Source organism: Brachionichthys hirsutus, chromosome 2, assembly GCF_040956055.1.
Source record: "Brachionichthys hirsutus isolate HB-005 chromosome 2, CSIRO-AGI_Bhir_v1, whole genome shotgun sequence".
Classification (NCBI taxonomy): Eukaryota; Metazoa; Chordata; class Actinopteri; order Lophiiformes; family Brachionichthyidae; genus Brachionichthys; species Brachionichthys hirsutus.
The window spans coordinates 10,215,684-10,440,096 of NC_090898.1; the positions used below are offsets into that span (position 1 = coordinate 10,215,684).

At 41.3% G+C, this 224,413-nt stretch overlaps 5 protein-coding genes across 5 annotated transcripts; 1 reads left to right on the forward strand and 4 right to left on the reverse strand.

Annotated features, from left to right (window-relative positions):
- Window positions 1-23,828: 23,828 nt before the first annotated feature.
- wnt5a (wingless-type MMTV integration site family, member 5a) lies at window positions 23,829-30,628 on the reverse strand. Its single transcript, XM_068747781.1, has 4 exons — window positions 30,492-30,628; window positions 28,573-28,820; window positions 25,670-25,962; window positions 23,829-24,287 (listed from the first exon to the last, which is right to left on the reverse strand). The coding sequence occupies exons 1-4, from the start codon at window positions 30,626-30,628 to the stop codon at window positions 23,829-23,831; spliced, it is 1,137 nt and encodes a 378-aa protein (XP_068603882.1).
- Window positions 30,629-66,843: 36,215 nt separating this feature from the next.
- On the reverse strand, window positions 66,844-163,653 carry LOC137902119 (ERC protein 2-like). The gene is given in 17 exon segments (XM_068746181.1): window positions 66,844-66,870; window positions 70,763-70,924; window positions 75,661-75,808; window positions 100,286-100,446; window positions 107,566-107,650; window positions 113,070-113,263; window positions 113,753-113,794; window positions 114,042-114,080; window positions 117,241-117,429; window positions 122,457-122,594; window positions 138,708-138,875; window positions 149,382-149,549; window positions 150,386-150,475; window positions 151,689-151,844; window positions 153,484-153,528; window positions 159,044-159,757; window positions 162,799-163,653. Coding segments are annotated over 17 exon segments (3,381 nt in total).
- A 5,276-nt stretch (window positions 163,654-168,929) lies between these two features.
- On the reverse strand, window positions 168,930-176,898 carry apeh (acylaminoacyl-peptide hydrolase). The gene is made up of 23 exons (XM_068751705.1): window positions 176,883-176,898; window positions 176,274-176,403; window positions 175,349-175,475; window positions 175,166-175,253; window positions 174,890-174,965; window positions 174,713-174,804; window positions 174,125-174,199; window positions 173,609-173,746; window positions 173,420-173,511; window positions 173,265-173,305; window positions 172,997-173,118; window positions 172,785-172,845; window positions 172,605-172,702; window positions 172,470-172,521; window positions 172,210-172,298; window positions 171,690-171,828; window positions 171,187-171,270; window positions 170,882-170,962; window positions 170,585-170,673; window positions 170,126-170,316; window positions 169,812-169,914; window positions 169,634-169,740; window positions 168,930-169,554 (listed from the first exon to the last, which is right to left on the reverse strand). The coding sequence occupies exons 1-23, from the start codon at window positions 176,892-176,894 to the stop codon at window positions 169,431-169,433; spliced, it is 2,211 nt and encodes a 736-aa protein (XP_068607806.1). The 5' UTR covers window positions 176,895-176,898; the 3' UTR covers window positions 168,930-169,430.
- A 521-nt stretch (window positions 176,899-177,419) lies between these two features.
- capza1b (capping actin protein of muscle Z-line subunit alpha 1b) lies at window positions 177,420-181,952 on the forward strand. The gene is made up of 10 exons (XM_068744316.1): window positions 177,420-177,478; window positions 178,829-178,892; window positions 179,032-179,083; window positions 179,266-179,329; window positions 179,417-179,623; window positions 179,713-179,792; window positions 179,972-180,050; window positions 180,163-180,234; window positions 180,424-180,486; window positions 180,614-181,952. The coding sequence occupies exons 1-10, from the start codon at window positions 177,440-177,442 to the stop codon at window positions 180,755-180,757; spliced, it is 864 nt and encodes a 287-aa protein (XP_068600417.1). The 5' UTR covers window positions 177,420-177,439; the 3' UTR covers window positions 180,758-181,952.
- A 1,132-nt stretch (window positions 181,953-183,084) lies between these two features.
- cttnbp2nlb (CTTNBP2 N-terminal like b) lies at window positions 183,085-192,270 on the reverse strand. The gene is made up of 4 exons (XM_068744304.1): window positions 192,172-192,270; window positions 186,428-186,679; window positions 185,773-185,880; window positions 183,085-184,398 (listed from the first exon to the last, which is right to left on the reverse strand). The coding sequence occupies exons 1-4, from the start codon at window positions 192,268-192,270 to the stop codon at window positions 183,085-183,087; spliced, it is 1,773 nt and encodes a 590-aa protein (XP_068600405.1).
- Between the last annotated feature and the right edge of the window lie 32,143 nt (window positions 192,271-224,413).

A 224,413-nucleotide genomic window follows, 5' to 3' on the forward strand; every position in this document is an offset into this window, starting at 1 on the left:
TTCTGTGCGAATCATTTCCACTTGATCCTGCTCTTCTATGGTCCAAAGACTCACTGACTTGCTTGCAGTGTCATTTATCACTACATAATGGGACTGGAGCTGTTCTGGGTCAGATATCCAATCCGGTCTGTGATTCCTGTTTGCCAGATGAGTTATAGGAAAGTAAATCCAATTCTGTGAATGATAAATACTCAACTCTGTGTGTTCCCTGCACACCAGTAGGGGAATCATGCCCCTAAAAATGTCCCACTGCTGACAGTTTATAAAACACTCATTCCACGGTGAGAAGAGGATTCAGGTAATTGTTCTTAGTGCAATGCGACATGACAAAATTAAATTTGAAAAGAGAGAAAACTAAAGACTTTAAGTGTTGAAAATTGATATCGATAAACCTGATTTTGTGGAAAACTAAAAGCGTGATTCTAGGTTTCAGTCGGCACAAAAACGCTCACGTGGATAAACCAGTTGGCGCCTCGAAGCCCAATCGATCAAAGAAGTCACTCAAAGACTAAGCCACCGAGAGAAACGCCACTGATGGTATTTTATGAGAAGGCGTCCACATTCTTTCCCAATGATCTGATCTAAGCTGCTGTTTGTGGTGGGAAGGAACCCCCTTGATATGTGTCAGCCATCACTGGGGCACAATGCCCTGAAGGGGCCCCACAGTTCAAAACACTCATCTGCTCTTTTTTCCCCTTTTCTTTTTTTGTCTGTATTTGTGCTCGAAAATGACATCATATATAGTGTCAGTCATTGTTCGAGTTTCATGCAATTCATTTTTTATGGGATCGTGCCCTTCACTTGCCCTCTTAGCAGACTAGCCTATCATGTTTTATTAAGTTCTATTTCCTACGTTGTGCCATTGAGGGCTGTGCCACACCACAGTGAAACATGGAGCCAACAAGACGGACAGACATAAAGTGAGGACTAGACAATGTTCTGAGGAGAAAGTGCAGTGTATTTATTTATGCTCCTAGTTTCACCCCTTTCATCCAACCACAATTCCAAGTGTTGTTCCTAAACACCAGATTTGCAAAGGTCTCAAGAGGAGAGCCTGAATCAGGTCTCAGATTCAAGATTCAAGATACTTTATTATCATTATGCGAACATAATAAAATCGTGTGAAGGCCCACGGCTTAAGGCACACATCATAACATAATCAAAACAAAAACTAAATTCTCTCTCTTAAAGAAACAGGAGATCTGAGGAAGAAGAGATAGCAGAGTGAGAGCCACAGACACGAATCCAGCAAACTCCACTGACTCAGCGGACGGGGGAGGAGTTAACTCTTGTATTGAGTTTCGATAGGCGCTGGTTTGGTGGACCTGGCATGCATGAAACCTCCACCAAAGAGAAGAGCTGTCACCCTGGGCCAGCACCCAGAGCACGACACCCGAGAAAACACTCTCATCCATCAGCGCTCATATTCCTTGTGTTGACGGTATGAGAAAAATCCTTTACTAAAATACTATAAGAATAATGACAATGAATCACATACGGATTCAAAGCCCCACAGTGTTAATTATGCGTTTTTACACACACAAACTCAGTCATGCAGAGGGCAAAGCTTTTGGTGTTGCCTCCGATGTAGCGGATAACACTGGTGGTTAGCGCTGACGACCGCAGATATGTTTAAATGGAAATGATTGTGAGCAGCTGAACCACAGCAGGACCACACACAGGTCTGGTGAACGCAGACCAACCGTGGCCAAGATAAGCTGGAAAACAAACACCATTCTGTCTGCATTTTACGAGTTGGTTAATTTCAGTTCTACAACTTACTGCGTGTGTATTCTTCCGTTTGAATCAACGATAGGGTTCCCATTGCAAGTAGCTAATTTAAAGAAAACAACTAGGCAAGTGAAAGAGAATCATTTTACGCATTTTGGTTTATTCTATCAGAACAGTACCCACTGCATTTACTGGGATTTAAGTCTTCATGGTAGGGATTGTGCATTTTTGCCATCACTGACATTTAATGTGAGGATATTGTGTTATCACTCTAAGCATTATGCTGCCAGCTGTCTTTATTTTCCTCCCCGTCACCGTCCTTCACCTATACTCCTGCTCCTCTGGCTCAGCTGGTGATAATCACCAGGCTTCTTAAGTACTTCACCCACACACACACTAAACTGAAGTAAACCCCAAAGACAAATTTGTTACTGTCTCTGCCAGGAGAAATATTGCTGCCAAGCTTGAGCAGTGCCAGCTGAAAACATACAATCTCATATTCAGAGTTGGGTTTGTACCCCATGCTGTGACAGGAAGAGAAGCCTTCAGTACTCATGGACCCTCTTGGTGAGTTGAAGAGCTGACAGCCAGCTGTATTAATAATCTCTCTTGCTCTGTCTCTCTCTTACTTTCTCTCTCTCTCAGTCTCTCTGTCCATGGGTGTGTGTGAGTGAGTCAAGAATTGCATATGTATGCAGTATATTTATGCTTTTGTGAAACTTCACTCATCAATAGATTATTTTGCAGTTCCTTGCCTTTAAAAAAAAAAAGTCAGTCTCTTATTAGGGCCTCTTCAGAATTGATATTACATTCAACCATCTGATCACCTGAAGGTGTTCAGAAATTCATCGTCAACACTGCCTCTACAGGAAGGAGGAGGAAGTGCTTGGCTTCATTAGCACTGTTCTCTTTTGACCCAGACGGGCTTTCAGACATCAAGGAGGGCATTTAACAGGCTAATGTAAAAATAATAATAATGGCGGCACAGTGGCATAGTGGTTAGCGCTGTCGCCTCAAAGCAAAAAGGTACTAGGTTCAATTCCTCTGTGCGGAGTTTGTATGTTGTCCCCGTGTCCGCGTTGCTTTTCTACAGGTTCTCCTGTTTCCTCCCACCTCCAAAAACATGCACCTTAGGTCAGTTGATCACTCCAAATTGTCCGTAGGTGTCAGTGTGTACATTAGTGGTTGTCTATGTGGGGTCCCACAATATGCTGGCGACGTGTCCGGGATGTACCCGATGGCTCGGATAGGCTCCAGCAACACCCATGACCTGCAACGCGGATAAGACGAGACGATTGAGGTCATCTCGCCTACAAGAAAATGGATGGATGAATAATAATACTTTCACAATTTTGAGTTTGGACGTAAAATGAATCATCCCATGACTGTTTGACCAACAGTCATGGGATGATTCTACCCCTTGAACACTCAAAGCCATAAAGAATCACATCAGTGGTAGTTTTATTCAAGTATTAGTCCCAAAAAACCCAAAACATAGTTTACTGATGGCGGTTTTCTTCAGGATTTAGCTTGTAAAGTATGTCAGAAAAAACATGACTGCCGCATAAGTAATAAGAGTGGGAGTCTCAGGGCTCTCTGCAGTGTCTTAGCTGCTCCAATAAATTCAGTGTCCTGGGCAGAGACCTCCAAAACTTTTTTTTACCTGGAATCAGCTGGAGCCAATCATCCAGATTGGTGGTCACAGCCCATAACTCTCCACTCACCACTGGAACCACTTTGGTTTTCACATTCACCATCTGTTCCAGCTGTTTTCTTCAGCTCTTGGTACTTCTCAAAACATCTTGTGCACCTTTCTGATCATACTGTCAGCTGGGACTTCCACATCTATCGCAACTGCCCTCCTCTGCTCCTTGTTAGCCACCACGCTGTCTGGTTGCATCTTCATGTCAGTCTAGAATTTGAAGTCAAACATGATCATAGTCATTCTCAACCACTTTCAGTGGGGCCTCTCAACGGATTCCTAATCCATACTTGGTACAGATGTTCTTGTACACTATCTCAACAGCTGTGTTACGTTTCTCAGCGTAGTATGTCTCTGTGTGCATTTTACACCATCCTGGACTGGTCTTAAGACCTTGTGTTCTGTATGTTATGGTAGACTCTTGCCTCTATGAATGCAGTGCTCAAAACCTCGATGCAGTACCTAACCCAGTCCAGTCTTTTCTAGCCACTGGTATGATGTTTTTTTTTTATGAAAGTCACTTCCACTATCTGTCAATGATACATCTCATGGACAGGCTTAGTCTTCCACTGAATTTCAACTTCCTCTTCATCTGCTTGAGGAATTCTCTCAGCAGTTCTTCCCAGAGGTCTGTATTCCAGATGTATTGTTTCCATTTCCGTTACTCATGGAGATTCGGGGTGCTGGATTTTGGGCGGAACCCTCTGCGTTGCTGTACAGCAAAATAAAAATCAAGACCAAGTATTGAGAAGCAGGATGCATTCGGAGTTTATTGTGACTCTCTTCCGCAGGGGAAAAATAATTAGGAGCACCGATGTGGCACCAGGAACACCAGGCCCAGGAGCTGGCAGCATGACTCAACCACAACCACCTCCATTTGGAACACATGGATAGAAACAAGACACGCGTGTCTTAGGTTGCTGACCCCTGAAATAGATCATGAAGGGCAAACACAATAACTAGATTCAAGCCACAGAATAAAGGTGGTCCTTGTTGAAAATTCATGTGCCTTGATTCAAAACAGATCTGAATAATGACATATAATATATAAAAAGTATATTTCAAATTTACCAACTTTGCTTCCAGTCAGGTAGCTCTTCCAAGGTTGAATGAAAAACCAGGACAAATCAGACGTGTATATTTAGCATTGCCCTCCATGTTTGTTCAAACAGCATTAGCACATTCACAGCCTTTGTACTGTACTGTAGCAGTGATCCGAACTCTGCCAGCCCTTCAACTCTTCAAAAAGCCTCATTCGGTTACACATCGGTAAGTTGAGCAATGGTCTGGAGGGGCATTCATCTTGGCTCCCTCAAACAGGATGTGGCTAAATGGAGACTCAGGAGACCCCTGCTTTGTCTCTGCCACTCAGGTGCACCCTGGCCATTTTTGTGAGTGTAGGACAGTTTAAAGGAATGGACAGTAAGCAGTGGAGAAAGCAGAAAGAGTGGAGGGTAAGAAAGAGAAAGGGAAAAGCTAGATTAGAGTTCAGGGAGGCAGAGGGAAAAGGAGGGCTGATCACAACCTTTGGTGGTCTTACAATACCATTGCTCAACACAAGCGATACTATTGGCTCTCAGTCTTGGCTTTCCCCCTGGTTTTTGTGCTGGATTGGGATTGAGAACCACCAGAAGTATTAGGAACATTTAAAAGTTTCCTTGGATCACAGTTCATCAGCATCTGAGTGTTTGTCTTGGATGAATCGGGGTCGCTGGCTCCACAATGCCTGCTGTAATTTCTGCTGTTCCGATGAAGGCTGAACATTGATATGATAATTAATGTAGTGTTGCATTATACATGGTGTTTCTGGACATGGTGTGGTTGGATCAAACTGTTATATAAATCTGTGTGCGCTTGTGTGTGCCTGTGTACCAGAATCTGTCATCTTTGCGTCTTTATAACCCAAACTGAAGAAGTGCTCCTGCTAACTGTAAAAAATCAGTGTGGACAGGACCAAGATGGCTGTTCTTGCTGGCACAGTGCTGTTTGAGTGTTTGTTTTGCGTGTGTGGTTGGCACGGGGAGATCGACACTCCTGTTTTGCATAGCAGAGCAGTGAAAATAAAGCTAAGGTTACAACCACAGGCCCTGACAAAATAATCACTGCAGCAACGTGACATTTATATGCCCTTGTGTCCACCAATCACCCTCTCACACACCCATCATTACCCTGTTGACCGTACGAATATCCAAAGCGCTACTCTTGATACCAATTGTAGCCGACTACGTCCGTCTGTTTTCTCTCATTGCGACCGCAATCACGCCCCTTTACTGTATCGCTGATCTGTGTGTCAAAACATGCAGCGTTTTAACACATGCACGCTTGTGTGTGCCTTTATTTTAGACACAGGGTCCTCCTGCTGTCTGCAGCATTTAGAGGATGTGACATCAGAGTGTTCTAATGTTGGGTGCTGACGTGTGTTTTGCAGTAGAGACAATCTGGGCTGTGCAGCCATCTGTTTGTTTCCCAGCATCCTCGCTCTGGGGAGGCCTATGGAGGCCTGGGGAACTAGTTGATTAGGGCCCTCATTTGTGTAACTGCTGCAGCTCCAAGGTTAAAGGCCACGGCGCAATTAAAAGTAATCAGGGCTGTAATACACTGTGGATAGGATCAGCTCATAGCTCATAGCTCAGTTGTGTGTATGCAATCAGTCTCTGTGTGTTTGCAACTTATATGGCTTTATAGTGGGTGTATAAAGTGTATTGTTAATGAGCTGTGTAATCTGAAAGACCCACAGTGTGTCTTCACTCGGAGAGGAAAAGCTAAGCCACAGAGAAAGAAGGTCAGAAAAGAGAGACACAGCACCAAAACAAGGTGTGTTTCCAAGCGAGTGCAGGATAGTTGAGACACGTTCTTTGTACTTTCTCAGATGCCGAGAGTACTAGTCCTCATTCTGAAAGGCTGTCATCATTTAGGAAGTATGCGAGAAAAAGGACACACAATTATCTTACTTTCACGTGTCACTATGAGTTGGTCCGTTTACAGTTTGAGCCACTGTAAATTATTCAAACCAGGCCAACCCAACCTCACCATCTACCGTAAATTCATTTCCTTTGTTTTGATGGAGAGGAAATGGGCCTGATCCTGATAAATCTTTTATTTATAGACTAAAGGCAACAAGCTGTTAGAATAGTGGTTTTGTTGATATGCTTTTTGTTTGTTTGTTTGTTTTACAATTTCTCCAGTGTAAAAACGATGTGCGTTGTTCGCAGATGCTAAATGCCTGCTTCATTTCACAATCAGATCTTTGGATGATACATATTTTAAAGCCAATCTGATCATCATAATTAAATGAACTTACATTTTGAAACAGGACTGCTGACTCTTCATGTTCCTCTCTTCTCCATAAAACATTAAGACAGGGGAAATAATTGTTCAAACATTCACATATATTTGAATAATGATATTGCCACAAAATAAATTAAAATGTACCTGCATGAAGACATGCAGAGCACTGGCATCACCCTAGAGACAAGATGCTAAATGAGACAAAGAGACAGAGAACGAGATCTCATCTGGAGCAGGAATATCAAAAAAATACACGAACAGGTTATAATTTAGCCCAGGGGCCCATTTAATACCAGGTTTCAACTCCCATTCCTGCACATCTGTGCACCTCATCATGATTAAGTGCACCATTAAGCAAGAAAAAGCATGTCTGCTTTATACGGGCATAATGTGGGAGATTGTCAATTGAGATATCAGCTGTTGTCATCAGCTGGTCACATCCATCCAATCACACATCACATACCTTCATTGCCCTTCATTCATCACTCCTTGCAGGTGGACTGTCCCTTTACAAGGTAAGGCTATAGTTGCTGCTGTCCTTCTGAATACGACTACATTAATAACTCTGCTCTTTTATGCTGTTGTGTATCATCCCCATCTGGCAGATTCAAAAACAAATTTCATATTTCATCAGCCAGCCTCATCAGAGTTATCAACCACCACCGCCACCAGAGTCTGTGTTAGCACAGAGGACCTTCAATCACAGTTGTGGTCGGCTAAAATGATAGATTGGGTGTTCAATCAACAATAGGTTGACGCTTTAACTCCTGCAATCTACTTGATAATATTGCATATACATAGTCACGTCAGCCTTTACCACTTCATTTTTCATTTGACCTTTATTTATCCAGGTACAGTCGATTGAGAGCACAAAATAAGCACACAGTACAGACATATATATATATATATATATATTAAACATCTGCACTCATCAGTAACCACGGAGAACTTGAATGTAGTCTCGTGACTTTCACCATCGAAACCAAGAAAAAGAGGTTAGGAAAAGATGTTAGGACCTAATCTTTGGACTTTGTGACTAGAGTGGGAATGATGAGACACAAAGGAGGAGTAAAATGTGGAAATGAGTGTGAGGCATAGATGGACCATGGGAGCTGAACATTTGTTTGAATTATTATTGTTTCAGGCAGAACAAAATGTGAAAATCTGGTATAGGCCTACCATGCAAGGGAGAGAGACAGAGAGAGATAGAAAAGAGCAAAAGAGGGAGGTTAACCATGTGCCAGAGGCAATGAAGAGCGAGATAGTAATGTTTAGCAAGACCGAAACAATGAATCAGAGACATAAAACATTATTTCCTCATTGTTTCATTGCTCTTTTATTTGAAAGTACATCTGAGCCCACCCACAATTCTGCACAACTCTGCAGAATCACACATTTAATTACATCCACTGTTTCAGAGAAATGGAGACAGCACTGCAAGCCATTTGCTATGTTTCAATATTCACGACAGAAGAGGAAGAAACATCTGGAACACTGCTAATTACTCAGAGAAAACAAGAAAATATATACAGACTACAAGGTCTCTGCAAATAAATTCGTTGTCAGACACTTTGTCATCAGTAATGATTGGGAGAAATTACTTCTGCATTATTGCACTATTTTTAGAAAGTCTTGCTTAGAATTTCAAGGTCAGTAACATAAAGATGATGAAGAAGCACAAGAACAAGAAGAAATATCCCTATTGCCAAGAAAAACACATAATGCTATGGTAGAAACAGTAGTATAAGAGCAAGAGTATAGTGTAACCAGAACCTAGTCTCTGTGGTTGGAACATATGAGTTATGGCCTTTTCTTCACAAAATAAAATACAATATGCATTGGATTTGGATTCCAAATCCATATTTTCATTATGCTGATCCAGATTATTTTGTGAAATATATATTTTTGTGGTTCAAATTTCTAAAAACGCTCAGAATTATTAATTGCTGAATGCACACTTCAAGTTCTTTTGAATTTTGATGAGTTAGTGCTGACCACTTTGAGGAAGCACTGAGTCCAAGTGATTGAAAATGGCACCGAGAGCACTGCAGCTTTTCACTGAGGTGCTCCTGTTTTTCGTTGAAATTCATTTTGACACTCTGAATGTGTGTTGGCCGGAAAAAAGTAAGTTGGGTACCATTTCTGTCATTCTCATACATGCACCAATGTAGGCTGCATGTATGACAATGCAGCCTACATTGTCATACATGTAGGCTTCCAAGCCGTGGAGATTTACCTGGAGGATCTCATATATCTAGTTATTCTGAGCTGATTAAGAAACTGTGTTGCGGGCGTTCTCTTCCCCTTCGATGCTGTCTAAATGTTCCTCAAGCGACCGGCCTGGAATTACAGAGCAAATTGGGGTTAATCTTTGTCAATGGATAAATTTGCATTAAGCAAACATAAACGTGTTCGCTTTCCCAGACTGATCAAAAGCCCCCCCCCCCCCCCCCCAAATGTCATCTAATTAAGCAGACCCTGAACTCGTCATTCCTCTTAATCAATAAATATGTTGATTTAAAGTGTGGCTGCCACTGCTATTCAAACTAGCACATTTATATCCTGCTCAATTATCATTGTTGCTTTCCTTTGTTCGCTGTCCAGGTCAAGGAATCAATTTAAGTGCAACCTGTCCCCCCATAAATTATGTTTATATACTACTAATTTGTGTTGAGTGCCAAAGGGCTGTATAGCATTGGCAGAGTGTTATGAACATGAATCAGACTATAATTGTGGAGTCTTAAGTAGTTCCCAGATGTCTCCTTCAAAGTTGAAATGTAAATTACACCCTTGGGTGAAGGTGAATTGAAGGTGAAAGAAGGAATAAATTGCTTTGCCACAACTCTGAATCTCTCCTTTCCTTCTTCTACTCTGGGATTTTACATTTCCCCATTTATTTTGGTCTTCTGAATGACCTCTTGGTCAGCGCACTCTGCCGTCTCAGCAGCGCTGACAATAGGAGCAGGTTTTGTTTCTAGCAAATAATGTGTATTCACTTACATCTGTCTGCATGTGTGGTTGTGTGTAAAATGCCAGGTGTGTGCCCTGTCATGCAGAGCTGGTGAGGCCCAGCAGGCAAAAATGTGCCTCTTGACAGACACACTAATCACAATTGAAAGATATGCCCATCTCTAATTATCTAACACAGGAAAAATATAAACATTCATTGAAGCAGCTGCAGAAGAGTGAGGATGTGAGTTAGTTGATGATAATTCATTGGATACGATCTCTATCCGGATCAAATGCAGTTATTATAGTATCCAAGTGTACCTCATGTTGCAAACAGTCTTCAAATTGACGATAAACATGTTGAAGCTGTTCCTGAGGAAAACCTTTTAGCTCGCTGTTGCACTGACGGTCCACAGAAAAGCAGAGCAGCATCCCTATTCGTGTATCCACAAGACTTTCGATATGAAATCAAAGTGGCTCGTTGCTCAAGAAGTATTATACTGTGAGCGTTATGTGTTATTGTCTCTCCTCATCCCTGTTTTGTCATGGGTATATCACATTTCAGGTGATGTATCTCGCACCTGCATTCATCTAAGCAATAAAATGTCTTGACAAAGCAAAGGGAAAAGAAACACCAGGGATATTATTGGGGAGTGGAAAACAAAGCATTCTCCAGTGATGATATCGGATGGGTATTTTCCAAGTGTTTTTATTTGCTCTGCAACTTCACAAGGCTTAAGGAATGTGTTCAACTTGCAGTCATAGGAGAGGTAAGGTCCAATTATTGACACCTGCATGTAAAAACATGAGCAGGCAAGGGATACAAAAAAAAGAAAAAGATCTGTCTCCACGCATATATGATACAAAACACAGTGAAATAGTTCATGTTGTGTAGTTAAAATCCAATGCTCAGAGACAAACACCTTCAACGTAATATTTCTAAAACCTGAACACAAACTCTACTATGGTAAAATTCACCAAAGTTGATCTTTTGGAAAAGTTTAATGACCACCCACTTCCCTAATTAATCTCCCAGAGAAGCAGATGGAAGATAAATAATCAAGCTTTTAAACAGCTGTGTTGTCCCACAATTTCATGCCCTCTAATTTAAATCTGAAGGACCGTTACACTCTCCAAACTTGGCAGATCAGTCTAATGCTGGCTTGAAGACTTCCCTATGTCTTTCTCCTGCTATGCACTCTGCAATTGTCTCTCTCTCTCTCTCACACACACACATACATACACACACTCTCTCTCTTTCGCTATCTATCTATCTATCTGTTTTAAAGAATTCATCTCCGCAATTTATTCCATGCTGGATAAAAGACACCGTGGACTAATAAATCAAAAAAACTTTCTACAAAAAAGGACTAAAAGCCTCTGGGATGATTTAGATTGCATACCTTGAAATTTGACATGCAATAAAAAAAATGGAATGGAATTTTCCCCTTAGGTCTTTATCAATAAAACAAATGTGAGCATACCTGAACTCACACTGTATTATGACATTTACATAACTTTGTTTGCTAGCCACAGGAGAGGATGTCTGCGATCTTAAGGCAAACAGAGTGCATGAAAAGTGAGTCAAGTGTGAGCTACACCCGTGCAAAAATAATTCTTATCACAGCAGATATATGGTTTAGGCTGCTTTGATGACCATGTTTCCCAGAACATGAGTATAAACCTTATCCACTGACAGGTTTATACTTGAGCTAAAATCTAAACTTAAATCTTTTGCTCCGGACATTTCTTGTACACTTGTTTTTTTGCTTTGTTCAACAAAAACCAGCCAGACTAAATACCTTGTAGTTGGGATATCTGTAGACCAATCCGAAGACGGATATTTAACTTTCATTTCTGTTGATGGGCAATAAATCAAGCAATCAATCAATGAATCAAATAAATGAATCATATCATTTTGATGTAAAGAGACCATCGCTAGGCTAAAGATTATGTGGGTACTATGTATGGCATTGTTAATTTGGCTTTCCTCTGTCACACTGGCTCTGTTACACTGGATCCATAACATAATGGCCTGCTAAAGACAAATGTGATCGCTTTAATCTGTGCTGTTGTCTGTGGATTTTCAGCAGCCAGGTTGTGTGAGGCTGCTGTGCGCTCTTGCATGCAGCGATCATGTTACTCCGGGACGCCACTGGCGGCTCCTACTGCCTCCTCTTGCCCATTCATCATTTGATGACGTTAGATAACAACTTATCCTCTCCATGACTTGAGCCGAACCAGACAAATGAAAACACGTGATTTAGTTGTGCAAAGGCAAAAGGTAGCACATGTTTTTGAAAGTATTCATCTGTTGATTTAAAATATGCCTGCACCAGCTAAGCGGGTTCATAAACTCCGTTAGAGCTGGGAGCCATGTGACTGTTAGTGAATGCCTGTGTTTTCGTCAATGAAGGGAGAAGATTTATGTTCTCTTTCAGTGAGTCAGCTCTGTATTACCATATTTGAGAAGACAACCGTGTTCTTTCGCACTTCTGCACAGCTGAAGTTTGAAAAAGCAGACTATAAGGCTGAGATGCGGTGCCTTACATTTTATGACGCTTGTTTTTTTTCTGCTGAAGCTGCAAAATGAATTTGAGAACATATGTCTCTCTATAGCTATCTAGCTGAACCGCGCTGTTAGTGAGTAAAGGTCTGTGAGTTGGTAATGGAAACAAGTTAACTTCGTTAGCAGCAAGTTAACTCTCTATAGAGTTGCAGCTTAGAGGGGCAGGCCTAAAAGGAATGTCGGTGTCTTTGGATTCAGACTCAGGAACCATGGTCTGACTGAAAACACCTGCACCTTATAGAGGCCAGTGTACAGAGAGCTTCAACATCCAACATGCACAATCATGACGTGTACAAACACTAACACATATGCTAAACACATATGCTAAACACATATGCACACTCACAAACAAGCACAAATCTGCATAAAAGCCGCTTGTGCTCAGGATTGCACAAACTACTGCATATGTAGCATGTGTCATCCTTTCCATGGCTACCTAACATCAGTAACATTTTTTGCATCTTTTCCTTCAGGAGGTAAAGTGCAGTGAAATAATATCCCTGCATTATAGACATGGAAAAGGCCCAAAAATGCTCTACACGTCCAAAGAAACCTCCCTTATGCTCCCTTTCAGTCTTTCAGTAGGAAAAAAGTCTCTTCTGTAGACAGTGAGTTATTTGTGCAGGTCTGCAGCATGACTGCAGGCTTGCAGTGGACTGTCGCTGGGATGGGTGACTGGTTTTACTGGTCTACCTCTGCTCCCCTCAGAGGGACAAAGTGAGCGGAACAGCATGATCTGGGTGTAGTAGTGGAAACTGTTTTCCTGGGCAGACATATATGTGGGGCCTGACAAGCAACGTCTTCATTAGTGTCGCTTTCTAAAAAATAAAAAAAATAATCTACTGATTGTGCAAGATGTTTGAAGACTGAATTCAGATTTATTCGTTAAAATTATGGACATAATCAAGCCCATTTCTTACATGGTCATTAGGATTGTAATGCCTGGTGCATTTCAAACAACATCCAGCATCTGTCTTTGTTCCTTGCCATTGAAACGGGTCCCATTCTATAGCGATAGAAATATAAATGGTACAGTAGGATAATTTTAGAGTCTAGTAGTTAGCCTAAGGGATGGTGGCACATGACACTTTGCATCAGGATAATGCATTGCCTTAGTTAGCTATATCTAGTTCTTAGTGGTGTGTACTCGAGGCACTGCAGCATTCATTATGCTCCATAGAAGGAATGACGAACTAAAGACTCAACTGGTGACATGCGTGGAATCGTCATAATAAAAACATGCACATATATTTCCTAGACTGGGATAGAACAGTGAAGGCTGGCCTCCATCCAATACCCCCCCTGCACATGCATAAAAGTCCACAAATGGCAGAAGAAGAGCTCTGATCTCTATTGTTTATGAACAAGGCCCTTTTGTCAAAAACATTTCTCGCTGTTCTCTGCATAAATTGTTTAAATCAGATTTCTCTTTGTTGGCATCCAAAAAAATAGGATTTGGACAGCTGGATGAGGGAGAGACAAGGGTCTGTCTATGAGAGAGAAGCACACCAAGAGTGAAATGTGGGGGGGGGGGGGGAGGCTGTGGGGAGAATAGAAACACTGAGGGGAATATTGGGACCAGATATTTCCTCTGTTTTCCTACAGGCTTGCATATATTTGTCCCAGTTGTATGTTAGAGACCTGGGTCGGAAAGAATTTCCTAATTGCGTTATCCGCTGATAGTTATTTCAGGTATCACATTTTGTTTCCTGTTTGACTCCACGGTTGTCATCGTTACATTTTTATTTATAACTGTGGAAATATATACATTAATGATCAATAAAACAAAAAAGAAATATGGGCAGTACCGCATAGTTTGTTCCAATAAGGCGCTGCACTGACTATTAATATAATATGCAATATAACATGCATTTTATATTTAAAGTTCAAAAGTACAGTAAACATTGTTTCTAAGCCATTTGTTGTTGCTTCTTTCATCTTGTTTGCTGTGAAATCAGCTTCCACTCAGCACACGAGTTGGAGTGGAAAAGGGAACGCGATTCCAGGCCAATATGATGTATGTGTTTCCTAAATTAGGAAGTAAGAAAACTGGCCTTTCTCTATGCGCTGAACTATAGTCAGACCCTATGCATTCAAGTCAAAGTATCTGCACTCTCTGGACTCAAAAGCACATTATTATTCTCTGTGTTAGTAATGAATAATGTTTTCCACCTCTCAAGGATGAAAATCTAACATGCAGTGATGTGCACTGTTATATGGTACATATTTGTATGTGTGTGTGTGTGTGTGTCATTCTGTGCGTGTGCGTGCATGTGCATGGGTGTGTGCATACATTTATGAACACGTCTGATGGTCTGAGAGACTCCAGGGAAGCCAATTATTGGGTATAAGAAGACCTAAAGCTGGTTGTCTCATTCTCCCTGACGCTGCAGCCAATCATAACCTTTCCCTATTTCCCTCTCTAACTGAGATCGAGCTTAAGGGGGCCTTGAAATTCTCAGTGTGCTTGCACACATACACACACACACACACACATACACACGCACCATCAGCCCAGTGCCAGAACCCATTCATCAGGCCCTTCTAGCTGGGCCCTGTCAACCTCCAGCCCCAGGCCTGTAGGCCACAAGCCAGGGGCTTGAGTTCCGGGCTCCCCGCCAGTCTGTCATGGTGTTGGGCCATGGGCCAGCCTTCCATCAGCTTTGATGTGAGCTGCTTAACCAAATGGCTGAAGAAGGGTGGCCTCTCAGCAGAGGAGTGGGTCAGCAAGCCACCATAAGCATTCAGCATATGCATACGCATGCACACAGCAATAGGAAATCGCTCCAAAATATTTGTAAATTACATTTCCATTGCATATGTTTCTTATTATAAAATGTAATTCACGCGTGGAATATTTTGTATTCTAATATGATTAAGTGGGCTTAATTGTTTGATTTGGAGGATGTATAGAATTCTACCAAATTAGCATTGCAATAAATACAACATACATACCTATTTAATTGCTCAATAAGTCGAGTTGTAATTTGTCAGATTTTCATCAGGTTGAAGACTTTTATGGCGATGTGAGTCTGGAGGCTTGATAGATTGGTTACAGTCAATGGAAAGCTGGAAAAGCCAACGGACTGTTAAATTAGCTCATGTGTTATAGTAATGCAGCATCACTCATCTGCTTGGCCATCTTAGGCCCACTATCTCCCTCCCTTTCTGCTAACACATTAATACGGATGCCCATGGCCATGCACAAAAGAGGATTTACTCTGAATTATGAGAAGTGATTGTACAATACTCTTGCAAAAGACTTTGGTGTAATGAATGTAACATTCATATTTCAAGAACGACAGATTGGCAAAAATTCATTTAAGATTGGAAAAACTGTGATATTTCCATCTGGCAATGATGTTGTCAGACGAGGAAATGATTTTATCATATCACATGGGTTAGGGTTTAGGTTAGCCTAACCCTGCGGCATTGCTTTGAATCTCCAGTTGCCTTTATTTTTGGTTTTGGTCCACTTATTCTCAACTTTATTTCTTCTCATTCTGCTTGTTATCGCAAAGAATGTTTCGAAGCTGCTCCTCTGTCAGCATGTTTCTATTAGAGATGATGAGAAGGGGAATCCATCTTCCTCTGATGTCAGTACTTGCCAGACACGCTGCTGGAGCCACATGAGTGCATCGGTCATAAAGTCAGTTCCTCTGGGGAACTTTTGATGGTACGTAAAAATGTAAATCTCTCTTCCAGTGTTAATCTGCAAAAGAGCAAAGAAAACGTACTCGTAATGTGTGACTGCAATATTTTAGAATGGCTTCTACCCTTGTCAAATGAGACAAATAAGCACGACAGACAATGTGTGTGATTAAGGCTGCGCCTTTTTGAGCCACCTTCTAAGAAAAGTCAAAACCAATAGGAAGTGAGAATGTTCCACAAGCAGACACAGGGCCTTGCAGAAGGATATTCACCTCAGGTGTTAAGTTTATGGGATCTAGTCGGACATTACCTGCATATCCAGCTATTCCATTTTCCGTCTGCTCTGTGTTGATTCATTAACCACAAAGACCTCAGTGTAAAGACCCTATTTAAACACCTTATTTCATTAAGTGCTTTTTAATGAGGGCGCTAACTATCGGGGATGTCAGTCATCAAGCAGAAAAAATGGCCCCAGCTTTTGGAAAAATATGTTTCTCCGTGGTGTTCTACATTTTCCTTCTGATGGTAAAAGCTATGATGAGGGTGTGTGTGTGTCGATTCTTCTTTAGTTCTCCGTCCATGCACATCCTGTATGGCTTGTGTGGGGAGTTTTTTGCATTGCTGTTCATCAGTAAAATAACTGGCATTGGCACTTTTCTCACTGCTTCAAAAGTGCATGACTCAGTTGCAGCAATAACACGCTCCATGTACTGTTTGTTTTAAACAGCAAATCGGTAAGTTTGTCTGCCTTTTAAATTAGTTTGACAAGTCTTGGTAGCAGCTCACCTTTACTAAATTTTCCTGGCAACCATCGTTCAATTAATTTTGAATATCAGGTTTTCCCGACACTTAACTGTAAAAAAAAAGAGTTCTGTCCCAGAATAAGTGGATCCTTCCAGCTGCCCTCTTTGCAATATCATATCATAAGGTTCATGTGTGCTGACTGCACTATGATAAATAATGTTCAATTTTATTCCTTCCATATAACATTAATCAAGTCTGAGATCTGGACTGGAGTCTAAGGGGATGGTTGTTGGGTTTTTTTGATAACCATTTCTCCCAAAAAAGTTTCTTGTTGACACGATTTCGCTGTTGTTAGATCCTGAAAACAAACTTTTGTAACGTCAAAATGCCACAAAACTCAAAGGAAATCTCCTCAGATTTCAGCAAAAATGTCACTCTATAAGTTTAGTCTATATACAGGGCCTAAAAACAATGTTATATCACGGCAGCTAAATGTTGCGGTAAGTCACTTCATTTAATGACTTTTTCATGCCTGGAATGTCTCAAGCCAATGTATCCCTGACTGAACGCTTGAACACAGTGCCTGAGATCCTTTCGGAAGGACATTCAGTTCAGTTTGTTCATCCAAGAGATTTAATCAATCAAATGATATGTGAGTGACATTAAACAGTTGAGTCGTCTCCCCTGTCATTGTCTTGTTTCAGAGAAAATACAGTTCAATCAGGAGAGACAAGTAAATGATGTTGCAATAATGGTTTACTGTAGGAGATGATATTGGATCATTTGTCTTTCAGAAAGTCTTTATTGCTTCGACTCTTAAGGGATATCGTAACAACAGTAAGATCTATTCCCCTATTTGGAGTCCAGACACTGGAGGCGGTCGAGGCTGATGCTGAGACTGGTGAACTTGGTGAATCTTTGAAGATTATCCAATGTCTGTGAGTTGGATGACATGTATAAAAGAACTGAAGGACACTATGAAAGACCTGCAGGTACAGAGACAACTATATTTAAAAACCCAGCAGCAAATGAATGTGAAGGAATGCCACTGTGTTTATTGGGTAGACATGACGGGCTAATGTGAACAGCTGAATTTAAGTGGCAGCCACAGTCAATGACAGCAGGAAATTAAGACTGTGCACTCATGAGAAGTGTGAATGAAAGAATGGTAAGAAAGAAAAAACTACGGTCTGATAGCCAAAATGACATTTGCAAAAACTTAATTTCCCTTTAAGAGCTTCATATTTGAAAAATAGTTTCTGCTTCTACTGAAGCTGAGATTCACATAAGGTGAAAACAAAGCTGAAGGATATTACATTCTCCAGGTGGACACAACCTCAAATTCAAAATGATGCTATTCAAATGTAAATATGAATAAGCAAGAAACGAATTTGAATGAATTTGCTAGAAACTCTGCCAACTTAGAGGGTGACGAAACGCCGGCACCGCGTCGACAAGTTGCTGAAATGATTATATACCTAAAACATATTCTGCATGGTCAACACCCAAGGCGGTTGCAAGGACCTGAATTTTCTCATGGGGACAAGTAACAGCTTGTACTCCTTGACGTTCCCAAAAGTTCTGACGGTGTTTTTTTTTTTCCATCAACCTGTTTTTAATAGGTATTATCTCTTTAAACCACTTTTTTGCTATTTGGGGTGTATGGTACAGCTCTGTTTACATTGCATTCAACTATCTCTTATAATAGCCAGGAGTGTCATAAGAGATGTCCATGTAAACTTAGTGGTAGACAGTGAAAATGAAAAAAGGAAGCACACAAACCGTCATATGATAGTTTAACCATAACTGGGCTGAGCTGCTCTGATGTCGGTGCAACCCCAGGGGCCCACTTTAGGGTAATCCACAAAGGCTTAGCAGGCTGACAGAATCACTCAGCTACTGGCTCTGACCTGGCACTCATCTTCCTGCGAGGCAGCCCCCCCAAAACACACACACAAGCATGGCAAGGAAAAGAAAAAGAAGAGTGCATGGTAAACCACAAACAAGTACGTTTGTTCTGGGCTTGTAAACATGTGTCATTGTGTAATGCTGTATACGGCATGTTATATGTTGCCTCAATGGAGATGTGTGTAAGAGGTGCTTTGAGATGACAGAAACATAGAGCATCAGCACATGTGAAAACAGCAGATCAGATTTCAGACAGGAAGAGTCCACAGCAGATTGTTCATGAATTGTCTGTAAAATCTATTTAAGCTAAAATTGATCAAAATGTAGAAAAAAAAAATCATTTGGCAAAGAGGTTGTTCTGGATCATGTTTAAGACAGAATAACGATTCTAATCTTTTGCTGTCTTATGAAGGTATATATGTTTACACATGTGTAATATGTTTCCACATCTGTAAGCAATAAAGTGAGATGAACTGCACTACTTTAGTGCTACACACACACACTTACACACACACAGATATACACACCATTCTTTATTTTGCAAACATATTAACCACTAAAGGTTCTAAGAAACGAATGGGTTTTTCTTATACTTTACTGGATTTGTACTAGAAAATGACATCATATATAGCGTCAGTCATTGCTCAAGCTTCAACACATTTTTTTATGTGACAGTGACCATCACCTGCCCTCTTGGCAGACTAGCCTATGATGTTTTATTAAGTTCTATTTCCTAAGTTGTGCCATTGAGGGCTGTGCCACCCCACAGTGAAACATGGAACCAACAAGACAGGCAGACAAAAGGTGAGGAATAGACAATGTTCTGAGGAGAAAGTGCAGTGCATTTATTTATGCTCCTAGTTTCACCCCTTTCATCCAACCACAATTCCAAGAACCATCCCGAATCACCAATTTTGCAAGAGTCTCAAGAAGAAAGTATCGATCAACAAGGTCTCAGGAGATCTGAGGAAGAAGAGGTAGCAGAGTGAGAGCCGCAGACACTAACCAGCAACGTCCACTGACTCAGTGACCGGGGGAAGAGTTATCTCTTGTATTTAGTTTCGATAGGTGATGGTGTGGTGGATCTGGTATGCATGAAACCTCCGCCAAAGAAAAGAGATGTCACCTCGGGCCCAACATGGTAAGCACCCCCCCCCCCCCCCCGAACACCCCAAATTAATCCAAGCAGCCAAAGCCTTGATGAGGAATAGACTTTGTTCAGACAGTAATTCAGCCAATCCTGAATTCTCTTAGAAGTCATTCTTCTATATCTTACTTTTTCTAGCACATGCTCATGCACACTCACACAGAAGTCCCAGTCATTCCTATTGAGAAATTGTAACCTATATGTATAACCTTCCTATTTTGAGCCAGAGTTGTGCCCCATTGAAAAAACTTGTGGTCCGGGTGGTTACTGGGGGGACATTGGGACAGAACTGCCAGTGAGAGAGAGGGAAGCTGGTAACTCTGGCACTGATCTGTCTCTCTGATCCAGTCCAGACTGTTTGTGACGTCACAGTGCGGTGTCTTGCCCTCTTTCTCTAAAAAAACACAACCACAATCCCAAATAGCTCTAAATGCATCTCTGAGGAGCACTCTCCTTCTGGTCTCGTCGATGCTTCATGAGAGTTCTACAGTAAAAGCTGGGGAATGGAACAAGCCCTGCTTTAGCTTCAAGAGATGAGCGATGCCAGAACTGCTGCACTGACAGCTCCTGTATTCTGTTTTCTGAAGCTTCAGAACGCTGATCTGGCCAGCTCATGCAATTGTTGTCTGTTGTGACAGTTTTATGATGTTTGAGCTGAAGTCATGGTCTACTGACACATGCAACCGATGTGCATACCAGGATTCACCAAGCTGTGATGCAGCATGGTTGAAAAGGGGAGAGAAGCCAGAGTTCATGTTGGGGTTTTATTTCACAGATGATAAAATATTGTGTAAATGTATTACGTTAATATGAGTAGCCTGTACTTTGTATTACAGTTGGGATTGAATTGTATCAACCAGCTGCTTTGTTTTAGGAAAACACTACTTGTCACATAATCATCTGAGGAGCCTATGAGGAATTTTAATGCTTGATAAGCCAAGTAGACCTCAGTTTTCATCCAAGCTGTTCCATTCGTCATCATAATTATCACCTTTTTTCAAATTCAAGAACATAAACACATGCATTCAGTTGTAGCCAAACATTTCACACGCAACAAATGCGTGTAAGTCTATTTCATAACTCCTTCAATGATCCCCTTGGGAATAAATACTTCCATAAACATCTGTTTCTTTTTATTTTTCCTGTGAGATCAGAGGTAAAAAGAAAACAAAGTGGAAGAAAATATTAAAGCAAAGTGAGATGAATCGAGCGCGGATCCTTCAGACAGGCTACTGTTTTCTTAGATAAACTGAGAAAAGTGGATGACAAAGAGATGTATAGGTTTACGCTAGGTTAAAACATCCTCCTAGCAGCACATCCTTCTCTCTGTGTGTACTTAAGAATCAAGAATACCTATAGTGTGAATTCTTCATTGTGTGTGCAAAACCAAATTCACAACCTTATCGCCCTGTGGTCACAACTAAAAAAAAAAGACTTTCTTTTGCTGGCGTATGAAGATTTACACAGGTGCCCACATTATCTGTCAAACAGTACGAGCAGAGAAAGGGGTGGGCTGAGATGAGATCAGGCCAAGATCAGACATCAAAATATTTAGTTTGTCTGGAAGTATCCCCCTGACTGAGCGTGTCAGATAAGTCATACCTGTGTCGGGTTCCTGCCTCCTGCTTTACACCTGGATCTGTGTTTATGCTACTGCTGGAAGAATCCTGCTGGTACCAAGGCAGTCACTTGGTCTGACATCCATGGAGCTCTGCTCAGTAAGTGCGAGTGGTTTCTCACCTTCATGTACATAAAAAAAAACAGAGTTATTTGATGCCCTTAAGAACCCTATCATTGACAGAAGGCTCAAATATGTAAAACACAAAAATAACCCTGTTAACTGTGGTCTCCTTTGAGTCTTCATTAATTGGAGAATTAACGTGGGCCAAATTGGCCCATGTGACACCAATCTGAAATGTAAACACTTATCGTGATACAGCACACTTTGTGCAAGTGGGAGCCCATGCAATCCTGCAGACCTGCACACACACACACACACACACACCTCAATTGACAGGGTCACATATGGGATGTGCCCCTAAAGTCAGGACCAGTTTACCAATGTAGATATTAGTCAGTGTCTGGATCGTTTATACTCTAATGGCAGTCCTTTAAGCATGTTCTCACTGCTGCTCTGCTTCAGGCCTCTTCTCTAGCAACCCCTCTGCCTGTTATTACCCTCTCACCCAGTCCTCATGTAATCCCCTGTCTCTTATTACACAAGCTTCTCTCCTGTCCTCTGCATCCCCTCTTGAGCGCCAGCAGTCTCTGATAAGGCTCAGTCGTCTTACAGACAGCTCACCGCTGAAAACTCCCCTCTTCCTATTCTCGTGACACAACATGATTAATAATTCCATTAACTGATCCTCTTTCACCGGATCATAGAAGGGTGATTAGGGTACAACCTCGACCACCCTCCTGAGAGACAACCAATCAGACCATCTTCCAAAGCCCTGAAGCAAACTTCTCTCATCCTTCGTAAAAAACAGAACTGAGGTGAAGAGACCGAACAAGGAAATGTTACCTTGGGTCAGAAAATCCCTGAACGAAAATCAAAAGTTAAATGTTACCGGTAATAGGTGGAAGCTACGGTCAGGTTATGGAATGCAATTCAAGAAAATAAACTTGTTACGTTGATAAAATAAAGGTTTATCTAAGGGTGGAAAAAAACATGAAGTGATAAAGTACTGAATGCAGTAAGAATACTGTGAGTAAATACTCTCTACTGGTTTTACATTTGATATTTATTGAAACAAAGTAGAACATCAGCCAACTTGGGGAGAAAAAAAAAAAAAAGTAAAAATATCAGCTATAACACATTACATTTAATAAACCTCAAATTCATGAGAAGCTTATAAATATACATAGTTGGATCGGTAGAAATAGTTTGTTTATTAAGAATCATCACAGGGATAGTGAGCAGTTAACTGAGTGGTACTGGAAATCTGTGGCAATGATCAAATCTCAACATCCGTGACATTAAAGTGTAACGTTGAAATTAGTGACAGCAAAAAAAGTGTGTTTCGAAACAATAAGGTGCATGTCCCTTTACAAAAGCAGTGAAGAGCCAGATTGAGTGGAAAAACACAACCTTTTTTTTTTTAAATGATTCTTAAACAGCTTGGGGATGTCTGACTAAAACCGGAATTGCGTTCAAGGATGATTGAGTTTTAGCTTAAAAAAGGAGGATCTGGTAAAAGACAATAACTACAGTTTACTGATTGGTTGCATAGACATACTATATACACAGAGCATGAAATATTTCACCACTGTAACCACAACATTGCCCATATATACTCGAACCATTTTAAGTATTGTAGAATAATGTTAAATGGATAATCTGAATTAATATGGAAAAGAATGCAGGCTATAATATTGATAGTCAAACAGCTAAACAGACACGCACAGACAGGTTTAACCTTCTGTATCAAAGTGCATAATGGAGGAGGGCTTGTTGCAGCACCTGGGGAACTCGAAAGGTTCCTGGGACAGCTTAATGAATGGTCTAATCTCCGAAACAGCCCTCTTATTGTACCCAATGTCCTCATACGAACCCCCTGTGTTCTCTATTCTATATGTGGTGAGAGGAGATAATTAGACTTCAGTAAGGATGCGAAGGCTGCTTTGGGAATAACGATGAATAAAACACATCCCATAAACTACAGCTCTAAACAGTCATTCTCAAACTATGCTGCAAATTCACACTACGCTTCTTTGGAAACGGTAAGCGCAGTTCAATTTTGTTATTCGCATGAACAACCTGACAAGAAAAAAGGTGGTTTTTGAGATTAAAAAAGGCAGGGCTTAGCTGGGGGGGAGGCGAGGTGGGGCACATTTCCGGACAGTTTTAGGCACTTAAACTGGTTATAACTGGCTGGTGATGACTAGGCCAAAATAAAAACATAAAAATCTCAAAATAAATATTTCATGATACTCTCAGTTTTTGAAGAAATAAGATTTTTTTTTGCGTGTGAAAAAGAGTCAGTTTCTTTGCAATGGCATAATTGTTTAACTCTATAAATATAATTTATATAGTTTCTTCCATTCTCTCCGTTCAACTCCTACGCTCTTCCGCTCATGAATACATACAGATGTATGCCCGTCATCAGCAAGCAAACACACAGGTGACGCTCCTCTTCTCACTTGCAGACGAATTGGTCTACAATTTTGGTGCAACGCTTGCACTTGACGTAGCAGCACCAATGGAACTTGCAGTGGCAGCGCTCCACTATCTGGGCCTTGTACTGGTCGTAACCGCGCCCGCAGCACATCAGCTCGCACCCGTCCATGCCCTCCGAGGTCTTGTTGCAAAGGCGCCCCACTGTGCCCAGCGAACCCGTGGTTTGGTTTTTCAGGCAGTAGTCAGGACTGGCCTCGATGTAGACCAGGTCGTGGCTCGTGGGAGCGTTGAACTTGCTGTGCATCTGCACCATCTTTCCACGGGAGTTGAGCTTCATGGAGGCAGCGCTGTCATACCTTTCCTTCAGCGCATCACCAACCTTGCGGAAGTCAGCCAGCTGCAGCCAGCAAGTCTTCAAGCTGCAGGAGCCTGACACGCCATGACACTTGCAGGACACATGTGCCAGGTCTGACACGGTCTGCACAGAAAAAACAGAAACAACTGGATTTATTACCAGATAAAGAACTTAAAAATAAAAAAAAAACTTGACGATGTACAGATAGACACTTGCTTCATAATGACTAATGTGACCCGTTTGTACAAATATTTGTACAATGCTGTATTCATGATCTCAAAGCATCATATTGCCGTAAAGGAACGACAGATCCTGTCCATGTATCAAACATGGTGCATTGAATAAAACAGTCAATGTATTTGTTCCACTTGAAAGAGACCAGCCTGGCAACAAATATTTGGCATAAACTTTTTCTTAGGGGTGGTTTCAAGATGTTTGGAAAGGAGCAAAAAATAATAAAAAATGCAGAGCTGCCTTCAATGACACCATCTCCCCACAAATCAAAGCCTCAGGAGGGGAACGCTGACAGAGCCGCTGTGCCGGGTTCAGATTACGCCATTGCTGTCCTATTCCGACACGATCAGGTCGTCGCAGACACATTTCCTTCAAGCCTGGACAGGAATGGTGATAAACAGTCAACAGGTCTTGAAGAACGTTAATAATAATAATAATCAAACAGCAACATGGTGTCCGTGAAGTCATGCGACTGATTTTCCACTTGAAAAAATTCAATCAGAAGGTTTTTCAAAAATCACCCTCAACTTGTTCCTATGCTGACCAACAACATGACGACGTGAACACTAAACAGCAGCGTGGAGAGTAGACCCAAGCATGTGTGTACTCGGCCTGGGACTGTGGCTGCAGACGGGGATGGAATACATCTTTGATATGTAGTGTACGCAAGAAAATACAAGCAACCTCCTCGATGACAGACAACACATGGAATTAAATCTGAGACTTCAGTTACTGGTTGGGTGCATCTTTATTCACCAGGTAGAAGATGCAACTGTAGAAACCTTCCATTCGGACTGCCTGTGCACGTATAATGAACGCGGTAGCTATCCACATTTAGCTACCGTTGGGGATATAACACATTTATTACCGCTAGCACTGAATGGTTGGGGGTCACACTTTCCTTTGTTTTATTATTATTGGGGGACATCTTTGACCTTCATTGATAGGACACCCGAGGATTTGCTGAATGGAAATATAGGAAAGACAGAGTGGGGAAGCCATGCGCCAGAGACGGGCATCAAACCAGCTGCCCCCGCTGGAGGACAGTATCCTCAGTAAATCTGAGACCATTAGAAATTACGGCACCGGGATAAACTACCCGGACATGGTGAGACCTGAAAGGCCGACATAGAGGACAGAAAAAAGGGGGCAGCCAAGACCCATCTGATTGACCTCGATTGTCCCACCTCCAATTAGCTTTAATAATTGGCTGGTTTCGTTCCAGTGCCTGTACCTTAATACTGGTGTGTGTTTGCGGATCGGTGCCTCACCCTCCTTCCAGCCTCATTATTGTGAAGGTTCATCAACAGCCGGGCGCTCTCGTATGAGCCTTTGGGGTAGCTCTTCTCCCTCTCGCGTGCATCCACAAACTCCTTGGAGAACCTGTAGCCGTAGTTGAGGTTATCTCCGCAGCCGCCCCACAGCCAATCTCGCGGCAGGTCTTTCGGGCGAGCCGCACGACTGCACCCGCAGCTGGAGAGCTCCCCCTCTCTGCAGGCGCGGCTCACTGCATTCACCACCCCTGCTGCACTGATCGCGTAAGTGAACGCCGTTTCTCGACTGCCTGCAGACACAGAAACAGGAACACAATGTCACTTTTGACCTAGAAATAGCACGAATGAGACATGAAATGTATGATTTCAATTTAGCAAATCAATCCACTGCTTTGATTATATGTAGGTCACATATGTGTATTTATATTATTCTTAATGTTCGGAGCTGTCATTTTGTTTTAAGACTTTGTATGTTATGTGCGTTATGCGATGTGATCTCATATGACAGCATTCACCCTACAATTAAGATTACAGAGCACTTGAGCCAAGCGCTGCAGGCCCCTCATCACCATCACGTTGAATGGTGGAATCTGGTTTGCTGTTGTTGGGCCTCAGCCAGAGAGAAGAGAGCACCCCCCAGTGATGGACATGTGTCTTTGCAGGCAGCATCCATCTCAAACAAATTGAAGATGACAACAGTTCTTTCACTTTATCTACCATGACTGATTCATTTTGACGATATTTCTAATTAATTCCCACAGTTTCTACCCTCAGCATAACCCCTGCAGACAGGAGGGAGTTAAAAAACAAGAAATACACATATGCATTGTTTAAATTAGTTACCAAGGACGCAAACTACCACTGCAAAAAGTCCGAGACGTTGATTACAACACTGAGATGAGGCGCTAGGCGACCATAGAACTATGGACCAAACTCCGAGACTATGTGCTGACAGTGAAGACGGGGGCTGCTATGAAATAAAAACCAAAAAGCTCATATACCTGCTGGGCCAAAATTTTAGTGGCCTTGCTATAATGACAATAACAGATGGCCAGAGAATGAGAGAGATGACAAAGGAAAAAGAAAAGAATGAAGAGATAAGTCAGGAAAAATATGTCAAAGATAAAAAAGAAAGAAAAATGGAAAAATGAGATGTGCAGTAAAATATAACGACAGAAGATTGAATAAAGAAACCTTCGAGAAAGTCTGAAAGACGTTCATGTGGAGGATTCTGGCAGGAGCAGAAGTAATTTAAGAGGAAGGGTGAATTATTCATTTGGTGCAACTTTTAATCCAGGCCAAGAACACCGGTTTAATAGTGGACCTGATAATGGGCAAACAATCATCTACATTAGTCTTCTATATCACATCACAACATGCCAAGCCAGGCAGGCAGGAGAGCCGCTCTGAGGAGGAATGTGTCCTCCGCTCTAACTCTAACCCCCCCCCCCCCGAGCCATGGCTTTAAATCACCCATCAGGCAGTAGAGGAGGACACATTCAGGTGGAGCACAGCGGTCCAGCATGGGAGCAGTATCGGAGAGGGAGACAGAAAAATTGCTGCATGTGAAGTTTGTTTGAGGACTGCTGTGTGGAAAGGGAGGAAGCATCACCAGAGACACAGACAGAGTCACCAAATATGATGTGTGTGTGTGTGTGTGTGCAATGACATGCAAGGCAAAGAATAGTAAAGAGTTAACTCACTTAAATCTAAAGAAACTGTTTTTAACCACTGGTGATATCTATCCGAGCGGACATGTTTATTTTTATATGCCAAGGTTTTGAAAGTTTCGCCATCCATGGGATAAAATACAAGCGAATAAATGTTGCTTTGATTCCCAATAACATTACATCAAAATATCCACAAGCAATGTTATTGGGATTCCTCTTCAGATGTTGTTACGGTGGAGTGTGTATCTACTATCCAACAAAAATAAATGAATATGAAATTAATGGCCACCGAGATAAGTCTTGACAGTATGCTCTATGGATTATCCAGAGTAATTGCTGCACATTTTCTTTGGAAGGGTATGCTGCTGTTAACTGTGTTGAGTATTTTACTGCTGCACCACAAATTAAATTCCATTCATCATTTATTCCATTTCTGGGATGGGAGCAGAAATAGATTTATCATAATCTGGGCAATTAATTCAATCTAAGAAGTGTCAGGGTTACTTTGTTTTTCTTCTTTTTCTGGAGTTCTGATTGAGGATTTTCTATTATGTGGTCAAGCCTGCGCTTACAATGTAAGAATCCCACTTCTAACATTGAATGGATTCATAATATTTCACCTATAGAATAATAATCATTAACTCAACTGTAAAGCCCCCCCCAAAAAAGAAAGCTTGAATCCCAAAAGCGACACTCAAGAAGCCCAAACAACAGATCTGCACGAACATCATTTATGATCACAAGCACTCAGTGCAGGTGAAACGTGGGTGCACGCACTCCCACCGCTGCATGCACAGGGACGCCACAGTCAGAGGTTGCATTCACGCATCGCCGTTTTCAAATGACATTGGATTGAGGGGGAGAAAGCCGATTCTCTGCCTCCCTCCCGTGCTATGTCAGGAGCTAGTTCAGCAGGCCAAAGCCACATGTGATTTATCCGGCAACCTCACCCACCAACTATTCCCTCCGCACAGCTGCTGAGAATCAGCAGCCTCATACGTTTCACACACCCACACACACAGACAAAGGAGGCTGATTAATCAGAGAAAGGAAGAATGACAAAAGAATAGATCACAGGACGTGCACTGCTGAATAATAATATATATATATATATATGGCATACATGTGCGTATGTTGGTATTTGTGAAGACACGTCGTGGCTGTAGCAACTGCCGCATGTTCACGTACATGTTTTATGACAATATATTAAATACCTTGTTCCGTTCTCACCTATTTGCATAACCCGTCCGAAAACAGAGGAATTGTCCACCGTGCTGCAGTTCCAGCGCCGATGTCTAAACTGGTACTGGCACTCTCTGATGCCGGTCTTGGCGCCTTCGCCGATGTACTGCATGTGGTCCTGGTAAAGCTGGCACAGCTTCTTCTGGCCCTGCGACAGCCCCACCAGCTGGCTGCACAGAGGCTGGGCACCAATGATGTAGGCCTCTGGGATCAGTAAAGGGTTCATTGCCAGAGACCTTGATGACAGGAGACAAATAACACAGTTGTTTTCACTCATTATGCAATTAAGACCTGGTTTTCAAGTCTAATCATTGCCAACAGTTGATTTCATTTGATTCGTTTCATCCTCTCAAATATGGAGCTATGCCGATCAGAGAAAATACACAACGTTTTATTTTTTAATAGCGTAAACCCCTTCAGACCCTTAGCTTTTATGACGCTACTTGAACTTTTGTGGGCTGCTTCGGCCAACAGTATACGAGCAAATGGAAGCACAGATAGGCAAAGTAAAGATGAAGAAACATTAAATTGAAAATAGCAGTAAAATAAAGGGCGTCTCCAAAAAGGGGATAAACAGGAAATTTAAAACAAGAACGTTTTCCCCAACAACAGATGTGATTTGTGACATTTATATCCAAGCTTGCAATCTGATTTGAGTAAGAATAAGACGTAAGAAAAAAACGCAGAATAACAACAAACTGGAAATGAAGGGAGCGAGGGACAGAAACAGTTGAAACAGGGAGAGAGTGGAACACGAGTATGAGCATCTGGTTCCAAGCCACAGCACAATTAGAGCAGCCCATCTCTGAGCCCTAAGAGAAAGAGAATTAGCCTCTAGTGTAACCTGAACGCCTGGGGAAGCTCAGCAGTGAGAGCACTCGCGCTGAATACACACAGCATACACATACGAGACAAAAGCAACAACATGCACACAGTTTGTGTGCTCATACGACACAGACACTCACACATGTGTACAGTTAGCTGGCCTACAGCTCCAACACTCCAAATCATTCACACCTGTGTGTCCTCTTGCAGGGGGGAAACTGAAAGACACACACCGTCTCAGCTCCAAACTTTCTGAAGGGCCTGTCAGAATGTGCAAATCGTCAAAATGCATCCGCCATCCAACTCATAATTAAAACTCTGCCGCATTCGCCCCTTCAGCTCAAGCAATTAAGATGTTTATTTGCACGAATCCTCTTCCTGTTTGCTTAAATTATTATTTTCATATAATTGGGCCCTTGGCCACACAATGTCAACACCGGTTTTGATCCACGCATCAGAAGTAAATAAAAATCGTTCCACAGGACGTGTGGGTTTCCTGTAAACACCGCTTCTTCTACAAGCACTCAAACTGGGAAATAATTAGTTGAAAAAGAAAAAGCCGCTCCAGGATGCGATTTGCTTTGAGTGGTGCCTCTCGTGAGACCGACAGACAGTACGAGTGTCTGTACAAACAAAACAAACGAGCAATCACACGCAAAGTGCTCGTGTTCGCGAGTGTTTGAACATCGACACATAAACCAGTGTTCCGTTTTCTGTAATATTCTTCATTTTGGTTTGGCTAAAAAAAAAAAAGAATAAAAATCATGATGCAAAACTAAAAGTGCTACAGTTAGCATTCTATGTCTTCGTTGACAAATGTGTATAGATACACACACATACAGAAAAAGAGAGAGACGCGCCATGTTAAAGAGTGGATTTTTGGACTAAATATATATATCTTTTCATGCCGTCAGTCTCTTCAGGCATTGCTAACTAATTTCTAAACATATCCGATTATTGAATCAGATAATGAAAATTACTGGAGAAATCTGACAATTACCATTGGCCGCAAGAAAAAAAACATTTTGCACAATCAATACACACTGGAGTTAGGGACACATGGAGAGAAAAGTGATGCATACCACCAAGAGTTGGCCTCCACCACCACTTGCATGATGAGTGTGAAGAGAGTGAGGGCAAAAACACAGTGTCTGGAGTCCAACAAACTGCCAAAGGGCCAGCAAACTGGCCGACACACACAGCCCAGCCCCAGGTTCATAGTGCTGCTGATCTGATGGAGGACAGGAAAAAAAAGAATGCATATCAGTCGCCTGCCTGTCTAGAGGTTACAACACAGTGTATATTAAATACAGAAATAAAACAGAGGCATAAACCCTGGGATTTCAAAATGTATGCAGATGATGCAGGAACAATTCTCCCTCTTACATGCAAACGGCACCAGGCTGTCCATATTTATACGCGTCTTGAGGGGACTGAGGCCTCAGTGCTTGCAGAGCAGAGAAGTCATTTGGCAGCAGGTCTGAGTGTGAATCACATAAGACTGATAGACGTGCAGCTGGAGAAGACGCACTAACCATGAAACCCCATCTGGAAACATTCCCGACAGTTCACTTCAGAGAAAGAGACGCACAAAGGCACAGACTGACGGACAGACAGGGAGCCGTACATGAACTAGACTAGACGCTTTGTGTTAAGGTCAAAACTAAACTGTTGTAATCTTTACCAACAATTATGACTGAATTGTTAGTGGAAACATTGGTTACTTAAAAAAAAAAAAGGATTTAAAATCAGAGTCAATTTTTTATTTTATTTTCTTAAATTGAGGCAGGTCGGATTCAATTTTTTTCTGGCGATAAAGATCAATTTGTGTCAATTGTGTGACTAAGAAATAATCTTACAAATTGAATAAAATTGTGACAAATTCAGAAAAGTAGTTTTCCATTATACTACATCTGAAATGTTTAATGGAGATTAAGACATTAAATCAAAATCAAAAAGATTGGATTATTAAAATAGTTTCCTTTACGGGACCAATATTAAACATGCAACGTGACAAATAACGTTCTCAGTGGAAATATATTCCATTTTATTTGGATATTTATTAACAGAATCCGGGTCGCTTTGACACTGGCGGTGCTTTGCCGAAAAACAACTGAGAACCCGCCTGCCTTTGACTGTTACGCGCTTCCTGGTCAATCAGCAGAGCGTTTATTTAAACAATTTACCTCCACCCGCATCTCACCAGCGTTGTGTGCGTGAATTCCGGGACTCGGAGCAGCTCTAATTTGTCCCACTGCGTGATTTTCCAGGGTTAAAAAAGTGGCTGAATTCCTGCCCAATACTCATTAAAGAACAGGCCAAGTTCACCATCACGCGTTCTCGCGCACGCACACACAGAGACGAGCACGCGCTTTGAGACATGCGCTGCTCCGGTAGCGCCAATGGCTGGTGAGGTTATATTCTTAGTAGTTCGTTCAGTCTGGCAGTTTAACACTTCTAAACAAACACAACGAGCCGTTCGCTGAAGCAGGTTTGATTTACAGATAATTCAGGTTCTATAATTACATGCTTTAGACACGGAAGAAATACGGAAAAGACAAATGACGGACTGCTGTAATTCAGTATATTCACGTTTAAAATAACTTATGAAACAGGTGCTTGAAATTATCTAGCGATACACTGACTCTTAGCCAATCAGAGCACAGAACTATTAGTATTGCTGCCACAATACACAGTCACGAGGCTCTTGTTTTATTTATTTTAATTACATTAATAGCCTAATGAGGTTTTTATCTATGACATTGCTATAGTTATTTTATTTTATTTTTAACTACAGTAAACACTTAAATCCAACACACGTTCTGCACGGAAACTGTGCGCCCCGTGAACCTTGAAACGATTTGAACCCGTTGGAACTGTTTAAATTAGAACCTTGCGGATTTCTTGTTGCGAAAGTGGTATCAAATTTGGGAAGTTCCAGAACGCGAAAAATTAAAAACCATCAACGGGATGAGACTATGTAGTGCGCTGCGGTTGCAAAGGATCCCGTAACGCGGTGACTTCAAAAAGGGGTCATATACGGGATCAAATCGATTAAAACTAAAACCAAGTTGACAAAACATTTCGTTACCATTTTATTTTTCTATTTAAAAAGTTATTCATTCCAATTTATTTCGTTCTGTCTTGTATTTTAATTGTTCTCTCTGGCATGTTCCGCCTCAGGAATTCAAACATTATATATATATATATATATAAAAAACTCAAAAAAATGTTCGGGAAAATGTGAAGGAAATGCATTCGGTATAAAATTCTGACAATCTTGCTGAATGCCTGATTTGTATACAGCATGGCAAGCATCTTTTAAACGTGCAATATTGTGGATTGTGACGAGTAATTTTAATTAATTTGATTGTTTATGTCATGGGCAAAAAAATAAAATAAAATACTCATCGGATCGATCTGATAAAACCGTTTCACCTTTTCTCAAACAGAAGTTATTCCTGCGCGTAAAAGCGGAGACTCTGATACTCCGTCCTGTTGTCTTAGACACCAGGAGAGGGAGCCAGGTACAAGGATTAGAGGAGGAGACGCTGCACGAACTCATTTCCTGTCTTTAAACGGGGACCGTTAACAATGGGGCGCAAAACCATCATTTACAGATTTAAAACGTAACTTATTATTTTTTGACAGAATTTACTCGCCCAACATGCCATGGACATACATGGGTAACTGTCAATGCGCGCGGTGGGGATGAAGGGCAACATGTTTCACACATCACATCTGTCAAGAACTTTTGTCCACGTTCAGGAAGCAGTTTCAGTTTTCATTCAAAGATAAAGAGCGGCTGCACAGAAAGGTGACATTAGTCTACTCACCAGGAGGCACTCAAGAAGTTTAATCCACTTTCTGCAGACAAGATCGATCCAATTATTCCAGTTTGCAGTGAAGACAAGTCTCGTCGATTTATCCGGATATCTTGTTTGGAGTGAAGCGAATGGAACGCTACAGTGGAGAGTTCACGGACTTTCCCCAAAAATATCGAATGCGCCTCGTGCGCCAAATTGTTTGGAAGTCCGGTCGGAAGCAGCGGGATTTATAAAGTGTCCAAAAGGCAGTGTGAGGAAGCGAACATTCGGTCTACCGTCAAAACGCGCGACTTTGATGTAAAAAAAAAAAAAGAAAAAAAAGAATAAACAAATACACCGGTGAGAATGTCGGATATACTTTGTCGATTCTCTTCGATTTGAAAATGCCTACTTTATTAGTCCCAAACTAAAGTAAAAGCAAAATGTTCAAGCCAATAACAGCGAAGAACTTGTGACGCGTAAATCCAGCCGCTAACACGCTCAGGTCACAGCGCGTCTTCCCCGTGGAATGATCCACGAGGAGCTCCCAGCCACGAACGACTTGTCATCAATTTACCTTCCATTCTGGGCAAAGTTGCGTCTTTAATAATTCATCCACCCACGTTTAAAAGTCCTCACATACAAAAGGAAAAGAAGAAGAAGAAAGCCGGTCATCCGCCTCGCAAAAAAAAAAAAAAGATGCCTCAATTCATCGGCTCCAGACAGTACGCTCCAAAAAAACGCTCCGCGCGGACTATCTCCAATGTGGCTTTGGCGAGCGCGCACGGTGCCAGGCGGAGGAAAAGAGCGCAGTGCAGCGCAGCTGAAGCTCCGAGTCTGCCGTCCCTTCCACGGTCTACAAGAGTATGAAAGCTGTCGCGGAATATCCTCCCCTTTCTCCTGCCCCCCCCCCCCTCTGTCTCACCTGTCAGTCGCCTCCTCTCGCAAACTAGCAGCATGGATGCGCGCATTGCGCAGCGCTAATACTTCATCTGGCGCATGCGCTTCACGTTGCCTCGAAGTCCGATTTCTTTTTCTTTTCTTTTTTTTCCCCCTTCTGTGCCAAGCCACTAAACTTTCAAGAACCGAGGAATTTGAGTGCAGGTAAAAATCATGGAGACATCGACGAGAGAGAGAGAGAGAATAGAAACAGAGAGGGGAGGAGAAAGAGAGAGAGACGGAACAGGCTGTAACAAAACAAGCGTCTCCATTACCTAAAATAAACGTATCAAGCACCTGAGGCTATTACTCTATCCTTACCAGAGCAGAGTTCGGGTTTTCACTGGCAGCAGATCGAATTACCGCTCAGCAAAACCAAGACTAGTGGGTCCATATCCACTCCAGTCCTTCTACGGGCTGCTCCCCCCAGCAGTGCCTGTGAACATTACGGCCATTATTATTTCATGGCACATTGTCTCAAACTTGCTTTCATTTGGACAGAATCTCCTCAGGGTGGAGGAAACAGAATAGCAAGCAGCAAAAATAAGTCACAATGTTCAAAGTAAGTGAGGGGCACAGTTACCTGAGGATCTGGCTGCATGCCCCCCCCCCCCACAAAATAAAATAAAAAATGCCTGGAGTGATAGAACAGAAATAAGAGAGGAGATTAATTCAGAAAGTTTTATTATATTGACGCTGTGATAGCAGTATTCACACGCAGTTAGTATTTATATGATGCAGCTCTGACATAAAGTAAAGCTTAGCTAAAATGAAAGGACAGTATTTTTAGTATGACAGCAACAATATAAAATGAGGAATGGTTAATTTTGCTTTGTTGCTTCACACAACACGCAGTTAAGCTCAGGTCTGAGCTGTATGTACCTTTATGCGCTCCATATATGGGCACAGCAGTGCTGTAGGATTTTGTCATCACTGTGCAAAAAACAAAACTGAATTGTATACGTGAGAAACTTCACTTCAAGTCTCCCTCCAATGTGTCTCGAGTCAAACACAGAACTGGTTCTGCCACCCCACATTTCTGTAACATAGCTCATAATGATTGTGTAAGAGCCATCGTTTTGTGACATTTCCACAAAGAGCACTTAAAACATGCTCAGCCACATTTCTGATCCCCTACCATGCCTCACTACCCCCCAACATCTGGCTGAGTTTATGAGAGAGCGAACTGGTAGACCATGAAAACCGGGGAGAATTCTTTCTTGGGCAGTGCAAGACTCAATTGTTGCTGTTGCTATTAGAGGCAGGGACATTTTAATCTTGTGAAAATACCCCATTGTTGTCAAATTTACCCCCCAAACAGTTGATTTCAGTGTTCAAAATCTTTTTTAATAAAACACATATTGAAGGTCTCTTGAAAAATGCCTTTTTATTCACACATCAGAAATAAAACAGACCACTGCAAAACACAATGGAACAAATTGATGATGAATACCATTACCCCCCGCGCCCAACTTTCAGTCCTCACAGTCATCTAACCACACACAAATTGTGCAAAAACTGTTAAGCAAGGGTTGGATGGGAACTCTCTTATATGCTTCTGAATTGAAACGCAATCCACTTTTGCATATACCGTCATCTTCACTCAACCTCCAGCGTAGTGACAAAATAATGCCTTAAAATGCAAGTCACTTCACCGTGAACGGATGAGCCACTACGGGTCGCAGGATCGGTAAACAGACAGCAAAATAATGCAGCATTCATTAGCATAAATAAGTTACACACAACTGATGAAATGTAAAAGTGGCACTCGAAACTGATTCATATATAGAAAAGCAAACAATATGTTGGTTCATTAAACAAATGCACAGCAGGCTAAAAGAACACAAGGAGAAATGTATAAACAGAGCGTTCTCACAGTATGAATGATTTGAGGTCAGCTGCTGTTTCTTCCCTCTTAATAAAGGTCTTGATTTTTAGAGAAAGTGGAAGCTGATCCTCAAACTGCTTTTTTTTTTCTTCCTGTTGCTGAATTCACCTTTTTTCTTGCTGATCTCTCTGTAGAACATTGGAGACAGTCAAAAATAAAAGTAGCTTGTTGGTAATCCAAGTGATTCAGATGCAGTCCTCATATATATATATATATATATGCCAGGAATTTGTTTACCACGGTTGTCTCCTTTGGCACACTGAGAAGGTCTCGTCGGATTGTGGATTTTGAGGTCCATGTTGTGACATTTACAAAGGTTTGCTTATTAGCTACAGAAGTAAACACATTCATGCCATCATAAACCAATCAGGAACTGGTCTGGGCTTACAAATAGTTCCTCTGGCTCCAGCCACACGAGTATTCAACAGTGTTGGAGAGAGATTGTTGGTTGATGTGAAGCCAGAACTCTGTAGCACCTCGGTACATATGAGTCCATATGAGTCTGTTTAAAACCGTCAGGGAAATGAAGGCAGAGATCCACTCGGGAAGCTGCACACTGATGGGCTGATGCTCTGGTGAGACCCGCTTTCCTTTGAGAGGATTACTGTAGGTCCTCATTGGGTCATTGCATCTGTCACTCAATGTGACATTCATCAGTTAGTTGGAGGCTATTTGACAGTCGAATGTTCAATTTGTCCACAACAGAGTGAAACGGTGGGCTGGAGTGTGTGTGTGTGTGTGTGTGTGTCTATCTGTGTAAATGCAGGTCTGGTGATCGTGATGCGGTGAGTTTTGGACCAGTTCAGCATTCATGCTCGGATGTGAAGCTTTTCAGCCTCTTGGTATCTGGCGTTACAAGCAGCTGTAGAAAGAAACATGGAGAGAGAATAATCAGCATGAGAGATCAACCACATAGAATGGAAAACCCACTCAGGGATTTGAGGATTTAATCATACAAAATTTAGTATAATAACAATTTAGCCAAAGATCTTTTTAATTTCCCCAGTTGTCTTCTAAAACATTACATCATACATTGCTTGTTCGTGGACAAAAAGAACTCGGGTCCAGTACAGATTGTCTTAGCTTTAGGTTGGCTATTTTATGCCTCAAACTGTCTGTTGAGCCTCCAGAGCTCCCTAAGAATTCTTTAAAAGCAGTTGGCAGCAGCCCAAACATCAAGTGCTCATTAATAAAAAGAATGAAAAAAAATATCTTGGAATGTGTCTGTCATTTAGGCGCACAGCAGTCAGCAACAACTCACTTCTTTCCTGAGGGTTAGGTTGTGGAGAGAAGAAAACAATGATCTATGTTGAGCTTGTTGGCGGCGCCTCATTGGCTGAACCAAAAAAAAAAAGGCCCCAAAACAACGACCAATCACTAAAGATGATAAATACAAATGTTGTATTTGGGGACCAGAGGTGCCACCAGGTAAAGTTTGGGAGCATGTTATGAATGAGATCTTTTGAAGCATTGCTAGAACAAACTAGGACCAATTATTAGGAGCATCTTAGATTAGTATGTGTTTAAAGAGGAATGCAAAATCATATGTTCTGCTTTGCATTGCTGCTCACAATCTTCCTGCCTCGCTATGATTGGCTGCCAGGCAGTGAAGGACCATCCATTATAGCCAGGAGTAAATAAACATGCCCAGTAATTAAAGTGCCATCATTTGTTATGCAACACAGTGTGTGTGTACACTCAATACTGAATGTGTGTAAGTGTGGTCATATGTGTCTATGCATGTAGATGCCTGTGTGTGTGTGAATTTGTGTATGTGTGTTAGATGCCATTCTCGAGTTTCTTCCCCGTCGTCTGCACTTAAATTAATGATTTGGGGGGCAGAGAATCAACAAATAGGGCCTGCGGCGGGGCAGAATGGAGAGCACGACCTGCCTGTGGATGTGTTTGAAGGCCACTCCTCTTTCTCCTCCTTCAACACCTCTACCCCTGCACAACAGACATATTCACAACATAAATTCATGTGTGACGCCTGGGCTCATGTTGTTGCTGAGGAAGTGAGTGTTGCAATGCGGTCAGAAACCCGCGTAAACCTATTGGCCTGCGATTATTTGACCCGTCACCATGTAGTGATAAACTGTTGAGATCATATTGAAGTCGATGTTCCTATGTTTAAGCCCTCCATTTATGGTCATGATTATTTCTGCTTGAGAAATGTGCATTCTGACCGTCTACTTCATCTGGCAGCAAGTAAAGACAGTTACATTTTCATTGCAGCACGCACATTTATTTCAGTGTTAGAATGATGTTTGATATAAAATACAGTAATAGCTCGACATACGAGTGTTCCGAGACAAGAGCAAACCTGCCGGCAATATTTTTGCTTTGAGATACGAGCATTAATTTGACATACGAGCAACTTCCAGATGCTGGCGCTAAATGGCCGAGCGCTGTGAACGCGCTTCACTGGTTCAGTTCAGGCATTCACCACCTTCCGTACTCGTCTCCTGTGTTGTTTTTTTGGCTGTATCTGTGAGTGAGTGATGGGTCCAAAGAAAGTGAGCGGTAAGGATGTCAGTGAGAAGAAAAGACGCCTGATGACGATGAAGATGAAGCATGAGATTATCGTGACTGTGGTGTCCGTGTAAGTGATTTGGCACGCCAGTACGAGCGGAGTGCTTTGAAAATATATACAATCTTAAAACAGAAGAATGCTATCAAGAATACAAAGCCTTCTAAAGGCAGAAGGCATATATTACTATATATATCATTTTGTGTGTGTATCTATATAGCAATTAAAATCCATTCTTTCCATTTTTATTTGCGTTTATTTGGGTGTTATTCGACGGCCGGAATGGATTCAATTGTTTTCAGTATTTTATATGGGATAAATTTATTTGACATACGAATGATCTGAGTTATGAGCTCAGTCCAGGAATGAATTATACCCGTATGTCAAGGTATTACTGTAACTGCAAATAATTCTTCAGGCAGCGATGCACACGAGGAGGTATGTGGCACACATATGGAGACTCCATTTATCCAACAATCACCGGAAGGCATGATTCAGTCTGGCTACATGGAGCAAGTTATTTTAGAAGCATTTCTTTTGTTATAATTGTAGAAATACCTCAGCATCATGACATAAATCACCAAATTAAATGATCGGTTTGCCTCATGCCTCAATAAGACCATCCACTCATTTACGTCCATCAGAAGGGCCTACCACTCTGTTTGTCCCTTCACTGTTCATGACCTTTCTAAAGGATATGCTAGAGCATATTAGCAACTTAGTCACGGAAGAATGTCACAGAATGTACATTCAAATATCCCAAATCCAACAAATAACTGCAGCTGTGAGTAACAAGGCCCTCACTCAGTTTCTGTTCATTGTGATAATGTTCGGGGATCTAATACACAAGAATGAGATATGAGGTACAGGTCTTGGCTACGGTGATGACAACAATGTGCATGTGGTTTGGGGGAGTGGCTTTGGAGGGAGACCTGAAGGGAAGAGGCGGCATCGTTTAGATACTTTCAAAGTTTGGCTGGTTTCCTTGTTTCTTATTGGCAGGAATGTGATGAATTGCACTGTAATATCCATGAACCATGAAGCGAATCTTCATGGAACAGTTGCTGATAAAACTTTAACACTTGACTTTCACTTATAACAGATCAATTGAAAACCTGTTGCATACTGAGCCACTTCACGAAACATGGATTTGGTGGTGGCGGTGGTGGGGGGGCTCATTTGCTACTGGCCTTTTTGAATTTATTTACATGCACATATATCTGGATCTGCCATGCCTTTAAATAGCAGAACTAAATTCCTTTCTCTCTTGCAGCACTAAGCCATCATCTCCCTCTAACTGAAATCAGCCATTCCTATCTTTTACTCCCTGGGTATAACCCTCAACCTCCTCCCCACTCCTTTACTGTCAGTGTGGTTGATGGTGGGATCCGACAGGGTGAACACGTTCTCATATTAATACTGGCTTAGTAAGAATCTGGAAACGGGAAAATTATTGACTTGTCCAATTTTCAAATGCCTTCGGCAGAAAATAATTCACTCCAGAGTTTACTGAAGTGAAAAGCCATTTATACTGCCCTGTACCCAAGCATTAATTAAAAGCGTATTCATTGCGACCAGTATTGTGCATCTGTATACAGACCATACCAGGTCAAAATCATAAGTTAGCTATGTTGTTAGTTCAACTATTTTCTCTAGATATCCACAATCGGTCATGTTATCCAACTGTCTGTGTTTTTCCTAAGAATTGGGTATGAAGCCTGAGAGTCTGTATGAGAGTGCATGAAACCTTTCTTGCCTTTAAGTGCTACTAATATAAACAGCCTTTTAAATAGACCCTTGCAGAATTTAGGTCCACCTCTGCTGAAGTGCTGCTCTTTCACCTGAAATCATTGTGTGGTTGCCATTCTTTTACTGGCCTAGGTATACAGAAAAAATAGAAACATGCCAAATTCAGTTAGAAGTACAAAGATTTACACAACCCTCCTTCCAATATAAATGAGTGCAGGACACAGAAAAGATCTTGGATTATAAATCTAGTAGTATGCTAAATGTAACACTGGAACATTAGAATAGAGCTGATTTGTAATTAAATCACTGCTCCAATCAAATACCTAATTAACATAATGCATTAAGTTCATGCAAAGAAGACAATGCATTGATCTGAAGTCATGGGTTCCAATAAGCAAAAAAAGAAATAAAAAAATCGCATGTTAATTTAAAATTAAAATCTATAAAAAAATGTGGACATGCATGCCCCTCCCATCCATTTAAAACCACAAGGTCTTTAAAAGTGAGCTCTACATCAAGTTGTCCCAGGAAGAGAGGACATCATTTCTGGAACAATTGCTTCAGGAACTTGCTCTTTCTTCACGACACCCCCCCCCCCCCCCCCTTTCCTTTTTTCTGCCTGACTTTTACAACTTCCTCCTGGTTGGGGCTGCAGCTCTAACCCAAACAAAACTCCATTTTTCAGTTATTGGCCCTCATGGCATGTAATGGAGAATCAAGCTAATTATCCCTACAGCTGTTTTCACTTGCTTTTTATGTAAGCAATACCTGGCTGATCCAGAGAGCAACAGTGAGGCCCTTCTTAGCGCTCCAGGCCTCCAGGCCGGCTGGAATTAGAGAGCAAAATGCCAGGCTTTCCTCCCCCCCAATACTGCCCGACTGTACCCCTGCACCCATCTCCCAGCACACAACCCGACCCAACCAGCCCAACAAAACCCCCTGCTTACCCAAAGATTCCATTTCCACTCTTTCGTTCAAGTCTCAAAAGTTCCCCTTTGAAGTTAAACAAAGGCGCTTTTCAACAGTTCAGATGGATCTGCATGCCAAGCGCTCCCTTTCTTCCAGTGATGGTCCCTGGCAATTAATGAGGGAGGTGAGATGAAATTATAACCATCCAGTGCTTGGACAGGTCTAGAAAGACAGTGAGTGAATAAAGAGGGAGAAAAAGAAGGGTAAAGGAGGGAGAGAGCGGAAGAGAGGGAGTAAAGAGTGAAAGAAAACAATCCCTCAAAGGCTAATTACATAATTTCCTTCATCTGAGCAAACACATGCTGGGTGAAAGCAAGTGTGAGCAAGCCTTTCAGATGCCAGGCAAGGAGGTGCTGAGTAGAGCTACTAACAATCTATTTCAGCAATGGACAGTTTATGCCCCCCAAAGGCATTAGTCCAAATCTCAGAGGCAACTTTGTGTGTAGTTCATTTTTAGCTTTGGTGGGATTCATATCTAAATCCCTTCCATTGATCCTCCCTTCTGCAGCAATCTTAGAGCAAAGTGACTGTGCAGGTAAACAATTGCTGGTCTAATGTTTCCCTCATCATTACAGTTCATTCCTTACTGCAGCCAGAAATCTGTTCAGTATAAACACCACTAGGTGGAGTTGACTGTTGATGAAAAAAAAAAAATCTCATATATCAAACTCATTAATCTCCCATTGAGAGGCAGCGTGTATCTGTATGCGAGTCAGATACTGCGTATGCTTCACATGTGCAACTTCTAAGAGCTTTTCTTCTGAATCAAAGACTTGGATGTATCGACTCTTTGTGCCTCCTCAAACTAACATAAGGTTTATATGAAGAGAGACAGAGAGGGGGGAGGGGGAGACAAAAAGAGACTCTGGTAGCAATTTCAAGACTTTTATTGTTTCAGTTACATTATAATAAGAACTGAAAAAATAAATAATAAGTTCTTTCTTTCTTGTCTGTAATCCTGTGAGGAATGGAGGGCTCTCAGAGGAATGATGGTAAGTTTCCATAGTCCAATCAAGGTGTGCCGGTGTCCAAATGATACAGAGGAACCTGCAGCACGGGCTCCTAATGTGAAGCTTATTCACAAACAAAACTATTGCAAACACAAACGACGGTGTGTATGTGCGGACATAGGAGGCAGCACATGTGCAGGAATATTGAATTCACATATAGAAAGTGACATATTTCAAAAAGAGGCTGAAAAGGCGGGGCTATTCGTGAAGTCATGTTCAAATATTTGTTCATCACTCAAAAGCCCCAGGCTAAAAAGACACTATGTTCATAAAAGTGCATAATGTTCATGCACGTCCAAAATGCAGGTTTGTGCGAAAACAATAAAAGTCACATGGAATTCTTTCTGCTCCTTAATTCCTCACCCTCCTCTCCCCATTTTTGGTTGTTGTCCATTGCACTAAAGGTTCCTCTGATTAATCTCGCTCGCTTATTCCTTTAAGGTTTCACAGGATTCCTTCTCTTTTCTTCACCACCTCTCTCACTGTGAATGGTGGCGCTTATGTTACGAAGAGAAATGCTGATCGCTCTACTGTGGGCCACCTTTGTGTCTCAGTCGGCCCTTTATGGACTTGTGTGGCATGCAAACCTACTGTATATTTAAATTGTTTTCTTTCACTGCCAGAATAGCACTGTTGCGTTTGTGTTCTGGAACAGCACATTGAACTGGAGCCAAACTTCAAAGTGGAGCAGCAGCTCTCTGTGGGATGATGGTGAATTTCCCGACAATCCAGACCTGAACGTGCTTGCATCTTGACACCCGCACAGGCCTAGCCAGACAGGGAAGACAAGTGAAACCTAAGCCCACATTAAAGCACCTCCATCAGGTAGGAGATCAGGGGAGGCCTCCATGCTCTCAATGTCTGTGGGGGTCTGGGCCTCTGAGGCCCTATCTCACCTCCATCTGGAAAGAGAATCTGAGGGTAGTGTGATGGTTCGATAAGAGGCCATGCCGAATGACACGGTAAAGGCCTCTCACCCCCATTTGCAAAAACCAGAGTGGTTGCAAGTCTAGCTCTGGTGCACTATGATGTGGGTCTGGGAGGGTGGGAGGAAGACTTGATGTTGGGACTATGGAGGTGTGGGTGCATGGTGGCCTTAACTTTGCTTTGAAGGTTTAACCTGGTGCCCTGTAGAGTGTTCACAGGGAGTGTAGTGTTCAAAAACTACACTTCTCTTTTGCATTATTTGTTCTTTGTGCAATGAAACACAAAAGTGTACTCTGAAGAATCCGAGAAAAAGGCAGGGCAGCGTGTGTTTTAATAATTTATATTTTCATATTCAAATTCCAATACAGGAGATGCAGTTTAGGCTGTAGTTAGAATACCAATGTTAAAGAAACATATCTTTATGTATAATGACTTTTTTCTTCTATGCTAAGTTTTTTTTATTTTCCATATTTGGGTTTGCATGTGACCATATTGTAAAAACACCACTGTCTTATTTATTTTTTACCCTACAGTCTTCTAGAGTGCCATTATTGCTTCATCCCACTCTAAAATGGACCACGGTCACTGGCTTTGTTGTTGAGACGTGTTTCCTCTCTGTTTGGTCAAACTGACTGACAGTTTGACCATCTTGTTATTTATTGTCCATAGTGAACTTCCCTCTTAGAAGCACCCATGACCCCCAGTGTGTGTTTCTGCAGTAGGAAAACAGATTTGTAAAAGCTAAAACTGAGAACAGTGAAAACTACTGCCCGACTGCAATAAAGCTTATTCCTTAGCTTTATCTGCAGAATGACAATAGCGCATTTTTGACTCAAACCTTTGCAGGTAGAATTAATTCTGAATTATTGGTGTAAATGGGACACACAAATGCTGCAGCTTTTGGATTTAAAATAGTTGTGTGATTGGATTGGTCATCTCAGATAAGTGAAGGATCACTTGAACCAGATAAGCAAATAAACGTGATGCTTCAGAGGTCCATGTGCTCTGATGTGTGTTGGTGGAATGAATCTGTACATATGTTGTGTATGTGGTGTGTGTGTGTGTGACACTTGTCAACAAAATCTGATAATATTGTCTCCTGAGAACTGGAAAGAATTTGAGGTAGACAAGTTGAAACAGGAATTTCCACAGGCAGCTATGAGTTGTGGTCATCAAAGAGGTCCTGTCCATCCAGTGTATTTTTTTTTACATCATTCATCCATCAATTTATGTTTTTATATCTTCAGTACGTGTGCATCTCATTCAATCAGCCAAATTTACTTATATTTATTATACTGAATACAAAATATATCTACAAACAGGATCTATGTCAGGCTGACAAAGTCGAGGTTGATGTCAAGTGGAGTGAGTGTGTTTGTGCTAGCACAGCTGCACTGTGGTGCTTAATACTATTTAAGTCCGGTCTCAGGAAGAGCCAATCATGTTGTTGGCAAGGACTGTTTGGTGCTCTTGGGGTCAGTATAGCCCCAGGACATGAGACACATAGGATATACACTGGGGATAAAGAGCGATGCTTTCACAATGCCTGGTGGTCTGCTCGTGATCTCCACCTCAGTCTGACCTTTAAATCAGAAGGGGAGAGAAGGGTGTGGGGCCACTTTAAACCACAAAACTACCCCCCCAAAAAAGCCTACATTTAAAGTAGCTAATTCAGAGTAAAGAAAATATTAAATATTTATAGAAATACTGAAGTTCAAATAGTGAAGTACTCTGCATATAAATATAAATATCCTATCAAACGAATGGATTATTTGTGTCCGTCTGTATCCATGTGGATTTTTGGTAGGTAGGTGAAGTTACGGGAACCATTGAAAGTGCCCATGCTGTGGGGCAATGAGAGGAATGTGAAGAGGGATAATCAGAGAAGCCTCAAGAGGGAAGTATTGGGGGAATGAGCACCTTTAGAGCCTCAAGCTGGAGCAATTTGTGTGAGGTGGGGCAGTGTAGGTAGCATATAAATCCCTTTTACACAGCCTGTTCACAATGGAACTATTGCATCTTTACCGTGCTTTCAAAGACATTGTTGGTCATTGTTATTACGCCTCTGATGGGGCAGTCGAGGTGGAAATACTGATGAATTTATGAGGTAGGGGGAGGAAGTAGATGTAACGTTTGATGATGTTCTGTTTGATTGACCTGCAACCAAGGGGCTTAGAAAGTAGCTTGCAGCAGTTAGCAACTAAGTCAAAGAAAAAAATCAAAAAATCAGTGCAAGGTGTGGATCACCTTTATGTTCCTCGCGGAGGAGAATGCCAAGGAAGATAAACAATAGTTGTTTTTTTTCATGTTATTTTTTTGTTTACAAAGTGCTGAATGACTGATATGTAAACATGTGTCATATGTCACACCTGTTTTGCTTATGAAACCCCTAAAATCAGATACCTGATCAGTGTTAAGCTGCTGTTCGTATGGTCAGAGCAGTGTAAAGAAGAGCCTTTGCTGCTTCGTGCATGTATTGTGTGATCTCAGTGCAATAAAGGTTAAAGATAAGGGGATGGATAGATGAAACAGGTTACAGGGTTTCTAAATAGGAGAGGGAGCCACACACACACACATATACACGCACACTGGGTCAAAACACTAGAGATATCAGAAGCGGTTATAATTCCTGGGAGTTCTCTGAATTATAAAATACATCCGGAACACCAAACTCCAAAACATGTTAATAGTTATCGAGGATTAAAAACCACTGACACTCAAAGTGCACCACTCAAACCTTTGGCTGCCTTTGGCAGTGCACCATACTACACTACAGAGAGGGCCCTACCATCGAGGCTTAAAGGGGGGGATACACTGGACTGTAAATAAGAATCGTATAAAGCGACAGTGGTTTGGCTCTCTGCACAGACAGAGAGTAAATAATCCTCGTTAATTTTGACAAAGTGACTCATAGTTCTGCAATATTTACTGCAGAAATGTTCTGTAACCATGAAATAAGCACTGATGGAGCCATCCACAGGACCAGAGCCAAGGCTTGCTTTTATTATTTACTCCTGCCCTGGGATCAGTGCAACAGGTTATGATACGCTTCGCTCAGCAAACACTCTTTGCTATGATGGCCGAGGATGAACTAGAGCGAAGTTGGAACTGTAATGTATATAAATATTAATGAGCTGGAAAGTTAGGGATCACTTTCAACTCAATTCCTAATCTATTATTGATGTCAGGATCAAGATATAGAGGCTATTGTTTTGCACTACAATTATCTGATTTAAAGTGATTTAATGAAGTGTGTGTAGTCTTCCTGAAACCCATATAGTTTGCAGTATAAATGATTGTGCCTGTGTGTGTTTGCTGATGTCTGTGTGTGAACTGGGTGCATTTTTTTCTAGGTGCTGCTGGGAATAGTATCGGCTTAAGGCTTAAAGAATTCAGGCCTCCCAAGCAAGGTCATGCGCTGATGTTTAGTAGGACTTTTCTCAGGTCACACTGTGACTTTCAAACATCACTCAAATTACCCCACATCACTAAGTAATTCTGTTCAACTGGCAAAACCCACATTGTCCCCCCTCCCCCCCCCCAGTTAGAGTTAATGACAGGTGACACCCATCTCAGCCCACTTAGGCAGTCGACGTGAAAAAAAAAAGAATAAATGAAAAGTAAATGAACATGGTGTAGTGGATTGTAGTCACAATATTGAACTTATCAATCCTAACTTCATTTTCATATATATATATTTCATGATAAATCATATTAAAATATTTGAGCAGTGCTCAAGGTTAACAGTACAGTGTCTTGGATCATATCTCTGGAGCTGCAGTGGAAGGACGATACCAAAAAGATTGAATTTACTTCTGAAATTAACCAGATTGGAAGATCATAACTTTACTTGTCTGAAAAATAATATCAGTTTTGGTTTTTGGTTTTCTGGACAGAATGTGCATTGTGGATTTTGTCCTCTGTGATTTCAAACTCATCTGGAAGGGATCTCTTATAATGGCAAGTTATGAGCAGAAGGACGTTTTACAGGAAACAAAACCATTTCTTTGTTGATATGGCCATTTGAGAATTGTTTTAACACAGATAGGGCTTATTCCTGATAGATGCACAAGCCAGCTGAGCAGTAAATGTGCTCAGCAGTGGCTAAGCAAACGTGGAGTACGTCCAGAGATACTTTGGCCTCGCTATACCCACTGCTGAGGTTCATCTCTGTTGCACACTGCACAGACTACTTTGCAAAAAAAACACCTCACCACCGCCCTCTCCTATTCCTTCAAATCTACTTCTAAAATTATCGTCAATTCCTGTCGGATGGAGCATTTAACATAGAGCAGCTCAGCACAATAAATTAGCATCAGCGCCATCGTGTAGCTGTCAGTACACATGTGTACAATGTTTGTGTTAAATGGGTAGAGTTTCACAGGGATAATTGCATTGTGTCTCTCCCACCTGGGCCCTGACACATGTTCAACAGCTCAGGCAGACACGTCCAACCTATCACACCGACGTGTCAGCGGACAGGGCAAAAGAGGGAGAGGACTTCCTTCGCCTCTCCTGTTAGAGTTATAAAAAGGCAATCTGAGGTGTGATTTGTCTTTTCTCACATCCAAGAGCTCACTCCTGCACACACAAATTCCACAGCTGACATGCAACGCTAGGAGAAATGCCACGTGCATGACTATGTCAGGCCCAGCCATTCCTTGTAGAAGTAAAGATATGGTATTAACGGAGAAAATGATACATCACTGTCTCCGACACATCTGTTCTTTCACCGGAGGATGTGCAACCTTGGCATTAACTGCATGGATAAGTGGCTTTTTGAGTCCGACTACAACTGAAGTGAGGTTTTTGTCGCAAATAGTACAGAAAGTCCTGTCCAATTTAGGATTTATGTACACATGTAAGAAAGCAGCAAACAACAAAGACAGAACAAAATGGGAAGTATAAGAGACGGAGACACAAGCATGCAGCGATGTGTCAAAACACGAGCGTAATAACAGTGATTAAGACCTGCTCTTTCATTGAGTAAATCTGGCTTGGGCTATTTCACACTGCAGGAATCTCCTGTGGACCAGATCAAAGGCTCGTACAAGGAACAGGTGACAGCCCCGACCTACTCAGGCATTTACAAATGCAAACACTCCAGCACGCACACACACACGCGCACACACACACATTGAATGAACACACAGCGAGATCAGAAAAGCCCAGACTGACAGCCCCTTTTGTGTATAGATGAGCCTCTGGACAAGTCTTTCCGAGGTATCCCATACGTCCATCATCGTAACTTCAAAAACCACTTTAAAAGAGTCAACGCAGGCTACACACGTAAACACACACTCAAAGTATGCAGCCAGCATGACAAAGTGCATGCAGACTTTACCGGTATGAGTGTGACATGCGCTGCATGGGTAAAACATCGATGGGTCCAACTCATGTACAGCAGACATCAAGCATGTGGAACTCGAGTAGAACCTTATGATGGATAGATCTAATATAGAAAGGGCCAAATCCAAAGGGGGGTGAACATAAGGCTATGTCATCACCGGCCCATCTCTCGCCATACCTTCCATCAATTTTCACTCCCTCCTACTGTATAAACAGCAGGATGGAGGATACTGTAACTCCCACACACAATGACGCACAGACACACACAAGGACATATGTAGTTGCAGTAAAACTCACGGGAAGGCATGTGCACAGACAGGACAATTCTTTAATTGCAGTCCAGACATACACATGAATGCATGCATGCATGCATATATACAACAATTTCATAAAGATAAATTAATCCCAGGTGGTCTAAGACCAAGGGATGTTTCCACTTCAGGAGGCTCTGGTTTTGAAATCACACAACCCAGAACAAACACACACAACTGTGGAGTGATTTCCTTTAAATAAAAAGGGAATAAATTGGAGCCAAAGAGAAAGGAGACAGAATAAATGATGGGATGGAGGGATTCTGTTGCACACTGAGCACCAGATAGCTCACGCTTGGGCACTGCTGTATGTTTAACATGGGAAGGTCCCACCTTAAACATGGCCAATAACATTTGCTGTTTTCATAGAATATGAGAAGATTACACAGCACTATGATGGGCCAATTACGTCCTTCACTAAAACATACCTCTCTACCAACAACGCTCTAATGATGATGGCTTAAACGCTTTCACCAATGGAGCCCTTTCAGCTGCCCTTGCAGTCACACACTAACATATACTACTATCGTCAAATGCACACATGGAGGTACACACACATCCACAACCGCCTATGCCGACTGAGCCAAATTTAATTCTTGTGTTAAGTGTTTAGTGCATCCTTCGGCACGATAAAGGGGTGTCTGTTTTTGTGTGTATGCGTGTGAGTGTGTGTGTGTGTATGGCATCCCAATGGGCCAACCTCTGCAATTAAGTTAAGGATTGCTTGGTAACGGGACTGAGGAAGAAAGAGGGCGAGACCAAGACAGACTAGAAGTGCCAGCCTTCCTCTCACATCTTCTCAACATCCTTTCTCCATCCCCCTCTCCGCACAAACCCATGTCACCTCTGACCCAGGTCCAATTCACTACAGTCATTATGCAATTAACACCAATTAAGCCATTTGGCTGTAAGAATGTGTGTGTGTGTGTGTGTGTGTGTATAAGTGTGTGTGCATGATAGTGTGCGCATGCTTGTATATGTGTGCATTAAGTATGTGGTTGTGTGTGTGTGCATGCATGATGGGGCAATTATAGCAGCACAAGGGAGCCTTTTGGAAGCCAAAAGCACTGCAATCAACCAATCAGCCTTCAGATGGCTTTGACATGAAAAGAGAGCGTGGCCCCTGCCAACCCTGGGGGTCAGCCCTAATTTACTCTATTTACCCACTCAGGAATGACTCTCTGTGTGTAAAGTAGACACAGAGGGGGGAAAGGAGGGAGAGGGAATGATGAATAGGTATGGAAATATCTAAGTTAGGCAGTAGGAGTAAAATAGCAAAAGGGACGAGGGGAAGCAAGGGAGGGAGCAGAGGGATGAGAAACCTTGGGGTTGTTGTGCAGGTGAATAGTAGTGGGAGGGTGGGCAAGGTGGGGGAGTTGGGTGTAGAGAAGGGGAAGTGGGGAGAAGCCTTCAGGTTGTGTTTGAAAAGCTAAAAGGCCAACAGTTGGAGTCCATTTGCTAACAATTTCCCCTTGGAAAGTGGCCCTACACACACACACACACACACACCCACACACACGCACACGCACACACACACCACACAGATGAAAAATGACAACTTCACACTGGGCTGTTAAATAGTGCGATGTTCCATCATGAGAAAAGTGCCGTCTACTAAACAAGACGTAAGAAAATACTTATTAAACAGTGAGCTAGTCATATGAAGACATTATGAGATTTAAATGCATTGGTCTGCTTTTCCAGAATGAAACTCAGGCCACAATCTACTGATGATGATGATGATGAATATATTTATTAGATAGAATGTTAGAGTACAAGTACAGTCACACAGTAGCATGTATTACAGTACAAACAAAGTCAAATATCCTGTCTAAGAGGTCTTGTTTCCGTTGAAAGTGCTTAGTAGCTCACTTTGGCTCATTAATGTAGCTCAGATCCGTCAATTAATGAGGTTATGTGTTGAGTCCCATAACAAGAGGAAACTAGAGACAACAAATGCTGCAACCTCTACGATTCACCAGCAGAGGCCTTCAAGTTTCAAGATGAATATAAAATGCAGGAATTTCCCCCGGCGGCCTCAAAGTGGCCCCCCGTCTCATTCTGCTGCGTTTCTAAAGTCACGCACCCATCACCCCACTGTGATGCTGGTGCCTTTTACAAAGTCTCCAGAGAGAATTCACTTCATTTCATTTACTAACATGCACATTTCTCAATCCCCTGGAATAAACACAACAATGCAGGCTCCAGAAACCTGATAGAGGCTTCACTCTGAAATATGAATGTGAAATAAATTCATATTCATCGAAATTGTTATTGGTTTGGTCCACATTTTTTACGCAAACTGCACCGCTGCTCCTTAAGTGGCCTTGAGCTTAAATTATGACATTGCAGGTCCATTGATCACAATAAAAAAAAACAACTTCTAATCGCCCTCCTGTTGTTAAAGTCGTTGGTTTTAATGTCGGAATTGTGTGATTTCTAGAATTTGGGCTAAAAATATATCATTGATGTTATTCTGTAGCATCCGAATCTCAAAGAAAGTTCTTTTTTGTCTCAAATCCAACACTAGTTAAACGTGTATTGATTACACAACTGAAAAAGAGCTGATCTTTGTGCAGCTTTTCCACACACCAACACAACTTAGCTGTGAGGTCTGGTGCCAGGGCTGGGCTGCAGAGCAGTGACTGAAGTACAACGGGACCAGTCAGCCCCTCATCACACCAAACAACCTCCTGGCTACAGAACAAGGGACGGCAGAAAAACCAGAAACAGGCAGAGAAACTTAAATAGAAACTAAAAGAGAAGGAAACACAGATGCTCCATACTTCCAGTGGTCCTGGTCAATAGTATCACGTATCTGACCAGAGTGGGCACAGGTTGCTCTGTATCTATTGTATGCAAGCATGTGTGTGCGTATGCCTGTGTGTCTTTGCATCAGAGCAAAACTGTTGCGCTCCAGGGGTCTTAGATGTGGACTGTAATCAGGACCACATGACTCTGCAACAGGAAGTCCTCGAGCGAAAGACAGGAAGTAGAAGCACAAGGACCACATCATTAGTCCCGCTGAGCCAAAAGTCAGCAGCCAATGGGAGCCTTGGACGTGGTGGGAATGGCTGTGGTTGGCGGTGTGTGTTTACACGTGTGCAAAAGAACTGTACATTTTTATTTGTGTGTGTGTGGAGCCTCCAGGATCGTATTAATGCCTTATTTGTTTATTAAGTGTAATGAGTCCAAGTTGTGTGTGTAAAGTGTAAGAGCAAAAACTGGAGCTTGGTTGGGCCTGCTGCCAGAATACCAGACCTAAATAACTTACGCACACACGCACACACACTCACACACTCACAGACAGTGAAGACAAATGAAAAACAAATGGTTCCATTGTGTGGTTTATACATCGGCTCCCCTTCTCTGTATGATGGCGGCGTTAGAAAGCAGTTTTTAACAGGGTCAGTTCAAATGGCCTCCACCACACACACACGCACACGCACACGCACACACACACACACACACACATACACGCACCACCAACAGCTCTCCTACCAGTTTCCCCGCCCCTTCCTCCTCTGTTCTGCAACCCATCAAAACTAAAGAGGCTAATTTCTGTCGATGGCTTACAGGTGGCCAGTGCAAGGTGAACCAAATCCACTCGGTTGGCCAGCACCCACACGCACACAAACACACACACATGCACTTACAAATGCTTTGAAAAAAATAACTAAATCTTTTATAAACCCATGCCAAACTTCAAAAGAAAAGGCTCACCTTAACACACCTCAAAGGCAACAGAGACACGCTGTTATACATATGTCCAAACACACACACATATACACACACGCATACACACACATTAAAACACCCAAACTCAAACATATGCACACTCGTAAACCTAAGAGCATGAAGAATATAACAAATGGTTTGCGGGTCAATCCCAGGTCTTGGTCTATCTCATGTTTCTAAAAAGAAGAGGAGCTTTTCAATGCTTTCCGAAGTTGTAAAAAGATATCTATTGATCTGAAAGTTTTGAAGCTTGTATTTTATCCTGGAAAGTTGCCTTTAGGAAATACAAATTCCTCTGCTGACAGTTGGGATCTCCTGAGTGTGGGGAAACTGTTAAAAATGACAGCAATATTGCGTGGGATGAGGTTGACGCCAGCTCAAAGCTTTGTGTAATACAGTTCACACAGTTTGCCCATTATCTGTGAAATGTCATCATTCTTCCAACTTAGCACACGCCGCCTTCAATATCCGTGAGTCGCATTGGCCAGAGTACATCAAGATACTGAAATATGCATCAACACACACAAGCAAGCACACGGACACAGTCCTTAATCTCTCTGAGCTTTTTGATAGGTTTTTGAAAAATGGAATCTTTTATTGGAGCAGAAAAGTCATTCACCTCTGAGCCAAAAGGCAGATGAACTGATGCAATGTTTTGTTATATTTCTCAAGTGGTTAATTTAACGCTGCATGTTTTTGATCATTCACTCCCTCGTATACAAGCGCCACATTCTTGAACATACATGTCTCTCTCAATCATTTTATAAAGGCTAAGAAGCATGCTGCAAAATTATAAGACAGGGCTCAAAGTCTTACATTGGTTCCAAAAAGGAGAGGCGCATGCGTGTTATGTGTGCATGAGTGTCTTTGTGCGAACTTCTGCACATGCAGATTGGATTGCTGCTCTTTGAAGCCATGCCCTCGCCTTCATTAAACACGATCCCAGAGCCTGGCTGGAACAGCTTTCTGGGAATGTGTCGATAACTCCGAAAGACACACAGAAACACGCTCACAGTGCAGCGCCAGCTAATAATGCTCTCTTTGAAGCCTGTGTCACTGTGCAAAGTGATTAGATTAAAGAGGATCATCCTCTGCAATGCATTTTGCAAAACCCTCAAATGAACGTCGTGCCGGCAAGTTTGCGCCAGGGCTACAAAGGCCCGAAGGGTGCCAAGTGAACTGCTACATGTCACAGTGTTATCGGCTGCTGTCTGATAAGACAGCAACTGTGAGCTCCCGTTAAAACGCACATGCTCCTATGTAAAGTTAAAAAAAAAAGGGTTTATGGCAAGTTTCTTTTGAAGTTTTTTTTTGGCACATATGGATTCCAGATCCAGCCTTGACAAACAGGTAAATGAGTTTAAAGAATCCAATGTAAAAGCAGCACACGCACACTCCTTTTGCATATCATGACCCTGGCTAACCACTTTAAGCTGGGAACAGAACTTACTTTTAATGAAACCTAAAATGATTAGACACTCAAAACATGCATCCATCCGTCCGTCTGACCATCCATGCACACAAATTAGAATTCTAATATAATAGTAAATGTTGAAGAAAAGAATAGAACACATATCTCATACCAATGTTCCAGTAATTTATAACATATACACCAAATTTAGTCATTTGTATTGGCACTTCATTTAAGGACTAAGGCAGACTTGGATAAATACCTTGAGCATGAAACGTTGACATAATCAGTGTTCTACGCCAGACTGTGGGTTCCTGGGTGTCTATTCTGTTATCTCTTGTGTATCCTGCAAGGTCTGAAATCTGAAATATTTTGTTAACATGACAAACATCAGAAGACACATCTCATTTTTACCTCTGCTGAGGCGAGGCGGCGGTAACTCAAACTCGAAAGATTCTGGACGGATCTGGATTAAATTTTAAGGAAATGTTGTGAATGTTACAGGAACAGATGATTACTTTTTGGTGTTGACCCAGAAGAGATCCTGGATTCTGAATCACTTTGAAATCTTACCACCAAATTTAATCCGGATCGGATCCAGAATGACGTTAGGAAAAAACATTACATTTTAACATTGAAAACTCAATTTACGGATTAAAAAATCAGTTTAAAATACACATCAATTCCGATCCACTTTTACTTTTAATCATTCGTCTATAAAGATACCAAGAACAATTCAGAACCTTTTGATGATGATCCAGATCACCATGTGGACTGTGTAAATCAAATTAGGAAGAGAACGAGCTGCGTGCTTTTCTAGTTAGGAATCAAACTGAAGTGTAAGTTGCACAGATATTCCACCGCTACAGATAATTTCTCCAACAGGTGCGGATATCAGTCAAAACCATCAAATGACAATCTGATATGGAGGATTAACACCATGATGACAAATACGATATGGAGAAGAATGCCCTGCAAACCAGAAGACTGACAACAGAGTGCAATAGAAAGGATAGAAATAGAACAAAGAGTATGCAGAGAAAAATAAACAAAAGAGGAAATAGAAAATAAACAGTGAAAGTCCGGAGGGGTAATCCCTGGTCCCTCCCCGTGGAAGTTTGCAGACAATGATTGAATGGCCCACTCACACGCATTTAAGCAGGAGCTTATTGGAACACTTTGATACACCTCTCTATAATTGCCTGTGTAGATTTCTGTGTGTGTTTCAAGTGCATGCATGTGTCAATGTAAGTGTACAATGTTGTCTTGTCTGTCAATCATGCTCATGAAAGTTAATCCCACGGATGACACTTTAAATCCTCTCTGTCAATCCAGGCCTATGCAGCATCACTCAGGCGAGGAACTAGGTTTAGCACTTGCTCACAGCACCCACACACACACACACACACACACACACACACACATACACTCTTCAGGTAACACCAAAGAGGGTTAGAAAGAGAAGAAAGCATTTTTGCTTGGCAAGAAAAGCAAACAACTATCCCACATCTGTATAGGTGTGAGAACGTGACAGAACACACACACACACACACACACACACGCATCAGAGACAAAAAAAAAAGATTGAATCAAGCAACACTTCCTGTGTTTGGAAATTCAAACCTGCCACAAAGCAATGATAGGGAATGAGTACAAGGAGGCTTACGCTCATCACTGAACAGCAACAGATTTTAAAACCCACAGAAATATCTCTAGCTATTCATTACTCGGTTGACTCCCCATGTTTTCTTTCAACCAAAAGGGAATCCGAGAGATGTCCACAAAACATCTTTCACCAGTTGTTAATACTGTTTCTGCTTTGCCATGATAAAGTCACGGAATGTTGCCTCATTCAACCAACCCACACACACACACACACACACAGAGACACGCACCAGAAACAGGGTCTTCGTTTTTGGAGACATTATGTGTGGACATGTCCTAAATGTCAATGAAGAGAAGAAAAAGAAAAAAAAGGATTGGGGCAGAAAAGAGACGTATCAAGCATTCATTGGTGTTTTTTTTTTTTTTTCCCAACTTCAAAGGGACAGGTCTTGTCTTTATGTGTCAATGTGTAAAATGCAAGGGGAATTCCTTTGAAAATGCACGCTCGCACGTGCGTGCACTTGCCATATACACACATGCAATCACACAAAAACATACACACAAACTAATTATGGCTAAGCCTAGTTATTACCTCAGAAAACAGAGTTAGTCTGAATGGAATGCCCGCTGCGAGACACACCAGTCCCAGACACAAAGCCTTAGAACAAGGAAATAGACAAGGACAGGCCTTAAAGAAGAACACTGTGCGTGTGAAATAACCATGTGTATATATAATTAGAAGGCAAAACAAAGCAAACACATGTTTGGGTCTTGTTCCCTGGCCTGCACCTCTGTTCATTTGCACCGCAGTGCAGAAGGTTGTGCTCAGTCATTGTTTCTGGGGTTGCTAAACACATGGTGCCTTGCTGGAGTGGCAGGGTGTTGAAGTTGGCCATGAATAAACACATTTGTGTGTATGGTGTACGTTTCAGTGTAGTTTGCTGGGAATTATTATGAGCATAAACAAAAGGATTCGGTAAATATAGGCTCTGACTCCCCCAAAAGATTGTAGTTTTTCTTTTTAGGGCCTGTCCACAAATTCTTCTTTTGATTTAGAGCTACAAGACACATTTTATAATTAGGCTGAAATTACCATTCACCAAACAACAACAATATTTTCCCAACACTTCTATGATCCACCAATCATTTAGCATTTATTAAATAATTAGTCTGCACAACCATGATTAATATAGTTATCTATGAAGAGAAAAAAAATAAAGAATGTAGACAGGGTTAGCGATAAGAAAGAAGAATACTTTTTTTCCTGTCACTGTTAATGAATCGATACGACACACACAACAACAAAATTAGGTTTACACCCTAGGACAAGGAGCCCCTCAAAACAATCACACACACGCATGTATATGTCTAGGTGCCACGTAGCATGTGATGAGGGGATGATTGGCATGGCAGTGTTCTGGGGACCCTCCGGTTCCCAACCGAAGTGCCAACCCACTGAGCCCATAAAGACTGTGACTAAGAGAGGTATGCTGAAAAATAAAATTGAAATGCAGAAAGAGAGAGATTTCTTTCATTCTGGTCTGTCATCTTTACAAGCGAGCTCGTGAAATTGGAATCTGGTGTAGTGTGATCCATAAAAAAGCCATTTCCCCATTCGGCCTACGGAATCTCACATAAACAAATTACACAAATAGTTTATCCATAAAGCAGAGGGTGAGTTTTCTCCAACTGTGCAGTGAAACCTGAGCGGAGTCTTGTTTATGCGTGTGACAAAGTGTTTACATTGTCCTCCACTCCCATCCTTTCAGATGGGGAGAACACCAGACCTCCGACAGCTCTAGTCCTGTCACACTACCTGTCTGTATTTGGCATTTCTGTTATAGAGAACATGTGCTTGGTCTGTAAGTGTGTGTGAGGGTTTGTTTACATGTGTGTGACAGGGAAATGCCAATCAGTGTTTTGTCGTCATTACAACCATCAAAACCAAAGAAGACAGAAAAAGACCGGACCGCTACATAACTCCGAGCTGATTATGGCCGTGTGCCATTATGACTCTCTTTTCAAATTCTCATCACAAGTATCAGAAATCTTCTTCCTCTCTTTTCTAGCCTGTCCTTTATCTAGTAAATGTATTGATGGTCATTACTTAGATCTTAAATGTTTTTGTTCTACTTTTTAAAAACTTTAACACATGGAACATTAAATAACTGAAAGTTTGAACTCTTATCTTCCATATAAATCAATGTTTTGTTTTGGAATAAGGATGAGTATAAATAATCAGATGATGGCCCTGGCCAGGACACCATTTTGAAGGACACTTATTGTTCAATTCCTTATTGTTCAATTCCTGATCAATATTTACACTTTTATAAAACAGTTTCAACAATGTCGAAAAGCACCAAGGCAGTCTAAAAACGATTAAAATGCTTTCACTAATGATGGCCTGATGTTGAAAGGTGATAGAGATTTCTATTTTAAGGTCTAACTTCACCATGTTGTAACAACAAAGGCATTTTAATTGTTTGAAGAGAGACTACCTTGGAGTTTCCCCTGTGATTTTCATGTCTGTGCATACCCCTATCCAAAAGTTACAGCCGACAAAACAAACAATTTTCAGCAGAACACAGCTATTTTCCGGAATAAAAATTAATAAGTATCCTACCTTGCCCAAATGTAACATTTAATTATGCTCTGTATGTATGTCAGGAAACAAAAAATGTGCAGCTGTACAGTTTTGCGCTGTAGGGTACAGTATGCCAATTAACATTCAGTGCAACACAGTCACCGAGTTACAATGGCATGAAATACCACAGACTGCCTAATGCTTTTATCTGTATGTGCTAACAAAGTATAAATCAACACAACAGCATTGTGATAAAAAGGTTTGTAATAGACCACTTAGCACGTAAGGCCATTTCTAGATAGCTAACCATCTCTGCTTTGATCCACTTGAATTGGCAAAAAAACACAGAGCACCACTGCTGGTTCTGCTTTAGCCCCATCAAACGCATTCACATCAAACACACAGCTGGAGGCACTCCACTAGATATAGAGATCTAAATAAATTGAGAGGGGGTGATAGAGATGCACTGATTTAAAGCAACCACCAAAGTGGAAGCCTGGGGATAAACAACCAATCAGAGAAGAATCACTGTCTAGCCCAATCACAATGCATTCCATTGCGAATTCTCTCCAGACCCAACCTACTAGCCCCTGGTGGTATGCACAAAAAATAAGACACGTACACGCAACGTGGCCTAGATTCATAGAAGCGGCTTCACAAAGTTTCTGTCAGTGTCTGGCCTGAGCATGACCAAAACCCAGAAAGTCCAGCCTCTCAATAATTTCTGACACAAGTGCAAGAAAGTTGCCTTGTGTTTGGGTGACTGTGCGGATATGCGAGGAGTCTTTTGGGTTAAAGTAAAAAGAGATGCAAAGCAATAATGGTACAGGGATTTGTAAGTATATTTATACACACACAGACAAGTTTTGCTTGCCCGCTTACAGAAAGTGTGTGTAGTTGCATCCCTGCCAGTGTACATGGTTGCATGAGTATGTGGTTGTACAGATCCCTTCTTGGCAGCAGCAGTGTAAGCTGAGGAGGGTCTTACATGGACTTTAATCCTGTGCTGAATGTCATCGTACAAGTGTGGCTTTTCTAGAGGCTCAGATAAGAGGGGGAGAAAGACTATTGCTGCATATGTGCAAGGCACTATGCATATATGACATACCAGTTGTGATAAAACATGGAAAAGGCTCCACTTTGCATTTGTGTTCAAACAACTATCTTGGAATGTGCATGCAAGACACGTAGTTGGTAGTGTAAATTTTCAAATTCAGCACAGCAGAATGACACCATGCACATACTTCAAACACTTTCTCCATGCAGAAGAGAATTTGCCTTTAACTGATGCATTTTTTTTGTGTCAAGGCAAAAGCATTCACACTTTTTCATAGTCTTCCCTCATCACTCCAATAATACAAAGTCCATGCAGTTTCAGCTCAAGAAGGGCCTTGACTACTTTACACAGTTTAAAATGTTACACTGTGGCGACCACTTGAATTGCAGTCTAAAATGTTAGTGTGTTCAGGCTCATAATGCTGCATTGTCTTTTCAACAAAAGGCTTACACTAAGGTTATCGTCTTGTAAACGCCTCCTCTGATGTTCAGTATGATATTTATGCATCTGAGTGTGAGGCCATGCATGAATGGGAAAGACGTCATGGTTAAAGCCTGACTCATTTGCTTTGATGACAAGGATTACAGCAGTTACATACAGAAAGTTGTGAAGGACAGACAGAGCAGCTACAGCTCTAACCTGCACATCTGAGCTGATCTAGTGACACAGAGAAAGAACACACTGGCAACAAACTAAGATTGCACTGGAAAACATAACCTGTCTGAAAAAGCTCTGCTCAGTGCAACACGTTCAGCTATACTGCCAAGGAGTTTACGCAACCCTTTTCAGCTTGGGGCCTAAGCGCCATGTTATTATGTAGCCCCAAGACTCCCAGCCTTTAAAACATTTTACTGCCCATGTCATATAGGTATCCTGCAGCAATAGGCCTGTGACCCAATTCGCTATTTGAATCCCGCGTTGTAGCAACATTATGTGGGTTTAAAAAGATCATTGATAAAGAATGTCAGAGACGGCTCTTTTGAGCAGAAGAAAGCTATAATGACTAACTTGCACTACAATTATGGGGAACGGCGATGTTTTGGCAAATGGCAACACAGCACATCTCACTTTTTTACAAGTTTCCTAGTTGTGGAAGTCCTTCAGGAAAGTGGGCTGGTGTGCGAAATAAACCACTGCTTACTGTTATACAGGGCCCAATTAGTGGTCCGTTCTTAATGTTGAGTGGCAGTCAGAAGGTGGCAAATGCTATACAGCAGCTATGTGATAGGTCAGTTCTGATAGCAGCTCTGGTATTTCCACAATAGAGAAAGAAATGTTGCTTTCCAATAGATAATTTAAGATTATGCATTTCAGGATATGTGTGCATACTGTATGCACAGGGTTGCTTGAGTCAAGGTCTTGCAAGTGATGTATGTTGCAGGGTGGATGATGATGATGATGAATAAATGTATTAGATGGAATGTTAGCGCAGAACAGGCACAGTCAGAAAATATAACTGAGTAACTAATTTTAGTAATCATCAAATATTGTTGATAGGAAAGTGGGAATATTTTAGATTCCAGCAAAACCCCACTCCACATCGACAGATGTGTGATTGGCAGCCTCGGGGTGAGTGCATATGCCAGTTTGGTGAATGACACACACAAGACCTGAGGCTGTGTGGTATTTTTAGTACCTGTAGTGCATATGTGTTTATGCGAGTGTCTTACAGATAGAAGTGAAGAATATGCAGGAAGTCTAAGGAAAATAACAGCTTTAAGGTCAACAGGCCCTTTTCTCTGTCTCCAAATCTCCATACCTCCCTCCATCTGCTTCTTTGCGGATGGTTACCCTTACTCTATGGGATAAAGTCCAGCTCGAACAGAGGATCTGGTCTCAAGAGCATCCCACTGATGTTGCTCTCTCTCTGTCTCTCTCTCAAAATCAAACACACGCACACACACATGTTCACAAGGGCCTCCCCAGGTGCAAGTTTCTCCTGAGGGAAAGGCTTTAGTGTGCTGCCATTTCCACAAAATCACAAAACACATTACTAATCCCACTAATCTCGCTTTCTCTCTCCTGATTATTCTTTCAAACACACCCCAAACTGGCAGCACAAGCGAACTAATGGCATTAAGATATTAAATCTTTGTTTTTCCTTTTCATACTAATATATATTTCCAATTTAATACAAAGTTTCTCATTTATTTGAATCTGTCAAACAGTTGCACGAATAATTTGGATTTATAATGGGGGTGGTATCAGAAGGTGTGATGGCAATAACCGGTATGGAGTAAAACAGAAATGATAAAATAAAAAAAAAAAGGAGTGAGGTAAAAAGTTAGAGACAATGTTAGGTGTTCTGATTTATGACTGTGGGTTGGCAAAGCCATTTCTGCAAGAAAAGCAAACCAGAGAGGCGTTTACAGACACAGAGTGAATCACACCTGGCATGTTCAGACAGAGAGGGGAGGATGAGAGGGTTCAGCAAAAAGTATTTGAGCTTATAGACTTTGGCTAACTTTTAATGTTTCAGTAAAACACGCACACACACACCATGCAAAATGTCATGCATATGTCCAGCCAATCAGGACACGTCGTTTTCTATAAGCTAATGTTGCTGACAACATGTTTGAGATTATAAACCAGAGCCAGTGAATTAGTGGCCATGAATGAGAAATAACTATCGCGTCATTTCAATTACATACTAGAGAAAGAAAAGTAAGTGCTTATTGTCCTCTGGCAGCTGCATTTGTGGATTTGCAGAAAATAAAAAAATAAATAAAAAAGCTCAACAATAGCTGGGGGGGGGGGGGGGGCACGGCACTATCACACAGTATCATAATGCTTTCATAAAGCTAGTGAGGTCACAGCCTTCAGCAGGGTAGGGTTCAAAAGGAAAGAGAGAGGTATTGGTTGTTGAATTAGGGATGTCAACCATGAGCAAGCCTCAAGAGATAGAGACATGATTGACCCAAAATTAAAAATGCACCGCCTTCACTATAGTTCCATTTTTATTACAAACGTACCCAAAACCCAATAACTCACTGGGGAAACTGGAACTAAACTTTTAATAAGATGAAATCCCTAAACAATATTAGAGTAAACTTCATTTTGAGATAAAACAGCTAAAACAGCCCTGCGGCAGCAGAGCATGGTGGTGTCTGGGCCCCCCCTGTGGCTGCAGGAGGACGTGCCACCAGGGCTTGTTGTCGCATTTGGCCACTGGGTGACAGACAGGCCTGTCAGTCTCAAATACAGTTTTGGAGACAGTTCTGTCACTGACTCATTTCTGGATGAAGTAGACGGGGGGGTATGTCCTTTCAATGGAGGCAGGGCCGATTAAAACGGACTGGTCCAAACATGTTGGTTGGGCTGGTACACAGATTCCTTCTGATTAGACATGCAAATTTTAACCGCATGGTTAAACCCAGATGATTAGGGATTTATCTGTGATTACAGAATTAGCAATTGTGTGTGGCCATGTGTTTGTGTGTGTGTAATAAGCATAAAGTGGGGAAGGGGAGGTTAGTTAGCTCATCGGGTATCAATCGTTCAACTTACAAATAAAACCTAAAAATCATAAATGCACTTGGCTTCTTCACACCACTGCCAGTCCACCCGGCTCTCCAACCTTCTTCTTGCCCCTCTTTCTGAAGCTGTATTCACCAACAGCTACAGAAATACGTAAATAGTAATGTGCGTGGCAATGTGTCTTTGTCAATATATCTTGATGCTACACTTATAAACACGATTTAATTTAGCAAAAAATAAATACATTGGACTTTAGTGAAGATTTCTAAAATCCTCTATGATTTTTAATTTACTTTGATAGGTTTTCAAAATATCAGCATATAATTGAGTACATTTGATTAATTAATTGAATTAATAATTCATAGTTATTTATTTATTATGCATTTTTCTTTGCTACATACTAACATTAAAAACCTACCACACTATGCACGATTGCAAGAAATGATCCATAAGATACAAAATACAGTGCACACAAATGTCTTAAGTCAGGTGTGGCTGAGTTATTGACTTCTCCCCACTCATGTTCACCCGGGTGTGACCCCCTTTGACCTCATACACTGATGATGCTGACAGCCGGCTGAGGGATGACCTCGGTCAGACGCCTCTACTGAGCTCCAAGCTGTGGTTCACTGGTCACCAAAGACATGCTGCACAACATGTGTGTGAGGGGGGCACTCTCAAACCTAAAAATATCAGCGCTTGCTCAAGCTATTGAACGACAGCCTGGATATACATACTCAGAAATATAAAGTAGAGCAAATGAATATATAATGAGTACCGCTGTAAGCATGAACTGCAACTGACTGAGTTGTGTTGAAAGAAAGATGGGAAAGATATGTCTTCAGGTCACCCATAAAATGCATACAATCTATTTGTTTGTGCTAATTAATCCACAAAGTAATATTCATTTATAGTTCATAGCAAGCTTGTTGTGTTAAGAAAAAGTTTTAGCTTGTTTTTAAATATGTGTTTGTGGTAATATACCGATGGGCCATTTAACAAAAGAAGAAGAATGCACTATGAACACAAGGCAGGTAATAGAAACTTGGTAAAGTTGAAGAAAACAAATCCACTGTGGAACATCTTTAAAAAAAATTGTAAAGCACACACAAGCTATATAAAATCAATGCATTATTATTATTATCTGATCACAAGGCAAAGCAACAGCAGAAGAAGATCCATCAATGATCAACAATCAATGATTGGTTTTATGTCGATGAAGTAAGTTGGATGTTAGACATGCATAATAAACAACGTCCATCATCAGTTTAAAGTGACATCTAAAAAAACCCATCTCAGCATGGTTGGATTAATTTAAAAGAGGATAATGCACGTGAGCGGAGCATAATGCTATAAGCCATCCATATTTCATACAATATGTTTCACAATGAAACATAAATTGCCAAACCTATACTATTTAACATTTATTTAGTGACTTCAAACTGACCGCAGGAATGCATGAGTTACAAATAGGAGTCATTCACAAAAAAAGCTAGTTGTGGTAAGAAGGTTACCTGAACTAAAAAGAATAGATCAATTAGAATCACAGACAAAGACAGACACAAACAGATTGCACTTTGGAATTAAAAAAAATGGGACTGAATATCTTCTATCCAATTCAGATTTAATTTACCGATAGACTCCTACTTCTGTACCGGTACTTAAGATGCATACAAACATGAGTAAGATACTGGCATACACTATGTCCATGCACAAACACGTTATTCAGTGCAAACACAGCATGAGTAAATGAAAGCCATCTTCCTGGCTTGTTTTAACCTGAAAAAGGCCTCACTCCTTCCTAGACGTGCACACACACACACACACACACACACACACACATATTTCTGTCCCCACTTGTAAACCCTCTCAGCTTCTTTTCGCTTCATTCAGTACAAATAACTTCACGGTGGGATAAAAGCATAATGTTTCCAGAAAACCTCTTCCCCCCACTTTGCTTTGCTCTTTTGGCCCCAAGTTCTCCTTTGCATTTTCCTCCAACCCCCTTTTCTCTTGTGCCTCTTGGTCCAAAAGGACATTCTTATTTCATTAAAGGGGGTCCGAGAGGCCAAGAGCGTAAACAAAACCACAGTAATCAACAGCACGACATGCACAACCGCATTGAGTCAATCAGACTTCAGTGTCCCTTTAGATAGACATAGCAAACACAAATCCACACCTGAGCACTAAGAACTTTAACTTGTCAACTCAAACTCCACACTTAGGTTTAGCTCTTAGAGTCAAGGTTATCTGTAAGAAATACCCAATCAAAGCCATGCAGCATGCATGCCTGCGGACACCAATGCACACTCAGATCACTGGCTATTTGTCTATCGGTGCTGTCATCTCTGTTTGCTCATATTAGGGAGGGCTCACTCAGGGACAGGATATGGGGATTAGGTCTGGCGTTATTGAGCTGTACCTACACACTGCTAAATGGCTCCCATCTGTTCTCACATAAAAGATGGCTAAGGCAAGTTTGCTGTGCTCACATTGTGCACTGCCAGAATAACAGCAGTGGATAGATGAGTAGCACTGATATGGCTAGCCACAACACCACTCGGTGCTAAAGGCTAATGTCCCAGGCTTATTCTATTAGATTGGGATAAGAAGTACTAATACACACATACATGCGCGTTCACACACGCACACACATGTGTGCTGTTGTGATATCTGATTGGCGATACAGAAGCAGTGGGCTAGTCATGGGTCCAGCTCCAGGTTTACCTTGAAGGAAGATATGTTAAAGCAAGGGCGAGCTGAAATCTGGGGAGAGGTAGAAAGAGCAGGAATGATGGAAAAAGATGTAGAGATGGAAAGAGAGGGAGAAAGGGGGCAGTGTGGTCTGTTTCATTACGGTGAATCCTGACACTGCTGCATTCTCAGCACACATGGACTAGATTATTGGGTATGTGGGCTGCTCCGTCCCTGTATAGCTCAGCAATGCCGTCTTGCACGTACACACACGTGCAAACACACAGGCTAGTAAATGCACGCATAAACATTTTAGCTAAATTCACTAAAGCTTTGCGCTGCAGAAAGACAAACCATTTGCACACACACACACACACACAAGCTAGAAGACTTAATCCCAAAAGCGGCATGAGGGCAAAGTGCACAACGACTAAATCATTGAGGTTAGAGACAGAATCTGCTTGTGATGGTCCACCTGTGGATTACTGGAGGAAAAGAACGAAATGCACTGGAAAGTATGAGTACACCCTGTTGCATGGTTTTCTGTCTCATTCAAACACAAATAATATGCATGCCCTTCTCCCTTCCCTCGCTTTCTCCATCTCTATCTTTTGTCTTCACATGCACATTTCTAAATCTCTCTGTTCTTTGTCTCGTTTGTCTTGCACACACTTGTGTGCGCTCCAATTGTGACGACACAGAACCCATTCCACATGGCTGCATTCAAAGGCATCCTGAGTCTATGGGTGGTTTGATATAAAAACCCCGAAACAGGAATTACCTTTTATGACTTTGCATTCTTCATTTTACGTCTCTTTTTGAGCTTGCATCCTTAGAAAAAACTTCATGACTGCTCTGTGTTGTGTTGTAATTAACTACCACATACACTGGCTCACAACAGGGTGCGGTAGAGCGGTAAAACTTGAAAAAGGGGGGTGTGGACAGACAAACTTGTCCATCTCTGGTTTTTCTCACTGTGTCGTTTTTATCCCCTTTGGGCTCCGGAATGCTTGTGTTAATCCGCTGGATTTGCACATGTCTAATACACCCAGCAGTTACCTATAGAATCATGCCAACACACAGTCAGAAACCATATGAATACGTCACAGAGAGGCAGTCGTAAACCTCTTAATAAACTCAGGCTCATTAGGCAACTGAAATTCATAAGGAATAGGAATTGGAGCCAGGCTCCATCACACTCTCTTCTTCCAGTGTTGCTGTGGTTATTGTGGTGCCATTGAAGTTCCTGAACAAAATGATCTGAGCCTCCGGGGGGATCCCATTGTGCAGAAAATAATTAAAATAGCAAAAGAAAATGCAGAACTAGAAGGAGAATATTATAGCAACTCACTGTGGACAAATAGATGATGGGTCACCATGGTGATGGTCATCATGCCCATATTCCCTCTTCATCATCCTGTGGGAAAAGGATGTAAAAGATGTCATTCATTATGTATCCATCAACAAAGAGTTTACGTGTTGTCATACTTTCTGTCAATATAAGCCACATGTTTATCACAGAAAATGGCTTCCTTCCTTTTAGACAAAACAACTTAGCGTACAAAGTCCAGCCAGTACTTGTGTCCCATGGGCTAATTTTGTCCCCGATCACCCTGATGAGTTTTAATCAAAACAATCCTGTTCATGTGCCTCATTCAGAAAAGCTGTGCATAATGTCAAGAAATGCCTTCTGCAGTGTGATTGGTAAGAACCAATAACTAAACACACAAGGGGTTTCCTCAGGGCTGAAACTGTGCAGACAAGAGCCCTGCTAATCGGAAGACTAATTCACTTAGACACTAACATTACAATGGCTAGCATGAGCTCTCAACTTGGTAAAGCCAAGCTCATGTCTGCACAATGCTATACCAGCATCCAGCAAAGCAGAGTCTATGGAAACACTACACATGAACAAAAGCACAAAGGCCTTGGCTGCAGTCCACAGTGGCTTTGGCTGGAATGAGTGGTTGTGACAAGCTCCGTAAACTCACTAGGTTACACCTAAGCAGCTAAACTACAGATATAATGGCCTTTCACTCCAACATGCTTGATGCTAAATGCTATCGTGCAGTGAATGGTTGTGGCAGGCCCTGTAAACAGAGCCAGACCTATAAGCACTTATTCAGCCAGGTTGACACGTGCGCGCGTAAGCACATGTATGCACGCACTTGCGCACACATGCTACTACACACACACACACACACAGAATAGAGAGAGACACGTGCACACCAGGCCAAATGCCATTTGCTACTTCTCATAAACCTGAACCAGGTAACATGTAAAGGCTTAATAGAAAAAAAGAACATTCCAAAAGAAAGGTTTGTATAATTCTGTCTCGGATAAACACTTTATGGCTGTGTTCTATTTCCTTCCGGGGCTGCTGCCAAGAAACTGGCAGTGGTGCTGGTATGGCTAAATGTGAACAGCATGAACGCAACTTACCCGACACACAGCACACACACTCCATGCTGAGACACAGACCTGGGTTGCATTTCAGATGGCTAAACCAACTTCCAATGCTTGTCTTCTCTCATTGGATTTCAACTGACCTCGGACCATTGGAGATTAAGTAGATGACAGGAAGTGCAGTTTAAGGATTGGGATGGACCCACTAACTATAGCAATTAGATTTGACTGGCATGTGGTTTGGCTTTGTGGAAATCCTTGAAGTGTCTACTTGTTTGTCTGCGAGCATGGATTTGTTCTTGTGTGCCTCATATATCCCAGTTGTGTGTCTCTGTGATCTGTGTGTGCTTGTGTTTGAGCAAAAGAAAATTATTTAATTGTTTTAAATGAATTGCACTTGTGGTCACTATGACATTTTTTAGGGCACTATTTCTGTTGCAAAAAGGTATTGTGGTCTCTATAATGAGCATGAAGACCTTCTTCAGCATCATTTTCATTCTCAATGGTCTGAGTGGCATCTGTGGACCTGGCAATGCAGCAAGCCGCTATTTTTACCACACGCAGATGATACAATCGAAAAGGAAAAGGTGGAGGGAGAGATGGAATTAGATAGACAGGAAGGCTTTATAATAGAGGGTGTGGGTAGGGAGATAATACATTAATTATTTCATTTTCCAACCGCTTTGTCCGTTAACAGTTCGTGGGCCAAGCTGGTGCCTATCTCAGCAGTCAATGGGCGAGAGGCTGGGTACACCCTGGACAAGCCGCCAGTTCATCGCATGGCGAGATAATACATAGAACTGACAATAGAAGTAACACAGAGGTAAGATAAAGTAAAGAGTGAGAAAGAATAAGTCAAGTACAAAAACATAAGAGTTAATCATACTTAAAGTCTTGACATCAGGGCCTTTATTGACATCCAGCCTATTTGACAGGGATATAGATAGAGCCTTTTCGTCCACACTACCTTCTTTTTTCAATATTTGAATACATTTTCTTGGGACAATACCCAGAACTGTCCTGTCAGAATTTCCATTGTTGTCAAACGTTTTGACTCTTCATATTAATCTGGATATACCACTACCAAAATACATCTTGGGTCGAGGAATATAAAGTTTGAAACAGACACACTTACTTTTTTCACACGCTGAGGGAGTTTAAGTGGACCTTAACCCTAACATCCTCATTAACGATCAGATGTCTCAAAGGTCAAGGTCAAAGATATGGTGTGAAGAAAGGCTGCAAGAAGATCAATTTATATTATACATTTATGTAATGTGCAAAATTACACTTTTACATGTCTTTAATTTAATTGACATTTTATGTATTTGTATTTTTTTTCTTATTAAAACATATCAGACTGTAATTTTCCCGTTAATGCTGAATCCAAAATCTAAGCTTTCCCAGTCCCCTTTTCTATATATATATAAAAAAACTTGAAACTTTTAATTTTAATAGAAGGTATAATTGAGTCCATCTGCTCAGATTTATGAGTTATTTTGTTATTCCCAACCTTCCCAGCACTCCTAATAATATTTTTCCATGACTTTTTCAGTCCAACTTGAAAAGTTGAAATATCACTTTCAGAAAGCTACTGTTTTATAAGTCAAACATTATAAGTGCTGCTCCCATAAAATGGTGCCTGATCGCTATATTGACGTAAAGATATTTGTAAGAACACAGTAAAGGAGTATACTGTGCAATACCCAACACTGACCCCCTGTAGTTCATGGTTTAATGTGAAGCCTACCATCGTTGCATGTTCTCTATAGCACAACAAAACAATCCACGGCCTTGATAGCTTTTATAATATTATTTTACCAAGTCAGATGAAAACACGGCATAAAATAACTTCCCAGATATGGTTCTTTTGGGATTACAGGGTGGTTTAAATGTTAACCTGCTCTGATTTCATATACTAAAGCGCATGGTGCAAAAGTCTTTAAAAATTAGATGTAGGTTAATTTTATAGTTGAAAAGGATGAAAATGTTTTCATAAATATTCCCAGCTGTAATATTTAACACAAGTGTGTTAAAGCGTGCTTATGGATGTCAATCGACCTCAGACCCAGTCTTACCGCAGGTGTAAAATAATATTGAAACCAGCTATCCTGTCCTCGAACATATATCTAAGACATCCTTGGTTTTACGTGTTTGTGAGCATGTGCATGTGTTGGTGAGGTATTTGAGTCCAGTTTAGACAGCAGAGCTAGAAACATTTCTAAAGTATAGAAACGTGAGAATTTATGTCAAGTGGAATAGATGTGCAAATGAAGACAAAGGTGGAAATCCCCAAACACTTTTGCTGACTAACACTTCATCTTCATTTTTTTCGCCATTGCTTCAAAAGCTTTTTATCATCTGATGGAGAAACTGTGAAATCATTGCTGTCTATCTCTGAAGATTGCTTTCTCCTGTTTGTGATTTCATCCGGGTGCATAGCGTGCATCTGCGTACACACACACACACACACACACACAGCATTTTGTGCAGATAACACCAGTTGCTTCTTCCTCAGTATTCTTCAAATGGACAGATTAATTTTGTTCTTGGGGCAGTTAAGACATGATACTCAGGCAGGGAGAAGGCACTCCTGTGTGTGATGAGTGATACATAAACTGATCTCACACACAAATGCCATCGATCAAAAGGGTTAATTTGGCAGCTGTCCCCTTTGGGCTTCCTTATCTAAGTAATATAAATAACTCTGGCTTGGCAGGAAATAATGTAGTTGACAAAGAAATGAGAGGAGAAGAAAAGAAAAATAAGAGATCCTGCTGAGTCTGACAGGTGATGAGGATGGCAAAACTTCATCATCCCTAAACGTATAAAAATGAAAATCCATATTCGAGCAGGTTGGTGTGTCCCGACAGGTGAGTGCATATCTGCACATTCATACTAACCTGGTCCATTGGGAGTTGGTGGTTGGCGTGGGGGGGTCCTCTCGGGAGGCTTCTGTGATGCACATGTGTTGCATGTAAGTGGTGAGAATGGTGAGGATGATGTTGAGGGTGTATGTGATCTTCCTCGTCGTTATCGGCTATCATCTTCATTCTGCTCTGGGTCTGCCAAATATGGGTGATAGAGAAGAATATTTATCACAAATAATTAAAATGAATGAACATCAGGCCATTTATTCAGTCAAGAGTGCTTATTTGTTTCTGAAAATGATCTTGGGCTCTCAGAAGGAGTCGGATGAGGGATCCTTGGAAGCAGTGAAAACATCTTGTAAGCAATCAAAGATGATAAAAACAGTGCTGCTAACAACACTTGCCAGGTCATAAATCGAGTGAGTCAAAGCACCCGATAGAAATATTGTTAGTCTGTAAAATGTCATCCCTTTTGTGGCTTATCATTTAATTGGATTAGACAAGGCCAGGTAGTGAGAACAGTTAATGCTTCACGTAGCCTGAGGCTGTAGGTGTTCTGGCCTTGGTGAAGCAATCTCACTTTTTTATATGTAATTGATTTAAATTGCGCTCAAATATGCATGCCTGTAAAACAGTTAGAGAGACCGCGCCCTTTGTTTGAATGCGTTTCTGTTCGTCTATATGTAATTGTCTGACCTATTTGTGCTTGAGGCTGTCAAATTGCCAACATCAACAGACAGATAACAGGCAAATCTGACCAATGTTAACAACCAGCTTAATTGCAGTGACACCACCTGTCTGGGAGGTCGGCAGGGAGCGTGCAGGAAAACTGTCCGTCTAGGTTTCATTCGGTTAACTGCTGATACTTCCCCTGAGGGCAGACATGACTGTGGAGCAAGGGGTGTGATTGTGTATGGGATAAAGATGACTGGACTGAAAGATATGCACATATTTCTCTTCAAATATGTTGTGACTTTCTTGGTGAATAAAAGACATCTGTGGCAGGAATAGACAAAAAAAAAAAAAAATGAGGGAGAAGGTGTTAGAGTTAGAGTAGTCCACGGGCCTGGGGCCATTGCTGCTGAGATAAGGAGCTATAAGGCTAAATGACTGAGGAAACGAGCCATTCGGGATCACAGGAGAGGATGTGGCTTGTATAAAAGAGGTTAACAATTAGCTGCGTAGATAAGGTGAGAACACTGAGGTACAGGAATAGAGACAGAGAAAGATGAAGAGTGATGGAGGAGAGCTCAGACAGACACCAGACCGGTCGTTAGAGTATAGTTAAAGGCTAGGTGGATGTGTTCGGCCCACCGTGTCTTCAGGTGTTGACACTAGCAGGTGTGACTGGGTGGGGCCGTCTTCAATGCAGCAGTTACAGAGCTGACACCTGTTATTGAGACCAGGGCATTTACTGTCATATACCATGCAGGTGATGTAATTACTGTACTCCTACACAGCACATGCTGGATACACAGATCCTTCTGCAATGCCTAAAATATGCATTTCATTCTCTCACAAAAATATTTTCAGAACCAATTTTGGGCGGTTGGGCCAAAAGGCTAAGCTCTTGCAAAATAATGTAATTAGGACCACATCGCTTGCTCCTTTCTAATTATAGCCATATTTAGGAGGATGCGAATCAGTACATGGGTGCATGTATACAGTTAATATGTACTGACCTGAGACAAAAAATGCATGTAAAGTAATGACATAATTAATTGCTTCTGGAAGAGTCTAAATGTTGGGTCATGGTGGCTCACATGTGCGGAAACACTGTTCAAACGGACACGCACAAAATACACACACACACACTCACATATGCACTCACTTCTTATTCCAGTGTGCATTTGTAAGTCCGGGCACGTATAAATTGTTAGTGTGTTGGAATTTGTGTTTTAATTAGTGTAAATTTGGGGCTTTGCAGAGTAAAACGCTCAGTGATGGCCTCCTGGAATGCTTGTAAAGCAAGCCGCAGCCAGGTGGTAGAGCTGGAAAGGAGAGTTCTTCAGACTTCTCTAACCATAACAGAGCTGGCTTACTCTGCATGTGTGTGCAGAGAGTTGTTCATGTATGAGTATCAAAGTGCAGCTTCTGACGTAAACATGGCAGTGATGATCTTGTTTCTTTGCTAACAGCTGCATCTGAAACCTCAACCCAGGCCCTCTGCATATCACAAGCATGTCCTGATTAGAGTAGAGCTCTGTTAACACAAATGGGCAAAAGGAGACTGACAAGAAAGCCCTTAAGCAAACACCCAGCTGACAAAAAGCTGCTCAACACTTGTGCACTCTCCTTTGATCTGGTCTCTCTCTCTCTCTCTGCCTGAGTGTGCGCAACATTGCAATTCCAACAGAGTGAAATGAAATAACTCTGTGACCCATTTGAAAAGTTATCCTAAATGGCGCATCTTCTGAGAATATGAAGTATTTTTTCAGTATAGAGAGAGGTGACAAAGAGAGAAGGAACAGGAATAGGAAAGAGAGAAAAAAGTAAAAATGGATCAACTCTAATCAGTCTTTTCTAAGGTTCAAAGCATTAGTGAGTTGGGTCGTCCATCACAAGGATGAGATAACTCAGAGAATTCCCACATGGGGACACATTTGTTATAACTTTCCCCCAGAGTTGCAAACATCACACACTTGATGTGCACAATTTTGTGCTTTTGTATTTGTGTGTGACTGTGCAGAAAGGAAGCAACGTTTTTCTTAGGCCGTTTTATGCACACACACACCAGAAGAGGGATGTGGGGAGGTCGCGCAGGGCATTGCTATCTGTAAATCTATCTGCTTTCGACAGATCAGTTTTCTCCTATGAGACTCTGAGTTCCATAATTCTTTGGCATTTCCTGGTCAGTTTCCTTCCGCCATTGGCTGTTGAGCACCCGAGGAAGGCAACCTACCCTGATATGTGTATCAGTGGAACAGAAGACAGGGAGTCTGTGTGTGTCATGCAGAACAACATAGCCTCCAGGGAGCTCATTCTGTGGAATGGGAGGAACCCAAGGACTACAGAAAATCCCTATAGAAATTGCCTTTATGACATTATTAGATGACCCACACTTTGAGGGTCACTACAGCACTCCTGGTATTAATGTTCCACCAAAATTAAGGTACAATTTCAATGGTTCGGTTTTAGAATTTCTCAATGTTCTGTACTTTTAGTGGGTCAAATTTGTCTAATGTCATTTGTATGACTGTATCCCCAAGGAGTCCGAACCAGCTGTGTGGCAGGGTCAGGATGATGTTTCTCTTTTCAAGATGACTATTGTCAGTACAAGTGTTTGCACATTCAACCCCGGGACATTGTCAATTTAGAAAGTAAACGCAATGCTTCTTGTTCAGCCTGTTTACTAGTGGTGGGAGATCAGTGAATAGCCCAGTTTGTATGATCATAAGTTGCATGACAGGCATATTCGTGAATATGAGTTTGAAAAAGATAAATGTATTCAGCTGCTTTTGCTATTTCTCATTTTGGTGGTTTTTTTTTTGATTGAATTATCAAGCTGTTCTGAACTAATGGTGACGGTTTGAGATCAGACAGAATGGCCTCTAAGGGCTTACTCACACTGTTAGCATAATGCAGATAACATCTGGGATCATTGTCAGCACATAAAGCTGATGGGAAACAAGGAAATTAATGTATCATTGGAGGAAACCTTGTTCATGCGACAACTCCTCTAGTGATCAGCATCGTTTTGGTTTTAAGTATCAAAGAAATGTGATATAAAGCCTATTTCCATCAAAATCAACATGGTCACACTACCTGGTACCCTTCTCCACATAGAAGTAGTGCTGGATTGGAGTTTTAAGCATAATTACTCGAGGGCTTTTTTTAGCCTGGATTTTATGTTTGAGAAAGCTGAGTAAATTAAAGTGCCTGTAAATACTTCCCATTCCTCGCAATCCCTTTCTTCCATTGCTTCTGCCCTTTTGTATTCTTCAAGCCGAGAGGACATATCGTTGTAATTAGAGTTCATCATATCATCAGGTGAACTGCTGGTTACCCAAGAGGAAAACATGACTCATTCGATGGCGATAAACAGATAATAGCTTTTACTTGAAATTCCTCAAATGGAAATGCGCCCCCCCCCCCCCCCCCTAGAAACTGTTTGCTGTTTACGAGACACGAACAAACATAGATCCGCACATAAATGCACATCCAGTCATTGCATCTGTTGCGTTTTAAATTCACCATGTTTCCCAGAAGGCCCTGTGATTCAGTAGACCATGTATGTGGCCTCCCTGCTGTTGGCTCGTTATCGTTAGCGTTCACATAAGCTCCGTCACTGTTGTGGTCAGGCCAGACCTTAATGGCCCGCATAGCTTCATCAGCCTTAGGTTATATTGAGAAACAGGGAAGCATGGGAAACAGGGATGCACACATCGGCATGTGAGTGGGTGTATGCAGTGGTTTGACCAGATGATGCGAAACAGAAAGTGTTTGTCACTGACCCACTAATAAATACCAACCTATGTCTGTACCTTGAGTACATCTAATGAGTCTGATTGCAAGAGGATTGTTAAGAGAACAGTTTTTATCTGTGTGTTTATTTTCCTGGATTTGGAATCACAGCTCCTGCTTGACTGGTTTGGCCTATGATGACTGGACGCAGTGAGTAAGTGGGACGATTTACTCTGCTAACTACCAGGAATTATTAATGGCGTATCTGTTCCTGGTTTTAAAGTTCAAAGGTCTTCCTATATGAGGCTGCTTTTTTTTGTAAGCAAGGCCAGCAGGTTTGCATTTGGAGTCTTGCTTTGATTCACAAAGCCAGAATCAGTTAACAACAGGGACTGCAAAAGCCAGGCTATAGTGATTAATTTGTGGGCCGGTCAAACTGTAAGACTAGGATTTCTAGAAATGTAATTGATCATTTACAGTATTTGGACCAATAAATAGTGGGACATTGGGGTGTGTAGTGGATGTACCTGCTGTTTGAGCTGGTGCATGAGCCTGTCTTTCTCCCTCTTCAGAGCCATAACTTCCTCCTGGGCTTTCTTGCGTTTGGAGGAGGACAACTCCAGCAAGGCGATGTTAGCATCTTTCTCACTGATGGCTGCAAGCAAAGCTTGCTGCCTGAGCAAAAATATGTAAAGAAGATTGCAGAGGTTAGGAGGGAATGTTATCATAGAGAGGCAAAATATTATGTATGTATATATATATATTTCTCCAAAAAGTTTGAATATAAATGTATGTTTTAAACTTAACACTGAAGGACACAAAAGCACACTCATATCCGTTGGGTGACACAGCAAACTCACTCATTCCGGAACTCTTTATATCCTCCTTTAACTGAGACAGAGATCCCACAGAAAAGAAGCAGACATCTTTGAAGTGGTCTGCTAAGTGCTGTCTTAGTGGTACCTCACTGTGACTCACGAACATGTAATAATGTAATGGAGTTTAATAGAGTGGGGTAAGGAGTAGATGACATCTTTCCTGTAACCGTTGGTTACCACAGTGTGTGTGTGTGGGTGTGTGCATCCGTCCGTGAGTACGTGTTGGGAACAGATGTCTGTCTACAGGTAAAGAGGAAACATACCACAAAGCGTCATTGTAGACACAACCAGACATACAAATGTACACCCACAGTACTCTGGGGAATGCCTTGCATAACCCCTTTCGGGGAAGTAAATTGGTGATGACTACCCATGAATATCAAACAGGATGTCATAAATCCAGTGTTGTAACAAACACACTAATCTGTCTGCCAACTCTTGTATACACTCAGAAGCAAAAAAAAACACTCACATATAACCTAGCCCAAACTCCTCCACTATGGCCATTTACTCCAGATACAATGTAGAACACATTTATGTACTTCATGGTACTTTGTTGTAGCAGAGTTTACCTGTATGACTGTTGAAGAATTCTCACCTAATGGGAATACTGAAGGTAAGTTGTTGTGTGGGTTTGTCTGAGATGTCGAACAGAAGAAGAGGAGGAGGGAGGGAGGTTACGATCAAACCCTAATTAGTAGTCAATAACATTTTTACCTTTATTCCATTATTTAGGTTCCTGCAACCTGGGATGCATCATTTTGTGTTTTCAGTACAATTATATGCATACCGCTGCATCTGGATTTGTGATTCTCCCGTTGAAGGACATTAACAGGCTCGTCGATGTGCGTCCTCAAGCATGTGTTTGGTTGTTGTGCGTGTATCTGTGCATGCATGCAGGTGGTGCAGCTAACCACATTAAACAGAGCAAACTGAAATGTCCCTCTTTTTTTCTTCCCACACTCTCTCTTCCCACTGTCATTCCTTCAAATGCTCCATTTAGTGGACATGCAGAAAGATGAACAGACCTGCAGTGGGATTGCACCAGAGCAGGCGCTCAGTGTTATAAGTGCTCAATAAAGTGCACATTTTGCACTGAATATAAAATGGGTAAAACTCTTGCACACAAATATATTACATATAATACGACTGAAAAATCCAAATTCAAAATCTACAATTCCAGCAACAGTAGAATATACTTTTAAACCCCTCCCCACGTGACCCAAATATATCTATTGCCCAACAAACAATAATGAATTTTACATTCGAAAGTATTGCGCATTGACTGTCCCAGCTCAACTACTTTATCTTCGACTGTGTTACACAGAGTGAAGAGGTCATGCACATAGTCATATATGGGCATGGAATGCAGCACAATGTGTCTCTGTTCACAAACACTGTTTCAGATTAACAGTCACTAACCAATTTAGAGGATGGTCCTCATTACACAGCATTGCCAGACATGGAAATCCCAAATTTGGACCACATTCAATATGTGTCAGTCACAGCTTTCCTTATTTTCTTTTGCATACATTTCACACAAATGCTGCTTGAGATTTTTATCAATTTAGGTCAGTACGTATACGATACATATCGGATTTAAGACGACATATGCAAGTGGACGCAAGTGCCAGAGTCAGATTTGAAAGAAATCACATCTGTGTTGTTCAGAATGTCATGAAAAGATCGGACACAGGTTGCATGATGGCAAAAAAAAATCTGATTTGGGTCACTTCAGCCTGCAGTCTGAACGTAGCCGTAGTCACCACGAAGAAAGGACGCATTAAGAGCAGGGCCAGTTCAGTTAACGGGAAGAGGGAGGTGAAGGGTTAGGTGCACTAACCCCCAACCCAATTTTGAAGGGGAGACTTATCTAATCTGCAAACTCATCTGAAAAAGACAAACAGCGATCAGTCTCTTTCTGAACATCACTCATTCACTTTATCAATACTGATTGCGCTTCCATTCATCAAAATGTCTCTGCTGAATGGGTCTAATGAAAGACATGGATTTGGTGTTGGACTAGCTGCAAATAAGAGAAGATTTTTGGAGAGATAACTGTTGCACTAACAAACATTCACGTTATTCACGTGAACGTAATTCTGCAAAAACCAAAGTAGCATTTGCCGCAGATGTTAACAGTTACAAAGAGGCTCCACTCACAGAAAAATAAAATATGCTATCAGTTTCCGATCACAAAGTGTGCTGCTGAACTGAACGGTACAGATTACATCGTTGAAAATTATTGATTGACCCCCAAGGTGCCCTGAGCCTGACTGAATTAGACCTGCAAACCTCAGTGGCTGCTGTGCCTCAGTGCATGTGAATCACTTCCAGGCTTTAAACTGACACAGCAGATTACAGCACGTCTCCCTGTGAGGGCTCTACGAGCTGTGCTGCAGAACATAGCTGAGCGATGTATTCCTAAAACTATAAAAAAAGAGAGGACGTTATTTTGATTAGGCAGAATGTAAATTATGTCTCCGACGTCCTCAATCAGTCGTTGTAGCTGTGTGGCGCACGTACCGGTATATCTGCATCCGTGCGTTAATTAGTATTATTAACCACTGAAATATTTCATCACATCTAATTTGATTGGTCATTTAGCCTTAGCTGTAGAATACACTTGCCACATGCATGAATCTAGCAGAAAGGCCTTCAACTATTTGAGACATGCATACAACACATACACACAAAAAGAAAAATCCTCGTGCTACATCTGCTGGCTGATGCTGATCACGAGTGGGCGTACCCTTAATATTTCTTCTGCTCTTTTCTCCCTCCCTGCTTAACTTCAACTTGGCATGTACTGGGAAAACAAAAGATTATCTTAATTTCCGTCTTGATTGAAAGGGCAACAATGAAATATTTTTTAATGACAGATGCGTGATTAGTCTTTGTTAAAGGCAGACCCCATGAACTGAGCAGTCATGAGACATTCCAATAAAATGATAAATAGATCCCGCAGCTGAACTTTCTGTGTCAGAAATCCCATCCAATTTAGTTTTATTATAATTTCAGATTAAGTTATTTTTGCTGACAGTGTGTGTGTTTATGTATATATATATATATATATATAAATAAAGAGTGCCGGATGGCTAGAGCATGAAAAGCATTGTAAAAAAGCAAAGTATATACTGACATCTTATTTATAAGGGGTGAAATTCTCAGCTCTACAACATGTGATTCCAATTGAGACGTCATGGTCTCTTGGACCTATTGAGACATTTTGATCTACAGAGGTGGAAGATGGATGGCTAAAGTACATGACCATGTGATGAGAGGTGAGAGGGAAAGGTGGGGGGTCAGCAGAGAAAATATGGAAAGAAAGAAAAAAAAAGGAATGTAAAGAGTGGGAGAAGAGAAAGGTATGTGTTTGTGAGGTAAAAAGAAATCATTCAGGACAAAGGAATGAAAAACAGAGAGAGAGAGAGAGCGAGAGAGATGATGGCCCAGGGCAGATGGGAGACTGGCAGGTCCCACAGGTTTAAGGGGGTCAAGAGTGAACATTTATATATTTTTACACATATTCATAAAAAAGCAAATTCAAAGGAAGCAGATGTGAGGGAAGGCATATCTGTGCCTGTGAAGGAGAGAGAAAACAAGGCAGAACCATTTGGTTAAAAATAAGGTTGAATAAAAAGTGAAGGACACAGCAGATGATGTGTTTGACCAGACTGATCGTCACCTGTGCTGCACGAGAGAGAAAGGAGAGAAGAAACGAGGAAGAGAAGAAGGGAGCAGAGGTAAAGATTTAGGAGTCCCAGCCTACCTTAAATCAGCTCAGCGCACTCCATGTTATTCCAAGGCGTCATGGTTGAGGGATGTGTGTTTATAATTTGTGTTATGACTTACTTGAAATTATGAGTATAGCGAGTCAGAGGGACAGAAACAGATGCGTCCATGTGATGCCTGAGGGAACCATCAATACTGCCTGCCCCCAAGCACAGTATGCATGTGCATTTGCCTGACTGTGCACACACTCATGATTTTCCTATGTACCATGTGTGTGCTGTGTTTGTTAGCAAGAATATTGGGAAACTGCTCATATCTGTTCTCAGAACATTCAATGAGAGGTTGTCTATGTCTGTGATCATGCCTTTCCTCCACTGCAGAAACATTCTGTGATTCCTGTTGCGTGATTATGAGTTTGTGTGTGTGTGAAGGTGCAGCATAAGCTTGGGGGCCCCTGGCTAGGCAGCATTAGAGGCCTGTGGTGAGAGCAAGGAGAGGACATGAGAGTGGGGCATGGTTGAGTGACACTATTATTTATGGCCGTGGAAAGCTGCGTTATTTACAAGTGAGCAGGCAGGGAAAATGTCTATTTCCAACATAAAACACACGCTCGGGCTTCATTTGGCGAGCTTACTGCAAAGCCACTTAAGAGGGTCAATTTGTGTTTCAGATCTGAATTTGGGTTAAATGCATTTTATGAGGTTCACGTTTTTGGCTATTTTTTGGTGCTCACCTGTCAAAGCTAGCCTGAAGCCACATGACGGACGATTCTGTCTGCTTTCTGGCTAAGGTTAAAGCCTTTGTTTATCTTAATTGATAAGAAAAGATTTATCTGTATGACCAAAACAAATAATCTTGCATGCCTTGTCTTTTTATGACACTCATCTTGAGCAGTTATATTAGACAGTACAAGCTGAGCCTGAGCTTCAAGCAAGATTGATCAACTTTACATGGTAACTTTGAGCTGCGCTTCCCAAGGAAAATCAATGGCGGCAGATGGTTCTCCCAGAACTGGGCCAGGTTGTGTGTGTTTTCACTTCTCTAGTTAAATATACAACCTACTTACTCTGTTCACCCCCACTCCCACGATAGTGCTTTTACTGGTGTGTGTGTGTGTGTGCGTGTGTGTGTGAGAGAGCCGGGGGTTTAATTGAAAGAGTATGTATCAGTTTTACAGCAACAAGAGGGAAAATACAAGGGGACAAAAATCAACAAATCTGCCAAAAACTAGCCAAATGTTTGGAGTGTTAGCAGGGATGAGGAGAGATGGCCGACTGCTCCCAAAGATGAGCAGGGCCAGACGGCCACCGCTGCATTCCAGGAAGACACCCAGAAGAACAGAACAGAGACCAGGTGGCCGACCGAGTTTGTGTGAATACAAACAAATGACATGAAGCGAAGAATCCGATATTGTCTCAAAACATTGTCATTGTAACGGATCTAAAATACATCTCAAAGACAAGATGTGATTTGAAACATTTAACATGTTTTGATGAAAGTGTTTATTTGATTTTTGTTTTTTTTCCCCGAAAGAGAAAGAGATGAGAAAAGCAATGCTGTATATGAGAATGAGGTGTAGCCTGGTGTAGACTCTGTCTTAATATGCTGACTATCCAGCGTTCACAAACCAAAATGAGCTTTAAAGCCGACTAATCAGTCCATTACTTAACCAATCAATTTGGGATTGTTGTTACATTCCCAAACGATTGCTTGAAAACCAGGTAGGATATGTCGATGTATTAACTGTGCACATTTCAGAAGTGTAACCTGCGTCCTTCTGTCTCTATCCTTTATTTTATTTGGCTGAACACATCCTGACTACATCTTCGTACTAAATACAAAGACATAAGTGTGATACCGGTACTGCAAGTATGAACATTTGGAAATGCCGGACAAGCTGGCCACAGTCAAAGACAGTCAAAGGACAGCTATTGTTGTTGAGTGTCTGATCTGACCTCTTTTTCATTGCATCATTATCCAATGACCAGCATGATCTTGTTGTAAAACAGGAAACATGAATAAACAAGGCCTAGCGGTATGCCAGTGATGATAATGATGCCAGTGGCAGTTTTTTCCTATGTGGATAACCTTGCGTGTCTCCAAGTGAGCACATGTGTGTTTGAATATATCTGTGTGTGTGTGCGTGCCTTTCACATCAGTGTTAGAAAACCCAAATCCATATCAGATGAGTCAAAAAGCCTCCTACGTGTGCAGGGCCACACACAAAGCCCTCAACCAATAAGGTGAGCTCTGACCCCTCATCTCCCACCAATAGCTAAGCAGCATTTTCCTTTACCCTAAAGGGAAGTTGACTTCTGTTTTTATTGTCACTGAGCTGTGTCTCCCTAAGGCACAAAACATAAGACAGAGGGCTGCACTGTACCACACATGCGTTGGTGGGGGTCCCCTGCCAGTACAGCTACATGAATGCACACACACAGACTCACACAGCAACTGGGTTGTTTAAAGCTCCCTGTGAGGGTCACAGAATGAGCAGCACTGCCCCAGCCACACTACTGTATGAACACATACAATGAGCACGTTAAGGAAGAGCACTTAGGCTTCGGTATAAACACTGATGAGTTATGCCCCTGGCTGTCGACTGTCTCTGGTCCAACCAGAGTGCTGTCCCTCTGACACCACCGACACACACTCACTTATTCATCACAGAACATCAAAGAATAAAATATTCAGCGGAGAACATTTTGTGTTGCGCCACACAAATTGCAATCAGTTCCACCTGTAACAAACGTTGCTTATAAAGGAGAGCATCATTATTTTTTATGATGAGTCATTATTTAATCTAAATTGCTGAATGTTTTCACTTTTCCAGTGTGTGGCCCATTTAAAGAGCTTTGCTGTGTTTAACCCTCCATTATCCAAATGTTTCACATTTGAAAGTGTTACAGAACAAAGAAAAGCAACAGTTCAAGTATTGATGATGGATTTTCTGTTGACTGACTGATTATTGTACTGATCATCACAGCACCTAATATATTTTTAATATGGTTATTTCTCCGTGTGAGATGATCATTAAAACTGCTTACATTTTATTTGCAAAGTTTATGTCATGTTTTTGCTTCCTTTTCTGTACCTGGGTGAGAAGAGGCAAATTAATTCCCGTTAACAGAAATGTAAAATGATGCTCTTTCTCTTTAGCGGTTTTCAAGAGCTCCCCGCATTGCCTCATACGTTCCTTGTGTATTGAATTACCTTTATTGCCTCAGTCCCTAAAAACAGGAAGGCAACCATCGTGTGTTATCTTTTCTCTCTCCATCCTCTTTCTCTAGACCTTTTCTTATGCTAATCAAACAGAGGATCCACTCATTGGGAGGTGGAGAACGGTATCACCTCCACCTTGGACTTGGACCTCTCTATCATTCAATTTTTCTCTCCCTCTTTCATTCCCTATTTGGCTCTGTCATGCCCTATACTCACGCCAAAGTAGGGCTAAATATTAAGTTCAAGGAGGTTATGCAAACACGTTGAAACAGCCATCCTTGGCCTAAGTATTACCCTGAAACCTTCCATTACCCGCCTTGCTTTCCTCTCTCCTCATCGTCAACTGCAGCCTGGAAATATGGAGCCAGAAAACTTTAAAATATCAGGAACAAAGAGTACAACACAGTGGCACATTATTACACATGTACACACACACACATGTACATACACAAGCATGCAACCGAAGTGCACACTTAGACACAAACCGATGAAAGATGGGTCCAGAAAACAGAGGGAGCAAGTACCTCTGGTGTATTTTTTCTGTGTTCCAAATGTAGGGCCTGGCGGTGGACCACAACTGAACCGCAGCCGACATGCGGTGGAATGGGAGGCCGCCACACTCACTTCCCTTAAAGGAGCCGTAGACACACACACACACTTACAGGCGATCATAGAATAATACACACATGCTCAAACACACACATATACACAAATGTTCAGCAATTTCCTGGATAGTGCTGTCATGACGATGGGAGTCCATGTTTAAAAAGTGGTTTGAGGCGAAGGGACAGATCTGTATGTGATGTTTCCCACAATGCTTTGCCAGACAATTACACAACCCAATTAATGTGGTTACTACAGCAGGGTAAGACTTCAGTTTGTGCAGGCCAAGTGTACATGTAAGCATGTGTGAGAGAGAAGATGTGTATACGCGCCTTTGGCCAGACCTACTGTCAGAATTACAGCTTTCCTTTGAGCCTGGACCAGTTGATTTCCCGTCAGTGAGTAGGACACACAAGGTCAAACTAACATTCACCCCACACTCAATCAGCCAATCACAGTTATTCCCAATCATGTTGGGAATAACATGAGCTCAGCTATTTAAAAACTGCATTAGCCACAGTTTGCTGTGTCTTCCCAGCAGAGAGCTCCATATCCTGAATCCCAACCAAATGTTGGAACATTTAAATAATAAAATATAAACTATTTTATATTAATTATGGTACAGTTAGCATAACATAACAAAAATTATATTATGTACTTTTGTGTAGTATATATGTTTCACATATATTTTCAAAAAAATGGAATGCACATGCAAATTAATATATTCACTATTCAGAGCAATAGTGTAAAAACCATTCTTATAGTTTCATTTATACATGGTTGCTGCTGAGCTGGCTGGTGTGCAAATTCCAATTAATTCATAAATTACTGGTGAGTTAATACACAACAAAAACTTTACTTATCAAATTTCATAATCAACGGTAATTGGTATGTTGTCAAAATATAATGTAACTGCTCTGCTCTGCACTGAAGCAGCAGGAACCACATACTTTATTTACAGTCTGTAGAATCAGAATCAGAAGTCGTTTATTGCCATTGTCAGTGAGTGTTCACTGACTAGGAACGTTTCTCGTGAAGTCGTGCTACATCTAACAGTAATGACAAAATACAAAATACAAAAACCATACAAGTACGGACACATCAGCAGCAAACACAAACACACTGAGCACATACTAACTTATATTGTCTACATTATCCCAGCTTTAACATGATTTAAAGTGTGCAGGGTAAAATGTATTTAAAGCAAGAAGCTGAGATGCACGCACCCACATGACACACTGGACTGAGGGTACTGATTAGGGGACCTTTTGTCAGGAGTGGAGAGGTCTACTCTATATTTAGACAGATCATTCAGGATCATGGGATCACAGACTAACATGATTACATACTAGTCCTCTGATAAAATACCTCACTATTATTTCCCTGTCAATGCACAAAGAACGTGTTATTTCTACACAAAGTACACATTGCATGATCACACACGCATGCAGACACGCACGCACGCACACACACAATTATATTATTATTAACAGTCACACTTTTCACGCACAAATACATGCATGAATGCTTACAGATACAGAGGCAAGAACATACAAATGCACACTCACAGATGTCTCGCTCTCTCTCACACACACACACAATTACTCTATAATCTGTCTAATTTGCATGTTGAATCTAGTGTCGACAGATCAAGCCTTTTGTGCCATTGCAATTGCTTTCTCATCAACTTAGTAAATTCCCAAAAGAGACATACCCACTTGTAAAATATAGTGGCTGTGCATGAGTTCCGTGTGAAGGAAACGCACTGAAAAATACATGTGTTCTTGTCATTATGGTACTTCTTGTTGGTGGAAGATTGAGTGCAAGGGTTTATGATTTTTTACCAAAGTATGAAAATTGAAGCTGCAAGTGGGAACACGCATGCATGCAACTATGAAACAGCAGTTGTATACCTCTTGTAATCACAGTAGAAAGACTGCACTTTAACCCTTTTTGTTCCATCCCTCAAGTCCTCTTACTTGAGCCTCACAAATATCTACAATTTGTATGTTAATAGAAAGACAGAGCAGCCATAAATGCAGATGGTACACTGAACAGAGATAAGTGCTTTGGCCGACTCTCCCACACACCTGGCCATGGATACCAGGACACATCTGGTTTTTAATAAAGAGACCAATGGTAGTATACAGACAGATGCTGTTGACAGACATACTGATTTCTTGATAAATAACACACACATGCACAAAAACAGTTCCCATGTGTATTACAGTTAATACCTTCTGCAAGTTCTTCTTTGTTTTTTACATATTTTTTTAGACATATGGAGAACAAAGCATTGGTACCAGCCTAGAGGACAACATTCTGGAACTGCAGGCAACAAGACTGCAGAGTTGTTGTGGTACATGTGGTGGCATGTGACGATGGGGGTTGGAATAATTTTTCTTTCCACTGCAACCTGTGTTTTCCCCTCCCTCGTCTCATCGTCCATGTGTCTGTGCCTGTGGGCGTGACAGACTCCTGGCAATGTGGGTGGCATTAGACACACCTGTACCATATCCTTAAATCCAGCTGGTGCTGGATTTAACTGTGTTCTCAACTAGCCTTTGTTTGCCAGGTTGTTCAGTTTGCTCGTGTGACAGTATAGCATTAAAATTCCCCGTCTGAAAGATCATAGAATGAGTTTGCATAGTTCACCTTGTCATGTCCAGGATTCAGCTTTGTCCTGACTCAGACCTTCACAACTGTCCAACAGGGGTGTCCAAGCTGCCATGAAGGGCCAAGGCACTCCAGGTTTTCTTTCCAACCTTCATCAGCTGATCTCAATAATGAGCTCCTTCTCTCAAATTGAAAAGAGGTGTTGATAATTAAAATCACTTGCTTTAGTGACCGGCTGGAAGGAAAACCTGCAGCGTCTCGGCCCTCCAAGGCACAGTTTGGACACCCCTGTCCTAGAATATTCATTTATACCACACAAAAACAACAACACTGTGACTGCTGTCTGCAGTGTAGCGTGAACACAGACACATTTAGGTTTCTCTGCTTCTATTTGCGTGATTGCATTTAGAGTTTACCTTGCATGTGCATAATCATAATTATTGTCGTCTGTGTCCACGCATGTGCAAATGTGTTTATCCTTTATTTTCCAAAGTCACATGTTCGGACAATAATGTTCAGTGGCAGAAGCCCCCCATGACTTGCTACTTGGGCATGCTCAAACAAAACCAGACATAAAAGAGGATCCTCAAGCAATTAAGGCCCGCCATAGTGCTAACTCCCAGAACAACCTTGGTTTCTCCATTTCCATCAGCAAGTGTCTTCGTCCCCTGCCCCATACGTAGCGGATTGTGCTACCACATGCCATACTCACTGTCTGCCTGCATCCTGTGTGACATGGGTGGCAAAAGAACACCTTCTGCGTATGCCATCTGCAGGATTAAACTGTAACCTTGGTGGGCAGCGCACTAACTGGCACAGAAATGGTTGTAATGCAGACATCATAATATTGCGCGTTAATATGTACTGTATTTATTGCAGACGTGTCCAAAGTCCGGCCCACGGGCCAATCACGGCCTGAGGTCAGATTTTATATGCCACACTTTGTCTAACAATGTGTAATATTTGGCCCACCATACACCACACAGAACAGGCAGTTCCTATTCTCAACTCATGGAGGTAGTGACATATGTCTGTCAACTGCCACAAAACATCAAGGAAGAAGAAGACTGAGAGATGGACCAATCACAGACCATGCTTTGTGATCGCCTGTTGCTTTGTTACCAGAACAACATGTCTGTTATCAGGCAGAGCTGGATGTTTCTGATGGAATTCCAGATGACTTATGTACCCTGATGTTTTCATCTGAATGTTTACATTTGGTGACGTCATTGTTGTCTATAAATGAAAATATTAAATAACAGAATATTTATGTACATCTTTGATTGTTTTAAATATTTTCACCAGGGACTGTTGGCCCTCAGACATGTTCACATTATCAAATCTGGCCCACCTTACAAAATGTTTGGACACCCTTGCTGTAAGTGTTCACATCTCCGTCATTGGGATTAATTTGTCTCTATCCATATCAACTGCTTACTCACCTGAATGTGCTTTTATATATATATATGTGTGTGTGTGTGTAAGGTATAACTTTGTCATCATGGTTAATTCACTTCAGCTCAGTTAAGGCATTGTCTCATTGCAGAGCAAGGTCAGTCATAGTGAGTGATGGACATTCCATTTGAATCCTCTCCTCCGGTGCCAGAATAGAGGGTGATATCTCAGTGCCTGAGGCTTGGATATCAGACATGGTGAAAATCTGTTCTAGATCATTGTAAGAAAAATTGGTGAACCCAATCTGGGTCAACTTCTTTTTCCCACTGCCACCCAAATCCCACTCCTCCTCTCTCCTTGTCGTTATGCCTTGCTCTTGCTGTATTAAGGCATCTCTTTGGCCTTTTGTCACTCAACACCTCATAACACAGACATCTCTTTCTGTAAAAAAAAAGCAGAGGATAAATGGAGAGATGGAGCAGTCCTGCACTTGTAGATATGGTGTATGTGTGTATAGTAATAAAGCTAATAAATGCCATGTGGCCAGGAAACTGATTTCTGTATTTCCATTTACTCATGTCACCAAGCCATTGTTTGCAGCAAAAGCAGATATTTAACTTAAAAAACACTTATAATGCATAAAATGCAGAATATGTTCAAAATGGTGGGTTTAAGGCAGAAACACAGAGGACGAGTGCTTCCAAGTAAATATGTGGCTATGCACACACCCATTCTGAATGTTCGTATGTCCGTGACACAAGAACTATGAACAATGACACGGGCCTTGTCATCTCCTTACACACATGCAGCAATGTTTATGTGGGCAAGAAAAAATGTGTGTCCCACCAAAATGCACATCAAACTGCATACCTTTGCATGTTTGTCCTATATGTGCAAACCTTTTGTAGTGGCGAGAGTAGCTCTCTTGTTACATATACACATGTTCTTTATGGGCTAGCTAATGGAGCTGGGGTCTTCCTGCCTGTGTGATGTGGTTTACTGTTGTTTGATGTGCTCAGGAATCCTGCATATGAGAGCACCCAAGCCGATCTTATCACATAAAAGCCCTTGCAATGGAAGAGGACACTCAACTCTCTCTTTTTTTTTTTTTTTTTACTTAAAAGAGATCCATGTTCTTGTGAGTCTGTTTCTGTGCCTATGTTTCTGTGCAAGTGTGCACCATTCCTCTAATTCAATCGAGTGTGTAACCCAAGGCCAAACACACACATTTGATTTTAGTAAATGCTGCACCCGGAGACCTTTGGCTTGAATGGATCGGTGGCAACATGCATGGATGTACACACATACATTCTTGTGTATGTATGTATGTGTGTGTGTGACCAAAGAAGAGTCACACATTGACAAGACCACTTTGGTTTTTTTTCTTGTTTGACTTCGCCCTAACCCTAACGGTTCAGTATGTTTGCACAAGACCGGACTTATTAAATATTTTAGCGAGGCATGGCATATATTGTAGTCTCCTCAATATAGCAGACAAACGAGTTTGTTCTTCCAAATTACATTAACTACCAAGGAGAAAGAATAGGTAATAATAATGTAATATGAAAACCATGTGGATCTTAACCAAGCAACAGCTTAGTAAAAAATAAAAGAAAAAAAAAGAGCCACTATGAATGGAATTTGTCTCTTATTTGTCTCCATTTGAATATCTGATGAAAGTCTGTCATGACAGACACACAAAATAAATTTTTTTTGAAGCATAAACATAGACTGAAATGGAAAGAAAGACATCACCAGAGTAACATCAACACATAATATTATGTCAGCCTCGTGCGGTCCTAAAAATTCACCCCATATCGTAGTTTAAGTAGGGACATTAAGTAGATACCCTCTGCCAATGTTCAACAATCCAAAAAGGTATGTAAGAAATAAATTGTAAAAAGTATTTTATACTTATATAATTTTATATAATGTCACAGTAAGCTCAACAAGTATGTCAACTCTTTAACTGAACCCACTTTATGGAAGCTTCACTTCCATATGGCCAAGCCTGCCGGTTTTCATAAAGATCTGTGAGGTAGTTTTTGCATAATCCTGCTAAAAGTCAGACAAATGAAGAAGCCAACGAACAGATGCTGGAGAAAACGTCTTCGGTGGAGGTAAAAAGGTTTTGTTAAAGTAATGTAGACACATGCTGCCTTATTTATATTTAGAATATTTTAGTTAAAATTGCACTTCCTCTGTTCTCTGATCTTGACTTACTCTAAATTATTCCAGCCGTATACACACATATGCTCAATAAATTCATGAATGGCCACATTTTCAATCATGCATACGCACACTGTCTGTGTTTCATCTCCAAACTGAAAGTGATGCAATTGTCTTTGCTCACATTCCCTCCAGCCCTTCTTGTCTCTGCAGGATTCTTGCATTGTTTATTTAGTGGTGACCAGTCCTGCTTCTACGCAGTCTGTCCACCCACATGAAGGCCTACTCTGTCTTATTGATGCTCGCTTTGAAGATGAAGGAATACACAGATTAAACTGCGGTTGCCATCTTGAATACATGTGAATCTTGCTCCAAATAAACGTCTGGGTTCACATTTGTGTGACTCTCTCTCTCTCTCTCTCTCTCTCTCTCTCTCTCTCTCTGCAGTGTTTTTTTCTTCACATTTTCTTTTTCACATCAACTCTGATACCATAAGAATGAGACTGAACTTTTTACTTCAGAGTTGTGAAAGTTGTCCGTGGTGCTTGTCAATTATAATATGTCTCCACGAACAAATAAAAACAAATGGCAGTTTAGAGAAGATTTTAAATTCTGATTCTGAGTTTAAATTTACTGATGTTCATTTATCCTCATTTTATGACAAGGAGCTCATGTGTACGCCAGCGTTGGTTTGTTTGTTTGACTGTTAGCAAGATAATTCAAAAAGTTACAGACGGATCTTGATTAAATTTTCAGGAAATGTTACCAAGAACAGATGATGCAATTTTGATGATCAGAATACATTGTGGATTATGGATCACTTTGAAATCAATCAAGTCAATAGAGCTTCAGAATTTGTTCATCAATTTCTCATTTGATTATTGACTGATGTTTATGGAATTTGACAGTCATGTAGGGTGGAGACCTCTATGTCATGTGGATCGGATCCAGATTCAAAAATCATTCAAAAATACACATCAACTCCGATTGATTTTTACTTTTCATAATTGATGTATAAAGATACAGAGAACAATTTAGAACCTTTTCATAATGATCCAGATCAACATATAGATGGTGTAAATCCAATTACAAGGGGAATGAGCTGCTTGGCGGAGGTCTGCGCTCTCTGAGTCCTTTCTATTTTTTATTCTATTTTCACATTTCTACTTTTAAATAATTTGCTCCTTCCCTCCTCTCATTTGTTATCCTGTCCTCTCACTTCCAGTGAGAACTGGCCGAGTGAGAACAGTGATGTTTTCAAAATGTCTCCATTTAACACAGATGGAATGCTGTTCACATCATGTGAGGAGTATTTGGTCTCTACATTTCTGATTGTGTGCACACATGCACACACTAACAGAAATGGGCTCACGGACAAGGTCATGTATGCACATGTTTTTCTTTGCACACATTCAATGTGAATCAACAAGGATACACACACTCATCAAAACTTGCTTGGGCCGTTTCCTGCCATTGCCGAGAAGTACATAATGATAATTACAGTTTGGGTCTACATCCCTGAATTAACCAGATCAGACACACAAACACAAAATCCAGAAGTGCCAGCGGCTGCTGTGGTGCATGCTGGCTAGTGTGCAGTGTTATAAAGGAGCCCATTGCTGGGAAGTGGTCCATTCTACGATTGTTGTCAATTAAAACCTCCTGGGTACCATCAGCAGGAATGAAAGATAAGCACAGTAAAACTCCAGTCAACCAACAAAGAGTCAGAAAGAGTCAGACTTTACTGAGAACTTCATGTAACAATGTCTTACTCTGATTGAAGAAAGGAATGTGACAATGACTGAATGACAGTTGCAAGAACACAGACTGGTGTCTCTGTTCTGCCTTTCATTAAAAGCAAATATGTAGGCAGATGAAGATACTACTTCCACGAGGGCATTGCACTAAGCCAGTGATTTAATGGGTTTTTTTATTTTCTTTTACAGGAGAGTACATCCAAAAACATATTGCATACAGCCACATATAAAGTAATTTCTTTCTTTTTTTTAAATATCTCACTGCAGCCCACTCTTTGAGCTTCAGTGTTTCCACTAGGAGTTTTTCCAGCAGTGATCCCAAAGTGTGTGAGTTTTATTGTGTGCTGTCAGGGACTAATCAGCATGTCTGAATACCGTGAGTGGGACTTTAGATACATTTGGTATCCGACAGGTCTACCCAGACTGCTTACGTACTTGCTACTCCGCTTCCTCTCTCCTGTCCTTCTCTACTACTACTACTATTCTGTCTCAAGTGTCATACCTGATGTCCTGTCGAATAATGGATTACATTAAGTAAAGTACTGTTTGACAATGCAATGCCATTGATGTGAAGTCAAATAACTCCTGATAGACAATTTCACAATTCACATAGAAGGGAAGAAATAATAATAATAAAAAAATAATGACAATTTTACCAAATAACCCAATTTCACTTCTCATCATCATCAGCCACTATTCTTACCACCAAACACTTAGCTGAATTAAATTGAAAATTGAAGCACACATTGTTTGACAAAAGCTAAGTGTAATGTATGTACATACTATAACTATACTATATATATAGTTGTAACGCTGCTGACTTTTGTATGGAAGATCGGGGGCAGCAACATCCAGGTAGGCCCTTAGACAAGACCCTTCACGCTACACACATATACCTCGGAATGAGTGAAGCAAGGATAAATAGTCACACCGACTGGACCGTCGCCTGGGTTAACAAGATTCGTGTCAGGTGTTGGGGAACCAGGACACCCTGATGACAAGTTGGCTACTGGAACAAGATGTAGGTAGAGCAGGTTGGATGAAAAGGGCCTTGATGGAGTGCTACTAGAGTAGAAACCCAAGCGAAAGGGGGTACATGCAGGGAATGTGGGAAGAATGGTTGCTTTAGAACCCCACACCACTGACAACTGGCTCAATGTTCAAATATCTGAAGAGTCTTATCTGCAGTCACCTGCCAGGCATGAGAGAAGTTTGGGTGAGTGTAATATTCTTTGAGTAACCACAACATCATGAGCCAATAACCACATAACATTAGTGCAAGCAAAAGCCTGCTTCATATTTAGATAATTAAAAACACAGAAACACACAATGAGAGTCTCCCGTTTCTTAAACTGTTTGATCTGCCTTCCCTCATCCAATAGTCATGATGACAGGCATGTCTGACTAAAATTGGATATGATTATTGATATGCCTGATGGCAAAATTCAACAACAAATTAACAAAAAGCTTTGGAAAATGCATCACTTTCGGTGTGTGTCAGTTAGTAAGGTGTAAACTTTGTTGTTTTTTCAAATCATAGTTCAGTTCACCTGAATTATCCTTAAGACATCTGATCCTTTCTATCTATTTTATATCTGACTATGCAATTAGCTAAATAACAGACTTTCCATGAAAACCTCTTTGGAGTGTCCTGCTTTTGATCTGTTCCCCACCATCTCTACATCTGATCTGTGCTTTGGTTGTAATAGGTGGGTAATGGAGTTGAAGAGCAATGTCTGTGGGGGTATTGCATACAGGGGACACTGGGCCTTCAGGGTTTGCGTGTGGCCACTGTTGCTATCAATGTATCCAGGTATAATTGTAACCTTGGTTTTTCTGAGTGAAGAGACTTTCTCAGCCTTGTTATATATTCCATATGTACCACAGGGAATCACCCTGCATAGGTCCAGGCCCAGGTCTGCTTGATTTCACTGAGTAAGCATTGATTAGAATTGGTCCTGTAGGGACCTTGCACTGGAAGGCTAGGCTCTTTGCTCAGAGTACCAAGGTCACAATGTATTTGAGCGTTCTCCATTCCATTGGATCAAGACCATTACTTCATGCGGCTGCTTTTTCCAAGTACAGGGAATCTTTAAAAAACAACTTGAGTAGGCCACGATTAAAATCTTCAAAAAATAAAACAAGATACCTGATACTGTATTTAAATTATATGTGCATGCCACCAGACAGAATCCCAATCTTCTTAAATGAAAATAATCGCTTATTACATGTATCCAGATGGTGGCAGGGTCACTGCTGCAGAGCAACATTTTTTTTTTTTGCAGAGGTTCAGCAAAACAAAATTGTTTTGTTGTGAAAATGTACTCCGATTTCAACTGGATCTGTTTCCTCAGGTATTAAAGATAGAACTAGGGAATATGGGACAACACGTCATTAGCATGACCGAGGGGTTTTCCCACAGGGGTCCCGATTGATGCACAATTCTCTCCCAACTACAGTGGCAGGTTTAGGATGATGTCATTCTGGGATAAGGTATATACTGGGTTTGCCCTTGGCTGTTGCCATGTCAAATTCATAAACTTCAACATCGGTAAGTTTTGGTTGCGTAAGTTATTGTGACTGATACAGGTGCTATTTGCAGCACTGCCTTAGGCCCAAAAGTGTGTACATCACCCTGCACTAATTAGCCCCTTTTCCACCACGGGAACTTTAATATATACCGAGGATTTGGCGGATTTCCACCAAAATTACGTGGGTGAAAAAAAAACGTTCCCTCAAGCGCAAACTTTCCCTGAAAGAAATACCCAATAAGGGAATAGGATTTTTCAGATTCCCCTTAATTCTTGAGGAGTGGGGCTGTGTGCTGAAAAACAATGATTGCTGGAACACATTTTCTGCGCTCAGTACTTTGAGGGTGTGGAACTATGGTTTCCCTCCAGTCCGTTGCTCTATCGTGTTTCCAGACGCAGAAGGAAACACAAGGCGGAAGGTTGTACTTCTATATGTATCCAAAATACATAAAGATGCCAAAATAAATGTAGTTAGTCCATAGTTATGGTAATATCTACATTTATTTGTGCTAGGATTCTTTTATAAGTTTAATTTGTACAGGGCTATTGATTTTCATACTATGGGCATTTAGCAAACTGCAGTTCCTCTGGAAGCAGACTGTTCACCAGTGACATGACAGTGTATTTATATTTGTATTACCTACATAAAAACAATTCAATCACACACACACAGAACCTTACTGCCTTATATCAGTACTGTATGTTATGCAACTATAAATACTACTTTTTTTCTTCCTTTGAAACTTTCAGACCAGAGTCTAAATAAGTCCGTCCTGGCTTGCCATATTAGTGTCACAAGGTTGTGACTTATATTTGAGGCACTAGTGGCTACTTCTTGCTACAGAGCACTTCATTTGTGCCCACTACCTAGAATTGCTTTGAAAAGGGGAAAACAAGCTTTGCATGATTTTGATGATTATTCCACAAGGGAAAATGTGCAGAGAAAGAAAGAAGAGCAATATAAAATACATTGTGCGGAGCCAGTACCAAGTAGAGAGGGAGGCCAGGCCACATTCACAGACAAGGTCAACCTTGGTGGAGAGCTATACCTAGTTGTGTACTGTATCATAGAGTACCCCTCTACTTTACTACTGTACAGCAAAACAACCTTCTCCACTTCACCCTGTCCTTTGCATCATCTTCCCCCTACACCAGCCACTCTCATGTCATCCCTCACTACGTCCATGTATCTGGAAATCTCTACTTTCACTACTAAAAATAAAGATATAGAAAGTAGAAATCCAGAAAGGGGCCAAAAGATCAATTGTCTCCAACATTTCTCGAATAGTCATGCCTTAAATCTCTGCATGGTCAAGAAAATAGTGTGTCATAAAGAGATATACACATAACCTATCTCAGTGAGTGTTCCTCTTACAGATCATGCATAACAGATTTTCAACATACCGGTAATTCAAAAATAATAATCTTTTTGTATCTTAAAATCTATCTCTTTGTCTATTTAAATTCCAATTTGCTGAGACGTATATCTATTTATATTTACAGCACCTTCTCTCTGGACCTCCCATTCCTGCTCCTCATTCCTTTGGTGACCCTGAGGGCATGACTGTTGTTCAGGAGGCCATCACTGGTCACCTCTTTACGGCTCCGGGGTCCACCCAATCAATTGTCCTCTCATGTACACACTTGAATGCCTAGACGCACTCACACACACACTATTCCAATCAATTAGTCCTGAGATTTATAGAACGGCGTAAACCTTGGGGTGTTAGTCTCCCTAAGGCCAATAAGACTGGGCTTTCCTGAGACTAGCAGCAGCGAAATGACACTAATTAGTTGTGTCTGTTTATGCGTAGGTTTGTGCATGTGTGTGTTTGAGACTGACACTAATTAGCAGTGCTAGTGCACCTACTTCCTCAAGACCATTTCCTGTGATAGTAATTATTAGGTATGTGTGATAAATTCCAGACCTTCTTCCAGCCGTTACAAGATACAAGAGAAAAACAGACAAGAAAGTGACGAGCAACGTTTAATACTCAGGGTACTTTAAGGAGGACAGGGTTAAAAGAGTTGGAAAATAGAAAAAGTACAAGAAAGACTTTATTCTGGTGTCAAACACGAGATAAGGTTGTTGTTTTTTTTATATGAGGTTCAAATTGCTTACCTTAATGTGCGCAGTTTGAGACAAGAGTTTTTATTCTCTGGAGAAAAAAAAAATCCCAAATGTTCACATTCATGAAACAGCATTACTTCCTTCTGGCCTTCCCGGTCATACATTTATGCATTTGCTTTATGAGGCACAACGCTAGTCCTGAACATTCAATGGCTCACTTATTTATCCATCATGCAATTGCCATACATTGAACTATCAGAGGGAGTCCTACATGTGTGTGCGTCCAAATAATATTGTCATGGTGTGAATAAGCACCAAAAAAATATAAAGAAGTAGTGATTAAAGAACAGGCTTAATGTATTCTCAACCAGCCGTTTAGCGATGCAGATCGTTGTGTTACTTACGGTTTTAATTTAAGTGAAACAATTTACACCCCATCTTGATGGGACCTCGTGTAAAGTACCTCTAGCGGTGCCTGAACCCCAGTGGGAAAACGACAAACATGGCTTTCCATGTGATGAAACCCTCCATTGACAAAACCTCAAAGAGGAGGTGTAGGGTGGAACGAAACTCAGTCATAATAACACACCTACAGGTCCGAAAGCTGACACACATGTCGAAGGTAAACAAGAGTGTCAAAGGGCACGGAAGCACAGACAGACATGATGAATGGCCCAAAGTTCCCATGAGGTGACACACAAATTGGCTCACAGAGAGTGGATGGTGAAGTGTGGTTACGTCCCTCCTCATCACTGCAACACAGAGAATCCCATTCACACGCCACACCACCTTCCATGTCTCATCATTACTTATCACAACAATGGCGCTGTAACACTATGCACGTCTCCATGTGGCTGAGTGAATGTGCACGCTGTACATGTGTGCATCTGCTGCTTTTCTATTTGCTCATAGGGTACTTTTCACGTTTTTCACGTATGTCAATGCTATGTCAAAAGTCATACAAGATCAGTCAGTTTGTGTGTGCGCGTGAATATCAGTTTCTGATTTTGTGAGGCTGTGCATGTGTCCAGGCCCCTTAGAGAGATCAGCTTGAAGGGACACGACCTTGAAGTACAGCTGGTCTCTCTGCATGTTTAGTCAGAGTAACCATGGAAATGGCACTGTGCAGACAGGATGTCTACATTGGGGATTTGAAAGTCATAATGTCGCTACTTCTCTAAGCTTCATTATGCCATGCATTATTGCAAGTAGGCCACAAATGGACATAGAAACACATCACAGACGGAACTGAATTTCGGGTTAGGAGTTATTGCATTTCCACAGGAAGGATAGCATTTAAAAATAATTCATTTGCAGAAGGGACAAAACACACACTTCTATCCAGTAAGTCGACAAATGTCATACTCAGGCCAATAATTCAGCAACAAGCACTTTTGTGAAACAAATATAACAGGAATGGGCCTACAAAGCGTGGAGGCCTTGTTTGTCAAAAATGTTGTCTTGTGAGTTTCAAAAGTAGAAAAATCTAAGATGAAGCAAAATTTGCTTTCGATTAAATTGTAGTGAAATACCAGCTGGATGGTTTGTATTGCCCGATGTGGTCCGGGTGTTTGCTGACAGATGGAATGTTGTGTTTAGTCGCTCTATTTTCATAATTCTCCTCCCTCTCTCCACTTCTCCTGCGCTAACCAGACTATGAACCCACCCATCCCTCACAGCTCTCCTAAATCTTTTTTCATTTATTCTTCCATCACTTTTCTCCTCATCTCCATCCATCTGCCCCTCCATTAATGACTCCCTCACTCTATCTTCCCTTCATTTACCATCATTTACATTGTAAACTCTACAGATTCTGGCTTTGCCTTCTTTCTTTTCCTCTCTTCTGTAGTGACTTCACATATTTGTTTCACTAATATTTGCAGGCTTTTCATCCCCTTTCTCAGCTCGCCCTTTCTCTACAGATAAACATACCCACTTTGTCAACTCTTCATCAGTCCATGTGCCCCAAAGTTTCTTTGCGCCATCATCATATTCATCTGTGAAATGTAAACAGAGATAATATCATCTACTTTAGGTTAAGACATCCACTACAATGTCATGTAGTATTATTCTAATCAGCCTATGGAAGCATTTCAATGAACAACAATTCAAAATGTCCAAACACATAATTTCTCTGTTGTGCACCTACACCCTACGACCTTAAGATCATTAAATGAATAGCTCCTCTGGAGGCCAGCTCTGTGTGTGTGTGTGTGTGTGTGTGTGTGTACAGTATAGTATGATGGAAACTCTATCTAGTGTGGGGTGATAGAGCAGACCTGCATTTCTCCGTGTATGTCAAGCCTCCAACTCTATATCAGAAAGGAGAAAATATGAAAAAGCATAGCATCTCTCTCTCTCTCACTCTCTCTCACCTCACTTGCACAACATAAGCGAGGAAATCCAGTGTCCAAGGAGAGGATATTGAAAATAATTTCCCCCCTCCTGTCTCTTTCATTAATAGTGTTGAAAAGCAAACACACACACACACACACACACACACACACACACCTACACACACACAGACAACTCCCCGTTTAATTGTCAACGTGACTCACATGGTTTCCTTCAGCTTGTCTTCTTGACAAGTGCCATTTTGCAGCACAGAAACTTGGCGAGCAATCAAACTTCTCTCATGATTCTAAGATTTGAAATAGTTGAGTTTGCGTGGCCCCTCCATTCCATCTTCCCCTCCCGTCTCTCTTTCCGCTGTGCTTTCACTCATAGCTCTCCCTTTCTTTTTACCTTTCTTTCTGTCGCTTATCTATGCTGTTTAGTTTTACCGGTGATAACTTAGACCAGAGCAGTGCTGAATATGGCCCCTTTTACGGCACAAAGCCAACGTCTGGGTAAGTACGTGCGTGTCTGCAGACATGAGTGGTTTTGTGTGTGTGTGACTTGTACGTGCACGTCTTAGTGGCTGGTTCATGTGTAAATCAGTCTCGCAGAGCTTCGCCCATTACAATTCAACAGTCCTTTAATCCTCATCTTCAGTGGCCCAGAACCCCTGGGCCTGACCTTCATACACAAAGACACAGAGGATCTGATGCACAAGAGACCACACACACACTTTTTATTTGCTCTTACTGGTGTATACTTGCAATCAGTCTATTTCTAAAATGCAAGGAATCCCACCTACTTTGTTGCAGTTTATCTCTTCCAACTCCCACACCCACATTCTACTTTTTGAGCATTATTCCAACGATAATACAATATTGAGTTAAGTTGTGTGCCAGTGCAGTACAAAAGTCTCCTTCCCATGACAAGTCCATGAGCATCTTCTTGATTTCAGGTACACACCTGGAAGCATGGATTGTGTCTGTATCATATGCAACACATTTCTTCTGATAAACATCCTTAATAATGTTTGGATGGTGAAAATTAGAAGAAGATTGTATCACAAGCCTGTGTGTGTTTGGGTGTGTATGTGTGATCCGTGGGGGGAGGTCGCTTTCTCTCTCGTCTCCAGCATATACTGCACATACACACATATTCATGTAGTTTGATCCGAGATTGTTGTGAGGCGTAATGGATTTTAAAAGTTGTAATTTCAATAGATACATACCAGCTTTTCTTTTTGTACCGCACGGAGTGGCTGACATTAAAGGCATTTCTTTGTGGCACGTGACAACCTGATATCAGGGTCCTCAAAGCAAACACATATGTAGCTGCTCCACTGGCAGGTCACTGAACTCACTCACACGTTCATACATACCCACTGCTCTAACTCTGTGACACATAGACATACAAATAAGAAAACAAACAGCTACACACATCTTTCTGACCTGCCGACTAAAGCTGCACCACCTGCACTCAATAAATGTTACATTTCACAAGGCTGCCATAGACAATGGCTGATCCTGCTTCAGAACACACCTCAGCACTGATGTCTCTATAACACTTATGCAGAGATGCACATGTGAGCAGGGAAGGACATAAACCTGCTTAAGACAGTATATATGCTGCATGACTCACAGCAATGTAAATAGGATATGCTTGGTCATATACATTACCATGAATACCTTTATCAACTGGATCCTGCAGTCATAACCAATGGAACCAATGGCTCCATGCTTTTAATTCATTGACTTATTTAATGCTTAGACTTTAAATTTGTGACTGGAAGATGGATGTGTGGGGTTGATTAACACAGAAAAACTATTTCAAAGACTAACTTCATTTCCAGAATCTCCTCCAGCTGCTTGCGCCTTTCCTGGCGAAGACTATTAAGATGTCTGTCTCTCTCATGCAAGGACTGCTGAGTCGAGGACAGATGCACTTTGGTGTCATCCAACTCCTGCCGTGTCTCCTCCAATGCTCCCATCAGCTCCTCCAACTGTTCAGGGGGAGAGACACACAGGTTTGTACCTTCATTGTTTGGTTTTTACATATCAGAAGTAAATCACATGACATATGACCTAGAACTGATGTGCCATTTTAGATTTATCCACACACAGCTACAGACGCATACTTAAGAGGACATTTATGAAGGTTTTGTATGTTGGAATTTTAGAACGAGTCAAACTGATGGCAACAATAAAACCTAAGGGTAGGCAAGCAGGAAAATGTGAAATTACTAAAGTATAAAGGTTAAACTTATTGTATGTCTACTGATCCTTGAAACAAACTGTCACCTTGCTCCACTTAACTTTTTCCTAAATATCAAATGTGGCTCTATTTCAGAGCAGGAGAGAGGAATGTTCAGTCTCTCAAGTACATATCCTCCTCCTGCACACACATGGTCTCCAACCTTGCAGGCCTGCGTGTCCAACTGGTTTGAGATGTCTGAGATACAGGATGTGACCTCAGGGAGTCATTATCCTAAGATGGGAACAGCCTAATTGTCTAACAACAAGTACTTTACAATAGGAGGTGTTACCATGCCGCCTTGTCAATGTAATATAAATGAAAGACCACTGAACATATATGTGCCACTGCTCAATTTGGATTATTTGGCGATTTGTAAAACCTGATTGATTTGAGGTGTTGTATTTCAAGTAAAATAAAAATGAAAAGAAAGTGAAGGAGAAGTACGGACAAAGGTTACAGGGAAAAGCACTCCATGGGGTAGAACATGAAAAAAGGAATGGGCCTCTTTTATGAAGGGGCCAAATCGTTCACACATTTTCGGGACACTCACCATCTTTCTAGGTGTGTTTCACAGATGTCAGATAATGTGCTTACTGATTGTTCATGAATATCACATATAGAGTGGGAGAAAACAAGGGTGGAAGCAAAGAGTGGGCAACACAGAAATTCACATGATGGGAAAGTGACAACTTTCAGGAAGAACATCTTGGAAAGGTAACAAAGCATTGTCTAAAAGAAAATACTCCTCAGACTCCAGCCAACCACAACTGACCTCAGTAGTCGCCAGCAGTTAATAGACCCAACATCAACAAGACATCCAAATGCACAAAATCTCACAATGTTTAAAGTTTGATATTTTCAGTCAGGCTTAAAAGGGTCCAAAGCCAGTCTTTCCAACTTGACAGCCAAGGGTCACACACACACAACTCCCTGCACCCACCACATGTCCATCAACCCTCATGCACTGACTGCCTACCACCTAACCCCCCATTAGTCCACCACCCAGGGTAGCCCTCGCTTCACAATCACATCATTAATAAGGAATACAATGCATTTTATCAAAATTAGAGACCTAATCAGCTTAGTGGTGATCTTGTGCGTGCTAATTTAGCTCAACTTCAAGGCAAAGCCTCCCAGCAAGGCTAAAGCTCACTAAGACTGGTCCAAAGCCCCTTTAGCTGCTAAGCTGATTGGGGGCTCAAAGCTAAGGGACAAATCCCTCTTGTCCATTTGCATCGGTGTTGCTGGTTCAAAGGCCTAGTTCAAACAGCAAAGGGTGGTGGGGGGAGAGAGAGACAGTAAGAGTAATGAAGAGAGCAGTAGAGAGAGGGAGATTTAAGGCAATTGACTGAGACAACTTAAGAAGGCAGATGGGAAAGAATGAGGATTGGGACGATGGATGGGCAGCAGAAACGATGGCAGGAGAAAGACGAACGACAGAGATAAGCAGTGATGGAGTGAGAAATTTAGAGAGTGGGGGTGTGAATAAAAGTGACCCAGGGCATTAGCCATGCTCCATTTGAACAGGTTTGAAGATTGGGAGACTTTAAGGGCATTACACATCATGAGACTGATTACTCCATGATAGAGGGGGTGACGAAAGGAGAAAATCAAGGAGTGAGTGCGCAGGAGGGGAAAGGTGAGAACGCAAGCCTAGCAGGGTATTCTGAAACGGTGTCAGGGTCAGGTGATGTCCTTCTGTCTTACCACAACATCCCTTTCTATACACTCTTACCTCTGAGGTAGAAACCCCAGTGCACTGACAACTGCGTGACCGTATATCAATGGTATGTTGCCGCTATTCCTAATTATGGGGTGACGTCATGTTGGCTCATAAGATTCGTTGTGCTGACAGCACAGAGCAGGGTGAAGTGACGAGTGGCGAGTGGAGTGAACGCCAAATGAGTTTCTTTTCATTGTGACTGCAACTCTATTTTCAATGTGTCAAGATCAGTCACTAGTATGGCTGAATCCCGGCTCAGTATTTTCTCTGTGGAAGGTCTGGAGTGAGAAGAAATGAGAGAAAGTTGACGATGGCTTTTGGGGTCAACGAGTGTTAATGTGTCACAAGTCAGGAAAGGATTTCCTTGAATTCTTTCGCTACAAAGTTGAATAATTAGAATATTAGCATAAGTCCCAACAGATATTAATATAACTTTCATTTGTATTTCTCACGTATTCTTTGATCTGTAAGTCAAGCATGCAACGTGCAGAAATTGCAGAAAAAGAGGATAATACAAGCACGGTTAGAACTGTCTCTCAACTGGGATTGACCTTGGGTTTGTTGCTCCATCCACCCGTCTCCTCAAGCTCTTCTTGAAAGTGTGTGTGTGTGTGTGTGTATACTGTATCTGAGAGTGTCAGGATACAGCCACCTTTCTACCTAAAATGTTAATTCTTGTTTTAACCACAGATTGCTCTCATATTACTTGTGGTACTCATCAGCAATGCAAGGTCATTCTCATTCACATGCACACTCACACCAGGAGGAAACACACTCCCTTGCCTTGTTTTTCTTTCCCACCACAGACACACCTAGGCCCACATACACATACACTTGTTTTTTTTTTTGGGACCCACTTAAGGACGTAGACTGACCAGCTGGCAGTCAGATGGATAGATAGCAGGACATATGAGTGAAACGGGCAGCCTGTACTCCGTCAAGGCTACAAGCCTAAAGCCTTCGGATATGTCAATGAATTCTGATAGCATGCAATTAAACTCATAGTATGTTAACCATGTGTGTGACTATCCAAGCATACAGCAGCAAACTTAAGGAGAGGCCTTTCTTAGATGGAGGTGAGCTGCTTTGTGTTTTAAATGTAGGTCATGCTATCTGCGTTCTGTGTATGTATGTGTTCATGCTCTATCTTCAATGTGCGAGACATCAGGGAAACCTGTTACTAGGCAACCTCCTCTTGCACCCAGAGAGCCTCCCTTTGTGCCAAGGTGATCATGCTCTCCTTAAGGGTCCTGCGCCAACTCATTTATTCGTTCCACTGTCTCCAACATGGAATCCTGGGAAGCTAAAAGAGGAAGCTGCGCGGTGAGGGTTGACTTAGTGAGGGAGGGTTGGAAGTATAGTAAGGTAATAGGGTATAGTTTATTTTCATGTATTTTGGCAAAGGAATTCAGTCAGTGTATAAATGCAAAAACAAGGGGAGACAGACAGAGTAATAACATTAACAACAAGACATAGCCATGACAGAACAGAAGAGTGATAAGTGAAGGAGAGAGAGTGTGTGAGTACTCTGACCCCTGAACATCTGTATGAACGCGCAGAAGTGTGGAGTAGATTGTGGCCTCTGACACTTATGGTGAGTGGAGGAAAAGGAGCCCTTATCATATCACACTGGGTGATGGAGCTGTGAAGGTAAACACTGGAAAGAAATAATAACCCTACTTACACCCCCCCCCCCCCCCCCCTTACTAAAGTTGACTGGCCTTCCAGTTCACACATTCACACTTTTGTGGGAGAAGGGAAGAAGCTTCGGTCAGAAGCTCGAGACAAAACATTAAGACTGAACAAAAGAGCCCAGTTACCTTCGCTGAAAACACAGGAGTGAAAAGAAATTATCCAGACAAAGACAAAATAAAACTGGGATAAGAGCATTTCACCTCAGAAACAGTGAATTCATAATTATTGGAAATGTTTCATTGTTTTTACTCTTATAAATTATTGCTGACATATGGCATTCAACATGAGTATGTGTGTGTTTAATGGCATTGATAAACAATACCAAAACATGAAACAGTTTTCTATATATTCATATACTCCACCAGTTCCAGCCTGCCTGCACAAGATTCTTCACTTCCATTCCGCATTCTCCATCACTCTGCACGCTTGACCCGAGGTACTTGAAGTCCTCTCCCTTCTTTACGTCTATTCCTCGTAACCTCACTGTGCCGCCCCCCCCCCCCCCCCCCCCCCCCCTGGGAGCTTCACATTTACATGTACTGTTTTACTCCTGCTCAGCTTCATTCCTCTCTTTTCTTGAGCAAACCTCCACTTCTCTAAATTCTCCTCTACCTGCTCCCTGCAGATCATAATGTCATCCGCAAACATCATATTCCAAGGGGCTTCCTGCCTCACCTCATCTGTTAGTCTATCCATCCCCATAGCAAACAAAAAGGTGCTCAGAGCTGATCCCTGTTGCAATTCCACCTCTACACTAAACTCCCCTGTCAGTCCTACTGCACACGTCACTGCTGTCATTACACTAAATTTATAAGAAAGGCTCAAATTAATTTATCAGGAACATGCATGATGTATATTAATGTATTGCCTTCCCTTAATAAATATTATAAGAGGTATATCATAAGTTCTGAGTTGCCAGATGTTTTTCCATTCCATTTCCTAACCGCTTATTCCGTTATCGGGTCGCGGGCCAAGCTGGAGCCAATCCCAGCAGTCAATGGGCGAGAGGCAGGGGACACCCTGGACAAGCCGCCAGTTCATCGCAGGGCAACACAGAGACAGACAACCAGCCACACACACACTCACACCTACGGGCAATTTAGTGTCACCAATCAGCCTAGGCTGCATGTCTTTGGTGGTGGGAGGAACCCGGAGAACCCGGAGAGAACCCACGCAGACACGGGGAGAACATGCAAACTCCTCACAGAATGGCCACAAGCCGGAGACGAACCTGCGACCATGAGTTGCCAGATGTATCATATATAAATGTTTTGTGTTGCTGGAAGTGGCATCAAGCCAGTTAAAATTGTTAAATAATATCAAATAACTGGACTCCTCTATGGGAAAAAGGTACTATTTGAAAGTTCAAAATGGTACTGAGAGACTAATTCAGCAATAGAAGAGCAAAGGATAATCCATGAGCCTGATGAAAATAGTGCCAAGTCAGCCAAATCACAAGCGGATACTTGTGGCTCATCACGTCAGCGAGACACAGCAGGAGGTGAGCGACAAACACCAGCACACACACCCACAGAGGCAGCCTGTGTGTGTCAGCAGTCCAAAGCTGTAATTGAATGTGACAGACGGTCAGTAATTCGATGCACCAGAATCAACAAGTACTGGTCTGACCACCTCCAACAGACAGCAATGCACACATGCACGCATATACACACACATAGACACACCCCGCTGAGACGGGGCTGCCACCGCTGGACCCTGAGTGAAACCAGAAGATCAGAGAGCTGCATCTGAATGTGTGTGCACGTGTGTGTATGTGCAGTATATGTGTCTGTCTGTGTCAGTGCGTATCTGCTATGTAAGTTTTAGTAGTAATAGGAGAATACTGCTGACTGTCAAGAATACGAAGGAAGGGCCAGAGAGACAGAGGTGCAGGGAGTGGGGAAAAATGAATGATAATTGCCTGAGCAAGACCAATCATCGCCTTGTTCCCTAAAGAAGGATCATTATGGAGCACGGAGGTCCTTTCTGGTTTGAGGGAGGAATTAAAATTACAAAATCAAACCAGCAGAGAGTGAGAAAATGTCCATTTCAGCTTCATACAAACACACACATGCAAACCACTTACCCTTATAGCATGATAAATGCAGACGCAAACATCTGTGTGATGTGATCTCTGTGATGTGCAGCATCAACCCTTTTGTTATTCAAAATATTTTAAGTATGTCTGCATGGCCAGAAGATTCATATACGGTTTCAGTGAAGTAACTAGACTGAGCTTGGACTGACTGGAAATGCAAAACAGAAAAATATAACTTTTTCTATCTTATTTAACTGTTGCCAGAATGTTTTGTTTTTTTAAGAAAAGAGTCTCTAATCCTTCTTGAGTGTCGCTGATGCCGCCATTACAGATAAAAGAGATCTAAAAGGCCTGTGCGAAGGCTTGAAGTGAAGATTTCCGATGTGTGTTTTCTCTGTGTTTGTGAAGTGCAGCGTGTCACAATGGAGATGATAGAGCCGAGAGATGCTATCACTCCGTCCCACATAAACTCTCCAAAGCGGACGAAGAGAGGGAGGAATGAGGGAAGGCTGTTTGTTTGTGTCTACATTCGAAGTATGCTGCATTATTTAACCGTTTGCTTGACTGCATACTTATATACGGATTAGAACCCCAACAAACAAGGTCCGAAATCATCACTCACCAGTCGCCAAATGTTAATAAAAAATCTCTGCTTGCCAATAAAATAACCGCCCGTAGTCAGTTGGGCTGCAGCAACTCCAGTGACCCGCTAGGCGGATAAGCAGCTGTAGATTAGACAATCTCAATGGACGGATGTAAAATGTTACGAGTTATTTTCAATTCAAAACAATATTTATTTTATATAGTAATGTATTTATACTTTATATTTACAGTAAATAAATCAAATACAACTGAGAAACATAAACCTTTCCTGGATTTAATTTACAAATCCATTCAGACTCTAAGTCAGAAACAGAACCACTGTCCACGATGCCAGCAAATAATCCTGATAATAACAGCAATGGGAAAATAATAACACATGATAGGATTTATTTTTCTAAATCTCACACGAGCCAGCAAGGTAATAGGACAATCGGACAGTGTTGTGACATTTTGACAAATGCCCCTTGACCACCTAAAAGTACCGGTACATGTGCAGCACTAATAGGTCATGCATGCATCAAATTCAGACTAAGCATGTGAATATAATAAAGAAAATGTATTCAAGTACTCCTTGTACTTTAGACTACGTATACTGTGACTGTTATGTAACTTATAATTGATATATTTGTCCACAGATAGACCAAAAGGTAAATTATGGACATTGGCATAAGGTAAGAGCTGAAAAGAGGTGAGCAGGAAAAATGAGAAATGAAGGCTGTATGAACAAATTTGCCCTTTACAGGATGCTGAGGCGACAAAGCGCTCAATATGAAGGCATGAACTGTTGTACACACATATATTCAAACCTGCGATAAAGAGTGTGGATTTCCATCAGTTAGGTCAGCTTTCCTCATCTCTGTCTGCTTCTGGATGATAGGAGACTTGATTTTCCTTCAATTAAAGAAAAATGGATAACAACAAATGAGAAGACACTCAATAATCTAAACAATCACAGACCCAATCCCAAATGTGCATCATACTCTGCCTATATGCACAATATACAACGTCCCACTTTCAATTCAAATGCTAGTTTATTTCATTGTTAAATTAGGGCCTGCATGTTACATCACACATGTAAATGTCAGGGCAGCTGTGTGCACAGTAAATCAGAAAGTGACTGGCAGGCTTGTGACAAGATGAGACTTGACCATTGAAGGGTAGATGCATGCTGTGTAAATCTTTCAATAACAAAACACACAAATACAAATACTGGAGCTGCAGTATACATGCATGAACCCACAAAGCCCATGCACCATATGACACACAACTGCACATAAATCTTCTCACAAACAACACTTTAGAGTCAAAACACTGAGGTACCAGTCTGGCTATCAGACTTTTGAATAAAAATCAAATAAAAAACTGTGAGAAAGTTGACAGTGACAAATTAGCACTTAAGAGAACCTTACAGCGCTGCAAACAGGCTGTGACCGAGCAGCTGCTGAAATGCACCGCATTTTTATTATTCCATATCCACACTGGTGTGTTTGCTTTGGGCAAAACCTACAAGCTGCCTCCGCACACAGACAAATATTTACTGTCATAGGCTTTGGAATAGTGTGTAAACGCATGCGTGTGCGGATAATGCTAATCATAAATTTTTTATACCATCATTAATGCGCAATGCGAGCACACACACACACGTGAACACGTACACACGGAAGACGAGGAAAATAATGCATTTGCACTCAAATCTTTGATGTGTGTTTTTATAAACTCTGAGGTCATGGAGAAAAAACATGAGGGTGTCAGCTGTCGCACACCGGCAGGCCTGATACAGGTGTGTAAGCCAGCAGGCACGCTGGTTCCTTCTGACAGCTGATATGCCCCCAACCCCCCCCCCCCCAACAACCCCTCAGAGCAAAATGAAGTGCATGTTTTGACCGCTGTGAAGGCAAATGAGGGTGTGCAGAGTGTGAATGAGGAACAGACCGGCTGGGCTGCCTATGAATGGAAACTATGAAGAGGAACTGTGATTTTCTGATTGCGGAAATGAGAAAATTCATGAGGGGAAAATTGTATTTTATGGCGGAAAGATGAAGTGAGCAGGAGAGAGAGCACTGAGGCCAGCCGTTTCCCAAACCAAGTGTAACAGGTAATTTTTCACATTTCCTTTTGCTTCTTTCACCTGGAGTCACACATCCACCTTCCAATGTAAGCATCTCCGCTTTATTTTTGGCTGTAAAAGCACAGCTCTGTTTTCTCTTCTACAATATAACTCTTTCTTTAAATATAATATTGTTTCTTTATCTCTTTTCGATTTAGCTTTGAGCATTCCTTTCCTCTTATATATCATGTTTTGTCTCTCGGCAGGCCTTTAATGAATGAATGATCCTGCAGACTCCCTCAAGGATGCCGCTGATCTGCCCTTCATCAAGGCAAATAAGAAACTGCATGTCTGCAGTACAGCCTCAGAGTGGCCTGTAGCAGGAAGCTGTGGCTACATTAGGCTACTGCAAATATGAATGTGGGAACTATGAATATTAAATAGGGGGTTTCCTGAAAAGAGTATTTATTCTAAACTGACATTTCCTGAAAAAATAGTCATAAGTAGCAATAAGCTTTCAAAACAAAATAATAATATTTTTTATCTTCCCTTCATAGCTCAATTATCGTCAGTCTCTTTTAATAAATAACAGAATAGAACGAAATCCTCTGATATTGAATAGAGAAGGACGCATAAGGGCAGTGACTGTTCAGGGTCCAACCACAGATAGGATAACAGGGGGATATGATCTGAATGAAATAAAGGCAGGTTATATAAGAAATAGAGCTGAGGGAATGGCTGCTGTGACACAGTCTGAGGTTTTATCTCTGTTTCTATAGATACAATGCAGCTGAGCGGTGCAAACATGACTAGTTTGTTTATTAATGGTAGGTTATTCTTGATGCTTTGACGCATCGTATCTCAATCTAAATACAAACCAGTTCCCAAAACAGTTTGGGATACTGCAAAACTCTAAAAACTGTATGTAATCTTTTGGAAATCAGCACATTCTGTTTTAATTTACATGTTACACCGACTATCAACTACTTTGGAATCAGGGTTGTACAGGTTGACTGTTGCTTTAATATTTCGTCTATTTGTGTGAAAAGGTGAAACATAAAAAATAGATTAAAGAAAATTAACTGCTTTTGTTTGATCATATTGTTGCCATATTGTCATAGAAGTCGCTCATGTCTGTTTGGGTATGGGCCAGACCTGAACTCATTATATGTTTATGCGGATTCTGATGGAAGGGCATGTGAAGGAATTTTCCTATGCTTTTTTCTTTTTCTTTTTTCTTCTTCTTTGGTCTGTGTGCGGTTAGCATGGCTTCAATCCAAATAATAATGCAGAACAGGTGGATAAAAATATGTGTATATGTTGGCAGTAGTCTTTATTTAGCCACTGAACAGAAACAAATAGGGCTAGAGACATACAACTCCCACGAATGTGTAGCTGAAATAATGGGGATTTTGACTTGTCTCTTAGGATTTTTGAAATAAATTCAGATTATATATATATATATATTACATATCAAATACAGACACGTAGGATTGTTCTATTTTTGGCAGGAAACAACTTCTTGGTGAAGGTACAACTTGACAGTCAAACAGGAAGTTGATTTGTTAAGATAAAATGGCTTTTAAATTGAATGGACACCTGCAAAGATGCAAAGATAATGCACACAATTAACAAACATGTTCAAGTTGAAATAGTATATACACAGACTTTGGAGGATATGCGTATATTGATGTTCATGCACATATCATATGTGATTTTAAAAAAACTGATGCTCTCAAACATCTATGTCCATTTGTATAAGTGATAAATATTCACAAAAGTCGTTAGTTTGCTGTATTCCTACATATAGTGCATGTTGGTGTTTATGAAAACAAATGTGGTGCTGTGATAGCAGCTACCCTGCTTAATCACGAATGAAATATCTTCTGACGTTGTGTGAGAATGATGACAAAGCACAGATTGTTCTCTGCCATGCCATCCTTCACAATGGCAGATCTGAGTAGGTGATACGTACACGTTGGTGAAGGTGGTCAATAATTTTATTTGTCAATGGTGTTTCTACATCTATTTACTGCTGACTGCCACAGTTACAATGAAGTCTGTGCAAGTGTTCCTCTTTCTGGAAAATACAACTCTAGAACTCTGCCAAAAAATATTAAGGATGCATATTTCTTGTTACGTTGAAAGGATAAGAATGGAACAGCTTTTAGAAGAAAGGTAATACAAGATAAATCCTCTACTTCACACTCAAAAGAGACAATTCATCTGACATTTGCCAACAGGCCCTTTTAAATGAATGAACCTTAATCCAAATTGAAATGAGCCTGTTCATCTCTATTCAGGGGCTGCACCATTCAAAGGCTGTATTTGAAGACCAAATGTGTCTCTATTACTACTAGTAGTATTTAACAAACTTCAACGGACAAACAAATCAAAGGAGCAAAGAAAAAAGAAGCAAGGATTTATATTGACCCAACATATTAATAACATATCGTTTTACTTTGCTTCAAGTATCTCAAGCGATGAGACTCTCCCCCCCCCCCCCCCCCCCATTATAGGCAACATAACAGTCACCATGACTTTTCAAAGCTCAACTTAACAAATCCAAAACTTTTACATGAGTGTTAACAGCTGGTGCACATGCTTTCCTCAAAGCTTGTTTGGTCGCTCTGATCACTTAGGCAGATTAGTTTGGAATTACACCAGCACACAAGACAGGAAATAAAACATCTACATAGAACTGCATAATGTTAACTGTGATGTCCTCCAGTAGATAACAAGGAGATTTAAGCAAATAAATAGCTGTAAGAGTCTCCCCTATGCAGAAATGTCTTTATTGCAATGACCTGCTGACTGCCTTCATCTTTTATTCTCTGGTTTCACTGCCAGCTAGATGAAAAAGCGTTTCCGCACACGTTCTGTTTTCCCTCCATCTAGATTCTAAATTATAGGGAACCTGACCAAGTTCCAACAGAAACACTTTGATTAAAGAGACATTCATCCTCTGGGTGGACACACCTCGTCTTCCACAGAAATCCAATCAGCACATCGATACACTCCACCCACGTTGTCACACAACACGTGTGCAGATACTTGATTTGAAAAATGTGTTTAAAGAAAAATTCACACAGTGCAATAATTTTTATATATATGTTGAAAACACTGGCCTATGAAACCCCACTGATAGCCTGCAGCTCACGTCTGCGTGACCCCACTCTGTACACGCTGACCTAGCAGCTCGGGTGAGACCAACAGGAGTGACTTCCTATCACTAATGAGAAGGCTGTCACAATGAGACGGACGAGCAAAGAGCAAAGAACATATTCTAAAGTTTGATCCCAAACATTCTTCTCTGATAAATGGATGCACAGACACACACACACATACACTCAAATACCTTGTTGTGGTTGTAGTAAACAAAAAATAATGCCAATACATAAATCAGATGATAATTGAGCAACACTTTGCCAGTAATAAACAGAGTAGTATAAGCAGCCAGTATCTGAGCTGTATACGCCAACTCCCACCGGCATGGTGATGGCTGCCTGCCTGGCAAACGCAAACAAACACTCACACACAACACATACACAAATTTGCTATGTGATATAATGGTAATGCAAAGACAGGAGCCAAATCACTTACTGTAATTGTTCAGTTTACAAATGTGAAAATCGCAGCATGATATGGGAAAATGACCATGACAGCACTGGTAATGGTAATGAAATGTAAATACATATTTCAGATAATCAACACAAGATTGAGGCTTTATACCTCCAGCTAATCAGCAAAACTGAAAAAGCCTCTCACTGTGTTGTTACTGTGGTACAAATGATGGACCGGATGGTTTGCTGTAAATGCATTCTACATTTACTGGCTGCCGGGACTCAGCAGTGACAGCTATGAACAGTGTTGGTGTTGTTATGATTGTATATTTAAGAGAGAGGACGCTAAGAACTACTTACCCAGGTCTGCAGACATTGATCGATTGAGAGCAATGACAAAACATTGAGCCAAATGATTAAAAACAACACATGTGAACAGGTGGTCAAAGTGTGCTTTGTCAGTGTGTGATTACGTCAGACAAAAAGTATGACAGCGTGGAAGTGGTTTCAAGTGCTAGGAGGACACAATCTAGACAGTTTATGTCTTGTGGCTGACTCATTTATAAATAGAGCACTTGGGAATGAATTGGAATCTTACAAAGATATGTGCAGTTTTGTGCACATTGAAGGACACTGGCGTTTGAGGACTCCCACCCCGTCTTGTGATGGATATGAATGTTGATGAGTTTTTAACCCTCACCTCTCAAGATGGGCACTTTTGTTGTCGTTGCACAATTGATCCATCTCTGCTTGCTTCAGAGCCGCCATTAGCCTCTCCACCTCTGCCTTCGATTTCCCAGATTCTTCTCTGTTCCGAGCCACTTCCTGCTCCAGAAGTCTCAGGCGATCTGTGATGTCCGGGCACTTCCGGACAGCTTCATCTGTGTTTTGAGTCTTTTGGGGTTAGCAGGAACATTAATTAGTTAATCTTTAAACTTTAATCAGTGATACATTTCCAATCAGCAAATTAGATATTAGATTATTCATCAGAAATCATTTTACATAAATTACTTACTAGATTGAGCCTCTTTTCACGATAGAAGTTAAGTAGCATTTTAGAATTAATTAGCATATTACATTGCTAACTAAGCATAGGGATGCAATAGTCTACACTGAATTGAAAGCACATGTGAAGCTGACTAAAGATGAAAAGCACACGCTGACAGAGCAAATCTTTACCCTAACAGAGAGCACGTGGAAGTCAGCGCCTACAAAGGAGGCATCAGCGACAAACTGCAGCTCAGACTGATATAAATTAAGTCTGGCAACGGAGAGTTCTGTGACATTCAGATGTCCTAAAACGGCCTTTGCAGACCAACACACACACACATGGACACACACTATATACAAGGACAAACAAACCAGAGGTATAACAAAACATACCACAGTACTTCCCACTTGTAGACCATCTACTTTGGGTGGCGCCTAAAAGTTTGTAAAAAAAAAGAAAATCCAGAATAAGTACAAGAACCACGTCTAGTCTTCAAATTGTAACCTCACTGTGACCCAGTGTACGTGGACATCGTCAAGAACTCAGGGTCACATATGAGATCATCCTGCAGCTTTGAGACATGAAAGGAGATTAAATCAATCCAGAAAATGTGGTTAGGGTCACAATCTAACAGCAGAGCCAATCTGTACGCTCATCTGCTGTCATCCATTCATCACCCACCCTCTGGCTTCTCTACTGTCTGCTTCTATCAGTTATTACCTCGGGCCGTCCATCAAGTAGAGTTTGGGTTCAGTCATTATCATCAAAAAATTACAATCTCCTGTTCGGCTGCAATTTTATGAGACCAACAAACATCTCAATTTTAAATACTACAATGTTATTCTGACAAATTCTTTCTGCTCTGGGAAAAATATCCCATCGGAAGTTTGAAGCCTAGAATTACCCTTCTCTTTATTTCCCCGTCTTTGTCTTTACCTCGCTCTGTCTACATGTTTGAAAAGACTGTGACTTGGTTGTTAGGAATTAACAACTAAGTTGCTAGGAATTAAGTCTTGACTTTGACTTGTTGAAACAGCTGAAGCAACTTGTTTAAACACCATCAAGTGTGCACACTCACAAACACACAATCACACACATTCTGACATTGTGGGGAATTTATTGTCACTTCTTCACAAGTTTGGGACTAAACATCAAGCCCTGTGTTTGTCAGGCTATCACTAGAAGAAGAAAAAAAAGTGTCTGCTTACTATCCTCTTTAAATTCCATTAAAACAACTGCATATATGGTAGATACAGCTATGGGCACAACAGATGGAGCAAATTTAAAGTTTGAAATGTTGAACGTTTTTGCACTTGATTTATAGCAATGGATATGTAAGAAGCCTGGCAGCAACCCTTTGCAAAGGTCAAAATATATATGTTAAAAATTAGAACGATGACACAATTATAGTCAATGACATTCACTTTCTCTCAGAGTGATCATTAATATGTGTGTTCTTGGATATTAGTTTTTCCAACCTGTATAGAATATATGTAATCATGTGACCTCCCAAACACTTGTCCCTGGATGTGTTTACATCATCTGACTCATCAGGCCACCGACTCCACACCTAAGCTCACATACCTCTGCAGATGAATCGGATGCCAAAAACCTCCATCTGATCTTGACATCATCATCAAAAGGAACAAACAGAAATGAAAAGCCCCCCAAAAAACTACGAAAAGATAACAACCAACCGGTTTGCAAAGGAACAGAGACTTTTTTTTGAACAGGACTCAAAGGAAAGGGCCGTCCACATCAAGAACTACGATGATATCTCAAACAATGACCATGTGAGCATCCACACTGATGAACTATAATAATCAGTACACATTGGCGCCAGTGCAGCGGATCTAGCAGCCTACCAGTGTCGAAATGGAAATGCACAGCTTTTTACTGTGCTATGTTGTCCTGAGACGCAAAACAACAATTACAGGTGAGACTAGGAATTAAGTCTGACCAACACTGTAATGAGAGTTGCATCATTTAATCACACTTTTGTATGGTACTGGTCTTGCTGCGTGTATTCCTTCAGCAAAGGTGTGGTATCTCGGTGCTGATTTACACCAACCTTTCCTGGAAATGTTCCCGTTTTACGCTTTGAAGAGCTCGTGTTTAGTTTCAGAAGTCCTTTATTAACTTCAGAATCAACAAATACTGTTTTATGAGAAGAGGATGAGGATGCGATGAAGTCAACAGAACTCTGAGGTCAAGATAAAAAAGCTCGGCTAACAGCTTGACTGAGTCAAGAGACGAAGTAACACAAACATCTGCTGATGCAGGGAGTGGGACACTGTGTTTATAAGACCTATTGGCAAACACAAACTGTACATCTGCATACCCCGCCTCCCACCCAATGTCAGCTGGGTCAGGCTAAATAGGATAAGGAGTTCAGAAAATTAATGAAATGATTTTATGACCTGGAAAGTATTTGCTCTTTATGATAACAATCTTCCACAGGGCTGCGATGTAATGACCTCAGTCTGACTCTGAGGTCATTACAAAGAATGAGGTTCATCCATGTACAGTCAAAACTGACTGTTAGACAATAAAGATACATCCGATATAAATAACCAAGATTTTCCTTTTGAAAAGTTCTACACAACATTAGATTACATTCATTAAAAAATGTTGTTGTCCAGGAAGCAACTTAGTAAAAGTGTATTACCGGTAGGTTCATATGTAAAAAAAATAATAATAATAAAAAACCCAGATAAATAAATGAATATAACAGATTCGAGATTCATAATGAGATTCAGGGAAATACATCAGTTGAAATGGGGATACGTCTTAATCCACATCAAACCTTCAAATGTGACTAGCCCGATCAGTAAGGCACTGGCAAAGGCTCATCTTTTTTTTTTTAAGCACAAGGAGCACAAGAAGCACACACGTATCCACAAAATCTATACACGCAAACACCATAGTCTTTTTGAAGATCCTGCATGTTTACACAACATGTCTGATGGCTGCAGAGTACACAAAATAGTCCAATTATGGGAACACTTCTGTCAGAATGTGAATCTGCTTGCTGCAACGAGCTACTGAGCTGCTGTGCCTTTCATGTGGTGCCTTGCCAACATTCAGTGAGGTATCATTTCACAGGAATGAGATATGTGTATGCTTTTAATGAGCATAAAAGAAAACACCATCATAAATATTTGGCACAATGAGAGTCTGTCCTGGCTTGTAGGCCTGAGAGAGAGAGAGGGGGACAGACAGCAAGACATCTGACTTGGCACCTGAACATCTATTTTTCATCTATTAATCATGCTGTCTTCATTCGCTCATTCCTTTATCCTGCAGGATAGACTCTTGGATAGGCAGCTTCTAATAATATTGCTTGTAGGGAGGTAAAAGAGAATGAACTAAACTAAATGAACTACCAATAACACAGGGCACACAAAACATTTTAACAACTGCAGAACGGGTATAAAGGCAAACTATTTTAATTCATTTAACATAATAAAAAAAAGAATATAAAGTACCTTGACATTCGTTTGAAGTGTTCAACAGTGAAGTTTCAAGAGAGGAGCTCATTATTACTGTTTTACGATGTCTCTGAAAACTGTTTTGTGTTTGGGCTCATTTTAGGATTTGGCACAAGTGTGACTGTCGTGATGCAGATAATGATGAAAAATGTAAATTGGCTATCTGACCCCCACACACAAATCCGACAACTCATCTCGGATTGTCGTGCGCCGTGATAATGTCAATACGTACACCATTTTAATGTTTTGGATATTCTGTATTGAATGGAACATTTAGAGAATGATTACGGTCCAGTCACCAAAACCAACATTGCAGACCACACGCACACGCACACAGCATTGTTTACCCACGCAACATCCCTGAAGGTAAAGAAAGCCTCCATACTGACCTCTCCGTCAGGCCTCTGGATGAAGTTGGGGCCCGGATCAGCAGGATGATACTGGGACAGCTTCTGGGGTTGCACCGTTGCAAGTTTATTCTTTAATTCCTGGTTCTCCCTCCTCATCTGTTGCAGCTCTTCCAGTCGAACCCTGTCCTCCCGTTCCTTCTGCTCACGGAGATTCTCAATCACTCGCTCCTGAGGAAATGAGAAAAGTAAAATAAGATGTTGATTTGATCAGATCTTTACTTTCACTGGAACCAGCCTCTCTAGGTGACTTATCATTCTCCAGGAAGTTAGGCCAAAGACAGACTCGTAAATGATGATCAGAAATAACAACAAGGACATGAGGAGGTTAGCGTGAAGCAGAACAGAAAGAAAAACGGGAGGCAGGAGAGGAGCTAAGGGATTTATTGAAAGTAGATTGGACCGAATGGTTGTATCATGACTTTCCTCTGTTCCTCTGCCACAGGACGGCAGGAGCACCTCAGCTTTGGGTATGGGCGGGAGCTCAGGTCCGCACCATGGGTGCGAAGCACACAAGGTGTGTGTGGCATAGGTGTGTGTTAAGGTGCATTTGTGTGTGTGTGGACTGAAGTGATTATCAAGGTGTTTACCCAGGTGTTTATTTAGGCACCGAGTTCAGCTCAGCAACGAGGCTTTACGATGTGGCATCACCACATGATTGGCAGCTTTAAAGCTCTGGGTAATTGGACAAATACATCCCCTAACTCGGCCTGGCAAAGTAACACACTGCGTAGTTTGGTCTTTGGACGAGAGGGTGAGTGCGGAAAAGGGGAACATAAAAGAGAGGGAGAACGATCATATGATTAATAGATCCAGGGTGTTTTCTCCACATTATAAAATATTTCACGGATGTTAGGGGTTTAGGAAACGAGGCCACAAGGTGATACTAAAATCTAACTTTACGAAGCACGAGTGTTGAACACCCATTGAAACAGGTTCATAACGGCACATACACACAGAGACACAAACACACAAGCTCGACCAAAGATCACGGCTCGGCTTAGGTAAAATGCCCCCTCTTTTTAATTAGAACCACAGCACTGTGGCCAACAACTGGCTCCAAGAGCATGTTTGTGTCAGAGGTTGTGATTAGCAACACACAAACACACTCACTATTTTAAACAAATTACCCCGTGTTGAACACAAAGTCAGTTCACCAACCCTCCTCATCACAGCTGAATGATGCATAGGCTACATTAGAAGTGCTCTCTGGGTACATTGATGGGCCGGGGTTAAAAAAAAAAAGAAACAAGTAATGTCAAGTTTATTGTGTTAGCATGTTATTCATTTCAAAGGCTGTTGGCAACAAGGACACATTTTACATAAAGCCATCTGTGAAAGTTGTTGGTGCATGTGTTGTAAACAGAATGGAACACATATCAGCCAACTATAGATGAAATCAATGCTCAGATTTTAAATTGTTGAGGCTGTGACCTACTTTTAACGCCACCATTTGAGGCAGAGCATCAGTTCAGGCTGGTTCATATCAGCTTTTTGCAAAGGGTCACTACAATCACATGTCTTTGTCAGACATGGTAAACTGGCACTAATCATTGCCACTCTGATGATTATGCTCAAGCTAATTCCATTTTCTACCACAGCGATTACAGCCTGTAATTTGCATGTTCAGTTATTGATGAAGAAACAAAGCTTTTCAGAGTGCAGTCCCTGCCTGTTGCTCTGCTGGGTGCTCTGTCTGCTATTATGCCTCTGGATCGCTTGGTATTTATTTGGAGTCTGCTCTTTGTTAGCATTAAATGGAAATTGCAAAACAGATTCAAGATGGCAAGCCCACAGTGGTTTTATCTTGGAGGTTGTAATGATGGATGCCTATCAGGGATTAACTCCAACAGCAGAACTCGTCACTGCTGCACATTGCATTACTTCAAAATCGTGTATGAATGTTTATGTGAGTGTTTGTCCATCTCAGTGTGGCACCGTGATGTGCTGGCGACGCGTCCGAGGTGTACCCCGCCTCTCGCCCATTGCAAGCTGGTTTAGGATCCAGCAGACCCGTGATCCGCAACGCAGGAAAGTGGATGGATGGATGGATGGTCAAGTTTAAAATACATAATTTTATTGATTAAATAAATTCATTCAAATTTCAATGGTCAAAAAAATGGTAGGTATCTTGAGCCAGTACCCTTTGAAATGTCAGTAACACCACATTAAACCAAAAACAGATATGTGGCTCAAACTTCAAAAAGCATTTTTTAAACAGCTTTATAAAAGTACAAAACATTTATGAACAAAACACAGCACCTTACTGTCATATTTTATCTCAAAATGTTTTTGGTTTCAAGTAGAAAGATTACTTGACTCCAAATATCCTGCTATGGAGACGATGGTTGAGACAGGTCCTTTGCCTGTTTCAGGCTGTTCTTCAGAAATAAAAGAATTTCTGGAGAACAGAAGGGACAACTAGTGGATATGTACAAATTGTACATTTGATTCTAGGTTCTGCTTTACGAGAGACAGATTTGGACAATGAAAAAGCCTGAGTTTCTGGAAATTTGAATGCAGACATTTTAAAAGTATTTTTGTATCGTGCTCACGACTTGTACAGAGGCAACTGTTTTCAGTAAGCTTCAAAATGAGCCACAGCTTATTCAAAGCTGTGGCTAGTAACATCCAAACAAACTCATGCAGGCAAACTGAGAACATATTTCTCGCAGTAACTCTAAAGACCATGCCCATGTCAATGACATTTGTATCTGAAGCTTTCTCCACCATCAGAGATCTGTCTGCCAGATGTAGCTGCATAACCATTTGCTTTGGTTACAAAAAAAGTCTTTGATTTGACTATCTCTGAGTGAAGCAGCATTTATTTCAATGTGTGTCTCTCTGACTGTTAGATGAACTGCTCTTTTTTCTTCTTCCATATTGACCTTGTTCCTTCGGTTCTGAACACACACAAGTATGCACTTGGCAGGTCACGCCACAAGTAACACAGTCTAAAGTTACAAACAGAAATAGCCTGTAAAACAACAAATTTAATGGCATACACATACTCACAAAGCTCATGCGAACATTGAAACCAATAAAAACGTGGCAGCCACTGGGAAACAAGTACCGGTAGTACAGCTGGACATCCACATACTGTATGTCCAAACCGGGAACTCTGGAAACTCAAAAGCAGCAGCCAGTGTCTGACAAAAAACCTGGATCCATAGCTTAGCCTACGCATGATTACGTCTGCCTTAGTCAGAGGTGGAAAAAAAAATAATATTCTAATTATGTTAACATTATCGTCTAACCCTTCAGATGACCCGCCAAAGGAAATGTTTTCAGATGCAGATCCATCATAGAGGAAGAAGAAACATCCTAACATTGCATTGCACACAGTGGCAGCATAAATTAAGGCGTTTTGTTAAAAGAACTACATAAATGTATATTTGGAAATAATATTCACAAAATATATATTTTTGAAACCTAGGAACATCTAATGACTGTAGATGAAATTAATAAGTAATTGGGTCGCATACTAATCTCATATAGTTTTGGGCAGAAAACATATTTTTGCATGCGATTCAAATTATTTTGACCAATTATTTTCTTCTGTCCAGTAAATATGGTCATATTTGTTGCGAGTTGATGATGGTGGAGCAACATACTTGGGCAGTACTGTAATACTTTCATGTATTCAAGGGAGCAAACCAGCAGCTTATCCGATTTCCAGCAGAAAAGATTTATGCTGCCAAACAACTATGTGGGTCGGGGTGGGGGGGGGGGGGGGGTGACCTGACTGTTGTATTTGTTTACCAGCATATGATTGTCTGCGATAACTATCATAAACACAACATGACTCCATTTGGAGGGACAAATCAAAAGGCGATGGCCACAAAGTGTGGGTGAGGTCAAAAAGAAGAACTGGGATTGGGCCTCACTAATATTGTACGACATACAACAACTGTTGCTTCAAGTAACACCTTATTGCAACATCCTGAAACTCTGAAATCAAGCTAGTAAATTCCAGGTAGAGCAAACACAACATATCTATATGTGGCAAAATCAATATGGTTTCAATGAGGGAATTATAATCTCTGTGATGAAATGCATTTCACTCAAAACAAAGCACCGCGGTGGCCATTGAGACCATTCATCTTTTCCTGTTAGTGGTGGCATGCTAGCTCACAAGTGTTGAGGTGAGGCTTCATGAAGACCAGCTGGTCTCCGCTGTAGCCAGAAAACAACAAACTGAATGTTTATGACACACGTCCACCAACCTCAAGCGGCAGTTTTGTTTCTGTGTTTCTGGAGGCTGTTCAACCCTTTTGTAATTGTTAAAGATTGAAGATGAAGATGAAGATGAATTTCCTGGCTTTAGAGTCAATTGACAAGGTAGGTCGTTCGCTACAAGCGTAATATTTTACATAGACCTGGGCATTAGACATCGAGTGTGTACTACCTCTCTCGTCATGTCTAATCATGGTCATGGATGTCATTTGTTTTCTTCCAAATGCGTGAGCCTGTGTTTTTGGTTGCTGACTTTTCATCCCTATCTGATCCTGTGTTTCTCTTGCCAGTTCTGTGCTTTCTCTGCTTCTGTCACATTTCTTGCAAAAGTAACTTTTTTTTTTTTTGGACTGTGCCTCCACCCTTGCATTCCTTGACCTTTCCCTCGCTCAATTCAGAGGCCACCTCTTCCATCAGTGCTGTACCTCTTCTACAATTCCACTTTTCCATCCCTTCACCCCCCTTTTCAAAACATCTATCCTCCCTTTCTTCTATATATCATTCCCTCGCAATGCTCAGTGCTGTTTCAGACAGGAACTAATCTTCTGTCTATGTTCAACTTAGACCTCCCTTCTCCAGTTGTCTTCCCGTCTCCCTTACTGAGGACCTCATCTGGTGTGGCCCCAGCTCAATAAATTAGAAGGCTGTGTCATTAAATGATTGCACTGAGTCATAGCAAAGCAACTTAATTGAGCAGCATGTTTGAGCACCAGTTTCCCGAAAAACCAGCATGCTTCAATATGCAGAAAGTTTCCAGAACAAATCCGTGGTCTAATGGTTTCATTTTGTGAGCTTTTATTGTCCACACCTGATGAGCTGGTTTATTCTCTTCATTATGGGTGTGCCTAATTCCTCACACCCGCCATCTAGCCACAGAGAAACATCTATCTGCCTATGCACCTCGAGTTGCCATGAGCCTTTTAAACAAGGCCTCCCTTCAGCGCTCTCTCTCCATTCTGTACCTTTTCTGATAGGGCTTCTTCCAGCGTGGCCAGGGCTGTGTCTGTATTGCTGGAATCAGTTTGAAGGCCCTGGACTCTTTCCCTTAACCCAGCCAGCTGTTTGTCCTTATCCTTTAACTGCTCCAAGAGGTTCTCAATCTGGAGAGAAGAAGACAGAGGCAGAGCAAGAGTACAGCAGAGGTTAAGAAAATGATATATTATTATTAATCATTCTTCTTATTTCAATATAATTAATCCAAGGCCAAGGTGCCTTCCAAGGTCAGGACATTCAGAAATATAAGCAACAGTAGTCAAGAGTTTAAGAGGTAAATAATAACCCTAACATGTACATCTGCTAACAGCCATGCATATAGAAATAAAATAAATAAACAAAATATAGATGAATAAATATCAATTCACTGGTAAAATACAAAGACACATACAGTACATACAGTAATACCTCAACATACGAGTGCTTTCACAAACGAGACACGAGCAGACCTGCGAGAAATATTTTACTTTGAGAAACTTCCAGATGCTGCCGCTAAATGGCCGAGCGCTTCGAGCACGGTTCGCTGGTTCAGTTCAGGTATCCCCCACCTTCCATACTCGTCTCCCGTGTTGCATTTCCATTAGTTAATTGTTTTTGGCTGTATCTGTGAGTAATTCCTGATAAGTGATGGGTCCAAAGAGAGCAAGCGATAAGGATGTTAGTGAGAAGAAAAGACGCCTGATGACGATGGAGACGAGATTATCGATCAACGTGACCGTGGTGTCCGTGTAAGTGATTTGGCACGCCAGCGGAGTACATCGACGATATGTACAATCCTCAAACAGAAGGAGGCTATCAAGAACACAAACTATTATGTCTAAGTTTATGTAAGTGTACGTGTAAAGTACAATTACAGTATAAAGTGTCTACGTACGGTACAACACCCCACCCCCCTCCCTTCTCCAGCACACTGCACGTTGCTGTTAGCCGCAATCGTATATCTCAAAGGTAAAACTCAAAATAAAACCACATTTTATATCACAGTAATACTGCATATCATTTATTATATCATTGTGTGTGTCTATATAGCAATTGAAAGCGTTTTCCATTGTTATTAGTGTGGATTTGAGTGTTTTTAGAACACTCAAAGAACAGGCTGGAACGTATCAAATTCTTTTCTGTAATTTTATATGGGAAAAATTGATTTACCACTTGATTTGAGCTACGAGCTCAGTCCAGGAACGAGTTATACTCATATGTCGAGGTATTACTATACTTAAGAAAAACACAATGAGAACTATGAGTCAGTTGCCTAAGACAGTTTGCAACTATTGGGGAAAGCCTTCCCGTAAAATGAAATATTAAAATTGAAAAGCAGTAGCAGACTCAGCTGGTGCGACACTTATCGGAAGGATGCTCCACAGCGAAGGAGACAGAACTACAAAGACTTGGTTTCCTTTTGCATTTCACATTCACTTTGGAAGATTTAGAAGACCCAGACTGGTTGACCGGGGCAGTCTGATGGGATAATATGGTTTAAGGAGCTCAATTATTTATCCAGACACCAGATTAGCCAGAGCTTTGTATGTGATTAAATGCACTTTAAGGCTGATTCTAAAGAAGGAAGCTGATGCAGTGAAGGCGGATTGGTATAGAGTGAGAATGTCTTTGTCCAGCTGTTAAGTCTGATAAATATGAATGTGCTCCACATTTTATGTGTTACTAAAAGATAGAAATGATCGGACAGTGGAGAATGTCCTAAAATGTGTCTCCAGGCTCAGGATTACACCCAGATTTTCAAGGCAGATTTTCATTAGAAGCAGATTTTTGTTCCAAAGATTGGCTGTGTTTGTTAGGAGACATGTTCAGGGCCAGTGATGAGGACATTGGTCTTAATCAGCTAAATTGTAAGAAAATCTGGTACGTCCAGCTTTTTGTGTCATATAGGCAGCTGTGTAAAGTAATGCGCTGACGTCAGAAGGTTTTAAATGCCAATCGGGCTTCATCCACAGGAAGGTGATCTTTTGATGGCAGATTATCTATCCGAAAGATAACATGTACAGCAGGAACAGGTCCCAAGATTGTCCTATTTCATGATTAGCCTGAGCAGTTCAAAGGTAAACTCACCAACCGGAAACAAAACATTTCCTGTCGGCTGACGCTGGCAATAAGGATGGAAGGGTCGATGGTGTCAAATAGCCGGGCTTTATCTGTTGAACGTCCACAAAATAGAACACAAACACACACACGCAAAGAAAACCCCCACATGTGCAGGAACAAATAAAAAACACTCTGGGCGGTACCAAGCAAAACACTAGCAGATGCATTATGTCACAGCGTAATTTAATGAAACGTCCGATGTCTACAAATTAGTCAGCAAGGGACAGCACATCTGGTGACAAGACACAGGGACCGGCTTTGTGGTTTGTAATTTCGATAAGCTCACTCTGCATTCCTTTAAATTTAGAATTAATGTCATCTTGAAAAGGCAGTTCATTTGAAATGGTAATGGGCCCCAGAGATTTGTTGAGATATGTTGGCATAAAGTATCTATTTTCCTGTGTATAACCCAGTTGTCTTCAGTTCTTTATTTTATTTATTTATTTATTTTACAACAGATGGACAAAGCACTATTTCACTCACTACTGTGAAGAATTAATACCACATTTGGTCCTTTCTCAGATCTGGGCTTGCGTTGAATAAAAGAAAGGTACATTCACTGAAAAGAATTTATTATTTAATGAGCATGAGAATCCAATAAAAACAAGAAAAGCACTTCAGGCTGTAAAAAGAGCACTTATTAACTGAAATGGTGACGGGTAAGAAATGTCCAGTCGGGAGAACATGTTGCATTCCAGTCATGGGTACATAAATAGATAATATCCAAATCTCCACAGCTATTTTACAAATGAATCCAATTAGATCGTCGACTTTGGTGTTCTCTGCACCCTGGAGGGCAAGAGCAATGATGTAAAGCAGCCATCTTGGGTTTGGTAGTGGAGGAAAACTGGTAGTGGTAGATTGTGGGGTGGGGGGGGGGGTACTTCAGAAGATCTTGATAGGTTAACGACAGTCATTACACAAAAAAGCTAAAGGCACTGGTAGGTCATTCCAGAAGCGATAGAGACGTTAAACCCTTCAGGGAATGATGGGAACGCGTCCCATTACTAGATTCATTTAAAAAGTCATGATCAGATGGGATTTAAGGGTGGGAGCTATGAGAGCGAAAAGGACAGAGGGAGACAAGGATTTCCATTTATTCGGTCATGTCGCTCTAATTCCCAGTGTTTGGGCTGAAGAGGCAGTTTATTGTCAAAGCCAGACACATTTTAACCATCATGATTCCCAGATAATGAAACCCTGGTGAACACCCTGTCCCTGCAGCCTCCCTTCCACGAGACAAAGGATAGAATATCCTTATCTCAAAACACATTAAATATATGAGGCAGCACAAACAAGCCAAATGGCTGGTTCTTACCTCACGGTGAAGCGGCCGAGTCGCTTTGACATACCTTGTACTCGCTAAAAATAAAAAACCCACCCAGACTGACACTCATGCTCGCCCAAGCTGTCCCGGCGGCACCACATAGCCCTGTTTCAGATGGAATTGAGCATGTCGCCTCTGGTATCAGAGAAATGATTACGTTCTTCAGCAAGTTGACATTTGTTTTGGCCCTGTCGCACTTGCTGAAATATTTAGCCACGTCGTTGGGCCGCCCTTGAAATTGTGCAGAAAAACCTTTGATGCAAATCTGACATTGTATCGGCAGATGAGAGCGAGCCGTTCAAGTCAAGGATATGGGAAAGAGGACAAGGAATTCCGTTGGAATCCTCAAAGTCAAAACATAAAGACAAATGCCTTCACAGGCGAGGGGCAGGGCAGCCTCATGCTTTTCTGGGGGGGGGCTCCTTTCCAGTAGCTAGATTTATCAACATGAGAACAGCAGTCATTTTATCTCTCAGTGTATGAGGCTACTCCAGACTATACTACCGCATCTCTCGCACACAACAAACACACACACGCAGGATTTTATCATTAAACCACAGTGCATATGTCATCCCACTGTCCAACCACACACACTGAAGGAGACCACCTACGGAAGGCAGCTACCGTGATACTATGGGCCAGGCGCTGTGGTGTGGTGTGGACTGTCTCAGTGAGTGTATATGCTCTTGAAACCATGACGTCTGTCCCAGGCCTCCCCCACACACACACACACACACTGTTAAGCCATACTGTTTTGACTTTGATAGCTTTATCAACAAGCCGATAGGACTGGGCCAGACTTTTCTCAAAGAGGGGGTGCTGCTGCACACTTACCTATTACTGACCTTGATTTTGCACTGTTGTAGCTTCAGAATAAAGCTCTCTAGCAAAGTACTGCAATTTTGAAATTTGCCCTTGAGAATTAGAGGTTATCTCAGTCATTTTCTCAGTTGATTAATAATTTTACAATAACTGACCTGAACCAAAAATGCATTCATCCATCTTCTTAACCACTTTGTCCTTTACTGGGGTGCTGCAGCCTATCAGCAATCTACAGGCAAGAGGCGGGGCACACTCTGGACAGGCCACCAGTTCATTGCAGAGCCACAGACAGACTAAGACAGACAATTATTCACACACTCATGGACAATTTAGTGTAACCAATCCACCTAATTTGCATGTCCGGAGAACCTGATACGGGGAGAACCTCCAAACTCCTCAGAGGAAGGCCGCAAGTCGGATTTGAACCTGAGATATTCTTGCTGTGAGGCAACAGCGCTATCACTGCACCACTGTGCTGCCCCTGAACCAAAAATGTTCCATATAATGTATATAAAACTAGAGAAACCAATTAGGCAACCTTCCCCAAACACGGTGTCCAGTGTTTTACAATATTAAGATGGTATAGAAACGAGAATGAGCTGTGATAGCCAGTGAAACAAAATGTAATTAATCCATTCAATACTTCAGAGAAGAACGGGTTTTGACCCATGTATGTTTGACTTTTAGCAGGATTTCGCAAAAAATTACAAAGGGATTTTGACAAAACTTTGCTAAGGGGTGTAACGTTAGTCAAGAAAGAACTGATCAAAGTTTGGTGCAGATCCAAACAGAGGTGAGATACAGAAATATTGTAAACATTCTGAAAAGATGTCGACCGGTTTTTCCAATTTTTCAACATTTTCCCTAATTTGGCATAAGAAAAATATTTTCCGTTTATTACTTGGGTCAATGCTGGACTGTGATATGCTGTGATAGAAGACATACTCCTCAAATGAGACTAATATTTTAGGTGAGGATCAGTCTAAAATCCAACAGAATGCACTGAACTAGAGTTAAAAGGGTAACGTTTGAAAATAAAACAATTGTGATCCGCCTTTTAGCGGACCTTAGGGAGACTTGGTGTTGCACTGTGTACAGTCTAGATTATCACCATAATCAGGACAAGCTGCGTTTAATGTAATGGGAAAGATGTAATTGAAACAGTATCAGGCCCTGTTTCTCTGGCACCAAAAATCATGATCTAAAATAAGTTTGTTCTGGACTAGAACCACAAACTTGGTCGACCCGTCTGTCCTTCATTCAAACTAAGAACTAGAAGTCTGTGGTCTCAAGGGGAATCATTTCCGCAGAACACAAAGGAGGCCATGAATAAAGCGTGACCAACATAAAAATAAAATCATTTGTATTTTTTAAACTCTTTTGGACCAATAAAAATATGAAACAGTAATTAGTCACCCAAACCGAAAGGCAACTCATTTATCTAAGCTTGTCAACACCTCTGAAAATATGAGAGGGACAGTTGTAAAAGCTGAAGTTTGCGGTGTGGACAGAGATGTGCATATATGTACTTGCACATACTGTACAATGTGTAGCAATGCAGTGTACTTCCCAAGAAATGTAGGCCACAGAAACAGGATGACATATTGGAAAAATCATGAAGCTACTTAGTCTTCCACAGCAACTTAACAGTAATATAAGCAAATATGCATACGGTACATCAAACTTAGAATTGTATTTTGTGTGGATTTGTTTGCATGTGTGTGTTTTAGTCTGTAGTAAATAATGCACACATGCACAGGGTCCCCTTCTCATGCCATCGTTCCCTGCTTAAGAAATGACTACCTCATGATCCTCGTCAGGTAGATGAATCTCTTCAAGCAGAAACGCAGGGTGGTCATGAGGGTCAGAGACACGCTGACCTTTTCAGGGTAGGGAAACTGTGGCTGTACTTCATTTAACCCCGTCCCACCACCCTTCTGAATCTGAGCAACACATGCAAAGACGGATGCCGAAGCACTAATACTGTGTACGCCGGCGCCCCCATGTGGCAATTATCTTCAACTGGTGCAATAATCTATTCATGGCCTCCAAAATTAATCTAAAAAGGGACGCAATGGATTCTCTTTCACGTCTTCACTGTATGCGGACTAGAGTTATGAGATAGGTAACATCCTCTCTGGTCCTGGAACAGATTGCACAATTGCATGAGGCTCTCACCTCATACATACTAACGCATTAGAAGTTATTTGAATGGCAGCTGAAAATTAGCAGGAACTAATTCACTGCACAAATGTACTGAAATATCAACCACATAGTCACAGCTTTGAAGTCAAAATCTAATTTCTGTAGACCACCCGACAGGCAGAGACCAAAAATGGGTAACGTAGTTAGTTAGTGATCCTAACTGCAGAAAAGGACTTCTAACCAATTACCTCAAATGACCTCACCAATGTCATTATTCCTCTGGTATCAGCCTCAATGCCTCATGCGCAATGACTTCATAAGAAAAGCGATGCTTGAGAGAGCGAGGAGGAGAAGGTAAGATAATTCTCAGATCATTCTTGGATGTACTTATTAACGGTTTTATTATTTAACCTTTGTTTAACCATGCAGGAAGTCCCATGAGACTGAATCTCTTTTACAGAGACAGATCCTTACTTCTCTCAGGAAACAGTTTTGCATCATTTGACCTCCTCAAAGGAAATTGAAGCAAGTCACAAATCCTTTTTTGTTTTGTTTTTTTTGTCTCTGGATCAAAACGGAACATACAGAGACAAGGCTCAGCTGCAGTTTGCCAAACAGGAAGATACTTTCTATCCTACAGCCAAAATTAAAAGAAAAAAAGAAAAGTTTTTTAGAATAAATGCTACTCGAGCAAATTAAAAAGAGATGCGTTCAATGGGTTTCACTACGATTACAATTGAGTTTTGTGACTTTCAGGGAAGCTTCCTCTCCATTGGCGAAACATTCACTTTGTTCCGAAGTTAGAGTGCCTGTTTAAAAATAAAAGCATTGTCTGTGTCCACAAAAACACACACACAAATTCAAATACTGGCACTCCGGCACATAAACATACACAAAAGCAGGGATAAATACACTTTATGAATGCAGAGAAGAACATGTAATAAATATACACAATGAGCACAATTTAAGATTTCTCGTCTATTTTTTATTTTCTCTGGATTTGTTTAGATATGTGAGGTTGCCATTCTTGAAAAAATCTTCAGGAAAAAATTAATAACTACTACCCTTACTAAAACCTCATGAACGTCATGCAATATGCAGCCCCAAACTCGAGGACAGGGCAAGAAACGGCAGATAAGATCTCTTGGGTGCATTTACCATCGTTAGCCAGGCAGCGAGGACTCAAGTACTCAAGTACAGCCGCCATCAAAAACACTGCTCACTTTAACCATTTGTTTGCTTTTAAAATAACATAAATAAAAGTACTGACTGAAGTCAATGAATACTAAAAAAAGTACCCTATTAAAAATAAGATGAGTTCAAAAAGACGGCTTTTAAGAAATTATAAATAACGGGAAAATTACCAATAACATAAACATTACCAAAACAAAACATAAGTTTGAAAAATGCATTTCTTATGTGCATAAATGAATTTGCATATGGGTCCAATACACAACGGAAACCACAACTACCGTATTCTTAAAATACTGCACTGACACACACAATCAGACTGCGATTGGTATCATGGCTGTTGGTCCAAGTTCAGGCAATGAGTCCTGCATATAAGACGTATACATGTGACAGGCAGACATCCTCCCCCTCTCTCACACATATTCCTCCACATGTCCTTCATATAGAGACCCTCCATTGCCTTCATACATCAAATAAACACCAAACATTAACATAATTCCACACACATAAGCATGTACAATACATAGGCAACATGTTTTTTCTGGTTGCGGAGTTTTATACACACCCTGCTCAAACACTCAGACACGTAACACAGATGCAGAGAAATGGGGCTAAAGATTATTTTCATGGTGATTTCTATAACAATGCAAAACTAGAGGGCATTCAGAAAGTTCATACCCACTACGTCAATGCCATGAGCGGCTCTATGCTGCCTCTGATCGGTTTACAGTGGAATGACAACTGTATTGCTCACATAACCCCGCATTGAATGAACTGTATTAACATGAGAAATGGCTTCAGCATACCAAGACAATCAGAGCCAGAGGAGGACAGTGCATGGCATAACCATAGTAGGATTTGTCTCAAAACATCTTCAGGATAAACCACACAATCTAACCTCTCTAACCTGCTTGTGTAAGCACGCAACCTCATCCAATTCTCATTGGTGGATGTAATGACCAGGAAGAGACTTCTGCCGACTCAAAGTTGGTCAATGAAGTCAGATTGAATTTGTGGGATCTAGGCTGTATGCAAGTGTGCCTGTGTTAGTGTGCCAGCCAAGTTTCCACATCCATGCTCTTTAAGTAAGACCCTATTTCTACCCCCCCAGCTGCAGAATGATGCAGTGATTGCTAGATAATTACCCTGAAGCTTATTCCTCTGCTCCCAGCACCATTAGTATTAATTCTCTTCCTTTTTTCCCTTTAGGAGGGAGAGAATGGAAGACTGTCGATAAGAAAGAAAGAAAGAAAGAAAGAAAGAAAGAAAGAGCAAGTCAGTTTGTAGTTTCTGACCCAGGCACTTCACAGTGGTCTAGTCAGGCAGGTCAAATACATTAGTCAAATGAGAGCCATTGGATCACACTGTGACCCACTTCTATCTGACGAAGTTTAAGAGAAACCAAAGAGCCTGCCTTAGATCTAAAATTATGAAATACTAACTTATGACTGCCAAAAGGTTACGTCAAAACAGGTCAGCATGAGATATGGCTTTACGTCATCTTCTGGATAATGTCAAGTTTAAGTTTTATATCAAGAGACCCATCAAAAGCTTCAGGTTTATGACAGTGAAGTGTATTCACTGCTGGGCCATGGCTCCGGGCTCCTGTCCTAGTGCCCAACACCGGTTTGTCTTTACCGGTCGATAGCCTGGATCTAATCAGCCAGCCTCTGACTCTCACCATTAACCCCACCTGATTGCTGATATGCAGGGGGGGCAGTATATGTGTGTGTATGTGTGTGTGTGTGAGACGGTGGTGTTGGTGGGTGGGGGGGAACCACCCCAGCTCCAACAAACATATCTGCAGCCATTTCTCTGTACTGTGATTGGTCAGATGGAATCCATTAGGACAGGGGTGTCAAACTCATCTTCTCTGAGGGCCACATCAGCATTATGGTTGCCCTCAAAGGGCCAGTTGTAAATGTAACATCGTGTAAATGTATCTAAATGTAATGTAATGTAAATAAAATGTAACTACTCCTTAACATGCTGCTAAATAACTGTATTTACTACTACATACTTAATTAAATTATAAATATTACATATGCAATTGCATAGTTCTAAAAATATATCGATACCTTACTGCTGTAAAAAATATCCGCCGAGGTTTTGTAATCGCCGGCGTCTGTAATTTGTTCTTCAATATCTCCATTGATTAATGACCAATATTTAGGGAATTTAACACAGTCATGTAGGTGGGGGCCTCTATCTCACCACTGAATATCATCTGGGTCAGATCCAGAATGGAGTCAGCAACAAATATTTCATTTTAACATTAAAACCCCATTTACAGATTAAAAATCAGTTAGAAATACCCAACAACTCTGATTCACTTTTACTTTTCAGCATTTTACAAAAACAAATGTCTGCACAAAGCTCTTGTGGGCCACAAAAAATGAAGCGGCGGGCCACATTGGCCCCCGGGCCTTGAGTTTGACACATATGCATTAGGATAAAAGGGATTGGTGGTCTCAAATATGCGCCACACACAGTACACAAGATACACAGCTGTTTCAGAGACACAGTTACTCACCTGGGACAGATAACCCCAAAGCGCTTCTATTTATTGACTTTCGTGTCTAAAAACATTCTGATGATATATCCATCCATCTCCCACCGCTTGTCTGGGACCGAGTCACTTCCAAGATTACTTCAGTAACGGGTGACGGGTACCCAAAAAACAATTTACATATTACTTTGGAGTAAAATTACCAGTACAAGTAGTTTAGTAAGGGCTGTTATCTTTTCCAATACATTTTGAAATATGATTCACCAGAGTTTCAAAGACAGGAGCATTTCTATTTGGTGAAAACATGAATTGTGGACCCCTATATGGGTAAAATAATTGCTTATAACACTTACAACACAGTGTTGGTAGAAGACTTTCCTTCGAGGGTATGTATGTTTAATTCAACAACACATTGAACAAAAAATAAGGATCATGAAATTAGAAAACAATTGACTGACAGAGAAGCAATTCCTCTCAAGAGAGAGATCAAAGTGGCAGAGATGAAACAGAGGCAAAGTAGAAGGCTGAGGAGCATCTGTATTTATCTCTTTATTCATCTCTCTCTCTAGCTCTGTCTCTCTCTCTGCTTTTCTTTGCAATCAAAGGCCACGCCGTGCTGATGACACCAGACCAGAGCAGTGATGACACCAGGCTGCAGCAAGTGCTGAAAGAGCCTGGAAGAGGGTGCATGGAACCTGAGCTGGGTTCCTCTGAGAATGTCTCAGGGAGACCTGCAAGACACCATCATAGCTAACAGAGACCATTATGTAAAGGGCATCCTTCCACACACACACACACACACGCGTGCGTCTGATGAAGCCCAGGCAGATGTAATTTAGTCTCCCTGTCTGTGGTTGCTATAGGGAGGAAACATGATAGGGGACACTATATGCTTCCATGAACACAAGCAAGCCTTTTTAAAAACATGAATATGGATTAAGATGACCACAATGTTTGAATATGAATAACACATGTATGCCAAAACCACACTACAACCAGCTCTGAATGTGTACCTACTGCACCCCTGCCCCCCCAAGCGAAAGAAAAAAAATTAAAAAAAGAATAAATAAATAAATGCATCATTATGCATTGGTCATGGTTTTGCACACCAAGGGCTCAGACAGAGGTAGCCCTGTTCAGTGTTGTCATATGTTAAAAACAAAATGCTCATACAATCCTGGAATGAGTTTTATATTATATTTTGTTAAATTCAACCTCGTTCCAATTACATCATGGTTCCATGCTTTGCTGACTATAAATTGAGAGGTCTTTAGGATAAATCATCTTACTGAACTAACTGAAACAGAACTCCAACAATGGAAGCAACAGTTTGTAAAGAAACTGGCTGTGATAAGTAATTGAGTGTGGTGATGGAGAAAAGTCATCCAGAGCACGGCAGAGCAGCAGAGGAGCTGACTTGACTGGCCAGAGGAGCAATCGTTGCTGGAAGATAATCTGGGAGTCCGGGCTGACGAGAACTCTAGAAATACAAAGTCGTCGCTACACCATTGGCAGATAGAACAATCCGGAGGAGAAAGGAAAGCATTGCCGAAGTGTATAGGTGCTTTGGGGACTTGCTGCTGACCACTGGGCTGCTGGGATTGGATGCTAGGAGCCCACTTATCTTCCTTTTGTTCTATTGGGCACCCTAAAACCAGAAACATTTGCTTTTCATCAAGCTAAAAGAAACTGTGGAAAGGTCATTTTTGTTTCAGACCCCATTACCACTATTGAATGTGGTGCTGGTGGTTTTAGCAGACTTCTTACACACTTTGCTTAAGTCCACTTGCAAGACTCACAAAATGCCTCTTCTGAATTTCCAAGGGAGATGGGATCCATTCCCAGAGCAGCAATTTACAGCATGGAGTGCAGTGCTATCCATGTGGCCGTCCGTTTATCTATCGCACAGTCACCCCAGAACCTCACCCCCAAAGACTGTCCACTAACTCTACCCTTGGTGGAATCTGCCTCTTCTCTATCAGTATGCTTGGAAGATGTCCTTTTTCTATCCCCTCCATCTGCCCCAAGTAAAGCTCTGTTAATACGGACCAGTATACTTTCATGTCTAAGATCATGCATGATCAATTCCACACTCTCCTGGTAATCATTGCAACCATATTCATTTGTTAGGTTTCTCCTTGCATGCATGACTCAAATATCTCTAACACATTCAACTAAGATTTTTTTTTCAATTGCCTAATAGATTAGGTAATTGTTCTCCAGGAAGAATGAGAATAGTGCAGCTAAGGCAGCTGTCATCCTGCACATCTTTTGAGCCTCAATCTTTAATTTTGTTTTTTGTAGTGTCTATTTTATGTATATCGTTTGCGATACACACAAAACGATGTGCCTCTTTTATTTCAGAATTTGCAAAGTGAATACCCACCATGACAAAATCATCTTAAGTGATTCTAAGTCAATATATTTATTATGTGGACCATCATTTACACTATTTTGTTGTTGTAAACTTTAAATTTTAAACAAACGCATGAATTCTCCCCAACATATTACTCAGCATTCTCATCTTCTCTTCCAATTTAATACATTCTCTTGGAGAGGTGGACAGTCCTGCAGACTGTCCATGTTCTTAGTTCCCCAAATATCTTTTCCATATGACTAGGAAGAGAGTACTTTAACATCCACTTATAAACAGACAGACCACATCCTATCTGTTTTTAAATATGCAAAAAGAAAGGAAGTTTTAGAAAGTTTCCTTCATTAATCCTGCATTTGGAAATTATTTTCCCACTCAATTCTTTATTTTACACATAGAAATTAATGTTGCTCCCTGGGTGCTGCCTTGCTAAAGGTCACATGGAGCAGCACCCACAAGGCAAACCAGCACCTCTCCAGCCACCAGTCCACACTCACTCTTGGTCCATGCTGGTCTTGAACCATCTCACACTCTGGTTCCCAAGTCGAGTCCATACGGACTGAGCTACTGGTGCAGCAGTAGGGACGGCACACTGTTCAGAGCAGCACACTGGTTGCTCCTAGCACAGCAGTGCGGAGTGCGGGGTTGAGTGAGTGAGAGATGGAGCAACAAAGAAGGCAACAGTGAATGTGTGTGGAGCTGATGAAAAGGTGTCAATTGGGCAGTAAATGGACAGTCCAGGATACACTGAGTCTGTTACCAAATGCTGCAGCTTCTACAGAGCAAGAAAACCATCTATCTTTTTCTTCCACCGTTTACAAAGTGAACGGGTTCATCCCCAAGTTTACAGCAGTTCAGCTTCGGATCAAAACAACCACTTCCTGACTATGGTCTGGACGCAGATCTGGAAAGACTAAGATTAAGGACGATAAAAAATGAAGGCTATTCGTTTTTATTTATAGTGAAGGAGCACAATTTGAAGGAGTGGGTGTGTGCGCTCGTGTGTGTGTGAGAGAAAGATTATTACTGATGAACAGATTAACCATTTATCAGAAAAGTGACTCTTTTTATAAATGTGATATTCAATTTTATTTATCAGAAATAAAGTTGTAGGTTCTTTAATAATACAAAACTTTTTTTTTTTTTTTAGTATTTCATTGTTTGCCCCCCAACTGAGTGCTTGGGGCAATTCTGTGAGGAATTTGCAGTGTTTTTTTTCCAAACATTTTTCCTTAATCTGCTTTGAGATCACATGAATAAAAATAAAAGTGGTGGGGAAATTCATAAACATTGGTCAATAATCAACTGAGATATTGAAGAACAAATTATGAAGCTCCATTGACTGCAATGCTACCGGAAATTTCAAACTGATCCATTTTCTGGATCATCACCAAATCGTTTGTTCCTGGTAACATTCCTATCATTTCCTGACAATTTCATCAAGATCCATCCAGAATTGTTTTTGTTATATTGCTAAAAGACCGACCGAGAGACAAACGCCTGCGATCACATAGCCCCCGCCTCGACGGAGGTAATTAAATACAGTCATGAGCTACAAGGTAAACATGGTCAAACAATAAACTAGAGGTAAGTTATTCATATAAGCCTGTAGCTTTGATTGTAGCCATACTTTGAATCCTCTGTTAAAAGCATTATTATTGGTCTCCAGTTTAAATTGGTGGGTAGAGAGCTCCAAAGTTTTGAGCCCTTTGCAGAAAAAGTGGACTGACCAAAAGCTCTATTGCACGTCGTTTTCGAAAGACAGCATTCATCTTCTCTCATGCTTCAACAGAAGTGACATGTTTTCCACAGAAAAGTGTCATGTGCCTCTCTGCAGAAGCAACAGTCTGTCAGCAGCAGCTTCGAGGGAACTGCCGAACTGAGAGGACAGCAGTCAGCCAAAGCTTCTCACAAAACTAACTGACGGCAGACATTTATTATTACCAAAGTAGTTCTCATATCATCTCCATGGAAAGAAATCAATGTTTCCATTTATCGATGTAATGACATTTTTGAGCAAACTGCACTGAGTGAGGAGAAGCCACCATGGACTATAGGAGCTGATCAGTTCACGTAGATATATGGTTAATGAATTGAAGAAAGGCAAATAAATAAATTCGTAAATACACATATATATATGCATGTATATACTATATGTGATATAGTATAGATTTACACTTCAGTAAAGTTCAAAAACAGTGCCCAATAGTTCATACAGATGTTAGTGTGACAGAAATTATTATGTAGGAAAATAGTTATCACGTCGTTGTCAATGGGCAGCAAGCGTATAGTCTTAGGGTTAGCGATGCAGAACATGATAATTACAGATGATGCTCTGTCTTGGAAATTACTGCAAGGTCGTTTGTAATCATGTCATTAAATCAGAAACTTCAATTTTGCATTTACTGTAACTCACGTATATGTTGGTCAATAGAGTGCAATTTTATGATGCCTTGCAATGGGGCAGCAGTGGCTCAGTGGGTTGGACTTGAGTTGGGACTCCAGAGGGTCACTGGCTCAAGTCCCAGGTGTAAAAATAGTGTGGACTGGTGGCTGGACAAACTAGCTAATAAAGTGCATGCTATTGGTAATTGGTGGGACCCAGAGGACTACAGTCCAGTGTACACTTAAAGGTCATTTTATTCGTTTCTCACAGACACACATGGGGGAGGGGTCACACAAACATAATAATGCATATTGAACAAATTAATGCCCTCATATATGCACACACACACACAGATTGAAGCACTGCCTGTGACCTTTAGAGCAAAAGGAGGGTGGAAAGAGAGAGCTCTAATGTGAGGACATGAGAGGAGCCAAGGGTGCCTTATGTAGGTGTAATTAGTCTATGTGGGAATTGCCAACATGCACACCGCAGGTGGCCTTAATAGCTAACCTTATAAAAGTCATTAAGGCCTCTTGCATGTGCCGTGCAAGTATGTGTGTGCGTGTAAGCAGGTGTGCATTCAGGAGGATGTGTGTGTGCGCTGCTGCGGGACAAGAAATAAGACTTCTTTGTCACTTATCCATCTTTGTCTGTGTTTACGTCTGAGTGAGTCTCTGTTCAATACGTGAAACAGTGATCAACTGTGGATTCCAGATCTCGCAAGGCTGCATTCAGCGATTCACATATCAATATATAATCATATAATCTCGCTTTTTTCTTCTCACATTAGCAACGGCAGCAATATGATTACGTTGGCAGAAACGGCACAATTTTCAATAGGGCTGACTATCCATGGAATGTAACTTGATGTGGTGACAGTCAATAAAGTTGTCCTTTTATTTCCCTATTAAAGTGATTTAATAGTCAGTTTTTCCTGGAAAATAAAGGATGAGAAAGACAAAGTGTTATACGTAAAGATTTTTTCTTTGTGTATAACACCAATCCCACATCTAATCAGAAATTGTTACGTTTCTTTCAGTGATATCAGATGATTCTTTGGCAGCTTGTCGTTGCTGAAATGAGTATTGTCATTCATTGGAGCCACGTGTGTCTACCCGACATCCAATTATCACTCCCATTTTGCGCAATTCCTCTTTGCTACCAGCTGCAGCTGAGGATATCTGGTTTAGAGGTTTTGTTATGTCAAGTGTCTTCTTTTAGAAGCACAGATTTTGACTAATTCATGAGTGCAACTTTAATAAAATACTGTACATTTTGCAAACCAGCAAAAATTTGTTGTACTTCAGAGCGGACTACAACTGCACGCAACACTTGTATGATGCAATAAACTGCTGGGCACACTTACCTTCTTCTGCAGAATATTAACCTTTCGCTCCTTGACATCCAGCATGTCCTTCATGTCTCTGATCTCTCCTGCTAGTGTGCTCTTTTCCTCCGTTAGATCTTGAAGCTGCTTGGTCTTCTTGGTCAGGAACTGCTCTTTCTCCTCCAATCGCACCCGCAGAGCATCCACCTGGAAAAGACCACAATTAAGAAGTTAAGGAGATAAGAGGTCAGAAAGAGGCAGCAGACACTAATAGGAAGCGCGACATACGGTCAAACAGAGAATGCTCAATAAATCACTATTCAAAAAAACTTTAACACGACAGGCAAGATGATGGACAAGCAGATAGAAACAACAGAAAGACTTGTAAAAATGACAAAGAAACAGTAAAAAGATCATGAAAGCTTTCACCAGGATTGGTTTCCCAGTCCTCAGTCAGGTGGCCCATATGTTATTATTTAGCAGTTGAACTGACATGTTTCAACACATTTACTTGTTGACATTTGGAAGCGGTAGAAGTCCATAAAACGAGCCACTGTGGACTGAAGCCTCAAGTCTGTGTGAATGAGATGGAGCTTGTCCAATCATTTGATATTGAGAGTCTGTAGATTGGTCCAACATGACCATGCATCAGACACTGACACATTCACACGGACACATTAAAATCCTGTGTATCTGGCTGCATGGAACGAGATGAGTGATATCTGAGTTCACTCCAGAATATCTTTATGGACACGTGTAATTGATCCTCTGCACCACCTATATTGAAATGCACAAACTCGCACACTCTCAGCTGGCCATCATGGACAACCCTTTTCCACTGACCGTGTAGCTGCCATCCAAGGTATCACACTATTCTTGGGACAAGCTCAAGACCTGTTGTCCGAATAAATGGCTGTTAAAAATCAAAGAACGAAGTTGATCCTTGATTGAACTCTAAGGGAGTAACAGACCGAGTGAACCTGTTGGAACCTATTTACACACTGTGCATGTCTGTTTTGTATTAATTCATGTTTCACACACAAACTCTAACACCCTAACACACTCACATGTCCTCATTGTCTGTTATCAAGAAAACACAAAAAACTACTCAAAGGCATGGATTGGGAATTTGTATCTATCTTTTCGACATTGTAAATTCAAGCATTGTGTATTTTTTATTCCAATTACACATGACGTATCAGACAGATTACCACGAAACTGGGCACAGTGTGCAGTATATGCCAGGAAAGAAATCTGATCAGATAAAGTAATGAATTCCAGTCTCTTCTTACACATTTTGAGATACAGTTTTTCAGCATTTTCTTTTACATGTTAACTTATTTTGTTTGAATTAAAGACTGCCTCAATTTGGAGGAAGAATGTGAAATGTACTAAAAATGAATTTAACTTGGAACAGACGCACAGACAGAAGAACTCAGATTCATGACAATGGCTAGTTTCTCCCCTACGTGTATTTGTGTGTACGTGCATGTGTAAGATGAGCTGAAGTCACACAGAGCTCCTCTCGAGCAGCAGCATTAGAAGCGGGCCAGGACCCCCAGGTGTAAGATGGTGAAATATTTATCTCATATTGCTCTTCTGGCAAATAACCAGAGTCTAATACTGAGCCCTGCTCTGTCCTCCTGGCTGCACACACACACACACACACACGCGCTGGTGACACTACTAATCCTTTTTACATTAGTGTATGCATATCAGACACTGATTCCCAGTTGCTGGTAGCCTAAATGTGTGTGCATGTGTGTTTGCTATTGTATATGAGACATAATAAGGTTGACCCCCCCCCTCCCCCCCCTCCCCCTCCCTCCTTTCCAAACCCACCTGGCAAAGAGTAATTTAGAGAAACGTTAGCAGACAGAGAGCGGCAGGAATTCCCTGTTATCTCACCTGCATTTGCCAACCAAACTGTGACAGTGACTCTGTTGAGAAGCTCTTAAAGTGCAAACCTCTGCCAGGGTCGCTACAGTTAAAACAAAGGACAGGGAGAGGGGTATATGAGGAGAGAAGGATGAAATGATGGAGAGTAAGGGGAGAAAGCAACTGATAAATAAATGAAAGAGTGAAAGAGGGTGGAGAGAGATGATGGGAACTCTTAACATATAATTGGATTGGAGCATATAAACACCACAGACATGCTGCTTCCTCACAGGCTCAAAATACTGCTCCATCAGCAAGTCTGCTTGCAGGCATCACTGTATGGCTTTATCAGCTGGGACACATGCTGAGATGACAGACAGCTAACAAGTCAAGGTGATTAACCTCCTGCTTCTCCTTCAATTTCCTCTTCAATATTTCTCCCCGTAGTCCCATTCCTCTCACTTTCAACTTCCAGCAACACCTCCAACTCTCGAACCCTGCCACTATACTACCTCTTTCAACACTTCATCCCTCCAGCCAAGTTCCAAACTCTCCAGGAGTTTTCCTATTACCGTTTAAGAAAGTGACGTGTGGGTGTGAGAAATCCCTCAACTCCACAAGTCAGGTTGTCTTTGGGAAAGGTTTACATTTCCCAGCTTTGATTTGGTAGGTTTGTGCATTTCGATGTGGATTTGTTTCAATATGTAAGCTTGTGGTTTCCCCTGCTGTGATTTACGGTGGCACAACAGCTGGGAATGAGGAATTAACTTGATGTTTGGAGGTTTTTCTTTTATCAATTTATTATAAATGTAAGGCAGTGCATGTGTAACAGTGCTTGACACATTCTGAACCAGAGCTGAATGAGTTTCCATGCATCAACAAAGACGCCCTACAACAAAAGTTTCAAGCTTCACATTAGTTAAGGTGTTTGCACTATTTCTTTAAACTGTTTGATTTATTATATTTAAAGTATAAGAAAAGTGGGAGGTGACAGAAAGATGTAGAGGGAACCAATGCAGTCCAGACTAAACTGAATCCGAAGCAGACACTGGACTCGCACTGAAGCATTCCTCAGAGTACAAATAAATTAAAACACATCTACTGTATTGGAAGTTATCCAGACCTACGTGCCGTTTCACAATTGCCTTCATTCCATACTATTGTTTTATACACATTCATGCATCTACCAGTTTTCTAGAACTGGTAAATGCTACCTCAAATTTAACATGCACCATGAACATACATTCATTATCTTTGACTTCCTCTCTCATGCTTGCAATGACAGGCAAATGTGAATTCTGGACACTGGTTAGCAAAGTAAAACAGAGGCTTAAAGAAACAGCTTCTCTGTTTGTCCTCACCTCCCTTTTTCCTGCCTCACATTTCATCATAAAAGTTTTTCTGGCAGGCAAATCTGCAAAGGTATCAGGCGCAGCGCTGGCTCTGGGCTGCAATAAAGAACACAGGGGCTGTATGAGATGACCACAGTTAAAATGGCAGAACTAGAGACGATGGGGAGACCACAGCAAACGCATGAGAACACACCAATACTTGAATACTTGCACACAACCGTCTTTGTGTCTGCTCAAATAATATGTTTGAAAGTCGCGAAAGCTGACAACGTTACTGTAAAAGTTGTTCAATCCCACGAGCCGGTTTAGTTGGAGTGTATGTAATGTCTGATCCTGCACAACACACAGCTGGGTGAGCCATTCACTTCTCTGGCGTTATGACGCCCAGACAGCTTGTATAAATACATCCGAGGAGAGCCGGGAGATTTAACTTACTTACAGGCCTGTGCTGTGAAATGAATCATTGAAATGATAGCTGAGTAATTCATGTTATACTGTGTGTTTACATTGTACTGTACTGCCTCACACGGATGACTGTGGCCACCTCTTATACCGATTAAATGCAGACAGACAGACAGATAGATATGCAGTAGTATGGACTACATTATGGGAACACTTTAGTTTTCTTTTCTTGGCTTCAACCCAGAACATTTATTTGTTATGGTTATAAACATCATTTCTAAATTCACTTTATCTTTCTGTTTCCTACTTGCATCCATGTGACTTGATCTAGCAGGTTAGGCTGGCTGAAATTTGATTTATATCTTACCTTAAGCCACCCTGATTGCACTGTGCCCAAAGTATAGACACTTTGGGCACAGTGGAGCACATTGCATTGCAACTGCACTGCAGATCTATGATTCTTCTGCACATGTTTACCAGGTTGACTGTTTCGTGTAGTTTAACAGGGTATAGATTCCCTGGAAATAAATTGTAGTAACTGCCATGTGGTTCCGGAAATGATCATGAAAAATAATCAAAGAAGGAGCTCGTGTTAATGAGGTGGAACGCCTGCAGTGCTCTTCCCTAAACTGTATGTGGGGTGTATGTGCGTGAGTGCCAATCTCTGTTGAGGGAAGTAATAATGATGGATGGAGGGCAAAGGAGGGATTGATGCAGCTGTGTGCAGTGAGGGTTGCTGCAATGATGTGAGTCCCTTAGTTTTATTATTTTTTTGTCTTATATCCATCTTCTGGTACAGTAAAAAAAAAAGTATGGCATGATTGAATTTTATGCTTTGGCAGAAAACATCCATTCATTCAGTTGACAAGGATCCTTTTGTTAGGGGGAGTTCTGTGTGTGTGTGTGTGTGTATGGTCCTCGTCTTTCCCATGTTCTCCCATAGCCTGCAGGCAGACAGCTGTGTTGCCACGGTTTGACTCACAGATGTCGGACTGAACAACGAGACGGTGCCCAACGCTCCACCTTGTAGCCCACGCTGTGAGGCAGTTTAATACTACTTATTATGATGATCTGGCCCCAAGGTGGACCACCTGTTACGCAATTCCTGATCAGTGCTCTGATTGTGACGTATCCCTATTTCTGATGACGCACCATTAAATGACACCAAGTCTAACAGCCACAACAGAGAACATCCTCATATGCCGATAAGTCCCGGTGTCGTCATGTCTGCTGTGGCCAGTTCAGGTGGAGAGGAATGTGTGTGTGTGTGTGTGTGTAAGTGAGAGAGAGAGAGAAATTAGAAGTTAAGTGGTTTGTGCAAAATCGGATGACCCTGTGAAGAGAGGAGGTCAGAATTAAAAGAAAGGAGGGTACTGTCTCCGGTGAGCTCCATCAGCATCTCACTGCAGGTTAGCCTGCTGCTGAGGGACAGAAGACTAAGCAAAGGCCTCATCGCCCTCTGTGTGTATGTGCTGCATGTTTTTGACAACATCAATGTGGATGTTTCCATTTGCAAAAGCACAAGTAGCCTATTGCACAGCTGGCTCTTTCCATTGTGCACATATTTACGTTGTTCTCTGTGTAAACCATGAAATATCTCATCTCTATTGTGACCCTTATGACTCCACTTTATGGCTTTTCCACACGCCTCTGAATAACTCGCGGGGACTTTATTTTGGACAGTGAAATGTTTGTTCTGGGGGGCCTGAACTAATACTGCATGCCAAGCCGCATCCATCCTAGGAACCCAGAAGCATGCTTTTGGGACAAAGTGATGACCGTGGTCATTCAAGTTCAGATGAGGTCATATAATAACTGGTCTGCAATGTTGAAACTCATCACAATGTGGCCTGGATTTGAACGTGAATTTGATCATTAGTGGTTAGCCCACAACAGGAACTGTTTTCCACTAGCTCAATCACCTCCCTGTTGTCTTCAGACCTCCTCCTCCTCGTCCAGTTTGTCACACACTCGGCTCTACGAGGGTCTCAACAGATGGGCTCAGAATGGACACAGAATAAAAATGGGGGAGACAGATTGTATAAGGGAAGATAAAATATGGCTGTAAGGAGCAAAAGGGAATGAGGCAGAAAGAAAGCCAAAGAGTGAGAATACAGCAGTGGGGGGGGGGGATTACTGGGTGGAGTGTAACCAGGTTGAGACCACATCTTTTCTCTGCCTCACTACCTATATAAACCATCAATCAGCAAAGAGAACAAGGAAAGATCAACAAAAACAGTCCAGCAGGGACCGCAGCACACGGTGCCATCACATCAATCACTGACAAAAGCCCACAGCCTTCGCCATCCATCAATGGACTCTATTCGCTCACTCCTCACATCCTCCTGTTACTCCATCTATCATTGATTCTTTCCCTCTACCACTCCAGATTCTTTTCCTTCTCCCCTCGCTTTCATTCAGTTCATGACTGACACCGTGGCTGACATTAGCAAGTCTTTTTTGAGTCATATACTGTATATCGTCTTCGAGTCATTAAACGTTGGTCTCAAGAGATCAAAAGTCAGTGAATGTCTTCTGGCAGACACACGGCAAATGCTAGTGATGAAAGGCAGCACAAGATGCATTGTTTGAGGTCACAGGTGAGAAGGTCCGAATGAAATCCCAGAAAACGCCCTGCATAAACACAGACATGATGCCACTATGGCATAATTCACAGTGATGCAGCTCCGAGCACTGCTGCTGGGTGAAATACAACTTGTTGTATTGCTGCATTATTTATGCGCCTGACTTCTAAGCTCATGGAACATATTTCAGATCTGGGTTCTCCCCCTGCGCCGTTAAGTGGCCACCTGCAAAATGCTCACCTCAAGCGATGAGTATTTAAATCAAAGCGTATCAGACTTCACAGAATGAAAAGCTTAGCTGATGCCTGCAGAACACATTAAATACAAAACGATTTGTTGCATCACAAAAATAAGGTAATAATTCAGATTATGTGACTCTCAGGGATTCCGTTACCACTAAATGAGACAGCAGACATTAATAAGAGGCCATGCAGAGAATGGGCAAGAAATTATTTGTGCAAAGAAACATAAATCTCTGTAACAGTTTTCGAAGCAGTAAGCCACAATACCGAGGTCCCTTTTGAAATATAGTTGCAGAAAAGGTCAAATCATTGATACAAATCTAAAGTCCCGTCATAACGAATTAGAGTATGGGTAGATACCCCTTGCCGTTTGTGGGAGGCTGTTGTAAAGAAAGGACAATAAACTCAATCGTGTAACGTAGGACTACTTCAGCAGTTTGTCTCTAGGACAGGATACAAGCTGTGTGTTTTCCTACCCTTGGCTCTAGGAAAATTATCTATTGTGTGAAAGCCAAAAACACAGAGAGATCAATTACAACTTATGGGTGTAAAATCTTTGCAATGAACACAGTGTGTAAAAATGTAAGTATGTAAGAATAGCGGCCGTACTAATATTTACCTCATTTATCTATGCTCCAATAAGCTATTTGAACGATAGATGTCAAAGGACTGGAGTGAAATCATTCTGAAAGAATGTGAATGTGAAGGATCGTAATTTTGTCCAGATGGGAAAACAAACAAACAAAAAATCTCCTTTGCAGATCCATGGTAAACTTATCGAAATGAATGTGCATCACATGGAGACCAAATATGATGTCTAAATAATGTAAATAGGACAAATACAATGGTAATATTCAAAATTCAATTCCCATAGAAAACTAACCATTGCCAAACATTGCTCACTTTGGGGTTGTGGCCTGTCCTCCTGCCACTGCCTGATTAAATATACAGGAAGACCTCTGATGGGTTACCTGATCTGTTGGAGTTCAGTTACAGCGCTACATTGTCGTGATCAGAGCAGGGATGAAACATAGATATACTGTATTAATGAATGTGGGCAGCAGTTTCACGATCCTCACACACGAGAGTACACTCAATATTTTCCTATTAGTCTGAGACAAAAGCTGTCCTTAACTTTGGCTGACATTTGTCTCATTGCATTCACTAATAGCGTCTGCTCTGTTCCTGGGCTGAGGGGAATTGCTGGAAAATCTTAATTTTGTTTTTTTTTTCTTGTTGCTGCTGCTGAAAGGATATTTAGTGATTAGAGTGGAATGAAGAAATGAGGTGAGAAAGAAGATCCTGTAAGAATAGCTGTACTTTCTCCTCAAATGATTGACGGAGAGCTAACATAAGCAGGGAGCCCATCCAGGATCTGAACTCATCCTCTGGTTTGCCCACTTAGTCCAGGAAACCCGAGCCTTTTTAATGCCGGGGGAAATGGCACTTCAATGAATGGGGCGGGGGGGGGGGTTGCGCTGGAGACCGGAGATGGGAGTCCAACAATCAGCAGTGACAGCGCATGTTTGTATGTGTGTGCATTTGGTGATGGGGAATGTTGGATCCAGAATGCTGCAGCAGTCTATGTGGCATTTAGAATGAGTGAGGCTACAGTTTGCAGCAGTGTCCAGGAACATGTACAAAGTAGTACAATATTGCATACAATGCTGTGAGACTGCTTCTTGAGCCGAGCACTGGAATAGAACATGTGAATGTGAATACATTTTGTGTAAGTCACATATCCTTAAGATTAGGGGGGGGGGGGGGGAGTACTTTGAAGTTTTTTAACAGTAGTCACCCTGTCAGACGTGTTGACTTATCCAGAAAGGTTAAGGTTAATAACCTTTTATTGAACCTGATTTGCATCAGACTCAACAGATTACTTCCAAATAACGCACAAATATTTGTCCAGCGTTTAAATAGTTAGTTTTAAAACTGGTACTGGCTGTATGATAATCTTAAAATGCACACACACATTTCATTGGATGCAACTTTGCAATTACTCACAAACAAAAAGACACACACACACATACATACACAGGCACAAACCACCCACTGAAAACCAATTCCTTTTGGTATGATGTATTCTGCAAACAGCAAGGGCCAAAATTCCTTGCACATGTATGGACAATTAGGTCTAATTTTGGTCCAAATTGCTTCCTGTAATGATGAATGGACATACTTAGCAGGCACAAAGAGATCTAAAGTATAAGTTCCAGGTCTATAGAGTGATGGATAAAAACAATTCTTTGCCCCCACCGCTCACCCCACACAAACGTGTACATCTCCAGCTTTTGATATACAAACCCCTCCATCACTATGAGCAGTGATAAAATCATTAGAACCACAGACTTCAGAAACGTCAAAGATAACGAAGAAGAAAATGCTGCAGCATTGCGACTGTGTGACCTGCCCACACGAACAAGTCCACTGGTGGGCTGGAGGAGCTTCACACGGAGATGCTTTTTTCCGCCCACATCAATTTCCATGAGACATAAAAGGAGCAAGATTCTCAGGCAGCAAAAGACACAAGTCTGGACTCTAACACAGGATTAACAGGAGACAACTACTAGACTTTCGGTTTGTCCAGTGAGGGGTCACCACAGCAAATCAATGCTTTCCACTTCACCTTGTCCTTTACATCTCATGTCCTCCCTCACTACGTCCATGCATCTTCTCCTGGGTAGTCCTCTAGCCCTGTTCCCTGGCAGTTCCATCCTCAGCATCCTTCTACCGATATAGTCCCAGTCTCTCCTCTGGACATGTTCAAACCATCGAAGTCTGGTCTCTGTCCTTATCTCCAAAACGTTTAACTTTCACTGTCCCTCTTATTGCCTCATTTCTAATCCTATCCAACCTGGTCACTCCCAAGGAGAACCTCAGCATCTTCATCTCCTCCACTTCTAGCTCCACCTCCTGTCTTTTCCTCAGAGCCACTGTCTCTAAGCCGTAGTGTCCAGATATGGCTTTGCATTGCTGAGGCCTCAACATCACCTCTCAATAATCACTCATGACCCATTAATGGATTTTTAGCACTTGGCCAATAAAGCTGCAGGAGTAAGGTTGGACTGGAAGTGTAGCAAGCTGCTTAAAGCACTCCCTCCGTCTATCTGCTTTGTCTCTTTCATGGATTTATGAGTGTTGGAAGTCTATTTGACATGAGCTTCATATAATTTGCACAAAATCTGATGTTGGAGGACGTTTCTGAAGGGATGTGCAGAGATATGAGCATGTTTAGCATTTGCACTTTCCAGTGTTACAGCAGAAAACTGTAACACTGATCTAAGGCTGTGGTGGAACGGATCGTTCGTTTACCACAGTGAAAAAGCAATATGTCAGTGGGTGATGGAGGTTAACCGCTAAAGTGAGTGCACGGGTGGTATTCCTCAGATGCTTTATGGCAACATTTGACAGACAGGGAAATCTAGCTTGATCATCTATCATATAAATGCATCAGAGAGTGAATCAGGGGCTTCTTCGTGCAGATAACTTACTGGTCAAGTCAATCATTTCCTCTTCTGCAAAACAAATGTTTAAAAAAGCATGTATGTGAGAAACATTAGGTTAGGTTGGACCATTGTGAGTGCCACGTCCATTCTTTATTATTGTCATGTTGCGCTCCAAAGAAAAATTATAGATGCCTTTTTTCTCCAGAAACCCTTAAACTTAGGGTGAACAGTCAACAATAACCAGCTGCTCAATGACTGAGTTTATATTGAATTGAATGCATTATATCTACTTCAGTAGTTTTCACCAGTATAAAAGAAAAATACAGAAACATTGCACTGATGATGGTAATAAGCTCAACCCACAGCATGAGTCACCCAACCACAGTGGTGTTGTAATGTGGTTATTGTTACAGCCCGAGCCCTATTCTGATTAACCGTCACTAATGCTGCTCCCTCCATTCATGGGGCCCAACCCTCAACTGAGTCCTGCTTGTTCTACAAAAAGTGTCAAATAATGTGTATCCACCCCATAATTCAGATTTGCATGGGGTCTTTCCTTGATAATGCTGCCCTCCTTCCATTCACCCGGATAAAAATTGCGGAATCTCTCCATAACCCTGCTAACAAACAGCCAAACAAACTAACAAACCAGAACCCTCCTTGACAGTGGTAAAGATGGCTGTAATACCAAAGAAATCTAAAAACAGTCCTAATCCCTCTCTACTGTAGTTGCTGTAGTGATTTCTAGACATCTCAATCCTCAGTCAGTGTGTATGTGTGTGCGTGTGTGTGCGTGTGTGTTGACCTCTGTCTGCAGTGTGTTTGAGCGTTGCTCCTTGGCACTGAGCGATTCCTTGAGCACGTCAATGTGTTGTTGGGAGTCCGAGTTCTGATTCATCAGCGTTTCCAGTTTGGTCTGCAGGGCCTGCATCTCTGACTCCTTCCTGTTCAGCTCCTGTTTCAGCTGCTCTACCTGACAATGAGGGAAAGACAAGAAGAAATGTGTGAATTGATACACCTGCAGATGAAAACAAACACTAGCAGTGTTTCACAAATACATCTTGACAGATTTTGCAAAAACCTTTAACTTTTCCTCAGTCCTTTCACATGAACTTGTACTTGTAGTATACTATATTGTATGTAATATTATAGTCTTAAAAAAAATGTCATGTCAGTTGTGTCATCATCCACCTATTTGGAGAAATAATACACCGCAATATCAAATTATCACACAGCCCTATTATTGGTCTTCACTCAGCGAATCTCAGGCTCTGTGGACTAACAAGCCAAATAGTCAAGAGGTGACAAATGCACGCAGGCATATAGAGTTATGGGTAGCAATATTACACTCCCATAGTTGACAGATTACAGATTATTTTAAAGAAGTCCATACAGAGCAGGTCAGAAGGCCACAAAGGAAATCAAATGCACTAACAAAGAGAGGTCTCTGTGCAGAGGCTAACTATGTGGAGAAGATTGGCATCTGCCTGCCGGTGCCAAAAATGCACAAAGCAGATTTGAAAGAGAGATTTCTGTAATTTTGCAAGCAGGCTTTGCCTCATAGCAAGAGGATTCTGACTGGGCCAATCCTTAGCCAATCAAGCCTCACTCAGAGAAAAAGAGACTGGGGAGAATGGGGACTGAATGAAGAGACAGGAAGACAAAAGAAAGCAGAGTCAACAAGAGGCTGCAAGAGACAGAATCAAAGAGGTGAGAAGGAGAAGTCAGACAATGTGTATGGAAAATGATATTAGAACATAATCAAGCATTATAGATTACATTAGGAGCAGTGACAAATGAGAGGGGCACTTCTGCTAGTTGGGTGATCCAGGGCTGTTTTGTAGGGAGGAAGGTGGGAGCTGTTCTGATGGAGGACACACATGGGGGTAAGGCCTGCTCCTACAGAGACACAAAGACAAGAAAGACAGCAAGCACTAAACTACAGCTCAGAAGCAGCCGGGAAACGCTGTGAAGTGTCTGCACTCCTCAGCAACACACGGGGCTTTGTTATACATGGAGCAGCTCTGCTGGAAATGATTCTCCAGGTGAATAAATTCACCTTCTGATACCGTAAGAACATAGTTATCGTGTTTTGAGTAACTTAAAGTCCAAAGAGCAACCGGGTTACTGGTTTCTCTTTTCAACACCAGTCACCATCACTACTAAAAGGCTAGGACCCCGAGACTAATGACATGATCTTGTGTGCATATCGGTGTGTGGGGTCTTTCTTTGTGACAGATGAGGGGGGGGTCAGGGTTTTCAACATGACAGCATTACAGATCAGTATGACGAGGGCAGAGCTCTCTCCTCTCTCACTGTGAGTTCACATTTACCCATCAGGGCTTCATTCATAAAACCATCAGGGAGGAGACAACTATTTTACATGGTGTTTTATGCATAAGACTAATCCATCATGGACACTCAACTAGAAACTCCAAGAAGCTGTGCCAGCCAGCATTTTTAAGTTCAAACAGTGAAATTATAGTAAAGTAACACTGATGGATCCTCAGCTCTTAAACAATTACTACAGGAGCTGAAACTGTAATTATCTGGGGAGTTTCCTGTGAACTTTCAATGCTATATAGCTGCTGCTTGTTGTTTTGCTGCTTATATATTTCCTGCATTGACATTACTAGACACGGAAGACACGCATACATACATAAATAAAACGAGCAGAGACAAGTTCATGCAGAAAGCTCCTACTGCTCTACATAGTTCTCAAGGCAATAAATCCCAGAGGAACGACGAGTGCGCATGTAGCATTGGAACACTGTGACAGTGTGGCCCCAAAGCAATAAAGTCCTGGGTCCAGGGTTCCGGGACTTTTCTGTGTGGAGTTCAGAGTGGGGTTAATATAAAAACATCTCTGTGGGTGAAAGTTCCTGGTTCACACTGAAGCCTCGGCGATACGATAGAGTACTCCAAACTCATCATAGTCTTTCATGCACTTTAGCAAAATAAAGCTTCCACTTTCCAATAAAGTCCAAAATAATGCTTGCAACATGCATCATAAAAGGACAGGTTCTCACACAGTTGCAATTGATGTTTTAAGGCAAAGATGCATCACTCAGGTCATGCAAGTCTTCTCAGGTTAAATGCAAAGATATTCTACCTTAGTCTTCATGAATTTAGAATGGTTTTTGTACACCTCCACCTGCTTGAGCTCCTCCTGCCTGTCGCCAGGGTGGAGCAAACCATTGGTCTTTAGCATCTGGACCTCATCCTCTAAGTCTCTGATGTTCCTCTCCAGGGAAGAGATCTTGGTGTCCTACACCAGCGACAGTAGAGTCAAAGGCAAAGAGTCAGCAGATACCTGATTTTGAATAAGTTCTAAAAAAAAGACTTGTCACACTCATTTTAACACATATCTATTAGTCAGCTATTAATTATTAATCATTCTGAAATGATACATTCCTCTGGTTTGTCCAAAAGAACTTAGAAGAATCATTACATCTCAAATGTTACAATTGAAAACAAGAGATAAACATGGTTTGTATTTGTTTGTTTTCTGAATATGGAGGCTGAATGAAAATCGGAAAATATGTGATAAATTACCTTTGTTTTACTACAATCAAAATTTTGCAAAATACACGGAGAGCACGGGTTATGAAAAAAATAACGACCAGAAAAGCACTCAAAGCGCGAACCTCCGCCGCTCAATTCCCTCCTAATTGAATTCACACCATCCACATGATGATTTGGATCATCATCATCATACAGATTTTTTTGTAGTCATTTTTTTGTAGCATTGCCCATATGCAACCATTGCATTCCCTCTTCGGACGCAGAACCCATGTCCATGGTGCAAACCCAGAATCTGCCATAGCTTATCAATCAAGGTGGGTGGTGGGTGAGTCTCATGTTTTGGATTTTGGTTGCAGAAATTGTAGCCCACATCCAACAAAAGTTTGACATTCAAAAGTTGCGAGGCGAGGACTTTTCCAAATGTAATCCACCTTCCAAAGAATGGTTGAAATGCCACACACTGGTAGCTATGCATTATTTGCTTTGAAAGGTATTTGGCTAATCCAGCACTAGGAACGACTTCACATATTTGCTGAAGACCTCATAGTATCCTGTATCCTGTATCCAGATCGATATGTGCCCCTTTTCTCTGACTGGAGAAATGGGGCGAATATCTAGTCAGGCATGTGTGAGCATCAGATTTCCTCAAAGTCTGTGAGGGACTGAAAGGGTTTGTCATGGGCAGGTCCTGAGGTTGTTTAGCTGCATGAGTTCAGACATACGTTAAATGCTAAACCTTGGAAGAGAAGAGAAAGGTAATTGAATAAATGGAAGCAGATTGCATGATGCCATCAGCACAAACCACAAGGAACATGTAAGCATCTGACCTTTATTACATCCTCTGACATCAGTCTTGCCAGCACACAGTGCTGTGTATACCACCCTAAATACTCAAGCACAAATACACAGTGCAAAGAGAAGGACACACACACATACGTAAAGAGTGCATGCATGCATGGGCAAAGATTTCCATTGCAAACCCAGAAAAAGTCCTTCCACCTTACTCAAATAACACACACACGCACACACACACACACACACACACACATGCAGGTATGTAATATGAAAATGTCCATGTAGTCTATGCTATTAAATAATTTCAAATGTTTGAAGTTGATTTCTGTAACATAAGTGTTCTGTTACTGAGCTACAAAAAACCTCACCCAGAGGAAGAAGAACAGGGGAAGTCCTAAGAGAACACACAAGCTAATATCAAAACCAAGGTTCAGGCCAGTCAAAGCTGGGCCTCTAAACTACATGTCTGTGATTCTACTGTAGTCCGACCTAGGAAGTGTTTTAAAAGGGATGATAGCACAGAAATTGCATTTGCAGGCTGTGTTGAGTTGACATGAGGATGAAGAGGTGAGCCCTCATTACCATACCTGCCAGATAACATCAGGATCAAAATAGAAAGGGGGGTTGGTGTTCTGTAATCACAAAATGGAAACATACACCACTTAAAAGATCGGCAGCAGCACAGAAGACAAACACGCTGGTACACACAGTGATAGACAATACACACCCAAACACTTACTATCAACACAAGAGAGTTTTAGAAGCCACAATGCAGGAATCTTCTCAACACCAACATTCCCAAAGTATGAATGTTCTCCTCCAAATGTCTTGTTGCTCTGTTTGGCCTTTTCTAATTAAGGCTGTCAGATTTAATTGGGGCTCTCGCGTGCATTTGCAACAGTGTGGGAATGTCGGGATAGCACATGTGCAGTTTGTTAATGGGTAGACAAATAATAAAGGACGTGTGAAAAATAACTGTGGCTTTTCTATAAAGGAAGCATTTGCTGAATGAAAACTAAATGCATGCGAGTAGTTGGGTGGATGTGCGCGCAAGACCCATGTGGAGTCAACTGCATTTTTCACAAGTCTAAAGACTTCAAAGGGCCAAGATGAGAGTGAAAGCTTCCATATGTGACATTTGAAACAAATCGAACATGTATTCCACTCCACTGGTGATGGCCTTTACTTGGGCAAGGCCGCTGTACGAGACAATAATTGAGATAAAAAAAAAATATATATATAGGTGTATCCGTCGTGACTCCATTCACAGGTGAGCCAGGGACAGATCTGCTCACATTACAGCAGGGCTCATTAATAACTAATGCTAGTTAGTGTGTGGCTGGTATCAGTCAAAGACAGACTACGTGCTGCAACACTGCAGAACCGGATCGCAACATGAATACACTACACAGCAACAGGAATATTTAAGAAGCTGCCGATTTATTGCATCAACACAATCTTCAAGTCACAAATTATTAACAAAAGAATAATAAAAAAACCTTTGCCTTCACTCATTCCTTCTTGATGCCTACCTTCATATCAATGACAGTCTGCAGAGCCTTGGTCTTGACTGGATCTGCCTGTAACTGGTTCCGGCGATGGAGCTCTTGGGGAGGGACCCGGTAAAAATAAGCCTGGCGGCTCATCATCTTTAGAACTTTCTAACACGCAGAGATCCCAATCAGTCCCTCGTCAAAATGCAGCAGTTAATTTGAGCTATTTTATACATCCTCAAAAAGTACTGCTTTAAAAAATAAAGAACTTTTCTATCCCTGTCTGATGCTCTCCCAAAGACTTCTTTTCATCATTTGCTGATGGTGCTGGTGTCTATTGTCTCTGCTCGCTACATATATTTATTTCTGTCTCTATTTACAAGCAGACAGGAGACACCCTCATTAATCTGTAAAATGACTCATTTTTTCCAGCGTTTGTCGCTCTATTTCTCACTTGTTATCTCGATCTCTGCTGCAGATGTCTCTGGCAGGCTACCGCTCTTTACTTGGCAATACTCTCTGCCAGCACATGCGCTACACCTCTCTATAAATAATTAATAGTAGATCTGACCGACGGAGATGCCCACACAACAAGTACTGACACTTCAGAGCCAACAGCCCTACGCACACAAAAAACAATGGGCCTTTGATATAATAATAACATCAAATACAAACCCAATAATTACAAAAGCCCCAGAGGTGAGAACACAACTGAATCAACACCTCTTTCAAACAGTGTCGGCAAATAAAAAAATGGTTGACAGATGGTTGCTGGATAGACAGGAAGTATGATCAGAATAAATTCCTATATCCAATGGGAAGCAGAGAGGGAATGCTCCCACTGGATTATGGAAGGAAGTAAAAGGACATTCAAATTATGACAGCTCACCAGCCACTGATACAAAGGTATGGAGAGACACAGAGTAAGACGCAACAGGTTGCCATGATTTCCCCATTGCTCCAATTCTTCCCAGTTTTCCAAGCAAGTTAAAACAACAGGAGATAAGGAAGATAACGTGTGTATTTACTCCCTATCAACAAAGGATTAGATTACAGGTAGAGAAAAAGGGATAAATTCAAGTATTGCAAAACATGTCATTAAAGTCTCTTCTATTCCACATGTGTTTGAGGACCAAGCACATGGAATGAATAGGATGAAACGTAAGACAAGAGCTATAAGTGCCGGCATCCTGACAGAAAGATGTGGTCAAAAGGTTCTGTTCTAGCCTGAAGGCAATGGTGTCATATATGCCATGCATGCACAGTCTAGATTCTAGAACATGTACAAATCCTTCATAGACACAACACACACTGACACATAGGCGTGTCAATCATGTTTCTGTCTTCTCGCCGATAGAAAGAGGAAACACATTTCTTGTCACAAATGTGAAAACACATCTGCTCTTAAGTTCAAAGACAGAGAGGAGTTTGAAAAGACAAAAGGAAAATCAAAGGCCGAGAAATAGTGAGGGGGGGGTGGGGACAAGTTTGGAGTGGTCTAATTTTGTCCCGATAAACCTTTCCACTCAAACATTCTGGGAGATCAACAGAGCATAGCGAGTGTGTGGTGCCCGGGGTGTGGCAGCAAAAAGGGAACATCGGCGTGTGTGTGACTGTGGCATGTGTGTCTGTGCCTTTATAAAGGGGCTTGCTAAGGGACTTCATTAGGCAAAAGGAGCCAAGCAAACGCAGAGTGGAAAAATATTCCCATCCAGGACAGGCTTTTTACCAATTAGCCTAATTGCAAAAGATAGCACTCTGGCCCGAGGAGGAAGACAGAGAGTGTGGGAAATGTTAATTGTTAGGCAAACATACAGACACAGAAAGGCAGAGGAGAAAGGAAAGATGAATGGAAGTCACGATATATAGCAGCTGGTACCACGAGAAAAAGATCAGAGAAGAAATTCCTAAAAAGACAAACTTGCTGACATCAGCCTCCATTTCTCAACATGCTCCCACTTGAAAGTTCTAAAAAGTCACATCTCTGAAGTTTCAGCAAAGTTTGAGCAAGGGCACAGGTAAAGACAGAGAGGCCCTGCCAAAAACAGCAGAGACTTTTCAAGCCAGTCATACTATAGAAAAACACGAGGGCTCTAAGTGCTTTGCCATTACGTTCTCAACACCAGACCAATGCTACTATGTGAGATGTCTTCATGTACAGAGTGAAATCTGCAGTATGATGTATATGAAAGTAGATATGGCAATTCCAAATGTAAAAAAAATGTTGCACACACTAGAGTGTGCATGTGTGTGCACGCCCTTGGCAACAGGTCAGGGTTAGGCAGGAACAGACCAGTGGTGCAGCTGTTATTATTGAGTCTACAGGGACCTGGCGGCTGGGGAGAGCCGATTAGACCCAGATTTATGCCTCTCAGTGTGTGTGTGCGTGCCTGTCTGTCTCACTGTCTGCCACAGAATTTAAATTGTGATGGAGCACCACCCCCTTGTGGACACCACTAGTATTGGAAATATGTACAATATCGAAAGAGAACTCAAACAGACTAAACTATGGCCACTGTATCACATCATCGTATCAACTTATGCTGTTCTCAGTCAGTCACTTTTGATCATACGATTTCAAGTCTTCTTCTTATTTTTGGGGGTTTGTACAGTTTAAGACAGCCAGACAGAGATGCAACAGGAACACACTTCAGTGTAAACCCAAACACACACAAATACAGTGTCTCTCTGTCTGTCTGCCTCTCTATACTACGCACGCACACACACCATATATACAAACACAGTATATAAATACACAGACACAAACACACTCCATCATCCCATCTCAATCTCTGAGACAAGAAGGCCGCAAGTAGACGAAGGGGAAAGAATGAAAGAACAACAGTCTCGTCTCTTTTCAATCAGGGCGGTTGGCGTGTTTTCCCTCATTAATCACGCATTAATATTCAGACAAACACAGCCTGTTTTTACACCTTAGAAAAACACTCCTTTCTCTCGTCTTTAACTCGCTCTCACCTTTCAGACCCATTCACCCCTTCTCCTCCTCCTCCCTTACACCCGCAGTATGTGTTAAACTGCCAAGCACTTAAGTATAGCACAGAGCACAGAGTGTGTGTGTGTGCATAGCTACTCACCAATACATACATAGCATGTTTGGGTCCCACACATTACACACACACATGCTCAACAGACATTGCTTAAGTGTGGGCTGATATACACACTCTCAATCACGACGAAATCATCAAAGTCTTGGGCGACCGGCCCGATTGATTTCCCATCAGCCACCAGCAGCTCAAGGAGAGTGTCCAGTAATGCTACGCCGACAGGTCCCAGATGTGACCCCCCCCCCCCCCACACACACACACACACACACGCACGCACACACAAACAAAGACCCACGTAGAACCCTAAGAAGAAAGCATAGAGAAAATCATACAGACAGAAAAACAGGAACATCATGACAAGTGCAGAGGCTACAGAGACGTGTGCCGCCCCCCAAAAAACACTGACAGAGTCGCAGAGAAATTAAATGCAACACACCATCAGTCATCCTCAACACCTTGCTGAAGAGCATAGAACAGGCTACTCTTCATCCTCCTGGCCTCCATGGAGACACCAGTGCTTCTTTTTAATTCTAATCCACAAGCAGCTCTCTGCCTCACATATGTCGTATAATCAATGCCACATGATACGCATGATGCAAAGACAAATGGTATATGAGAACGTGCATACTTAGGAACACACACACACACACACAACTGAATCAGATGGTGAAACTGCGTGCCTGAGCGCAGGCTTATTAATAAGAAAGACGTTTTCTGCACAATCATATGAAAAAAACCATCTCTTGATGGTGGATATGTTTATTAGATGTTATGATCACTTAGATCAGTAGCGGTTTTGGCCACGGGCGAAGCAGGCAGTGGCCCGGGGTGGCACGAGCGAGCGCTTGAAAAAAATTGCAATCGTGTATTTTGGTCCGATCATGCCTATCATATCACTGTGTGGGGAATTGGTGCCCCAATATCTGCACCCCTATTGCTGAGAAGGTGCCGTGCACAGAAGCAGAAGCTGTGTGAGAAGGAGAAAGGGGGGTTTTGGAATTTGTATTCTTTTGATGCAAACAAAAGTAATAGATTGGAGCGACCGAAGAACCTAGTCCAACACATGCTCCCTGGAAGCTTGAGGATCAGACTTTTTTGTTATTACTACAGTTGCAGTTGTTGTTGCAGGATTTGAACCCAGTGCCTCCAACTAAAAGGTAATAATGCTACCAACACGCCACGTTGTTTGCACTACCATAGTCATACCTGTCAAATATTAAGTTGATTTCAGACCACAGTGTTGTTATGTTGTGCTTTTTCCTGATGTGCTGTGTGGAGTGGCTGTGAGGTGACAGTCAGCTGGTCTGTGTTGGATCAGCTGATTGGTCCAGCCAGCATAAGAACTGCACTCTCCAGTCATCCTTCGCCCTGTGCCTGAGCAGTTTGGTGTGTTTTTCTGTTGTCGTTTTACGAGCTGTTTATTTTGTGTGTTTAAAATAAAACCGCTTGTATTTTTCATACGTCATACTGGATTCGATTCGAAAGTCAACAATGCTACTGTCTATTTATCATAATGTTTGACAGTGTAACATATCGGTCTCTGTGGTGTCAGAGATACAAACATTCAAAACTTGAGAATAAAAACACACCTCTCTAGCATGTATGTTCTCCAGGTGCGCATCAGCCTCCTGCGCCGCCATGGTTACGATGCCTGTCCGCTGTCCGCGACTTTGACCTTGACTTTGGCCTTGAAGCATCTCCAGCAGCTTCTGAATGCTCTCATCTCGGGTGCCGAGCATCTGCTTCTGTGAGTCAACTCTCATTTCCATTTCTTCCATGGTCTTCCTCAGTAGGAACAGCTCCTTTGACTGCCGCTCATGCTCCGATTGCAACTGAAAGAAATGATCTTCCGATTGATCCAGCGGTGGGGGTGAAGAGAATCCGTCACACCCAGGTACCTGGCAGGGGCTGCGGGGCCGGAGTGAACAGGAATTTGGGGCTATCATTTGACCTTGACTGGAACTGTAGAGGGGCTGATTTGGACTGATCTTTGGCCCAGGCTGAAGGGTGTTGGCTGGACTGATTCTCTGGCCACCAGGGCTGTGAATGATCACATCAGCTTCCTGCTGCTTTGAATTGTAGGTATTGGAAGGGCTGGCTCTCTTCAGTCCAGAGCTGTGCAGATTTCTGGGACTTTGTTTGGGGCTGTGTCCAGGGCTGGGCTCCCCTCTGCGGTCCTGGTCTACACGGAGCTCTCGATAGGACCCAGAGTTCCCATGCTGCCGCTGTTGCTGCAAGCGGCTGTTCATCTCCCTGTGAGCCCTCAGCTCCTCCTGAAGCTCCTGGACTGTCAATGGAAGCTGCTACGAAGACATTAACACACTCGGATTAATAAAGAGATATACTGAACTGAACACAGAACTAGAAATGTCAGCATGACAACTGCAGCTAAACAAAATATAAGGTGCATAAAACAGACCTTGTTTCTTATGACATCTCCAGACTGCAGCAAAAAAGAAGAGATCCATGGAAAGCACAGAGATTTAGAAAGACAAAGACAAAACCAAACAAAATAAAACCCTAAATATAAAATCATTTTACAAATGACGTCTTTGGTGTGTCATGTGATTACATGGTTTGGCCACCAGGAGGGGATGTTTCTTTGGAAAACATGGAGTGAACAGAAGGTTCTGAAGAAGTACAGAGTTAGTAAAACATTGAAAAAGAAGGAAATGAAATAATGAACTTTTAATATTAAAATCCTTGTATTGAATAAAATCTCTGGCATTTAATATTCAATCATATTTATCTGAGTGACTCAGTAGTGCACGAGTAAGACTGAAGAGGTTTACTGCTGTAATGACCGACTTGTCATTTATCACTCGACACAAAGAGGGCCTGACAGGATCTTGCTTGCTGCTTTTACACTGCAAAGTAATACAAAATACAATATGCTAATATACATATATCTCATCTTTTCTGCTTGGCAAATGGAAAATGATTATGTGCTTACAGCCAAGGACACATGGCAGTGACAGAAAAAACACTGATGGTATAAAAAGCACACAGGGTCTTACTCAGCACTTGAGCATGAGGGAGATTAAGTGACGCAGACGTTACAAATTTTTCCTTTGTATAAAGATAGTACTCATTTTTTCTCAAATATTCTTAGTGCTCTGCTCGATTCCAGACGGCGGGGCGTGCCAAGGACACAGAGATATGATGTAGGAGGAAGACAAGGGTGAACAGGGATAATCAATGCAACAAGCTTGCACTGAATATCAAGTTAGAGTGGGTGGACAATCTCTCACACAAGCACAGACAAACCAAGGCTGCAGATATACAGTATAAAGAAGGGTGCATATACAGTACACACACTAAACAGGTGGTGAGGGGGGGGGGGGAACAACCAGCGTAGCTGAGGGAAAAGGTGACACTCCTGATGCTAATTTCAAGGTTTGTAGGACTCATCAATCTCAAAGGACAAAAACAGGAGAAATGGAAAAGAAAAAAAGAGAAAAGTAACAATGTGAAAGTCGAAATGAGGGATACAGGTGAGATAAAAGGTAGCCTAAGATCTTCTAAGGCTTAGCTTTGTCAAAAAAAAAGATGATTGCATCTAGAATGGCCTTGATCTCTGTTTTAAGTTAAGATTAACGGTTCCTGCCTTACAGGCAAAAAGAGTCAACTGTAGACAAACAACAGTGACTCATGAGAGATCAATATTTCCAACAATATCATGATCATTATCTGCCCTTGGTGCTTTTGTCTCAGACAGAGTAGGCAGAGAGGGAAAGAGAAAGACAGAGACAGGGGTGGGAACAAATGAGCGATGGAAATAAAAACTGAAACAGGCATTGTTTGCAGATATACAACTTGAGATTCAGCAAATGGATGCATTTTCAGGCCGAATGAGTGAGAAGTGTGTGTATGCCACATTAATTCACATTAATTATATCGATGAAGATGCTTTAAAAAACAATAATTATTCGATGCGGTGAAACGTAGACTTGCGCTGCACAAGGAAATGATGCAAATGTAATGACAGAAGAATTAAGCAAATCTGCTTCTAATAACGTGATGGACAGGAGATCAGTGTTAAAGTTAAAGGAAGGGATCTATGAAAAAGTGTGATGGTAAAAATATAAAATAATTTGTGTGTAGCTGAACAGAGACAAACCCACACAGCTTGGTTGGGACAGTTCTGGAGACGACCGGAGACTCACTGTCCTGGTCCGTTTTAATGTCCCACATGAGACTCAACATCAGTATAGCACTTTTACTGTGGCCCTTACTGAAATCCAGTAATGTTGTTTGTGATTAAACTGTATTTTTTTATGTCTTCCTGTAAATAGGGTAGGACAACATTTTTATCCCATAGCCCTCGTCTCACAAATTTAGAAAATGCTAATTTCTACTGAAACGACTTCATTTAAAAACACTAAACAATGTCTTGAGATGAGGGATAAAAATGTCACTAAATAATTTTTGACAGATGTTTCAGAACCAAAATCTATAAATCTGTGCATCATTTACAATATTTCTGGAGGACCAAAGTTAATATGTATCAACTTATTTCAAAATATATATTTATATTTGGTTTTTGGAATAAATCCAAAGTAATGTGCATGTCTGTGTGTGTGTGTGTGTGTATATATATATATAAGCATGTGTGTTTTTGCATGTGTTGACAATGAAGACGTTACACAAAGAGCACAATTCGTAATGATGCTTTTGTATGCTAACATGAGAGCAATGAACAGATTCAATTGTGTAAGCAATTCTCTGTTAGGATGAAAATAGTTCTTATACAGATTCTTAAACAGGAAGTCACAGATACAATGAATTAAAATGTCACACAGGCAAATGAAGAAACTTTAGACAGACAACATGGGAAATGAAAATAAAGCCAATGATGGAACAGATGTATAGAGGCTATGCAGCGAGGCAGACAGATGGACAACGCCACAAACTGAGTGAGGCAGGCTGCAGGGAGAGGTGACACGGCACAGACTGGTCGTCAGGAGCTGTGAGGGAAGTTTTTTATCACCACCTTCTCAACTCAATGACTGCCACAAGGGCACATTCCCATGGAAACACAGAGAGGGCTGAGTCTGCTGGCAAACATATTTACAAATGAACTGTACAGATGCCTTTCTATGTAGCCTTGAAGACAAGACTGAGGGGCGTGATGTGCAGACGTTTGGCTTGCAGCAGGGCGGGAGGGTTAACATAAGAAGTCTCACTGATCAGTGAGTGGACAAATCAAGTTTTGTTTCAAATTCAGATTTACGCAATTTGATGCAATGAAGGGCATTGTGGGAGGTTTGCTTATGATCATTTAATATTCAGTGAAAATTGGGAATTTTTGAAACAAACCCTTAATTTCATCATAATTTCTCACCTCTGGATTAATCCTATAGTGGTCCTTTGGGACCGAGGTCTTCACTCCCTCCTCCAGTCTAACACCTTTGTCTCTTTTCACATCCGGGCTGCAGAAGGTGACGTTGTTCATGCTGGGGCCAGACCCTCCATCTCTCCCTCCATCCAGCTCTCTCCTCAGGTTGTCATTCTCCCTCTGCAGATCCTTTAGCTGAGCCTTGAGCTCAAATGTAGAACCGTCCCTACATCCAGCTGAATCCAGAGCCTGCAGCTGTCTCCCCCACTGATGCCGCAAGCTGGAATTCCCTGTAGGATTCGATGTTTGTTCTCCATACGGGTCCGATGTGTGATGCCGCCCATAGGAGGTGATGTTGGGGCTGCTGCCCATGGCTGTTGTCCGGCTGGCGTAGGGGGAGCGGCTGGTGCCTCTGTCCAGCGTCATGGTGCCTTTGGGGTAACCCCCAGAGACCTCTAAGGAATCCCGCTCCCTGGGGTACAAGGTGCCCGTCGTGGCATAGGCCGCACTCAAAGACTGTATGTTCTCCATAGATAGAGTTTTACCTCCTGGCGCAGTTGCTGAAGCATGAGTTATTCCTTTATCTGATCCTGTGCCAGATTTGACCTTTGAACCGGGTCTTGACGCTGACATTTGGCCTCCAGCCATTTTAGATACTGATGCAGGTACACCTCCTGACACAGAGCCAGGTTCTAGCCCTGAGCGAGAGCCTACAGTTGGACTTATGGCCTGCTTGGCTTTCCCCTGTTTGGGGGACCTAGAAAAGCGTGAATGAGATGTGCCAGCATCAGCGTGCCCGCTAACCTTTGGGGCAGCGCACAACTTGCTCTGCATGGGCTTTGCTCTAATGTTTAAAGGCATTTTTTCATATGCCAATGCTCAACCTCCAAAAGGAAAATCATTTGCCCCTTTTTGGAATCAGAATGAATAACATGAAGGCCATCTCTTGTCTCAATTTTCATTTGTCCATCCCTGATTGTTCAGGGTTTGAGGATGAGTCATATTTTGTCTTAAAAAAAAGAGAAAAAAGGGAGGGGGTAAACTGTTTGCTCATGGACAGACAGGCAAGAGGTCCTGGGGTTTCAGCTAAAAAGCATGACATCGTGGATTCTGGGCAGGTAAAAGAGAACAGGATATTGTAAGAAAAATAAATACATCAAGCATTATTACTGCATAGTTGCGACTTTCAATCACTTTTTCATTTACTTAAGACTGTCAAAACACCATCTTAACATATGGAAAAAAAAACAACCTACACAATATTTAATCAGGAGGTATTTGTAAAAAAAATTCAAGACCAAGTCTACAAACCTAACCCTGATCAAAATTCCAACACATGCATGTCCTTGGGGTTTTGGTAAACTAAGCGATAAACAGAAACGATCCAAGGACACAGATGTCCCGTTACTGTGGGCGACAAATGACAGTTTGCTCACCCTGAGTGTGAACAAGCTGCCATGAAAATTCAACTGCGACTAAAATTTTGAACTTGGGAAAGTAAATAAATCCTTTATGAAAGCCACAGCTTTACAGTGCCTTCAAAGCAGGTGTATCATTTCACTGAATTCTGTCCTGTGGTATTTGAGGATGTATGAACAGACGAGTATCTACAGACAGACAGGCGGACAAGAATAACTCGATAAGAGAGGCTAAACTAAAAATAAAAAAGTCTCTAATCCTTTTTTTGGAATTACTTAAAGATTCAATGGTTTTATATTTGGTACAAGTTTCAGGAAATATATTTCAAATAGTTAATTCAGAATTATAACATAATAATTGTATGTATTCCTAACCAATTCATTATTTTAATTAACTAACAAGCTAAAAAAGAAAACAGTGCAAGTGAAAAATTCACCTTCTTGGTGTAGATAATTATCATGCAGGCCACGTATGGTTGTGATGAGATGTCATGAGTGGTGTATCATACTATTAGTGTTATGGATATTCTGTCTGGACCCCCCCCCCCCCCCCCCCCCCCCCCCCCCCCCCTGTACAAGTGGGAATCACCATACAAGAAATAAAAGGGGGGAAGTTAAAGAAATAAAAACAGGCATAGACGCTCATGCTCATTTCAGCACCATGGACAGCACTCCGTTCCCGACGCACGTAAAGCATGGTCTCTAAATGATCTCTCACATCTACAAACATCAGGAACAAAACAGGTACATTGAATGTAGCCTCGGCAAATTTCAGAGGGCAATGGAAGGCCAATCTCTAGTACCAACCATCCCTCTGGTGTACTTAAACATGTCATCATCAGACTCTGTATCAGGGCTGAAGACACACCGGTAGGCTTCAACTAAAAACAGGACCTGGGAATTTAGGCTAAATCATTTTAGAAATGTAAAGCATGACAAGATTGCGTTCACTTTAGGAAATATGCATATAAAGTATTATCCTACATGTATACATGAACACAATATTCAATCATTTGTTGTCTCTGGAGGAAAAAATCCCCGAAGCATCATGGGGGTGGAAAAATGTCCTTAGGAAATCAAAATAAGGACATTCCAGCCCGTGGTGGACTAGATATTGGGGACTATCTGCAAAACATAATCCCTCCTCTAATCCAAAGGGATTGGGTGCTGGGAGTCACAGAACAGGATGCAATTGAGAGATTGGTTAAATCTCCTTGTCAGTCATAACATAGCCGTCAATCCCTTATCCATCATTCTTTTACACAGTGAATTTAGCTTTATGTGCCAGCAATGTTCCTGCAGGATCATTTTGGATCAACATTTGCATGTTTCCTTTCCTAATTGACCACGAAAACGAACGTTTATGATAAAAGCAAAATTGCAAACATAACTGTATCGAGCAACGAAACAGAGAACATGTCAGCGGCCACTTTGGCCGCAGGTATAATTTCCATCAACTGGATGAGGCACCAGGAGTCAACGCAACAGTTCCGACGGGCGCGCCTTAAGTTTTCGCAGCTGTGCGCATCCCCGTCAAACCATCCCGACGGGGCGCAAAGCGCGTGGCCAAGAAACAACCAGCTGATAATAATGAAGCATTAATGAGAATAACAAGCAGAAAATGGCTCGCTTCGTGAACCGACCCGAAACCTCTGCACGTATAGTTGAAAACTCGAAGCTCCGCTCTCACGCGTAACGGTCCGCGCATTGCCCTTCTCTGATATACTTCACTCAGCCGGCTGCGCCGTAGTTTACTGGTGGCGCAGCTTGGAAGCGGACGCCCGCACAAATACTACGACTACGGGTTGAAGGATTAGTTTCCTGCTCAGACGCGCACGGCGATATGAGTCCGAGCTACCGCCTTACATAATAATTAATCTGCCACGCAAACTGAGAGCAGAGTTTCCTTTGTTGGAATAACGTTGCGACAGACACACCATTGCAGGCGCGTGTACGCGTCATCCATCTTACCAGGCAGGTTCGTCCCCATCGTCGTGCCGTCCCGCCCGGACTCTGTCCGATGCCGCCGGCGTTGTTGGCCGCATGATCTCATCCGCTCAGCGCGCTCATGACCTGCCCTGCCTACGGGACCTCGTGGGCGCGCTCTCCAAAGCCGGTGCGTGCGCGAACAGCGTTGCGTTGCGCGACAGCACATTTGATAGGAAGATTTTTTTTTTTTTTTTGTCCATCCTTTTCCTTAAGCGTTTGTTGGAAATGGCACTTCCGAGGTCGGGAAACTCGAATTCAAAGTCGTGTTCGATGTTGTTTGATGCAAGACAACAAATCCCATTCACGGTTCAGTGAAAGCTGGGATCAATCAATAACTTAATCAACTGGAAGTGAGTTTATTTCGTGAATCTATTGGAAAACGCCTCGAATCTATCAGGGAATACAAAAAGCCATTGACTTGTGAAAGCAAGCTGAGGTTTCTTTGATACATTTACAAATCAGAATCAGAATCAGAATCAGAAGTTGTTTATTGTCAATGAGGGTTCACAGACTATAGGAATTTTTCTCGTTGAAGTTGTGCAACATGTAACAGTAATGACTAAGTTACAAAAAGCAAATGAGTACAGACCCATCACAAAACGGCAGCACCAGGAGTGGATACACAAATGTGTATTAGCAGCAGTAAAACTAGTATAATCACGCAGTGTAAACAGAACAGTACAAGTTACAGGTAGTAAAATGTTCATGAGTCCGGGACAGAATAATTAAGTGTCCAATTCACTGACTATAACACACCCTGAAAGTAAAAAAAAAACACTGTCGTGTTTGAGGTTTCACTCTCGGAAACGAGGTGCTTGTTTCAAGTGATAAGTTCATGATACAAAAATACATGTGAGTAGGATCACAGCCCACAAGCTAAAAGAGGTGTCCAATGAAAAAAGCTTCTCTGTGCCCTCTGCAGGTCTGGTTGTTACATGGATGTGTATTGAATTCAGTATTTTTGGATTAACCTTTCTCATCTATTCTATTGTATTATTTTCTTATTGACAGCATGCAGTCTGCAGGATGACTTTCATAAAACGTCATTACTTTCTGACAGTAACCTGTGAGATGTATGTTAGTGTAAATATGTGCAGCATGTGAATGCACTGACCTTTAAGGGCTATTATCAGTTGCTTTTCTACCCAGCAACCATACAATAAATGGAATTATAAGAATGTGGATGGTAGAAGGGCATTTTTTAAATTACTGTATTTTTTTTTTTTGCATAAAACAAGAAATACAATTTTGAAATGTTAAATATTTAAATAGAAGTGAGTTTAAAACTGCATAATAAATCACAAGCCAAGTGTAATGGCATGTGGCACAATGAAAATCAAAATAGTTGGCAATAGGAAGATGGAGGAATTGTCAATAACTAGGACTATTTCCTCCAAAGGGGTGTGTAACTGTCAGAAAAAGGTAGTTATATGAAACTTTCACTTCTATTGTTGTCATAAAATCTCAGATTATATGATGACAATGTCATTTTCACATTGTTCCAGAAAAGGGGTTGGGCTTTTGGATTTATTGGCCAGGACAGCACAGACTTCCTACACAACCTTTTCCTCAGCTGAATGTAATTAATTCTGGGAAACACTTCATCCAGGAGAAACAGTACAGCTACATCCACGTAGGTTGGATAAAAGAATAGATTATTTAATGGTGTGAAACGATGCAGTGATTTTCACATCTATAAAAAAGCTTTTAAAAATTAAAGACTCCAGGAGTGAGAGAGCAGGAAGAGCAGGGCAGACCCAGGGCAGACCTGGGCGGAGTGTTCCGGTCCGGTCCACTCCGCCCAGGTCAGGCCCTAGGCCTGCCCCGCTACCCTGCTCCACCCCACTCTCAGCCAGATTTGAACCCAGTGCCTCCAACTGAAAGTCAATAAAGCTACCAACACGCCACGGTGTTGGTATTGCCTTCGTCATACCTGTCAAATAATAAGTTGATATTGAGAGCCAGTATTGCGTGTGCAACACTGGATTTTGGTTCATGGGTTTATGTTGCTGCCAGTTTGGGTATAGCGCAGTAGTTTGCATTTTATTATTGTCGTTACCTTGTGTTACATATTGCACGATTACACCTGGAAAAAAATCCTAGTCTGGGAACCCTCATTGACAATGGCAATAAACCAATTCTGATCCTGATGACTTCCCATGAAGGAGAAAGTTGTTTTAACTCCACTGACAGTGGTCCAATCTTTGCAAAACTGGAAAATAATCATTGGATAAAGAGATATCAAAAAATATAATATTACAGGGCCACCTGCTGGCAAAAGCAAATACTGCATTTTATACATTTGTGTACCGTACACCAAATAGCCTATTCAATATAATGACCTTACTTTGGGTCAGAAGAGCTTTAAGACCTTATGATGATACATTAATTTGACTTTGGATAAAGGATATTTACACCACTGTTATTACTCTATAAAACATTTAATCTTGAAAAGTTAAATATTTGACTTGAAGTATTATGATTACATGGTAGAATCAACCAATTAAATGCCATATCTGACACAAGGCAAGTTTTAGAAATTAATTTGAAGAATTCTTGTTCATTAATAACAAACATTTGCCCATGTTGAAATGAGATTATCTGATGGCAACAAAATACAGTAACTAAAATACAAATTACTGTCCAAACAAATATCAATACTAATGACTTGCAGGAAAACACCAATGTACGTCTCCAAATATTCCACACTCGAGCTAGTAATATTTCCACATTTGCTTTATTAAGTAAACTGTGTCAGGAAAATAGCACAGCATTGACAAAAAGCAACAAGAAAAAAACAGAATGAGCAGAGAAAACAAATTTTCCAACACCCTGAAATACCTTTAATTTCCTGGATATATGTACATTAGATAGCAAAAAACAAAAACTGTATCAATGCAATGTCTTTCTCCTCGGGCTCCTTTTATCCAAGGGACATGTTAAAGCTATTATTTCTCACTTGGAATTTATTGTGCCAATCACTAGTTGCAATCAAGAAGTTATTTCCTAGTGTAGATTTTTTTTTTCAGATTGGAGAGCACCTTCAACTGTTGTTTTAGATTTAGTGTGTGTGCGTTAATTTAATTCATACAAATCCCCTCCTATGCAACTGTCTACAAGAAAGTGACACTGAATGCACTTTTATCACAAAATGCTTTGGCTTTGGATTGAATTTGGCCTGGAAACATGAGGAGAATATGCCTTACACGCAGTCAGCACATCACCGTGTATTTAACTGAGGTCGACCATCACTAACTCAGTGTGTTGAATTATCCAAAGAGCAATGTTCATAAAGCCATCAGACTCAGCATCCACCTTGGAGAGAGCGTGACCGTTCCCTGGATACAACAGCAACCTGAAAAAAAAATCAGAATATTCGTTTCTGTAGTACACATCTAGCAAAACAAAATACAAAAGTGAGACAAGCTGTTTACCGGACTGGGACCCCTTTTGCCTTCAGAGCTCGATAATATTCAAGTCCTTGCTTGCTCGGTGCACGCTTGTCATCTTCCCCGATGGTAAGTAACACTGGGGTCTTTACCTAGATGGGAGTTTATCTTCGGTTACTACAAGTCAACGCAAATAGAGACATACTACATAGAAATACCATACCTTTGTGATGTGTTTAATGGGGGATTTGTTCAGCATCTGTTCCCAAACAGAAGGGTCTGGCAAACAGTCAGTGCTGTAGTCATAGCCAGTCACATCCATGCACCTGCAAAATACATTTGTTGAAGAGCAGGAGAGGGGGGAGGGGGGGGGGGGGTCTTATTCATGAACATGTCTTCCCATGACAGTGAGGCAAAAACAAATGCTTGACCTGCTCCCATCTTTTACAGTGGAATGAAAGTTGAGTGGTTGTGCATAATAGACAATGAGCTGATAAAGATGGTTAGAAGTATGGGAACGTGCATACTAAGACGTACCAGTCGGGAATGTCAGTGCTTCCAATCATGGAGGCCAAATTGACGACGGGATTGCGAGCCACACAAGCCTTGTAGAATCCCGGGTACTGGCCAATCAGGTGGCAGGCAAGGAAACCTCCATGGGAGCCCCCACAAACTGCCACCTTCTTCATGTCTAAGTCACCACCTTTTAGAACACTTTCAACAGCAAACTAGTGGGAAAAGACAAACATGGAGAATGTATTTGTAGTAGATAAAGATATAGAAGAGCGAAGTACACATACACACAAACACAGAATGAAATGCAATTTATTTTCACTATGGGCCCCTCGACCAATTAACACAGTGCCCTGGAGGTAGACCGGCCCTTCGCTAGCCACCAGTCCACACTCCGTATTTTCAGGACTGGAACCGGTAACCCTCCGGTTCCCAACCCAATTTCCAACCCACTACTGGATTTGTTTCATGAGCGTTTCTTACTTGAACATCCTTGACATCCTGTGCGCCGACATTGCCACGTAATGACAGGATACTGTCCTGGCCAAATCCGAGAGAGCCACGATAGTTCACTGAGAAATGTAAAAAAATGCATGTATCAGTGCTCTAATTTTTAAAGCTGATATCAAAATAGTTGGCCCCTTTCTTTGGACTACAGGTGGCGACATGTGATTTTTGTACATCCCCTTTCACTTATGCACCTGATGTCGTGTGAGTAGACAACACACCTTAAAGGGGAGTGTTACACATCATCCACCTCATTCTGATAAATGAACTCACCTAATAATACAGCAAATCCCATCCTGCACAGGACAGAGCTTGACAGAAGCCACTCAGCTACAAAAACTGAGTGTGGACCCCCTAGTGTAAAAACAAACAAACTAGGTATGTAAAGAACAGAGTGACCGTTTCAGTGTCCATCAGTGCATAAATATAAATTCAGCATATCTGAAATAAAAATATTTATTTCTTATATATAATGGCAAACTGATACTTGCAGAATACACAATGATCACATGAATACTACCTAGCTGTTCAAAACAGCTGCTACGGGCCACTACAGAATCCTAATTAGAGTAACCTACCATGAGGAATAACAATAAGAGGCAGCCTCACTCCATCCTTAACCTCCTTTGGTTTGATCAGCAAAGCTTCAAAATGAAGGCCAGCTAGAGTACAGAAAAATTAGTGCGATTAAAATTACATTTCAAAACCTAGACAGAAAAATATTCACTGCTGGCAGTCGTTATTAACCCGGGCTTTGACTGATCCGGTATGACTCATGTTTACGGTTGATTGCATCTTTACTTCTAGCAAAGTTTTACAGCGGATGGCATTGCTGCCGCAACCCTCTACATTTATATGAGCTTGGGACCGGCTCAGGGGCGACACTGCGCTACTCTAGCTCCTGCTCACCGTGCTCTTTATGAGGTTACAATAAAAAGCTCTGTTAGTTAACTCATTTAATCAATATCCATTCTGCCATTTCATGTCGAGATTAACTCATGCATTTTAAGTTTTTTAGTGGAAACATCTTTTTAAATATTTCTGTTTAGACACTTGTAAAATGTATGCTTTTTATTCTTACGGTATTGACTGTTGTCTTGCTCTGGGGGAGGGGTGAAAGTCAATATCTGCCAGTCAATATCTGACAAAATCTGAGAGTCTTCCAAAGTAACCCAAACCACTTCCTCCTGAGAACCTCGGGGTGGAAGAAAGCCCACCCTCTGCAAATAGAAGGGAAAATGCATTAGCTGACATAACAGCAGATCAAATCAAGTAATTTCCTCAAGCAACAGCAAAATTAGTGTACCGTTACATACAGGGGGTCCGTCGACTGACTTGCGACAGTTTGACTTTACGACCGCACTGGTCTGTTGTTTTTTGTCCGTTTATGACATACAAGCAAGCGGTTCGAGTGTAGGACAGTTTCTGCTGTCTCACCCACAATGTCTACCGAGAGGAAATTGTCTATTTTTACTCCAATATTTTCCGTATCATGACGCAGCGTAATATACTACCGGTATACTAATTGCGGTCGTAATTTGACGGACGACCCCGCTAATGCAAAAAATAAAGACCATTCTCGATTTAAAGCGCCATCCTACCAGATAAGGAGGGCAGTTTGGAGAAGAGCAGCTGACCACCATCAAATCTCTTGTGATGTTCAGGAGATCCCAATGACCAACATCAGACTCTACACACACATATTAAACATCAATGACTTATTTCATGGTCGAAATAAAAACACTTATTCTATTGCAGAACACTCATATGGTGAGAAAAGTAGCATCCAGAGACTTAACACCAAAAACATCGACACCCGACAGTGTAACACAAAATCTGATAAATGTATCACGTGGCTCACTTGAAGTCAGAGAAGAGACGGCTCCGGTGCTTATATCAATCATCAACAGATCCTTCAAGAGACAAGGAAAGAATGATTGTGAAAGTGAGTCTGTATGTACAACTAATTTTTGTCATAGTACAAAACGACTTATACCTTCCGGCTGCGCTGAGGAGACGCGACAACAATATGTTGACTATCAGCTGACCAGCATTGAGGGGACAACTGTGTGCTGTAGATGCCAGTAAATCCATCTATAAAGCCACATCAATACATAGCCAGTTATATATATGTTGGAATAAATGTGCCTTTGTGTGACCACGAAGCATTTTTTACCTTCTCCAGGTTGATTTAGCACGTCCACCACCACTGAGGTCTTCTTAGTATACCAGTCATACTAGAAATAAAACATCCAAGAATAAATGAAAGCAAATGTATTCATTCCTACAAGTATTTTTGCTTCAAAAAAATGTGTATGTCTCAAGAGCAGAAAGCCATAAAGTGTGAAGAAACAGCAGAAAAGGAAAAGAGCCTCTGCCCCGTCTTACCATGCAGAGCCTACTGCACTGCATGTGTGGCCCATAGACAGAACACTCCAGATAGACAATCCGACACTGATCCGGGCTTAGTCTCGGGGAGAACACTGCACTGCTGCCTGATGACAACTTCTCTGAGGGGAAAGAAGAAACAAATACAATGCATGTTAGCAACTACAAACTACAACAGGAACAGAATCTAGTTCCACCTACCGGTACTCATACCAGACTCGCACCATACATTGTAAACTTTACTAGCAAACAAAGCATTCACACTCACCACATTTCCCATCCGTAAGAGCCACATAAAACAGAGATGACCTGATGGAGAGGGATAAGATGAATAACTTGGAATAATAACAACCAGCATGAACCTAATTAAGCAAATTTTGGATAGACCAGTTTTATTTTGTTGATCCAGTGAATAGCAATCACCGTCTATTGGGGCAGAACTTCAGGCCAAGCCTGAAAGGCTCGTGGCACCAGCCCACAAACACCACACCTGTGTCATCTGGAGCCCAAAATGCCTGTGGAGACAGAGTAACAGGAAGACAAACAGAGGTGTGGAACAGAAGGAAAAAACAGTTAGCAAGCATGGATCCCTGCACATTTTACTGTACTAACCTGTCCTGGTGAGATATCTTCAGGCAACCCCTCCAATACAGAGACATTATCACCCTCAATGTCCAAAATACAAAGCACTGGGCAGCTCTTGTTGACAAATCCCTCTCCCCAATCCTCATGGAATATGAACTGACCCCCCTGCAGAGATTTAAAAGTGAATGAATGAAAAACTTCAACTTTTATAAGGCAGTTAAAACAAATTAGCTTTGTGGTCAAAATTGACATTAGCCTCCTCCTCAAATGTGTTCTGAACATGTTTTTGAATGTTTATTTTCATTGACAGATCCAGTTACAATCCAAAATATCCAAGCTACATGACTGAAGCAAATAGAAAATGACAACTTGGTTCCATGCAATGCAGTTTGCTGGCACATGCAAGTGACCAGAGATGACAGCAATGTAATGGGGAGAGATGGAATTCTGTACGTTTCCACACCACCAACTGATGTCAGATCGCTGGATAATGAATGGACACAAATGGGAGAAGCAACATTGGCTGATATTGATTGCATTTACTTTCACAGTCTCCTGTTTCTCCATTCTCATGGTATCCTCCTCGTCCCCAACTAAAGACAACTCTGGTGACCCAGTCTATAAATAAAAAAAAATGAGAAAAGGAACAGGGTAGTTATTTCTGAACTTTTAATTACAGCAGTACCCTCTCATTATGACAAACGGGGACTCATCACCAAATCACATGTAGGTCAGAAAACTACCTAAGGCGAATCAAAACTGTAGCTATTTTCAATGCCAGTTTGTAAGACTTTAGGATTGGGAAATAAAATGAATTGGTGAGCAACAACCATTGTTTGGTTTGTGTGTTCGGAGTGTAAATACGAGAAAGCTATTAGTAATGTGCTGGGGATCATTTGCAAAATGAGGCATTAATTTAAATCTTCTTCATCAAATTATAAACAGTTACTTCTAGAGAAGCACAGAAAAGATAGTCACTTAAAAACCAGTTTGCGATGCCATATGGAGTAAGGACCTCAACTCTGTTAATGAGAGGAGAGTCAACATGTTTTACATTTTCAACGTATAGATTGCATTGCAGCATTTCCTGCCCTCATGACACACAGTACTTATACTAAACCCCTGACATACCTGGAAGAATGAATCTGCCTTAGGTCTCTTCTTTTCCGCCACATACAAGAGATGCGTCTCAGAGTGTGACCAAACCAAGCAACCGAACTGATCTAAAGATGAAAAGAAAAGAAAACTGTGATTAGTGCCTCGATGTTTCAAAGAAAATGTTAAACAGACTAACTGCAGACGACTCACCATCTTCATAGACTTTGCCATGCTTATTTAAGGCTGTTAGATTGATACTCTTCAACTTGATGTTTTTACGCCAGATCTGATGGATTATGAAGACGTAAGGAGAGAAGAGCAGTAAAAGATAACGAGCTTAAAGGAAATGAAAAGTACTCTTAGATTTTAATACAAGAGGAAAGTGTAGCAGATCAAATATATGGATGAAAAAAAAATTAAGTGGAACAAACGCATTTATCAGGGTTTGCAAAATTCTGAATCAGAGTCAGACAGACATCCACACACCTCCAGAAACTGTTTATCCTCCCCTTTGATTGTGCACTCTCTGAAAACAGCCTTCATTTCACCCGAAGGGGAATCCTTATAGAGCAGCCTGACGGGGCGAGCATACAGATAAAGACACTGTTGGGTTCATCTTAGAAGAACATCTTCAAGCTCATGACATAAAACGACAACATATCAACATACTCTCCTTTGATCTCAGTGCAGTTTCCTGAGGCGCCAGAGTAGACCACTGACTTGTCATCATGGAATACAATGTACTGACGACAAAACTTGACATTCTCATTTCTCTCCAGATCACGCTGGCTCCATTCTGCCAAGGAAGTAAACAAAATGCTATCAATATCAAAGGTTAAAATGTCTCTGGCTGAATAGAAACAATCTAAACCTAAAGTGTTCTACAAAGTTAGTAGTTTCAATCCTACATGTTATGTATGTGTTTTTCTTCAAAGAGTACTACCTACCAGCTAATAGAGGAGAAAGAGGTCGTATGGAACCACACGAATATTGCATTTCAAAGTAAACACTACAAAAAGTTTGAATTTTAAATAATGGATAAACATCATTCAAGTTAGCACAGCGGCAGAGCGGTTGGCACTGTTGCCTCACAGCAAGGTGGTTCCGGGTTTGATTCCTATCTGAACGGAGTTTGTATGTTCTGCCTGTGTCTGTCTGGGTATTCGCCGGGTTCTCCCGTTTCCTCCCACCTCCAAACGTATGCAGCGTAGGTGAAATGATCATTGTCTGTAGGTGTGAGTGCGTGCGTAAGTGGTTGTCTGCCTATGTGTGGTCCAGCGATGCGCTGGCGACGCATCTGGGGGGTGTTACCCTGCCTCTTGCTGAAATAGGCTCCAGCAACACCCCTGACCTGCAAGGCAGGTAAGCGGCCGGAGATGAGTCGATTGAGGTCGTTTTGTCGACAAGAAAATGGACGGATGGATGGAAATAAAGCATTCATTCAATATTGGTGAGTCTAAATTGGCTTTAGGCATGTGATTAAGTGTTGACTGACTCTGGCCGCATATGCCATCTTTGGCCAAAAGTAAGCGGATAGGCTAAGCTAAGCAGGTGCATTTAATGTATGAATGAAGTAGTATGGCACAATATTTACCTGTGTAAACGTTGGTGTATTTGCCTCCATACTGGGAGGTGATGACAGGTCCCAAGTCAGCTCTACTCAGAGAAGGGAAGAGGCTGAATTCCCTGTATAGCCTGGCAATTTCCTCTCGGTTGGTCATCACCTGACAACAGCAGCAGAATAACTCAAGCTGTAAATGATACTATTGTCTATCTGTGACTAATGCCATGCCGAGTGTTCTGTCGGCATGCAATTATGTTGTAAAATGCCATAAAACATGGACATTCCCTGCACCACTAACTAGCTAGAAGTCGATTCATTCACAGTTCGTTTAGTCAACAGTTTACCACCAGAATATAGCGTTAAGTAGTAGTCTATTGTGTAACGTAGAGTAATCACGTGATTGCTGAATGACACACGAAGCGACTGAAGGAGGAAGTCGTTGTGTTTTTAACCGTGTTTGGCTAATGGCAAGGAAATTATTGTGGCAAGCAAACAACCAATAAAGTACTAGTCGGTTAGCTTGACTTGAGAGTTGGAAACATAAACAAAGATTACTATTGACAGCGTATTAGACCTTTACACGAGCACATTATAATATATACCTAAAATAAATTTTGCACAGCATAATTAAAAAAATACCTGCGACTCCATGACTTGTGGACACAATGAAGTGGCTTTCAGAAAGCAGGAAATGCCAACCCGTAAATAACAGCGCGTGAGACGGCTACGGAAGCTACCTCTTCTCCCTTCAGAATAAGATGCAAAGGAACTAAAGTAAAATATTTCTGATGGGCATGCTCGATTCGATTCAGTGACGAATAATGCAAATAATAATCAGCAAAGAAAAAAACAGTAATCCCTCAACGTTGAGCGCCAATTATAACCATTTATTCACAGTCGCGAAATATTTTTTTGCCTTTATTTTGGAGCTAAATAGGAAGCAGTGGATATAAATAAAATAACTAGGATTTAACGCCCTTTTGCATTGCACTCAGATAGTCTGAGAATATTTACATTGATTTTTATTTAAAGTCATTGATCACAGTGTGTCAAATGCTATGACATAATTCAGTAATACACATTGTATCAAATATGCCAATCCCTTTGTCGGTCGTGTGTGTGTGCGTGTAAGGAAGGACAACCATAGCGCTGTTCCTGTCAGTCAGCTGGGGTAGGTGGGGTCACAAAGAGCCAAGATGGCTGACTTTGAGGAGCCGCTGTCAGAGGAGGAGAAGGTTTGCGGACCGTGTATTTATTTGCTCAAATAGAATTTCTTTTAGTTTTAAATAGATTATCGTGAAATATATTTATTGTGAAATTAATTGTTATATTTGACAGAGAAAGCGACTATTTTTGGCCTCCTTTCTTAAACTTGTGTTTTTACGCCACCACAAGCTAACTAGGCATTGCTAGTCAAAGCTTATAGTTAGCTAGCGATGAAGTAAAACGCAGATGGGCTTAAACCACTCGATATTTGCTTTAAAAAACTTTCACGAAACTAAAAGTTCTACAAATCGTTTGTAACGCTCATATCTGTTTTTAACAGTGCGGGCTACAATTTATCTCGCACTGCGTTAGCTAACATTAGCGGCTATCGTTTCTTTGCTTTGGATTTCTGGGTCAAACAGATTCAGTTGCAGCTCAAATCCTTTTTAGCCAAACATGGCTGGAGATCAGGATATGAACGTCTAAAGTTTAGCCCGAGCCTGATGGTGACAGTGCCGTAATAGGCAGCTGGACAGACGCTTGGCAAGCTAAAGGCAATGCTTAAGTTATTGTGAATCATAGATTACTATTTCGGCTACAAACGAGAATGCAATAATTTTAGGAACATCAACGGCGGGGTTGCAAGGCTAATAAAAAATACAGACAGGATTACGACATTCTGCAGATAACGTGGAATTCTTTAAGTTTACAGATCTATTATCAACGAAAAAAATAAGGAATAATGTATTTTAGTTAGTTACTCATTCATATATTTGTATCATGATTTAACGACAGAAAACGTGTTACCAATCTGTGGTCGTTCTTGTCAGTATTTGCGTATGACACCGTTTATATCAGGTTAGTCGTGTATAACCCGTTTGCTGTCTTGCAGTTCAGAATAGTACAACACTCGTGCTTCACTTAACTGCTTGTGATGAATCCTGAAGTTTGAGCACAGCTAGCTAAGATCCACAATTGTGTGCAGCTCTAAAAACTGCAAGTTTTTACCGACATGTAATCTGAAACTTACCTTGAGCATTAGTGAAATTTATGATGGATACAATGAGCCAAATCAAAATAATATTTCTTTACATTTCCAATGAATTCGGAGTTTTGGAATTCTTGATGCCCGACCTCATTCATTATCCCCAGTGTTGGCACAGAGAGGGTTGGATTAAAAATGAATTGCTAAATAGAAGGAGAAAATAAATTAAGTCTTTAGTTGTAGTTTTTGCATTGATTTGGTTTGCTCTGTGAATAAATAGTGAAAATTACAGGTGAAATATGAATTTGCAGTTTGTGTTTTGCTTTGCCTGATGAAAGAGGTTACATTATCACAATTGCTGAGCTAATCGATCAAATTTCATTTGCATCCGTAGGTTCGCATAGCGGCCAACTTTGTGACTCATGCTCCCCCTGGAGAGTTTAATGAGGTGTTCAATGGTAAGAAGCCGCTGATCATGACATTATTCCTGTCATGGTAATGCCGTGTTTGATACAATTAATTGTTGTTTCGTGTTTACCTCTGATTTTGTGTCATAAAAGTTCTACACCAGCAGTGTTGTTGTTTGTTTTTTCCTAGATGTGCGGCTGCTTCTCAACAATGACAACCTCCTCAGGGAGGGGGCATCTCAGTAAGTAGCTCCACTCATTCATCAAGATAATGATCGTGAGATCAAATAATCGTATTGTCATTTAAACAAATCACAATACCCCACCTACCATATGGGCAATATGGTTATTGATAGACTCGAAAGCATTTTGATGTTTCATTATGAATGCCATCTGTGCCTCTGTCCCTTTCCCATTTGTCCAGCTCTTTTGCCCAGTACAACATGGATCAGTTCACTCCTGCCAAACTTGAGGGCTACGATGAGCCGGTATTTTTCTTCATTATATCTCCCATTTATAATCAGAAGTGTTAATGCCAGCTTTTTTTAAATGTTTTGCTACTCGCTTCGTTCTAGGTTTTGATCACAGAGCATGGCGACTTAGGTCAGGGACGTTTCCTGGACCCCCGCAACAATTTGTCATTTCAATTCGATCACCTAAGAAAAGAGGTTGGGGATGTACAGCAATACGATGGAGAAACGGCCCTGAAAAGCTGGAGAGATGCCTGTGATGCTTCCCTAGGTGCCTATGTTAAAGAGCACTACCCTACTGGGGTCGCCACGGTGAGGCACAACAAAATGTCAGAATGGTAATTTAACAATTATAGCATCAAACCTTCCCATATGTTTACCATACAATTTGTGTGTTTCAGGTGTATGGGAAGATAGTTGATGGTCAGCAAACGATCATAGCCTGCATTGAGGGACATCAGTTTCAACCCAAGAACTTCTGGTACGGTAAAACCACAGACTCGAGACACTGATTGTAATCAGGTTGGATTAAAAATGAATTATGAAATAGAAGGAGAAAAGAAATTAAGTCTTTGGTTGTCGGTTTTGCGTTGATTTGGTTTGCTCACCGTGGCGACTGTCTGATATTAATGTAGGACTTCTCTTCCCTTTCTAACACAGGAACGGTCGCTGTAGGTCAGAATGGAAGCTTACTATTGGTCAGTCTACTGCACAGGTAGTGGGAGTGCTGAAAATCCAGGTGAACTGAATTACGTGTTCTTATCCACATTAATAATAAAGTCAGGTCATTAAGGAGGAATATTTCTTCCAAATCTCGGTTTACTAATGCACTACTCTGCTTTTTTTTTTAGGTGCATTATTACGAAGATGGAAATGTGCAGTTGGTTAGCCATAAGGAAGTAGAAAAATCAATACAAGTGACTGTAAGTAGAAGATTTTCCACATAAGGACTCATGCAGTCTGACAAGTGTTTTAAACTTTGTGTTGCTTAGATGATATAATGTTGACTGTCATTTCTGAGTGCATACGTTGGATGTAAATCATTTGTATGCTTAAGATACAAGGTGGGGGATAAAATGTGTTTTTGTTTTTTGGGTGCTTTTCGGAAACAGAGTGAAAGTCAGACAGCCAAGGCATTTGTGGACGTTATCGAGACTGCAGAAAATGACTACCAGGTAAACTGTCTTATGTTGACGACATCTTTTCCATGCCAATGCTAAGATTACAGTAAATATTTTTCTAATTGTGAAACATAGAACCAATACACTTCACATTTGTTTTCCTCCTCTTCCTGTCCTCAAGACTGCAATCAGTGACAACTACCAGACCATGTCGGACACCACCTTTAAGGCCCTGCGTCGCCAGCTGCCTGTCACACGCACCAAGGTTGACTGGAATAAGATCTTAAGTTACAAAATTGGCAAGGAGATGCAGAATGCCCAGTGAAAGGTCAGCGACTGCTCAGAGAGATGCACTCTCCACCTGGCCTACAACCCAACTATGTATGCGCAAGGACTAACCAAAGCAAAACTATATCAGTATGGGGGCAAGGAAATGATATTTATAAAACAAAAGTAGAACTTAAAAGTTGCAGACCACGAGACGTAGTCTGCTGTAAGATTGTGATTATGGCCATAATCGTGGTTTGGACTAAGCGGTTACTTCTGGATGTGAATTGTTAAGAGTTGTGTTGGGTCAGTGTGCAGGGCTGTGCTAAGGACTGCTACATTAAGCTGTTTTCTTGGGAATCACAGACTTCCCTAAAGTCAAGTATAAAGAAGTTACAATATTTCTATTTTTGTTAAACTGTGTAAACTCACAACTGTGAGCACAGCACAGGGACTAACCTGAGCACACAGGAAAGGCAGCTGATGAGAGGAAATTAAGCACAGATATGATCAAATGGAATTTGGACAGAAAAACATGAATTCCATGTTTAAAAAAAACAAAAACTGTTTTAATAATTTGCCACAGTAAATTTGAACTTCTATGTTGCCGATGAAAGTTAGATTGTATAAAAGCGGACTGGTGTGATCCTCAGCATAGCTCTGTCCCTGCGCTGTAGACATTCATGTCTGCCACGTTGTGCTTCACTATGTGTCCATCCATGCACAATGACTGTACGAGATAAAGCAACGTCTAGGCTGTTGCATCTACAACGCATGCTCTGTCCTCATACTTTGGCAAGGCTATCTCTATTACTGTAAAGTTTTTCCTTTGTGAAAGGAAAACCTTCTCCTCTTAATCAAGATTTATTTGCCAAAATCTCTTTCCTATGGTAAAGAACTCCATCCCCCAACCCATGTATGCAAATTTCTATTTTAATATGCTGGTTTTTTGTTGTTGGAGTCTTAGCATTTTATAACAAATGATTTGCTTGTCGGTCAATGCCAATTGAATGCAAAGCAGTTACCATGTAAGGCAAGCTCATATACTGTATATCTTCTTTGAGGCCACATCATACTGTATATGTTACATGATACCTAATTCTGCTGACTCTAGATCAGTCCCTTGTTATACTATGTGCAGTGTTCAACCCTAACACGACCCCCCCCCCCCCCCTACAACTGTGTGCTGATCAGTTATAAAGTTCAAGACCACGCTGCCCCATTCTGTTGTACAAAATAAATTGATGAACATCTTTGCTGGATTGTTTTTGTTTTTGTCTTTGTTTTTACTTTAAATAACTTACAGAAATCTAGATTCAATATACTCACCAGCCATTACTGTTGAAAGGGCTTTCAAGGGTGGGCAATGTATTTCAAGTAGTGCTAAATGTTGTAGGTGTTCATGATATGCAGATTTATTCGAAACAGTGGAAGGATGTTAGCGTTCAGACAAACAGATCTATAAATTACAGATTGACTAAAATACCTAACATGTTGAATCAATTGTTGGTTTAAAGTGAAAAAGCATGGTAAACAATTATTTGATACACTAGAAACAAGTAGATTCAAATATTGACTCACCATTTTATGTTAATTGATGGACTGTCTTGAAGCTTATCAACACACTCATAATGCATTGCCTAATTTAAGTTGAAAAGAGTCCGTGAACAAATTATTTGGAACTGTAGACAGTATCTTACAATAATGTGTAGATAAGTTAGTGTATTTGTGACAAATGTAAAGGGAAAAAAAACATGCATGCATGCTTATAAACAACGGTGAAGTCTTTAAACTATAGTATTTCACTGACCATCAGGAGCTGCATGAGAATTAAACGGGAAATAGTTAAAAACTAGCCTATAGTCGATTTCAAAGTGGTGATGCATCCATATAAATTTAGCCCTTCTATTTACTATAAATGTTTTCTTCTTACAAAAATTTTCCATTTTGATTCCAACAAAACTGACAATTTAAGCATTAAGGCAAAAAAGAAAAAAAGAGACATGTTCTATCAAATCTCATTTACATCGGACTCTATAAATGTACATTTCTATACAACATTAACGGTGGAAAATACAGATAAATCGTTTCATTATAAAACTACAAACTTAGAAAATGTCTAAAGCAGTAAAGATGGGAATACTACTGTAATAGATATCTTAAAATAAAGATAATACATAATATGCCATATTGGATCTCTGATGGTTATTTTTCCAGTTTCTGGAACAGAGGTAGGGAGTGCGACAGATTCTTAAAAGCGTCTGTTTGAACCAGTCCAGATTTGAAGTGCCAGTACTACTGATTATTAGTGCAATGTGGTGGGTTGTAGTGAGCTGGAAAAGATGAACATTACAGTCATTGTTGATTCAGACTTGACTCATCTAATTAGCTACGAGAAGATAAAACCATGTCTGGCTCCTTGTCTCCCTCCTGTCCGCTGTTGCTATGACCACAGTTCCCCGTCAGCTCTGGGAAGAGGCTGGTCCGAGCAGAGTGACTTGGGGAGCCTGGAGTTGGACTCATGCCTGGTTTCTTAGGAGGGATCGGAGGAGGGTGAGTCCTCTCTGAACGAGGAGTAAGAGGGGAGAGGATTCCTGGAGACAGGGGCCCTGATGAAGAAGGCGACCTCCCGCCAGGAGGAGACGCTGCGACATTGCGGTAGTCTGTACCAAACGGTGAGCTACTTATCGGTGCCAGCTTGACGCCGGCCTGTTGGCTGGTGAAGCGGGACAGCACCTGAGTTACAGTGTTGCGGGCCAGCTGCTTGGCTGCGCTGTGCTCTGGTGGGGGAGGGATGGAGGAGGTGGTGGGGGAGAGGTCTCTGGGGGAGAGAGGGCCGCCGGCGTACTGCTGCTGCTCCAGCTCAGCCTGGCTCTGGAACTTGTGCCGGGCAGCCTGGAATCGCTGGTTGATTCCTGCCTGGTAGGAAGACTGATGGAAGCCTGGGTTGCCCAGGCGCTTGGCAAGAATAGGAGAGGAAATGGGAGAAGAGGACAGTGACGAAGACGCTGTGCTGGAGGGGGAGTGAGGATGAGGGAAAGAATGAGGATGAAAAGGGGAATGCAAAAGTGGTGATCCTCCCCCATTCTCAACCGCCCCTCCGTGTTCTGTCCCTCGCCCTTCCTGTTTCAGTTCTGTCTCTTTGTGGGCATGATAGCCATTGAATTTGGGCAGTGAGGCAGATTTAGGAGTGACGGATATCTTTCCATCTAACTCTGTCTGCACTGAGGCGGACGCCACCATGATCTTAGAGAGCGGCTCTGTCAATTGTGCCGACGCCTCCTTGTTCTCTTCTCTATCTCCTCCACTGTCAGTCGGCCGCTTCCTCAGCTCCTCGAGCTGTCTCTCGAGCTCCCTGCTCCGCTCCTCCTCTTTGCCCATCTTGGCTTTCATCTGCTCTCGCTCTGTGTCAAACTCGGCCAGCTGCCTTTCAGACCTGGCCTCGAGCTCGGCTGCCCTCCGCCTCTCATCTTCAAGAGCCTCCCGGAGCTTCTCCAGGGCATTGGTCTCCTCTTGCAGCGAGGTGCGAAGTTGTGAGGCCTTCTGAGACTCCTCTTTTGCCAGGCAGTTAGCTTTCTGGAGCTCCAGAGTCAGACTTGAGGAGAGCTGCTGCTGCTGGGATAGTGACTCCTCCACTTGGCTCGCCGCCTGTGCCTGTTCCCTTTCAAGTCTCCGTACTGTTGCATGCTCAACTTCTAACTGGAAAGAGAGGGAAACAAAAACAGGAGTGAACGCAAATAAACTTTTCCACATTAGACCACTAGGAGGCGAAAGAACACCACTTTGGACTGTCAGACCAACTCAGGTATAAAACATTTGGATATGTAATTGCCAGTTGGCACAAAACCCATTTTAATTGTATATTGTATATGAGTTTAAATGTTTAACTACTTAATTTCTGTCTAGTTAGGGTCTCCTAGGGATGATTGTATTTTATTTATTTTTCTATTATTGAATTATTGAACAAAACATCCATTACACTGCCTATCATGACTCTCGTGATTAGTTCAGTGAAATATCTTCTTTGAAATATCTTCTTCTTCTTCTCTTTCAGCTTGTCCCGTCATGGGGTCGCCAGCAGGTCAACCTTCTAGTCGATTTCATGGTTAATTCTGGCATAGTTTTACGCCAGATGCCGTTCCTGCTGAAACCCTCTGCATTTATCCGGGCTTTGGACACAACTTATAAAACCAAGACTCACCCAACTCTTGTTATTATCTGCACAGTGTCACAGTAACTACAATTAAGTGGCTGTATGTGGTAAATCAATTCTTACAAAAGTGGCTCAAGAAACAATGACTGAGTTGCTTCAGATTAAAACGACACAGAGAGGGGAAATGTTGTTACGTTTTCTTCCCCTGCTAAAAAAATATGATTTGCTTGCAAGGCATTTTTACAGGACGTTCAGAGGATGGGATGCTTAAAAGGTTTGATGAGTAATAAAGGGAAATGGGAGGCGATAAAATGGAATCCACTACAGTACAGTATGATTAACAGACAAAAAACAACATGTGCAGGAAAGCCTGCGGAAGACTGGAAGACACTCAGGAACCTTTTATTACATAACACCCTTGGGCTAAGTTTGAAAAGTAGCTGCTTGTATGCCTACAGTGCATGTGTGCACGTGTGTGTGTGTGTGTGTGTGTGTGTGTGTGTGCGTGCGTGCGTGTGCATGAATGCCGGCCTTCCATCAGACATGGACATCCATTATCTCAGGTTTCCTGGGGCCAAATAGCTCCATGGCTGCTGGATAACTAAACAATGGCCCCTTCCTCCTCCGTTTCCTATGGAACAGTCCTGCACTTGTGGGTGCCTGTATGTGTCTGTACTTGAACAGGGCAAGCCCTCTCACTCCCTCAGTTACACACAGGAATGGAGTGGCACGTCCCAACTCTGTCATATTTTAAAAACACTGCTGCCATTATCAAAGAAGGACACTGCAGCGATGGAGCAGAGGGAGGGCGAGGGAATCAAAATATTTCCAGATATTCTTGCCCATTAGCAGTTGAGAACGGAGAGCACCAGAGAGCAGAACAGCACATGCACACTTCGTTTCTGACATGGCGGTCCTACCTGTTGCAGCAGGTTGTCTCTTTCTGCCTGCAGCGTGAAAGTGAAATCATTGCTGTGTGCCGCATCATGAGCATAGCGTTGTTTCTCCTCTTCTAAATCAGCTATCATCTATCAAACACAGAGCCAAATGAAACAATGAATATGGCAAGACGTGTAATGACATATATATACGGGGGGGCAAGTTTCAGTGCATGAATTTTACATCATTCCCATCCTAGTTAACTGACGTTCTGTGATTCATTCGAATCATCGGATGGATTTTCTCGCTCCACACAGCACTGCTGCTGTGAAACTTGTTTCCTGACTAAAAACCCATTTGATTAAACTGTCAAACTTTTATGTGAAGTTCTGTCAGGTCCATCATCATGCTCCAGTTCACTCGACACATCTAAAGCTTGAGTGATCATGGCTCCTGTGAACTCTGGCTTTCCTGAAATAAATAAATACTGCTGACACCGCCTCCAAGGGAGAGGTTTTGATGCATAAATTACGTGCACATTTTCACCTCTTTCTACACCACAGGTCTACTGTATAAGCACAAGCCCGAGGTGGACTGTGTGGTCTTGCAGCATCATCCTGACATGCAAATGTGAGACAGTCTGGAGACATCATCAAACTTGAAGGTGCGTCTTCATGCCTGTATATTGCCTCTTACCCTCCTGTGTCTGCTTTCAGCAGCTGCCAGCTGTCCCATCATCCTCTCCTGCATCTCCTTGCAGTGAGCCATGACTAGTTTCAGCACGGCCAGGGGATTCGGACCAGCCGCCCGTCCCTGCAGGTGCGTGCGAGAATGGCTCGAGGTGTTTCGACGCTCCTCTGACTCGCTGTCTCGCTGAAGGGCCAGGAAAGGATCACTGAGGTCATACTGACCATAACGCTCCTGGACAAAAGCATCTCTGTGCTGAGCCTGATGACAGACAGATACACACACATCACACCTTGTTTTTGTTGAGCCATTCCATTTTGTCTTCTTTAACATTTAATTTGAAGAAGCCAGAGATCTAAATATGCTGATGATATGTCGGGACTGAGGGCTTGATAGAATGACGACTTCAGGCCACACTGCAGCACGAGAAAAATGTGTTGAGAAGATAAACTAAAAGACCTGATCACCAGAGCCAAGAAAAATAAAAAACTATCTCAGTACAAACATGCTCTGTGTAAGCAGAAAGACACACAGACGCATAGAAGACCAGGAGGGATGACCTTTAAGGTAATACCATGCATTTATAACACAATGAAGCATGGACTCTGATGTGAGTGTCTGTCTGGGGTGATGTTATTGCCAGTGTGAGAACAAGCAGATGATCGTTCCCCTCAACCCAAACACAAAGAGGTGAGAGATGACCGTCCAACCCCCCAACAGGAACAGATGTTAACTCCTCCCCAGGGATGCAGGGGTGAAGGACCGGGCCGTTAAATCGGACACATATAGACGTACGGAATTTCTATTTAATTGAAGAATATTTTAAAAGCAAAAAGAATAGAATAAAAATTGATACACCGCTTATTTAACGGGGCGGGGGGGGGGGGGGGGCACCTAAACTAATTTCAATTTATCAGACTTGCTTGGGAGAAACAGGCTGGAAGGAAAACAAATGAAGTGAAATAGAATTAGGCTTGGTTGGCTTCCATACAACAAGTAGGTTTGAGTTCCAGAGGAATAAAGGGCTAGCTGGCGTGCACGTGATGCAAGCATGCCACAGACTTCACTGTATGCCTTAGGGGCCCATCACTGTCTCAAAACCATCATCAGACACCCCGGGTCTTTTACCCCCCAACCCTGCTTTGTCCCCCTGCCCAAACATGCATTCCTCTGCCATTTCATCACCATTTCTTAGAAAAGGCCTCCGTCTGCATCCGCCTCTGCCAGCTTCTTTTTCTCATGCACTCTTGGAAAGCGGCTGCACAAATACACGCACAGACACACACACCCTGAGGGCGTCACTAAGGACGCTATATTTGAGGTTCTTTCTCTTTGCTGAACAAAGAATGTGACCCTCAGTGAAAAGATTACAAGACGCCAACAAAGACCCCCATCTCAATGCCGTCAGTCTGCTGCATTGTCTCCACGACTGACCCAGAAGGCTTCGATGCATATAAGTTGAGCACGAGGGTGTGGAGTCTGTGGTCTCCTTTTCTAGTTTCATCCGAATATGAATGTGTGTGTGTTCCCAAGGACTATGTGAATGTTTTTTTTGTTTGACTTTGGAGTAAAGCCTTTAAGCTCATTCACCAAGTGGGAAGAAAACTGCAGCTTCCTGAGTTAAATGGCTGTTTAGACTGACCATTAGGGACCAGGCTGAAAGATTGTTGTGCGTGTGTGTGTGTGTGTGTGTGTGTGGAGAGTAGCAGTCTGAGCCTTGGTCTCGCATGGTTTTCTAAGGATAATTCTGATCATAATGACAGAGTGTGCTTTCCTTTATGAGAGGGCACAACAAGCAAAGCCTATGTGCTGCAAAGCTGTAATTATTGCCCTGCACGAATGTCTTTACAAATCGTTCATGGGAGGGTCTCTTATATTCTATTAATACACTTTTTTGCCTTGTGATTTATAAACAACAGTAATGTTTCTGAATCTGTATGAAGAATGTTATAGAAGAGGCCATTTGTTCGAGTGGAGCCCTTTTCAGCAGTCTTAACACACAGAACCAAACTCTCTCAGATCAAACAATAATGAAAACACATAATTCCATTATTTTTCTTTTTTGGGGGGCGGGGCTCTAGATTGGGCCATGTCACCCTCCCGAAGGGCCCCTCAGGGTCCTCAGAAAGAGCTTTGAGAATGTGATGCATCCCTGCGTCTGTAATGAGGTGTGAAAGACAATATGATGCTTTTCAACTGGAAAAAATCTCCCGTCAGCCCGTTACCTACAGCCTCAGGGTACAATCATGTCCTTATGTGGGCTGAACATTGCCAGGGTGTTCCGTTTCCTGAGTGAGCCTCTGTAATGACTCGCATACAATGAAGTCAGAAACTAGCGTGGACAAAATTACAGCTCTGAATAGTATTGTGTGCACATCTCCCCTTACACATGCATGGATTAGCCCTGAGCCAGGCCTACATAATATGGACAGTAAAGGAAAACAGTTATCGAAATCGAGATGAAAGCATATGCTTCCCCATATTTAGACATTTATTTTTGTGCATCTGCAAACATCCATCTGGAATATGTTTGCTTGAGTGCATAAGCAACCTGCCGCATTATGCTCTTAGCATAATTGGTTGCGTCTGGCATATCATCTTAGCAGTCTTGGAAAGTGCAAAGAGACAGACAGAAGCGAAAGGACAGAAAGGACAGACCTGTTGGGCTTGAAAAGCTACTTTCATGGAATTTGAGCAGTCCCATGAAAGCAGCTTTACAATAACAGAGGATTAAGTCATGGGAGATGCTTTGAAAGAGTGAAACAAACACGTGCCTGTGGCTATCTATTCTGTTGTGTCAAATCAAAAAGGTTCAATTATAGAGGACATTATTTGAGTGCAAATCAGATACTGTTTGATCCTAATTAGAATTTCCTAGACGAGGAAGTCTGACATTGGTGGTGTGTTTTTTTTTTTCCTGTTGGGTGGAAAAACTATTTGCTCTACATCATAGTGGAGAAGGAAATCTAATCAACGGACCACTTGTCAACTCTGTGGGGGCACCAGGCCTTCTCAGCAGTTATTAATCCACTGATAGTCACATCAGATTTAACAGAGAGCTGGCAAAGCTACAAATTCAAACTGACACGAACGACTCTGACCCATTTTAATGTGCGCTGGCCATTACAAATGAGAAAAATGCAAAAAGAAAAAGATACATTTAACTTGAGGAATAAAGATGAAGTCTGCATTTTGATTCCCACAAAGTACATAACGGTAATTTGATGGTGAAAGCGCAGGAGCTGTTATTCAGACAGATGCCCGAGAGCCCCCCCCCCAAGTTTGGGCTACACATATACGTGCGTGTGAAAGATAGAGACAGAAGGATGAGATATTGAACATTTGCTTTTTGAACTCAAGTGTGCTTAAGGCGTAAATCGTATCTCCACACCTCTCGCCCCTGCTTTACCCAAAGATGACACAAAGGATAACCAGGAAGTAGCCAAACATAGCCTCACTTTATGAGTTTCAATGAGACAACTTCCAAGTAATGATTAACACCCTTGTATGCTCAGTGGTTGAGAGGCCGCTCTCCTCACTCTTTGGCCTGGAGGCATTTAGAGGACCATAATTCAACATTTGATCGAATAAGGAAGTCTTGCGGTGTGTCCACATACTGGGAATTAAATTCATTTAAATGGAATTCATTCACTAACGCCGGCTTCTTATCTTATCTCAGACCTGGTTTTCCCTGACCTGCTGTATCACTACTTTATTTGTGGGAGACAAATATTACCCAAGTCAGTGCAAATAAAACGAAAGGGTGGAGTTTGTTTCCACTACAGATATGAGAATTTATTTTCCAGCTGGGTCAAGGGATACAAGGGAGGACCAGAGACCTGGAGACACTCACATGGACCAATCACTACTGTCAGTTGTATGCATAATTTGCTCCGTATAAGAGAGCTGTATGTTTCTATTTAGCATTTCCACACATTGCCAGGCTGAGAAGCTTTGTGCTTGCAGGCCTCGGGCTAACACTGACTTTTAGTAGCACTTTACTGACATCATAGACCAGTGTGCATTACAGTGTTATATTGCTTTGCTCTGTTTTTTTTAACAATGGTTCCTCCTCATATTGAACATAGAATATGAAGGCTTATCTGCGCTGGAGAAAATAAAGTCAGTCTGCAGAAATAGAAAAAGCCTCTAGGGATCACAGGATGTGACATCATTCTAAAAAAAAAACAAGACAGTTCAACTTAGCATAACTGCAACTTTCAAACCACCAAAGGGTGGTGGCCAGGACAAACAATTAAGAGCATTGTCAAACAGCAATTTATTTGTCTCACGAGGTCTTTTACAAGAAATTGAAACGAGTCCTTGGTGCAAAGCTGAGACATATGTCAACATCACAAGATTTGTTTTGATGCCAAGTGGCATAAGTTTGTTTTCCAGTGTTCACTCACTTAATATTTAAGGGTAGAGGTCAAAGGTTTCACCTGCTGTGGGTCTTTCCTCGTGTCTTCATCTGGCTATTAAGAACCTATGCTAGAATTATGAATACGTAATTATTTACAATAACAATAATGATTTTTTTCCCCCCCATACAGACATTGACAATCATCAACTGAAAAGATACAGTACGGCACTCCTGTTGGAATGCAGTGCCTGTTTCTGGCATCGTGTGCTCAGGAATGTTCCCTCTAGTAAAGCTACTTATCTGTGGCCTCATTGATGAGAGCAAAGTACAGCACAATCAGGGTGACATCATAAACGAGCACTAATAACTTTTCAAAGTTTTCAGGGCTGCTGAGTGAAGGGAGGGTTAAAAAAAAAGTCCCAGAGGGTGGTTGTCGCAAGAATATTTATAATTGGGAAAGAGTGGTAAGGATTAGAGACAATACCCATGGGTGGATCAATGACAAGCAACGGAATTCAATATCTGACTCATTAGCCTGCTGTTGGGCTCTTGTAGGCGTGAAAGAAGTGATTTAAGCCTCCAACTCTGTGGCTCCTCACCCAATAAACACCACACACTCTATAATCAACCAGACAACAGTAGCGTGTGTGTGTATGTGCATGCAGAGGACATGGTCATGGTCAGTGATGAAGGACGAGAGCTAAAACAGTGGCCTGTGGAAAGAGGAACGGTTAAATGTATGCGTGTGTGGAGGCTTTTTGGCTGATGGAGATGCAAATTACTATTATTATATAAGATATAAAGGAAAATTAAAACATATTTGGTATTAATGGCAATATAATAAGAAGGCTGATAAAAGGTTTGGTCAGGAAAAGTGACCAAAAGATTGAAGTCTGTTAGAAGAAAATGTACAAATTGACCAAGATTCCATCCATGGCTCTGCAGATGATGACGTTTAGTCCGTGTGAACTGAGTGTAAATACAACATGAACATATGGAGACGTGCACCATGCCTAAACTGAGAAATAAAAGTGAAAATGAAAAACACAGATTGAAAGCGTTAGCAGTAATAACGTTGGTGGTCTGGCAGAGTGAAAGGCTCCCGTGGGGAACCAGAATCACTCCTGCACCATTGTCTTTACCAGCTGTTTCCTTAGTTTCCTGTTTACACGTCCCCTCCCTGTCGGCTCACATTCTTTTTGGGGGGTGTAATACTAAAACAGGTTAATTTTAGTACCTATGGATGTACTCAGTACATAAGGACAAAAGAGCAGGAATTATTTACAGTAAGTGGTTGCTGGGATGACTATTACTTCTCAGCAATAATTATGTCGTCATGCTTCTAGTCCACAGTGGAATTTGTGTGTATCAGATGTGCTGGTCAACTCACTCTGAGGGCATGTATGACCGTATCCTGGGCCTCCAGCTCGCCCTCCAAGATACTGAGGAAAGTCAGCAGCTCTGCTCTGCTTAGAGCTTCCACATTCATTTTATCATCCTGAAGAGACAGAATTAAGAATTATTGTTGTTTTTATTCACACATGAGAAACAAATGCAAAAAAAACAATCTAAATCTAGGCAAGAATGAAAAAATATGTCCGGGTATTATAAAAAGATTTATGGGCTGAAAATAACTAATCTAAATTAACTAAATACATAGATGGGTGTTAAATTGACAACAAGTGCACCAAAGGTTTATTCCTCTAAGGCAGTGGGATGAGGATTATTCCAAAACATTGTTGTGTTTTCAAGGGGTTGAACAATGAATATCAAGTAGGTCACAGATCTAAGCGTATTCAACTAAGATGAAACCTGTTCTCTCTAAAACACACTGCATAACATTCCTCTTCATCCTCGTCATCACACCGATTCCCATCTTTCCTTTGAACAAACCGCCTCCTCACAGCCCCGTACGGTTGAATCTCAATAGTTCGGTTTATTTTCCTCCAGCAGAAGTTTGTGCAGTTTTCATGGTGCAATATGTGGCTCACCACACATGCAAGTAAAAACAATGAAATGGGAATTAATAGTTATGTACCAGCTATAAACCTGACAATGATGGCTTGCAGTCCTTTCCCACATTGTGCATATACATGCGTTGATTCTAGCTAGTGGTGTCTAAACTCTTGCCTGTCAGTCAACATAAGGGCAAACCATGTCACACGACATTTGTAAATCAGCTACCATGGAAAAATCATTTCAGCATTCCAGGGATTCCCACACCATGGGAATCATCACTCAAGGGTAAATTCCAGTATTCCACTCTGTGGCCCGCACTGGCTTCAAGTGGCAGTGTTGCAGTTTGGCTTTCTGGGCAGGGCAACTGGTTGGTGATCCATCAGCTGCCACATAATCGTAACTTCAATAAAAAAAAAATTAAAAAAGTGTTTTATTTTCTATTGTCGTTAACTCTAAAGAAATCGTGAAATTTGAAATTCTTGCTCCTGAAGGTTTTTGAGACTTATGTAAAAACAAACTGATGTTGAATTGAAATTACAATGAGAGAAATGGAAGTAGAATGTGAGCTTTCATGCTCAGCAGACTTACATTTCACATACTCATCACACCATTCAGAGAACTCTTGACTGAGAATAAATGAGATTACACTGTGTGTTTCTACTATACACTTTTCTATTGTACTATATCACTTCCTCCTGGGTTGAATTTTAGGGGAAAGTCTTTGGTTATATCTTAAAACGAGCTCATGTGTGTCTTTGAGAAGTGAAACAGACACGCATGAGATCTCCTCCTGGATCCTGCTTTCTTATGGGAGTCGACCAAATCAACATTCAATGAGCAAGGCACTGCTCCTGTTCCCCTTACCCTTTTTTTTACAGTCTCAGGAACCAAAGAAAGCGTTGGAGGAACTTAACTCATCCTGGCAGAGAAACCAGGAAGGATCTGCGCTCAACGTGCAGAACAAAGCAATAAATCACGGTCGTTGCTGAGGAACAGCAGAGCTTCCACCTGCTTTCCGGGTATTTTAAAAGGGATCGTCATTATTTTTCCTTGTTGGCAGCAATACAATTTGTAAAGTGTCACAACCATCAAAAACACCAAATTAACTAATGCAATATAGACCGCCTGGGGCGATAATGGAAAATCAATACCGCGTCAATAGTCTATTACTGACTGAAGTACACACACACACCCATTAATGTGAAAATGAACTCAATTAAAGAGCCCTGAATCTTAGATTATACCGTTATTAAATATTTATCCGAGTGCTGTTTTTTTATTATTATTATTAATGGTTCTCATAAAGTTTTTCCTATTTTGGTTTAATCGCAGGAAAGTTTCCCTTTAACAGAAATGACAAAGCCTTGTACAATACGAGCAAATGCCACACTCGGTCTGAGACCTGTCTGTGGACTTGTGCGTTTTTACTAAAAAAAACAAAACAACAACAACCGAAAAGGAAATTCTAATTTCTGCGGAAACGCCGGAAACATTTCTGTAGCCATCCATCTCAACGTACCCTCATGCGCTCTGTTCTGGCCGCATTAAATGTTCTTTAAATCCAAAAAACGAGGCTCCACAACAGCATGAATCACTGCCACAGACGCTCTCGCTCCAAAACGAATGTGGACAACAGTCGTTTAGTGACGAGGTCATCAGCCAATCACAACGGCGCATTGTGAGAACAGAGCCAATGGCCTTTAATATTTTCACGGGAGGGCGGGGACAGAGGCGTTCCCTGGTTTGTAGGATAAGCCTCTTTGTTTAGGACGTCCAGCGAGTGTTGATGTTTGGTCCTTGCTGAGTGACAACGTGAAACATACTCTGATTGCCGAATTGTCCGAGTAATGGTCAAATAGATTTAGACTTTTTCTGGCAAACAGGTGAATTTCATTGTAAATCGAGACTCAATGACAATGAGTAAATTCATCTTTGACTTTCCTATTTAGCCTTTTTTATGTGACCATTATTACATTTCTCGCCTCTAGTTTCTTGTCAGCTATGCAATCAATTATGCTTTTAGAATACATTTTTGTTCCTAAATTACACAAATGAATGAAACAAAGGGGGAAAAGCTACATCAGCAAATCACAAAAAGGCAGCCCCAGCTGCGGCTGCAGCTTGATGTAAGTAGGCCGCCTTTTGCTGTGTCCGAGTCAGCTGAGAATAAAGTTATTTTCTCTTTTCGTTTTGCATTTCTATGACCCCGTTGTCAATGTTTCAATGCCAATGCTATGTGTGTGTTTGTGCAATGTGTGCCTATACAATTTCGCAAATGCCTGTCTGTCTGCAGCAGAAAGCTGAGTAATTGGCAATACTATTGCCAATATGTTTGGCACAGATCCATCTTATGCAATTCGTTTTCAAGCTGTAGTGATAGAAGGTCATGAGAGACAGGTAAGGATTTGAAGAGAGGCCATCAGAAACACCATAAAAAGCTGATGATGAACTGAACAAAAAGCATCAGCGAACTGGAGAATATTGCCAAAATAGACAATTGATAGATTTCTCATTAGTCCAAAGCTACCATTTCTCACAGTTGCACTAAGCTGCCTCTGGGTGCGTTGCATACCAGTATTCAATTACACACTTTAATGTATAGTTAAACATCCAGTGCAAGTCAAAGATGGAGCCATTAGGATGCAGCAACATAGTTCTTGAAGGGGAAGGGGAAATTAAGAGGTTTGTAATAGCAGCTGGGTGGCCAGTGTGTCCTCCAGATGTTGTCTGGGACACATTAATTAACCTGCTAATGAAGTCAGGGCTTCTCCATCAGCTCTGAGCATCAGAAGGTTTGTGACATTGGAAGCGACACCCGCCTGTCTGATGGCAAGGTGATAGCGAATCTGAGCCCTCTCTCTCTCTCTCTCTGCATACACTCACACACATTTATACATATATACGACTGAGTGCTTTTAACTCATTGAGTGCCAACCATTTTCAAGTTGGCTATATGCTGAGTGCCCCAGTTTTCGCGCATTTTCCCCGATTTTCCAATCCCCACAGAATATTCTGTACTATATGCACACAACAAACCTCCAAAATGAAAGATTAACGTCCCTTCTTTCATCAGGAGAAAAAGTGTGTTCCTACCATTTTTCATTCCGGAGTTATTGGCTGTTGAAGAGAGGCAGATTTCAATGTCAGGGTTGGCAGTGAATGTTTGGGTTTCAAAAAACGTCTTTTGACGTGAATGGCACTCAAAGAGTTAATGGATCAAATCACGTTTAATTATCATTTCCCTTTTGGAGGGTTACTTATGTGTCGTGCAAAGATTAAATCAGACAGTAATATTAAATCTTTCGTCTGCTCGCCGAAATACACACACATATAGTAGTAGTGATGGAGCTGTTGGGGTGGGAGAGCGGGGCAGGAAAGTTAATTGTACCCTTGTCCAGTTCAGAGTGACCTCACTGGGTGTCACCTTCTACAACCATTGAGTGTACGTGGTCTTTATGTGTTCCTCACTCTGTTCTACTGACACATGTAAATAGCAGATGTTGAGCCACATCTGTTCACAGCTGTTGGAGGATTGCATCGTGGTGAAGAAACAAATGGTTCTTTTTAGCAGTTGGATTAATATCATCATTCTTAACCCCCATACATAAGTAGAGAGCAGAGACCACGCACTCTGATCGCACCGCACCACGCAGGCCTGGATTTGGTTGCATGTGCCTGCAGAGGGCGGTGCAGGGCAATGTTCCCTCTAAGTTTTCATGTGTCTGAGCAAACACACAAACTCCCTGAGCAGTCCCTTAGACAACACCACAATAATACATTTTATTTTAAACGCACTTTACATTTGAAAGCAAATCTCAAAGTGCACAATAGTATAAAAATAAATAACATAAAAACAAGAGATAAAAATCAACAAATGAAACATAAAATGAACAAGCAAAGGATGTGTGTACTGTGGTTCCGCGAGAGTCCTGGAACTCCTCGTCTGCAAAACACAGTTTATAACCTAGTTTCTTCTGTGTCCTTCTCACTTCTCCAGTGGATGCGCACTTTGTCCCGGTCTGTCTCTTTCACAATGGAAAACGAGCGTCGCTTGAAAAGAAAAAATCACACCCAGTTCCACCGTTTTTCCTTCTGTTTGCGCTCAGACATCCACTCCATCTTAAAATAATCGTATTTCCTTTTTACTCTGGCTTGGTGAGATGATTTGCCACCGTCCGTTGTTTTTGTCATTGGTATAAAGGGTCGACATAAGCAGCACTTCGTATCATAAGTGTGTTTTCCCTCCACATCGGCCACACCGCTTTGTTCGCTAAAACACCTGTGGCGGCGGCGCATTAGGACGTCGATCAATGACGTTGATTAGCTGCGTAAAAACTTAAGTGAATCTCATCATTAGCCGGAGCAGCCAGTCACCGGTCACTCACTGACTCACAGTGGAAAATAGCACAGAATGAATTTTTACGTGTTTATGTTATTTTCAATTTAGGCCGTGGGCCTTCTCACAATTTTATTATGTTCGCATAATGATAATAAAGTATCTTAAATCTTTTTTTGTGCGCAATGTAGATTTTCGCTGCCCGAAGACCGTATCAGCTGTGCGTAATTACGCACGAGCGCACCTTAGAGGGAACGTTTGTGCAGGGTAACATTTATGATGGTCACGTCAGACAGGATGGAACCGCTGCGAGTTATGATGTGCACGCCTTCGTCCACTGATAACCTTTTCCTGCTTTTTCAAAGGTCATATTAATTTTACAACGCGTTCAGCAACTCATCTCAATTTGCTCCGACAAAATGATGAGACTTTCCAGTCGATGATCCTCATCTCTGAACATCAGGCTTGGCTGTATGACCGCTGCAGCATCGGTATCCGGTGTCTGACTGTTAATGAGTTCATGCACTTTCTTAACTATTTACCATTTACGTTGCGTGATAAGTCTTTGTCACGACATTTCCAAGTGAGATCCTATATAGTTAGAAGCCTCTGCAATAACAATATATGCACTATGTCTTCATGCAGTAGCAGGTTCACGGACCCCTCCGCCCCCGGGAACAGAGTAACGTTGTGACTGCGTCCTGATGCAGTACTGCAAGGTCACACACCTGCACCACGAGTTTGGACCGTCTGTCTCCATATATTTCAAATATATGTGTGATGGAAAATGTAGGTGCAGTTTACTTTTTTTCTGTTGGAAAGAGGGGGGAAAACAAAGCGTGGGAAGGAGACGGGTGAGAAACATAGGTGGAGTTTGTACTATGGAGGTTGTACTATGTACTTCACAGCAACAATAAGAATGGACAATTTGCAGTAGCGGTTTTGGGCACGGGCGAAGCGGGCAGCCGCCTGGGGCTGCATTTCGTAGGGGGCGGCACGAGCGAGCACTTAAAAAATAATAATAATAGCGATCGCGTATTTGGTACGCTTCCCGGACACGCCCCCTTTCACACTTTCTAAAATGCCCTTAGTATTTAAGAGCATTTTGCAAATGACCTTAAAAATCCCGTCGTGCATACTGTAGCCACAACTGCAAGCAAAACACTGTATGCATATGTGATTTGGACCATTTGGGGTTCATAACTACTTCCATCCACTCTGAGTAGACTCCACAGACATTCTGTATGCTACTTGAAGCTGAACATGCAAGGTTGATTCACATGTTCACAGGGGTGAAATAATGCCGCAATAAACAAAGCAGTTGGTAACAGTGCAATATAATAGCAGTCACATAAGGATACAGCTCTGACCAAAATTTACTGCCCTCCGGGTGTGTAGGATATAAGCTTGGCACAACATAGAGCTGCGTTTTATAGAATTAATTGGCTCCACACCTCTCAGAAATGTGGAGCCAGTGGATTCGGTGAACTTGGAGTTTTAGCACATGCTTCTGATGAAGGCTTTGCTGTCCTTCCTGTTACCTCTGCACTTACCGCTTATTCCTCTGAAGCCACGACAACTCTGAACTCTGGGCCTGGCTGCTGCCAATGCCTGGGTGGAGAAGAAACATGTGTCACTTACTAATTGCAGGTGTGTGTGGGTTTAAAGCCACCAAATCACCTTGTCACTATATGTGTGAGTGTGCAGGAGTGTGCTGTAAATTCGACTGTTGTGCGCCCGTGTTTCATCCCACCAAAGGCGCCTTTCGTCAGACAGTTCGCTCGGACAGGAAGCCATAATTCATCGAAAGTGGCCACCAGACAGAGGACATGATTTCCTTTATTAATTAATGGACTAGACTGGACGCCGGAGTTGGAACATGTAAACATTACACACACACACAGAGGCTTACATCAACACTTCTATGACTCTTGCATTCAAATTTAATTTTCTCACCTTGGGCGGAGTTTGACATTTGTGCCAAGGCGGGCAAAAAAAAAATTCAACCCAAGACACCATTAAGACCGGCCCCTCATTTGAATAACATTTTTGCTGCATTTTTCGTCTGCAACATGAAAAAAATAAATATAAGAGCAGAGAGCTTTTATTTATTTAAAAGCTATTTATTTATATTTATTTATAGAGAGAAATTTGTTTATTTTTATGCAATCAAACAAAAAAGGGATTTGCAACCACAAAAAAGGTTTGCAATCAGCATCATTGTCCAAGTTACACAAGCATCATCTGTGCCCTGTTCCTCGTTCCACAAGCACTTCCACTGTCCTCTGCCTGATTATGCCCATTCCATTTTCAGACCATTGCACAACCTGCCATATTATATTACCATTTCGGAAAAATTTAAGCTCACAAAAATACATTCATAAATTTCTTATACACATATGTGATCATTTCTGTACAGAATTCTTTTTCCAGTGTCACACACGCAATACCTATCACATCCAAAGTCAGTCTCTCTCAAGCAATATCACAAAGTGCAGAGGCGAAGAACGACTGGAGAGCGAGCGTGGCTCAATCAGCTGATCCAATACAGCTGCTGAGGACCAAACAACAAACCTCAAGTTCTTGTAAAAAAGAAAATCTGTATGCTGTACGCCTGGGTTTCGAACCTGGAACCTTCTGGCTGAGAACCAAGTGTGCTTCCCACAACACAACCGAGACCGATATGTTACCCTATCAAACATTATGATAAATAGACAGGAGCATTGTTGACTTTAGGCCAGAGGCCCTGGTTTCGAATCTAGTATGACGTATGAAAAATACAAGCGGTTTTATTTTAAACACACAAAATAAACAGCTCGTAAAACGACAACAGAAAAACACACCAAACTGCTCAGGCGCAGGGCGAAGGACGACTGGAGAGCGCAGTTCTTATGCTGGCTGGACCAATCAGCTGATCCAACTCGGACCAGCTGACTGTCACCTCACATCCACTCCACACAGCACATCAGGAAAAAGCACAACATAACAACACTCTGGTCTGAAATATCAACTTATTATTTAACAGGTATGACTATGGTAATACCAACATGTTTGACCATGTTTGACCTTATGGCTAGTTTGGCTCTTTTGTAAATATTTTTGAATGTTATTTTAAAAGATAATGCAGGCATCCTTCTCATAATGAAGAAATATATCAACCACTGAAACATCATATTAGCTTAATGAGATTTTAATTGGTTTTGAATGACAGTGGAGGTCTTTGGCACAGAGCATTTAGGTAGTGGCTACAGCCGCTACACAAATCATTCCTAATTTTGACATGAATTCATTTTTGATTTCTCCCTTTTCTATTGATTTGTTGAGAGCATTAAAGAGATGCAACACAACATCAATCAATCATTTTAGGAACTTTGGAACCAGCAGTACAGCCTATATTTTTTCACTTGAGAAATATAAAGTTAGAGCACAAGTTGATTCTGAGAAATCTGTTCATGCGCTCAACTCAACTTTGTCAACTGTAAGGGCATCTTTGCTGAAATAGCAGTGCTCCAGCTCAAACCGAACAGGGCACCTCTCCCCGTGCTCATAGCTGAACATATTACTCCAGTGCTCCTCAAATCGCTTCAGTGGCTCTCGGTACGACTGAGGTTCGACTCAAAAATCCTACTAATGGTGTAAACTGTTAGACTCGCCTGAGCTTTTTAGAAATGTTCACAGACATAAACCAATCAAACCTCCGGAGGTCATCTGGTGGATGTTTTGTAACTGTACCTAAAGTGCTTCTTAATTTGGTTTTGTTTGATGACGTGAAATACAAAAGTAAACAGAAAACATAATGAACACATTTATTTCTTGCAGATAAGTAGGTTTCCTTTCGTTTGTTTTGTTTCGATGTTGCATACATTGTTTGTTGCTGTCTGTATGTTATTTCAAAGCACAATGAGTGTGTGCCAAATTATACATATGCTAATTTAGTTGGGTGTTTTTACTGACGGCACAAACAATTATGTCTTCTTACAGCCGAGGATGAGAACTGACTTTTGACTTGCTGCCTGCTCAAGGTATTCATCATGGAGACATTAGTGAAGTTAGTGATCTACACTCGTAGTTCTTGCACCAAGAGACGGTGCCAGGCTCATGTTGAGTTGTGCTCCATTACAGGTTTCTTTGGAGAGTGAAGGTGTGCCACAGGGAGATTGAAGGGAGGCCACATATTGCATTAAGAAATGAGCTTTGCAGCAAAATTTCACGGGGAAACCAAATTTTATGAATGGTAGGATAATACATTGCTGAAAAAAACTGAGGAGTCAGTCAGTCAAAAACGTTCATTACTATTTGCATACTTGAGCTAATATTTTTGCTACTTGAATAACATTCAAGTGAGTTAGATAATTCAACTTAACTGTTGGCTGTTTGGAAAAACTCTATTATTGTTCTGCTGCCACTGTTTATTGCTCTGTCTGCACATCTGTTTTGCAGAGCTCCTGGCATCTCAGCAAATACTTTAGGCTAGCGTGTAAAAATGATGGCCAAACCTACTTGAAACAAAATGGCAATTACAGTCTCTTCTCAGAGAAAGATGCCTGTTGAGCCGTTTCACACACCATTCTCATTGTCAGCACGGAAACAAGTGCATTGTGGGAAATACACATATCCAAACAAATACCAAAAGGAAGTGAGGATTAATCATACTCCAGCCTTGCTTGTCAGGGTAGTGATGGACTCACACTGTTTATGGATCACACAGCCTCCCATGTTGCCCCCCCCCCCCCCCCCAATCCCATCCCAACTATTATCATTATTGCCACATTGTGTAAACGAATGTGTAGCAGTGGTTCTCTCGCTCTCAAATGTTAGGTGTTTGATTGATATTTTCAGGGTACTGCATACTGATTTATTTTTAACTTGTAGCATTTAAATAATTTGTCCCATTAAAATGTAAACAAATATATTCTTATTAGTAATACACTTTATTTTCATTATTATAATATATGAATATATTGTTTTTGTGCATTATTTTAGCTCAGTATTCGTTTACCTACATACCTGTCTCAGATTATGTTTCGTTCTGTTAAAAAAAAAAAAGTAAAAAAATAAAATAAAATGTAAACAAACATTATGAACATTCATTACTTCTTGCTGATGACACTAGTGGACCAATATCTATTAATATGAGGCCATGGGAAGCTTAATTCACATATTGGTGTGTGTTATTGCCCTGCTATATTCTGTTTGAACAGACAGTCCTTGATGCCCTGATGTTAGTGGACTCTTGTTTCTTCTTTTAATATGTTCTTTGCTTCTGTTGAACACGACAGCGGTTGCTGATGTGTGTTTATGTGGCAGATATAAGGCCATGTTGTTGACTTATTTATACCTCTGACAGTGCTCTGCTGCCTGAATAGCCTAAGGTGTGAGAGACCAGAAGAACACACATAAATAATTGAAGATTGCAACACTAGACACTCACAAAATTACACGATAAAAGGGGTAGCAAGGGCAAATAATGTGATTTAATAAGTATATTCATGGAAGACAGATTTATATTTTGAGGTGCTGTAAGGTAATCATTCAGCTAAAAAAGAAAAGAAAATGCTCACAAATATTTACCTTCTTGCCGAGAGCTAGAACGCTAGATCAGAAGATTGACACCTTTCATAACTGTGTTGGACATGCAGCTACAGCCAGCAGCTGGTTGGCTTAGCTCCTGGAAACACAGAGCCTGACTTTGTTTGAAAGTAATAAGTTAATTTGCTAGCAACTTCAGCAGCGCTGCACGTGAAACAGCAGGGATCAAACTACTGTGTATTAAATAGCTCGTAGAAGTATGTTTTTTACTTTGATAGGGTTGGTGTGTAAACCGATGCTAAGATAGCCAGTTGCTGGCTGTAGCTTTTTTCTTGCCATATACAATACATACATTCCAAAAGAATGGGTGTGTATTAAAAATTAGTATATTTTAAAAATATCTTACTATTGTTTATTTTCTTGCGCTGCATGTTGAAGATTTTGTTTCGCTGAGTTTTTCTCAAAGTATGCTTTTTTCATAATCCATATCTGAAAAATGATCAAGGTTTTAGGATGGGTGTTGCAGATGCTAATTTAACTATGTGTAGGTTGTGTAAAACAGTTTACGTGAAGTACTGAAGCTGGGTCAGAACATCTAATTAGCACTGGTTGTTTTATACATGCTTTTACTAGGGATCTGTAATTGAAAATACCTCAAATTGAGGGCTTTTATCAGCAATATTTCAGTGAGATAAAAAAAAAGATTAATTAGATTAATTAATTACAGATCATAATTACTTAATGGATCAAATGTTTTAATCTCTTGAAAGCACTAGCTTTTTAATCTCATTCTGTACTGAACATGCAATCGTTTCATGCTGGTGTGTAGGACAGTCTGCCAGCACTGTTTGCTGCCACCGTCTCTCACTGTCATGCCAAGTCCCTTCAAGTGGGCTCGATTCTTTTTTTTGCTTCACGTTCTGAGCCTTTTCTCCTGCTAGAATCTGACAGCTCAAACAACATTTTCTATTCTAATTGCTCAAACTCTTCATGTCCAATTTCTAGACAACAGTAAATGTTTCCAACTGAGGTGTTAATTGATGGATGAGCATGCAGACCTCTGATTGATGAACAACTCTGCCGGAGTAACAACATTGCTTGTGTTGATTTTTCCTCTCTTGCAGACATGTACCTCTCTAAATAGCTCACACACAGCCCAAATAAGAAAGTCCTTCAGAAGCATTACAATAGAAGAGTTAGAGTTTCTAATATTTTCTCTGGTGCGGAACCCATCCAAAGCCAGCTTTGTTTACAAGCGTGCTGTACAAACAAATCAACATTGAACTCTAAGTGTAAAGCATTGATATATTTTCTGTAGAGACTTGAGAACTAGGGAATCCCAAAAACCAAAAAATATTTTCCCCAATAATCACTATTATTTTGGCTTTTCAACAGAATAACGTTTTACATTTTGGAAAGACTTTTCCCATTTCTCTGCTAATTGTTTTGTCAGTGCCTCTTAAAGAAAACATTTCCACGGTTGCTACTTATGCAGTCCAGCCACGTTCCTCGACTGTTTCTCTCTGCTTCTTGCTTTTGCATCACTCAGGAGTGATCACTGCAGGCACATGCAGGCCTGCACACAACATATGGTGAGATGATTTCTAATTAGGTTTCTACGATGCCTCCTGCTTAGCAAATTCTCTGTTAGCCATGCAAACACACTAAAGCACACATATGTATCACACAGAGAATTCCGACATGTCTGTCACCAGTGGGACCCTGCAGGAAGCTGGCAGAGGTGTTGCTCAGTTTAATCACAAAATGCAGTGTTTCAACAGTCTCTTATCTGATCCATCTTGGTTGTCATTAAAATACATCAAAGGGGAAAAGCTGCTTTTGCTATAAAGGCATCAATCTTATTCAGCCAAGAGGAGAGAATCTGTGCTTCTGTGACCAGAATAAAATAGTATGCAGACATAATCAGCAAATGACCCAGAGCCATGTTAGTGCAATTATCTCCCAGTTTATACACAAACATCTCCTTTTTTCTGTAAGATTCATAACTTCAAAAAGGAGTGCAAAAGTTTCCGGAAGCAAATGCTCAGAAGATATGTTTAATCAACCAAGTCGAAAAATCTATTTGGCAAAATATTCATTGGAGTGGCAAAAAAAGATAGGAAGTAAACATTGTAACTCAACTCTGCTGATAAGAGAGAAGGAGCAGGAATGAGAATACTCCATCTATATTGGGCCAGTTGTGGAAGATGAGAGGAGGCAATGGATTGCACTCTCCACAACTACATCCGGCTGCCACGCAGTTCTGTTTTTTTTTTTTTACACATTCTGAGCAGTATGAGATAAAGTATGACTGAGTGAAAGAGAGGAAGATTGTAGATCCAAGGGTATAGATTGCAATTCTGCAACACTCTCATCTCTCCACGACCAAATCTATTTCCTCAAAGGTGCCTGGAAAAGCTTTTAGCCGGTGCTCGAAAATGTACAACACAAAAGACACAGCCATGCTGTGATAGAAGGTCATGCTATAAAGTGTCATGTGGAGAGCTGAGCCTTTGTAAGGCATTTTCAACTCAATGAGACCTTTCAACCTGCCGACTCGTTTTCCTTGCCATCTTTCAAGCTGTAGTTGTGAGTTCGGACACATGGATGGTATTACAGCATTGAATCTTTCCCTGTAACTTCTAAATGATGCATGGCCCAAGTGTGATGATGATGATGAAAATATTAATTAGGTTAGGTTTAAAGTGATATATGGAACCTTGTCTGTTTGTATGCTTCAAGTCGCTAAAGGTGATAAAAAAATAAAAAAATAAAAAATTAATCTGTGTGGGCCAATCACAGGGGCATTGTTAAAGTCATGAGTTTGTGCTTATGTTGGGGGGATGCATGAATTTTATGGATTGAGGAAGTTTATTTATTCCTTTACATTGCAAGTCATGAAAAGGCATATTTTTAAAGAATAGATCAATTTATCGTATCTTCAGATTCACACCTGAAAAAGATTTTCTGATGTATACATTTTTTTTATTTGTTACAAATTAAATTGTTACATATAAACCTATTTTCACCCCTGTACTTATTTTTTAAATATTAAATATTAATTTTGTGCGTTTAATCAAAGAGACAACACTACCCATCAGGATCCAGATGATGACAGTTTCAAATGTTGCATTTAAAATTTTATGGCTCAGGATTTAGGTGGAAGCAATGGGCAAGTAAGGAAGCAAGTAAGCTTCACAGTGAATGAAGAGAGGGAGCAGTGGTGACAAATTAGCAGCTATTGAGGTGAATAAAAAGTTATTTTCTGATTGTTTCACAGTGATTATGCTCTAAAGCTCCATAAAACATGTCTCTATCTCCATACAAATGTGCAGGAAGTGGCCAGGCTGCAGTCTTTAGAAGATTCCTACATCAAACAGACACACACACAGGCCTGCAGCTCTTTATATAGACATGACCCACAACAGATCAGAGAGAGATGAGATTGCGACGTAACCTAGTCTATATTTTGACTTCTTCCTGTCTGCTTTTAATGGCTGGGGGCTAAAAACCCACTGCCCAAAGGCGGATATGCAGAACTATTCCCAATGAACAAAAATAGGAACACAAAAATAAAATAAAAGCAGAAATACGCATTGCTGCTCTTCAGGTTTACATTTAGATCATAGACCATTAGAAAAACATTAGACTGGGCATTTTTGAGAGCGCCACTTTATTAGAGTTGCTTTATTTTGACAGAAATGACTGCCAGCACTCCTGCTTGCTCAGGTAATTATACAGCAAAGTAACATCTCATCATCACACAGACTATTGCAGAGGCGGCTGACCAATCACTTTTTTTTCATTGCTTTCATGAAACACAGTAGCATCACAGCTTAATGTTTTTGCAGCACTGTTAACAGCTTTTCAGCAAATTTCCAGGGAAAAACATGCGGTGCCAACAAATACACATACACACGCAAACAGGCGTACACGTGCTTTAAGGGTAGAGCTCATGGGAAATCATAGAAGAGGTCAACACAGACTGATTTTAACAAAGGCAATCAACCAAGTGGAAACATTTGGACTGATCTATATTGCGTACAGATAGCCTAAACCCATAAGTGCAAGGCCTTGCTATGGAAACAGAGCAGATCAGCAAGACTACAGCAGACAAAGTGATTCTATGTGAGATGAAAAGGATAATCAGTTGAGCTGCAAGTGAGTTCAATTTGTTAAATTAATGAAACTCGGTTATGCAAATGCAGAAAAAACTCTGCATCCCCATCAGTCCCCAAGAGAAGGATCAGAGCACATAATGTATTTTTCACAGCAAATATTTTTGACTTATCGATGGCTGACTCCAACTAAATGTTTCAGTAAGCCATTTCTGGTGAGTCAGGATCACAAAAAGGTCATCTAGATGAAAAATTGTCATCTAGATTGTAGCCGTCATTATTGTTATTGAGTACTGTGCTTCTCCCATTATGGCGTCATGCAATATGGAAATAGTCTATATTGCTCTGGTGATGAGTGATTGACAACAGTCAAGGAGCACAGCACCTTTGGAGGTCATCAACACAATACTATATTATTTCCTTGAATATGCCTTGCTCAGCAGACTCATTCTTACCCCCATTTCTTTGGCACAGTCCTCCTGTCAAGTCAGAGTGAATGTCAAAAGCACTGTGGCGTGTACACCTTGATAAATGGATGGCTGGTAGTTTATCGACACACACTGGGGTCACATTGCACGATCTGAAAGGTGCTGGGCAGAGTCTGTCCTCTCTAGATTACAGGGAGAGAGGTAGGAGATCGTAAATAATGAACACCTTTGCTGATTTTGATTATTTTATTCTGTTCCCTTCAGGATTTTTATTCCCTCCACATTAATGTTTTTCAAACTTAAACTTGTTTTGTTATTGCAGCAATTTTGGCATTGCAGTGAGATTGCCAACAGTGAGAAATATCCACTTCTCCCTGGTGATATTACAGCATTCTCATCAGCCTCCAGGTGTTAAAGTTAAAATGAAGGGAATGATGTAATTCAACCGACTAAAAATCCAAATTTTAGAATAGCCATTATTCACATTTTAGCATCCTGACATCGAAATAGCCATATGCTACATATTACAGGGTGAAGTTATCGTGTTGTTCTTTTTGTGTGTTCTTTTTAAACATTTATGCATCATTTGAGTTGTCGGAGCCAATAACGATGCTCGGTCGACCGCATGGGGAGCTCCAACGCTAAAAGCGTTTGATTTTGTCTGTAACAATGACCGTTTAGTGGAATCAGTTTGGGTTTAAATAGGCTGTTAATAATTGTATTCTATCCAAAACCTCCAGAAGAGAGGAGGGGGCAGAAACACTGTGAGCTATTTTGAGGTAAATTGTGTTCCTGGTCATTTGCAATGACATCATCATCAGTCAGTATCATGTACCATGACATCGTCAAGCCAACCGCTGCCCCTCTCAATAAATCAAACACAATACTTTATTGAATGATATGTGTTGTCCCAAGGAGGCCGTTCCTTACCACTGTTGGAGAAAAGTAAGCGGCAGATAAATCTGTCATGGCACCTGATGCGCACCGACCAACCAAACCTCTTGAACACAGCTGTCGCTACATGATTATACAGTCCTGATTGAGATTCTAATTACCCGTCTCTTTTAATGCAGCATGCTGCCAATCTATTCCACTCCTGTGTCATTTATTAACTATGGATGCCTATGATTCTGTCAGGTTTCATCAGTTTTAGCTTGCTTATTTATGTGATCAAAACGGGGACATTACAAACGCCATATATGTAATTGTCTTAACATTAAGCAAAAGGTTACCACACTTAACTCTGAATGGAAAATGTAATTTGTGGTGTGAAAACCTTATGATGGAGGAATATTTTTAAAATAATAACTGCGTAGTTCAGGATATAAGTGAGTCAGAATGCTTCCACAGCTTAAATCCAGAGGCTTACAGTACGGTTGAACATATTATCTTGGTGTATGGGGAGTTTTTCCACTGTGAAGCTTTGTTAAGGGCTAGATAAAACAGAGTGTGAGCTTTCACAGCAACGTGAAAGGGCCTCTCAGGTTTTATCCAACTGTATAACTATCCCTCCAAACAATAAGAGCGCAAAGCTGCATACTGAGCTTAAAGTATTAAAAATAATGTATTGTGCATTTGGGCATCGCACTACAAAAACATCTCTTTGAAGTGTTAAATATACAGAGTGAATATGGATGAGCTGCAGAAACTTTTTTTAGCTCTGTTAACATGCGCAGTAAAGGCAGCGACTGAAGAATAGCCAGAGGTTCCTCCTGAAACCGATACTTTTGTTCAAGTTCAAATGATGCACTGGATGAATATGTACAGTGTTTGAAAAGCAATTCAGGCATGCCAGGTCGACGCTATTAGGAGCCATATTTGCCTCATGCATTCTCTTCATAGCTCCACTATTGTGTGATTGCTGTGTGTGATAACGCAGGATGCCATCCGAATGTGCAATATGTTGATAGGTGTCTAGAGGGCAATGAAGGGAAGGCTACTATATCTCAATAAGACACCATGTGAAAATATACACATTGTTAAATGCACATAAATTGAGACACAACTTTGCAAACAAATGTTCTACTCAAAGTTTATTAAGATGAGGATAAGTTATAGACAAATATGTGGCAAGCCATGATTTGTCTGTTTTAGATTTCTCTGTTTTCGATTAATCTGCGGTTACATTAGTAGCATCTCTCCATGTTTGTCAACCTTTTTTCTTTCCCACCCTGTCAGCCTCTCTCTCTAAATGTGGAGCGAGCGAGCGATGCTGGCTACAGTACATATTTCCCAAACCACACTTTATGTTTTATCCGTACTGTTTATGTTTCAAAGTCTACAGAGTATACATCTACATGCATTGTACTTGGTCTGATCTGTTGACAGCAAATGTCAGTTTTAAGCATCTCGACAAGCAGGTTGCTGGTAAGGCTCCGTTTTTATATTTTGCCATCTATTGATTAACATTTGACATATAGTGGCAGCTGTTCTTCTTTGTCTGGCAGCCTCCATGTATGACACATGATTGATTCTAATCAGCATCACCGCCATACAGGCGACATAAATAAATATTATTTTCACCTTGGCTCTGATTTAACGGGACCGTACTATTTAGAATTTCTGCCAGCTTCTGATTCCAAAAAGAGAGAGAAAATGCTCAGGGTGAAAATCCAGCATGCTACCATTTGAAAAAGAAGCCCTGAGTGCAGCTAACTTCTGTCAATCCAGTGAGTGGGATAAATCAAAGGCATTTCTAAATTTAGCTCTGACATAGAATTAGCAAGGCATTCTGTAGTAGAAGGCAAGGCAATGGACCGGTGGTTACTAAGCAACTGGTGCTAGGCAACCTTGTTGGTAAGCATTGATTGTGGTTTAGAGAAAGTGGGGTGGGGGGTGAGGGGGGCTGATTAAGGGGGGGTGTCTTCAAAAAAAAAAGAAATCCAATAAAATTCTGCTGATTTGAATTATACGAATGTTTGCAGCAGCTTCTCAGGTAAAATTGGAAAAATCTAAACTCCTTGGATTGCATGGTGAATGCTTAATAATTGTTGTGAGGGAGGGGGGAGAAGAGGAACACAGAACTAAATACTACAAACTCAGCATAACAAAACTATGACAGATAATGTCTTCAATTACCGACTGACATTTTCAGTGGCGCTGGATGGTATCACATACTAATAATGACAGCGTATGAAGAATCGATGTGGACCTCAGTGTGCATTGTGGCGCATCTGTTGTTGGATTGTGTACACAAATATGCATAAACATTTCGACATGTACACCAAGTGAACCCAATCAAAACATTGATTAGTGGGCATTGTGACACTGACTGATGAGAAAAACAGTCTATGGGCCATTCCCTCGCTCTAAAATTAGAATTTGAATCTTTCTTGTCGCAGAGGATATTTGTCTACGTTCAGAAGTATTGATCAGACTATCATAAATTCTAGGAATAACAAATACAAAATCTTTAAGCACACGTTGGTTTGTTCTCTCTCTCTCTCTCTCTCTCTCTCTCTCTCTCTGCTTAGCAGATACCTTTGTGCTGACCAGAGAAATCTGCTGCATGGTGGGTTAAGAAGTGTGTGTGGTGTGTATGCGAACGTACCATGTGAAGAAAAGCAGATAACACACTCAACAGCACATGAGGAGACACATTTAAAATGGCTTTCAGATACAAATCTCAAACCATGAGTTACAACTAAACAGATATGTTTACAGTAGACATTTCATTTATTATTACCGTACATGACTTGTGCCATAATAAGGAAACAATAACAGCAGGAAGTTGTTTAAATATACAGTATATGTATCTATAAATAGTGTGTACGTATGTTGGATGCTGTGCCCAAGAATGGCTGTTATAGTAAGATTTGTCTCTCATCCCCTGTGAAATAGGCTATTTCCTTTGTGGTGGGTGACATGAACCCTGCTGATCTAGGAGGTTAAAGCTCCACCAGAACAGGGTCACCATTTTTAAACAGAGGGCCCCATATGGTGGGATAAAGTTCAAATATTTTCATTATATTCGCCTCTACACAAACATCTGTCAAACCTGAAAACACTCCACGAAGCCATTGCTACCAATGCAGTCGCAGATACGTTCCTTCTTTATTCATTCATTATTCTGAGTGCATATTTTATGCAAATTACAGAAAAGCAACCTTTACAAAGAAATTCCAATCTACACCAGAGGGTAAAGGTTTCGGTATCACGGGTTTTATATCCTCTCTGTGAGTATGCTGTTTGTTCAAATGTTTGAAAAGATTAATCGAGCCACATTTTGTGCCAAAGAAAAAAAAAAAATTTCATGCATGCATGCATAATTCAAACATTCAGGATAAATTTCCACACCTGTGAGACACAGGTAAATCTTTATGCACATGGCACTAACATCAATGAAATTAAGTTTGAACCACTCAGGTTTCTCAACATTGAAGCAATTCATTCTCGTTCCATTCAAAGGATGACAACACATCTACTCACATCCCTCATGTTGAATGTTAATTATTCCCGCTTCCCATTCAGAGCCATGCGATTCATAAAAGCCACAGACCATGTTTGTAGATATATATATATATATATATATATATATATATATATATATATATATATAAAACACTTCAAAGAAAGCCATCCTCATTTTCTTGTGGAAAGCTGCAACACAGTCTTCCTGTTCAAACTGCCCCCACCGTGCAGCACATGAAACCATGCGCTGCAATAGGCTGAAATCACCGAGCACCTGTTTAATCTTAGAAAGCACAAAAGAAAGGACTGGATTTGGCTTCAGCTAATAGTTTATATTACACAGAAAACAAAAATCACATGCTAATCTTTGTTTGTGTTTACCATACAGAAGAGCATTTTTGAAATATAAAGATCCCTTGATGTTTGGCCAAGTTTAAAATCCATTAATTTAGATGAAATATCTAAGATCATACACGCTCAATCTACAGACAAATAAATGTTTGGCGATCTATGTTTGAAGGGAACTCACCCCAGCTTCAGTCTGCGATCTGGTGAATGCCAGTTGGCCTTGATATCCAGTATAAAAGGAAGATAAATGAGGTAGGATTATTGTATTATAGTGGTGGAACATATCCACACACACACACACACACACACACACACACACACAGACAGTACGCTCAATCAGCAATAAACTGATTTAAAGTGAATAAATATATATGTGCTCATTAATCCGCCTAATCTAAGTACAATGGCAAATTTATGTTCTGTCCCCTTGGGTGGCCTTGATTTGTTATATTGTGCCTGCGTGAGAGCTGCTCAGCTGCTAGCAAATCCATAGATAGCTTTAACTTCAACCTGAATTGTATTTCTTGTTTCAACCATTTTTGATTGCTGGCTCCACAAAGGGAGGTTTTTTCCACGTAGAGCAACCTGGCTTGCATCAATGTTTGAACAGAAACACATAACCAGAAATGTATTATTCAATAGTTAAGGAGCAAAAAATGATTGATGGTCTCATCTCAGGCAAATCTATTTTGATGTCTAATATCTTTGTTAATATTCAGTGATGAGTTTTACTTTCATGCCAGTCTTACATTGTCTCAGAGTAAGAAGTGTCATATTTTTGTCATGGCGGATTTCTCATTTTAGAATGCAGCCATCGCTGTGCCCTTTGTATCATGCTTAATTATCTTTCTCAGTTTAGTCTCGCAGTGCAAATGTTCTCAGATAAAAGTTAGATGTATGTAGTGATGCACACGCCAGAATAAGATAAATATTCATATTGTGTTATTCTCCAAAGGATCACACCAACTTCATGTAAACATGGATATTCAAGTGGAGGAATATCCTTAACATGTGAGTGTGTAAGCAAAGTGACGTTTCATTAACCCTCATTTTCTCCAAATCAAAGTCAAAAGGCTCCAACATAACTGAGATGTAGTGGACCAGAAGACGTCTTTCACAGCATGTTTATTCAAACTGATGATGATTGATGTATCTTGTTTCGAATGTACTGAATTGTGTTTATTATGAACCGGGTTTGTTGGGCTGTAGCATGTGGATTGAATTGGTCGCAACTGTTTTTCCAGCATCTTAGGCATTGATCAGACAGCTTCATTGCTTTAATAGGCTTTTATTTGTACCTGAAATTAGTTCAAAGAAAAAGACATTTGCAAAATATTCAAGGTTTAAAGCCTAGAAACTCTCAAATATTATTGCTTCTCCTCAGACCCAATTTAGGAACGGAAACTTTAATCGGCTCAAATGATTAAACTGACTTTTTAAAACATCTGTGATGTTATATTGTAGCAATGTAAAGAAGAGCCAGAATATAGAACTAATGCCAAGGGAAAGATGGAACCATCTTATTGTCTCCAGAGTCCAGACCACCGGCTTCAGGTTTCTGCAACACAATTTTCACTGACTCATCCGAAAGGAAATACAAATCTTTCTGATTCATGGCCCTGTGGCATGAAGGATAATGGCCACAAATTAGAATCTGTGTGGCTTTGTGCTGAATGCGGCCATCATCAATGAGCAGCAACAGTGCAGCAAAATGTAACAACCAGAAAAGAAACTTGTATAGCTAGATTTTTGGGTGTGTACCTGTTGCTTCAGACTGCAGATGCATTCCCACGAGAAGGAGATGCCGACTACTTGTAATAAGAAATATGACCTGTCAGGGTTATAAAATCTTATTCAAGGAAAAAAAACATATTGAGTAGACATTGTATTACTGTACATAGAAAACATTATCCAGCCTATTTTAAAAACAATACTTTTCTCCAATAACTAGTTAGTGACAGATTTGCTCTTGGGACTCAACGTGTGTGTCGCTGGAATTAGAGACACTGTACATTTAGTCTACATTCAGGGTAGTATATGCTCGATTAGCAGTTGTGCTCTTGGTAGTTTTTTTTTCCATCTCACACCACATACAGAAACACGCCAAAGCCCATAGGCATTCCAGCAGTTTCTGTGTTGGCTACACTAAGTGGATGTAAAATGCAGCCTGGGCTAATCAACAAACTTCCAAAATTCATTGCCATTGACTTTTGCAGAACCATGTTCAATAGGTTATCTTCAGGTTTATGTTATCAAATGGAGCAAAGGGGTTAGTATTGCAAATGTGCAAAAAAGAAAACAAATTAATACATCCACAGCGTCAGTGAATGAGATGACGGGATTGTAGTCGATCCTGATCGCTATTCTGTGCGGATGGGTTCCCATCAAATGTATCAGTGCCATAGGAACCTTTGGTTCTTTCAGCCGACATGCCCAGGCCACTTGTTCGGTACTGATAAGGTCACTGACCAGAGGCCATTTGTTTTCTATTGACCCGCTCTCCTGATCCACATAAGCTTTCTTTCGGCTGTCTCGCTGCCACTTTGATGATCTTAATAGCTTTTCTTTGTAGCTCACCTCTGTTATCATGGAGCTGAAGGGCCATAAGAAGCTTTCCCTGTAAAGCCTCTTTGCAAGCACACAAGCCCTGATCTAAAGGTCCTTCTATCTGACCTTCATCTCTGTTGTGCCCTCTACATCCTACCCACCTGAGCTGCTTTCTGTAGACCCCCTAACTCTACATAGTCATACACTGCTGTGTCATCATGGTAATAAGGCTGATTTATATTCTAGTGAATAATCCATTTCTAATACACAGTGCATGTGCTTTTTTTGTCATCTCCAAGCCAAGTGATGAGACCCCAACAACAGCCATATGGATATTCACCACTAAACGCAATGTTTCAAGTTTAAAAACATTCATCAGTTGAAAATCAACAACTTTGCTGTTTTTAGTTGACTTCCTCAGTCACAGACAAATCGCTAAGGCTTAATTACAATGTTTCTATCTCCTCTCCCCTGATGAAACAAACCACTAGTGCGAATACTCTCTGATCGAGGACAGCAGTGCTCTCAGCTTCAGATAATCACAAACAGATATTGTCAAACATCCCGCAGTTTCTGTCCCCTGCCTATCCCGTTTGATTTCTTTTACACTGTATCCCGGGACCTGCAGGAGCAAGAATCCTGGGAGGCTGCCGGAGCCTCTGTGTCAGATTTGAATGTGAATAAAAAGCAGAGAGAGAAATCACACACAACAGTGCCCAGAACAAGATATCATGAGGGACAAAGGGACTTATAATACCCGTCTACCCTTCCTTTTCAATCTGTTTCGATGAGGGGTTTGCATCCCTGCCTGCATACATCGTGCATGTATTTATGCACATTAACATTGCTGCAGCATTTCCCGCTCCTTTTCTCTTCTGACGGGCGAATGCAGGTAGAGAGGTTTGCCGAGCTAAAATACAGCAACCTGTTCGGATCCCCGAACTAAGCCTATGTGATCCAGGCTTAGCACCTTGGGCTTTGGTTTGTCCTCCTTTTTGTTTGTCATGGACAACATACACACACATGTTCCACCCACCCATTTACCTTTGCCTCCAGTGATGTGCTGACCTTATTCTTTGTTTTTGGATATCCTTTACAATGAAATACATTAAACCTGCATGGGACTCCTCATTTGTCAGTGACTTGTGAGTCAGCTTGTGGTTTGATCACATATTCTTTTACTTGCAAACATGCTCACCTGTCAGTAACTGACACTCTGATAGTCCTGAGTTAATTCTTTAGTTGGGTAGCTTTTGATCCTTACAAGTGTCAAGTCACCTGTAATGCAATACACCGTGGAGCTGTGGTGTAGCGCGGCTCTGCTTTTACTGGTTAGTCATCTGGCGTCAGTCTGACCATGCTACCATACATGCCACACATTCGTCAAGCCGGGCTGCGACTTTCTGGTCATGCCCTACGTTGATGCAATGCAGCAAAAATATGTTCTATTGCTGGTATCATCACAGGGCACTCAATAGCAAAATTATGGACGCCACACACACTTGTGCAGCCACACATACGCAGCCTCAGTCCAGACTTCAAAACAGCGAGAGCAGGCCTGGTTGAGATAAACCTCCACAGGCTGTTCAGCAACCAGAGACAAGCAGCTAAATAAAACACTTTAAAATCTGGGTTACTGGCACACATGAATATGTTATGCTGCTTTTTTTTTATGTGGGAGGTGACACAGTGATTTGAAGCTGGGAGAGATGTTACACGCCTCTTCATAGCATAACCTGATTTCCCACTTCTGCTATTTATTCAGAGGCACATATTTCTATTGCTCGCATCTGAACTGCTGTTTTGTCATCATGGATTTTGCTAATATCCACATGCGTACAGAATAGTATTGTACCTACGATACATTACAATCGATGTTCACCAGAGATTTGTTACTTTGAATAGATCCTTGTCTCTGAGCTTAATGAAAGAGAGGGTGATTCAAATTCATGCTGCTGCTTCAGTCAGTTTGTCATTCAGTCAGCAGTTGCAACCCTGCAGGCAGAAATAAAAATATGGATATTTAAAACTTGCCAATTGTTTATTTATTTTTATTTTGTTGTGGATGGAACTAAGGACATTCTGGCATGGTTGATCTGCTCACCTCTAGGGCTTGTTCACAAACATCATTCACTGTTGGCAATGAGTAGTGCGATGCTGGCTTCAATAGAAGCAAATACCTTATCTAACTATGCGCTATTGCTAGGTTGGACCAAAGGTGGGACGCTTTAACTACACAGCGTATTATAAATCTTTTCACACAGGCATAACACATTAAATTTGAAGTATGCAATTTGAGAGAAATACAATGGACACTTGAACTCAACATCCAAACAAATATATCCTCAATAAATACGTTTTTATATAGGTTCCAAAGGAAAGAATGTGAGGTCTGCCACTAAAGTTACACTTTTTATACCGAGAGATACAACACATTTCATTATTATCATGCGGCTTGGGTGACTTCCTCAAGGGTGAGGATGTAAAAGACGGAGAGTACTAGGTAAAATAACAGGCAGAGGTCAAAGTACAACTGGTTTCCTTGATGATAGGCTTATTGTGTGACATTGTTTATGGCTCATTGTTTCTTTCCTATTTATGGAGAAGGAACCGGATGCACACAAAGAATGGACAGCTAGCAGACCGTGAGGAGATATTTGCTGCATTTGACAAAAAGAGTATTGGATTACAATGATTGACTGCACATTCAAATTGGTTTCGACAGAAAGCAATGACTTTATTTTCTTCAGATTCAGACGAAGGATATGTGTCGCGCATATGAAATAGAACATGGACTAAAAGCAGCGCTGTAAACAAAGAAGTGGCCGGTTGAATATTAGATATGTAATTTGCATTTGTGCCTGCATCATTAGGGTCACTCTTTGCAGTATCTGCTAGTACATTTTTAAACAAGATATATCATAGTATATTGGTTGATTGATGACTGCAGGAGAAATCGGACCACCGAACTTGTGGTTAATGCACATCCTGCCCACATGTCGAGCTATAAGACATGCATGTTGAAAGAGTGTATCAATAGAGCAGATCTCGGTTTACATCAAGCAACACATCAGTGTATGCCCGTTTTAGAGTGAAGGGGTGGTTGCATCAAACAGCATCCACAGTGATTTACTTACTGATCTAACGCAGAAATGACAGTCTTAGTCTTCCTATAGTAAATAAATAAGTTACCATTGGAATTTATTGCCTCATAAAACCAAAGTGATGACTGTATGCTTACTATGTATTTTATTGCATATCTTAATTAAGTGAGGGAGGATAGGGTGGCCTTTAGGATAATGTAGTTCACCTTCGTTTTGATCCTTCAGGGTGGTGTACAGGCGGGTGTTGAACAACACCACTCAACCTCAGCTTTGTTTGTGACTCATTATGGCCATGACCTTAAAGGCACGCAGCTGAGGTTGTGTATGCATGATAATTTTGTTTTTGTATAGGCAAGCGTGGAGAACGGTGGATTGCATGCGCATGCGTGTGTGTGTGTGTGTGTGTGCTTGTCATTGTGGAGCAACGCGCAGCATTATGCAGATATATTACAGCCCTCGGCATTCACAAATGCTGGATTATATACACTCATGTTACGAGTTATTGTGCTGCTTGGACTACTCATTACTGTCTTTCGTATGTGAAGCCATTCGAAGCGTCCCTTTTTGTTTTTTGTTCTCCCTCTGCTGTGTTTTCAATGTCCCAGCATGACATCGCTGTCAGCCACCCTCCAGACTGGCTCCTGATTTATGAATCCTATCCTGGTCTGTCATTACTGCCTCCAGAAGGGAGCTTTGATGAACCAATATGTCGAGGTTGTCACTGCATGGGTCGAACTGCTTCATGTCCTCAAACATCATGAATGTTCTTCTGACAACCTGTGGCTTGCAGCGTCTCAAATGTAGATTCTACACTGAACATCAGTGTATTCAAATGCTGTAAGAAATGCAGTTATTTCCTTTTGTCGGTAGATGTTTAGTTTTTTCTGTATTTACCCCCCACTGTAAACTATATTAACGGGATCAATATTTTTGGGGCTGACCAAGTATTGTTTCGTTTAACCAAAGAGGTTATTTTTTTGATGCCGTCTTTCTGTGGGAATGAATTTTAGTATATTTCCCCGGCACATATTGAATCCGGTTTTTGAATTCTATTGCTGTGGGAAATTCACTTGAGGTAGCTGATGTACTCTTATTAGTTGATCCTTTGTTGCTTTGATCCTTGCTCTGTCTGCATCATTTGCTTCCCTGTCCTGGAAGAGATGGCTAAAAGTTTATTGGGGTGTTATGATTTTAAAAACGTCTTCTACTTACCTTTCACTTTAACATAAGGCTGCCTGAGGTGAAACCCACACCAACCCAGCAGAACCCAGCACCACCATCACTGATGAAATATTCAACAACCCACCAAGCCCTGGCATGGAATGAAGAGACTGAGCGCTACAGGTTTGAGGTGATCACATCCGCTCGCGCACGCGTGCACACACACACGCACACACAAAGACAATAAACGAAAGTCATATCCACCTCACAGACTACTGCCACAATAATTCACATACACCTCAGTATTTGATGTCTCGCTCTCTCTCGGGGTGGTATCAGTTGTACTTCAAAGGTAGTGTCTCCGCTGTTTCCATACCTCACCCTGTCCCCTTCCATTCACCACACTGATGCAGACACAAAAGCCTTGGCGATAGATCCAATGATATCCTGGCTCTCCGATTCAGCCTCTACCCTCTTCTCAATGACTTGATTATGTGTAACCCTATGCCCAGACAGCACCACAGGAATGGACCCGACAACTGAGAAGACAGAATTTCTATTCATCAAAGGCCTTTTTTTTATTTGTATTATCCAACCCCATACTTGGACATGATGGTGCAATTGATCTGTCAAACGTGTCATGCCGGATTGCTGTTTTTGGGAATCCTTCCCAGGCCTTGTCCAAACATAGTAGATATTTTACTCCGGTTTGGCCTATAATCCACACAAAACCGCAGATTTCTGTCACTAAAAACAATGTTTTTTGAAGGAAAGATTTTTGACAACTCCGTCTGTGTGTGGACGCCTGTAAACGGAGTTTACGGTTTTGTAACGTCTTGCCTGCGACAAAAACTGTAACGTCATATCTGTGCAACCTGCGTTAAATTTAGAAACAGGATGGATGCCTTACAAACTTATCGCTTATTGCTTACTTCTTTACTTTATATTTCCAAACTACGTTTAGGAGCAATTCTGCCTCCTTGTCGGTCCACACGAACGGCCCTATCTGATTGGATAGGGTTTGGGAAAATATTTCGCCGATTGGTTTGGCATGCTTATGAATGAGCTTAACAACGCACTTATGCAGTTACGTGTGGATAGAGTTTTTTCTTTTAAAAACAACGTCGTGTGGATGCAATTTTTTTTTAAAGCGGAGGGGGAAGGATATTCGGTTTTAAAACAACCCGGCTACGTGTGTAAATGACCCCAGTTGTTCTCTGAGGCACTCCACTTGATTAGGAATCGGGACATTGTTCTCCATAGCAGCAGAGAAAGGATTGCATGTTGTGTTCCTGACGGTACAGAAGAGGCAGAGTCATCACCTTCTTCAAAGATATCCTGTAGAGCCATTTTCTGTTTATCCCTCTAAGTGCTTGATATTAAAACATATAGCTTTGACTGTAATTGACAAAATATTCCCACTATCAGGAAATAAAGACGACTGGAATTAGTTGATAATGTGTTGCCTCACAGCAAGGATGACACACAATTTTCAAGTACAAATGGATGATAAACCATAAGGAAATTTATAGTCCTGCTGAAAAGCGTGGTAACACCGCAGGACCAAATGATCTGAGTTTGATTTTAGTTTGCTTAAATTAAAATGAATGTGATTAAACTAGAACCTGGTTGCATTACTCTAAGACATTCCAGAAGAAACTCAACAGGGAGAAAGCTCAAAATGATTCCATTACAATTAAAATTCAAAAATATATAAATTAAATACAAACCGCTATTTCCGTTTTGTACAGGAAACCGCTGCAGTACCTTTGGCTTGATATACGGTACTGATTATTAAAATCATGTTGGGAGAGGGATGCTTGGTATTCGGATTATAAGGTAAGTGTTTTCAAATAAAATATTTCATTACCCAGTTTGGCTTCTGAACACTTTTTGAACCAAGCAGATGCTCCCTCCTTCTTTACTCACACATGCTTAGTCTGCCTTTGATAGGATAGGTTGAACTTCATGCTGGGGCTAGTTTATACCTTCACAAGATTGTTGTGAGTCTTTGAAAATTCTCTGCAAACGGATGGGATACATTTTGCTTTTGCAGGGAAGTGATTGATAGGAGATCAGCCCACCTCTGGAACTCAGACACAGTTGGACATTGCTAAACGTAATGTAGATCTAAGGATGCTAGATGCTAGAGCTTAACAAAGCTTGCATTTGATGCAGCTAACCAATTTCTTATCAGGTTTTAATCAGATTACTCTGGCATCTGTATTTCCTTCCTTCTCCCTGCAAAGATGTTTTCGTACTTCCAGCGACTGGCAAAAAAACACTTTTCTGGGCATAGTTAAAATTCAAATCATTTACTTTCATGCCAGATATTCAGCCTCAAAGGGCTTCCACTTGCCTGTTTAGCTTCTTGAACAGATAAAACCTCTGGAATATCATGAGAGAATATTAATTGCAGAAAGTGATTTGAGGGTTGAGTTGCTGAGAGAACTGGCAGAGTGACGTGAGCGATACCAATCTGCTTTTTGCATACCCTTTTATCTGTCCTGCATATATGGAAATGTCTGTTGTTGTAATTACGATTGACAAAAAGCTTGTGTGGGAAATAAAAAATTATGTATTATGTTTTCTGACCTCAGTAATCAATCCCATTTTACATTTCCATCAATTGTTTAGGGAAATGTAGTAGATTGCTAACCAACAAAATAACCAAAATCAAGGCCCTCTCATTATTTGTTTGAAAAGACTCACAAACTTTAAGGCTGAGAAAGTACACCCGCTTAAAAAGAAAATGGAGGTAGTAAAAAATCATTTCAGTAGGCAGACATTTTCAGACTGTGAGGGCACGAATAGCAAAAGCTCCAGCCTGGGGATACTCAGCAGGGCTCTGTCTGCATATCTCAATATCTGAGGGGGCACATATCAGGTTATTAATCTGAAAAGTAATTCTGTGCTAACCTGGTTAAGGCCTAAAAATAAGTCTTTAAAATCAATTAGATATGTAACAGGGAGCTTTCTGTAGGCAAGCACCTTAGCCACACACTCTTTAGTCTCGCTCACAGAAACAAGAAGGGAAGCAGCATCCATGTTGGATGGAGCCGTGGTGGATGCTGGTGTAAAGAACACAACAATAACCATTCTGAGATTATATAAAAGGGACTTTTTGACTGATTAGCTGTGCTATACGGCCCTAAACGGACAGCCTAAATGAGGATTTTGCACTGGTTAGAGTGGTCACACCTTTGGCATAACCTCATGAGCCTGCAATGGGATGTAAAGGCCAGTGCATTGAATCAGCTGATGCTCTGGCTCCGCAGTGAAATGAGGATTCACCTGAATCAACCAGAGGAGAGGAGGCCGTTGCATTGACAGGCATCCTGTCAAGACTCCGGCAGCTCAGTGACCCATCAACCAAGTGATTAATTTATTCCAAACCCACTCACTGGCTTTCAAAAATAATTAAAGACAAGACAGGTTCAATAAGCACTTCCCATCTGCTTGTGTACAGGAAGCAACATATTTAATATCCTGCTCATCCCAGTATAGCAGATGTACAGCACCACCTTTTGTGGCGGCTGCCTGGGAGAAGGATATCCAGATCCAGTTAGAGATGTTTCATTTACATGACAGACCAGTAGAAACTAGGGATTCAAAATCCTTGCCAACTAAACATCAAGCTTCCTTCCTAAGTTGTGATGAAAAGCATCAAACAATAAAAATGTCACATAATGTGTGATTATGGAGAAAGTAAATCCTTGATTCAGGGTGCTGAAGTGATTCAATATCCACTTTGTCTGGGCTGCTCTGTTCGGTAGTGCCAGGAGAGATTCCAGTCATCAATAAATGATACATGCCAGAACAGAAGAGAGGCCTGGATAATGACAATTGAGAAGTTGCCCCATTTGCAACACTATCACAATGATGACCAGTCCAGGTGGCTGCACACTCGGACCGCTACTGCTATAACTATAACTATATTTCAGCTTTTGCAACAGCGCTGATGTAACCATGAATCACCAATAATGAAAATACATGCCTCAATAGAGGTACTGTGCCTTTTGAGATGTTTTAGTTACAAGCATTGGGATATTGTTGTTGTACACAGTTGCACAATTGTTATTCTGCTAATGATTCCAGTACGCATGCAAGAACACTAATACCCATCCAATTGTGTATATAGTGTATCAGCTCATGTCTCTTTTTTACAGTTCATTCACTTAAATTCTTTTTACTATACAGTAATTATTTCAACCGTGTGTAGTTGTATATAAAGTGCAGTCTTGCATTGTGATGCCTGTAAATTCAGTTCAGCCATTAGCGTACCCACTCAGTGCATCAGAGGAATCATTGAAGACGCAGCGCACACGTATGACAGACTGCAGCGATTTCAAAAGAAGATCCCTGGAAGATCATCAGTGCTGACAATATAGGTGCAGTATGTGCTGCTTTCTTTCAGCACCTCAGTCAACCTCAGTCTGGCTGTCTGGCTGTCCATCTGGCACACATCCAACAAACTCTCCAAAAAAACCCAGACGAGAGTGATGTGCCAAAGTTCAGTGAATTAATGGAATGTTGAGCTGAAAGAGAAGCACCTCTTATATTTCACATTGCTGTCTTAAAGAGTTAACGGGTTAATTAGTGGTCGATGGTTTTGTGGTTATCTAAGGCAAAATGAGCTGAAACTGACATCCACACACAGCGGACTTCTTCTCGGACTGCACGTATAACTCATGTAACCCAGCAGTCCGTCGCTCTTCATTGCCTCGGCTTACATTGTCCTGGCAGTATTTCTGCTCCGCTGACATAGGAAAATTAGAAGTGACACATTTTAATATTTGATAAAGCTCGCTTTATACTCTGCAGATAGACGTAGACTTTATTACAGTAGCTGGAAGCTAGTAGCTTAATGAAAAACTTAACGCTGTTCTGCACCAAACCTCTCAAGGTGTAAATCAACCTAAGGACTGTCATTTCATTTTATCAACCAAGACCATTTTCCCTCTATTTCATTCATTTTAAATAAGATTTTATTCACTTTGGAGACTGCTTTGGGAAATGTGTTTTATGTTATTTCCAGCATTTTCATATTCAGACATGCAAGTTTCAGCAGGCATTATTCTCTTTTAAAGCCAATCGGTGGCACATTCAATGCTCTATTTCCTAATCTAGATGTACAATTTGCTCAGGGTGAGATTCATTGTACCTGTTTGAGATATTGGGGATACATTTTGTGTCTGCAAACATTTCGGAAACATGCTGATCACTGCATTCGAGTGTCACCGTAATTGGCCACGCTTAGAACGATCCTAGGGCAAGAGTGATTAAAACCATTTCCTCCATACTCATGTCAGCTGAATGCTCCCATCAGATGCACAACACAGCTTTAAGGTATGTTCCTCATATATTCAGTACTGATCACTGATGTGACAAGCTGTTAGATTTTCCAGCTCATAATAGCCTCACCAGCGCCTCTAAGGGGCAGCACTGAATGTGGTTTGTGGTAATCGTGGTAATCAGAGAAAACACGTCAATAGAGGAAGAAATTGTACATATACAATCATACAGATGACAGCAGTTGGACCAGCGGATATTTTCTCTGCTAAACTTGTTAGGAAATCACCCAGTATCACACACACATGAGCACACACACACTATCCATTCAATAAGCCAAACTCCATTTGTGTGTGTGTGTGAGTTTTATTTAGTCATGCACACACACACACACTGGAGG

Coding starts and splice junctions, on each gene's coding strand:
- wnt5a (XM_068747781.1), bottom strand. CDS start 30,628: ATGAACCTGGGGCTGGGCTGTGTGTGTCGGCCAGTTTGCTGGCCCTTT. Junction 28,821..30,491: donor GTGGAGGCCAACTCTTGGTG/GTATGCATCACT, acceptor CCTGTCATCAAG/GTCTCTGGCAATGAACCCTT. Junction 24,288..25,669: donor ATAATGAGGCTGGAAGGAGG/GTGAGGCACCGA, acceptor TTTTCTGTGCAG/ACCGTGTCAGACCTGGCACA.
- apeh (XM_068751705.1), bottom strand. Junction 175,476..176,273: donor ATACACCAACGTTTACACAG/GTAAATATTGTG, acceptor CTTCCTTGGCAG/AATGGAGCCAGCGTGATCTG. Junction 174,200..174,712: donor AGGCAGATTCATTCTTCCAG/GTATGTCAGGGG, acceptor TTTTATTTATAG/ACTGGGTCACCAGAGTTGTC.
- capza1b (XM_068744316.1), top strand. CDS start 177,440: ATGGCTGACTTTGAGGAGCCGCTGTCAGAGGAGGAGAAG. Junction 179,624..179,712: donor ACCCTACTGGGGTCGCCACG/GTGAGGCACAAC, acceptor TGTGTGTTTCAG/GTGTATGGGAAGATAGTTGA. Junction 180,487..180,613: donor CTGCAGAAAATGACTACCAG/GTAAACTGTCTT, acceptor CCTGTCCTCAAG/ACTGCAATCAGTGACAACTA.
- cttnbp2nlb (XM_068744304.1), bottom strand. CDS start 192,270: ATGAATGTGGAAGCTCTAAGCAGAGCAGAGCTGCTGACTTTCCTCAGT. Junction 186,680..192,171: donor CGGTCATACATGCCCTCAGA/GTGAGTTGACCA, acceptor GTCTGTCATCAG/GCTCAGCACAGAGATGCTTT. Junction 184,399..185,772: donor GAGACAACCTGCTGCAACAG/GTAGGACCGCCA, acceptor CTCTCTTTCCAG/TTAGAAGTTGAGCATGCAAC.